The sequence below is a fragment of the Macrosteles quadrilineatus genome, unplaced genomic scaffold (assembly GCF_028750875.1).
Source record: "Macrosteles quadrilineatus isolate MER2022 unplaced genomic scaffold, UCM_ALF_1.0 Scaffold_8__2_contigs__length_117827958, whole genome shotgun sequence".
Lineage (NCBI taxonomy): Eukaryota > Metazoa > Arthropoda > Insecta > Hemiptera > Cicadellidae > Macrosteles > Macrosteles quadrilineatus.
The window spans coordinates 44860195-45148552 of record NW_026542601.1 but is presented as its reverse complement, the minus strand read 5'-3'; the positions used below and the strand labels follow the sequence as shown (position 1 = coordinate 45148552).

Below are 288358 nucleotides of genomic sequence, written 5' to 3'. Positions count from 1 at the left end.
ACAAAATTTAAACTTTTTAACGACACCTCTCTCCTACAAAACCGTCCAGTCACGACCCCCTGAGTACTATTTTGGCATCTTGAAAAATAAATCAGTGTACGGTATGTTCTTTTGCGAACGTGTTCGGTGTTCCGGAACACCCCAGTCGCCAGGTGAAGGTCGTGCAGTGCGACACAGAAGGGTTGTCTAAGGTCCGTGATACCTGTAAGAGCCGAGGGTGTTCAGCATCCGCTTCCAGGGCTCCGCCCCATCGGCTACACCTTCATGTCACCTGCTTCCTCCCAGTGGGAATGTTACCTGCAAGTTGAAGGTGTGGCAAAAAATGAGGCTGCGCGGATTGAACATTGAATAGCATAAACAAAATGCTGAGTCGTATTTTTACTACTAGACCCGTAAATGGCCAATTTACGGGAAGACAGTGGTTTACAACTACTGATATAGTAGAGTGTAGAGTCGTATAGTGTGAAAAAGTGACTTGCTGTGTACATTCTGCATCTTGTAGTCCTAAACGAATAAGTTTGGAGAGGATATGCTACGACATTCTTAATAGATAATAAAATACAGTGTTCAGATTTTAAAGTTAACCACAATATTGGAAAATGGCGGTCATTTTTGAAAAAGTGAAATTAATATTGTTCAATTTCATAAGAAAGTAGTGGAAGTTCTCTATTTAACGTTTTGTCTCATTGTAATAGGTTATGAGATAACATTGGTGCCTGGTGGAACCGTAGAGCACATAATCTTGTGTGCTCTATGGGTGGCACAGTTAAGTTGTTTACACTGTATAAAAATATTTATTTTATTCATAATTTATTTGTCGACTTGACTGACTACAGTATTTCCAAACCCATCCCGCCACTTTACTTCTATTGTTAACACGTTTACCTCACTAACACTTTTACTCTACACAAGTAACTCAGTGTTACAGTGTAAGTGTAAACACAGTCCTGCCTTTTCCTTCCATTAGCAGCTCATTACCTGAACTGAAGCTCTCCTGTATCACAGCGAGTAATCAACAAGTAGGGTTGATGTTGATTTTGATTAGCAGCGTGTGTGTTGCGGTAGGTAATTGGCTACCCGCAGAGAGACTACTACCCCTCCCCCCACCTACACAAACACCCCCCCCCTTGTTATCAGGGGGCTGTAGTTCACTCTGGCTCATTACTGTATTGGTTGTTTTTATGCCACAGAAAACTCTTGCCGAAGATGAAATAAACTCTCACGATGTAACGACAGTTCTCCTTCCTTGAGAATAAATAACGTAATTTACACGAAGAAATTGGTTAAAATTGTTACCTAGATCGGATGTGTAAAATAAGGGTATATCATAGTTATATCATGGAAACATTGTGTTATTTGGGGAGGGTTATGCACTTGTTCACATTAGTGGTCCTTGAAGTTGCGGCATTATATTTTATATCAAACCCATCGGTGATTAAGTCTGATTTGAACCCGGGACCAAAGACCCGCCAGCTCGCTCCCCATGGAAGTCATTTGATAGTGATACAGTATCAAACATTACTTCAGTAATTAAAAATAGTAACCAAAATCCTTAACCAGTAAACCAAAAATCTATTTGATTAAAATAAGTCGTACTTACGTTTAACCTTTTAACATGGAAATTCTTTGTGTTTTTATCAATGTCTGCTTTTGCGTAAAGTCAATTTCATGTCTACAAGTACTTTGGTTATGTCTATTTTTAACTAAATAAAAGCTAAAATAACTTAAAATATGTGTCCTCCTTCACTAGAAGGAAACAAAACGTGTCTTGTTTCAACCCCTATAGCTATAAAACCAAGTGTAAACATCCACTCAACTTTTAACACTGTTTGATTTTCGATAAGTCTAGGTGTGTCCAAGTTTCCTCTAGGAGCCCCATACATTTTCCTCGTAAAATTATTTGTGTTTCAAGCAAAAAGATAATTCATACATATTTGTGTTTTCCAGAAGCTTCAAAGGATTGTGGTGCAGAAGAACCAGAGAGGCGCTCTACATGATCTACCTCTCGACCAAAGATATTTTTATATACTATTGTTTATAAGTTTATTATACAATAAACGACCCTGATTTTGTAATCTGTTGTATAAATATTTTCTTTACCCATAGAACACGGCCAAACAATAAAATATCAGGGTCAAAAGAGTGGTATACTTAAAATTATAAACCCTGATATACTAGTAGGTTATATGAAGGTGTAAGTTTTTTTATTTATTTTATTTTATAGAAAAACGATAGACAATTTTTCCGAACGAAAAAGAAAAAAAAATATAATCCATTAAAAACTAGCATTGTTTTACTAAAATTAATGTTTGTTACATATTTAGTACTGTACTTGCAGAGTACCCGTCCTTCGTACGGGGTTGACGTATAAGTATAAAATGCTTATTGCAGTCATACTCGTGCTTTGCGTTTGCAATGGGAAAGGACAAGTACGTTATAAGAAAATTTTGTTCACTATAAATTACTGTATACTATAGTATAGCACATGTACCATAGCTATAATTTTCTACCACTGCACCTAAACAATAGAAAAAAGTAAAGTTCTCAGTTTTTTGTTTCTGATTGCTTCAAATTAGCTGTTGTCATAAATAATGCAAAAAGAATTAATAGTGCTGCACCCTGTAGTTAAACCTTATAACCTTGTGTAGTTGAAACAGCTAAAAAATTCTTCAATTCCTTTTAAATATGAAGGTTAACATGGGAAATTCTAGAGCCACTGGGGCGGAGCCCGAAAGGATTTTTTAGATGAGAATATGTCTATATATTAATCGGGAATGTGAGCTATCATCATACTAAATTTAAACCCAATCCGACCAGTAGTTATTGCGTGATTGAACTTCAAACAAACATACAAACAAACAAACAAGCATACAAACTTTCACATTTATAATACTAGCATGATAATGTTTTATACAGGACAACGTCATCCAGTGTAAAATTATTTAACTACCCAACTGTGGACATACTAATCAACATTAGGCCCGTTTAAATTTTACGAAATTCCATATACTTAGTACAATAAGGGTTTTCTCAGTAACATCCCTTTTTCAGCTGTCCTTCCAACCGATTTTCACTTTTATAAAGGTTTAAATATGAATTGTAAATCTAACAGCTGATCCTTGGTAAATCACTTTTCAGTTTGTATGGTGTGTATACGGGAAAATGAAAGGGTATTGCATTATTTTTACCTATAAATTAAGTTGTGATCCCTATTAAAATACTCAATTTGCTCATAGTTCCCCTCGTTATAGTATGCAACTAAAAATATTTTCAAAATCACTTGTTGACAAAGGACATGTCACTTTAGACTACGGCGCTCATGTGTTTGACGGCTTATGATTTGTTGATATAACGCCAACAAAGTATCAGCTGTTTGATGAAGACGAGTTGTCAAGACTTATTGACAAATTGGCAGCGGAGACGACAGTTCAGGTGTCTTGACAGATATCTTCCTCTCTGTCTTGTCAAGTGCGTGTTCAGCGAGTGATGACTCGTAAGTAATCTGTTGTTCTGGAATTGTCAAGTTTTCTCATATAGGTACTGTACTTAAATGAGTTGACATATAGATACATATAGTTACATATAGATGAACAACCTGTAATATTCTGTTTTCAATGTACAGCTGATCCTGGCTACTGAAACAGCTGATCTTAGTCAGTAACACAGTCATCATACCATAGATGAAGTAATATAATATTACTTCAACTTGGTCACACCGATCTCACACCATTCTACACTCATGCTTCACTCAGATTTGGGTGGTAATACGCACCTAGGTGGCGTCAATCATCATCTCAATTAATTGATAACTGATGTCAAAGACCAACCAAAAGTAGACTCATCATCCCATTGTAAATGTTAAAGGTCGTTTTTGGTGTCTAGTTCATGTTAGTAATCGCTAGTGTCGACGAAATTTTGTTTGTATTATTTTAGAATATCATGATTTGTGCTAAAGCATACTGTTTGGTTATATAACTAGGGAACAAGTTATTGTTTAGGATTACATCGTTTTATTTTATTAAACTAGGTTTTAAATTACTTAAATAAAAAGAAACATATTGTAAACAAAACACGACCTCTACAATAATGCACCTGACAGAACTAACAATAAAACTGGCTTCAGCTGATCCATAAGGATAAAAGTTTTCTAAGAGGGAAGGGGTTTTATCTATGTTGATACGTCCAATTACCTTGGAGACACAAATGTAGAAAGAGTTCCTTAATTGTGTCAAGCCTTCAACCAAAGTGTCCCAAAAAATGTTCCTTAGTTGCGCCAAGTCCAAGGCGTGTGTTGCCGGCAGAATGAATGTCCTTGTTTACGTGTCATCCTAACTGAATCCAACCCAACCTAACCAAACCTAATCTAATATCACCTAACCTACTCAATTATACAGTCAAAGAGGGCCGCCACTTGGCGTAGTTAAGGAACTTAACGGGTGGCTCCCTGGAATAGTTGGCGCAATTCAGGAATACCTGACTACCTGACTAGCGTTAGTTGGCGCAATTAATGCCCGCCACAAATCCTAAATTTACGAGGAGACACAGTTGGATAACACACTCAAAAACCTAATAGCAAAGCTGACGAAGTGTTTACCATTACCAAACGGTCTGTCTAATGCCCGCGCTTTGAAAGTCCCATCCGTCTCTTAGTGCGACTGAAACGGATCCTTGGAATTAATTAATTTCAATCAATCGCATTGATCTGCGTGACCAAAGGACGATATTCACTGATCGGACGTGACATGAACAGCTTGACCCAAAAGAGCAAAGGGAGTTAATAAACGTCCCAGTGTAACCTCACCCCCGTCAGGTAATTAAGTAAGGGGAACACAATAGTGCAATCACACGCTATTATTGTGATACCTGCTGCCGTTTGCTAATACCTCTAATTAAATTAATGGCTGAGGGTGGGACCATTTGGGGGTTACTTTGTCCGGCCTTAGTTCTAGTTAAAATGTTTTAAAACAAAAAAATCTTTTAAACTTTTAAACCGTAATTTGTAGGCCTACAGCATCGGGGGTTTTTAAATTTTGTTTGGAGTTGAAAAGACAGTAACACTAAATTTATCAAGATTGTTTGAGCTTTTTTTGTGAAATTCAGATTTTTCTGTTTGATGGGGTTTTTTTAAATAATAAATCGCCATAATGAATTGAAATTTTAAAAATTAAAAAATACCTGGAGATAACATGAATTAGTAGGACTCACATACCAAATTTCATCAAAATCTCTGTACAAAGAACACAAAAGCCATTTGTATTCAACAGACAATTTAGAATTTCGATCGATAATCTAATCTAGTTGGATTGTTTTCAATTTTAAACTAAGCCTTTCTTCCTAATGTGTGAATGCCTAAGTAATCTGTCCAGATGCACAAGGTTCGACACAGCGTGTAAACTAGCCTCTACAACAAATATGTCGTCATTCAATACTCAAGTTTATACTACCAACGTAATATTAGTAAATATAGCCACATACGTTTAATTCGGTTATGGTGTAAGTAACTATTGTATAACATAACTAGCTGACCCGGCGAACTTCGTATCGCCTAAGTTATAGGTTTCCCCTAAGACAGACCGACCCGGCAGACGTTGTCTTGCCTTTGACTATTTATAATTTAAGTACCGTTACGTTTAATTTTCAAGATGACCTCGTTCGCATCGCTCAATCACGTCCTGGTTGAAGTTCGTTCGCTACGCTCATTCACCTTTGGGTTGGAGCTCGTTCGCTACGCTCACTCACCTTTAGGTTGGAGCTCGTTCGCTGCGCTCACTTGCCTTCAGGTTAGCTCGTTCGCTACGCTACCTCGCCTCCAGGTTGGAGCTCGTTCGCTACGCTCACTCACCTTTAGGTTGGAGCTCGTTCGCTGCGCTCACTTGCCTTCAGGTTAGCTCGTTCGCTACGCTAACTCGCCTCCAGGTTGAAGTTCGTTCGCTACGCTCACTCACCATGATCTCGTTCGCATCGCTCAATCACGTCCTAGTTGAAGTTCGTTCGCTACGCTCACTCACCTTTGGGTTAGAGCTCGTTCGCTACGCTCACTCACCTTTAGGTTGGAGCTCGTTCGCTGCGCTCACTTGCCTTCAGGTTAGCTCGTTCGCTACGCTAACTCGCCTCCAGGTTGAAGTTCGTTCGCTACGCTCACTCACCATGATCTCGTTCGCATCGCTCAATCACGTCCTGGTTGAAGTTCGTTCGCTACGCTCACTCACCTTTGGGTTGGAGCTCGTTCGCTACGCTCACTCACCTTTAGGTTGGAGCTCGTTCGCTGCGCTCACTTGCCTTCAGGTTAGCTCGTTCGCTACGCTAACTCGCCTCCAGGTTAGCTTGTTTGCTACGCTAACTCGCCTCCAGGTTGGAGCTCGTTCGCTGCGCTCACTTGCCTTCAGGTTAGCTCGTTCGCTACGCTAACTCGCCTCCAGGTTGAAGTTCGTTCGCTACGCTCACTCACCATGATCTCGTTCGCATCGCTCAATCACGTCCTGGTTGAAGTTCATTCGCTACGCTCACTCACCTTTGGGTTGGAGCTCGTTCGCTACGCTCACTCACCTTTAGGTTGGAGCTCGTTCGCTGCGCTCACTTGCCTTCAGGTTAGCTCGTTCGCTACGCTAACTCGCCTCCAGGTTAGCTCGTTTGCTACGCTAACTCGCCTTTTGGTTGCAAATTAGCTGTTGTGATAAATGTAAAAGAAATAATAGTGCTGCACCCTGTTGGTGATAATTGTAACTTTAATGCTATTGAACATCATAGAACAGAACCAACTTGTTTAATTGAAACAGCTGTTAAGATTCATTAATTCCATTTCTCATAAGGTTAACATGGGAAACTCCAGAGCCACTGGGGCGGAGCCCTTTTAAGAATTTCGAAACGGGAAATAGTTTACTTTCTATTCGCATACCTACAGAATTTACACACCAAATTTCATAACGATCGGTGAAGTCGTTCCGGAGGAGTTTGCAGACAAACACTGTGACACGAGAATTTTATATATTAGATTACTATACTAGGCAGATTACCGGTGGGGAAGATTCAAACGGAGATTTCCGAGAAGGATATTTAGAGATGGTATCTAGAGGTAGTTAAGGGGTGTGAAAGATTCAACCCCTGACACACATGTTACCCAGCACCATTCACAACTCTATTCCTTTACCTGAAAGGGGCGTAAAACAAGGGACATTTTTGTTTTAATTAAATACTACCATTGACTATTGAATAGTCAAAGATACTACACAGCAAAGCAATGATTATAACAATATAGAATAATTAATTACTAGTGAACCTGTGCGGCTCAATGCCCCGCAAAAAACATATTAATTTAGAAAACAAATTCATCGTGTATAAATTGACTCGACGTCGAAAATTAAATATAGTAATAATAAAGCCTTAGAAGGGAAGCAGTCCAGCCATTTTCTAGCTGTATGTGTATTATATTTAGTAAATTAATAGGCTAAGTGTTCAAGGTTAAGTATGTTAGGCCTATAGGGTAGTTATTTTTTTACACATTTACAACACATTTAACAAAACATTTTATCATATCAAACCAATAGGCCTATGTAGCATATTCTGAGGGTCATAAAATGCTGCTTGAAGAAAACACTTTTAAAAATAAACACTAAAAACAATATTTTTATCACAAAAGCACTTCCATGAATACTACGATGTTAGTCTTAAAGTTACCTTCAGGAATATTATCCTGGTCAGAATTTTCTGTAATGAATATGCATATTAATACCCCCGCCGCAGCAAACCTGCAGACTAAGCGAATTTCCATTGACCTGATTGGATTTACACTAAAATGCCTCCATAAAAATAGCACATTTATATCCTATTTAAATAGAATTAGTTTAACAAGTACCTTAGGTTTGCTGCAACAGGGAGGGTAAAAAAGACTTTTTTATAAAATGATAATAGTTTAGTAAGAAATAAAAGTATTTTCCAAAATCGATCAACATATGTTCATAAACAAGCAAACTACAACAGTTGACTTATTCTCCATAAGAATAACATGGGAATTTTAAAATTACAATTTTTTTGAATTTTCTCCGTAACAATTAGGCGTATAACAACGCTTCAATATACTAAATTATTTGTTTTTTTAAGCTCTACAAAATGGTTTAAAAAGAAATTGTGAAATTTTGTGTTTTTAGGGGCAAAAATGGGAAAAACCTATTTTTACCCCATAAAACCCCCCATAAATCCCCGTTCCCATAATCCGATCATGCTGGTTCGCGAACTCATTCAATTTTATCCCGCCTTACACCTTCAAACCAAATTTTATCAAAATCGGACAAAAATTACTCAAGTTATCGTGCGGATGGACACATATATATATATATATATCTAATATATAAAATTCTCGTGTCACAGTGTTTGTCTGCAAACTCCTCCGGAACAACTTCACCGATCGTTATGAAATTTGGTGTGTAAATTCTGTAGGTATGCGAATCGGACGTAAACTATTTCCCGTTTCGAAATTCTTAAAAGGGCTCCGCCCCAGTGGCTCTGGAGTTTCCCATGTTAACCTTATGAGAAATGGAATTAATGAATCTTAACAGCTGTTTCAATTAAACAAGTTGGTTCTGTTCTATGATGTTCAATAGCATTAAAGTTACAAGGATTACCAACAGGGTGCAGCACTATTATTTCTTTTACATTTATGACAACAGCTAATTTGCAACCAAAAGGTGAGTGAGCGTAGCGAACGAACTTCAACCTGGAGGCGAGTTAGCGTAGCGAACGAGCTAACCTGAAGGCAAGTGAGCGCAGCGAACGTGCTCCAACCTAAAGGTGAGTGAGCGTAGCGAACGAGCTCCAACCCAAAGGTGAGTGAGCGTAGCGAACGAACTTCAACCAGGACGTGATTGAGCGATGCGAACGAGATCATCTTGAAAATTAAACGTAACGGTACTTTCTTTCCATCGGTCTGTCTTAGGGGAAACCTATAACTTAGGCGATACGAAGTTCGCCGGGTCAGCTAGTATATATATATATATATCTCTATATATAGATATATAAAAATTTGAACGAATGGTGTTTTTGGCCTCTGGGGACATCAAAATGAAAAAGTAAATCGGTCCCGGGCTTAGGTCTTACCATGAGACCTACGGTAATAGCTACTTCCCTATAGGGAAATTCGCTAAAAGGAGCCTTATTTAAAACAACATAAATATATATATAGTTGTTCATGACCGAAATTGGTCTGGCTAAGAACAGTGCTGCTCTTTAGTTAAAGTGTTTTTTCTGCAAATGCCAAAGATAACAGATATTAGCATCTTTCCAAAAATTAGCCTTTTTAAAATTAAAAGCTAAGTTTGTTTCAGACGGGCAAATTTTTATCCTCAAAATCAAAATATGTCCCTACTCACTTGTTCCAGTTAGGACTTAGCCTACATTCCACTTTACATTTTTGTTAACCGTTCTGATCACATGAAGCCTTGTGCCATTAATGAGGCCCTTTTTGATGCATTAATATCAATAAAACCACTGCCCCCTTTTATTAGTATAATCTGTGTCTTGGCAATCCACTGACCTCTATATTTAAAAACTCAGTTGGATTTTCTAGATGGGTGTCTCCGCCTTCGTCTGTTTTCGAGGACTCACTCTTCTTCCCCTTGGCATACTGACAATTAATTACCATGTTCATGTAGTAATTCATTAAATACTGTTAGTTTTTGCAAAGAAAATTTTTGGCTTGGTGCTTTCAAAACTGTTAACTCAAAATACACCCACAAGTAAAAAAGCATCAAGTTACTGGTTAAAAGAAACTATGTTTGTGTAAAAACATTATTCACATGAAGTAGATTTTTTGTTTGATTTGTCGATCAGTTGTTAAGTTTCAAATGAATTATTAAAGTCAAAGACTTGTGATTTTAAATACATAAATTATTATAGTAAAGTTTTCTAAATCATGGTAACTTATTCTCAACTAAATTTTACTATATTTAGCATTAAAATAAAGTAGTGAGATCCATTATGAGTAAACTTTAAGGTACACAATCCTTGATTGAAATGTAGTATACATTAACAGTCATAATACACAGCAATTATTATGTAGTAGACTTTGACTATTTTCAAGTAACAAACATATGTTTCTGTAAATAAAAAGTATCTCCCATGTTATCCTTATGGAAAAATACGAAACTTTGAAGGGCCCCAGGGCCTCACTCTCTAATTATTTCCTTAAAAAGAAGGTTTCCTGCACAACTTCACGTTACGCTCTTTCCAGTGACACCAAAAACATGTCAATCGGTTCAGTAGTTTTGGAGGAGTAATTGTCACAAAAAACCTGCTTGCGTATTAAATAAGTACGAGTAATGTCCAGTGGTCGAAACTCGACCAAAAATATGTAATGTACTCACTTATCTATTTTCACCCCACACTGTAAATAAAACATGCGATTGGAGTTTCCTCCATTTGTTTTGATTTTCTGTTTATATTTCGTTGTTATTTCGTAACCAGCATAGCAACGCATAAGATCCATGTTAATTTTTTCAAATTTTTAAACTCATTTTTTGTGCTTATCTTTGAGCCTATTTAAATTTATAAAGGGATTCTGCACACCTACAGGAAAATAGCTTTCCAACGGTATGCGTAGATTTTCCCTACGATTCACACGAGCTGAGAAAAAAGGTTTTAAAGAAACATGCTTGCCTATTAATATATAGACGAGAGGTCGTCCAGTGGTCGAAACTCGACCAAAAATATGTAATGTACTCACTTCTCTATTTTCACCCCACACTGTAAATAAAACATGTGATTGGAGTTTCTTCCATTTGTTTTGATTTCCTGTTTATATTTCGTTGTTATTTCGTCACCAGCATGGCAACGCATAAGATCCATGTTAATTTTTTCAAATCTTTAAACTCATTTTTTGTGCTTATCTTTGAGCCTATTTAAATTTATAAAGGGATTCTGCACACCTACAGGAAAATAGCTTTCCAACGGTATGCGTAGATTTTCCCTACGATGCACACGAGCTGAGAAAAAAAGGTTTTAAAGAAACATGCTTGCCTATTAATATATAGATAGACTAGCTGTGTACCCGTTCTACGCACGGGGATCTTATAATATTCAGTTGAAACCTTCTTATATAAAGAACAGCAGTTGGTTTGCATATTTTAAGATATGCTGGCCAAACTATTATACATAGCTTCATTTTATGTTGTTTTTTGTTGTTCCGGATCGGTATGACAATCAATAAAAGGTTAAATTACCTCTGTGTCTGCCGGTCGATCCTATAACGGTAGGCTTACTTTTATTTTTACTATCTGATCTCGTTTGCATGGCTCAATCACGTCCTGGTTGAAGTTCGTTCGCTACGCTCACTCACCTGTATGTTGGAGCTCGTTCGCTGCGCTCACTTTCCTTCAGGTTAGCTCGTTCGCTACGCTCACTTGCCTTCAGGTTAGCTCGTTCGCTACGCTCACTCGCCTCCAGGTTGCAAATTAGCTGTTGTCATAAATGTAAAAGAAATAATAGTGCTAGTGCTGCACCCTGTTGGTAATCCTTGTAACTTTAATGCTATTGAACATCACAGAACAGAACCAACTTGTTTAATTGAAACAGCTGTTAAGATTCAATAATTTCATTTCTCATAAGGTTAACATGGGCTTCCAGAAATTCCACGTCAAAAATCGACAAAAACTTGATTTTCAAGGGTTTACTGTTAAATATCTAACTGTCTCATATTCGATGAAATACGTCTAAAACCATCTCATATATGTATAGTATTTGGAAAATAAGTTTCAGGCGGGACAGTGCTATAGTTATTGAGGAGTAGTTGTAATAAAGTGCGTATTTTAGCGTTACCAAGAGAATGACAGATAGACAGACAGACAGACAGACAGACAGACAGACAGAAATTGAGATAAGGTTTGATTCGGTTTCTCTGACCTATGAAATGTAAAAATAACCAAAAAGTTCATTATTCTAAGCAATGTACAGACAAAACTCTAATTTTATTTATATAGATAGATGTTTTGAAGAATTTTCCTAACCTAGCTTTTGTTTGTAAATGAACGTTACTGTTCACACATGACTATGACCAAAATGTAAACAAATCTGTGGAGGGATCTTTAAAGGCTTCTGGGGCAGAGCCCTAAGGGAATTTACTTAGTTTTTCTTTTGATAACTCATCTACAGACCAATACCTTTATTTGGACACCTCTACCAAGTTTCTACGCCCAGCCGTTCTCTCGAATTAGTGGACACAAAGTTTCCAATTAAATATTTAGATTCCTCCATGTTAATCTTATGGTATGTTAATCCTAACTTTGATGGATAATCCTGCCCAAACTAATGAAGATTTCAAAAATTTTAAAACACTTTGCAAAACTACAGATCAGGACAATTTTTTTTCACACTTTAATCATCAAAATCGGTCCAAAAATGAGGGAGGAGTTCTGTTTACAAAAATCGGCTTAGCGTATTATATATAAAAATAGACTACTGTAGTGATCGTCCTGTGGTCGAAACTCGACCAAAAATAATTAATGTACAGACTTCTCTATTTTCTCCCCACACTGTAAATAAAACATGTGATTGGAATTTCTTCCATTTGTTTTGATTTTCTGTTTACATTTTGTTGTTATTTCGTCACCATCATGGCAACCCATATGGCCCATGTTAATTTTTTGAAGTTTTCAAATTAATTTTTTGTGCTTATTTGTTAACCTATTTTAACTTTTAAAGGCATTCTGCACATCTACAGGAAAATATCTTTCCAACAGTATGCGTGGATTTTCCCTGCGATGCACACGAGTTGAGAAAAAAGGTTTTAAAGAAACATGCTTGCCTATTAATATATAGATAGATAGATAGATTAAAACTCATTTTAAGTAAACTCAACCAAAAACTATTTATTTACAAAAACTAAACAAATAATGTAAACAAACCAAATAGCAGATGATTCATACTTCATAACTCAGCTGGTAACAATAATCCTACATTTCTCCCCACCCAATTTAGGCTGAGTTTCCGAAACTATGTACATCATCATTTTCAGTTTCCATTTGCATTTTCCATTGAGGTGGATCAGTTGCACCTTCTCTTGCTCTCAGCTGGTCAGCGTGTTTTCTCTTTACATCTCCCCCAACTACAACTGTGTACGACAGCTCTCCCGTCCTTTCTTGTACTGTTCCTGGTCTCCAGCCCTTCTTCGTTTCATTTTGAACCCACACTTCTTGTTTGGCAGAAAACTCCTTTGGTTTGGATTTTAAGTCGTGGTAGTACTTTTGTCGCCACACTTGATTTTCTATTCTCTCTCTGCTATTACACCTCCACCTATCCAAAGCTGTTGGTAATCTTCTACCATAGAAAAGGACTGATGGTGGTTGTCCTGTGGTCTTTTGTGGGGTGTTTCGATACGCAAGCAACACTTGTAAAAGTGCAAGTGATGAACTGAGACCTTCTTGTTTGCAAGCACTATATCGACTCTTGAAGGTTCTGATAATCCTCTCCACTAAACCATTGGTTTTTGGATGATACGGCGCCGATGTGACATGACATATGTTATTGTTCTTACAAAAAGTCTTAAACTCATGGGACGTGAATGGGGTGCCATTATCGGATACAATTTTTTTAGGAATACCATACCTCGAAAACCAAGTCCTTAATCTATTTACAAGAGCAGCAGTTGTCGTACGGTCCATAACTTCGATCTCAACCCATTTTGAGTAAGCATCGATTCCTACTAACCAGAATCGGTTGTCAAATGGACCTGCGAAGTCGAGATGAATTCTCTCCCAAGGATCACTTGGCACATTCCAAGGATATAGAGGCACTTCTGTGTCAAATGATCGGTTACTCTGGCAAGGGTGGCATCTACGGACATAAACCTCAACATCCTTATTCAGATTAGGCCACCAAACATAATACCTTGATAGGGATCTCATGGCCTCTATTCCAGGATGTCCTTTGTGGAGTTCTTTCAATACATTTTCTCTCAAAATCTGTGGCACCACAATTCTTCCTAATCGCATGATTATGCCGTTTTCTAATGTCAGCTCTTCTCTCTTATTCCAATATGGTTTCATAGATGATGGCAAGCTTTCTGTATCTTTTGGCCAACCATGCTCCAGGTAGTCTGTAAGTTTCTTCATATTTGGGTCTTTCTTATACTCTCTTACAAGTTCATGATTTTGATAAACTACGTCAATTTTCTCCTGAACCAATGCTCGAATCTCTCTCTCATCTGGATCTAATACTTCTTGTGTCTTGAGTGAAAACCGAGACAAAAAATCAGCCACACAATTATCCTGTCCCTTGATGTACTGGATCTCAAAATCATACTCCATTAAATACAAAGCCCAACGAACCAAGCGGTTGTTTACTACTTTGGTAAGATCTCGATGCATTCCAAATATTCTTTCAAGTGGCTTGTGGTCCGTCCTCACCTTGAAATGTCTTCCACTGAGGTATTGTCTAAACTTCTTCACGGCAAAAACTAACGCCAGTGCTTCCTTGTCAACTGTAGCATACCTTTTTTCTGCTTCCGTTAGTGTCCTCGAGGCGTACATGACTGGCCTTTCCGTTCCATCCGGCATCAAATGTAACAGCACTGAACCCACTCCTTGTTCACTAGCATCACATTCAACAATGATCGGCTTTGATATGTCGTATGGGACTAATGTCTTCTCTAATGACAGGATATTCTTCAACTTTTCGAACGTAGTTTGTTCGGTGTCAGTCCATTTCCATTTAGTCTTCGTACCAGTCAGCTTATGCAAGCTCGAAGCGATCGCATGAAGATTAGGTATGTACCTTTCATAAAAATTTAGTGCCCATAGAAAAGCTCGTAATTCTTTCACGTTTCTTGGCCTTGGTGCGTGTCTTATGGTTTCAACTTTGTCTTCGGAGGGATGAATACCATTCCCATCTATTGTATGACCTAAATACTTTACATACTTCTGAAAGAACTTACATTTTGACAGTTTTGCTCTTATTCCACTTGATTCTAGCCGCCTCAAAACTTCTCTAAGAGTGGTTATATGGGTGGTCGTATCCTTACTAGAAATGATTATATCATCAAGTAGAACTCCAACATTAAGTCCTTTTAGTAAACTTTCCATGTACCTTTGAAATTTTGCTGGACTTAAAGAAAGACCAAAAGGCAACCTTTTGTAGCGAAAGTAGCCTACATGAGTTGCTATTGTAAGATACTTTTGTGACTCAGGGTGTACTTTCATTTGCAAGTACGCGTCTCGAAGATCTATCACTGAAAATATCTTTCCATCAGTTAATTTGGAAGTCAAGTCATCAAAGGTCGGCAAGAGGTGTCTCTCCGGAACTATGTTTGGATTCAAGGTTGTACGAAAATCGCCACAGATTCTGACTCTACCTCCACCCTTGTCTACGTTGACAGTTGGGGTACTCCATTCTATCGGTGTTTCGGAAGGATCCACTGCTTCCAAAACTCCTTCCTGTACTAATCGCCGTAATTCTCTCTCCACTGCCTCCCTTAAGGGGAATGGAACTCGTCGTGCCCCGTAAGATACAGGTTTTGTTCCACTTTTTAGATGGATAACTTCATTAGAGTCAGATATCGTTCCTAGCTCATCACGAAAGAGTTCAGAAAACTCCTGAGTTAATGTCACAACTTCTTTTTGTAACTCTTTTCTACAACTTTCTTCATTCTTGCCTGTCTCTTTACTATTTGTCTTTCCATTATCAATACGCCTAACCCTTACTTCCCTAGGCAAACTAAGATTGAAAGCTACACTCCACGGCAACCCAAACAATGGAACATCATCTTCTAGTAATACAATAACTGGCAATCGCTTAGTACGATTACGTAAAGTAACGTCCACAAAAGCCTTACCCATGACTTCTAGCTTATTTTTCCCATAGCCAGTGATTACATCAGACATCTTTTTTAGAGATTCGCCACTTGAATTGATCTTATCCCAAAGAGACAAACTTATAGCACTTACCCGAGCTCCTGAATCAAACTCCATTCTAACATTATACCCGTTCAATTCTACATCTATCGTAGCTCTGGGAACCTTACTCTTGACAGACCTAATTTGTGTTCCGCTAACATCAATATCAGAACTACACTCATCATCGTAAGTTTGATCACAAGAATCATCTACTTTTCTCAAATTACCATCTGTTCTCTTGAAAAAATTATGTTTACTTTTGCACATTCTTGCGAAGTGGCCTCTCCTTGAACATTTCTTGCACACAGCAGAAATAGCAGGACACCTATCTTCACTACTAGGGTCATGTGTAAACCCACATCTATAACACCTATTGAAGCCAGTAGATTTCTGTACCTCTGGTTTCCTCTTTTCCTTACTGTCACTTACTTTAAGAATCTCATTTTTACACGAATGTTTGGAAACTTCTTCTCTCGCTCGTTCCATAGATTGAGCTAACTCTAGTACTACTGTTGACTTAACACGCTCACCTCGGTTATTAACTCCCTCGGGCCATCTTTGTCTGACTTCGACTTCAAATTCTGGACAGTTGCTTCCTACTGCAAACCTATCTCGTACTCGTTCATCTAAGCTATCTCCATATTTACAACTTCTAGCTAAAGACTTCAATCTGTTATAAAACAAAATAAATGTCTCACCATCTTTTCTTATTGCTCTTTCGAACTCAAACCTTGTTGCAAAAAGGGTCCTTGTAGGCTTGAACAACCGGTTGGCTTCCTCTTTGACTTCGTCGTAGGTGCACTCCTCCCAGGCCCTTGGATACATCTGGTCCGACAGTGCCCTGAGGTGCTCCTCTCCGATATTTGCCAATAGAAGATCTCGCCGAGCCGCTTGTTCTTCTGTGTTAGCACCAAACGAGCTATGTAGTCTTCCCACAATTGTTCACTATTATACTCTTTAAATGAAAATCTGCTCATTCTATCTTGTATGCAAGACATGTTACTACAGTCAATTACACTCCTATACTGAGACTGGTCTGTTTTCCTCGGCATTTTCTCGTCGCCAATATAGAATAATTAATTATTAAAACTCATTTTAAGTAAACTCAACCAAAAACTATTTATTTACAAAAACTAAACAAATAATGTAAACAAACCAAATAGCAGATGATTCATACTTCATAACTCAGCTGGTAACAATAATCCTACAAACATGTAATTTGAAGAAAGTGGTACGACAAAAAAATTTTTAACTAATAATTATCGCAGCTTCAATTGACACGGGGTAGGCTATACAGTTTTGAGTTTTATCATAGATTAAAGATATGTTTGTCCTAAGACGCTAGGCACGACCCCTGAATTGTTTTGCACATTACTTCATGCTAGACCTAGTGGCTGCGGCTTAGACAAAATCAATTTGTGATTTGGCGGGATCTGAACCCGGGACCATAGGGGCCGAAGTCCCACGCTCTACCACTAGACCAGCTCGCTACCCAGACATGTGTCTTCAATCTGTGGTTCTATATACAAATCGATGATCAAAATAAGGGGGGGGGGGGGGTTAACACGTAAGTTACGTGTCTGGTATGAAGGATCGAAGGAAATAAACGGCATCAGCAAACTACATACTTTCTCCCATTAGCTTACCAACAGCTCTTTTAATAATGGGTAAGCTGCGGGCGTAATTACGATATTTTATGGAGGAAATCACAAAAAAGTCAATAACTTCTGAACCATACATTTTTATAGTAATGGGAGTTGTACTATTTTGTTTAAAAAAGGACCATAACATACTAAATTTTAATCAAAATGTATTGGGTCGTTAATGTGAAAGTCTGAGGTTTCAATTTTTGATAGGTTTTATGAAAATCACCATACAAATAAACATTTTCAAAAATGAAAAAAAAACACCAATGCCAAACAACAATGCTAAAATTTTTATCAGCAAATCTGAAGTAGAGGAAGCTGAAATGTATTCTGTGTCTTCTTTATCTGTAAACAGGGGCTCTCTATTCAATATACTGTATAATCGAGCATTACATCACTTCCAGTTATACATTAAACTTCGTAAAAAGAACACATTTGCTGAGTAGGGTTTAGGGTCATACAACACAATTCAGGAAGAATAATTGCGAGTAATTTGGGATCCAAACGAATTGATACTAAAAGCTATATGACTCTTATTATAGTAACGAGTCCTGGTTCATAATTATCAACTGAAATATAAACTTTGATATTGATCCTCATAATACTTAAATATAATTATCAATTAACTGTAATTAAACACCTGTGCTTAGATTATAAATTGACACAGCAGTAGGTAAATCGATCCAAGCATTTTATTTGTCTACAGCTAACAAATACGCTACAATCACATTTTGAATCCAACATATTATACAGGGTGTAGATAAAGTCCCGCACGAGCTTAATATTTTCTAAAAGACAACAGATAAATTAATACGATTTGGTATATAAACACAACACCTAATCTGTTACAACGAATTAAAGGCCTAGCAGAGTATAATGCCGCAAATTTGAACTAAAACTGAAAACCGAGTCAAAAATGACAGCAGTTCAAAGATTCATTGTATGTATTTGCAATGATATCTCCTCAGGGGGACAGTCGCTAGGAATCTGAAGAAAATCGTAAACGTAAGCATAGGTCGATATGCACATCAAATTAAAGGTTTTTTTTAGTAGATTACAATGCCGCAAAGTGAAGCTCAGTAGAACAACTGAGTAAAAATTGGCAGCCGTTCAAAGATTCAAAATGGCAGGTTCAAGATATCTTCGAACGGCTACCATTTTTGACTCGGTTGTCAGTTTGAGTTCAAATTTGCAGCATTGTATTCTGCTAATAAATCCCTTTAATTCGATGTACATATCAACCTATGCTCTAATTTAAGATTTCCTTCTGACTCCTTGCGGGACGACTCCCGATGATACGACAGAAAACTTACAGTTGCTTCAAAAAGTGAATTTTCAGGTACCGTTTTGATTTACCAAATCTCATTGATTTATCTGTTATCGTTTGGAAAATATTAAGCCCGTGCGGGACTTTATATGCACCCTTTGACTTTATATACACACTTTATATAAACTCTGTATATACTATGTGTGTTTCCTAACGGGAAGAGTTCGCAAAAGAAAATAATGCGGTTCTTTCGGTTTTAGATCTGCTGTTCAAAATTGTTACCTTTCAAACAATTTATTTTCGAAACCAAACTACTTAGTTTAATACAATTTGAATCTTTAAATTAAGGCAAGGATTTACAATTTCCTACACAACCTAGTATAGTGCATAAATGCTGCTGATTTGTGTTTAATAGTGAATTACTATATGATTTCGTTTCAAAGATTAATTTGTATAAAAGTGTAGCCCTACTTACTAACATTTTTACTATCTTTCTTAAATTTATAATAATTATTTGTAACCCTCTCACTAAATATTTCACAAATTTACACAGTGGTAATAAAACACCATCGAAGAAAATTTCTTCTATCAGCTGGTTTAAATAGGTACTAACAAGTTGTTATAATTTAAACAGTTGTCATGCCAACTTTGAGAGCATATGTAACGAGCTCTTAGGATATCGGTCTGTGGGTCAGAGCCCTTAGAGAATTCGAATATACCAATTCGGCAATTCTAAGCTTCATTTTCCTGTAAAATATGACTAGGCCTATAATTTTATTTAGTCCATGGCCTTAAACGTTGACAGAAAATTAGATCTTATCACTTTAATAAAGCAATAGGTTATTAGAAGTATAAAAAATAGGCTAATCTTCTTTATGAATTTATTTTGATCTAATTTGTCAAATGAATTTATTTTATGCAAAGCTATTAACATAAAAACTCATTTCCTTCTCTATAGTAGCAAACCTAGGTACTCATGAATTATAATGCATGAATTATAGGGACTAAATCTGTCAAGTTTAAGAAAATTTAGAAAAAACCCAATCAGACAAATGGATTTTAGCTTAGTATACATGTTTTCTGTGTCGGTATGTTTAAACATTGATACAATCGTTCAACGCCATTTAATAATTAGTAAATATCGTACAAATCTATACTATTATAAAGAAGAGGTGGTGTCTGTGTGTTTGTATGAGCTAATCTCAAAAACTACTGAACCTACTGGGCTCAAATTGCACACAAATGAAGCTACAGTTCCGAGGATACATATAGAACTATTCCCGCTTCGATATTGTCCTGGGGCTCTGCCCCGTGGGCATTCAAAAATTTGAGGTGAGAGATTTAAAAGTAAATAAATATTGATTGATGGTATCCATGGTAACAAAGAACAAACCTACTTAAAAATGTAAACAAGCAGAACTAACTGTCAAATGAATTTTGATTTCACAATTCCACACAGCTGGTTCAAACATATTAAATACTGCACGAATATTAGAACAGAGAGGGTAAGGATTATAAATTTAAAATAATGAAGTCACTAGCCCAAATGTAAACATTATTTAACCTCACTTAAATGGAGCTGTCAAACCATATGTTAATGTAATTTCATTAGTGTATGATTCTTTCAGTTACTTCATTTGTTTATGTTTATGATCTATTATACTGAGTTTGTACTAATATTTGTGAAATGCTGTAATAATATTTTACAGGGAATAATTCGTTGTAAAATAATTCATTCATGGATATAAGAAATAATTAAGTTTCTATAATCATTGCCCGGCCATTATCCTGAGTTTTATGAGGTTTATTTTTTTTATTTATTCCTGTGTAAACAGCAATATAATCCCCCTGCCGCAGCAAGTCTATAGACTGAGTGAATTTCCATTTTCTTGATTATAATTTCACTAAAATATTGTTGTAGAAAATTACCCTATTTTCCATATTTATTTATATTTTCCTATTTTTTTCTATTTTTCGGTTTGTAACTGTTGTGATACCGTAGTTTTTTTGTTTACAGTGCAAACCATTAAACACGTTCTTTTATTGTACCTTAAAATCTATCATTGGTTTTGTATCGTAGGTAGCCTAAATAAGTATGAACGGTATTAGTTAACCAAAACGTACTATTATCGAGTTAAGTTATACAGTTATATTTTGTTTCTGAATTAAATGGTAGGAGTGATACCATTTGGCATTTTCAAAGAACTAACATTGTCCCTTTTGAATACTGACCCCGTTGCAAGGCACGGGTATAGCTGCTAGCAAATACGAATAGTAGCGCTGGTTTGCAGTAGCTGTTCAAATAACAAGCGACCGGCGCTACTAATTGTGACCAACGGGATTATTTAGTATGTTATATAAATTAGAGTTAATCTCTACGACCACAAATGTCTTCTTTCTAAATAAATATAAATTCCATAATACCCCCACCGCAGCGAACCTGCAGCCTAAGCAAAATTCCATTTGTGTGACTTTATTTTCAATTAAATCTAATTCAATAACATTAGGTTTAACGATTACCTAGGTTTGCTGCCTGCAGGGAGGGTAACAAAGTGTGATTTATAGGCAAATATTAAGTATTAGCTTAGTATAAAAGAAAGAAATTTGCCAAGTTTGATAAAAATATATGCATAAACAAGCAATATTACAACAGTTTACTTATCCTAACTTACTAATATTACAAGTAAAAAAGTTTGGATGTACGGATGTATGGATGGATCGATGGATGGAGGGATGGATGGATGTTTGTGACAAATACATACTTAAGTAAATACTAAACCGATAAGGTTGAAATTTGGTGTGATGATAGCTGACATTCCCGATTAATATATAGACATATTCTTACCTCAAAAACACTTTCAGTATCCGCCCCAGTGGCTCTGGCTCTGGATTTTCTCATGTTAGCCTTATGAGTATTCATATTAAGGGAATAAAAGACTTTTGTCAGCCGTTTCAACTGTACAAGTTGGTTCTATGATATTAAATAGCATTAAAAGTAAGGCTTACCAACAGGGTGCAGCACTATTATGTTTTTTGCATTTATTACAACAGCTAATTTGAACCAACTAGCAACAAAAAGTTGTGGTACACAATGAGAACTTTACTTTTTCCATGGTTTAGGTGCAGTTGTAGAAAATTAGGGCTATGGTAGATGTGTGCTACACTATAGGATACCGTATAAATTTAAAGACCAAAATTTCTTAAACCGTGTCCTCTCCCGTAACTGCAATAAGCATTTTATACTTCTATGCCAACCCCGTACGAAGGACGGGTACTCTGCTAGTATCCTATATATTAGGCAAGCATGCTTCTTGAAAAACCTTTTCTCAGCTCGTGTACATCGCAGGGGAAATCTACACATACTGTTTAGAATGATATTTTCCTGTATATGTGCAGAACCCCTCTATAAATTAAAATAGGCTACAAATTAAGAACAAAAATGAATTTTAAATTTAAAAAATATGGGTATGCTGATTCAAAACTAATGGAAGCAATTCCAATCACATGTTTTATTTACAGCTTGGGGTGAAAAAAGAGAAGTCTGTACATATTACATATTTTTGGACGCGTTTTCGACCACTGGACGACATGTAGTACATATAAATACAAAGGTTTTATTAACGCATACAAACAAAAAAAACTGGTGCAAACTAATGTACTCTCATGCTCGATCTGTTCCAAATGCCACTCGTACAGTGTAGTGGGTAAGTTAATTTTCCCGCGACTGAACATATGTTATTTTTGTGCACCGGGCCACGATGAAGGGCGGGCGGGGGGTGTAATCCCCCCCTCGGTGTCAAGTTACCTTTGTCACGTAAGAGACTCAGGGTTGACACGTTGCACAATGGGGTGATAACATCAACAACGCGTCAACAGCTAACGTGCGAGTGTGCGAATGTTGTTACAGTCGCTAGGGGTTGTGTTAGCTTTGTATTTGATACACGAACTAATAAATGTATAGTAGCGTCGGTTTTGGATACTACAACCACAAACAATAGAGTAATTATAGGTAGTAGGTTTTTTATGTCTTACTTTCACTCCTAGGACACTAGGTCTTAGCTCGGAACTGTTAGTTTCGTGATGTTTCAGTCCAGGGGGCCGAAACCCCTCCAGACTGAAGCTGTTCTAGGACCATGTCCTCTTCAGTCTGCATTACTTCAGGGTAGTCCACTGTAGAGTGTTGCAGCATCACATAGATAAAATCCATTGGTGATTGGCGGGATTTGTACCTGGGACCTTATTACAGAAGCCCCGAGCTCTGCCACTAGACCACCTCGCTCTCCCAATAGACAAGACCGCACTTGGGTCGTAGGTTACTATATTGTCTGTGTTACAGGTATAATTAATTGCCATTCTGTAAAGTTATTGTAGCAAATATGTAGCAAAACGATTATTACAATAAAAGCGAGTCAGTACTGGCGATCCGCCTACATTGTATGGTCGCCATTTCAATGAAAATTATTAAAGCCTAGAGTCCTAGGTGGCCAAAAATATTATCTTCATTTAACGGATAAGTAGTCTTAGATTATGAAATTGGAACTTAAATCAGTCCAATACAGAGTGTCCTCGAACTCTCTACCGGACCGGGCTTTAAGGTGAACGATACTTTTTATCACGATGAAAAAAAAACTACTTCATCAAACTTTAAAAAATCTGATATTTCGTCATCTATTTATTTTTCTTCAGTTGCAACTTTGTTGATGTCAAGCAAAGTATTGTTTGTGTAGCAACAGTAATGTTTATGTAGCGAAAGTAATGTTTATGTAGCGAAAGTAATGTTTATGCCAGGAAAAGTCAGCTGATTACTATTTGTTTTGGTGTATGGAAATTGACGATTTTCTAAGATCTCAGCTTTATGGAAATGGGCTATTTTCGAATACAGAATTATGAATAGCGATATATTCTATGCGAAGATTTTCCTTACGATGCACACGGGCTGAGAAAAAAGGTTTTCAAGAAACATGCTTGACTATTAATAGATAACTTGTATTCATAAATTTAATCGGCAACGTTGTCAGCAGTGGGACGCGCTCCAGGATTGCCACTCCAGCAAACACAGATATTCAACAATCAACACGACAGTGGAGGTTGGGTTAGGGTCTTGATTCAATAATGTGGAGGGTGCTAATCCCGGGCGCTTACACGGGCTTGCGCCATTTCATAAGCGATTGAGTTGTAACTTGAAACTCCCTCTTGACAACCCCCCCTCCCCCCCTTCCCCATCACAGGACAACTACCTGTCCAAACCCTCTGTCTCATCACTCAACGTGTCTTCTGTTTTTTAAATAAATTCTTTATTTATAAATTAAATGGTAAAAGGTATAAAATGGTTTCATAAATTAAATGGTTTTTGGCACTGTTTAGTGTTTACTGTTACTTTTCCTTGGAACCGGTATGGTAGCGAGAACCATTCGTGGTAGCAACCACGAATACTAGCAACACATTACTATTTACAACTTATATCGTTGTTGTTGCATCTTTTTTCTTAGTCATATTAAAATCAATTGATGTCTTACTGTATAAGTTTTGCGTTTTCTATCTGGATTCCAAAATGTTATTTCATATCCTATAACAATTTTTAACACATTTGAGCAAACCATCACGACTTATTTACGCTTTACGTTGTTTACGTAGCCTATCAATAGTTCGTGGCTGGTTTATTGTAAATTACCAATTTAAATTGTTTTTAGTACTTCATTTCTTATAGTATGCTGCCATTTTGACATTATTTCGATTTCGAGTCATCTTGGGACTATGGAAATATAAATTGTTATTTCAGACGGCATTATCACTGCACAGTGCACGATAAGTAAATACGACATGATAACATGTAATGACATTAACTAAGATTGAAAATACTTAATTTATCTGTAGGACTATATAACTTTGGTTAAAGCATAGTAAATGTCCTAGTTGAATTCTGTCTCTTCTGTGTGTGTAGATATAAAGTCAATGCTAGTATTGATGTTACCCAACAGCAGACATTGATACGCAGTACAGTAAAAATTAATTTTCACCCTTATTTATGAACCGGTTTTCTTAAAATCATTATCATTGGAATTGTAACTTAAAATTTCGCTAGAGTTCGGGGATTTAACTTCGGGAAGGGGTTGGAAACAGTAGGCAAAGTTTAGTGGTTTGGTTACATCAAATTCTTTGCCGAGGTCAACCAAAACTCAATTCCAGCATGACTTAAATTGGGAGACATAAAATTAACATTTTATACATTCACTTGCTAAGTAAATGTTCTGTGTTACCGTGTTACCTAGTACCAGCTATTCAAAATGCCAACATTTTTACAATACTTTAATACCTGCTTTGGTTTTCCAACAAGAGAATTTGACATTTCATTGCAGTTCATTTAGTGATACTGAGAAACTAAAGTTTGGAAATTCGTAGCTTCAATTTGACATCATACTATAGATTTATCCTGTGTTATTTGGTAGCACTCAAGCTTATTTGACACATCACACCCCTTTTTTTGGATTTTAAGTATAGAATTTGTTCCGATTGAACGAATACTGGACAGAGGGTAATAGTTTAGATAAAACATTTTAAAAACATGAAGTGGAAAATACAGAAGAGCAATAAGAAAATTACCTGTTTAAGCGTTAATACCAAAATAAAATAGGTAGTTTGATTTAGAAATTAAGGCTCTTTAATTCTTATTTTGCCTCAATCGACACTTGGAGTCACTATTAATTATTCAGTATTTGAACAAACTAAATGAATATAAGTAAGTAGGGAAATAATAACAATCGTTGAAGGAAAATAAATAAACATTTCAATAACACTAATCAATTATTTAATATATCAGCACTTTTATAATCTTTTTAAACTCAGTTGACATAAACGAATAAATAACATGGAAGACGATTGAATAATACAAATTACTTAACGATCTTTATAGCACACCCAATAATGCTAAGAATTGACTAGGTACGAAGCTACGATGTCACTGTCACGCTTACATCAATATCCTAGTCTCTAAGATTCATATTTACACATTCTTTCAAAACTAGTTTCTATAAACAAAAGACAGCATAATGCAACATTTTAGGTACAGTAGAACCTCAATAGGCTGAATGGTAACATTACATAGTTTAGTCAGGGTATACTTTATGCGTAAGTATTTATGCGTTCTATAAAAAAACATTGTTGAATGACCAGTTTTACAGAGATTTATTATGCAAATGAGAACTAAGGGAGCAAGCTGATCTAGTGGTTGAGCATGCGACTTCTATTCCAAAGATTCTGGGTTCAAACCCTGCCAAACACCAATGGATTCTATCTAAGTGATAATGCCCCAAACCTCTAAATATAGCCTGAAGTAAATGTTTAAATCAGTTCCAAGCTAAAAAAATAAAAAAGACAGTTTTGTTTAAAACTTGCAATATATCAAGGAATAGTGCATTTTGAACAAGGAAATATGAAATATTTCAGCCATATCTATGGATTTTATAAATATTGAGGTTTTACTGTATAAACTTTACAGAAAAATAAAGTGAACGGGAAAAACTTAGGTAATTTATATACATTTTCTTGGGAGTATCATAAACATCAGAACCAATTATAAGTTACATTGTATCAAAAAAATACTTAAACTAATGAACTTGATCTGATATTTGTTTATATCTTTGTTAAAACTTAAAACATTCGTATTACAAAATTCAAATTGAGTTGATTATAACTTTCATGCACTTGATTAAGAATTTCCCAAAGACTCAATTAATTGTATTTATTTATCCTAAAACTAATTGTATAAGTATTTAAAAATAATATCTATAATTGCTTGGGAACTACAGAAACAAAATTATCAGTGTATAGCACTAGTAAATAAATTTGTTCAATTTATTTTAAATAAAATACTTTACCCGGCAGTAAAGATTTGTACGATGCATAAATTTAATTTTTGAGCTCTATAAATGCTCTAATTTTTGAGCTCTATAAATGCTCGACTAGCTACCAAAGCATTAGCCCCTTACAGACCCTTACAGACTGATACTAACACTAACAATAAAATAATCATATCATATTCTAAATATTATTTAAATTCTCTTTTATACAGAACAAACAACAATAAACAGGTCATACAATTATCTCCTTTGTTTTTACTTTCAGATTTATATATCAGGGAATGTTTTAAAGTAAACTTCAACCAATGAAAATTGGAGTAATAGTCTATCTTACCTTGCCTGCGTAAAACAATAATATTAAGTTGGAGTAGTTTATTTTTTAGATTTACAATTTAAATAGAGTAAAAAGTGAGAGGGGTCAAAATAAATACTGAAAATGTATGAAATCAGTAACATAAATCTGAATACATTATTAATCGGGGTAAGACTTTTTTTTATTAAGTACACCTATTGACATTATAATAATGGAGAAAGTGGTACTGTAAATAGTAAAACAGCAATTAATGCAATAGTGCTTAGACAACAATAACAATTAATTATACTTAAATTATATGTACATTTCATTTGTAGGACTTAAGCAAAGTTGCAATTTTGAAGCATTAGCAGAATAAAATGATTTATGGAATTATTCTTTATTAGGATAATTAAATTGGATGTTACTTCAAAAGATAAAAAGTAAGGCTGATCCTTAAGGTTTAGTTTGCAAGATATTCTTGTTATGAATTTAGTGAGGATTATATAGTGTCAAAATAGAAGCTATAGTGCCTCCTTAGTAGTACTTGGGCCGATTGCTAAATTTGTTTAAGTCCTAGCTTTTTCTTAAAACTAATTATACAACATGATGTGTCACTTCAAAACAACAATTCTTGTTTAAAAACTTTCACATGCTGTGAAAGTTTTGTCGAACATTAAAAATATAAAAATTATTCATAAATATACTCAGCTAACATTAACAACTCAAATACTGTAAATTTGTCTGCCATAATCAGAGATTTTATATTGTAATACTATATTATTTCATAGCCACAAAAATTATTATTAATAGGCTAACTAAAAAACTGATTAGACAATAAACTTATGAGTTTTTGTTTGCTAAATTATGATATTTAAAATAATTCTGTGAGTTTAAATTCTATTTAGATATTATCACTAGAAATATACTTTTGAAAGGAAATAACAGCACACACTTTGTTATTTTTCAAGTACAGTAAATCATTAAATTGAGAAACAAAACTTAGTTTCATTCAATAACAAAATGTGGACTACATCAGGATCCTTCTAGTAAATGGGAGTACTGTAGTAGTGTCCTTCAGTGATACCTAAATATTGGCTACAGCTGGTCCATATACAGGGTGTCCATAAAAAAAGTTTCAAGACTTTGGGAAATAAATCCTCAAACCAAAAGGAAGAAAAAACTGTATGTGTTTGTCCGAAAATGCATATTTACCAAGTTATCCACCATTTTGTTTTGTATGCAAAACTATTTTTATCTGTGAAGTTTTTCATTCGATGATTATGAAATTTGTTGACCATGTTAACATACACAAGACCTATTATGGAAAAAATAATAAAGTTGTTCCAATTGTAAATTTCAAAATGGCGGATGTTTGAATTTTTATAACTTAAATAAATAAAAAACTGCTAATAATACTATGAAAAAACTTCAGGAATACTTTTTTTAGCATTTGTTATTCCCTATCAGACGAAACCAAGATCAAAAATATCAAACGACAAATAACTAAAATAGAACGTTTTTTTAGCTGTAAGACCAGGTAACGGTTCCCCGACTAACTTTGCCTTATTTTTACACAAAAAAGTTATATTTCAGCATTGACAGTTATCTTTTGTCCGATCTTTTTGATCTTGCTGTCGTATGATAGGGAATAACAAGTTTTAAAAAAAAGTATTCTTGGAATTTTTTCATAGAATTTGCCATTTTTGGGTTATTTAAGCTATAAAAGTTCAAACGGCCGCCATTTTGAAATTTACAATAGGAACAATTTTATATATTTTTTTTATAATAGGTCTTTTGTAAGTTAACATGGTTACCATCGAATGAAAAACTTAACAGATAAAAATATTTTTGTATAAAAAACTAAGTGGCAGATAACTGGGTATGCTTTTTCGGACATACCTTCACATAAACTCTTTTCTTCCTTTTAGGCTGAGGATTCATTTCCCAAAGTCCTGAAACATTTTTTATGGACACCCTGTATATGGGATGTCTACTTCAGTATCCAATAGTCAATGGTAATACAGTGGAACCTCAATAACAAGTCAAGTGTCATTTTCAAATCCTCTAGAATCACATGTTATTTCAAACCTTGATAACAAGTCTTATTTAATAATCCCCATGAAAGTCTTTTTATAGAGGTTCCCCTGTACTATTTTTTTAAATGAGGATTGAGGTAGTATAAAAATATTACACTGCCCTTTAGAAAAACATAAAACACCTCAACACAGACTGGTAGCCTACTACAATAATTTGTTGAAAAAATAATTATAGGATAAGAGTTAATCATAGGATAGTAAGTTATAGATTGAAAATCTGACTAGAGAGGGTTGTAATATATAATTTAAAAGAAAAACACTCTATAGTAATTTTTTTTTGTAAACCATGTGAATAAAGGCACAATTTCACAAAAACTGTTATTTTATTTATCAGTGGGTGCAAACAAATAATTTGTTTAGTTAGTAACAATAATCACTATCCACCCAAGGTAGTCTAGAGGTGATTCAACAATAGCTTTATTCTTATATATAAGAAATAACACTTTTAAAATCACGGGAAGAAATGAATCCAAGGGTTAGTAAACAGTAAGTGACTATATTGGCTTATTAAGAATACAGTACCTCGATAGTACAAATCTTTCCCCTACCTCTTGAAATTCATCTTATAGAGGTTTGACTGTATTTATAAATTAAATAAATATTTTGCTTGTGCTTGAAAATAATGTTGCGAATTTGGTTGAAACAATCATTAATAAAAACAATAAATAAATAAGTAAAACATTAACTACCAGTGCAGTATAATAGGTTAAATAAGATGTTATACCAATGAATGAAAATTTACAAAATTGAAGCACAATCTTTTGTTAACTCCACCTAGCAATAGAAAAGTAATAGACTTAAAATCGCAACCATGAAACATCCATGTTTTCCATCCATTAAAAATACTGTACACAATTTTAGTTCAAAATCTTATTTTGATAAAACTTGTAAATATTGAAAACAAATATCTAGTGGTGTTTGACTATCGCTAAAACAATGAATTAGTTACCAATAGGAGAAAGTGAGATGGCTTAGAGTAATGATGAAAGCAGCACCGAGTTGATTACTCCATGGTGTCATATTGGACCTTCTTGATCTTGAAGTAGCGGAAGACGCTGTAGCCGGTAATGGTAGCGAGGCAGGCGGCGGCTAAGATGCTGCCAACGATAAGAGGTGCCGTCTCACTGCGGTACGTGCTTTGTCCTGGTGCCGGGCAATGGTATTCTGGAAAAGCGGCACGTGCTAATTTATCTCTGGATTAGGTTGAAAACAATGTTCTGAATATGAAAATAAATTGAAAACTAAACTGATAAGCAGGTGATTAAATCTGTAAATTATGAAAAACTGATGACTTAACTCCAGTCAATACCTTAAAATTTATTTTAAAAGGTCGTTGTTGCTTTTCACATTGCATTTTGTCCACATAGGACGGTTCCCCTCGCATGCATTTAAAATGGCAATTAAGAAACTACTTTTCCAGTTACCACAGAAATTGAGACACTAATAATGGGTGAGCTTTGAAATTCCTTTGTCTTAGAATACCGCCCCGCCTGCTAGCTCAGCCACTCGGTGACACGCTATTGTAGTTCTTAGTCATGACCAAAGTGCTGTGCTGACACCGACCAAGTCTTGATTTGGAATGAAGTAAAAGTCACTCAGAGCAAGGTCTAGAATGTAGAGGGTGGTTAACGAAGAATCTCTCATTTGAATGAATAAAGGAGATCTTTTTTGTTTAAGGTCGGGCATTGTAATACAAAAACAAAATTTTGGGACATCTACTTTATAGTTTGGCCATTTTGAAACTGAATGCACAATTTTGGAACACTTCACACTCTTGGTGATAAAATTCTATCAGTTTTGAACAAAATGTCCAACAAAAACCATTATATAGATATCACTCGAAACAAACAGGTTTTTAATTGCAGCACATTTTAAAACTTTAATATTGTAACAATGGGCAGCCCAATGATACATGTGCTGTGACGGCTAGTCTGTCATTGAGTAGACAAAGGCGTCTATACTAGAAAGTGTGCAATTAGTGTAAGGCGGAAACGTTTCTGAACAGTTTTCGTACGTACTATAATAGTACTTTTTTATTCAGTCACAGTATATATTTTGTAAAACCCACTTTATTGCAGGTTTAACCCTCAGATTAACTAGGTTTTACCATGATTTTGTGCACAAACCTGGACCGAAGTTGCTGTTTTTAAATATGAAGGGTTGTACTTCCAGCTCTCGCAGCAGCACTGTGGCCTTGATGTCGCTACGGGGATTGGTCAGCTTGACCTCTAGTTCTCTCAGACAGGTGTAGGCTTGACCCACTGGAGTCACATACAACAACGCGCTGTGACTCTTGGGGGTGGACAGTGTCAGCTTCTGGTCTGCAAAGGTGAAACAAACAACATTAGCTTTTCATTAAATTAAAGTGATTTATTTTTAGAATATAATGAGGGAAATAAAGCATATTCATTAAACAATATTGCTTGTAGATGATAGACTTCCACTGTTACAGTAGATCATCAAATCTAGGTCTTCGGGTGGTGAATACGTCGGTAAAAGAGTGAAACTAGAGGCTGACATTTTGGATGTGTAACTGCTATATCCATCTTCTGGGCGAACTTATTCAACTTATCTTTTAATGATGTGGTCATCACCCGAAGACCTAGATGTGATGTGATTGCTTGTATTATAATACTTAATGGATTAGGACAAAAATTATTGGTGATCAAAGTCAAAAGACATGGTTGGAACATGAAATCAAAAGTTTTACCTGGATTTTTAATGTGTTCCAGTCGAGAGCTTCCAGCGTCAAACCACAATTCTATTTTGTCGACAAACCATCTCTCTCCTCCAGGGGTCTGAAACATATCCAAATCTGTTATTAATATTTAAATTAGAAAACAACAACTAATTAATACGGTAGTAAAAAACAATTCAATCTTTTCAGGTCTACAGTCTCAGAAAAAAAGAGGCAACAAATCGAGCACAGCATGACTCTGTAAAAGAAGCGTAGTCTTGTATTTACATTCTTGGGTAAAGAATAATCACACCTAAGCACTGCCTGGACCAATTACTCTTGGTGTCTTTGCTCTTTGTAGAGGTTTTATATCTGTGATGATCATTTTTTCTAAGAGCTCTAAGTTTTTTAGGTATTTTAATTGTTTGGGTATAAGGGATGTCTAAAACATGGACTCTATAGACAACAGTACAATGAAATACCCTCGCCGCAGACCACCTGCAGACTAAGTGAATTTCCATTTACCTGGCTGGATTTCTACTAAAATACCCCTAAAAAAATCAGATTTATTTGAGTACTTAGGTTTGCTGCTACAGGGAAGGTATTAAGATGTGTTTTTTTATTGCAATAATGATAGCTTAGTACCAAATAAACAAAATTTCCAAATTTGGTTTAAATATATCCATAAACAAGCAAACTACAACAGTTTATTTATTCTCCATAAGAATAACACATGGGAATTTTTAATTTACAATTTTTTTAATTATATCCGTAACCGTTGGGCATACAACAACGCTTATACAAAGTTATTTCTTTTTTTAAGCTATAAAAAATGGTTTGGAGAGAAATTATGAAATTTTGCGTTTTTAGGGTAAAAAATGAGACAAATAAATTTGTACACCATAAAACCCCCCATAAACCTCTGTCCCCATAGACCGATTATGCTGGTTCACGAACTCGTTCGTATAAATGTAGGTTCACACGTTTGTAACAAATTTAATCATAATCGGATCATTTTTGCTTGAATTAACGGACATATATATACAGTATATCTTATCTAACTAATATTATAAATGTGAAAGTTTGTGTGTTTGTTTGAAGTTCAATCACGCATTAATTACTGGAGGGATTGGGCTGAAATTTGGCATGATGATAGCTCACATTCCCGATTAACATATAGGCATATTCTTATCTCAAAAATACTTTCGGGCTCCGCCCCAGTGGCTCTGGAGTTTCCCATGTTAACCTTATGAGTACTCATATTTAAATGGAATTATAGAATTTAGTCAGCTGTTGCAACTAAAAATGTTGGTTCTATGGTATGCAAAAGCGTTAAAAGTTATAAGATTTACCAACAGGGTGCAGCACTATTATTTTTTTTTCATTGATGAAAACAACTATAATTTGAACCAAGCAACGACAAAAACTATGATACGCAATGAGAACTGTCTGTTTGCAGTCATGTTTATGCTTTAATTTCACAAATAATTTTTGATATTATGCCAATCTTTAATTATTTTTTTATATTATTACTAGCTGACCCGGCGAACTTCGTATCGCCTAAGTTATAGGTTTCCCCTAAGACAGACCGATGGAAAGAAAGTACTGTTACTTTTAATTTTCAAGATGATCTCGTTCGCATCGCTCAATCACGTCCTGGTTGAAGTTCGTTCGCTACGCTCACTCACCTTTGGGTTGGAGCTTGTTCGCTACGCTCACTCACCTTTAGGTTGGAGCTCGTTCGCTGCGCTCACTTGCCTTCAGGTTAGCTTGTTCGCTACGCTCACTCGCCTCCAGGTTGAAGTTCGTTCGCTACGCTCACTCACCTTTTGGTTGCAAATTAGCTGTTGTTATAAATGTAAAAGAAATAATAGTGCTGCACCCTGTTGGTAATCCTTGTAACTTTAATGCTATTGAACATCATAGAACAGAACCAACTTGTTTAATTGAAACAGCTGTTAAGATTCATTAATTCCATTTCTCATAAGGTTAACATGGGAAACTCCAGAGCCACTGGGGCGGAGCCCTTTTAAGAATTTCGAAACGGGAAATAGTTTACGTCCCATTCGCATACCTACAGAATTTACACACCAAATTTCATTACGATCGGTGAAGTCGTTCCGGAGGAGTTTGCAGACAAACACTGTGACACGAGAATTTTATATATTAGATAATAGGTCAAGTGGTAGAACATTATGTCGATTTCCATTTGCCTCATTGGATTTACACTAAAATGTCTCCTTAAAAATATATTTATATTCCCTATTTTAATAGAATCAGTTCAACGAGTACTTAGGTTTGTTGCAAAAGGGAGGGTAAAAGTGAAATGGGAAGGAGGGGAAACAAGTCCACGTCATAGGAAGTGGTGAAGGAAGTAGTAAAGGCGAGCAGTGAGGAGTGTGGGAACCCTTTATAGTGACAGTTAAATAAATGTATCTGTATACTAAAATAAAATACTATGGGAAGGGAGGAATATTGAAGACAAGTACACTGATATACCGTATTTAAACCAGTAATAGGACGCATTCCCAATATCACTTGTTCCCTAAAACCAAGAGACAATTCAAATTCAAAACATATTGAAAGGACGTCCTATTACATTTGCATTAGGTTTTAAAGTTGAGAAAGAACTCAGTGATCTAGAGAAATTACAAGAATACAAGAACATTACAAGAACAAATACCACTACAAGCCAAAACGGAACCTCAAGAGGATACAAATCAAATTTGAGAGTAAGCTAGAAGTTTATGGGTGGGCCCACCACCTACCAATGCCATTACACAAGCATCATCAACTGTACCTAGAGGTGAAATAGTTATGACTGAAAATCCTAACTATTCAAGTCCACATAATGTATCTGACTCAATCTCTCATCGAAACACTATGATAGTCGACCACCATCGATCCCCGTTATCTACAAGACACTCGACCTCTACAATTCCTGATTCATCAAGGCAGACCAGTTCCCAGGTCTGCCTTTTAATCGGGTGACATTTAATTGTGAAGCATTCATTTTGGCTTTGAAACTGTCAGATATTGTATTTGCGAAGGTTTATATGTATTCCTATACAGTAAATAGTTTTGCCAGGAGATCTGGAAAAATGCACACTAAATATGCAAACCGTGAATAAAAGACAACTACATGAAAAATATTCTTTTATTTAACACTCTCACAACAGTAGATAAATAGGTTTAAATCACGTTAAATAGGTTAGAGTTCCGGCACCCCATTTTTTTTTAAATCAAGTAAATGCCTGTACCTGTAATACTGAAATGCTATGGGAAGGAAGGGGAACAGGTCCACGTCATAGGTAGTGGTGAAGGAAGTGGTAAAGGCGAGCAGTGAAGTTTGTAGGAATCCTTTATGGCAGTTAGATACAAATTAGTCAGATATACATATATTGGATTGCTAATCATTTTTAGGTGATATAATACTATATATATATATATATATATATATATATATAATAGGTCAATCGTTTGTATTATATATAATCATTTTAAGCCATATATACCATCCTGCAAATAGCAGTGATTCTGAAGAGTAAGTTTATTATAAAAAAAAAACTAAACTACTTTCTATAATAAAACACATGAGGTATTGATTTTCCCTAAAACAATCCCCTATGCTACTTACCTTTTCAAAATACCATTTTAGATTAAAATCAGGCCACTTAAGTTCCAGTCGTGCTTCGTCTTCTAAACATGTGCCGTCTGTTTCCGCTGTTTCAGGCACGTAAATGTCTTTAACCTGAGGAAATTAAATAAGTTAAGTCATCTCATAATCAATACATAAATAACTCGTTCCAAACTAAATTAATAAGTCGCAATGCATTAGGTCATCCTATTCAAAGAGTTATGATAATTAGAAAATGTTTGTTTTCACAATATGATTTTTGGTTGTTGTAGATATTTGTTTAAATCTTTACTTGCAGCAAAACCCCTGCGTTGCTCAGGTCAAAATAAAATTCACAATAATGGTGATAAAATATATTTTTGATTGAGTAACATGGTATCTTGAAATGAACTGATTCAAATGATCAGTATCTCAAATTAAAGCATTTATTTTTAGGGGCATTTTAAGACCAAGACATATAAAATAACTTAAATAAAAATAGAATTACGTACCATTGATTGCAGTTAAGTCCTAAAATAATTTTAATTATTGTCAGCAGCATGCTTTAGGTAGGTTCGATCTTAATAATCAATAGCTCAAATGAAAGCTGGTATTACACTGAAGGTTCTTGGACCAAAACATATAGGATAATGTAATTAGAACAGGTAAAATACATCTTTAACTCAAGTAAGAATTTGAAAAAATAAATTTTTGTTTTTTGGTTGGGTATTTCAGTAGGTAGATAAATGAATGATGATGCTTGGTGGCAAAATTAAGACTAAAATTATGAAAATTGTTCGGGTAGAAGAGCCAAACGAACTCGGAAAAGAAAAACCAATAATTTTTAATATATAGATTTCCAGATCTAATTGTGTATTCATTGCTTTTTCTTTCATGTATTTCTATGTGCAACTCTGTCAAATAAGAAACCTAGAACCTGTAGAAAACCTGGCTTAAACAACAGCCCCCTTATATTCATTGCTTTTAGCAACAACCAAAAGATAATTAGAGTTTGGCAAGTCCTGATAACTTACGATTTCCTCTTTTAGCCTTGTGGTGTACGTGAACTCTATGAGAGCGTCGGTCCTTAGCAGGATGCATGCTGTGCCTCCCTCTGCGTTGAGACGATACAAAGTCTTTGTGGTTACTTCCGGTGCTCGTGTTGCTAGGGAAGAAAAGTTAATTTAAGTTATATTTTCTAACAAACTATTCTTTCTATCATAAACTAAATAAATTTTGTGAACAGACTCTAGTTTGGGAAGTATTGTGGAATAAAAATATTACCAGGAGATTAAGAAATTATATGGGTACAAGGGCGCAGTACTGTTACAGGACACATATGAGTGGTTGGATTGGATATCAATAGGCTAAAACAGGTAAAATTGTATCTGACACTGAATCAAGATATCCAATTTGATCTATTATGTTTTTTAACGCACATTGACTTGATTATAGTAAATACCACTACTTGACTAAGTGACTTACTTGTTGTTTTGCTTATTGCTTCTTTCTTTTCAAGGGGTTTCTTGGTTGAAACTTCTGTGAGTTCTCCAGCCTCTAAGGTTACCTATACAAGATATCATATGTTTAATTAGTTAGGCTAAACAACAAATATTTGTATCATACATGCCAGTTTGTCCGAAAAAGTTGCTTTTGTGGATTCAGAGTATTACACGATCTATAAAAATACTTTTTTGTGCTATGTCACTTTATTGCTCTTAACCCTTTACAATAAGACATATTCTCACAGTTGATTTGCTATAAATAAAAATAAAACTGTGATCTAAACTGGTTTTTTACTAACCACAGCCTAGCCTGCGTAGCATCCTGAACCTTTGAGTGTTGAAGATATTTTTTATTTTGTAGGCCTACCTATGCACATGTTATTTATGGATATTTTAGTGCTGCAGAGGCAATCACAATAATAACAGCCACAGATGTTTAAAAACATCTACCAACCTTCTTTCATCCTGAATGTGTAAAGGTGAAAATTCCCTTGATTACTGATGATACAAAACTGTAGAAAATTGCAAAATCCAAAGCTAAAAGTCATTACAGAATCAACTTTTGATCCAAGTCTTTATTGTTGCTTTAAGATTTCCTTATTGGAGGCTCTTATCTTGATAACCTAAGACCACTACATGGAGTGGATCAAATCACAGATAAGTACACTCCAATTCCAATACACTCCAACACTCCATCTCCATGGTCTGGCCATTAATTAATAAGTGGTGTCTAGCACTAGTGCTGGTGTCCAAAAAAAGTCCAACATCCCCCCCCCTCTCACTCATGTACTACAATGCTCGCTGTGGAGGATAAGCAATATGAATTTTCGTACATTGCTCGCCACTTGGACTCTTTTTCGTTTTTAAGTAATTCTTGCACAACATACAAGAGCTGAAAGCGCACGGTTGTACAGAGCATAAACGTTTTTCCTCTGTACCTTACTTCCCTGTGATCAAACAGTTTTCGATTCATAGTCTCAACACTATAGATAGAAAGAGACATGATTTCTCCTAATTCTAAAACAAGGACTAGGCTAGTCAAAGCTAGGTACTTCTATAACTAATTCTATTTTTGTTAAATGTCATTTTTCCTTACTTTGGCAGATTTACTTGGAGGTGGTACTGTAACAACAGTTGCCTCTGTGGCAGAAGGTTTAGAGTCTACTGCCCTGATGGACTCGGTGGCGGCTGACCATGAGGTTGCTAAAAGACCTGCAATGAATAGATAACTTCAGGAGTTTAAATCTAAATGAACTTTACTTTGAAAAGTGGAGTCTAATCCATAGCTTCTAATTATTATTTTTAATTTCCCATCATCCTGAATATATAATTTCCTATACATTAAATCCTCCAAAACGTCTCCACACTTGGAATTTTTTGACTTAGAGACTGATTGTAAGTAGATAATAGATAATATCATTTACAATAACTTACCACAAGTTAAACTAAAAAAAAAATCAAAAAGATTCAATACAAAAAAAATGTAAACTGTTGTACAAACTCAATTATTATACAGAATACACTAGTCAAAATTTAATACGATGATGATGGGTTGCTGATTACGCAATTAATAATTGCTAAAAATCATTTACATTTGTCTCAGATTCAAGAATTAAATACATTTAAAATGATAAAATCTCAAGTTACTAAAATATTAATTACAAATAACATATTATCACATAGACCAGACCAAAGGAAAGGACGCAAAGTATTTTGTACAGTAGAACCAAATTCAATTCAAATCCTCTTTGTTAAGCAATAAAGATGTATATACATAATTTACATAATTAAATCTCTGACCACCTAATAAAGTACTAAACCAATACCACATTGATTATTTATTTAGTAATTTATTGAGGATTCAAGATGAAAAAGTTGAAATTAATGTCTGTGCAAACTCTCAATTTTTGCTTCAAAAATGACCAAATGTTAGGGTTAGAATCGACATAATAATTGGGTTTAGCGTTGTAAAATGTTTAGAAAATCATACCGTAGTATTTTATGAACTATAAGATAATGAACAGTTTATAACTACTTACTTGACAAAAATACTAAAAAATGAAATATAGTATTTAGTTTCAGATTCATAGTGAACAAAAAGACGACAGCGGAAGGTATGAGGCAACGTTCCCTGCCTAATTCAACAATCAATACTCTACCGTAGGCGACCTAAACCCCGCGTGCGCGAATTACGAAGATTGTTTTTGTAATGCATCTATCCTTGTTAAAAGATAAAACTAAAATATTAATATTGAGTAGGTGCTTAAAAATATTGAAACTTATGAAAAGTTGCAAATTCAGATAATTCGTCCGTTTGAGAAAACTTGAATCAATATTATATAGGTATAAATATATGTTTTACTCAACAATGATACATATGTTATATATTAAACAGAAACGTTACCTTTAAACTTATTCGCCACATTTTTATGTTAAGTAAAGAAAGTTATAATAAGGGTATCTTATATATAACATGGACTTTATTAATGAAAATTGAAGAACTTTTTATAAGAGCTTTAGTTTCTCCCTTTCACATATAATGGGACTTTCTTATTTTGTAGAAAAAAAAAACTGAGTAAAACAGTGACATTAATTTATTTTATTTGATAAAACATGAAAAAGTCGGCATTCAAACACGGCAATGTACGAGTAATATTTAGGGATTATATTAATAAAAAATTATCAAGGGATTAAAACAGTTTTTTGAATAAGTGTTCGTTACAATTTTATGAAACACTCTGTAGGGTGTTTATGATAAATGAATGATTGTTGTGTCACGTTTTTTATATAATCATAATCGTATCGATATAACCAATGATATAGTGTTCTCAGAAATAGTTTATCGATACGATAGTGGATACGATAGCACGGTTGTTTGTTTCTCTTTGTTTTTTGGACCTATCCTGCTCCTGCGGAGTGGCGTGAGGTGGGGGTAGTCAGTATCAGTACCAAATACCAGGAGAGCACAAGTTCACATGTACAGAAACCTTATACTGACGTCATAAATATCGAATGTATATATCGACTGTACCGGGTGGTTACGGGTTTTTCTTCGGAATGTAAGTATCGGTTGCACCGAATAAGTAAAGGGTTTTTTTTTGTAACACTTTATTTGACGAATTGAATACTCTCGGTAGTTTATCCATTATAAATCAAATAGTATAATACAATAATATTCGTTGCAGGCTGGGAATAAAATAATTACTGATACTTTGGATTGAACATCCAAGATGTTTGCAATTGTTTTCGTATTTACCTGACTTATAAAATAAAAACTTGAGTTCACAGGACGTTGAATACTAAGAATTTATTTCATAGCATCCACAATAATACAATAACTGTAATTAAAGTAGACGAATTACAGGAATTATTATCGATTCTAGAAGAGAGTGAAATAGTAATTGTAACTTTGACATGTTAACGTTATGTTAATGTTTGGGAATGATTTACTAACAGATATTGCCCATCAGTGTAAGGTAACAAATTAAGAACCATAAAATAATATATCTAAAACAGTCCTCTTGGGCTTCTCAAGAATGTTCAATCCAAAGTATCAGTAATTATTTTATTCCCAGCCTGTAACGAATATTATTGTATTTCTACTATTTGATTTATAATGGATAAACTACCGAGAGTATTCAATTCGTCTAATAAAGTGTTACAAAAAAAACCCTTTACTTATTCGGTGCAACCGATACATACATTCCGAAGAAAACCCCATAACCACCCGGTACAATCGATATATACATTCGATATTTATGACGTCAGTATAAGGTTTCTGTACATGTGAACTTGTGCTCTCCCAAATACCAGTCCAATACCAATACCAAACCAATGTTTTTGGAGTAATTTCTTCATCGACTGTGAGTTTTTAGGTTATGATTATGATACTAGGCTACTTTCCGGCCGGATTGTGTATTTTTTATTTTACTCAACATTTTTTACTTTATTAACGTTTTCCAGAATCGCTCCAGGTTTTTTATAAAACCTCTCCATTTATTTATTATTGCTTAAGTTAAGAATTCAAGAAGAAATAAAGCGGGAGTTAAGCTAGGCTACAGGCTATTGCGGTCTTCTAGTAGGCCTAATCATTCGTTATTTAAAACAAATAAACTGATTTAGGATTAAAAATATAGGCGAATTTTGTTAGTTTGAAGAACGTGCCGGCACTGCTTTTGTTAAAAACTCATATTTAAATTGTAATTGTATAAATTTGATAGGTTAACCACTATCATGTGCAAGGTTAGGTCTAGTTTTATTATTTTTTTGTGGATTTGTAAAACTAAACAGAGTATGCCTATGTTTATAAATGTTTGCTGAATTGAATTAACACAAGTACCCTAGCTAATTTAATTACTAGGCACACTTCCATATCTGTTGTCTAAAACAATCGAATGAAAAATTATTTGATATAAGTTTATCAATCATTTGATTCAATATATCGTTTGGTTTGTAGGTTATCCCACAGATAATAGAACACTATTATTGGTTACCGTAACCTTAACTTAATTGGTTCCTTAGTCTCTGGTTAACCTAACTAACCAACGATATATCAAATGGAATGGTAATTATTAATAATCAATATTTTCATTCGGTTGTTTTTGACAACAGATACGTAAGTCTACCCGTCTAGGCCTATTTCCCATTATGGTAATCACTTAAGGGTGCGCTCTACCCCTGCGGTTTTGTTTAAACGAGTGGGTCTGGGGCTTCAACAGTGTTTCCGAAGGGTACACTTAACGTAGAATCTAAGTTATGGTGGCATTTTGAAGAGGTTGAAGTGGTTTCAATATGTTTAATATCATACCATAAAGCTTGAAAATCTTCTTTAGATGTATATGAAAAACGGAAATTTTAAACTTCTTTAACTAGGTACCGGTAATTATAGAATTGTTACTTTAAAATTCTAAAACTAGGGTCGCATAGATTGTTCTTTGTTCTGTAAAACCCCACTCATTATTTTTTACTAGCATGTATGGGTTGTTAACAAAGGCAGTTGCCGTGAACGTCTTCAAGTGTTTCTCGCGGCGCTGTTCAATGGCGCAACATAGCTACTCAATCCCGAGCTGAGGTAGAGCGCACCCTTAAATCTAAGTAAGGAATCTGGTTAGTATTTTCACATAAAAGTCCAGTTAGCTTAATCCAGAGCCTATTTAACCTAACAGCACTCAACACATAAGTAACTTTTGTAGCCTGTACAAAATTTAATCCAAATTCAGTAGTGAGAAGTTGGAAAAATCAAGATAGTTTGCTGCACATGAATGCATCTTTGCCTTCCAATGCTTGATTTAAAAAACAACTAGGTATTTGGACTGTTGTTTTGGGTGTTTTGTAGGCTACATTCCTCTCCTCCCCATTTTTATTTTGTGATTTATTGACTCACTAAACACAATGACAACTAACTTAGGCTTTAGTTTTTATTTTTAGCTTAACACGTTCAATGCTGAGTAATAAGGGAACGATCTCCTGTGGCAAAGCCACTATGGTGTTTAAAAAATTTCCAAACTCCTATTCTAAACTCATAAGCCGGTAGCCTACATACGAGAAAAATGTATAGGCGTAAACAGGTGGCGCCAGAGGCGTAACTAGTCTGACTGCACCCCAATGCAAGTATTCCCTGTGCGCCCCTATTCGTCTAGACTCATTCTCCTCCCCAATAGTCTCCAACGAAACCAAAAACGACATTTCTCCGTACTATTCTCCGTATTTCACTACACTACATTGTACAAACTATTTAATTAGAGAAAGATTCAATCTTTGGTAGTTTTTTCACTTTTTCATCTTATTGTTTTTTCCTTTTACGGAACTCGGCACCACTAGGTCTTTTATTTCCATCCATTTTGTTCAGTATAGCGAAATCCACTAAAACACACAAATAAACGATCTACTGATTTCAATTGCAGAACAAATGTACACTGACAAAAATTTGTTTTGTATTATTATAAAACAAATAACACTACTGATCGTACAACAAAGACTGACAGGGACACATGGTTGTGGCTACTTAAATAATACTGTAAGATTTTATCTGTCTATCTTTGTAGCTAACAAAAATAAACAATGACTGCTCTTGTTAGCTACAATCAAGAGCAGTCAATTCTTGTGATAAGAACGTAACAAGCGCAGATGTGCAACGTCACACCGAGGAGATCACGATAATAATAAACAAAAGAGTCACCAACATTCTGTTGTGACTGTAACAAAATAATGCACCATGAATATTTTTTACATTATTTTTTTGTAAGCTACAGGGAGCTTTGCTTCAACATATTTTTTTGCTAAACATTTTCCAGAATATCAGTTTTTGCACCCCCCTGAAGGCCTGCGCCCCAATGCTCCGCATTGGTTGCATTAAAAATTACTGTAATGTTTAATGGCTGAATAAACAATTTGAATTTTGACCCAATGTATTTCAGATCTTGACTTTTGTCGGTAGGTTACTTAGGTCGGTGTGAGCAGTCAACGCCTTAAACATAGCCTACTATTGCCAGTTTCACGTTGATGTTTAATCTGTATATGTATTAATAGTCAGTGGTTTTTAAGTTTTTAGAAAGAAAGTTCTTGAAACCCGAGCCTAATGTGGATTTCCTTTCAAAATTAAGCCCTAAGAATACACATTTTGAGATATTAACTTAAATGGTCGATTGCATTTCCAAAACTTTGGTAGCTGAGAATACCACTCAGCTATGTGGGTAACAATGTGTACCTAGCTTACTTTATACTTAATTGACAGGAAACATTCACATTTCGAGAAATCGTGCACAGAACATTTTTTAGCTTATCAGATTGGTATGGTATAAAAAGTGTTTTAAGTTAAAGAGACATAAGTATTCCAGCATATTGAATATTGATGCTTTACAGTTGCCTTGACATTTGTAATGAATTGGGCTACTCAGTCCTTTTAAACCTAAACTTAATGCAGGTTAGTGTTTTTCTAAAAAGTTATAGACTAAAAATTATTTCTAAAAAATAAAATCATGGTCTAGAGCCTTTCCTAATGTGAATGTGCAACATTATTACAGTTAATGGCCATTTATCACTTTAAGTATCTTTAATTCAGTAGTTATTCAATGAAATTATTTTTTATAAAATTACCGGTACTGATTACACGGTCCTGTTTCTTTTTTCAGGTACTAAATCTTCGTAATATTACTACGTTATCTATTTTATCTTTATCTTCCACATCTTCTTTGTTCAAAATGGCTGACACTGTTCTAGAAAATCGCAGTAAGTACACTTATTTTGTATTAGGCTAAGTTTATTAATGTCGGATAGAGATATAATGCTATTTCGCATTTGTTTATTCAATATTAAAACATCTTTATTCCTTTATATGTGCATACAATGAGTAGTGGACCAATACACTTCTGATATGAATATTAAAATAATAAGTACTACATAATGACATGGAGGGATAAAAAGTCAGTGTATAGTTTATAAAAATTAACTAATATCATTAACATTACTTATCTTTAGCCCTTGCACTTGTGATATTTGTTGGAGTGCAAAAAATATTAATTGTTTGATAACTTTCAGATTTGCTAGCCAGCTATTGTAAACTACCGGTATTATAAGTGCTTTTTTATATAGGTACAGGGTGATCAACCTTAGACCACCATTGGGATAGGTATCAGAAACAGTAAGAGTTAGAGAAAAATTTAAATGGGGAACATTCCTTTATTTGTTGTGGCAGTTAAAAATATGAATTTAGTTTTTAAAAATTCAGCTGCTATTTCCCAACATGGTGGCCAACCTTGAAATTTCTTATGGAACACCCTATATTTTATCATGTTTTCGGATAGAACATGCAATTTAAAAACGTTTTTATTCTTGACATTCTTTCTATAAACACACTCGTTTAGCGGTTACAGCCTATGAAAAAATGTCTATAATCTTACTAATATTATAAATGTGAAAGTTTGGGTGTTTGTTTGTTTGTGTGTTTGAAGTTCAATCACGCATAAACCACTGTACGGATTGGGCCGAAATTTCAATGATGATAGCTTACATTCCCAATTAACATATAGGCATATTCTTATCTTAAAAATCCTTTCGGGCTCCACCCCAGTGGCTCTGTAAATCCCCATGTTAACCTTATGAGTATTCATATTTAAAGGGAAATTAAAGAATTTAGTCAGCTGTTTCAACTAAAAAAGTTGGTTCTATGATATGGAAAAGCATTAAAAAGTTATAAGATTTACCAACAGGGTGCAGCACTATATTTTTTTGCATTTATGATAACAGCTAATTTGAACTAAGCAGCAACAACAAACTGATTCGCAATCAGAATCAGAATCATCATTTATTGTCTTTCAGCATTACATACATGCAATAGACAGTGTCATTTTACATGCAAAATAAATAGCCTAAAAAAATACATAACATACAATTTGTAACAGATAGGCTTATAACTATAATACTGATTTAAAAATTAACAGAATGCTCTTTATAAAATTCGTCTAGGCTGTAAAAAGGATTTTGGATCAGCCAGTCATACAACCTTTTTTTAAACACTTTAAGCTCCAGAAATTTACAGCTATCACTTAACTTATTAAATAATTTCAAACTAACTATATTAAAACTATCTTGACATTTACTTAACCTAGTATATGGCAGGTCTAGCATAGATTGGTTTCTTGTATTATGGCTATGGATATCTGATCTTAAAACTAATAAACCTAAATTAAAATCTTTTTTCACCTTCACCAAGCAAACAAATATATACAAATTTATCACAGTTTGAATTTTACATTTTTTAAACAAAGGTTTATGCCTAAGCTTTCCATTTTTTTTCAAGAGAAACCTTATTCAAAATACGAAGTGCTTTTTTTGGATTAACAAAACTTGATCTATTTGGGCACTATTTCCCCAAAGAATTAGGCCATAATTTATGACTGACTGGAAAAATGCGAAATAAGCTGTTCTAACATATGACTCAGGTACAATATCCATCAGTGATTTGAGCAAGAAGGTGACTCTAGATAGTTTACAACATACTAACTTAACATGTTTTTCCCAAGATAAAGTACTATCAATTACAACTCCTAGAATTTTAATATTTGTTTTCTGATCCTGGTTGTTGGCCCTTAGAGTACAAAGAAGATTTTGAGTTTTTTCTAGGTTTAAAAGGAGGTTATTTGAGCAGAACCACATCTTAGCTTTATCTAGAGTTTGTTCAATTGTTGATTTGAGATGGTCATAATCTGAATGGACACTTAAAAAACTAGTATCATCAGCAAATATAATAGTTGATGAGTTGGTTATATTGCTAGCTATATCATTAATTACCAGAATAAAAAGTAGTGGTCCAATCACTGAACCCTGTGGCACTCCGGTGTTCACTTCAAAACAATTTGTCACATTACCACCTGCATCAACATATTGACTTCTCCCACTCAGATATGATTCAAAGAACTTGAGTTGAACACCACCGATGCCATAGTGATTAAGCTTATTTAAAAGAATTTGGTGATCAACACAATCAAAAGCCTTGCTCAGATCACAGGCAGTGATCTGGGCAAGACTTCCGCCTTCAAAAGCCAAAAGGATCTCTGAGATAATTTCTTCTAGGGCATCAGTAGTAGACAACCCTTTACGGAAACCAAATTGGGAATCAGGCAATAAATTATGGATATCTAAAAATTTACATATCTGAGTTTTCACTACCGCCTCCATAATTTTTACTATGACAGGGACTATACTCCCCGCAAACTTTCGTGGCGGCTGAGGGATTAGGACGGCCGGGTGGTGGCCCGGCCCCTAATTAGCCCTCGCTCGGCTGCACTGGGTTTTGACCATGAGTTAGGCACTAGGCGTAATGCATAGTTGATAGAGTTTTTGTATAACGCCATAAAGTGTATTAAATAACGTCATTTTTGTAACCTGCATCAAATAACAAGAACATTGAGCCCAAACACGAAATAATTACGATGATTTTAAGTATATACATGGTTTTAAAATAAGAGACAGTTTTGTGAACAGTATATATATTTAAGGTTACTGTATTTACAAACCATTTACACTACTGTTCACTAACTATCTACTATTGACAATTATGTTCAGAGAATGTCGTCCAAAGTCACGCAGGAGCTGAATGTAATACCAAATAATTGTGATATTATTAAGTACAGGCCTACTCTTTGTTTGAGAATAATATATCGTTTTTAGATGAAGATATATATTTACGATTACTTACAGTGGTTTCGGTTCTTCATAAGACGAAGTTGGCTTAACAAAAACATATTTATTTAAATCAATGCTAAGAGAATGTTTCGCTACGTATAGTCGTTACGGCAGTGTTCAGAAATTCAGATGACTCATCCAACTGTTGTTGTGTATCTTGCATTCCCCGGTGCAAAGGTCTTATGACACATTCTCCTGCTCGACTAGTTATTTGTCAGTTCAGTTGGTAAATTGTTTCGGTCGTGTCGGGGTCAGTTCGTAGTCGGAGTGAGTGTTTTAAGCAGTTCATTTATATAAATCAGTTTATGGTGTTACGTGTAACATGACGTCAGAGGTACTTCATACACAGGCTAGATCAATTGTTGCGGCGGTTATTGAATACTTTTACGAAGAGAAAGCGAATATGGGACCTCTAAAAGATGTGAGGAAAGTCTTAGAACGCGTTGCTGATTGCACAAAAATTTCAAAGAGGACAATTGAACGAATCAATGCGCAACTACGTGAAATGAAGAAGACACGTGAAGCAGAAGTCATTCCGATGGAAAATGTAGATTTAACAAGTGATATTGAAGAACCCGAATCTCAAGATACATCTACACGAAAGAGGCGCATTATCATCAAAACACCAAGAAAAAATGCCAAGGGTACACCAAAGAGTCGACCAGTAACAGGATTAGACAGTTTCCAAATGAGTGCGATTAAGCGGCATGTTATAGAATACTATGAAAGAAAAGAAGTTCCTACACTGAAGAAATTCCTGGGTTCACTTGAAGAAAGGGGGTTGTATGGTAAAAGCGAGTCATCGTTGAGGGCCGTTTTGAGAAAATTAGGATTTGTATACAAAAAGTTTAATGGAAGAAAGGTACTAATGGAAAAGCCTACTGTTGCACTATTAAGATGTCAATTTCTACGGAAAGCTCGAAACGTCGACATGGATCAAGCTATTTTTCTCGACGAAACATGGCTCAACGAGAACATAGTGAAGGAAAGGGGGTGGACTGACGGTTCGGTCAAAGGAACACTAAATTCACCTTTGGGAAAAGGCAAGAGATTGATTGTGTGTCATGCTGGCAGTGCTAATGGTTGGATAAACGCACCTCCTCTGATTTTTCAATCTAAAAAAACTAACGATTACCACGAGGAGATGAATGCCGAAATATTTGAAGGTTGGTTTTTTAATGTCTTAATCCCTGCCATCCCTCCTGGAAGCACGGTTATCATGGACAACGCACCTTATCATTCACGAGTGAAAGACAAGGCGCCAACTTCGTGTTCAAGAAAAAGTGATATGATCGACTGGCTCACCAAGAAAAACATACCATTTCCTATCGATGCAAGAAAACCGGAACTATATAACCTCATCAAGATCCACAAACCAAATATGAAAACGTATGAGATTGACAGCAAGGCATCTTCACAAGGTTTCAAAATCATACGCCTTCCGCCATACCACTGTCAGTATAATCCTATAGAAATGGTATGGTCCGAACTAAAAAACTATGTGAAAGAAAGGAACACCACGTTTAAATTGAAAGACGTTGAGAAATTGTTGATGGAGGCTGTTTCTGCTGTAACACCGAACAAATGGGCAAGTTACGTGAAACATGTAAAAACAATTTTGGATAACGATTGGACAAGTGAGGGCCTGAGTGATCGTAGCGTCCAGGAAATGATCATCAGCCTATGCCCTGGTGACAGCGACGACACCGAAGAAGACTCAGAGTCAGAAGAAGAAGACATTGGCTGTAATCTGTTGAACTAAAAAAAGGTAACAAAACTTGATTAAAATATTTATCGTTATTTTAGGCCCATGTAAATTTTTCAATTAAATTTGTTGTGTTAATTTTTAAACTTATTTTACTTTATAAAGGGATTCTGCACATCTACAGGTAAACATTCTCACAGTATGAGTAGATTATAATGCTTTAAAAATGCTGTTAGCCCGTTCTACAAACGGTTATCTTGTGGTCAGTTAAATCTCATATAATTAAAGAAAATATCACCAATCTAGTCAATGTTTAAACCAAACTTTAGTTGTATTCATATATAGATTCGAATAACAACGGCATGGTGCTAACAGATATTTCTTTTCAGGGAAATGGTTCCACCTCCAGCAGCTCTTGCGAGAACCAACAATTCTATGTATATAATTGTAAATAGTTAGTCAACAGTAATGTAAATAATTTGTAGATACTCTTAGATGTACATCTTGATCTGAAAACTGTGTATTATTCTTTAAAAACGTGTAGGTCTGTACTTGTTAATATAGAAAATATTTTGTAACACATTCAGCTCTGGATCTGGATAACATAGTAAATGGATTTTGAAAAGTATTGTGAATAGTTTTTAAATTGTCTAAAATGTATATAATTTATTCTATGATTTTATACTTAAACAAAGTGTAGGCCTGTATTTAATAATATCGCAATTATCCTTTTGTTTCACATTCAACTCCGGCGTGATTTGGACAATATTCTCTGTACCGTACATAATTGTAAATTGCATATAGTTAGTGAACAGTAGTGTAAATAGTTTGTAAATACAGTAACCTTAAATATATACCTTGTTCAAAAAACTGTCTCTTATTTTAAAACCAAGCATATACTTAAAATCATCGTAATTATTTCGTGTTTGGGCTCAATGTTCTTGTTATTTGATGCAGGTTACAAAAATGACGTTATTTAATACACTTTATGGCGATATACAAAAACTCTATCAACTATGCATTACGCCTAGTGCCTGACTCATGGTCAAAACCCAGTGCAGCCGAGCGAGGGCTAATTAGGGGCCGGGCCACCACCCGGCCGTCCTAATCCCTCAGCCGCCACGAAAGTTTGCGGGGAGTATAAAGATATTGGGCGGTAATTTTTCATTTGAGACTTATCACCTAAATGAAAATTGGGACAACTCTAGAAATTTTTTGGGAATTTGGAAAGCTACCCTCAGCAAGACAACAATTGATGCAAATAGCAAGTGGCGTCAAGATTGCTTGTATTACATGCTTTATAACACTTGTTGAAAGCCCGTACACATCTTTACTTTTCGAAACTTTCATTTACGAAACAACTCTGAGCACACTTTCACTGGTCACCATTTCCCACTTGAAGTCGGAGCTGGGCCTTCTCGCATGTTGAAGAAAAACTGCTGGTGCCACAGGCGATGGCTGGATGTTGTTCCTCGCCTCCTTGACAGATTGAATGAAGAAGTTGTTGAAATCTTCGGCAGTGATTGAAGCATCACACTCCGGTTTCTTCTGTGCTGATACCCTCCGAATTAATGTCCAGGCGGCTTGGCATTTGTTGCTTGAGTTTTCAATATATGCAGCATTAGCGTTCCGCTTAGCTTGATTTACATGCATTTTGTATTGGCTCCTAATGCGTTTGTAAGCCTCAAAAGAAGCTTGAGTTTTAATGTTCATGTAAATTGTACGGTAAGCCATGACTTCCTCCTTCAACCGAGTTAACTCTGGAGAATACCATTCCTTGGTTTTTGTGGAGCTCGATGGTTTCTTTTTTTTTTTGAGGTTTTAAGTGGGCAAGCTTGATTAAAAATCCCAATTATTTTAGAAAAGAATAGGTCGAACCGGTCTTCAGCAGATAAATTGTTTTGACACAACAGGTTAACCCAGTCAATATTGTACAAAAGTTCAAAGAAGTTGTCCAAACATCGTAGAGACAGATTTCGGAAAATAAAGCTTTTAGGATGATCACAGTTGAAGAATGATTGAAGCTGTATGATGGACTCCAACCCGCTGTGGTCAGCAATATCGAGGGGAACAACTTGAGTCTTGCAAAGTTCTTCTGGGATGTTTGTAAATATATTATCCAAACAAGAATTTAAACGTGTGGGCATATTGTTGAGAAATATACAGTTAAACTGTCTCAGAGTATTTAACAGCCTTTTAACAGTGGATTTGTCTTTTGTTACATCAAACATGGAGTTAACATCACCCCCAATAACAATGTTGGTCTTGAAGCGACTAAGATGGATTAGCAATAGTTCTAAGTCCTTTAAGAACAAGTTTTCATCACCTGCTGGAGAATGGTAGATGCGTACAACTATTATTTTAGGGGTTTCTATCATGACGGCAGAACATTCAAAGCTAATTTCAGTGCACAGCCAGTCTATATCCAGTACTTTGTGTATAATATTCTTGTTGTTTGAAACTAATATTCCAACACCACCTCGCCCTCGTATATGATGTTTACGGCAGTACATTGATAGAGGTGTGTAACCTTCAACTTGTAAGTATCTGACCTCTTCTTCATGTAGCCAATGTTCACTAACACATAATATATCATATTTGTGCTCTTGGGCTTGAAAGCTCAATATATTTTCTTTGCCCCTCAGTCCCTGAAGATTAATGTACAATAATTTGAGGACATTTACTTCAACTGGGTTCAACCCACTATTGCACTGAGTCAGAAAACTGTTGTTAGCACTACATGTTGATGTACTCAGGCATTTATTAGCTACTTTTTTTGTTTGAGCTACTGGCTTCTTCCGTAAAAAATATCTAGATTTTTCAGAGGGCTCATAACGACTATTACAAGATTTGATAGTCCCTGAAGATCCATTATTCATGTTTGATTCTTCTGCTACTTTAATCTCGCTTTCATTTTTATTTTCGAGATGGGATATGACTTTCTGCAAAGAATTTATTTTACTTATTTTAGGGGTGCTAAATCCTGAAAAGGGTGTAGTGTCATTTACTGATGGAGAGTCAATTTCATATGGGGTGTCACAGAGCATCGTTTGGCTTGATAAAGTTGAAGGAATGTCCAACTCTTGGAGAGGTTGAGTTGTTTACTGAGTTTATCACTGCCAAACATATATATATATATACAGGGTGTTTTTTAAAAAACTTGCATCTTTATTTATGTAAAAACCGCAATAGATAGAAATATGCAGTTTGCGGGAATCATCTATTGACGTAGGGGGACCAATTGTTTTGAATTCAACGTTACATTCACATTCCCCCCCTTTCCCCCCCTGCCCCCAACTTATTTTTTTTAAATAGCAAGGTACCCCTTGTGACATATCAAATAAAAGAGCATAAAAAAAGAAAATGTTTGATGAAAAAATACCCCCGCCGCAGCAAACCTGCAGACTAAGCGAATTTCCATTTGATGGACCAGTAAAAATGTTGGTTAACCTAGAATTAATTGTAATATAATTTCTGTCAATGGATTCTTATGTAAAAATGGCTGAAAAAAACGATGGTGAGAAGTCTACCACTCTACGGAGGTGCGTTGGCCTTGTATGAAAGGTTTTTCATAATGGCTACCGGAAATATTTATGTTTTTAGCCAATAAGTCCTAAATTATTACAGGTAGCTTAAATAAGTAACTGAGTAAATTTTAAAGAATTAAATTGCGCAAATTTTGGTATATAATAAGTTAAGTTAAGGTAAGTAGTTTCATCTTTACAAGAAAATAATGTTGTCAAACAATTTTAATAATTTATTCAGGCAACAATGTTACAATATGTTACAATGGCAACAATAATTTATTTATTTTAATAAATTATTTTATTTATTTTCAGGGAAATTTTGAGTTATGGATTTCAAATTGGCAACAATGTTTGTTTTGTTCCAGCTGAGAGTTCTAATTGTTGTTGTTAATATTTCAACATGTTTCTAGTTTACTTTCATGAGTTTCTTGTTAATCCCCCTTAGTATGACGATTGTAAAATAGAAAAATTAATATCGAAACCTGTTTTATTTGTGAAAAAAATATACACGACGGTTGTGAGGTGTCATATCTCACTGAAAAAGGAATTGAAGCAGTACACCGACCTGTAAAGCAAGGAAAATAAATTAATTCCATGTAATTTAATAATAATAATAATAAAAATATAAAAAATAATAATAATAATAAAACGTCTTCTGTTTCAAGCAGTTTTCAGTAACAATACTGTTTTTCAAAACTACTCAAGTCAATACAAAAGAAATAATATAATAACAATAATTGACTTATTAACTAACAATACCTTAACTTATATTTACAAAAGACATTTTTTTGGAGTTCAGTCGGAAAGCCTAAGTTTTTTTTTTACATTTTCTGGCAGTTGGTTGTATTTCTGAGGAGCAATAAAAGAAAGCCACTTTTACCATGTTCTAACTGGACGCGAGCACAGAAAACATACTACTATAACCCAGAATGCCAACCGCGTGGTAAAAAGCATTAAGCGTTTTGAGAGAGCTTTGCCTGTCAATCGTAGGCAGCGCCACCAGCGTTGCTATGCTGAGTGCATGGCAACGCTGGTGGTGCTGCCTACGATTGACAGGCAAAGCTCTCTCAAAACACTTAATGCTTTTTACCACGCGGTTGGCATTCTGGGTTATAGAAGTAAGTTTTCTGTGACGCGAGGCAAGTGCAGCAGGCCATCCTGTCTTGTACTCCTCTCTCTCACATCTCTCCTAGTAATTGTTGGTCAAAAAGTTTATAAAAAATGTAGGGTGCAGTTTATTAATTTAATGTTTCCAATCAGAAAGCAGGAGGATGAAACCAGTTGTTCCCGTTCGACACGTTTTAGTGAAACCTATTTTGATTTCAAAAGTAATTGTTTTTTGTGCACAGCTGAAGTAAGCCTAACATATAAATAGAGGAAAAAACGAATGATTTGAAGCTCAGACGCTAAACTTAAGAACATCAGTGCTATAAAAGTGCAACGAACTTAATGATGAATGGGCTGACAAAGTCAAAATACGGTTTCTAAATGTGTTCGATTTGCCTGCTATGAAAGCATGTTATCATAAACAATAATAGTAAACTTTCGAAATGGAAAATCTATACCACAACAACTTAGTGACGTTCCTAAAGCTCTGCCCGGTCGCCCAGGAGATGAACTACGCCACGAATCATTTTAAAAGTCTCAATGTACATGAGAGAAAACGATGAAGAACAATTAACCATCAGTGACATAAATTGAAAGAATTTCTACCTGCAACCTGTGAGTATGAACCTTACAGATAAGTTTATGAAACAGAACTCATATAACATTTTGAGAATTAAATCTTTATTGACACAGTTGGAACTAAGGACATTGTTATTTTTAAAAGTACAGCTTCTTGTGTGTTGCAGGAGTATCATAAATTAAAAACTAAAGATGAGACTGAAAAAGAACAAATAAATATGATTTCAGCAGCAGCCACATTAATCCGCAACGAGATTAAAGATATTCCTATTGTTGTGGTATAGATTTTCCATTTCGAAAGTATACTACTGTAAACATTGTTTGTGATAACATGCTTTCATAGTAGGCAAATCGAACACATTTAGAAACCGTATTTTGACTTTGTCAGCCCATTCATCATTACGTTCGTTGCACTTTTATAGCACTGATGTTCTTAAGTTTAGCGTCTGAGCTTCAAATCATTCGTTTTTTCCTCTATTTATATGGTAGGCTTACTTCAGCTGTGCACAAAAAACAATTACTTTTGAAATCAAAATAGGTTTCACTAAAACGTGTCAAACGGGAACAACTGGTTTAATCATCCTGCTTTCTGAATGGAGATATTAAATTAATAAACTGTGCCCTACATTTTTTATGAACTTTTTGACCAACAATTACATGGAGTTCAGTTTTTTTTCCTTGCCTTACAGGTCGGTGTATTGCTTCAATTCCTTTTTCAGTGAGATATGATACCTCACAACCGTCGTGTATAATTTGTTCACAAATAAAACAGGTTTTCGATATTCATTTCTCTATTTTAAAATGGTCATACTTACGGGGACTAACAAGAAACTCATGAAAGTAAACTAGAAACATGTTGAAATAATAACAACAACAATTAGAACTCTCAGCTGGAACAAAGCAAACATTGTTGCCAACTTGAAGTCCATAACTCAAATTTCCCTGAATTACAATAAATTATTAAAATTGTTTGACAACATTATTTTCTTGTAAAAATGTAACTACTTACCTTAATTTAACTTATTATATACTAAAAGTTGCGCAATTTAATTCTTTAAAATTGACTCATTTACTTATTTAAGCTACCTGTAATAATTTAGGACTTATTGGCTAAAAACATAAATATTTCCGGTAGCCATTTTGAAAAACCTTTCATACAAGTACAAGGCCAACGCACCTCCGTAGAGTGGTAGACTTTTCACCATCGTTTTTTTCAGCCATTTTTACATAAGAATCCATTGACAGAAATTATATTACAATTACTTCTAGGTACAAGTAAATTTTAAGCTATTTTTACTAGTCTATGATTGGATTTACACTGAAATGTCTACTTAAAAATATAACATTTATTCCCGATTTAAATAGAATTAGTTTAACAAGTACTTAGGTTTGCTGCATCAGGGAGGGTAAAACTGTTTTTTTTTTTGTAAAATGGTAATAGTTAGTAAGAAATAAAAACATTTTCCAAATTTGATCAAAATATGTTCATAAACAAGCAAACTACAACAGTTTACTCATTCTCCATAAGAATAACATGGGAATTTTAAATTTACAATTTTTTGGAATTTTCTCCGTAACCATTAGGCGCATAATAACGCTTCAATATACTAAATTATTTGTTTTTTGAAGCTCTACAAAATGGTTTGGAAATTAATTGCTAAATTTTATGTTTTTTGGGTCAAAATTGGGAAAAACCTATTTTTACCCCATAAAACCCCCCGTAAACACCCGTTCCCATGGTCCGATCATGCTGGATCGCGAACTCGTTCGAATAGACGTAGGTTTACACGTTTGTACCAAATTTCATCAAAATCGGATCATTTTTGCTCGAGTTATCGTGCTGACGGACACATATATATATATATAAATATATATATATATGAATTTGAAGGGATGGTGTTTTTGGCCTCTAGGGACCTCAAAACGAAAAAAAAAATCGGTCCCGCGTCCAGGTCTTACCATGAGTACTACGGTAATAGCTTATTCCCTATATGGGAAATTCGCTAAAATTGAAAATCGGTTCATAAATTTGTGAGATATTCCCCCCCTCACCCCCCCCGGAACTTAATTGTTTTTAATAGCAAAGTACCCCTTGTGACATATCAAATGAAAGAGCATGAAAAAAGAAAAATTTTGGTGAAATTTATTTTTCATTTGATATGTCACAAGGGCGGGTACCTTGCTATTAAAAAACAAGTTATGGGTAGGGGAAAAGGGGGGTGATTATCTCACAAATTCATGAGCCGATTTTAAATTTTTTTTCACCAAAAATTTTCTTTTTTCATGCTCTTTCATTTGATATGTCACAAGGGGTACTTTGCTATTAAAAAAAATTAAGTTCCGGGGGGGTGAGGGGGGGAATATCTCACAAATTTATGAACCGATTTTCAATTTTTTTTCATCAAACATTTTCTTTTTTTATGCTCTTTTATTTGATATGTCACAAGGGGTACCTTGCTATTTAAAAAAATAAGTTGGGGGCAGGGGGGGAAAGGGGGGGAATGTGAATGTAACGTTGAATTCAAAACAATTGGTCCCCCTACGTCAATAGATTATTCCCGCAAACTGCATATTTCTATCTATTGCGGTTTTTACATAAATAAAGATGCAAGTTTTTAAAAAAACACCCTGTATATATATATATATACAAACATCCACTTTTATACTTATAGATTAAAGTCATCAATTCAGCTCAGGGGCTAAACCATGTCTATTGATATGAAAAAATTACTTTTTGGTGTTCATTTTGCATCATCTCCTAAACAAGTAGGTTCATAGCGAAAATGTGACAAGTAAATAAGACTTAAAATTGCATCCACATTCCAAAAAGACCATAAAATACGTAAAAAATATTAATTCTATTAAATTTAAAAAATGGCAGCAATCTTGAAAATTGGAAAACTGGTCTTTTTGGAATGTAGATGCAATTTTAAGACCTATTCATTCTTAACATTTTTGCTCTAAACTTACTCGTATGGATGCAAAACTTACATGACGCAAAATGTACACCGGAAGTCATTTTTTCATAGGCTGTAACTCCTAAACGAGTGAGTTTATAGAAAAAATGCCAAGAATAAAAAAGTTTTTAAATTGATAAAATATAGGTTGTTCAGTTCCACAAGAAATTTCAAAGTTAGCCACCATATTGAAAATGCCGGCTGAATTTTGAAAAACTAAATTCATATTTTTTACTGCCACAAAAAAATAGAGGAATGTCCCCCATTTAAAGTTTTCTCTAACTCTTACCGTTTCCAATATCCCAATGGTGGCCTCCTTGGGTTGATCACCCTGTAAGTTATATACAAAAATTTTAGTTGACCCAAAAGTTTGACAATTTTTATAGACTTGTGCTAAATAAGGTCACAGAAGAAATAAAGAATACGCTCAGTTAATGTAAAAGATCAAAAATATTTAACATTATCTGTAGGCATTCTCTTATGTAAAATTTCAAATGTTTTATTTTATGTGTCACGTGTCTTATATTATTTATAACTAATACTTTACCATAATATGTGTATAAAACTTACAGATATGTGGATTCAAATGCCTTTAAATGAAAAACGGACACATTACAAATGTGGCGATAACTTTGTTACTCTGGACAAAGTACCAACTTGGACTTTACAATCGACGAAATTAGGTCCATCAAATGATGTTCAAAGGAGTGGAGGAAAGGATTACAACGACAGTGGTAAGTTTCTTTGCTGGTGTTTGTTAGTGTCTCTCGTCAACATTTTGGCTTGTTAAAAACTACTATGTAGGGGATACATTATAACCCCGCCGCAGCAAACCTGCAGACTAAGCGAATTTCCATTTGACTCATTGGATTTACACTGAAATGTCTACTTAAAAATATAACATTTATTCCCGATTTAAATAGAATTAGATTAACAAGTACTTAGGTTTGCTGCATCAGGGAGGGTAAAACTGTTTTTTTTTGTAAAATGTTAGTAGTTAGTAAGAAATAAAAGCATTTTCCAAATTTGATCAAAATATCCTATACTCTAATATGAGAAATGTTTTTGCTTGTATGTATGTATGTATGTATGCTTGCTTGCACAAAGATCTCGAAAACGGCTCCGACGATTTTCTTCAAATGTTGTAAATAGTTTATTTCTGGCCTAAAAACGAGTTTACTGCAGTTAGAACTGCCAACAAAAATCTAATTACGTAGAAAAATGAAACTGAAAATCACATTTTTTTTAACATTAGTCTTATGGGTTGCTAGGTAACCATGTTGGCTGAATTAAATAACAAGGAAAAAGTAAACAAAAGACTTGAAGTTGTAGCATGTGTTCATAATAAGCCAACTACCCACAGTACATTAGCAAATTACAAATACAGTACAAAAGGAAAAATATCCCTTGTTAATATTTAGCAAAGATTATACTGAAGATTACTCGATACATTGTAGTCAAGGGTAGCAGCGCGAAGTATGGGATCTGTTGATGACGATTAGATTAAGGTATCTGCAATCCTAAAATGCTATGGGAAGGGAAGGAAACAGGTCCGCGACGTAGGAAGTGGTGAAGGAAGTAGTAAAGGCAATCATAAAATGCTATGGGAATAGAGAGAAACAGGTCCGTGACGTAGAAAGTGGTGAAGGAAGTAGTAAAGGCAATCATAAAATGCTATGGGAATAGAGAGAAACAGGTCCGTGACGTAGAAAGTGATGAAGGAAGTAGTAAAGGCGAGCAGTCCGGAGTGTGGGGATTGTTTATGACGATAAGATTAGGGTATCTGCAATCCTAAAATGCTATGGGAAGGGAGGGAAACAGGTCCGCGACGTAGGAAGTGGTGAAGGAAGTAGTCAAGGCGAGTAGTCCGGAGTGTGGGAACTGTTTATGACGATTAGATTAAGGTATCTGCAATCCTAAAATGCTATGGGAAGGAAGGAAAACAGGTCCGCGACGTAGGAAGTGGTGAAGGAAGCAGTCAAGGCGAGCTTTCCGGAGTGTAAGAACTGTTTATGACGATTAGATTAAGGGTATGGGCAATCCTAAAATACTATGGAAAGGGAGGGAAACAGGTCCGTGACGTAGGAAGTGGTGAAGGAAGTAGTCAAGGCGAGCTGTCCGGAGTGTGGGAACTGTTTATGACGATTAGATAAGGGTATGGGCAATCCTAAAATGCCCTGGGAAGGGAGGGAAACAGGTCCGTGACGTAGGAAGTGGTAAAGGAAGTAGTCAAGACGAGCTGTCCTGAGTGTTGGAACTGTTTATGACGATTAGATTAAGGTATTTGCAATCCAAAAATAACTAATATAATGGTTTTAAATACCTTCAGTCACCAGTTCAAAATAGTCGGCTATTGCGACCTAGGTTTCGGCACGAAGTTGTACCATCATCAGGCGGGCCAGTTTTGAGTGAAGGTGACTGAAGGTATTTAAAACCATTATATTAGTTATTATAACCAGTTCAGGGGCAATCCCACATCTTATGATGTCGAAATTAGAAAATAAAAAAAAATTAATCCAAAAATGCTATGGGAAGGGAGGGAAACAGGTCCGCGACGTAGGAAGTGGTGAAGGAAGTAGTCAAGGCGAGTAGTCCGGAGTGTAGGAACTGTTTATGACGATTAGATTAAGGTATCTGCAATCTTTAAATGCAATGGGAAGGGAGGGAAACAGGTTTGCAACACAGGAAGTGGTGAAGGAAGTAGTAAAGGCGAGTAGTATGGAGCGTGGGAACTGTTTATGACGATTAGATTAAGGTGTCTGCAATTCTGAAATGCTATGGGAATGGAGGGAAACAGGTCAATGACGTAGGAAATGGTGTAGGACGTAGTAAAGGCGAGCCGTGTGGAGTTTGGGAATGGATTTATGTATCTCCAATACTAAGACTGCTTTTAGAGTGAACTAATGATTTTCTCCGAGCAAAGCTCGGTCCCCAGGTACTGTTCATAAACAAGCAAACTACAACAGTTTACTAATTCTCCATAAAAATAACATAGGAATTTTAAATTTACAATTTTTTTTTAATTTTCTCCGTAACCATTAGGCTCATAATAACGCTTCAATATACTAAATTATTTGTTTTTTTTTAGCTCTACAAAATGGTTTGGAAAGAAATTGCTAAATTTTTTGTTTTTGGGGTAAAAAATGGCAAAAACCTATTTTTACCCCATAAAGACCCCCGTAAACCCCCGTTTCCATGGTCCGATCATGCTGGATCGCGAACTCGTTCGAATAAACGTAGGTTTACACGTTTGTAGCAAATTTCATCAAAATCGGATCATTTTTGCTCGAGTTATCGTGCTAACGGACACATATATATATAGGGTGTCCCACGAAGGGGTTTAAACGTTTCATTTTAAATTACACGCCCATTAATGCACTGAACTTTTTGCAACTTAACACAGTTTACAAAGTAGGTTCTATAAATATTCTGGAAAAATTTCAACTCCCTAACCTTAGTAGAAACAAAATGGCGACATATTGAAAAACGTTACTTTAAAAACATTAAAAAAGGTATTTTTGGTTTTATAAAATATTTTTATTGTTCCTTTCCAGGGCAATATGACTTTTAAATAAAAAAAAACTAGAACATAGCCTAATGGAAAACTAAAACTAAATCAAATAACTAATAAATAATAATAATAAATAAATAACTAATAATAAATCATGAAAGTAGTTTTTATAGAAAGCACATTGGTAAATTTGTCAATATGCCACCATTTTTTTTCTACTAAGGTTAGGGAGTTGAAAATTTTCCAGAATATTTTTAGAACCTACTTTGTAAACTGTGTAAAGTTTCAAAAAGTTTGGTGCATGAATGGGCACGTAATATAAAATCAAACGTTTAAACCCCTTCGTGGGACACCCGCGATATATAAATATATATATATATGAATTTGAACGGATGGTGTTTTTGGCCTCTAGGGACCTCAAAACGAAAAAAAAAAAATCGGTCCCGCGTCCAGGTCTTACCATGAGTACTACGGTAATAGCTTATTCCCTATATGGGAAATTCGCTAAAAACATTGATTTAAAAGTTGCCAAACATAGAAAAAAAGTGTGGCAACTTTTAAAAAACCCAACTTTTTTTAAAAGCTCCCACCCCCTTGGAAAAAGGCTAGGCTGGTGCTAATCAGCAAGGGGAAAGGCGACCCGAATATGCCGCCGTCCTACAGACCCCTTTGTATGTTGGACACGGCCGGAAAACTTTTAGAGAAACTGATCCGCTCCGACTGACGTCTGCCGTGGAAGCTGCCGGAGATTTGTCTCCCCGTCAGCATGGCTTCAGAAAGGGACGGTCAACAATCGACGCGATATCCGAAGTACACAGAGCAGTCGAGCATGCCGAGGGCTTCAATAATTTCTCTCGCCGGATCGTGCTTTTTATGCTAGGAATGCTTTTAACTCGGCGGGATGGGTCGATATGATGAACGCGTTAGGGAACAGCTTCCACATACCATCATATCTGTTGAGGCTGATTGAGGACTACCTGCTCTGTAGAACCCTTCATTACAAAACAAAAGATGGTTCGCGGATGATGGATGTAACTTCCGGTGCCGCGCAAGGTTCAATACTCGGCCCAGATTTGTGGAACGCTGCCTACGACAGCCTTCTGAGATCTGAGATGCAGAGGAGACCGTTTTAGTTGGGTACGCCGATGACGTTGTAGCCCTCATTGCTGCACGCAACGTTGAGCTAGCCCAATTGAAACTGAACCAAGTCATGCGCGTTGTAAACGTCTGGATGGCTGATCATGGTCTAAAACTCGCTCAGAGCAAGACAGAGATCGTCATCCTTACAAAGTAACAGATTGAAACCATTGTTCCGCTACAAGTGGGGAACGTAGTTGTCCAAACCACGCAAACCGCCTAGTACCTCGGACAACAAGTTGAGCTGGAGGGACCAACCGATCTTCCGTACGGCGGACAAGGCTGCTAGGAGTGTCGCTGCTCTTAGTAAGCTTACAGGCAAGGCAAGGCAAGGCAAGGCTACATCGGAAAAGACGCTGCAAGAATGGAAGAGCGCTCCCGCACTTTTCAGATGTGGCATGAAAGCTAGGAAAGGGAGACTCGAGGACGTTAGACTGCCAGACTCATTAGACAGGTCCAACCGTGGGTGGAACGGCGGCACGGTGAGGTTGACTTTTATCTCACGCAGTTCTTGTCAGGTCACGGCTGTTTTCAGTCGTACCTGCACTTGATGACCAAAACGAACTCACCTAGCTGTATTTATTGCCCATGCATTCCCAACGACGCAGAAAAAGCGGAACACTTTTTTACGCTGTCCACGATGGGATATGCTCCGCCAGGAGGCCACTCAACATCTTGGGGTGCTGTTGATTGAATCGATTTGTGAGACCTTGCTGGAGGGTGAGGACAACTGGGACTGCTGGTCGCACTTTGTACGGAATGTCATTAAGTAAAAAGAACGATCTAGATCGGATCACAGTCTAGATTTTGTAAGAAATTAAGGGGCTAGATAGACACGGTGTAAGCCCTTCGGGCGTAGGCAAACTCATCCTAAATCTGATGAAGTGCGACAAGTGTTTCCGAAGAGTAGAGGAGGTTTTTAGTGGGTAGTCTCTGGTCCTTAAACCCGTTGGAGTCCCACAATACAAGCTACAAGCAAAAAAAAATATATATTATGAACAAAAACGCCTAATTTTTAGAAAACAAGTGTTTAATTGAAACACATACACATAAGCCTCCACGGTAACAAGTAGCAAAGTGCCTGAACAGTTTTTTATTTTTTTTTATTCCTCCAGCCCGGAATTGTTTCTACATTACTCCAGTCTAGATCTAGAGGGGGTCGTGGCATTATCTTATATATAAAAGAGGAAGTTTGTATATATATTTGAACGTTATGGACTCCGAAACCGCTCGACAGATTGTAATGAAACTTTCAGGCATTATTAAGCATTATTCAAGGATGGTTTGTGTGAAGTTTGGTGCAGATCTATCAAAATCGTTCCGCCCCAGTGGCTCTGGAGTTTCCCATGTTAACCTTATGAGTACTCATATTTAAATGGAATTAAAGAACCTTAACAGCTGTTTCAACTAAACAATTTGATTCTGTGATGATCAATAGCATTAAAAGGTTACAAAATGTATCAACAGGGTGCAGCAATATTAGTTTTCAAAATTTAAACTCGAGAACGAGTGCACTGAATTGAATGATTCATTTTTTGTTGTGTTCCTTAGTGAGAGGGGAAGTTTCTTTTGTAAGGAAATTTATAATCTATCCAACCGTTATTGAGTAATTCAATTTTTAAAATAATAAAAAATGGCCTACTTACATTAGCATTAGACAAAAATATTTTCATAAACCGTGGGATACAATAACATGTGTCAATTTCCAACTAAAACCTGAAGGCGAGTGAGCGCAGCGAACGAGCTCCAACCAAAAGGTGAGTGAGCGTAGCGAACGAACTTCAACCAGGACAAGATTAAGCGATGCAAACGAGCTCATCTTGAAAATGAACGAGCATTTAACATAAAACCACATTAAAACAGAACGACATCTGTTGGGCCAGCTAGTCACTTATAAAATCCATTGGTGATTGGCGGCATTTGAACCCGGGACTAGAACTAACTCTCCCCAAACAGCCAGAACAGTAATTTAATTAGAAGATTAGTAATTTAGATTCCTTTTTTCTCAGTCCTTAAGTTCATCGCCAGTTTAGGAACATAAATGGAGTAAAGTGTTTGGACATAGGAAATGTGCAAAAGTGGTGTAGGGAGTTTTAAACATCTGCACGACTCTTTTCACCGGTGTAGTCTGACTACTGTCACTCATCAGTTTGGGGATTGCGGTGTGGCTGAGCGAGAGGGATTATAAAAATAATAGGGGATGTCCCTACAAGACTATCAAGAACTGTGGTCAGCCCTATAAGTCTGAAACATGCGGGTCAGCAAGCACAGTCTTCTCAAATTCAATCACTAACTCAGGATATTGATGAACATCCGCTGCTGAGCCCTTTGTGCAAATGTTAATAGTCTTCTGCAAACTCCCTAAGCTACTTATTCCTATTCTCTACGTTAAAACACTTTTCTGCATACACATCCTGTCAACTGGCAACAGTATTCTTGGCCCAGTTCTTGCATTTGGTCTAACTTGTTTAGCTGTGACAGGAGAGATGACCTTAATTTACATACAATCTTTGTAGAATGTCAAAATTAGAATCTGTAGGGTAATTACAAAATCTTGTTTGAAAAATACTGTTGTTTAACGTGAGAACTGTTTGTAGGTTTTGGACCTTTCTCAGCCAACCCTTCACTACCAGACAAAGTGTCAATGTGGGAGGGAGACATCACAAAGCTGGAGATAGACGCAATTGTCAATGCAGCAAATGAAAGCCTGCTCGGAGGAGGGGGAGGTGAGTCAAATAATTTGTTTTTTCGAATAACTTTTGATAAGGTATTTTTTGCAGTGCAATTAACCCTCCCAGTGTTACTTGACGAAAATTCGGCAAGCACCACACTTTGTATAGTGTTACTTGCCGATTTTTCGACAAGCAGACATCGTTTACGGCGAAGGCTCTATAACTGACTGAATCGGATTGAACTGGATCGAGTTAGGTATCGTTCTTTCCGTTACATTCTAAGCTGTCTCCAGATGTCTGTCTCTAAGCGCTATTCATTTTAGTTCTGAAAATATTGTAGCAGACAGCTGACGTGCGTGTATTTGTAAACAGCTAGGTTCCCCCGGACCGATGACTGATGTGTTTTATTACGTTTATCATTGTTTTAGTGTTAAAAATCAAAAGTAGTGATATACGTGGTGCATTATAAGAAGATTTAAGTGGTTTTGAAGTGCTGGTTGATGATCCTGAAGAAGTAGGTAGTGATATTGATGTAAATTATCAGCCAGATTCCTAGCTATGGTTAGGCTATGCATTCTTAGCTAAACGCTATGTACTGAAATCAGTTTTTTGCCCATAACTTATTTATTTGCAAATATACTTCCTTATATTATTATATATTTGTAATCCTCATAAAATTTAGAACAAAGTGGCTATTTTCAAATATTTATAGGCCTATAATTTATACAATTTCATTAGGCGCGAACTTATTTTTTTTTTGAAAATTTTTGAAATTATATTTTTTTTACCTAAAAAATTTTTTTTTTGAAAAAATGTTCCTTATGTTTTATATATAATATTGAAGCCCATGATTTTCCAAACAAAATGGTATATAGAACATTAGAATTAACATTGTTTTAAGCTTCTCAGATCCGTTTTAATAAAACCTTGCAAATGCGCCAAAAATAGGTGGACATTAAGGCCTAAACTATGGACACTTGGAGGGTTAACTGTCGTTTTAATGTAGGTATATTTTGAAAAGTGACTATCATATTATGCGACAAAACTAGATTACAATATTAGGCTAGTAATTAGCCTTTCATGACTGAGTTAAGCGATTAATCCTTAAAATTATGGGTGGGCCAATTGTCGATACTATGTGATATAGGATCCAATCCAATACCGATTTTAGAACCTGTGATTGTGGAAAAATCTTAATGTGTTGTGATGGCGGCCAAATTGGAAATTTTCAATTCAGGATATTGTTCAGACAACTCCTGCACTTATTTTAGCATAAATCAGGTCAGGGCAGTCCTAGGGTTAGTTGCTAAAAAAAAGTAAACAAAGAAAAATAAACACAATGACAGATAGTTTGTTTTGAAGCAGCTGTTTAGTTAAAATAATATTCATTTGTACAAAAAACTTGTCACCTGTAGAAGGAATTTAAAAAAGTAAACACTCAAGAAAGCTAGTGACGTAATTTTGCAATGTTTATTATCCATACCGTTATCCGATCTAATATCTGTGATAATTACCCACCATCATTGAATCTATGTACATTCTAATTTCCCATGTTCATTTATTCAAACTATAAGATATTTAGTTGAAATAAAAGTGATTTTGCCTACATCAGCACACCCAAACGTAACCACACATGAACACACGCCAAACAACGTTTTAGATGTTACAAAATGATAGGCCTAGTAATCTACTTGCAGTATCTTAGGTCAATGATAACATTGTGTTTAATCTATGTCATCCATCTGTTTATCTCTGGATAAAAACCCTCAGAGGTTGTGGTAGTAATTAAAAATCGTTATTCCTGGTCATCCTTGATCTTCTTGTTTGATAACATCAATATTTTCAGGCCTAATCTAAACAAAGTTTAAGCAGTCAAGCATGTATTACAAACAAAAAGCTGCCAAGATGAATTAAGACATGTTATGTTATTTTCCTACTCTACAAAAAAAATCTAGAAGAAAAATAATTTGCATGGGCTTTTCTTTGAAGACTTGTAGGTAGAGCCTCGATTAATATACAATATACATAAATGGTCTTACTTATCTCTACTAATCTTACTTATTTCCTTTAATCAATGACAAAATCATAGACTAAATAAAATGACCTCATAGTTATATCGAATATTTTTACATTTATCCAGCTGTTAGTTCAAACAAATCATATTGCACTAAAACAAACCCAAGATTTTAAAGACTGCTCTAAAAATATATCAGAACATCTAGTATTTTATTATGTATATTTATTTAAATAATCTATCCTCCTCTTGCCGAATAAATGAACATATCAATGATTATAGATTATACTGATTATAGCATTACATGTAGTATAAATAAGTCAAGCCTACGATGTCATTTCATTTTATACAAATGCTGAATTTGTGTCACAAACGCTGAATGTTTACAGCTGTTACGTTAAGAAAATGTATTATACCAAAAGCTAGTCTAAAATGTTAGCGTTGGCTGCTAGACAAAAAAAAAATTAAAACTTAATTACTAAAAAACTGAAATCCTAAACTAAAATTATGGCTTCGACATTCCCTAGTTCTCAAAATTATCTTTCTTTCAACACAAAAATAATGAAAATCTGTCAAGTGGTTGTTTCAGAATTGTGAAATAAAAAAACCCTGTTACGTTTTAATAAATTATATGATAACTAGTGGCCTGTAGGGGCCATAGCTCCTAATTTGGACTACAATAAAAAACAAATATATATAAAAAGACAAATATTCGACATATGTTTTTAAAATTATCAATTTTATGTTACTTAAAATTAACAGTGTTTCTTGTTTTATATCTTGGTTTTCCTTTCGTTGGAGTCGTATATTAGTTGCTTCTGATGTGTCAATGAAATACAATTGTAAAATAATGATTAAATCAATAACACAACATATTATTTTTTAACAAATGGAAACGTGCACACGGTTTGGCCTGAGCCCGGAGAACGACGAATCAGAGCTGAAATCATACAGCCAAACATTGCACATCTTTTTTAGTTTAAAAGTGAAGATTTGTTTTGTAATCTTACGAATTCTGTTATAGTTTCCATTTTGAGAACCAAATGTAAAGGTTAAAATTATTATTAATTATTATGAAGGCAGCTCCCCATTTCGCTGTAGTAAGTCAGAAATATATCTATGAATTTGTCCCTGCATTTTAAGACAGTAAGGCCCATTTCCCGGAATCTCTTTTTGTGTAGCGCAAAGCGACGCAAAAGCCATTGTACTGATGTATCGCCTTATTATGTTTTTTATGAAGTTCGAATCATGTAAAAACAGTTCTTTTAGTTTGTCACTTACTTGTGATTGTGGCATGTCCATTGTGGCAACATGCGTTGAAATGTCCATTTGTGGCCTCCTCTGCGAAGTGAAATGCGCCACAGTGCATGCAAGTGCTTTAAGAGGACCTAGATTGTGAGAAACAACACTCAACTCATTTTCCAGCGTTCTTCTAAAGACAGGTTGTAAAACAGCTTCTGGATTTCTTTCACAGTTAGGCCCTACATGATGTTCTCTTTTGCATTTTGAAGTCTGTTGAATTCCTGGACACTCTTCCACGTCTTGCAGGTCTTCCCCTACCCTGTCTAGTTACTTCACTCATTATAAAAACGGAAAATAAAAAAATTAAACACAATTCATTTTGAAACATTATTTACCAACATTGACTTTCGGAATAAATGTAAACATTGCAAATAAATAAGTAACAGCTGATAGAATGCAGACGTTTTTCAGTTCCCATGCATTTCTTATGGTGGATATTTTACGTTTTATCTCGTTTTATGGGAATTCTGCTATTTTTCCCGAGTCCCTGGGGTCAAGGCCTTTAATTTAAGACCCCTCCCACTTTTCTGCGACTTACGAGACGTCCACAATTTTCTGGTAAAAATTTGGTCTTACAGAATTATAGATAATAAAAAATTGTACTGTTAACAATTCAACAAACCCTCCTATTTTATCATAAACCGCTATATTTCATTCATTGTGCAACTTAGCTCTTAAGTTTCCTGATCCTTATCAACCAAATATGACTGTTAATTTTATTTTCAATGTTGCTGCTGTACTCTGTATTGGAGTGTGTTTACAATGTTGTTGTGTTGTAGTGGACGGTGCCATTCACCGAGCTGCTGGGCCGGAACTGAAGGCCGAGTGTAAGACTCTACACGGGTGTCCCACGGGCCAGGCCAAGATCACGGGTGGCTACAGGCTGCCTGCCAGATGTGAGTGGACACTGTCAAACAATCGAAATCACTTGCTTACGGCCAACTGGTCTGAATTGTACCAAAGAGGTGTATATGCTGTTTCTCCATTGTAGGCACTGAGTAAGACAAATTCTGGATCCAGTTGTCAGTTTTTGTTATTACCAATGAAGATAGAGACACGTCTAGGAGACAAATTTTAACCTAAACATGAATGAACGATAAGTGTAGAAAGGAGTAAGATGTCTTTTGAAGCTTTTTTATACTTACTGACTAAACTTCCTTAAGCCACAACCTCTTTATCTGCTCTGTGGGTGGCAGTGGATGATTATGGAGTTTTCTGTAATTGTTTTTCAGCTGATCATACAATATACCTCCATCTTTTACATATACTGTGTTATCATAGACTAACCAACCACAAGTAGACTTCTCATCTCATTGTAAATTGTGAAGCTCTTTTTTTTATCTATTTCCTGTACTGGCAGGACATTTTTTACTGTATGTACGTAGGTCACTTTAGAGCTGCATAACTTGTGTTCTACCATACAAAAGTTTATAGTATTATATATTTTCTTTTCTAGGATATTACAAAGAACAAATTTAACACTGACAGTTCCCAAAAAAGTTTGTTGAACTGTTTACTTCTAAGAACAAAAACAAAGAAAATGGGCATGTAACATTTTAACAAAGTAGAGGCTTGTGAAAACTACAAAAAATTGTTTAAATCAGAAATCCAAGATAGGCCTATACTCCTACCAAACCTTTAGAAAATGTTTCTTCAGGGCCGGATTTCCCAATAGGCCCGGTGGCCCGGGCCTATGGGCGCAAGCTCCCAGAGGGCGCACGGTTGAGAGGACAAATATTTTTTAATATCTAAAAATAAAATAAATAGCCATAGCTTAACATATTTTGCGAGTTGATAAAAAAGAACTCTTGCCAATAAAGCATTATAATTTAGAAATTCATTTGAAGAAATAACTGTTAGAAAATTTAAACTATTTTTCCACATTACGCATCAAATTCGTTACAACATTGGTAACGAACATTGGTTATACGGGAGTAGGCTGTAGGGATGTTGTCGAGCGCCCGAGCGGTACGCATCGTATTGCCACTGTAATCTTTGCATTGCCACTATGCCGGCTCCGCGCTACTGATCGGAGTAATTAGGGGCGCATGCGTGTTGGACACCGTTACCACCCTCACCTCACAAAAAGAAAATTTATATTAACTAATAATTTAATCAGTTTACCTGCAGGGTCAAGCTAAAATATACAATAAGTTTTGTTAAATATTAAAAATACAATAAGTTTATCTTTAAAATTCAATAACAAAAAAATATTTATCTGAGTTTGCAACAGGTTTTAGAAAAATCAAATCCCCTCAAAAGTAACATTAATGGTGTCATTTTCTCCTCAGCTCAGACCTGAGTCTAATTATGGTCGGAGGGACTATTGCTTTGTTTTGCTTTGCAAATATAATCTGGATGCAGTATATAATATATATAATAAACCATAGATTAAAACCATAGATTAACCATAAACTCAAGTCGACTTTTTATCACATTGTTAATTCTAAATATTGTTTTTTATGTCTAGTTCATATATTTTGGTGACACTGGAAGTTATTTTTGACATAATTTTGTTTCTAGGTATTATTTAGGGATAGTTCTATGTTGTGTGTTTTAATTTCTTGTAGGTAATATAACCAGGGGACGACCTATTGTTTATAATTACATCGTTTTATTTTGGACAAACTAGGTTTAAATCATTTAAAGAATTGTTTTCAGCTAATACCTAAGGATGGCAAATCTACTCAAGAAGTAGGCCTATATTTAATCTATGGTATCACGTACTGTTATGGAGTTCATGTTTTGGGGCCTGAAATCGCAAAATCGGAATCAATGGATATGTGTTTTTGCAGGAATGCTCTGTGGGTTGGATTGTTTTGTTTTAGTCCCACAAGCGTGAGCATTTGCCAAAAGCATAAAATTGACAAAAGTGTTTAAGACGGCATTTTGTTACGGCTAACCAAGATAATTCTTCAAAAAATTTGCAATGATAAAATTCCGACGAGGAGTGGTGTTCAAGCAATTAACATATGCCTATAGGCATCATATAGTTTTTAATAAAGGTTTGTAGGAAAGAAACTGTGACCAGACTAGGGGGCGGAAAAATTATTTGGGCCTAGGGGCGCCAAAATGCTAAATCCGGCCCTGTGTTTCTTTACATGATAATGTCATATTATTGTATGTAAAAAATGTAAGAAATAATTTGATGTCACACCGCGCTAAATTGATGCCCAAACGACTAGTGACTAGTCAGTTGCCAGTGGAGGAACTTAGTTTTAGCGACTAGTCAAAAGTCGTTTGCCAAATGTAGGGTTATTAACAGTTTGATATAATAAATACCTGTTGAATATATTTATAATTTTTCAGAAGCTGGCCTTATTTTTTAGTGCTTTAAAATATTATTCGTCTCTCCAAGTGAGTGTGTATCTGGATTCCTCACTGTTAAACCAGGCGTCTCTTCTTCTACTCTCCTCCTGTTTTCAATATTTCTTCTTTGAACTCGAGAGATTTTCTGTTCTTCTAACAAAACTGATTAATTAACTGTTTAAATTGGTCTATAACCTACTGAGTCCTGAATATTACAAACATCAATATACTACAAAAAAGCCGCTGAGTTTATTTTTAAAAACAGCTGTTTTTTGTTTTAAAATTTGTTCTCTAAACATTTACCTTTGAGAACGCCTTGCACCTTAAGGGTAGGGACGTTTGAATTCTAAAGCCTTATTGCAAAATAAAATTTGAGACGGATTTATTGACACCTCAAACGTTGAAATTGATCCATAAATAAGGGAGGAGTAGCGTTCACAAAAAACGGCTTCGCATTTTGTAGATAGATATAGATTCTTTATTTTTTTGTAGATGTGATTCATACTGTTGGACCAAGAGGAGAGAAACCAGATCTGTTGGAGCAATGTTATCAAAACTCTCTAGATATCGTCCGCAAAGAGGGCCTCAGATCCGTGGTAAGTTGTAAGGAGGGTTTGAACTAAATAAACAGTACCAGCAAAGTGACACAGATTTTATCCCATTGGTTTGTCAAAAACTCTTATAATGGGTAAACAGTGATATTATACGGGGAAAGTAACAAAAATTGCAATAACTTTTAAACCGTAATTTTATAAGCTTATGGTGGGGGGGGGGGGGGGGGTGTACCGTTTTGTTTAGAGTAAAAAAGACCATAACATAGGAAGTTTTAATTTAAATTGTTCCAGCTGCTTTTGTAAAAATGTTACTTTTTATGGATTTGTATAGAAAAATTCCTGTTAAAAATAAAGTTTTAAAATAACATTTTAAAATTTTCTAGAGGTAACATAGATTATCCACATACCAAATTTCATCAAAACCGGACCGCAGGTTTAGTCTGTAGCCTCTGTACACATCCACACACACAAATCATAAAAATAAACAAACACACTTAAAAAACAACTTTTTTGGGTACAGGGGGAAATATATTCTAGTTTGTACTTAAATCACGAATACTTGAACAGAACTGGTATGGATCATAAACATTATGTGAGTCGGTGGCTCAGTTGGTAGTGTCGCGGACTTCGGGCCCAAGGCAGCGATGTCGTGGGTTTAGATCCTGGTCACTGCCACTAAAATTTATCAGTGCAGTTCACCTTTGTTTTGTACCGGCTCACTCCTTGCTTTGCTGTAAACGATCCACGCACGGGCGCTTAGAAAAAAAAAAAAAAAAAATGTTACTGGCCCTAAAGTAAACATTATTTAACATTGCTTAAATGGAGTTTATGATCCACACTGGTTCTGTTCAAGTATTCGTGGCTTAAATGGTTTCCTGTTTTTCATAGTAGGTTCAAGAAGTAGGAAGACATTTTAATAAAATACAAGTTTTCTTAAGTAGCAAAAAAATGTAATGTATATAATTCAATGTACTCAATGTATTAATGTGCTCTTGCCAATTCAAAATTCATAACAAAAGATTAATTTCTTTATGTTATACAGGTTGTCACAACAATCTGGAACTGGCTATACATAACCATATTTTACATACAAAAATAAATCGAAAATGTTCAGTAAATTTGTTTGATTTTTAGTTGTAAAACGGGGCAAAACTGACTAGCTTAAGGGTGTTTGGTGGAAAATTTGATCACAGATTTTTTGTTATTTTTCAATTATACTAAAAATTAGAGATACATATATATAAGAAATATTTTTTTGAATATTAAGGGAGATATGGAGTCTTATTCTACCCCATTTTACAACTAAAAATCGTAATATTTCAGCTATTTCTTTTCGATCTTTTTGAACTTGGCACCATTGGATAGGAAATTAAAATTGAAAAATAAAAGTGTTCTTGACATTTTTTCATAAATTCAGCCATTTTTTAGTAATTAAAGTTTAAAAATTTAAAGTGGCCGCCATGTGAAAATAAACGTTGGAAACAATAATTTTTTTTTTTGTGGATTTAGAAATTTATCCTATAGAGCTCCATACCAAATTTTAAAGCTTGATACATTAATCCATTACGGAAATAGAAATGTTTAAGTGAACAAACAAAATGGTGGATAGCGGCTAAACGAAGTTGAAATCCAAAAAATGTTACTAAGCATTTTTGATTTATTTTTGTATGTTAAATATGGTTATGTATAGCAGAGGATTTTTGTGACGCCCTGTGTTTAAACTTGACAAGCACCAATGAAACCTAAAAACCATTGGTACACATTTTGGAACTGTTTCCACTTTCAAATTACAAATTACTGCTTACTGCTTACTGCCATGGCCACTTGTACCCAAGCAGGTACATAGCCTTCCCAACACGATGTCGCCAGTTCTCTCGGTCCTCCGAATCTTCCTCTACTAGTCTCATCTTTTCCATATCCTTCCGGACTTGATCCCACCACCTAGCTTTTGGTCTTCCTACAGGTCTCCTTCCCTTCGGATCTCCTTCTTCAACAAGCTCTCCTCAATTCTCCTCAAGATATTCCATCATTTTGAACTTGACACCATTGGATACGGATTTACAAATTACAGTACATCAAATTAATATCTGAATCACTTATTTGAGGACTAATTTATCTTTAGTTTTGTAACTTAAGATTATTTGTTAACTCTAAACATTACATTTATGTTATTCTGTTCAAGTCCATTCTATTTCTAACTGTTTATGATTTACATTTGCAGGCATTTCCCTGTATCTCAACAGGAATCTATGGTGAGTAACTAAATTAATACATAATTTTAATAATTATTTCAGTTGAATGGCTGGATGTATGCTAAGTTGGCAATGGGGCATTTCTATAGACAATGTTTATATTGTGAGGATTTTCTAAAAGCTGTTTGGATTCTTATCAATATTCAATCAACAAAATTGGCAAATTACTAGTAGCCAACTGATTTTACTTCATTAACTGGTCATCGGAATTCAGTTGTTTAAAGTAAAATGATCAATAATCATACAAAAAAGAATAATTTATCTATTATGCTGCACGTAGATAATCACTTGCATTTCCTGCATTATTTTTAGCGAATTTCCCATATAGGGAATAAGCTAAACCCTAGGTCTCATGGTAAGACCTGTACCCAGGACTGATTTACTTTTTCATTTTGATGTCCCCAGAGGCCAAAAACACCATCCGTTTAAGTTCAAAACTCATATGGTTACAGAGAAAATTCAAAAAATTGTAAATTAAAAACTCCTATGTTATTCTTATGGAGAATAAGTAAACTGTTGTAGTTTGCTTGTTTATGGATATAGTTTAGTCAGACTTGGCAAATTTATTTATTTTATACTAAATCAAATCAGGCAAATGAAAATTCCGTTAGTCTGCAGGTTTGCTGCGGCGGGAGTAGCCTATTATTAATTTGCAAATCCAACTCATTGCAGGAAGAGTAGCACTGTCTGGCTGACGGAACGTACGTTAAAAATGCTACTGTGTTTCCCAATCAGCTGGCCTGTCATTTTGTTACTGTGTTGTTGGTTTTGTCCGTCTCCATTGCTTCAATGTGTTAATGTCTATATTGGAGCACTAAGAATAGTCTTTTGATTTCAATTATGATTGTAATTATACTCCATTCACATGAATTTAGGCGGTTTGATTTTGTTTAGGGGAAGCGATGTCATTCCCTCCATCTAATTTTATAACTTTGAAACAACAGCGGACAGCTGATCAGCTGATATTATATACATTAAGCTAAAAAAGTGGTGGGAAACCTTCCTCTTAAACCTCCTAAATTTGTGAACGGACTTTAAGTTTTATTGCTTGTTTTATCCCAAAAATGTTTTCCTGATTTACAGTATGTGGTGTTTTTTTTTTTTAATAATTATGTTAAAGTTTAAAAAGAATTTACTTACTTGCATACCTTCTTAAGTACTTCAAATGGCTAACCATTTCTTTTTTCTTTGGAAATAATATCCAAATATTTACAATCTACAATTACAAAATAGAGAAAGAACTTAGCTTCAATATAGATATGGATTTATGTAAAAAAATTGGCCAAAACTTGTGTTTTTAACATTGGAATATCACGGGAAATAGTTTTCCCGGACCCCTCTTTCACAAGGGCAGTATTCCATATCCCCTGAACACGGGAAAAGTCCACAAAAGAAAATTCAAGAATCCATACTTCAAACAAATAACCTCCAACTCCATGGTTAGTGGAAAAAATTGAATGCCTTAGATATGGTCAGGAATTTTTTCTTAATATAAAATTTTTCTACAGGATATCCCCAAGAAAATGCAGCAAAAATTGCGCTCACCACTGTCAGGAATTTCTTGGATAAAAATGCTGACTCTGTGAGTAGATAATTTTTGTTTTGCTATTGTAAACGAACAGTTGTTTCATATTTTTGGTCTATTACAATTTTGTTGGCGTAAAGTAATCTCACTATGACCATCGACTTTTGGATACTGAAGTAGATGTCCCATCTATATGGATCAGAGCTGTCACAAATTTTTTATTGAAAAAGAACAAAGATCTTTGAAACAGCAATAGATTGCTCTAGTTTATAGTTCTATTGGTAGTCTATGACTATCAATATTGCTGGTTCTTGTGATTTTCAAAGTGAACAAATTACAATTTAGGTGAAAACAATGCAATTAGGTACTTCAACAATGATAATAGCTATCAATTATTACTTTTGATACATTGTATTACTTTTTACAATTTAAATTTACAAGCAGGAGTATTTTATGGCATGTCCTCGACTCCTGCTGTTCAAAACAATGTTAGTAAGGAAATTGGCAACAATCATTTTCCTTCATTATGACAAAACGGGTTTCTCAGCATCTAGCCAAAACTTTTAACTAAGATTTCAAAATAAATAGGTAGTTTTAAATTCAACTTACACAGCATGTCATTTTTTCAGATCGATCGGGTCATATTTTGTCTGTTCCTAGAGGAAGACATTGACATCTACAAAGGGTGCATGCCAATTGCATTCCCTTTGGCTAAAGTCTAAATTTGTTGTTAATTCATTTCCATTAGGTTAAGTATGAGGTTGTGATTTTTGTCATGTATTGATAATTAAACTTTTCTTTTTACTCAACTTCGTTTTATTCATAACGTCCCCCAGTTAATGTCAGAAAATTAAAAAAATTCATACTTTTTTAACAATTAACCTCTAACTTGGCCCATGTTAGGGATACACATCTACTTCTTCTATGGTATTCTAATACCAAACATTTTAATGATGTTGAATGGTAATTTCTAATTTATCCAATAACCCTCTCACCTGACAGGTTAAATCACACTGTGTTCATAATCTTGTATTGCTGGCTATTGGAAAATCCAGGAAAGAAGTTGCTCCTTGAACCGTAGGTAATATAACTGCAAGAGCCAACAATTGTTTATCAGACTATTCTAATTTAAAATTTTTTTGCAATGAACAACCTAACATAATTCCATTTTTATTCACCCTTATTCTTGGGCTTTTGCAAGAATTTCCTTAAAAGCTTGTCCTCCATTTCTTTAATCAAGTATTAATTTTCACACAATAGATTTTCTGTAAAATTCAATCTTTTTTTTAAGTTTGCATACAACTACAATAATATAAAAGAAATTTGGCAAGAAGTTGGTCAGTATTAAGAATTGATGAAGGATCCTTACTTGTGGGGTGACAAATAAAGTAAATGAAGCAGGTGTTGTAATTTTAAATTTTATTTATGGCCCTGTGAAGGATTGACGATGGAGCACTTTATTTCCAAACCTGTAGGCCTACAGATGATTTCCAACCAGCAGACAAGTCTCAATCTATATTATTAATAACTTACATAAAACTTTGTAAACAATAAGGCTTTTTTGTTCTAAGATTTAATTCCACATATTATAATACGGTATACCAAAATGTTCGTCTAGGTGTGTAGATTTGCAAACTGACCATACATTTGTGAAAAAGTCCCTTGGGTTCTGCCCCAGTGGCTTTTAAAGATCCCAGGTTATCCATATGAGGAACATATTTGTTTACACTATGATCAGCTGGATAATTTAATTGCTGTTAATATTTTAGTTAGAAACATGTGCTACAAACATTTACTGACTTGGTTGAAATTAAATATTTTTACTATTTGAATTTGGGTTGGCGTAAATATTACAATGGAAAAAGCAAGAAAACCTAGACATTTTAAAAAAGAAACCTGAATAATTGACTGCAATACACTACAATGATACACTGTGCTGCATTTCTTAAACAATCATTGAAAGAGCCGATTTGCAAACTATAGAAATATAAGAAAGTCATAGAACACCACCAAGTAGAAGAAATAGAAATAATGTTTTTTTTTTAGAATTGATAATCATGACCAAATAAAATGTGGCTATGAGTGGGAAACATTTGTAGAAAACACTAAAAAAACAGCTTTTAAAAAATTATAAGATATTTGCAAGAAATGTTGTTTATATCAAACATCAAACTATTATGTACATCGTGAGTATTTACATAATCTTGAGTCAATTCCTTTAAATTTTTCGGAAATTATGACTGTTATTCGTTTAAAAATAACACCTGTAATGCTGTAATACTTCGCAATTGCTTGAATTTGAGCAACAGGTACTCTAGTCTGAATAAATTGTTTTATTCTAGTTTGTATCTCTCAATGTGTGCCAAAATTTTAAACAAGCAGATTCCAGTTGCATTACAATTCAGTTCTATTTCACTTTTGATTAATTGAGAACCAATAAAACATGATTTCACCCTGGGAGGGTTTGTACCTTACAATGTAAGTGTTGTTAACTCCCATATAACACTAGTGACCAGAATAACCTAGATTAATATTTCAACAAACTAAATTAAAATATTTAATACGTTTGGATACAAAAGACAGGCATATAATTGTAGGATCAGACTTCAACATAGATTTATTTAAGAAAGACAATAGTTATCATACATTCATTAATGAAATATAAAGTTTTGACCTGAGACCAAATAACAGAGCCTACCAGGATTACAGAGACCTCGAGTACTTGTATAGACAATTTCCTCACAAATTTTAGACCATTAAATGCTTCAACAGTTGAACCACATACAGTATTTCCAATCACCGTGCCATTTCCATTAAAATAAATGTAAATTCAGATCATTCTAATAGACATCATTCAAATCAAAAAACAATAGAAAAGAGAAGCATAACCACATAAAATCAAAGAGAATTAAAATTTAGACTAAAGTATGAAAACTGGAATTCTGTGTACTTCTGTGTAAAAAGTCTACCTTTTTGCCGATGATACAACATTGGTCATGAGGGGGAGGATGACGAAACTCTGGAAGGCGAGGCAAATTAAAAAATCTCAGATCTTTTCAAAGTCTTTGAAGCAAACAAATTCAGTCTAAATCCTCAGAAAACGAACTATTTGTGTTTTTAAACAGCACAAAAGCAAAATTCCAATTTAATAGGACTCCGAACCTATTTATGGGAGAGAACCAAATTGAGCAATCTCAACAATTTGATATCAACAGCCTGTAATTTGGTCCAGTAGAATGGTCAGGCTAGATGTCATAAGTTTTGAAAAAGTTTTTTAGTGTATAAGATTGTTATTGTTACCCTATTGACCTGTCCAATTCCTGCCTCTGGACTACAGGTAAGTAAGTAGTTGGTGGACTTTCTCTCTGGATTGCCCATTCTGTAGCAAATGCAGCTGCGTAGAAAGCAAACCTCTAGTGATTACAGTGGAGCGTAACATTGTGAACTAAGGACATTACTAAACCTCTTCTATTGTCAACACCTCTACACCTACAATACGGCACATTTAGTCACAACCTTGTTCAAATTGTGTATGGTTGACTCACACCTCAATCTGAAATTTGCCAATAAGGCTTCTTTAAATGTCTGTCTGTGTATTGTTGATATACATACTGAAGTGACATTTAAAGGTTGATAATACTCTTTAGGTTGCATTGTTATAAAATTAAATAAGGTCCCAAGTGAACTGTAAAAAATGTACTTAACAAAATTATTTTATGATTTATTTTCAGACATGAGCAGTTTATTGTTTGATTTCTTGTTGAATTTTTTTTTAATTTGAAGTATACTTACTCCCATCAACACACTGCCTCCACGTCGTCCTGATCTCTTTTTTTAATTATGGATTTATTATTTGAACTATGGAAATGGTTATTAATACTGTGTTTTATTCCTGCATACAAAGTCCTACAGATAGAATTGGAACACAATAGTTACATTTTATAGAAAATTAAAAGCTATACTGTATATGTCCGTTAGCTCGATAACTTGAGCAAAAATTATCCGATTTTGATGAAATTTGGTATAAACGAGTAAACCTACATTGCGAACCAGCATGATCGGACAATGGGAACGGGTTTAATGGGGTAAAAATAGGTTTTCCCATTTTTTACCCTAGAAACACATTATTTCACAATTTCTTTCCAAACCATTTTGTAGAGATTAAAAAAAAAACAAATAATTTAGTATATTGAAGCATTATTGTGCGCCAAGTGGTTACGGGGAAAATCCCAAAAAATTTTAAATTTAAAATTCCCATGTTATTCTTAATTTAGAATAAGTCAACTGTTGTAGTTTGCTAGTTTATGAACATATTTTGATCAAATTTGGAAAATACATTAATTTTTTACTTAACTATTAACTTTTTACAACAAAAAAACACTTTTTTACCCTCCCTGTTGCAGCAAACCTAAGTAGTCGTTAAACTAATTCTATTTAAATAGGGAATAAATGTGATATTTTTATGGAGGCATTTTAGTGTAAATCCAATCAGGCAAATGGAAATTCACTTAGTCTGCAGGTTTGCTGCGGTGGGGGTATTTAAAGTTTTTTTGTGTATAGGGGGGGGGGGGTTGTGTACCTTTTGAACACAAAAAATCTCATTATTGCTTGTATTAATTTTTTTTCTTTGACTCCTTGTCTTCAGAACGGGGTTTTTTATATAGAGCCTTGTGTTGTAAATTTATGTGGTGCCCTACCTGCCAAGGATACAGAATGTCCCCCCCCCCTGCAAAAATGGAGTATGGACCCTCTCCCAGTAAGTGATGTTTAAAACTAAAGTAGCTTTGAAGGTACTTCAAGGGTTATTTGGAAGTCAAAACAAAGATTTTTGGGAATTTGGGCTCTGGTAGCCAAGTCAGCCTATTTATATATCAATTATTTAAGACTATCTATTTATTATTATTATAGATATAGAGAAAACTGAACACTGCTTGAACTTTCATTATGCTTGAGTTTGACAGCTAGCTTAAAGGTAGACCATGTATACAGGCTATGTATTTTACCTGGAGTGCCCAGGTATGTCCAGGTCCAGGGGCACTCCCATGTTGCTAAGGGCTTAGAAGATTATTGCAAGTAATAGGTTTTACTGGGGCTGCTAGATTAAATATATATTAAAGAATATAAATAAAATTAATATAATTATCTGGGCGATTAGAGTGCTTCTGTTATAATTTTAGGTCAGTAGTGCTTCTCTAACAATCAGAAGGTCGCTATATTCCTGAGAACTGTTTAGCTTTTTGATGGTTTGTAACTGGACTCAGCTGCCCGTGATCATTGGGCTTCAATGAATAAGCTAAGCAAAGCAAATAGCCGATGAACAAAACTGCAAAGTTCTTGAAAGCAAAACTTGACACACAAAATATTCGCTGTTCCTCTCATGAACATAGCACATCATTAAAAAAAGCAGTATTGTTATCCGAGCCTAAATACAATCTGTTTTTATTTATTTGTTACTTCTATCCATACAGAAATAATATTTATTCTGTTTTTGAGTTGATATATGAAAATATATAGTTAGTGGTTATAATAAAGTAATCAAGCTATTTTTATGAACATTGGGTGACATTGGGTATACTACTAACCACACACATTGATTATGTTTAATCACAGATGAAACATACCCCCTTGTGTTGGTTAGTCTATGGTTAAATCAAAGCCTCAACACTAGCACTTAGCTTTAAACAATTTCTACAGTTCCTACAAAACTTAATGTACTTTCTTCAAGAAGAATTAATGTACTTTACCTAACCTTTCTTTTAACATGAATCGATTAAAATATCTGAATATTTTCTTATAGTACTTCGCAAATTCGTATAATTTTCTAACTATTTTCTTTATCACAACGCTTTGTGAGGAATACTGTTCAAAAGTGACGTTGAAGAAATCGCACCAATCGCAGCCAACTGTCCGCTAGAAGTTGCGCAGTGACAACAATTTGCGTCAAGCAAGGTAGGAAAAATCGGCCATCTTGGATTGATGTGAGTAATGTTCTGAGTGTTGTTTTAACAGAGATTTATGTGCAAATTGAGAAAGGTTATGATAAACATAGGTCAGTATAAGTGTTAATATCGTTTTATAAATATTTTGTGTGTTTAACTATGTGGTAAGTAAGTGATTTACTCAACCCACTTCTTGAAAACCCGATGCAAGGGGGATGTGGCTACGCTTGGAGTAGATGAACAGCGTTATGTTAAAACCGATTTTACCGATTTATATAATGATGTACGTCTAAGGTCACGTTATATATGTTCTTTTAACATACCGCTTGATAAATTTACATTTTCATAATTCAACAAATTATTATGGTTTAATGTAATTTTTCACGCAAAATTTAGCTACCTTGAAGTGATACGACCCAGGTCCATGGCTATCTTCCCGAATTTATGTTTGTTTGGGGAATTAAAATTGTCATTGTTATATTTTAGAGTGTAGGCCTATTCTAGGGAAGCATGGCTTATAATATCACACGGGTAATTAGACCATTTGAAATAGCAAAATTGGTTTTGGTTTTGCCAGCCAGCATTAAACTTGCCCTCCATTAAATGTTATTCTTCTTAGGCAATGAAACAATAATAGGTGCCCATAAGAAATGGGGCTATTAAAACATTAACATATTGTTACATGGAACATTTTGTTAAACTTATTTATTTTATTTTATTATGGAATTTTTGTAGGCATTAGGGCCTAGTAAACTTAACTTACAACTTCTCAACATTGTGGATTCCAAATGCAAACTAAGTTATTCTTTATGACATTGGAGAATACATGAGCCAATATAATGATAATAACTTGGTACGGTAGGCCTTTTTTATGAAAACATTTTAACAAGCTTTTTTAGACCAAATCATCTAAGTTACTGTAACTTTAGGTTTAGAAACTAAATTAATGTTTTAAGTTAAACTTCAGGCAGAGGATAAGTTACACGTCCAGTAACCGGAGGTGGATTAGGCGTCAGGCAGTTATTGTAAAACCTAACCTAACTACGGTAACCAAACTTGCTGATAATGAAAAAATTGAATGAAGGTTAAATTCTGTTCTTAAAATAAAATTATAAGTTAAATAGGCCCTACCTCAAATTCTAACAAAAAAAGTTACAGTTAAGAAGAAACAGCATTCTAAGCAAAATCTTTGACAAAAAGTTAGGGGGGGGATTCGATCTAGATACTTATTATTATTCAATATGTCTGCACTGGATAAGTTATATGATGTAATTTTTAGATGTCTCTAGGCTATGTAAAGTTTTTTTCACACTACATTAAATCCAAAAATGCAATCAGTTTTTGTCGGAGAGATTCCCAAGTGACCGTACAATTAAATAATAAAGTTAATATCAAGCTTCAGTTTCATTGATTTAGTCAGATATTTGTGGTTTGGACGAGTCCAAGTTCTAGCAGCCAACTAACATGAAAGGAGAGGAAGGTTTGTTGGTGTGGAAACAGTGGATTTAAATTCTCGTGCTTTTACGTTTTCCCCAAATGCCACTAGGTAAATAAGCCAAGATGTAGCCTAACCCCTTAGTTTAAGTTAGGCCCTACCTATCTCCATAACTTAATTTCCTTTAAGTTGTTCAGCTGTCTTTTGCATTTTGTTCTGTTAACCTTAGTTTTTGCTTACCGGTACCTAACATTAGGAGACTGATTTTCATACCAGGCCTAACATAACATAACTTACCTTACTTGAGGTTGGGTCGGATAAAAAATGTTGACTTCAGGTCTTGGGCCAAAATCGTGATGGTGCATTGACTAAAATAAACTTGCTTGTTGGAGATTAAGTTATTGGTTAAAAAATAAGACAAATTGTTATTGGCAATATTTTACATTAAGTTATCTCCCTTGATCATAGTTAAATGTCATCTGTGGTTTCGGAGAAATCGCAAACGTCTGCTGTGGCTGCAATGAAATCGTAAATGTTTTCTGCGGCCACAGCTCTGAAATTCATCATCTCCAACTGTGATGTCGTGAGAACCTCTTACTCGGAGATTCTATCATTTGTCTTCAAAACAGTGATTGCGGCAAAATTGTGATTTTTCTATCCCACAATCTTTGTAGACGCTTTATGCAATAAGTTATCAATTCTTAGCGTGTGTGTGTATGCTACCTACAGTTTATTTTACACTGCTCCTTAATATAATGCCTACTAGGCTTTTTTCTTCTTCTGCAACACTATCAAACTGTTGTATGTTTTTTCTGCTTTGGGGCCTCTTAAGGCTAGTTTAGCTTAATTGACATTTTGTCACATGATTTGTCAAATAACTTATTGTCTACTTTCCTCTTTGGTCAGTAGGTTATGAAGAATTTCTCTATTATTTTGTAAACATTCCAGAGTTTTTTTTTCTCATTTGAAAATCTAAAATTGTTCATTGTGTTTACATGTGGCTTAGATTGCTATCCACAATCGTTAATTTTGGTTATTAGAATTATGTCGATACTTCTATGGGTGATAAAATATGGCACCTAGGTAAATTAAGTTAGGCCTAGTTGGCTTTCTGCCACTGTCACCAGAAAATCTTTCCCCGTTTTATCCAATCATGCGTTAATGTGTAGCCTACACATAACTAACTCCAATCATATATGACGTGTAGGCTATATTGTTGTAAAAAAAAAAACAAAAAAACTACATGTTCTTTCTAAACTGATGTTTTTGTATTTAGTGTAAATAAAATTCCCTGTATAACATTTCCTTTGTTATTAACATTAAGGGAGAAAGAAGCTGGAATTGCTTACCAGCATGTTATTATATAGTTTGCTATGCAGAGCTTTATAGGTTTAAAAATTGTAAACCAATAGTGAAACAATTTAAAATATTAGCTTGAAGAGGTGAAATTGATTTTGTACTCCTGCTGCTGACATAATGTTACTTTAGCTGACATTACTAGCATTGATAGCACAGCAGGGCTGACATTTTGTAAAACTCCCCTTCTTATTTATAAAATACTCATGATTATTTTGCTTAGTGTTATCGATAAACAATGTTTTTAAGATTAGATCCATTCTTGTAGGAATTCTAATTTTTCACTGAGCCTACTTGTAAAATTGATGAAAACCTTATTTTAAATTTGCATCTAGTTTACTAGACAATTTTACGCTTTAGTTTAACATCCTTTACCGCAAAGTTTTAATGTTCCGTAATGGAGCAATGTGTTAATCGTCGGTCAAGTGTGTGAACCAGCAGAAATGACCGTCCCTTATCTAATCAATCACATGAAAGCAATCTCAACGACCATTTAGTTTACCGTTGTGACTTGTTGGTTGATAGCAATAAAAATAAACTATTAGGTTGCCAAATTGTATTGGTTATTTGCTCAGTTTTGTTATAAAAGCAGACGGTGCTTAGCCAAGCTAATGCATCAATTCAAATCAAGCTAATGTAGTATTGTCTACTTCAAAGTTTAATTGTCCAAAAATATTTTCTATTAGCGCAAACTTAGGCTTCCTGGTATCCTTTAAATTGGCTTTTATTTAATAAACTACAGCTTTCACTCTGTAAAAGAGGACAAAGTTCGAACTAGGCTATAGGGTGTATAACCAAATGATAAAGTAACTAAAGAAGAATTTCTAGGACTATTCCTCCTTTTGTTTTAAAAAATCATATCAGACCACTTAAGCCTACCTACTAGTTAAGTACGCCTTTAGGTTTATGGCGAGTGGTCAGTCTTAACTCCTTAAAGCTGGTTAGCCCCCTATTTTACCATCATCAATGGATCTTGGGAAAACTACTGGTACAGGGATAAAATTACTAAAATCGTCTAGTTTTACTATTACGTAATAATAATTAATTCATTGGCTAACATAGTATGTATCAGACGTTCCTAATTTACCAAGTTTTAGGGGACGTCGGTGTAACGTGAAAACCCATTATCCAGACTGGCCTCTGTCTTGAGGAGTCTACCATTCAAATGTATCTGGGTACTTTGTCCTGTTTTATTTATTATCATCAATAATTTTTTTCGATATGTTTGTATTTTTATTTTCCATTACGATCCATAATCCTTCTTTTTTATATCTTCACATTGAGAACTGATCTTATTCAGGCAATAATCATATAAATTAACCTATATTGATTAAGAAATGAAACTGTTCTAAACTAACTTTACATAAGTTAACAAACAAACCAAACTTGCTGTATCATTTCAAAATTTCGTTTGATAGGCTATAACAGAAAACGCATAGGCCTACATGTAGGGAGTAACAACCAAAATTTCAAAAGGTTACAGTAAGTTTGGTTGGTTAGGTTCAATTAGTTTAGAACAGTTTCATTTATATTAATATATATATATATATATATATAGGTATATATATATTTTTTTTTTATTTGTATTGATACTGAACAACGTCTATTTATCGTAGTTGCCAGCTGAATTTGTTTTTATTTGTCAACATCGATATATTAAAAAAATCGATAATAATAAATGTTCCCTTTAACAGGAAATTACCTGTATATGTCATATAAATTTTTGCCTAAACTTTGATGTTGTTTGCAGGAATAAACCAATGTTAAGGGGGTGCGAGGTAGGGCCGCAAGATGTCTGCTAGCATGAGGACTACACTTCAGACGGTTCCAGAGTCCCTTCCTGCAGATCACGTCAGTAACGCCAACGTGAGAAATGTACGTAGCAATGACACTTTACGCTTGACACCTTGCATGGGGTATGGTTTGATGTGTATTACATGCTTCATCACCATTGATAGAATATTTATTTATTTCGTTCATCCATTCATCATACACATTACTGTGGGGAGAATATTTTACAGCTTAATATTATAACCACTGCTTTTTCACTGGTTGACTGATAAAGGTTTTCAATAATGGCAAGCAGCGAGGATAGTGCGAGAGAGAAAAGAAATTCCTCCCACCACTCTTTCGTACTCTGAATACGTAGATTCTATTTGATAGCAATTTTGAGATGACTACATAAGAATAAAAGCTATTGTGGTGGAAGGTTTCTAGTGCAAACTTGCATACCATTGGCCAATTCTAAATTATTCAATCTATGCTTGAATGACAAAATACCTTGGTATCACCCTAAAAAATTAAGTACACAAACAATTTATATACAAATTGTCATTAATCTTAAAAAATACTAAAAAATAGCTACTTCATAGTTTCTGCCTGCTGCTATGGTTAGGTTACGTTTCTTTAGTAAGCGACAAGCGACTCTTCACTATAGTATTTCTTTTGAGTATGCAACAATGCCTTAGACTCATTGAGTCAGTTGAGTCCAATTTAGCTTGTAGCTTTAGGTGAGTCCTGGATCAGTTGGTAGCGTCACCGACTTCGGGCCCTAGGCAGCGATGTTGTGGGTTTGGATCCTGGCTACTTTTTATCAGTACAGTTCACCCTTGTACTGCACTGGTTAACAGAGGGCACCCTCGTTCACAGGTCCTCATTCTCCGTCAAATCCCAGGTCCTTGGTGAACCGTGAGAGCCTTGTTTGACTATGGTAACCTGTTCTTCCCTTTGATCTCCCATCAATAGGCCAAGGGATCTCAGACGCAGACCTTGTAGGGCTGGGCACATAAATATACCTTCACAGCTTTCACAAGGTCTCTGGCTGGGGCAAGCCGTAGCGAGATTTCCCTGTGGAATCCTTTGTGGCTGCGTCAGCACAACCTCCACCTTTCTTCCTGGAGGCTTCATTAGAGTCAGCTTGGGGGTACCACCCTTGCCCTGCTTTTTCCCAGCATCCGGAGGAACTGGCTTTGCAGGGAGCAGAGTTAAGGTGCTTGGCAGCCCACACCAGCCTCCTCTCACTTCTGGATAACACCTTTTCGCCTTTGGCTAAAGCATCCGCTATCCTCCATGGACAACTCGCCCCTGGAAAGTCGTTTTTCGTTCCTTTCCGGTTTCTGCGAGCTTGTTGTCATCGTCAGATTTCAGTAGACCTTCCTCCTCCATTTGGGTCAGATTGTCTACATTGTTCTCACGAATACCGGGTATCTAAGTCCACCTCCCCAGTGACCGGATTAGAGAGGTAAGGGGTGTGTACGACTGGGTTACCCCTGGTTCCCAGAAGGCTCCGTTAAGACACTGAATATTAGGCCCCCACTGCCACAAGACTCCTGGCACGGATCGCATTACACCTTAGTCTAGGGCCCCCCTCACTTGGTTCTGTAGGTGGACCAACACCCAGTGGCAGAAGGTAGCTCTCCGCAGCTAACAAGTGAGAGTTGGGGTTTAGGGTGTGAACCAACCCCGCATGCGAGGTTTGGCCGGAACGGCGCAAAATTTTCTCCCACTCACTAAACCCCCATACCTTCCGGCTAACCCCTTTCTTTGCTGCTTGTTTAACACACAGGTACTTAGCCTATGTGGACGGGCAAATGCAAAGCAAGGTTTTAAGAGGCTGCCTTATCGATCGCTTATTTATTTAGCTGATCCACTAGCTGCCATTTTTTTTACATTGAATCATTCTTTGTTTATGTCTTCATATGCAAATTACACGTTACTCCAAGACTGAATGAAATTAGCTACGTTCGGAATCTTGCTATGGTTTTTGTTTTAGAAAATGAGAAAAATAGGACTCTTTTTCAGGCTTTGCAGTTATTGGTTGAATCCACCTCCATTACGAGCTGTGCCTAGTAAGGGTTGTCATTTTTTTTGTTTATTAGATACTCATTAGAATGCTACTAATCCACACTTTTACACAGTTTTACATTGTTGACGACGACTCACGTGTGTGGCCCGTCACTGCATTTAGCGGCGATGTAGCAGTACTGACAACCCACTTGCAGCTTAATTAGTTCGTTGAATCTAACCTCCAAGTACAGTGTCGTTGTGTGTTTATAGTGGCAATCGACCCGTTCATCCGATAGTGTCATGGCAGCTCAGTTGGCTAAGGTGTTGCGGGTTCAAATCCTGTACTTTGTGCAATCCACATTAATCTTACTAATGTAGCATGGAGGGAGTGGAGCCCACCTGAAATAAACAGTGTCCGGCTTGGGTGGAAGTTGACGGCATTAGTGACTTTTTATAAAGATTACACATAATACCTTGGAGGACACTGCCCAATACCTTGGACTTTTCTTTATTTGCTTTTAATTCGGTTGAAAATGTACATATCCTGTTGAAATACATATACCGTATAACTAAAGACATAAAAGGACATAGGCCTAACCTAAAAAAGGAGTCAATAAAAAATAAAAACAAATATTCTGGCATTGATGGTTGAAGCTGCCAAATTATGACTTCAAATTATTCTTTGAGTTAATTGACTTGATTTGTGTTTTTCCACGGAGAATTCAACATGAGTTGGCGCTAGTTTAATTACCTGTTGTTAAATCTCTTTAATTTTAGAATTTAGAACGAGAATGGAAAAGACCAAATTACAGTAGGCCTAATTGTTTTAAAGAGGTCAATCTTGTTTACAAATTACTGTTAAATACATAGATAGGCCTAACTTAAATCTCATTACTTTGCATCTCTGAAACAAATAGTCCTGCATCGCATTGTCCATTTATATTAAAATTATCTCTATTTTAATACAAAATATGTCTTAATGCTGTTTCAATTATTTATCCTGTAAAGTATTTTTTTGGACATCTTATCTTAATCATATGTTTTACAATATCAAAATGAGTTGACCCTTTACTAAAATTGTTTTGTGTTTTCCTTATTTGAATTAACTGACCATTTTATTACCTTCTGTAAAGTTACTGAAGATTAGAGGTATAGTATGACAAACACTTGGGCAGGTTTCAGTTTTGTATCTTATCTCTTTGATAATTAAGGTGAGTCATTCTAGGTAACCGTCCCGCACATTTGATTCAGTGAGAATAACTTGCCAATCCGTCAATCAAGTTACAAAAGTTGTTGGTGTTCAAAAGTTGGCAAAGAACCTCATACTTATACTTATTATTTACTTATTTACTTATTAGGTATTTACTGTAATGTTACTGTTATTCTTATAACTGTCAGTTAGGGTCGTATCTGTAAGAAGATGACCCAAGATAAATTATTGGACATCATTTTAGCGAATTTCCCAAATACTTTTGTTTTATCTTAGGTAGAAATTGTAGTCATATAGGCAGATTTATGAAAACATAAATGAAATGAATAAAATCTGACTTATAACTGTTTGATAGTTTTTATAATTTCGAGTTGGAAATAGTCGGGTAAATATAGGATATGACCTTAAAAAAATTGCAAGAAAACGTTTTATGGTTTTATTTTGTAGAGTTGGGTTTGCAGAATGACATACTAAAAGTTGCCAAAAATCGGTGCACGAGAAAACCACTAAAATCACAATTTAAAATGGCGGCTTTTTTCAACATCGGACAAATTAAAAAAACATATTTCACATGTATTTGTTATGCACATTTTTCAAGATATTGACTTGGGACTACCGCCTGTATTTATTGAGTGGTTAGTACTTAATTTTGATAGGGAACATGTTTTTGGCCGCCATCTTGGATCCGCCATATTGGACATAGATAATTTTTTTTCAATGTAATGATAGTGTTGTGACACATCATTACCAACTACATTTTTACACTGATTTCAATGCCGAAATCCGTTTTTAAATATCTTTATTCATTTAGAAGATATATACAAAAGAAAACTCTGCACCATACATTTCTTATGGACGTTTCGTAGTTTGATAATTTTTTTTTAAGTTATTTTTCTTATATCTCCAGTTCTTATTAACACTTGTAGTTCGTTCTAGGCTTAAAATATTCAGTAATGTAAGGGCTTTCATTTGAGCTCTTGATCATTAAAATCAGACGAGTTAAAGACCTGCTACGAACCTCAGAACAATATTAAATTTAACTTTTAAGAAATATATTGTTATTAAAAGATTTATAACTCGGGTTGTTAATACGTCACCGAGTTCTTTCTAGTCTCAAATTACTCAGTAAATTTTTGGCTTTAATTTTATTGATCATTAAACAAAATCTGACAATTTTAAAATGAACCATGGACCATAATTTAACATTAGAATGTATTTATATTAAAATTTGTCTTTAGTTAAAGACGTATATTCCTAATTCTAAATAACTCCCAAAACTCTTTATAGTCTTAAATAATTCGCCAAAATATTGACTTTTATTTTAGCTATGGATTACTTTCCAGGAGTTATTAGGGTTTGGGATATATGTCCTTAACTAAAGACAAATTTCAAAATAAATACATTTTAATGTTAAATTATGGTCCATGGCTCATTTTAAAATTGTCAGATTTTGTTTAGTGATTAATAAAATCAAAGCTAAACATTCACTGAGTAATTTGAGACAAGAAAGAACTTGGTGACGTATTAACAACCCGAGTTATAAATATTTTAATAAAAATATATTTCTAAAAAGTTAAATTTAATATTGTTCTGAGGTTCGTAGCAGGTCTTTAACTCGTCTGATTTTAATGATCAAGAGCTCAAATGAAAGCCCTTACATTACTAAATATTTTAAGCCTAGAACGAACTACAAGCGTTAATAAGAACTGGAGATATAAGAAAAATAATTAAAAAAAATATATCAAACTACGAAACGTCCATAAGAAATGTATGGTGCAGAGTTTTCTTTTGTATATATCTTCTAAATGAATAAAGATATTTAAAAACGGATTTCGGCATTGAAATCAGTGTAAAAATGTTGTTGGTAATGATGTGTCACAACACTATCATTACATTGAAAAAAAATTATCTATGTCCAATATGGCGGATCCAAGATGGCGGCCAAAAACATGTTCCCTATCAAAATTAAGTACTAACCACTCAATAAATACAGGCGGTGGTCCCAAGTCAATATCTTGAAAAATGTGCATAACAAATACATGTGAAATATGTTTTTTTAATTTGTCCAATGTTGAAAAAAGCCGCCATTTTAAATTGTGATTTTAGTGGTTTTCTCGTGCACCGATTTTTGGCAACTTTTAGTATGTCATTCTGCAAACCCAACTCTACAAAATAAAACCATAAAACGTTGTCTTGCAATTTTTTTAACGGTCCCTATGTAAGTTTGTTTAGTTTGCCTGGACTAAAAGCTTTTTACAATCCATCAATTGACAATACATTACAACTAACATTATGTATATAAAAGATGAACGTTTTTTTATTAAGATGTACATTCACGTTCAGTTGAGTAGCAATACCTACTGGTTTCGTTGTTATGTTTTACATGTGTTTTGTAAGATAAATTTATGTTTAATTGCACAAAGGTTAAAATAAAAGTCAAGTATTTACACACTTTTTTTACAAAAAAAGTTCAATATCCTATATTTCCGCATAAGCCTTCTCCAGGAACAAAGCAAAACAAATAATGAGTTTACCACTCGGTATCAGATGGTTTAGCAGAAATACACATAATTTATAGAGAAGTAGAAAATTAAATTATGATAAGAAATAAAAGATTTTATATACTATCTCAGATGTAGACTAGATGATGTTTTAGATCTAAATATTAATTGATGAGCTTGCTCTTCAAGCTGTCTTAATTTTATGTCTAATGCGTAATGAATAACAGATTGAAAATTTTGAGACCAGTGTTATTCATCTAAAATAAAAGTAAGTGCTTCTCCAGGATAATCCGTAATTTTACAGCAATGGAGGTTGTACCGTTTTATTAACAGTTGAAAGGACTATAACATACTAAAATCTAATCAAGTTAGTTTCAGCTGTTTTTTGTACAAATTCCATTTTTAAAACAAATGAAATGTGAGGTCCTAGTGGAAAGACATGACAGCTCTGTTAGAAACAGCTGTTTGATGACAAGTGCTCACAGCTGTTCTAGAGGTCTCTGTGTCAATTAATGACCTTATCAGTGTTTGTTGTTGCCCCACCCAGAGCTATGTGTGTTAAAAATCACAAGATGATGTTTTACTAATTGATTAGGTTTTGCAGATGGTTAAGAATAATAACTGAAGTGTTTTAAATCCTACTAAAAGTATTTTTTTTTCTAATTAGAAGTAATCGAAGGAGAGATTTTTCTAACTGATAATCCTTCCTTTCGATCAAGCTTGCTTTCAAAAGCTGGTTTAGTTTAGTAAGCTACCTGTATAAAAATGTACCTACTGCAATGTTAAATTACCTTAACTATAAACACTCGTTATCTCTTCTTAAGTTGTCGTAATTGTAGAAAAAAATCTTGTAAGCGTAACTTTCATTGGTATGCTGACGACGAAGCTACTACATCCCTGCTCAGTGTGAATGACTTGTAAACCCCAACAATGCTAATATTGTATTAGTGTCAATAACTTTGACAAGCGCCAACTTGTGGAGTGGTGTGATTTACTTATTTAAACCTATACAGTAATATAAGATGGATTACGATAGATAATATTGTGAAATTCCACATGAAATAATAGTTAAGTCGAGAGTAAATAGCTCAAGCTCAAATTTACTGCCTGATGAGTCTAAATATAGGTAGGAGTTAGATAATTCTATGTTTACAAGTGGCTAAATGACAGTGGTAAGGTATAGTAAGGCTATGTTAGTCCAAATTAACAGAAAGTTGCTGATAGTAAGACAAGTATCGTACACAACTCACCCGGGAAGGTGTTTGTAACTTCTTTTTAAACTTACTTCACCGTGCTTTGGCCAGCGTAATGTACTATTATGTTGTAGCATGGACTTTTAGATATTGAAGTATGCACGTCACCACGTCCCATCTATACCCAGCTGTAAACCAGTTTTCTTTGTCTGTGTAATTCTATTTGGCAAGTGTAGCTAGTCGTGGCATTTTGCAGTGTGGTGATTTATACTGCTAAATCACTACTGGTGCTTGGAAATTTATTGAATCTTACTTGCCAGTGCTAGGGACACATTTAGGCTTTAGTAGCACTCATCCTGGCTGACTGACAGTGACATGTTTAACTTAATTTGACTAAAACAATGAGTGTAGAAGTTAGGTCTATTTATGTGTGGTTCACGGTTTAGCAGATGGAAATAGTTACCTCAAATAAACATTGATGGACTTATATATTTAAAAAATACCCCGCTGCAGCAAACCTGCAGACTAAGCAAATTTCCAATTACCAGGCTGGATTTCTACTCAAATATACCCCGGAAATTGTCAGATTTATTTCCTATTTAAATAACATTAGTTTTAATGTACCTAGGTTTGCTGATACAAGGAAGGTATTGAGGTGTGTTTTTATTGAAATGTTGATAAGTTAGTATGAAATAAACAAAATTGCCAAATTTGATCAAAATATATCCTAACGGTCACGGAGATAATTCAAAAATAGTTTAATTTAAAATTCCCATGATATTCTTATGGAGAAAATGAAAACTGTTGTAGTTTACTTGTTTATGGATATATATTGATAAAATTTGGCATATTTATTTATTTCATCCTATTGACGTATGATCAAAAAAACACTTTTTACCTTCCCCGTGGCAGCAAACCTAAGCACTCGTTAAATCTAATGTTATTTAATTAGGGAATAAAAAAATATTTCTTATTTATGGAAATATTTTAGTAAAAATGTTATCAGACAAGTTGAAATTCGCTTAGTCTGCAGGTTTGCTGCGGCGGGGGTATCTATCAATAAATACCTTGATAAATTCTTAATCAGCATATTACTTCATTATTAATTTCATGGAAGGTAAATACAAATAGTACTATTAACGCTTGAAACACATATTTACTCTAAATAGGTACTGTTTTGACAAGACAATAAATATTAAAGTAGTGTCTTGTCATCCATCTATTGAGTGATGATGATTGGTCCAATTAAAATCGATCACCATTATCATCTTATCATATACAGGGTGTTGAAAATGTCTGGAACCAACATTATATCTCGTGAGTGGTTAAAGAAAAACAACTGATATTTTGTGTACGGATATACTATGGTTTTACCTATCTTTTAGTGCCTTATGAAAATTTTTACCACTTATAGGGAACGTCCTGTGGAGGATGTAGTAAAAAGTTTTAATGGAAGCCTATGGTAAATGATACATTATTTTAAAGGCCATTTTTTTCTGAGTAAGGAGCCACAAGTTTCATCTCAAAAGGACCATCCTAGCGAAAATGGCGACTGTTTGAAATTTAAAAAACCACTTATAGGGAACGGAATTTTTAAATTTCAAACAGTCGCCATTTTCGCTAGGGTGGTCCTTTTGAGATGAAACTTGTGGCTCCTTACTCAGAAAAAAATGGCCTTTAAAATGATGTATCATTTACCATAGGCTTCAATGAAAACTTTTTACTGCATCCTCCACAGAACGTTCCCTATAAGTGGTTATTTAAATTTCAAACAGTCGCCATTTTCGCTAGGGTGGTCCTTTTGAGGTGAAACTTGTGGCTCCTTACTCAGAAAAAAATGGCCTTTAAAATGATGTATCATTTACCATAGGCTTCCATTTAAACTTATTACTGCATCCTCCACAGAACGTTCCCTATAAGTGGTAAAAATTTTCATAAGGCACCAAAAGATAGGTAAAACCATAGTATATCCGTACACAAAATATCATTTGTTTTTCTTTAACCACTCACCAGATATAATGTTGGTTCCAGACATTTTCAACACCCTGTATTTACTGTCTTGTTAAAATAGTACCAAAGTGTAAATATAGTTTCAAGTGTTATTAGAAATTAGAGTACTGTATTAGGCATATTTATACATATTTACTTTTTATAAAAACTTTGGTAGAATGAACCTTGACAATAATCGTTTGACAGCAATGTGCAAAAATCTCAAGAATTTTTTATCAACCAAAGTACAAACTGTTCTAAGATTTTTTTAATTTAAAGCAAATCAGGCTTATTGCATTTTTTTTGTATTTTTTATTTCATAGCTTTCTATTAGTTCTAAATTGGACAAAGGAAAGGTAAATAATCCTAAAGCTGTAAATTTATTCAATGTTTTTACACTGAAGCAATCCCTTTTCATAACATTGGTTTCAAATTCTTTGGAAATGGTAGGCATAATAACACCTTTGACAATAGATACAGAACCAGATAGCCTATTCCGTTCCCTTGTTAAAGTTTTTGCAGGTTTTACAATAAAAATAAACATTAAATTGAGCCACCCAAAGAGAGTGATGATTTGTAACTACTAATTTATTATGAGCATCTTTTATGCCACATCAACCTAACTAACATCAACAAAAACTAAGGGACACTCAGTGAGCGTCCTCATACAACTATTCTTATGTAATAAAAATTGTCTAAAGTTGGTAGATGTCAACTTCAGCCCCGTAGTGTAGTTAGCAGACAACTGCTAACAGGTGGTCTCGTGGTCGTGGTCGGACAGCAGACGACGACAACTAGGCTAGGACAAGCTGCCATATCTGGAGGCAACTGACCTTGCTGCCCTTCCTTCGACTCTCCTCTCTACTCTATCCTCACAAATCTGCAATAAAGCTGTAAACGGCTTGACAATGTAGCTGGGTTAAAGCTAAGCAAAGATTGTTTTTTTAAATTACGTCATTTATACGTCTAATAACACTTAAAACATATATTTACACTTATCCATACTAAACTAGTGCTCGAATTATTAAAACAGAGGTTTCAGAACTGTAATCTGTTTAATGTGATTAGTACCTATTTATGCCAATATTTTTGTCTTTCCGAAAGAGAGGTACTCCGTTCGGCCGTGTTACCCCTCAAATCGAGCACTGCTGTTTACTCCTATATAAGACAGTAAATATACATAAGGATGGTAAGTGGTGATCAGTTTTGATTTGACACTACGATCATTATCAGACTCAATACAGTAGTTGAATGACGTCACTGATCTCTACTCTCTTTAATCTGTAGTATAAAAGAATGTACTAAATTATTAAAAGTAAACTACACAGTGTTATTTTAAACTTAATATAAACTATAAAAAAAATACTCTGCTAATTTTTTTACAAAGAGATATAAGTAATATTATCAGAATAAATTCAATTGTCTAAGTAGCCAAGTGGTTATAGTTGTCGCCCTCAAATCTAAAGGTTGCTGGTTCGATTCCAAGCAGGATTTATTCTTGGTTCTGGATCTAGGTGCTGGGCCATTAGTCTTCGGGATATATTAAACAAAAACTTGATATTAAGATAACAAGTCTGGACCCCCTTACAAAAAATTTAAAAAAGCTATTGGCATTGATAATTAAACAAGATAAAAAAGAATGTCTTTAAGGAGAGTGGAGAGAGTTTTCCTTGTGGTTCTCTCTGTTTAAACGTCAATGTTTACTCCTTTCTGCTCTACACTACTCTAGTCTCTTACAAGATAGCATGGACTTTTCCATAACATTGTTGAGACAATCATTCACTTTTTATCAGAGCAACTCAGGACTCCTTGAAAGAGTGAAAGTAGTTAATTAGCATTTCTACTAATAAGTCACAAGGTGATTGTTACCGAGCCAATTAGTTTGCTGCTCGTTAGTACTATTGTGACTGTTGGTACTCTTTATTTTATTACGATTTTCTAAATTTGCTAAATGATAATTACTTTTTAGTTTAAATGTTTGCCTGTCTATCTATCATGCAAAAACAACTGAATGTAATTGTCAAGATTATTACAGATAAAATCAAAGTACCCAAGCCTATTCCTATGAATGTTTTAATTTTCTAATGCACTTGGATTTTACAAACAGATTTATCTCAGGTTAAGTTAGTTTGCATGAATGAGCTAGCATAATTGCTGAGATTTGTCAAAATTGAGTTTTTATGGCTGAAAGGGACTTCAGGGAAATAATTATTGATGGATATCTGTGTTGGCATTGGCATTGGAATTGGAACAGGACTTATAGCAGCTATATTGTTTATAACTTGCCTGTTGTCACCCTGTTTCACTTCCTAATTAAAATTTATTTATTGTAGGGCTATAAAAAACCACATACTAAACAGAAATGCACAAAAACAGAAACAAAGCTCATACTTTGTTGACAGCTCAGGCTAATGTATTTTTATAAATTTAATTTACTAAAGTTGCCGACTGAATCTATAATCTGCACCTTTACTTTTGATAGCATACAACATTACTTAAATATTACGGTACTTTTAATACTTCAATACTTTAAAATGTTTAAAATATATATTTTGTATAGAACAATAATTATTGTTGGTAGTTTTTCTATAATTGTGTTTCCTCGTATTTATATACCTTTATAAATAATATCTATGTTTATTGATCAAATTTCTTTGTTTTAAAAATGGAGAGGAGAAGTACGCTCCAGTAATCCGGCTAAATGTAATAATTAATCGTAAAAAAATTAAGGGTGTCAAACTAAATGATTATTTTAATATTTGCTTTTAATTTAATTTTGCAAGTTATATTGCGTGACTGGTTCTAAAACATAACCTTTCAAAAGGTTGTCGATAATTTAAAGGAAAAGCATTTTGTTGTATTGAGCGTGCGTTATTTGTTAAATGTATAAGTGTACCATAATAATCTATGTTTAACTATGTAGATTATGAGCGACGATTTTGCTGGAAAAGACCAAATACAAAAACTCTTTTAAATCCACAAATTTTATACAGTGAAACCTCGATAAGAAAACCCTCGATAAAAAGTATTCTTTATAACAAGTGTCATTTTCAAATTCTTTTTTACCCCTAATTGCGTGTTGCAAGCCTCGATAAGAAGTCAACCTTAATAACAAATCTTATTTGATTTCATGGGAGTCTTCTTACTAAGTTCCTACTATAAAATGATAGAAACATTTGAGGCACTTGCTCGACCTGTCGCCAGCGTGCGGGGGTGAGCTCACAGCTGCTGTAGTTTGCCAATATTGTACTGCAAGTTGCGTCGCTTGCCGCCACCTCACAGAACGCGCCACCGTCGCTACCCTCAGTCGTGCTCTACCTACGTTCTTATCACGTCCTTGTACACCGTCGTGGTGCGTGTGCGTGTGTGTGTGAGAGTTAACACGAGGTAACTACCACGACGTGGTCCATGCGGTAGTAACATCTCTAACAGCTAACTAGTAGTGCGAGCAAAGTGCGCGAGTTGTGCGCAGGACCAGTTCAGAGGATAACAATCGATCAGGGTTAGGTTAGATGGTAACCTTCCTACAAGGTTTTAGTAGATTGTAGACGTATTTGTGTTATGAACAATGTATTTGTGTAAGTTTTGTCTAGGTGAAGTAGAGAATCAATAAAGGAGCGTGTTGGAGTGATTCCAACTCCAAGTTTGTTTTCACGGAGTTTCCAAGGGAGACAGCACCCTCCCCTCTTTCCCCAGACCAATCGTTCCCCGCGAGTTTTATTAATGAGTCGAGGCCAATGCTCGACACAATGTCACCTGACCTACTGTATTTTTATACTGAAGATATTCGGGATGTTTGAAGCGCCTCCCCTACTTACAACCCCTGAAAGCCAATAATGTTTGGATAAGTGCCAAAAATGATGCAACATCAACCCCGCTGCTTGTGTAATTTTATTGGTTGATCCCGCATGTTTTTGGGTTGTGTTTTACTTTGTATATCAGTGTTGGGTTTTTGTTAGTCTATTACTCTTCACTCGAGAAACGTGAATATCAATAGCTCTTAAGATTTTGTAGGGTTTGAAACATTTTTTTATATCACTATTAATCATCCATCCATCAGAGTTTTTTTGTTGATTTTACGTATTCCCCAAGAATCAATAGCTCTTAAGGTAAAATGAAAGTCGGTAATTTATTCCCAAGAAACTTGCATGTGGTATTTTTTAACAACCTAGTTTTCTTGACCTGAGAAACTGTGTTTACTCACATTTAAAAACCCACAGCTTTTAACGAGTTGTTGAGAATTTTTCATGAGATTTTTAGAATTATATTGTATGTTATGTTTCTTTGATCTGTAGGTAAGGGATGTAGGATATATAATAAATTGTTTAATATACCGTACTAGTTTTAGTTTTAATCTTCTCTAATATTTTCATTTTGTATTCTAATGTATTGTAATGAAACAGAGAGCGTCTATCAAAGGTGTGTCTGTAAAAAATATACCTTTTTAATTATGAAACTTTTTAAATCGTACAGTCGGGTAAAAAGTCTTATTTATATTTATATGAATTTTGTGTTAATTTAGCCACTATTTAGTATCGCGTGATCACGCAAATTTACCTCATAAATACGCCGACGGTAATAATTTAGACATCATTATTACATAACACAGTTGTATGTACAGTATCTTTATCATTACAGTAACCACGGTAAAAGTTTAACCACTCTTTGATAACGTCAATAATATAATTTAATATACAGTTCTTATTGACAACGTCGATAATGTAATGTAAATTTAGCCACATATCGTCAATAAAATACATTTTTACATACTTTTTTGGAAATTGCTGCAAGTTTATCTCTACAATATGATAGTCATTGTGGATGATCCGAACCACGTTTCACTACTACGTCTTCTTGATAACGCCAATAATGTAATTTCAAGCACTTATTGACAAAGTATATAATGCAAATTTAGCCAATTTAGTAACGTCGATAAAATTAAATTTACTCGCATTGAAATTACAGCAAATTTATCTATACAATAGATTTTGATTCTAACCACGTGTTTGGGCCTCATCTTCGTCGTGTTCTGTGGTTGTTAAGTTATTCAATTGTGAATTACAATAGGAATAGTTTAACACATGTTGTACTCGAGTTTCTCAAATGATCGTAGCGCAAGGCAGTTCACGTACCTCGGGCTTGCAACTTTCCTATGATTTATGAGACACAATAGAAAACTTTCATATTGCTAGACGCCTTTCCTCTGGAACTTACATATCGACGAATGTGGTCCCATTGGAAATATTGTGATGATGCTGACACAGCTTCAATATCTGTATCTAGATATTTCCAAGTCATACGAATAGGTAACACATTTTTCAAAGACACGTCTTTTCAAAATTTTTAAGTGGAACCCAAATAACGGGTTTTTACGAAGATTATATTTTACGAATGCAATTTATATAGGCCTATATATTATATATTACGAAGACAATTTGATAAGTTGTGGTCCTAAGATTACCTAGTGTGTTCTACGAGGAATATTTTACTCACAATGTAAAAGTGAGTTTCAATTGTAAGTTTTTTATGAACGGGTTAATATTGGCCAATGCGTGCGTGTCGCGACAAATGCGGAACTGTTCCGTGACACAACTGTGACAGCACAGTAACAGGTATCAGGTAACAGGTACGTCTTGTTAGCTGGGAAAGCGCGACCAATCTGCTTTTCCCATTTCCCAATTTCGACCGGTGCCGGAACAACCCGCATTTAGCGAGAGAAAAACATTACGAAAATCAGAGGGAAAGTTCATTTAGCTACGTGCGTGGGTCGCTTTGTCAACAGTGAAAATAGTCCCTCCAATAGTCAATGATGTACGTAATTGGTTTTGGTATTTTTTGGCTGTATACTTGTAACGTAAAAAAATAATCTGTGGTGTCAGAGCCTTGCAACTTGTTGCTGCTAAATCGCATCTCCAGCGCTGTTAGATTGCAGCACACACATTGAAGGCGCTTGAAAATCGCTGTAGGTAGTCTATATAATTGTAATTCATGTACAAAACAATGCATTTTCATTATCCAATTGATTGTAAGTTAATGCATGGATTACTTAGTTATGTGTCAGCCCTAACATGAGTCAAGTTTGTTAAAAATTTTAAATTGAAGTACCGGTACGCGATATAGTAGAAACACGCGAACAAATCATCAAACTATGGTACTACAGTACGTACTTTCACAAAGGTGCATACACAACTAAGAGTGATATGACAGTAATATAAAGGTCGAAATGACATGCAAATGACCGTGTAACCCGCCAAACACAACCTTTGTTTTGATATGTCATCTACACCACTATCATGTTGATCTCGTTACCTACTATGGGACTGGGCGAGTGTTTCCTTTGATTTACTTTTAAGTTGTAACATTACTTGAACATCGATTGAGTTTCGCTGTTATTTGCCATGTAAACGAGTGGGACTTGTCTTTTGTTTGTTTAGACCAAACCAATATAGCGTATTCTAGATAGAGGGGAATTGCCTGTTTCGGTAAAAAAAATGTCAAGAACTACTCTAAAAGAATGTGCAGGGTTGCTTGAATTAAATTCATTATTTAATTTTGTTATTACTGTACGTTTGTTTTGTTTTCTCATTTTGTTCATTGAATGTTTGAGTTGTTTACGAACGTTTATGTGTGATTTTAACGTATTATCTTCGTATAGTGCAATAATAGACTATTGGATACGGCAATTTACATCTCACTTTTATGGACCAGCTGTCGCCAAATGCCGTTATTATAAAACAACATAAGTGAGCCATCACAGAATGTGGTAGTGTCTAAAATTATAATTTCTACTTATTTTTGTTGCTGACAAAGTTTGATGGCAAATTTCTTTCTTACATAGTTGATGGTCCAAAACAGTTAGTTGTTATAGCTCACAATTACTGTAGTTGTTTAATCAGTTTTTTTTTTAAAAAAAAAAGTGTATTCGACGGAAAATGGTCATTATCAGCACAATTTGTCGGTGGCTAATATTAACTACCTGAAAGTACAAAAAATACATAAAATAACACTTGTATTCTCTAGTACGTATATAACAGGTGGTAAGTGGTGATCGATTTCGATTGGACCGATTGGACATAGACACTCCAATCTAATCAACAGACCTAAACTAGTCACAATAACTACGACGAGTTTGATTTAAAACCGGTGACAACTTATTAGACGATGGAATTAATTATGGAATCACGCCAAAGATATATCATAACAATACTTATTTTCCATCCACTGACTTGATAAAGTCGGGAATGTGTTGAATTTTAAGTTTTCTTATACCGATATAGGGGTTTACTTGATTGCGGAAATTTCTAAGTTAGGAATGTGCTAAATTTTTGGATCTATTGTCGAGTTTCTTGATTTCGACGAATTCGTACAGTAGGCCTACATTTCAGAAACTACAGTAATGTAACACTAATAAAAATGAATACGTAGTTTATATCACACTTTTGCGCAAATCATTTTTTTCTGGACTTGACAACGTATCTTCGTCGTCCCGAGGGTGTCAATAAGCTACTGTAACAGCTGTACCGGAACTGGGTCACTCCCGCCCTTTGTTGCCACTACTTCCGTTCTTGCCCAACACGCAGCTGATAACACAAGCCCTATGGTGACGTTATGGTTAGTATCAACAAACCCTCTCCACTATTCGAGATTTACAGCGATACCTTGGGAAATTTGGATTGTTTTTTCCTATTAAAAAAGGTGGTTGTCTCTTAACAATTATCACTGTAATATTAATCGACTTTCGTTGAACGGAAGTTTGGTAGTTTAGTTAGAGTGAGGCAACTCGGTCCTTGAGACTCGGGTTCAAATACAGAAAATGTCTAATGAATTTTATCCATGTTAAATGGTATGACCCGTTAAGTTGAAACTCGCTGTGAGACTCTCTAAGCCGAAGGCCTGTCTATTTGGAAGAGATACATATACATTATAGAGAAGAGATCGAATCTTTTACTGTAAATTTAGTTATTTAGTAGTTTATAAATTTAGTATATGAAAAAATCATAGTTTTCTCTTAGTAGAAAAGAGTCCATGCCTCGCGGCCTGAAGCCAACGAATATCCTGCAACTTACCAAACTGAAATGTTTTTACAAACTAATAAACTATTTTGATCGTTATCTAATTTGTTTGATCATCAAAGATGTCGATATTAAGTCAACATAGCTATAAACACAACTAATAAAATTGTGCAACACTCAATCACTTTTCAGCCTTTCGAAGTGTTAAAGGGGTTCGCAATTTCCAGGCTTATAGCTTTAAATGGTTCGCAACTTGAATGCATTTGTAGACATATTGGATGCAACAATGGGTGTTGGTTGGCTGGCCCAGATTAGCACAGTAACGCCAGTACAGAGCTCAGCACTGCCACTTCCCACACAGCAATATACAAGCGCTGTAGCACTGTAGGCGTCGCGATACATGTTTTATTTATTCCAATAGAAAGTCACAGGTCGACAATGTATGGTCGCTTTTGTCTTGAGTCGAGGAATTGTGATCTACCCTTTTTGACGACTTAAAGCGTGAATATAAACATTATTTCAAACATTGGGTTTTCAATCAATTAACACTATTTGGTCAAGTTTATAAAGTAAAATTTGGGGCTTGTAAGTAACATGGCTTTGTAACAGTTGCACCTTAAACTAGCATATAAATTAGTTAAATATATTCCTCCTAGGATTTACAGAAATGAGAAAGTAAATTTGAAACTAAGTATTTGAGTTTAAAATCTTTTTTGTCTCAGTGAATTATTCTAAACCGATTTTATTATATAATACCCACCCACCAGTGAGGTAAAACATTGAACTATTGACTTAAGATACTTAAATTAGAATGCAACGCATATGGGGCATAGCCAAATCACTTCATTAATTGAACGAGCTGCGCTAGAGAGTGAGTGTACTACAAATCATACTTAGCATGATTGAATGTATAACTAGTTTTATTATTTAATTACAACAGCATAAGACTAACAATAGATTACAGATATAATAATTTATTTATTACGTGCAGTTAGTTTAAAGTAGGTGAAATAATAATGACTTAACACATTTATTATATAGCGAAATATGTAAAAATATTGAATGGCGCTTATCTACCGGACGAAAAGAAACATTAAAATATCTTCGGATCTATAACGATGACCAATCTTTGTGAGAGTGTTTAAAATAGTCTGTTCATTAGATTCAAATAATCAAGTTATCGACTCTGGGCGCACACGATGTTGCAATGTCCTCGGTGTTCACATATGTATTTACTTGTTTTTCCCTTTACTTGTCCCACGATCCACGACCTCGCTAAGCCAACTCGGGCTATCTCCCAGCACTCAAGGCCACTGCACCTACTAGTAGTCGGGGGACGATGTCGAAGTTGGACAACGTTAAACGTGGACTACGTTAAAATCAGACACCGCCTCCATCAGACAACGATAAAAGCAGACAACGACGAACATGGACACATTCAAATGTGTCCAAGCTTAACGTTGCACGCAAACGACGAACCTGGACACATTTATAAGTTGTCCAGGTGTGGCGTTGCACGACACGACGAATATGGACACATTCAAATGTGTCCAAGTTTAACGTTGCATGCAAACGACGAACCTGGACAAGTTTTCAAGTTGTCCAGGGTTGTCGTTTGCGTGCAACGTTACCCTTGGACACATTCAAATGTGTCCAAGTTTAACGTTACATGAAAACGACAACCCTGGACAACTTGAAAACTTGTCCAGGTTCGTCGTTTGCATGCAACGTTAAACTTGGACACATTCAAAAGTGTCGAAGGGTAACGTTGCACGCAAACGACGAACCTGGACACTTTTAGTTTTTGAATAGACTGTACACCAGGCTCATCAAATTCTCAGTCTCGCTCGGTTGGTAAACTCTGAATGAGCTTCCTAAAACAGAAATGCCGTGAATACGCCTTATTGTTACAAGGCTTCTTTCTAACACACTGTTACTAATACACTGTGTTGTAGTGACTCATAGTCCGCGAAACACATTGTACATTATAAATTCGGAAATTTAATTGCATGTTTATTTGGTCGTTGTAAATGTTTGCTGGATATTAATAAAAAATTAAAACCTATGGGACCTGGATACACCGTGTCCCAAACGGACGGTTCAAATCTACAGCTTTTGTTCAATATACGTGTTGCTAAGTGTCGTAGAAAAGTTAATTAAGTCTCATTTTAAAACTGCCATATTTAAGTGATTTTTAGTGCCCTTCAATAGTAATTAGCTGTCCATTGTTTTTGGCACATTTGAATCTTCAAAACATACATTTGCAATATGGAGCTGCGGCTGAAATCAAAATTTGTTAATGGTTTATAGAAACGAAATATGTGGAGTGTTTTTGTCTGGGGGTTTGTCCTTGGTTTTTCAATGATTGATCAGTCGTCAACCTCTAACATGGATAAACTAACAAAATGAAGCAAACAGATGCCTTAGATTTTAACGTTTTCGTGGCGAAACAACTGCAATAGAGCAGTCAAATTGTTATGGATTATTTAATTACGGTATGTGTAAATGGATCCTGCTCGACTAAACCTGTTTCACAATGTGCAGTCTATCGTATCCTACGATCACATATCGTACCTACATAGGTTGAAATAATAAAACTGATTCGTTTGAGGATTATTTGAACAAAGCAGCAAAATAGCGGTGACACACAATGACAACATATCAGGCGTGTATTTGAGATCGTTAGTGAATCCACTACGGGTAATACTTTGCAAAACCGTTACGGAACTATAACTACACCCGCCACAACGAACCTGCAGACTAAAAGCTACTTTACTTTAGTCTGACTGTGTTGTCAATAAAATATCTCCTTAAAAATGAAATATTTATTCCCTATTACTATAACATTAGTTTAACGAGTTTTTGTGTATGCTGCTACCCAGGGAAGGCTGTAAGGTGTTTTTATAGTTCAATGTTGACAGTATAGTATAAATAAATACATTTTCCAAATTTGATCATATTTTGTTTAAAAACAAGCAAACAACAACAGTTCACTTATTCTCCATAAGAGTACTCTCCTAGGGCTCTGCCCTGCCTGCCTTAAAAGTTTCTACGTTATTCTTATGAATACACTTAATATTGGAATTTTCAAATGTATAACGTAATTTATTTCATTATATCGTATAAATTTATACGAAAAGTAATTTGAAAATGATCAGGCTGCTGATCTATCGAAATTTTGTTTTATTCGTTGGTTCTTTTCATCCAGTATATCTATGGAACATATTCTCTCTCGTTGCGAATCACGGATATAGCACGGACGTAGGAGGGAAGGGAACACGGTGAGGGAAGTAATAAAAGTGAGCAGTGTTGAGTGTGGGAATTGATTAATGTATCTGCAATGCTAAAATGTTATGGGAAGAGACTGTAGACTGTAGGTTAAAATGGTTACGAAGCACGAATCGATACATATTTTCGATATATGCAATCGTTTACGATAGAAATTTACAACTGAGTTGACAACAGCTGATTTTTACTCCATAGAGGCCTAAAAATGATTCTTACTCCCTAAAGAGTAAAAATGATACTTAAGACCCGCAACGCATGCATTAAAAACGACTGTTTTATGTAGTATGACAAAAACAATATATTATGAACCCTTGATGATTCCGCTCAATTTTGTGGATGCTTCTGCAAACACCACCTAGTAGTTTAAACCTGAAATGGCTAACAAAATACTAAAAGCTTTTTGGTTATTAGAATTTGTAAGAAAATTGTAGTGGAAAATATAAACTTAGTTCCAGATCATAACATATGTTGCATTTGAGACTAAATCTTTAAGATGCTGTCTGACTTCTGGCCAATTAATCATACATTTAAATAGCTCATAATGTATTTGGAAGAATTAATAATTATTTACCACTAGGCCTTCTATTGTAGCGAGAGAAGTGTCTTGCTTGCATTTAAACACAAAAATGAACAACTTAAATAAGTAAAATTAATTATGAGATATCAGAGATTCCAAATATAAACTTTCAATCCTAGCCAAAAAACAGTAACTAACTGAGAGAAACTTATCTTACATATTGGACAAAAACAGCGTGGAAGTTCAAGAATAGACTTTTAAATATCAAAGAATTAATTTCCCTCTCCCAAAACGTAAACAAATCTTAATACAAAAACAAATATACAAATCAATACACATCTAAAAATTATTACAATCCAAATCACTGGTTTGTATGATATTGGACACGTTTAAAATTTTACTGCAAACGTCACTTAACAAATACCATGGTGTAACGAGATAATACGTCATCTGAAAACAAATGGTGACCTGTTTAGAGTAATGTTCTTCATATCAACTTTCAATTTTATCTTTACGTTATAATTTATTTACAATCAGTGACGTGTTATGAAATTACTTTTAGAACAATTCATTTAGTTACCAATTTTACATATTAGTTAGTACAGATTTCTGAAACATACTAGTACTTCATCTATGCTAGTAGTCTCATCTAAAGGTACCAGTACAATCGCTTAATATCTAACTCATGTCATAGACTCGCGGGTATAACTCGTTAAGGGTCAAAAAATCCGAATCAGAGTACATTATTAGTCAGTCAGTCTTAACAATGTAATATATTTGGACGATTCTGGTCAATAAACAATAACAATAACAATAACCTGATAATCTAAATAAAGTGAACCGATAATATTAGGATGAAATTATTATTTTGTATACAGGATTCATGTAAACCAGAGGTTTACTAGTTTGATTCTAATAACTGAGCTGAGCGAAGCAAAGCGCTTTGGGATCGGCTTCAATGTAAAACTTTGTATCACTATCACACTCAATAACGGCTAAACATATTTTTGCCAAGCTTTTCCGACAAATGTTTGGAAAGTTTTCAACGAAACAATCTCAATTTCTAATAATGCCTATATTATGTAAAAGTAACTCAAATTTTTTAAATTGTAACATTGACCTTGTGGGTAGCCATGATGGTTACAAAATGACGTAAAAGTAAATAAAACTATTAATCATACCATACCTTTACAATCGAGCCAATATACTAAATAAACATAGTAGAGAGGACAGACATTCGTCTGATGATCACAGATCAAATAATACTGACAAATCTATATAAATAAAATTATAGTTTTCTCTGAATTATATATTTTTTTGGTTACTTTTACGTGTTATACATTAAACTAGCCGAAACAAGTCTTATCTCAATTTCTATCTGTCTGTCACGGCCCAGAAGGCATTTTACGCGGCCATCTCCGGAAAAACGAGAGTACATAAAATCAAGATTCAAATCATTTTAATGTATTCACGGGGTTAGCATGAGTGTCTTTAGCCAATAAAATATAGCCTCACTACTTTAAATCATTTTTATATATTCACGGGGTTGGCGGGAGTGTCTTTAGCCATTACAATATGGCCTCACTACTTTGTAAATATAGCTGTCACTGATATGTTTACATTATGTTGTTTACAAATACCGCAACAATTTCAATCACGTTTTGAAATAAAAGCCAAACAAAGTGACATTAAAAAAAAAATTGTCCTTACATAACGGATTTAATTAATCGCAAGTGCAATAACGTGTAACCGCAAATTAAATTAAATAACTTGGCATCATCCAGGTCAGGAACCGGAGATTCTTTGTGTATCAAATTGTTCCTGATTTTTGATAACCGGGGAAAACCTTGAATCAGTGCTGTTTAGGGCTGGGAAACTTAATTTTTTTTTTAAATCATCGTCGTCACTAGCTTACACAAATTAGGTTTCCACTCATTGACGGCGCTTACTGATTTTATATGTACTTTGCTATGGTTAAATTGTAGCAAATTCCTTAACTAACTAAATTCTGAATTTTCGTGTGTATGTCTGCATTAATGTCTTTATTACTCAGTGTTTCACGAAAAAGTCAAGAGCACTTTTGTTAATGGAAATGTCAAATTGGATAAAGTGTTCAATGGTGAGGACTACACTATCGCCGTGCGTAGAACGGGTACTTAGCTAGTTTTAAATAAACATGATTTACACGTAAAGCAAGGTATATGTTTTATAAGTTAACTAGAGTTCCAGATTAATAGTTTAGTTTACCTTAAACATGATTGATTTATTTTCGTCAGACATATTTTTAATGAGATTCAGTAAGAAAACTAACCTCTTAACAATTGTATAAATATGCTCCAGACTCAAGAGCATAAAGTAAAGACCATGACATTTTTTTGCAAGTCCTTAAAATCAGCATTAGAAAATACATTATACAGCTGAAAATCACATCTTAGAGTCTTCGGAGTGTTTATTTGCAGTTTATGTATACAAAAATACTTATTTCTGACAGTAGATTTATTATCAGTGGAATTCATTAGTTTTGAATGAACGTAACCTTTTTTGGCCTAACACAAAACTGTATGATCCGATGGAAGAGGAAATCCGATGTTAAATATAGGCCAATAAACTAAAAAATATGTGATTAACCGTTACAACATCAACTCTTAGGCCTATAATATGGTGCAGCTTTAAAAATGATAATACTGTAATGATACAATTTTTAAATGCAGAATTTTTATGTTGGTAATTTTTACTGTGTCAATAATGCGAGTTTATTTAGGCCTACAATGGTTTTCAATTACTTGAGATGAACGAAATACGAATGACTCGTTTTTGTGCAGTCACACAAAATGTGTGAAAATGTGCAAATAGCACCGATACTTTTTAAATAAACCTGAACTACTATTTATTTTTTATTAAGTCACGTTTGAAGATAGAAATCTACGTTTCATATTAGTTATGTATGGACAACATATACAATATTTACATGCTAATAATAAGAAAGTCTGGTCTTTATACACACATTCCAATCAAAAATAATTTTATGTGAAATGAAGAGGCTTGAAAACCAAACAGATATTTTTAAATAGTCGCCCGAAACTATATTACGATTGGCAACGTTAGACGTATATGTAATCTTACTAATACTGTCATGATTATTTCATTCATTTAATCCATAATTTCCGGAAAACTAAAAATAATACTAAGCTATGAAAACAGAAAAAGTATAGTTCAACTAATCTGAAAGATTGGCGACAAACATGGACAACGCAAAACAAAAGCCTGAGGGATGCATTTTCTTTATCCTAAAGGCGGTTCCAGACATGCGCCAGTCACCAAGCACGAAATATTAACCTTCAGTGATTTAGTTGTCTTGCTATTCACCGATTAAAAAGTAGACTTATACTACACACATGTGTTGTTTTCCGAGCAAGTGTTAGTTTTTCCGTCCGTAGGGAACAGAAAATATTCGTTTACTTTTATGTATGCAAAAATACCGATTATGTGCAACACTACGTCACAGTGGTGGATAGTTGTACGAAAATGTAACCGTAAAATCTGAAAACAGCCAGCTTTATTACCTAAAACATATGGGATATTGCAGTGAATCTATCCACTAGTGTGACGTCATGAACCTTCAGCATGGCGTGTTTTTCTAGTGGGGCCTTGGTCGAAATCCCAAACAATGGACTTTGACAGGTAGAATGTACAGTCAGGTCCCAAAACAAGAGACTTAAGACAAATGTCCAGATTCGTCGTTGCACGACACGACGAAACTGGACACATTCAAATGTGTCCAAGCTTAACGTTGCACGCAAACGACGAACCTGGACACATTTATAAGTTGTCCAGGGTTGTCGTTTGCGTGCAACGTTACCCTTGGACACATTCAAATGTGTCCAAGTTTAACGTTGCATGCAAACGACAAACCTGGACAAGTTTTTAAGTTGTCCAGGGTTGTCGTTTGCGTGCAACGTTACCCTTGGACACATTCAAATGTGTCCAAGTTTAACGTTGCATGCAAACGACGAACCTGGACAAGTTTTTAAGTTGTCCAGGGGTGGCGTTGCACGACACGACGAATCTGGACACATTCAAAAGTGTCCAAGGGTAACGTTGCACGCAAACGACAACCCTGGAAACTTAATCTGTCCAACTTTAACGTTGTCCGCGTGTGTCGTTGTCCAAGTTCGGCGCGGTCCCGTAGTCGGATGTCCTTACAAACATCAATTACTTCTGTGGTCAAACCCCTCAAAATTTGAATAATGTAAGGTTTTAACTTTTCGAATGTTTACTTCGGTCAAGGTTTTGATAATTGAACTCGGGAATGGTTCTTCCTGAGTATGGCCTTTTAAGTTTTTATATGGTAAACAAATTTATATTTTCAATTAGGTACGTCAAAGTCTAGTACAAGGCCGCTGCGAAATAAAAGTGGCAACGCCGCAGCCCCGGCCTGCCGAGATAGCTGTGGCTTTAATGATCATTGGAGTTTCAGCAGAGCACCTACAAAAATATACTACCCCCGGGAATTTGCACCCATGAAAACACGCCTACGTCATTTTGACGTCACGAGGGGCCTATACACGGTCGAGAAACAGCCCGCTACTTTAAATTTACCACCAATATGTTACCATAATAATCAACATGTAATTGTTTGCTTATAAAGTAATTTGCCATACCACGGAATTATACCCCCGGAAATTTACTCCCGGAATTCTAACCCCTAAAAGCTACTCTCCGTGGTCGGATACGCTACGTATCTGCCAAGATTCATTGTTATACAGTAGTTGATTATATTAATTGGTTTACGTAAACGAGAGGCTCTTCGATTAATCATTACCTTCTAATATCCAATTAGGAATTAATGTTCACTATTCCCTTTTATTTAAATTGCTCGTAGATTTTGTTTCGTCAAACTTGAGGTTATTCAATAATAGTCAAAAATAGTTATATTCACTATACAACAATGACGGTACCGATTTGGAATATTATCGATAGACTACATTGAATGCAACGCAACAGTCAATAGCCCTCAAAGCGGTGGTGAGAATAATCAAATTTGCAACCAACCACAACCCGGGCGTAGCTTCCGTTATCGATTTACAAATTTTTGTTTCAATTGTTTTAGCCCCGAGGCTTAATCGAATCGCGTCAATTTTCTCTTACGGTAGCTTTTTTGCGATCTCACAATATTGATGTTTGACTTTCACTAGAACGTTTTTATCAGAAGATATTTCAATACGTATTGTTTGGTGTACAATCTATGTGGAGTATAAATGGTTGTATGTTTTAAACTCGATTCTGGAAGTGAAGCACTATAAAGCAGTGATGTGGTATTAACGTTTGAAGAGAGCATTGGTTGTATCAAAGTGACCAGACCAACCGCATTCTTGCCCCTCCACTGTCCTGTGTAGTCTTGCAGTGCATTGCTACACTCAGGTCCTATGCTTTACAATAGGGATGAGCATCGATAGACCTATCTGACTAACCATTGATGGTAACATCACCATCGATATTAAATTAGGTGTAATAAATTAGGTCATTGGTGTAACGATGACATCGTCGCGAAAACATCGACACCCGATATTATTTTAATCTCATGTTTTCGTCTGCTTTCTGTCTCAGCGAATTATACCTAGCTAATAAAATTCTAGATGACAGTTTCTCTTTCAATTTGCAAGACAAAATATCCGCCTTACTAGATATGCTGCGACAGGAGTGCTGCCATTGAAATTAATAACTGAATGCTATTTTTGCAACATTTAGAACTAGTACCTCAACAATGTTGATTATTACTCGTGTCTATGTCTAGTCCAATTCAAGAAATTTGTATATTCAATATTTCATCTGTTGTTCAATGGAATAAAAATACGAAAATTCAATGTCTTGTTAAGACCAACATTCACATTTCCATTGAGAAGACTTCAGTTAAAACAACATCGAACGTCGATAGAAAATAATCGGCAATTGTATTTGTTCACGTTTTAACGCTGCCTCCCCGCAAAAAATACAAAATGAAACTAAATACAGTGAATTAAAAACAATACAAACATCGATCGTGTAGTATCCTAAATTTCATTCCAGTCACCTGTGCGTCTCTGTAGCTTTGTAAAGTATTTTGTCTGGATAAAAAAATGCATACCTGTCTTCAGACCTTCGTGGGTTTTTATGGTTAGTTGGAAATAACCTAAAACATTTGGTGAGGACGTAGACATACTTATTTTAATTAATCAATTAAGCAAGACATAATATAACGAAAACTTAAAACCATAAGGTATTATAATTTTTCTAATTAAACCTCATTAGACCTAATTAGTGAGTAACTAGTGAAAGGGAGGATTGCGGTTAACCACTAATGTGGCTTCCCTTGTCTTGTGTTGCGGTTATATACAGGCTACAGACATCACTGTGTAGGGAAATTACATACATATGTGTATCTACAAGTTAAGCGTTTGTGTATTAGTGTTGTAATAATTTGGCTGTGAATGGTTCCATTTTATAAATAAGCAACATTATAATTTATATAAATAAATTGGTACAGCGTATATTTATTTATACGAATACTTGTGTTTCTTCCCGTGGACTGAATCGGGGGACTCAGTTTTTGAGATTGAAAATATAGACGGTTTGTCATCACTTTTAGCAGGACTCTTGGTGGGCCAAACCGTAGCTCTTAGGGCGTGCTCTACCTCAGCTCGGATTTCTCGATACAACGTTGCTGAACGCCGTACCATTGCATTGCATTGAAGTACCTTGGACCCGAAGTCCGTGGCGCTACCGACTCACTTCAAATACTGAAGTTAGCTGATCCCCAAGATCGGAACTACCGATTTTTGAGCTCAATAATATTACACTAGAGAGTTTTGCTTTTCCTATAATTACTTAATTTTGAAAATATCTATAAATAAATTCCATGACGCCAGGAGATGGGAAAGAAACACAAGGTTGCAGGATCACCTCAGTAGGTGTGAGGTGCGATGACATAAGTAGGAAGCCCTGATAAGGCCCCCCACTACAACTGTAGTGTGGAGGGGAGGGACTGTACACGGTACAGTCAGTAGTATCACAGTAGTGGTACTGTGGCGAAGTGTGGTGGACAGTGGTGATGTAGTCAGTGATTGTGGTGAATGATTGTGATTGGTCTAGGAGGCAAACAGTGCGCCTCCGTCCCAACCCCCGCGCCTCACCCCCCGCCGTCCTCCCCAGGTAAAATACGTGCGACGTCACACAGCTTTAAACCATTTAATAAGTCCAAGAATTACTTGTTTCTAAATTGAATTAACTTTCGTTTTTACTTCGAGTTTTAAATGCACTGTAGTTTACCGCTATCTTCAGGGAAAAATCTCAGCTTGGAAACCGGCAATTTTTAACTAATCCAAGGCGCGAGGGGTTTCGTTTTTGAAAATCTTGTCGTGTAAAAGTAAATTAGTGTTTTAAAATTTCCTTGCTAATGAGTCAAAAAGTGATAGTAAAACTAGATCTGAATATTTTTGAGACATTTTTCTTACTCGTTGCTGTGGAAGAAATACCTTTTATCTCAAATTTAGTTAGCCTAATGCGAACTAAATATGTGAGACATTTTTATTACTCACTATGGAAGAAGTAACTTACCCTTTATTTAGTTAGCCTCAAGCAAAGTAAAAATTCAAGGACAATTTTACCTTTGAACTATGTTCTGGTAACGATTCCTTTAAATATTTTCCTCTGTAAAATATTTTCGATATCATTATAATCATATGTAAATTAAAACGTGTGGAAAGTTCCCTGTTTAATGTTTAGAAGCGATTCTTTACCCCAGAAATCGGTTCGATATTAATTTAATCGGATGTAAACTAAAACGTGATGCAAATCCCCTTCAATGTTCAGAAGTGATTTTTACGATAAATAGGATCAATATGTGGCAAATTTCCCCTTCAAAATTCAAAAGTGATTATTTAAATGATTATTTTTCGCGTAAAATGAATTCCTCCATCTAATCGCTTCTGAACATTTTCCCTTGGACGCAGGCATGCCCCTTGCCACCTCCCTCAAGTCCCAGATGCTCCGGTTGCTACGACGGTCCAAGAGTACGCGGTCCAACCAAGCGATGGTGATTCCCAACAAGCGATACTCCGCCGTCATACCGGACACTCCTACTGTGGTGGTGACGGGGCCTAGAGAGTCCACGCGCCGTCGTAGTAGCAGTCACTCGCAGACCAGACGGTCTAGCAAGGTATGGTGATCATAGTGTGTAAGGTGATGACTGACGGTTCAATCCTAGCTACAACTCAACTTCATCAGGTGTCTTGACAGCAAGTTTTCATTTCATTAGTCAACATGTTTTTTGGGCTAGATTAAAGAACCTGCATTGACCAAAATAAAAATAAAATTGAGACTCTATCATCAAAAAAGCTTATAGGCCTACCATTCTCACGTCCAGGGCTCTCGAAGATTCGACGTCACTTGATTTTGGTTAATTTTCCAGTCTGTTTTAAATTGTTAAATGTAAATAACTCGACGCTCTCAATCCCTTGTGAATAAAAGATGTAAATAAAAGAATAAATAAAACGGTCTTCCTGAAAAGTGTCTTTCAGCGAATTTCTTCATATTTTATTGGATATTTTTGTGGTCATGTTATGTTGTGGGCAAGAATTGGATGGCAAGATGGGTGGGCAAGATTTTTGAAGCAGGTTTAAATTACTATAGACGACGTCTTCGTTTAGGGTTTGGGTTCTGAAAGGATAGTCCCAGTTACCTATCCAAAGTTAGGTTTATAATAAGTTGGTGGATACTGTAACTGGACCAAGGACCAATACACATTTAGTTCAAGACGTCTAGAATCCCAAACATTTAAGTGAACATTTTGCGAGAGAATCAAAACCATAGACATAGTAGTGTTTACAGACGAACGGGGTTCCATTAGAATATACTGTTCGATAAGTTATTTATTTATTACAAACAGAGCAAGAAGTACACAAATTCACCTCTTTTACGACGTCTTTAAAGATACCTTCAAAGGACATCTTTGCACGTGCGTTTAATTTACTTTCATGTTCATCCTTTGACATCTCTTGTATCTCTTGTAACATTTAATAAATATTATTACAGCTTTTTCTTTTTAGTCTGTTTACTTTTCCGTTAGAAAAAGAAAATTTCCACCCTGTGGGGTAGTTATTTGTATCGAATCGTTTATGTTCTTTGATAGAAAATACGTGTTTTATTCTGTCTGAATCGTTTTTTACTTTTTCATTTGATGTTTTTCATTTGAATAAGTGAAGGCTGACATCCAAACGGCCTACAGTATTTATAAAAAATAATGATCGGTGTCAAATTTACATTACGTTTGGAAACGAATAGGGTACGTTTTCAGTATGAAAAATATTACTTCGATGACAGTTTCGAATGAAATTCCTGTATTAATTATTAATAGCTATTAAATAATTTAACCTAAGAAATGATGATGTATAGATACAATATTAGTATGTCTACTAATCAAATGTACTATGACTACTGTGCTAAATTCATTTTAATATATTCATTTAGTAATACTTTACAAAGTCTTTTAGGACGTAATACTATTTACGCCAGCAAGAAAACATTTCGATTTATTCTTTCTTGTAGAGTCAATTAACCCTATCTTATAGCTGAATCCGAGTTCAACTAGCCCCAAAGTAACCCTAAACCCTGGGTAGTGATGATGCAAGCGAACATCTCGCCCCGCCCTGTTTAGAACAGGTTTCGCCAGGTGCGGGGTATTAAATCGGACATTAATATAGTTCAGATTTTTCTCTACATTCCATTCCCTTGTATCAGTCTACGTAAATGAACTGCGAATAAACTACCTATTAGGTTTTACGGTCAGGCTGACGATTCCATTTGTGTTCATTTCGGTTTGTTGATGTCGTTGTTTAAACTCAGTATTTTCTCGTAACTATGTATCGAGTGTTTCTAAGTCTATACCCAACTAAATATGAGGTACTTGTTCAGGTACTCATAACATTTCGAGCAATGTATACAAACAGCCTGATTAAATTAAAATCATACAACCTCAATTGAAGGTTTGAACTAATTGCAGCGAGCTTGAAAATAATTAAATTTTGTTCTCGTTTTCGTTTTTCAGTTAAGGACAATTTTAGGGCAAATAGTGATGCAGAATAAGCTTCGGCGATTAGCATATACACGTCCTTGCAACCTAAAATAATTAACTCAGTTTGTGCCACTAATTTTAAGATTAAATTGGAATGCATTTCTTGATTCAGTCGATGTGACATTAAAAAGAGCTTTATTTTCTTCTACATCTTTTTTTGCACTCTATATTTAGTCAGTTCGCGCGCGAGTAGGCTGGTTGAGAACGACGCTGGAATATCCCGTGTATGATTCATGTTGTGACGTTGAACTGATCAATATTCTTGTCCGGGAAACTTGTTCATTCATTGACTCACTTGGTCTCCAAGCTTGCCTGTCGAACGTTCATTGATGAATACTTTTGCAGAAAGCAATGACTTTACATTTTGCACAATTTTACCACTCGGAACTTTGGAAGTGCGGTCTATATTTTTGTTGTAATGAAGTTCCGTTTTCCCGGCCAAGCCGACTAAAGATCGTAATGAATGACACATTTCACTATAAACCATACTGTCCATACTATGATACTATATTTTAGTTGTCATTTGTCAAAGGGTTATCAAAAGTATTATTAATGTTATCTAATCCATTCCACCAACCTTAGACAAAAGGTCGACGTTAAAAGAAACAAACACCTGTGCTTAGCCGTTTCTTCTTTAAAAATAATACCTTAAAAACTACAAATGGTGTAGATAAAAACAAACAAATAAAAATACAAACAATTGATTGTTAAATTTTATAATTTTAATTTTTTTACCTCTAATAAACAACTGTCATGTAACTTAGTTTTTTAAGCTTATAACCGAGACCATACAAACTACAACGGGACGTTTGAGCTGTCTTAAAATTATTTGTGCCAAATAAGTGTTCATTTTGTCATATCTAGACGTCCAAATGGATTCCATAATATTACAAAATAGCATTGAGATTTCAAACTGTGGTAAAGAATAAGATTTCATTGAAGCAGAATGGTTGTAAGCCACGAAATGTCATGCTATTTTCAGCTCACTCCACGCCTGTGAATGGGTTGCCATACTCTTGTTATTGATTATAGAAACCCTTAATCAGTAATCCTTTTATACCAGCCCTCCTTGTTTTAGTCCTCTGAATGGGCAATGCTGTACGAAATTTCTATTTTGGATATGACTTCTCATACGAAGTATTTCTTTTATCGTTAGAAAAATGCTTATTATAAACGTAGTATTTTTACAATGTATTTGTCAGATATAAAGGATTCTCATTTTGTATTGCTTGTCATAGACATCCGTGGCAATGATTGATTTATTATTATTTGTATTGTTTTACGGAATATAGCTTTAGTTATTTATCTTGCAAATCAAATGACTACCTGTACATTTAAATTTTTTTAATTATAATCCAAACATTTTTTTATTTTTCAGTATATCTTAAATATACTTCACAAACTGTAAATATTTATGTGTATATTTTACGTAATACGTCAGATGAAAATGAAACAGTGATAGCCGGGATAAGCTATGTCCAAGCCGGGCTCAGTAGGGATAATCCTGGCACCTTGTTTATTTTACTCATGTTTACGCACGTGCGTTCTTTGATAAAGCTTTAGAAAAGGAAAAGTTAAATTTTATCCTCGTTTGTTGAAAACACTACTTATTGGAGTTTAGCAAAAACGTAGTGAAAGTTAACTAGCTAGGTCTACTGCGTAACGAGCAATTCCCCCAAACCGCGATATTTCCGCTGGGATATTGGGCCGTGAATTGAGTGAAATATTAGAGAAAGTTCACCGAGCTGGGCAAAGATTAATCCGTGGTGTTTGTTATAGACTTTTTGTTATATCGTCTCGAAGTTTGGATCTGATCCGAGACTAAACTTGAGACTCTTCGTACTTTTTTAATACTTTTGCTGTTACTTTTTGGTGTTTTATGTACAGTTTATTTATTATAATAAGAATGCAAACTTAAGTTTATAAATCTTTTTGTTTGGAACATTTTTTTTATATTATACATGTGTAGGCCCTACATGCACACATGTTCATAAATAGGTATGTATACGTCTTAAAAATGGAATTGTTGCCCTAATACGTAACCTACTTGTGAAATTTTTGCTTTGAATCTTGACTAAACTTGAATAAGTCCGCGAACCGGCAAGACCGTTGTAGTAGAGTCTTAAAATTAAAAATAAATTGGGTTCTCTCATTAAAAATCTCATAGATAATCAATCCGAAAATTTTAAGGGAATATTATAGTGTAACTAGCTGACCCGGCGAACTTCGTATCGCCTAAGTTATAGGTTTCCCCTAAGACAGACCGATGGAAAGAAAGTACCGTTACGTTTAATTTTCAAGATGATCTCGTTCGCATCGCTCAATCACGTCCTGGTTGAAGTTCGTTCGCTACGCTCACTCACCTTTGGGTTGGAGCTCGTTCGCTACGCTCACTCACCTTTAGGTTGGAGCTCGTTCGCTGCGCTCACTTGCCTTCAGGTTAGCTCGTTCGCTACGCTCACTCGCCTCCAGGTTGAAGTTCGTTCGCTACGCTCACTCACCTTTTGGTTGCAAATTAGCTGTTGTCATAAATGTAAAAGAAATAATAGTGCTGCACCCTGTTGGTAATCCTTGTAACTTTAATGCTATTGAACATCATAGAACAGAACCAACTTGTTTAATTGAAACAGCTGTTAAGATTCATTAATTCCATTTCTCATAAGGTTAACATGGGAAACTCCAGAGCCACTGGGGCGGAGCCCTTTTAAGAATTTCTAAACGGGAAATAGTTTACGTCCGATTCGCATACCTACAGAATTTACACACCAAATTTCATAACGATCGGTGAAGTCGTTCCGGAGGAGTTTGCAGACAAACACTGTGACACGAGAATTTTATATATTAGATAATCCAACCCAGCAAGTGGAAATTCACTTCTACGGGTTTGCTGCGTTGTGGGTATTTTTGTTAATCTTGTCACTTGAGGAAGGGATCTGACTGAAAGCGTGTTAGGACAGAGGTAATTGACGTGACGAGGTTTTCGCCACGGAGTATAACAGAGAAAGTATACAGCGGAAGAAGTAAACCCACTGAGTGACAAGGGCGACAACACACAGCACGCCACGCCAAATATGGCGCGAGATAATCAATCTATGGCATTGGCGAGGGTTTATGGACTTACGGGAGCTGTTAAACAGCGATAGGCCTGCTTCTGCTCGTTACCATGATTAAAGATTAATCAATGATTAAAGTAAATGTATTTTAATTGCAAACCTCGTAAATCACTTAAGACGTTGGTCGGTAAGGGTTGTTGTCGGGGAAAATAATAGGAACTCTAGTACCTACGTTATAATAATCATGCAGTATACCAGAAATTGCTTGTCAACGACTTTTTTGGCTGGACTCTTGGTTATTTGTGAATGGAGTGCAAACGAGCTACTTAGCATTTATATTAGATGCGAGGGGTCCAGGGTTCAAATCCCGCCAATCACCAATGGATTTTATCCATGTGACAATGCCGTGACCCTTGTAGAACTAGCCTGAAGTAATGTAGAACGCTAGAACTCCTAGGATGTAATGGTCAACATTCAGAAAAAAACCCAAAAAATAGTAAGAACGGTTGATACCACTAACAATAGGAATTTAAGGGTATGGCCAATTTTTAACTATTGATTAAACATACTCAACAAATTTGGGATTTTTGTGGATAAATTGACATAAATTATGTGTTTCTGTTTGGTATTTATTTCTTTGTTAGTTTACCTCATTATTATATTTTTACTTATTTGTAAACAATTCTCTATACAATATATTATTACCGGTACTATTATATTTCGCGATTTTTGTATTCAGCCCCAGTGCTGGACAAGTATTAAAGTTTAGACAGTGACGATAAGTTTGTTTTCAGAACGGGAATCCTATTTCTCGCCGGACGAAAATACAGTTACGTAGTACAGTACGCTAATCCAATAGCTATCCGTCACTGGCATGTTCTATCACAAGGAATTTACATAAAAAGTTCTAGAATATTCTGGTGGTCATTATTAAAACACAACATTAAGAAGTAAATATTTTTTTCATTACAAAACATAGGGTGACGATAATAATGCGTTTAATTATGTTTGGCCTTTTTTGTAAAAAGTGGTAACTCGAGTCAGATTCGTGTTCAACACTGTGCCAAGGACTGTGAACTCTTCTTCGGCATCTTCTTTGATTCCTCATTCAGGCAGATTCTGCCCGATTAAGTTATTAATCCTGTTGCGTAATTTGAAAGAATGACACCATAACGATTACTTGAACCTCAGCGCAGCTCCCAAACCGTCATTGTTTTGCGAAATATTGCCTGTTCCTCTGAAAAATATTTCCTCCATCGACACATTGTGTTTGCTAGCACAACAGTTTTCTTCTACGAACAAATCCATGGCATCCCTAGGAGGGTTTTTAATTTTTTTTTTTGAAATTTTTATTTATAATGGTGGCTCTTCCATACAAATCATGAAATTTAATGCATGCGTTGCGATCTTAAGTTGAATTTTTACTCTCTATGGAGTAAAAATCATTTTTAGTCTCTAGGGAGTAAAAATCAGCTGTTGTAAACAGTTGTAAATTTTGATTGTGGCAATCGTGTATCGATCGAAATTATTTATCGATTGATTTATTAGTTAAGGTTTTAGCCTATTGTTGTCGATTGCTCGATATTTCGATGGTATAATAACACAATCGTAATACTAAACAGCTGATTATTTGCATTATCAGAATTGAAAACAAGCTGGAATTCGTTTTGAGAGGTTATCTTTACATAAACATTATTTAGTTGTCTAGCTTTGTTTTTGTTAAATTAATGATGCAATATGACGAAAAATATAGTTCACCACACGGGCAAAAAGTGACTTTTTAACCCCCTGAAGAAAGTATGCTTCAGTTAGCTGATAGCATTATTTGATTGATTTATCAAACGACAGTATAGTAGCTGCACTATTTCCATCCAGTGTACAATAGCGACGGATCACACCACGACCACATCCCCGCTGGCCTTGCCTGGATAATTAACAGTAGCCTGGGAGTCACAATACACGCCCCAAGGTCGTCAACCAACTATATAGTAGACTTGTCTTGTGCCTCCAACAGAATATCTCCTTTTTTCCTTAACGACTCATTCATGTTTTGCAGTGTTAACTTGTCTTTAACCACTCAGACAGACTATACTCTGTCAGATGAAACCTGTCTCGTGGGGACAAGCCAAACGGGTCGGTCCCAAGTAGACAACGGGTCTGGAGACACTTTCTATAGTACAGACTATATTCTCAGACGAGATTCATCGCACCTCTTATTCTGTACAATTTTCTTAGTAGCTCACTCTTTTCCAAGACGTTTAGTAAATTTTAATACGATTCACATACATAAGGTGTAGGTATTGTTCAGAAAGAGACATGGACCATTCGTTTTGGGAATCACATAAGTCACACCTGTTCATTTTGATAGTAAACCAACAATTCTAAACAACGTAAAGTGAGATTACTAATTCTAATAATAGGCCTACTGTATTATGTTGCTTTTATTATATTGGACTTTTCCAACAGGTCTTGTGTTTAAAACTACACAACGTTTCTCGAGGTAGATCGACTCCTCCCGTTATCAAGTGAAAAATAAACCTTCAATACAATTCCTATTTATTCCTCAGGAGAAATTGAACAACGCAGTCATACACATCGACCGATCCCAATAAACTTTTTTTACGTTCAGTTTAAGTACCTCATTAATTATTCTTCCGACCATTTCTCTAAAAAACATAAAATATTCATCTGGTAGAGAAACTATTAACTATGCTGGACACTTATCTTAAACCCAGATTTAAACTATCGTGTTTAAACTTAGTCTTTAGTGTCTTCTTTTTCGATGCGAGAAGACTTCGATCTTGTTGGCTTATCAAAAAAAGAATTTCAGGGTTTTCACTATAAACGTTTGTTTGTGATTATTTAATTCGATATTCCTATGACGTAGTCTTCGCCAAAAACGATAGTGTAGTATTATAATACTATCGCTTCAATGTTGGTATTTTCGCGTAAAAATCAGTAGTTTCAATCACCGTAGGTAACAAAGGTTGTGTATATCTAGTGCGGCCTTTGGTTGTACTAATTGATTTAAATCAAATCATGCAAATTTCACATCCTATGTTTGTGGCAAAATAACGAAGTAAATATCGTAATTGTTATTCGAACAACATTGTTGGCGTAGACGTTGCAAACAACCCAGCAGATGGGAGATGATGAGATTCGGCGAAAAAAGTCTTGCACCCTATAGTGAGAAAACATTTAATAGCTTTATAACGAGGTGATGAATATGGAACAGGCCAAGACGAAAAACTGGGTTGAAGTATATCAGGGTTCTTGATTACTTATGAGCTTGATTCAATGTTTGATACAAAGACGGACACAAATGAACTCGTTACGCGTGTAGGCTGTCTTTATTGAAGTGCATTGATAGGGTTTCTGTTGTATCAAGCTGCATTATCATCATCACATTATTGTGTTCGTATCTTTATTGGAAAACCTGGGCTTCAAACCATAATGTGAACATGTGTCGAGTTTCATTATACAACAATTGATGGAACTAGACTATTTCAATTCTATTTCTGATATTAGATGTCTTATGAAAACGTTATTGTTAGCGATCCTTTCGATGAGCTGTTGGGTAGAAAAGCGTTGATTTTAACCTATTTTAATCACGATCAATTCTTTTTTGGCTTTTAAAAACCTAAAACGATTGTTAAAGAATGTTACACTTAAAATTCATAACTTCCGCATCTTGCTTAGGCAATTTAGTGGTTTTTAACCAGATTTAGGCCGTAGACTCTTATATTAAATAGCAAAGACAGAATTATTTCTTACTGTTGTTAATGTAAGCACGTACGGTACTGTAAGTGCTTATATTTGCCCAAGTGTATGTTTTTCTATATTTTGTTACTTTATCAGACACGCGTGTTCGTCCACGATGATGTTTCTCTATGGCCTTTCTTCTTCTCCTCTACCGTTCCACAGAGGTAGCGGTAGTCAAGCTGTTAATTGGTAATCACTTCAGTGACGAGGTCTCGCACCGGGATAATCTAACTGTAGTTCAAGGCTACAACAGATGGGGCAGTAGTTGGTACTACTCCTTCTTGATGGTTAGGTGTCATGTAATTTCTAGAAGTGTAATTTAGATATTTCTCGTTATACGTGAGTTCAGCACTTATTTTGTATATTTATACAACGTGTTAAATGTTTGTAACATACAACAATTGATTTTCAGTTCGTAATTTAAAATGTGAGTCGGTCTTAGTGAGTCGGTGGCTCAGTCGGTAGCGTCGCGGACTTCGGGCCCAAGGCAGCGATGTCGTGGGTTCGGATCCTGGTCACTGCCGATAACATTTTATCAGTACAGTTCACCTTTGTACTGTACCGGCTCACTCCTTGCTTTGCTGTAAACGATCCACGCACGGGCGCTTAGTCTATGTGGACGGGCAAATGCAAGGTTAAAAGAGGCTGCCAACCTCTTAAAAAAAAAAAAAAAAAAAAAAAAAAAAAAAAAAAAATGTATCCTAATAATCTTTAAGTTAGAATGTAGGGATTGAACGGAAGGAGGTTCACACGATTAAATAGAACCGATACTCGAGCTTGTATGTATCGGTCCTGTAAGTACCTGGAAAAGGTCAACAAGCCTAAGGACAGTAACATCAATTAATTGCACATCAATCCATCTTTCTCTCCAAAAAATGGGTTTCGAAGCCTAAACAATATGGTAAAATCCCCATTGCAATTGCACTATTTGTGATTTTTCCTATAAAAAATCATAGTGAACTCCCACCATTCACCCACGATAAGTACGAGTTGTTGACAAGCTATTAGGAGAAAGTACAAGTCAGAATGTTGATTGAGTTGGTTTAAGTTTTATTTGTAACAAAAAGCTAAAAAATACGTAATAAGTGATTTTTGTATTGAAATCGTACATCAGTTTTCTATGTTGACAATCTTCAATGTATTTTATTTAATTTAGTTAAAAAATACCAAGTCTTACATTAGTAAGTGGGCAGGGTTGATTTATAGTGACATACCTTTTTAAATCTGATTTTTTTTATTCTAACAACTCTCTACATTGTAAATGTATCAGCATTGACTTTAAATTGTGCAACTTGATAAATCAAGCTACTACATGATAAAATATTAAGCATTTTTTATTTGGGCTTCGGATCGTTTTGTTTCTTCTCCTATCTCAGGATAGATTTTGCCGTTGTTGCTCCAGTCTATAAAGACAAGTAGATCTTTACAAAATGCCAAAAATTGTCTTACCTATAATAACGATGATCATGCAATGTGTACTTAACCTATGGTATAGTTGTTGGGAATACGGTATTGCTGATAGGTTGCAGCATAGCTCTGTGGTCAGTGTGAGTGTTGGTGTCCAATACAGTATTGAGTGTCAGGACAAGTGGAACGTATCGACTCAGTCTACCGTACTATAACAGTACCAGTGACTACAGTAGAGTAGTAAATCTAACTGTTAGGTAACATAGATGTACTGCCTCACTGCGGACTGGCGTGCCTCAATGCTATTAAGTAGTGAATGAGTTATGCGAGGATGGTGTCTAAATGTCGTCAAATATTGGAGTGTGTTGATTTTTTTGGGAAAGACTAATTTTTAAGACCCAGTACACATTTTGTAACGTATGATTATAAATTGAAATTACCTAAATTTCTACGATGTCAATTATAACCTTGTCGAATCAAGAGATTAAACATGTTTCTGTTACACGCGGCATTTCCATCATCTAGAGGTTGTTGGATCGATCCGGAATGTTTTTGATGGTTTGAAATGTTACTCAGCTGTTCTTGATCATTATATACTTACGATAAATATCCTGTCTAACAATACAAATGGTTTCAAGTCAAAAGCGACGCAAGAACACCCACACAAGATATCTCACTCAATTCAAAAATCATCCTTTCCATTTGGGTTAAAAGATGCTCAGTAATTTGTAATATATCAATTTTAATTTGCTCGTTTATATTATTTAAGCCCTAGGCCGTGGTATTTTGATTAAGAATAGCCCAAACTCAGTTCTCACAACCATCTAAACCATTAATTATTACAGTAGAAAACTCTGCTAACTGGCAAACCAGTCGTAAATGGTACTCATTTTAAAATACATTAATGTATTTACCTGAATAATCTTTTTTAGCCTAGTGGCTGTTTCTCCGATTCGTTAGAAAATATTCTAATATCTAAATCCAATAATACATTTTGCATCTCAAGACTCTTTTGCAACTTATAACAAACTACTGGGTTAAAAAGTTAGGGCACTTTGCGAAGTTGCAAAGATTCGCAAGTTATTTTATGCCTTTGCGCTGACAGTGTATGTTTGGAGCGGATAACAAAACAATTACTTACCCCGAGTAGTTGGGCAAGCTTGGCTCCCTCACCCCCTCTCAAGCCATAAGTAGAACAAGACCACCCGCATAGCACTCTCGGAGTAAAGTATACATTTTCTCAAAATTAGTACAGTTATGTAGATTTCCTTAAGTTTGCGTTTTTAAATAAGGGGTTATGTTAACAGGTTTTGTCCAGCTTTATTTTTAGCTGACGTCGGATGCATAAATAAAGTCCTTCTAAATACAGCACCCGTAATTATTAAGTTGCCATGTTTCGTAAATTTGTTAACCATTAATTGGTATGGCGGAATAAAGATAAAAGTTTCAATCGACGGTAATTCCATTGCTTTTATATAAAAAAAAACAGTATTTTTTACTTTTTATTAATTTGTTTACAAACTTGTAGCGAAATGAAAAAGGAGAAAACTGTATTATAGAACAGATTGTACAGTAGAAGGATTTAGAACAGTGGTTGTGTGGCTGAGAATGCTATGAGATTGATAAATTGAAAAGTTAATATTATTGTCAATTGGTATGGTTTTTAAACAATCTTTTTTTCGATACAACATTTTATACCGTTTAATCCAACCGTGTCGCAGACCTAAGTCATTGTGACTATTAGCTAAAAAATCAGTTTAGGATAAACAAATTTTATAGTCCTTAATAACTAAGAGAGTTCCGGAGAAAATACCTGCAGTAATTGTTAGCGCTTCTGCCTTGAGTGCATGAAGGATATAATGTTTGAATCTAGGTTTTGGGTATCTCCCCTTATAATGCGATTGTGATTTCTAAATCCAAATTCTTACTGGCGAAGACACTACGAAAATATATTTTCGGACAGTGAATAATTACCGGCGTTCCTGTACGGCATTTGTATGTTTGCCTGGCTGACGTGTGCAGGGCAGGGGCTTCTCTGTTCAGCATGGTGAGGTAACTGTATAATCACCGTCACCCACACAGGATAATCATTGGTAATCACTGACGTGGCCGACCATACGATACTTATCCTATGTTGAGGCAGCCGGGCAGCCACACGCTCACGACGGCTTAGCGGCTTTGGTATCGATATCCTCCATGGGTGTTAGTAAAACATTGTATAACTCTTTTACTAGATAAATCATAATCATTCAAAGATGTTTTTAATTTAGCACGTGTTAAAACATGAACACAATTTAACCGTTAACTTAGCGAATCATTCAAATCTAATGCTGAGGCATGATTTAGTTAAGTACTGTGTGGTGTTTGTGAAATGTATACACAAATATCACAAACATATTTGGTATATTAATCATAGTCCTGTTTGATCATGATTATGAACAAGCTGAAATTATAGGGTGCGTTTGTCTGATATATTTGTGTGCGTAGAGTGCGTTTCAATATTTACTATCTATTTCCTATCAACATAAACTTGAGTACGATACAAAACCATTTAATGTGTTTGTTAACGGTTTCTTGTCTTGAGGTTTTAATATCAAGAAATGTCGTCACACTGCTAAGTTATCCAAACTAGGAGAGACACTTTTTCTCGACTTAAGTGCCTGCAAGCGCCACCAACTACGAACTCCTATAAAATCAGGCTTTAGATTGTTTAGTGGGATGATAAAAGTACTAAGAGAGCATAATTTACGTTATTGGCCTACTCAGGGTATTTCATCCTATTGGTGGTCGCAATGAATACATAACCCTTATGTATATGAATATATAAAGGGGAAAAATGATCGGTGGTCTTCACCGCGTCAGCAACCTTCGTTTTCTACCTTATTTTTATTGACCCCAATATTTATTTTTTAAATAACTATTATTTTTTTTTAATAAATATTTTTTAAATTCCACTACTGTATTTCCTGCTATTTAAACTCCGCTACGATAACAGTGTCGGCATTGGAGAAAACGTGTGTGATCATTATGTCCACTTGACTGTTCCAATTGAGTAGCATCTCTCAAGCGAATCGTACAACTCGTCCTAATCAGACTGGTGTTGCACGCGTCAACACAATACACAATAACACAATACCATCTCATGGCTATAAGCTTACAGCTCTAGTAGCTCTAACTTATGATGTTTACAGAAGGAGGATAAATTTATTAGAGTCAAATAAATAGGCTAGATAAACAAATTTAAATGGACACTAAGTAATCTTACTTTTACGTGATGAACCAGGATACATTTATCAAAATCCCAGTAATTTACAATAGCACACACTGCTAAAGGCTGACAACAAATTTTAACTAAGTAGTATGCTGCATAGTTACTATCGTAGGAGCAGTAATTAAAAGAAGTCGACGTTCGATTCCCTCTCGTTAAAGCTTATTGCCTAACTATCTACAACTGATATGACATCTTGGTTGTGTCCACCTCGTTTTACACCGCCATCATCACCGCTTTGTCCACTGATGGTCGCGTGTTTGAGGCTGGGCAGTTTGCCAGCTGGCTGGTCGAGTGTTTTCGTGATTCAACGGACGTTTTGATCGACTAATCACAGCCTTCTGATGTCTCTCTCGAGTCCTTGGGTAGAGTCACGGTCAAGTCTGTATGTCTTGGTCTTGTAGCTTTAGATTAATCAAATAAACCTATTCAGATCTGCTGAAGGTTTAGAGGAGTACGCTTTAATGACCACTCTAATGCAGCGTCTTATAAAAAAAGTGGGATGTCACTATTAAAAATTGCCATATGTAAATGAAAGTAATGTAAACTAGATAAACTTAACCTAACTTAACCTTACTTAACATTACTTAGGCCAAAACCTAGCCTGTAAACTAACCTGGCGTAACCTTACCGTACCTAAACTGGCAAAACTCTAACCTATTTGGATCCTAATACCCTATAACCTAAACTATAAAGCTAGCCTAACCTATAAAGCTAAGCTAACCTATAAAGCTAACCTAACGTTACGTAACCTAACCAAACCTGATCTAACCTTACCTTACCTAAACTGGCCAAAACCTAACCTATTAGCTTCCCAATACTGTATTCAATAACCTAACCTATAAAGCAAACCCAACGTAACCTGACCTTACTCATCTAGTTTGGTCGTATCCGAATCTATTAGCTCAAACCTAACCTATATAGCTAACTTAATCTAACATAACCGAATATAACCTGGCCTATAACTTGTATAACTTAACTTGCTTAGGACAAATTTTAACTGTTGTACCCCTTCTTAAAAAGATCCTTATTGTTATTTTACTGATGATAATGAATTAATTCAACAATCGTGCATAGCAATTTTATATCCGTTCGAAACTCGTTTTTACATACTAATGAATCCAACATTTGAATCGTAATAGCTAAACGACATCAACAATTATGTAGTAGTTTGTTAGGTTTGCCAAATCCTGTGGTAGACGACGAGGGACGCGAGATACAAATATTTGCACCTGACAGATAAGTGTGTTTGTTGTAACACGAGCCGCGCCGTGGCTGTGCTAACGTCAAGGTGATCAACTTGCTGTGTCGTGTCCTGTAGTAGTGTTGTCCATTGATTGAAATGTTACAACGTTTACGAAAATGTTAAAATACTAAGTGATTGGCTCTTGTTGTTTGTTAACGCCGTTAATTTTTTTTTTCAAGGTAATCGGGATCAAACATCCATGGAGGCGTGCTATATAATCACTTAATAATCACTTATAATGATTAATTATATGAACTTATTATAATCACTTAGTAATCCCAATAATTTTGTGCATGCCTTTTTTGTTATTGCTTTTTTTCTGGTGGAGATGACGATACTATACCGACCACACCTAATAATAATAACCTAACCTAACCTATGGGTGACTAGGTTAGGTTGGTGAGATTTTGTTATTTAAACTATGGATTTGTATCTTATTTGGAAGTCGATTTATTATCGGTGTGGTCGGTATAATCAGTATAATAGGAAATTACCGAGATGACTACGTCTACTGTTGTCACACTGTTTTTTTACAGTACTGTACTGTAGTACAGTACCAAAAGACTACTGCAACTCTTTGCGTTCTCATCCCGTTTCGTATAATTTCCTCAATCCCGATACCACGAATACTGTATTTGAACAAAAACGGTATGGACCATACACATAAACAAATTATGTCACTGGCCCGAAAGTTAACGTAATTTAACATTACTTGAGTGGAACTGTCCAAACCACATGTTAATGTTATTAGTAGGCTACTGTATAGGAATTGGCCCAGTTGCATAATTTGTTTATGATTATGATCCATACCGCTTCTGTTCTAATATTTGTGCCCAATACTCATTGCAGTAACCATACTAACCATAGTATCGGTTCGATAGACCATAGACAGTATTGACCATGGACCAGTAACCATCATAGACACGTGATCTAATATCGATTCAAACATTAAACATACACGTTTTTAGGCAATAATGTATTGAGGAATTGTTACTGGCAAAAATTTGTGATCTATGATAACAGACATATAGTAAACCGATGTTTATCTTGAGAACAAGGTGTAAAAAATAGTGCTTTTGTTTGAGCGTACGTTGCTAAATAAATTTTTTCCCTACCTTGAAGTAATGGCCATGCTGGTGTGGAATGAGCTGTCAGATAGTGTTTAATATGCATGAGTTACACGTCTCATCTTGCCTACGTCCAGATTGTGATTGCAATGTTGACAATGTACGTACACTGTGGTAGGCAACAGACAACAGACAACAGCTATTAACAATACTGCTGTTCTGTGGTGGATGTACACCTATTGTACAGAAATACTATAATGATTTTTTTGGTTTTTTTGAACTAAGCTTGAAAATATTAAGTGACAAAATTCATTTTAAGGGTTGGTAAAGAAGTGTTTAATGTTGATTGGTCCAATGTGCTTTTTAAATGTGATGGATTGAAGTGTAATTTAATTGGAGGGACTCAAAGTAAAAAAAATTGAACCGTAAAACGATCAAGCTCTTGCTGAATCCGCGTGGTCTTTTAGTGTGATTATTCTCAATGAAATCAGGCAATTGTGAGGATAACGGCGACGCAATTGCTGAGTGTAAATGCTGAAATTCGGCAATTCGCTGAAAACTGAAAGGTATATTATAGCGTCTACAATATTTCCATGTAATATTTAAAATGTGCGTTTAACACCTAATTTTATTAAGAGAAGATTAACGATATGGAAGCCCTTTAGGCTACGAAAGTGCCAGTTGGTATAGCTCATACCCATATAAATTAGTGATTACTTCTATTAGTGGCATGATATATTTGGCTTTAGAATAACAGAACAGAAGTTTCTATAATTGATTTATTTTTTTTATAAATAATACACAGGCTTTTGGTTACAATATATACTTAATATTTTATGTTACATGTGGTTGGTAACTGGTATCAAGTGTTTTAAATAATAAAACTGAACCTTTCCTGAATAGTAATCGTATTTCTAACGCATAATATTATATTGAGCTTAGTTATTTTGAGTGTTGATGCAGTTTATGTTGTAATACGACTGAATTGACCTAAAAGCTGAAATACATACATTTCTTACACATGACAAATCTCACTAACAGTGGCCGATGGTGATAAAATTATTTTATGTGGTTGTTTTAAAAACATTTTATATTTAATAATAGTTGCAAACTTATGTTTGACCTGCATTGTGCATTTTTGACGACATGCATAACTTCATCTCGACGATCATGGGAACATCATCACATTTGCATTCAAATCTCACGTTCGCTGTGCCATCGTATGCATGTTCAGTCTAGTTTGTTTTACTTATCATATTGAAAGAATATTCGTTAAACAACTAATTTCATCTGTATTTTACAAAATATTAAATTCTACTTTGTTTTGTTTTTAGCGACAAACACCAACTGCCGAGAAAATCAACGTTCAAAAGAAGGTCAGTGACTATAGACAGCCTGTGGTGGATGTTTTGTTGTGGCTAACAGTTGCTCGTTTACTTTGGGGACTGTGGTGGAATGCTCGACAATTTACTAATAAATTATCATGGTTGCGGGTGGTTTGTTTTAACTCAATATTTTAGACTAAGTTCGATGAATAAACGCTGTCAATTGCTATGGCTTATTTATTTTTATTAGATAGTTTTTGTACTAGCGGATACAATTTCGTAGTATTTATTTTATTAGAATAATACAAATTTGCACACGGTAGCTTGCAACATTTTAAAACAATATTTTAAGTAATGGGTGTAAAATAATAATAGTTGACAAAGGAGGACTTTTATTAGAAAAGTATAAAAGCTATAGCTACAGTACTGTACTGTGTACAAATTAGGTGCCGATAAAATTAAAATATTAAAATGGTAAAATGGTAATATCTAATACAATAGCCTTATCTAATACAAGGCCGCGGCGTTGGTGTGTGGCAACGTCGCACCGGCCGGCCTATTGCCATGGTAATAAAATAACAGTAACAAACGTGTAAACATAAATATTGACGCTCCATTATGAACAGCTGTGTCACAGTAGGCCGGGAATGCGGCGTTGCCACTTATGTCTCGCTGCGATTTGTGGAGGTCACGGCTACATTATATCACAAAGTTGAGAGTAGAAAATATCCTCTTTTTTCTGTGGTAATCTAGTAACATATGAATCCAGCCCAAAAAGACCGACATACACAGTAGGATACGCACCAACAAAGTAATGAAATTATTCTTTCAACCTATACAAAACAGAATTAACTATCATTGGAGATTAATGGATTGGCAATAATTTACAACTCGGCACCGTTTGTTCCATCTAATTTTTATTCTTGTTTAATTAATACGTTGGAGTTATTATATAAACTAGCATTTGGATCTCAAGTTTACGTTTTAAATTTTGGTAAAACGTTTTGTACTCTTCACATCAATATTTTCATAGAAAAGCTCAGTTTAGGCTAAACTACAGTAGGTGCTGTTTAATACACACCTTTCAAACATTACAATGAAATATGAACATATTTGCCCAATGTTGGTCAACCATTGGTCATTTCCCAGCTGGTGCCAAGACTCCCCTCCTCCGGAGCTATTTTTGGCGCGTTCTTGCAACAGTTGCCCGCCAAACTGCAGTCTCTCGCGAGTCTACGATATACGACCATACGATAATGCGATGAATATGCGATACGCGAGTGTTGTGTGACAACCGTGTGTGTTTTGGATATACATATTATTTAAGTTTGAACATTGTGTTTAGGTATTTGGAAACCAGGTCTATACAAAGGTGTAGTTTTGATTTAAACAAAGGTTATTTGGTTTATTTGTTTATGTAGTGAACATGGCTATTTTGAATTTAAGTCAGTTAATCGTACAGTTCCATAAGTGGATTTCAATAGAAAGTAAAACAAAGTATAAACAATACAACGCTTTAAATTCAGTGAATAATATATAGAGCATTTTCTCTGTAGGTAAGGTTAGTTAAACTAACAGCAAATTTAAGGCCTGGTATAATAAACCCAGTTAAGTAAAGACATAGTGCAATGTTTTAAAATGTGTAATTAATTATAACAAACTTTGAACGAGTTAAGTTTCCTTCAATAATTTCTTGTAATAGATAGCCTTGTTCCTAAGCTAAAAACGTAATTTTTACAAATCACCCAAAAAGTGTCCAAAGTGCAAAATTAGTACAAAATAATGTAGGTATGATACTACATATACGCTTCTTTATGTCACTCCTTTGGCAATTTTTATACTATAAGCGTGTTATAATATAGTCCATTAAAATACCTAATATTCCTCAACTAAGATTAAGTTTGCAATCACGTTCAAACTAGGAAAGTACGGAATTTCAAATACATATAATACAGTAGTATATTCCTCTATTTGTTTAATATTTTCATTTCCCAAGAGTGCGCTAGACAATCAAAACTTATGTAGCGTCGACGTTTTAATTTGCACGTCATTCGAAAAATAGGACAGCGTATTGTAGTTTTGAGTATCAGTTCATTATGATGGAATGATATTCTTTTAGTTAAATAGGGGCGTTTAGTAAAGAGAATAAAATTATTAATAATTTACGAAAATATTTATTATAACGACAATGATAGAATTTTGTCCTGGACGTTTATAATAGTTGTAAATGTAGTTAGGTTTGCTTTAAGGCATGATACTTTTGAAAACATATTTATACTTATTAAATGTGTTAGTAAGTTTAGAGAAACCTTGGGCTCTTGCGCATCATATTTTAAAGCATGCAAACAAACATTTTAGTTAAATTTAAAATATGTCTATTTATCACTTTGCAATCTTAATATTGTGAAAGAAAAGTTGGATTATAAACTAATTATACAACTTCTTGAGTACTTGACGCCAAGTTAAGTTAAACTTCTGACACTTCCCCCTTTGGGTATACATTAATTGTTCACTAAATCATCTTTTCATTGGCTTTTTCACGTTTCAGTAAAATTACTTTTTTTTATTAGTCTACTTCGTGTATTTTTAATAGGCTTCGTCTATTGTTAATATTTATAGGGAAAATTGATGATTATTTTCTTTAAAGGATAAATCAAAGATTTAAGAAATTGTTGCCGTGATTATTTTTATAAATTCTTTGTCGAAACATAAAATTGTTCGTATTTTATATACCACCGTATTGCCAGTCTAAAAACTTTGTTATGTTACACCTAACCGCTATAAATTGTTATCTTGTATTAAGACTGTTTGCTAAAATATTAGTTGGCTTGTTGTTTATTTTATTTAACGTAATCCAGTTTTATTTGAACTTTTTTCTGTTCACCCCAAAACACCCTAAAAGTATATACAGGGTGTTTTTTTAAAAACTTGCATCTTTATTTATGTAAAAACCGCAATAGATAGAAATATGCAGTTTGCGGGAATCATCTATTGACGTAGGGGGACCAATTGTTTTGAATTCAACGTTACATTCACATTCCCCCCCTTTTCCCCCCCTGCCACCAACTTATTTTTTTTAAATAGCAAGGTACCCCTTGTGACATATCAAATAAAAGAGGATAAAAAAAGAAAATGTTTGATGAAAAAAAATTGAAAATCGGTTCATAAATTTGTGAGATATTCCCCCCCTCACCCCCCCCGGAACTGAATTTTTTTTTAATAGCAAAGTACCCCTTGTGACATATCAAATGAAAGAGCATGAAAAAAGAAAATTTTTGGTGAAAAAAAATTTAAAATCGGCTAATGAATTTGTGAGATAATCACCCCCCTTTTCCCCTACCCATAACTTTTTTTTTAATAGCAAGGTACCCGCCCTTGTGACATATCAAATGAAAAATAAATTTTGCCAAAATTTTTCTTTTTTCATGCTCTTTTATTTGATATGTCACAAGGGGTACTTTGCTATTTAAAAAAAATTAAGTTCCGGGGGGGTGAGGGGGGAAATATCTCACAAATTTATGAACCGATTTTCAATTTTTTTTCATCAAAAATTTTCTTTTTTTATGCTCTTTTATTTGATATGTCACAAGGGGTACCTTGCTATTTAAAAAAATTAAGTTGGGGCAGGGGGGAAAGGGGGGGGATGTGAATGTAACGTTGAATTCAAAACAATTGGTCCCCCTACGTCAATAGATGATTCCCGCAAACTGCATATTTCTATCTATTGCGGTTTTTACATAAATAAAGATGCAAGTTTTTAAAAAAACACCCTGTATTTAGCTATGCTATTTCGACGCACTCCTCTTTGAGTTTATGTAACAAGTACAATGTTCAATGCCTTCTTCTACCTATTTGAAGTATGTTTAAGTTTTATTTGATTCTGCTAATTAATCTTCCTAAATTGAATATTTACATTGACATCCTGCAATGGATAATTTTTTGCAGTTAATTTTATGGTAATTCTTTTCTTCAAACATAATTTTTCTCTTCATACGTCATCAGGTGATCACTATACAGCTCTCTGTTTATTCTTGTCTGAAATGTTACGAGGTTGCCTTTAAATGCACTTTTTTTCAAAAATATTCCAATGTGTCGTGTAGCTCTTTCTTATCTTTTTTGAGTTCAGTTATCCATTTGATTTTACAATTACAACTAATCTGTTAATTTCCTGCTGGTTTAAGTTTCATGTGTCCTAAGATGTCCCAAGAATCATAATGTACGTTTCTTTTCCATTGTGGGGTTTTCATTACAACGCTGTATCCCAGGACTTATATTTTACTCAATTTAGAATTTTTTAGTACTTGATCCAAATGACGGCATTGACCGTGTACTTGGTTGTTGATAGTGGGAAGTGGATGTGAGAGATTTGTAGACCTGTCTGTCAATCACCTTAGCACACTAATCGAGGCAAACTTCTGCAACGTTGGCTCCAAGTAGTCCCTTAACGCCAAATCTTGTCAATCATGTCAGTGGGTCGTATTTAAAGCCCTCGCGAAGGTTAGCGCTATTAAAGTTTTTATTCTAAAATTGCTATATGTTTTTATTCAGTTTTCGTTAACGATTTCAGTTCTCCAGGCAAAATTATTTACCTTTTTGTGATAGGCTTTCAAGGTAGATTCCTAAAGGTAGTAATTCTTGGTGTCGGGTGACGTAGATGAATACGTCGAAGATGTAGTAACCGACGTTTCGAGAAGTATTTTCATGGACTGACTGCAATGCGTTCGAAACGTCGGACACTTAAGTCTGTTTGATGGAACCTGTATCCTGCCCGGGTGTACCTGGAACCACAGACAACCGACCCTGGAACTTAGGCCTACCCATTGGCCGGGGAGCCTAAAACCATTGGCCAATACACAAAATGTAGATGGAAGGTCATGAGACAGGTCCCATCATACAGACTATACATCTTCGTCATTTTCATGTACAGCACTAACTAAGCAGCGGCCCTTATCGAACGACCAAGAATTACCTTTTAAAAAGTAATTTGCCATAGAAAAGAATATTATTATTGGACATACGTGAAACTTCGTCTGAAATACTGTAGGATTTGAAAAACTAAGTAACCTTTTTGTTTGTTATATGTGCATTTTCAGTTTTCAACTCACTATTAAACTGTATTTATTAGGGCAGGTTTCTGCTTAATCATACATTATTTAACTATAGGGCATGTTATGTTTATGCCCTATAGTTCTTGTGTTTACAAGAACAATAAAATTGCATTGATATTTCATTAGTACTAACTAACCTCGCAATCTATTAGTTTTCGTGATTTTTCTAACCGTTACGGAATGAAAATGGACAATCGTCGTGTAAAATGTAAATATTTAGTTTAGTGTACCACTATGCCCCATACGATGGTGTGGTCTTGAAACGCCCGTAGAGCAATAACGTATCTGGATTGCGAAGACAGTAAGCAACTAATGTATCTTTATGTATTTACACGCAATCTGACACGCTAAAAAGATTCAAATTTTATTGGAGCCACGATAAAAAATTGAAGAGTTGCAACTTCCAAATGATCTGTAATTAGGATCTCGAATTGCAGGCGTAAACGTTGAAATGCAATGAAGTCAAGATCGTCTAGATATTCGGTTGCTGCATTTAATTCGATTTGGAACCTCAAATCAGCTTAAACGAGCAGGATCGTCCTTGATGAATAATTTTACTCACGACTTGAAAAATAGCCTATTAGTGGGATGACAAGGTCAGTTGCGAAGGAAATCTGGACTATCGACTGTAGGTCGGCGATCGATAAAGATGAGGTGATACGCGATCATGTTTTGTAACTGGGTTAACTAGGGTGGTAAAATGTAGGGATAAATAAAAGTTATTGGATTAAGTTCAAATGTAAATGACGTCTAGTTTACTGTTGGTATTCCGAGGACGATTGATTTTGCAGCCTAAAATCAACCGGGATCGTATTTGATTGATTTTGTAATTTTCACCTTGGCAAATATAGCCTACAATTAATAAGGTCCAAGTAATTGATTTGAATCAATATTAATCTAAATGCCCAATAAAGTTGGTTCGAAATTGGACCCCGTTTTTCATTTATTATTATACTTTCCTGGCATTATTATGATCCTGACTGCAGTTCATCTTAAAGTAATAAAGCTGTCATTTATCCTTTGAACTTTCATAGTTTCCTGATTACTTCAGGTTTGCACACACTGATCTGCCGGTATAGTAAAAATATCACTCTTATCTCTCCATATCTTTTTATCTCCAACGGGGTTTGACTAGATCATTCCTAACCCTTTTCCAATCCAAAAATGTTAAGATTGTGAAGTAGTTTCGCTTAAATGTATAGAAATTGGTCGCTTGCTATCAACATTGTAGGCCATGTACTGTTAAGACTGGAATGAGTCGTCGTTGTTCTATCTAATTCAATCAAACACGTTTTTAATGGAATCAACATTGTCTCTACGAATATCCGACTTGACTATATCGGAAAAACAAACATAACACGAAAACAAACCAAGCCTGCATGTTATCGGCTTCGTATTTCGGTACCCAACTGATTGTCATTAAATATTTGTCTTTATAATTATATTTAATCTTTTTCTGTTTAAAGACCCCGTCAAAGTACATTTGTCAATACGAAATCACGCAAAAGTCCTACGGCAAAAAATATAGGTTTATGTACGAATTGAGCAACAAGGGTTTCGACAAAGGGAAAGAAACGCTTAGAAAACTACCAGCTATTGTAAACACAAGGTATAGCAATAAGTACAGTACTAGTAATGCTATATTACCGGGTCAAGGGCGAAGCGCTTCGCTACCCTGGTGGTTGGTGGTGACTCACAGTGATGCTTCGATGAACCACAGACAATTGGAATAAAAGTACTTTTATTTCCTTAGTCAATGGATCACGCATCACTGTACTGGCGGTGATTCGTAAAACCGAGAAATGTGTGGTGATTAGTGATTATACTAGTTGTTACCCACGGGCTTCACCCTGTTTGACTTCATAATTATTAATAGAACTATTGATAGGTTAAGTTAAGCTGAAAAAAAAAAACAATCAGAATACAGTTATACAAACAAATAATCACACCTGATTTTAATAAGGTATCAAATTGAAAGAATAACATACAATTATTATGAACAGCTGAAGTATTTTTAGGAACTTTACTTTAACATATGGAAAGTTCCCTTTGGAAAGCAATTACAATTTATGAAATAATGGATAGTTTTGCACAAGGTTTCTCGTTATGACGAACATTTTAAGTATGTGGTTTATGGGGGTGTGACTTGCAGTTTTCTCAAAAGTTCATGAATATCTTTAGCGAATTTCACATTGGGAATAAACTATTACCGTAGGTATCATCATAGATAAAAGGAGTATACTCCTTTTATCTATGGTATCATGGTAAGATTTGAACCTACCCATATTTACGTTTGGATGTCCCAGAGGGTAAAAATACTCTCAAATTCATAATCATTTAGTACATTAACTCGAGTAAAAGTCAACCGATCTTCATAAAATTTGGTACAAACGTAAAAACTGTTATTTTAAAAGTTCGTTAATCTGGAAAAAAGTATATTGAAGCGTTTTTACAGGCTAATGGTTGTGGAGAAATTCCCAGAATTTCACTACAGAACTACACTCTTATAATATTCTTCATAGCAGCAAAGCTAGGCATCTGACTTAATGCTATTTAAATAGGAAATGCATTTGACATAAGGAAATTTATAAGTGAAAATCTTTTAAGGTAAATGGAAATTAGCTTAGTCTGCAGGTTTGTTGCGGCTGGGGTATGTATGTATATAACACCTGGTTTCAATTAGTGAAGGTCGACAAGCTAAAAGTTCTTGCCCGTGCTGCATTTCCATGCGCTGAACTTGAAACTTACTAACCGCAACCGTCTACCGTGCTAATACATGGGATTAGAATGTATTTGCCATTTGCAGATGTAAATATTGTTTATCAGTTTCGTGTTGTAAGGTGAGGATGATTTGCGCCACATTGGTTGTGGATTAGCGTGGAATACCTAGTATTTAGTAATGGCAAACTTGCAAGAAATCATATTAAACTCATTAGTCTTAAAGATCCGTGGTTTGTTCGGAAAGAAGTCTGAGGCCAAATTTGACCAACAATCCTTTAAGATGTATGCTGAAAATCATTGCGCCCATTATTATTTTTTATAACAAAAGATGTAAAATCAATGGTTAATGATGTGACATATTTTAGTAAAAAAATTAAATGTAAATATTTTTTTGTAATATTGTAAATCAACATTCTTATAAAGTTCTATTTCAAAAGATATGTACATATTTCTTTTACTTATGTAATAAATGGTTTACGTACTTTTGCACCCCTTGGAATGTATGAATTTTAATTTTCTTACCGTTTCCATCAAACATTGGAATAACTTTGAAAATCCAGAGGCAATACCGCAACAGATTTAACGTTAGGAAACATATTGTGTCATATCAAACCATTGCTAAAAATGTTATGGTGATTCAATGGATCGTTTTAGTTATGTTAATTAGTTACCACAGTGTTGTGTGTTAATGTTATAATGTACCTCGTCATACTGTACGTGTGTGAGTTGCCCTTCGTTTCCGACAGTGATAGTTCCACCCCTGGTGACATTTCCGTAACCTCGCCGTGTCCTTGCCTCCACTGCCTTCTGCACACTACACATTAAAACACACAGATCAAGTTAGCATCGTCAGTGGGGCCAGAACTCGCGTTTTGCTTAGAAATTATACGAATCTGTCGGCAAGAATTGAGAATTGTGGACGTTATTGTCGTTATTTAAACGTACTTGACAAGTTGTGTTTGATTGATTGATAACACGAGGAAATACATATTTTGTCTGTCAATTAATCATTGTAAACCTTGTCAAAAGCAGTATCAAGGCTATACTGCGATAGATTGGCCATTAAAATTATTTCTTCCCAATGCAGGATTGAGATTTACTGTATTATTGTGGTAGGGAAGTTAAATCATTAATTTCTTCAATCAAAATTAAGATACTAGTCATGTAGAAATGTGTGCGCGTTAATTGTCTTAAAAAATGAATTCCAATTAAATTTTAGAAACCATTATTTGTTTACATAAATCAACATTTTGATTAACCATATTTTAAGCAATTCTCTTACATAGTACTTCAAAAATAAATCCGTAGTGGCTGCAAAACCGAGCTGTCTTGAAAAAAGAAAAGAATACAATTTTACTCTTTTCCATTGTTTTCCTTACACAATATACAGTAATTGCATGTCATACATACAACATCTCTATTGAAAGTAACAGGTAAAGGTGGTGCAATTAAAGAACCTGGCTAAGACCCAACAACAACAATAGCCGCCTCGCCTCCCAGAGCGTGTTCTGACAAAAGTTTATTTTTGAAAGTAATTAAACTTTCTTCTCCCTTCGAAACTGATTATTATTCGTGTTTAATTTTCTTCTTATTGTCGTTAAAAGTTTGCTATCGGAAGTTTCATCGGGGAATTAAATTTCCAATCGAACTATTGAATGCCTACGTTTTAAAATTGAGTTTTGGATACTGAAGTAGACATAACATAAGGACCAGCTGTCGTATTTGTTTTATTAAAAAAGAAAACATTTTTGGGAGCCTGTCACTGAATGCGCTTGTTGCTACAATTCTACAGAATATCTATATATCTTTTCACTCTATTTACAATTCTATAAAATTCTGGATGCTTAGTCATAATGGTTGCTTAGCTTACAATTCCATCAGTTTGACTTGGTAAAAGACGTCGTGTATTTGACAGAAACCAGTAATTTACATCAGCACAATCTGTCGGTGGCTCACATCAACTACGTCATTTTGATTTAAATTCTTGGGCCAACTTTAACACAGGGATCAAATGTGTGCTATCAATAATAGTCAAAAGATTTATTTCGCTAGTATAGTCATCCGTATTAGTTTCACCATAGTCGTATTCACAAAACCCATATAGCTAACTATAATTGTTCCCACTATAATCACTCAACATATGCGAAAACCTTTAAAGTTCTGTTACAGATAGTGATGTAAAATACCTGGGTATTTAAAACTCGGGGTAAATACCCTGGGTATTTACCCGGGTAAATACCCATAATCCAGAAATACCCGGGTATTTTGGGTATTTATGAAATCGATTGAAATTAATTCATATTACCCCTAAATATGTTATTGTTATCATTACATGATAAATTAGGATAGTCTATAACACCTTTTACAGTAACTTGAAGCTTTGCTAGTACCTTTTATTGAATGATTTAGCACTTTTTTGTTTTGAAATCAAGACAACACCTATCAGAGAAATAGTGAACCTAAACCTACTTCTACTGCTATTAAATTATGATAGTTAAAATTTGTATTGTGTAAATGGCTTGGAAGGCTAGACAAACCCAGAGTCTGATTGACATAGGCAGGATGGCAGAATACTGAAAGTACAATAGACTCCCTCTCATCTGGACTCCTCGGGACCGAGGCTAGTCCGGATAACGGGTTTTCCGGTTAAACTGATGTCCCCAAAAATTTGTATCACAAGTTTATGAAATTAGTTTTTTTTTATAGCCTACCATTGATACCAACAAAAGATCTAGAACGAAAATATTATTAAATCCTGCCATCCTACAGATTGAATTTTAATTATTTTCTTAAGTTGTTTACACATAGGCCACTACTATGTTAAATTTTCCTATTTTTCTAAATAATAACGATTACTTTACAAATTATTTTTCTTCACTTTCAATAAAATAAATTCATCTATCTATCATTGAAATAAAAAAAAAAAAATTATAAGTAGTCAGGACCAGTGCAACCATGAGACCAGGGTATTTATGCTTTATGCTCAGACCTGGGTATTTATGGTGATTATACCGAGAAGTAAAATGCTAGTAGTGTCCATATGAAATTTTGTTTAACACATTTTATTATCATTTTAATATCCTTACAGGGTAATAATTGCAAAAAAACATCTCAATCTTCTCTAACTTTAATACAAATTATAAATGCCCAGTTTTTGGGTATTTACCCGGGCCTGGGGTAAATACCCAGGTAAATACCCAATTTACATTTACCTACCCACTGGGTATTTACCCGGCCCACATCACTAGTTACAGAGTATACTTTAATTGGAGAGTTCGGAGGACCTTGTGGTTAAGTAACATTAACACGAATTCGGTCTCTTCCGCCTGTGGTTGGACCTGGAACGGTTTGTAATTCAATTACGCAGATCTGCATCTCATTGCCTGTTACAAAATAACGGTTACGTGGATAATGCTAGAGTAGTGGTGACTATCGTGAAATCTTTCATTAAAACTGTGGAGGACAGAATGCTTGATCTACTAAAACTTGTAGACATACACAGTTCTTTAGAACTTATCGATTTAAATTCTCACGGATGAGCTGAAGGTATAAGGTATGGTTCTGCATTGTATAATATGAAGAAAGAGTTTTGGTGTATGTGTCGTTATTTCACAAACTTCTTTTGACTTAATCAAGTATATCAACATAACCCACGAAACGAATATAAAACGCGCTTTCTTTAGATTCAACAATAGGACGAGAAGTAAACTTTCAATATTTATCTGTCAACTATTTACATGTTGGGATAAATTAACAGCTGTTTGGGGTTAAATAGTCTAAGCTGCATTGCGGACTGCAATCAGCTGTTTAAGTAACAAAGTATCTTGACTTCCGTCCTTGCATCACTTTTGTTCTTTTATCACTAAGACAACGCAGAGTAAACATTCAGATGTTTGGTTAGTTATACAATGTTTAATCACATGTTACCAACCATCAACCATGTGTGAGTGTATAACCAAACTTGTAGTTTGAATGTATGCTAAGTCTTATTTTAAGAGATGAAAAGTTGGTAGTTATCTAATATCCTAGTCAAGACTAAATAAATTGTCAAATAAAACTGTACAAGGGGACGTGTGTGCCAATTTCGTGTTTTGAATAGGATTCATAACTTGTGATGAGAAATACAATACCGTTTTACCTGCCAGAGATTATGTTCGTTTCAGACCAAGGCCCCACTAGAAAAAACAGGCCATGCTGCAGGATCCATGACGTCACACTAGTGGATTGATTTCATTGATAAATTCATTGCCATCACCATTCCCATATGTTTTAGGTAAATAAACAAGCTGGCTGTTATTAAGATTTTAATGGTAAGAGTTTTAGTACAACTATCCACCACTGTGACGTAGTGTTGCGCTACCCGCGCTGCAGCATGGCCTGTTTTTTCTAGTGGGGCCTTGTTCAGACAGTTCGTTATTAGGTGAATAAAACTAATAATTTACAATGAATTAAATTTATTGATTGTTCACACCATAAAGTTATTTATAGACCTACAATTTAGGTTACAATCTGATTGGTTAAAAGTTAAAATCAATTGATCAAAATTACAATTCACATTTGAACCGTTACAAAGAAATTTGGTAAGCCTCAATGTATCTTATAGAAATTAATCAAACGCTAGGGGTCGACGACCTAAAAAGAAATGGCCTTTTTATCATTCGTCCCTCCGCTAGATCATAAGTTTATAATGACACCTCAATCGTAAAAATTGGTCAAGTAGAACGGGTGAAAAGGGATGTTACAGAGTAAATACTTATATAGAAGATATAGATAATGTCCTTCTTGTATACTTTTGTAGGCCTAATGTAGGCAGACGGCGCGAGGGGTGACGCTTACTCAATGTAGATGATACTTTCCTTGTATACTCTGCGTAATGTAAGGCGGATGACGCGAGGGGTGACGCTTACTCTATGTAGATGATACTTTCCTTGTATACTCTGCGTAATGTAAGGCGGACGACGCGAGGGGTGACGCTTACTCTATGTAGATGGTACTTTCCTTGTATACTCTGTGTAATGTATGCAGACGACGCGAGAGGTGACGCTTACTCTATGTAGATGGTACTTTCCTCGTATACTCTGTGTAATGTAGGCAGACGACGCGAGGGGTGACGCTTACTCTATGTAGATGGTACTTTCCTTGTATACTCTGTGTAATGTATGCAGACGACGCGAGAGGTGACGCTTACTCTATGTAGATGGTACTTTCCTCGTATACTCTGTGTAATGTAGGCAGACGACGCGAGGGGTGACGCTTACTCTATGTAGATGGTACTTTCCTTGTATACTCTGAGTAATGTAAGGCGGACGACACGAGGGGTGACGCTTACTCTATGTAGATGGTACTTTCCTTGTATACTCTGTGTAATGTAGGCAGACGACGCGAGAGGTGACGCTTACTCTATGTAGATGGTACTTTCCTTGTATACTCTGTGTAATGTATGCAGACGACGCGAGAGGTGACGCTTACTCTATGTAGATGGTACTTTCCTCGTATACTCTGTGTAATGTAGGCAGACGACGCGAGAGGTGACGCTTACTCTATGTAGATGGTACTTTCCTTGTATACTCTGAGTAATGTAAGGCGGACGACACGAGGGGTGACGCTTACTCTATGTAGATGGTACTTTCCTTGTATACTCTGTGTAATGTAGGCAGACGACGCTAGAGGTGACGCTTACTCTATGTAGATGGTACTTTCCTCGTATACTCTGTGTAATGTAGGCAGACGACGCGAGGGGTGACGCTTACTCTATGTAGATGGTACTTTCCTTGTATACTCTGTGTAATGTATGCAGACGACGCGAGAGGTGACGCTTACTCGATGTGAGCGGAATGAGCAATAGACCCGCCCTTCCTGTTGGGACTCTTGCGTGTCCTCGATGTTGGATGTTGGTGTCTATTCTATCGACCAGCTTGAAGTGAGGAAATACACTCGAATAACTTATTAGCACGACATTTTGTGCGTGAACTCACGACCAATAAACTGCCTGTTATCTCGTTTAAACCTTTCGATGTTGCGAAGTTTAAAACGCTATTAAAATTTTCGATCGTTGATTCTACGAATTATTGCGTCTTAATAACATGTAATTGGCATTGCTAATTTTGAACTACACTCTTAAAAAAATTGCAATTCTATCAGCAGTCTACATATATCTTGGAAAAGGGAAAACTGATGGCGACAAAACCGGTTTGGCCTTGGAACTTTGGCATCGTTTTGTAAACAAATCCTATTGTGGGATGTGATCAACTGTGTTTAATTTATAAGGCTAAACTATCACACAGTAGATTAGTAGATGAGCATGGCTTGTTTGGAAATTATATCACTTTTGATCCAATTCAAAATAAAATCAAGTATATAGCATAAAGTCATAAAGTATCTTACATTAGATGATTCTTATGCTTTTTCTTCCAACTCCGATTCTTATTTGATGCTGATTAAGTAGTCACAGTTGGTCTTTATAAATCCTACTGAATTCGCTTCTTCCAATACCATTTAATACACCCCCTGTTCTACCTTTGAGCGTTTCTACACTACTTATATCTCGTATGGTTAACACGAAGTGTACCATGACCTTTCCACGGGGCTTCGTTTAACCAATGTAAAAGAACAGGCGACATTGGTGTAATGAACAAACTGTCGTGGGTTGTATGTCCCTGGCTCCATCAACTACATTCCTTGAATGTGACATCAGTATCAGTGTGTGCGTGATCGGGTCGTTGGTACTTGTAATGTGTTAGAAAACAAGTTTGAAAAACAGTGGCGTTGCAATTTTAGTTTAACTATACCCTCATTGCAGTAAACCTGTTGACAAGCGAAAAATCATTTTCATCGTACTGTCAGGAAAAACTAGCAGTTTTTAGTTATTTGAATCGTCCGCAAAATCATCTTTTTCGGGCGAATTCAAGAGGAACAGAAAAATCATGTAGTAAATGTTTCGGCTCGCTAACCTCAAAATGTGTTTAAGGGATATTAGTTGTTCTGCCCGAACCTACTAGTAGCCACGGGGAGAGAACGCACAGAAGATTAAGTAAATCTTCCCTGCCTCGTCTAATGCAAATTACTGGATGATTAAGCACTTTTCTGGTGTAAATCAGTTTTATCAATGTCCAAGTCACAAGGAAAAATACTCGAACCTTGATTCAATTTAGGAATCTATGGTACCTAAAATCAGAAGGTTAACTCAAGGAAAAGTAAACAAACAAACTGGATCAAAAATAAATCTAACAGCATATTCAATGTTTTAAATGTAATTAAATTCAGTCTTTTAATTGATGTTCCTGCCCTTAGGAGGGCTTATCGAAAAACTGATATTTTTCGGGGAAGTTTCACAGCTAGACCAAAGTTCAAATCGATCCTAGCCTGTATATATAGACTTGTCTGATTGGATTTTAACTTAAACATTTCCTTTAATATGTCACATTTATTCCGTAAACATTAGAATTAACGAGTACCTAGGTTAGCTGCAGCTATAGAGAAGTATCAAAGGTTTTTCAACGTTGGTAGTCTATAAAAAATAAATAAATAAACATGTCAAATTTGATCAAAATATATCAAAATAAAATTTATCGATTTTAGAAGTTTTAATGCCCAACAATTAATTATTGCACCAACTAAATTGACACACAGTCAACAAAAACTAAGTTTTAGTTTTAGAGTAAGTTTATTGATAGAAATTTTAGAATTGCGCCAGTTGTAATTACATTATTTTACAACAGTTAAACGTTCACGTTTCTACTTGATAGTTGAAAGTGTGGATCACCAAGTTGGCAAGGGTGTTTGCCTTGCCTCAGGCTCTGCTGGATTAATTACTCGGTTCTTCATCAAGATCAGTCTCAATACTCTCAATTAGCCCGTCCACGATCTTCAAACATCTCATCATATTTGCACAGATTTGTCCCATCTCAACCCTTCCAAATGAGCAAATATCTCACCTGAGAGAGCATACTAATATTATACAAGGCATTCAACCAATACGAACAATTTCTGTGATTAACAGTGAAACCTCTACAAGAAGACCCTTGTAAACAATTGCTCCTCGATATTAAAATTAGGTTAAATGAAAAATACCATTGATGTCATTGCAAACCTCGATATGAAGTCAACATTGCTAACAAGTGTTACCCCACGAGAAGACTTGTTATCGAGGTTCTACTGTTACTGTACCTTTATTTTAAACGTTTAACTACGCAGAGCGCTAACTACACAGTTTAAAAAATATCAATAAAGAAGTGATGTTTTTCTGCAATTAGACTTTTCGGTTAAATGTTTCTCTTATCTATGATACTGTATACGAATCTATGTTTAGCAGTTCTTTTTTTTCCACTTTAAATGCCGAAATTCAATTCAAACCTTAGCGTAGGGAAAATAGCGTTCGTCTTAAATATGAAGGTTTCTGCTTCTATTCTAATCTATGGCAATTTTTACGCTTTTACCCTTTTACTTATCCCTTATTCCCCTAGTTTAGGTAATTTAGCGAGAAAATGTTGGTTAAAGATTTTAAAAGAGACAAACCATAGACCAAACACCGGAACATCCTGGGACACGCTGAATCCAAGGTCGCATACCTAGACCCAACATTCCGTCACACCCTCTATTATTATCTCCTTATGACTCACGCATGCACCTCTGCAACCATTTTATAACGAGGGTTCAGGTAACCTTACTATTTTCGACTTCATTGTCTTTCAGAAATAAGAGACGTTTACGTTACTCGTTTGTTTACGTTAGGAAAATGAAGTAAAACAATATAATAGTAGGCACACACAATCAATACCCATTTTGGATATAGTTGGTGCGCGATAGTATTCATACAAATTTGTAAAATTGGGCAAAACAGGTGCACCTCGACTAGCATTATTATATTTTACCTTATTTTTTAAATAAAAACTTTTCTCAAAGTTTTACAATTTTTGTCATGCATTATATTTTGGATTCCATGTTTGATCAAGATTTATGATTAGGCTTTGCGACTATTAAAAACGAAATAACTAGACACCATTTTAACTTTAAACGTAACACTACATAATTTATAAAAGATTCAACTATGTTGATGGTGGTCAATTCATAAATGTTTACAACTACTGTATAAGAATGCTAACATACAGGTAATTAATAGTAACCCGCATAATTTCAAGGTACATTGTACCAGTAAACGAAATAACTAGACACCATTATAACTTTAAACGTAACACTACATAATTTATAAAAGATTCAACTATGTTGATGGTGGTCAATTCATAAATGTTTACAACTACTGTATAAGAATGCTAACATACAGGTAATTAATAGTAACCCGCATAATTTCAAGGTACATTGTACCAGTAGGGCTCTAAATTTATACAATAGGGCTTGTTGAAACAAAGACCCACATGGTCTATCAGCCAATTTGTATTCATTGGAAGGTTATGTCCTTCCTTTGTTGGTATCAGTAGACGGTAGGTGCGACCAAAGACTTGTCGATAGAATACAGCCCTCGACATGATAGGACAATACCGTGACATGCAAATAAGCTGCATGCTATTGGCAGAACACTGTCAGGGCTAAACCAGATTGTTGGATTACATTTGCAAATATGAATGGAGAATTTATCGTAATGTTTTGCAGAATGTTGTTGAAATGCTGTACGTCGGAGTAGGCCTAATTTTGAATTTGAAAAGTGGAAGTACACGTTTTATTATGTTGTAAAGTATTAAAATGTTCAATTATTTTTTATGTGTAAATCAAACAAAAAAACGCTCATATTTATAATATTAGGATGATTATCATCCATTATTCGTGTTTTCGTATTCTGTGAATAGTGAATGGTTTTATCTTTATCGATGGTTACATTGCGCCTTCAGTCGCCGCGCCGCGCCGCTGCCCGCAGTACAGAACTGACAGCTTATTGTCTACCGCCAGCTGCAGGCGCCGGTATATTGATCAACCCCACGGCTGCGTCCTGCGTGATCATGGCAGTTATTGGGTTTGGCGCCACAACGCGGTTCCGGTTGAATACACTTGTCATAACTGGTTATATGGGTTGAAATATTTAAAAAACTTATCAAGAAAAGAGTGGGTATTATGAAAGATTTATGAGTTTGGTCTGAAGCTAACTCACTTTAGCTTGGTTCGTATAAATAGGTTAGCTGATTTATTCATTTGAAGTTCGAGGCAATATTCTAACGTTTCATCTAGAGCTAATTACTGTACCCATGTACTAAAACATACATTCTATAAAAGGCGGTTTTCAATTTTCGAATAACTCGACGAGCGTGTATGCACTTTTACTACTCTGGGGATATCAAAACGACAAAGTAAATCGGTCCCAGGTCCTACCATGAGTCCTACAGTAAGCGTATTCCCTTTTTGGAAAATTCGCCGAAATCAACTTGCGAAAAGATAGCAGCAACACTGGTTATAGCATAGATTAGAGACAGTAGACCTACTCTCTATCCGTCTATTCCGACGGAAATACACCGGGGTAGACCGGACTACCTGTGAACCTTATCACTTCCGCAGTGTTATCACCTTGACCTTTGACCCGCAGCAGCTCAGGTGAGAGATGACGGCGGAAGTGCAAGTCAAGGTCGCGACCCTCAGTCTACACTGGGATTGCTTCAACTTAGTGGCTTGCTGCCCATTACTCGATAAAGTGAAAAGTACCAGAAAAACCAAAGTGAAAAGGACTGGGAAGAGGCATTACAGAATAATTAATTTATTGCCCTCTTTTTAAACGTGTGTCTAATTTGATTTCCTTATGTTGATTGATGATGGACATATAATGTGACGTAACATTTAATTGGTTTATATTACTTGTAATGGGCTCTAATGAATCCGACATTTCAAACATCTTTTAAGTAAGTTTAATGGGATGCTTAACTTTATAGGTGCTAAGCTAATATATGTTTATAATCACAGTTTGACGGTCACATATTGGAGATGTGAACAATGGCCGGGGTGGACAAAAGCCTTTGATAGTGCTTGCCGATACTGTGTCAGAAACTGAAACAATAACTTGACTAGTTGTTTAATAGCAATGTGTAGTGATTCCTTGAGTAAAAAATTGTCTATATATCTTACATTATATCTTATCTTGTTCCGTTTTGCATCTGTCTGTATGTGTGTTTTACAAGAACATGCATAACCACTTAACGGTTTAAGCTACATCGTTGAGAGTCTGAAAAAATTGTCATTTCCATTTAAACAATATCAAAACTATGGAGAAAACTGTAGGTAAAGGTGGAAAATAATTTGTCAGCTATTCTTTGTCAACTTTAAACATAATAAGATATTGTTTTTTTTTTCTTCTATATTTTGTGTATTTTGCAACTGATTGGTAGTCGCGGGGTTTCGTGAAACTTGGAATTTGACTATTTCAAACAGCTGCCATTTTTGAAGGTTTAAGAGTTTTATGCTCATTTTGCACAACGGTGCTAACTACTGTAATAAGATTGGACATTTTTGCAGAATCCCAACGCTGTAGCTCAAACCGTTAAGGAGCTGTGGATGTTTTTAGTACAAAATACACACTAACGCATAACGAAACGAGATAGGACAAAGTTGTCATAATCTGTTTTGTTTATGACCCAATAAAACACTACGTAAATTATGTCCCACCTTGTTGAACACCCTTTATCAAAGTGTATCTGAGGACTTCGTGATGACGTTCAAATTAACCAGCTGTCGAAGGAATAACTAAACTAAGCGTTGAAAAGCAATTAATTCTCTGAGGAAACTGGATCAAACGGAATCTGGTGGTTATTGGCTGAACTTAAAGGGAATTTACAGATCGAAGTTGAAGTTTCTGATCCATCTTATTACTTTCAACACTCTTAATGGGGACATACGTTTTTCCTATTGGAAAACCTTCATCGCAAAACTTGTTATGGAGGACTAAAGGAATTTTCTGAGGTGCTACTGTGCTCTGTTTGAGTTACAAAAGAAAATTTAAATTTTGTAATTGGTAGACAAAATTTGTAAAACGTCCAAGGGAAAACTTTTAAAGATTATACTCACGTCTTCTACTATATTCGAAGCTGGGTTACAATATCTGTCAACTGCATAAGAAAAGAACACTTTGGCCTACAGCATTAAAGTTTGTGTAATCTCAATCGTTTTTCAGTATTTTAATTCCATCTACGCACTAAATAAACTAACTTTGCTGTGACTAAAAAAGTTGGTATTATTTTGTTTTACGTTAAAGACAGTAATTATAACTTTCTTAGCGTTTCTCTTTGTGACACGTCGACAGATACAAATTTGAGCTTTGTAGGTAGCGGTAATTTATCAAACAAGTTTTTGTATAGTGCCAATTGTAGCTAACGTAGTTTCTATATTCAATAGTTTATATAGATGATCAAGCATACTAAGTGCGGAACTTATTATAATAAACGATATATAAGTCTTCGTGCCCCATCGCAACACGTCGTCATTGAAATGGAACAAACCTATAACAGGTACAAAGATAAGACTAACTTTATTCGACATTTCAGCTACTTCATTCCCATGCTGAAACATATTTTCATAATAGTTTAAATTATAAAACGATAATGTACTAAACAGCAACGTAAGTCAACGGTAAGTGTAACTTCAGTATAGTGTTGTGTTTTGATAGCGTGAGGCACGTTGTATTGATTGCCCCTGCTACTAGTAACAGTCACATGTATCATATACTTAGGAGGGGTGGGGATGTAATATGGTATTACTCATTCATTACATGCTACTCCTGTTATAAATACAGGCTGTCCCGTAAGTAAACAGCCAAACTTCGGGAGATTGTTCGTTTGAGACAAAATACATAGAAATTTCAGGAATGATTTTTTACGCTTCGTCGAACAGTTTTTTACAAACATTTTTGGATTTTCCCACGTATGTGTTTGGTAGAAGAAACTAGTGTTAATAAATGAAGGTGGTTCAATTTGATGAGTAGACTTGTAGAACACAGGTGGAAGGTACCACGCCCCATGCGGTGTTCATGAGTTCATGTCTATTAATACCTGCCTTGCCACGTGCCCAGCATCATAACTGGCATTACATACGTAGATCTACATCTCCGTGATTGTACTTTATATCACATGTACCGTCCAAGAAACAACTGGCGATTATCATGGTGGATGGAAAAAAACAGGTGTGCTATTCCCATATGTATTCTGACGTCACTCGGATTGCAAACAAAAAAACAATAACAATCAAATCAAAACAAATACATACTAATTTGACAGTTACAATCAGGTGATCTTTTGTTTGCAATCCGAATGACGTCAGAATATGTGGGAATAGCACACCTATGTTTTTTCCTTCCACCATGGGCGATTATATTCCGCAGTTCTTGCAGTTGATAAAATAGTCCAGTACGGTAGTCATAATGAGGAATAGCAATTTTAAAATAATGAATTAGTCTTGATTGAATATTATAAAACAGGATAATATAAGTGTGAAGATTTACCATGTCGCCATTACCTTTGCCATTTCGGTCGAAAAAATGTAGTTCTCTAAAGTAATCTGAACAAGATCAGGTTTGTAAAAATTGTAAGACATTCTTATGTTGCTGAAAGAAAACCAATTTTCAGATATTATTTTGTAAAAAACTCGTTTAAATCTGTATTATTACGTCGAACAACTTTATCATCAAGTTGGCTTTTACTATGTATTGTGTTATTTGAAGGTGTTTTAAAGCATGAAGAAAAAACGTTTTTTGAACACCCTGTTTATTTTATAAATTATTTGAAACATGTTTTTTTTTATATTTCTATGATAAAAGAACTACACAGTGAGTTTGTGTGAAAATATTTTTCAAATGTTGTTCATAGAGAGTTAAAAAAACATGCAAGATTCTTGTTAGTCTAATTAAACCGTAGAAGTTTTCCCAGATTGATTTATTGATTTGAGCAAGTAGATCAGGCCGAAGTACAAGAGGTGTCAAATTATCCGCCTGTAACGCGACCTGTGTGGCAAACTGCGAGGCTCGAAATGGTTAAAGTTTGTCTAAACACTTGGAAACAGCTTTGCTTTCGATCCGCCAAGTTCCCGAAGCTATTTAGTATTTACCACTACAACATAGTATCGAGTTTGCTCGTGAGACGATTCAGTACCTGGTAGCAGACTAGCCATATTACAAAATGTAAATTATTAAGGTTGAATGTGGTAATTCTTGTCTAGTAACGTAACGTTATAACGTAAGTAATGACGGATATAGTACAATACCGGTATTAAAAAAAAATATTTACTTAAAATGCATTTGCAAACAATATCATCTCTGGGATATTTAAAGCACTCTGGGGATTAAATACAATAAAGTTGTCAGTTGTTCTAGCGAGACCCGTTGAAAGTTGTGGTCGTTATTATTTAACGGGGTGAATGAGAATGTTTTGTGACGAGTTAGCAACTCATTTCATTCGTGAACAACTTTTTATTTGCAAGGGAGTGGAGAAATATATTTTTCCTACAGTCACCCGACAAAGTTGGCTTCCTCGTACTGTTTATAGTACAGAAAGCTGCTAATTGCTGCATATTTATACTTTGCCGTACGGTTTATACTTTGCCGTACGGTTTATACTTTGCCGCACATCAGGATTCCAACGAAACAACACAAAACAGCGTGGTTTTATTATGCACGTAATCCGTGTACGCTTGGAAATAGGTTGGCAACACTTAAAGATAAAAATACTATGAGCAGCTGATTGACTATTATAACTACGATTTAACCTGTCATTTCGTGTTTATAGTTTCGGTATTTCTGAACTTTCTGGATTTTTCTTTTAAACGTTTAACGTTTTTAAAACATTCCTACGATCTTAATAAACAAGAAAATACCTTTAAAGCATTTTTTTAGGCGCGGAAACCACTTCAAATTAGAAAAACATACGGAACTATATTCTCAAAACGCGGAGCACATTTATTTCTTGCCGAGGAAAAATAGCGGAGTGATACGGACCGGGTACTACTTTCTCTAGGGCACCATTTGTGTCGCCAGCTGAACCTAAAAACGTGTTGTATAGTGTTTGAAAGACTAATTATTTATATGCTTTATAGTGACTGTAGGAAAAATATAATGTGTAACACGAGTGAAAAAGGCCTTTGCTGCACTCGAGATCATTCCGCACTCGCCTGCGGCTCGTGCGTAAACATTGCTCTCGTGTGCAGCAAAGTGCCACTTTCACCACTAGTTACACAAATAACTACTTTTTCTGTAGCACAGTCATTGCATTTAAATATATTGAATATGCGGCATCAGGAACATATTACGTTTAAAATCAGTTTTGTCTTTGGACGTAGGGTATAAAGTTGGATCAAATGCCACACTTTTGAATACAGTCATAAAAACGATCTTGTATAATGCTAACGTTATTAAAAACTACATCTCTATATTGAAGGGTCAATATTAAGGGTAAATTTGTATTATACAGTTGTTTAAAGCTAAAATTGTAAGATTCAGTACTGCGCTTCGCTTGTGTTTTGTTGTACAAAAATTTTAAAATACACAATACGATATGTATATTTTGCATAATCCTTTTATGTGGTAGTTGGGTGTGATCATAGGTTCATGCTGGACATCAATCTATATTTCAATTTGAATTCCTACACCATGTTCAATATTGTCGATACGAGAACACTGTTGTCTGCGCCTTCGCGACTGAAACAACAAAAAGCTTGGATTGCCTGTAATGCGAATTGACAGCCCGTGTATTGAAGGCGCCCAGAATGTTCTCTTGCTAAAAACAAAATACAGTAGATGCAAATGTTTATTGTATTGCATTGGCAGAATGTGCTATTACTAATAAATTGTACAAAATATAGATCCTAACTGTTGTTTCAACCTTAATGTTGCCGTTTAATCAGGAATTGGAGTCGACTGTCCATTCATTAGTTATATTACCTATTAAACACATCAGTCAAACTGTCATGCGATGAAGTGCTTGATCGATTAGTTCAGCTTCAGTTTTTGTGTTATGAATAACGCGATACGATAGTGATGTTTAAAAGAAGATTAATATGTTTAAAATTCTTAAATTTCGTGTAAGCCTAATTGCAATACTGTATATCTGCCACAATAGTTTCTTGTGTCAAATTGCAAAGAAATCAATGTGTAATAAATGTAAACACGTAAAACTGTTTTTATTCATATGTTTATGTTTATATCTAATTCTTTAAGCTTTATGGCGGAATAAAGCACTGGTGGCATATACCGTTGAATTTATGTCACATAATAAAGACCGCCCATGAACAATGGTCAATCTGTACTGTAGTCGAAGAGTTTGTATTGGCTTTCTTGGGTCAATATACAAGACTATAAGGTTTCCATAACTGTTATAGCTTTTACGAGTGGAGCATTTTATTTAAAGTAATAACACTTGCAAAAAAATTAAAATTGGCAATAAAAGCTACCTAAATACTTTTGTAACTTCCATTATTTGGAAGTAAGTTTAAGGATTACGACACTGTATCCACACCCCCTCCCTCTAATATTGTGACTGTTTGGTTTTCAATTCATGTTTTGTAGCTGTGAAGGTGCATCAGTAGTCCTGACAAGACATCCTTAGTGTTGTAACTTTGTCCTTGAGTACTTCTACCTTCCTGGCTTCCTCCTGCCTCACCTTACAATCAAACTAGCTTATCATCTTATGATTGTTTATTTTTGTTTTGTGTATGCTCGTGTCTGCAATATTTTTAGGGTTTTTGTAAGGAAACGGCCTAAACCCGGGTCCTGATATTTGACGTCGACCTTTCGTTTAACTGTGTTATTAATACAACTAATAGCTCAATGTCAAATGTAATATGAAGTTAAGAATCTAACCAGATAGGGATTGGACTAGCGACCCCAGACTTGAAGGCGAGTGCCGTAACTTGGCCACTCAGACTACTTTCACATGATGACTTCGCTATCGGAAGTTTTACTATCAGAAAGAAAACATATAATTGAATCCCTTGTGCTATTTTATAATGCCAGGAAACGACAACTAAGAACTAAGTAATTCTAAAATTTGGGTTTTGAGTCGGTTTACAATCTTCATTCAGTCTGTACAGTGGTAAACTCTAGCGGAAAACGCACCAACTAACTTCACTTCTCGTACAGTATTGACAGTGAGAATATTGATACAAACGTTGTGAATTGTCACAGCTTAATAGTTTAGCTTTCACTTGACCATTATTGGTACTGCAATCGATGCATAATAATGTGCGTTACTATCAGTAAATAAATCATGTTGTTATGTGAAGTATTTTGATAACTAAATAGAAAATCAGATTTATTTTTATTTTTTAAGTGTTATTTTTAACAACTAACTCTTGAAGAGGAGTTACTTGATTAGATTTTTACGAATAAGTAATGTGGAAAAACATTTTCATCAAGTCCAAAGTGTGATGTTAACTTTAATAGCAGTATGAAATCGTCAATATACGCGATTAAATTAATTTGATATCACGGACGATTACTTAATATTAAACATTAGAAATGACATAATAAATGTTAACAAAACCAATCTTCTTTATTTCTATCATTAAACAACAACACATAAACTATTAAAGGTTTTGTAAACAAAACGATTGAAAAAACATGACTGTTTATAACTTAAAAACCTAAATCTTCAAAATATATTTTCCTGCTTGAAACAAAACCGAAAATGGAATAGCTTCCTGTAATTTCAGTCTTGACAAACAGCTAGTTAAACGTTTGCGCTTTCTTGATTAAAAGCTCGTTTCATATTGTAACTAGTATTGTTCCAGACTCAATTTTACATTGAGTTTGTTAAACAACCATTTGTTTGTTGGCACAAATACAGTTTGTTTCAAAACAAATGTAGATTTTACACAACAACCATTTTAATGTCAACGTCTAAACATTGACCATTCCATCTAAACAGATAGAAATGGTAGTGGCTTACAAAGAAATAGAATTTCTCGTCCAATTGTGATGTCATTTAGTTGGTACGCTCCACGCTCTCACAAGAACGATTGACGAATCAGATGAAAGCGAGAAGAGTTTGTGGTTATGTTGCGCAAGTGAAGACTTTCGCCGAGTGACCGGAGGCTGACGATTATTGCGGTCAGCTGATCAACAATTAGCGTCAGTCAAACAGCTGATCGTTGAGTTTCAAGTAGCTTGCAGACGCAGTTTTTATTTTCCCTATAGGTGGTGTTGGGCGTAATTTTTGTTAGTTCCTGTTTGTTTGTTACAAGTGTTTGCGATTTTACTCACTTTTCAATATAAATTGAATCCTTTAATCACCGTTGAAGATTGTGTATCATCACTCAAGAAAGTTATTAGGGAATTGTGGGAGATAAAAAGGTTCTAATGATTGAACTGTTAATTCAAGGCATTGACAAGGACAACGTCTCTTTCCTTAATGCATTACTTATGTACCTTTGATTTTGGTTTACTAATAATTATATCCTAATTGTGTTACAACAAGTGTTCATCAAATGTCTCCGTCACTGTGCTGTTGTAAATACAACATGTTTAACAAAACAAAAATTTAAATATTAACTTGTTGTAAGTTGGAGCGTTTTTAATATGATTTGATAACTGAAAACCAGCAGCTGGGACAGCCTTCGGCTATTTGAATAATAAATTATTCGTTACGTCTAGTCCATGTTGATAGGATGTCTTTCTTGGTATCTAAACGTCAACGTTACAATAAATACTGGTAAGCTACTAAGTATTAATTATTATTAGTTTTTTTGTTTTTTTTTAATGAACGATAGAATCTGGAACACAAACAATTATGTCATAGTATCAAGCTCCATCTAGACGAGTTTATACATAGCCACCTATATTACATTGTATTAGAGGTGGGTATGGTTTATACGTCCGGTTGTATCAATTCACGTTTTTAACTTTTACTTACGAATTGGATGTTCATGTAACATTGCAATCAAATTTTAATTTCATTCCCCCCTTGTAGAAGCCAAACAACAGTGTTTTGATGCACTAAATTCATAAAATTCGTATCCTGTCATTCAATCAAACCCCAACCGTAAATTAACTCGCACATTAGCCTTATTTGGCATCCCCTGTACCAACAGTCATCTGCACGCAAACACACAGTAGTTGCAAACAAATTAGTTTCGCCGATGAAACTAGTTGCCAACTGCCCGAGTTTGCCATGTGTTGTATTTACTTTTGACAAGTTAGTAAACGTGCATCGGCTACTACAGCTGACTGCCAGTTGTGCCAACTTACAACAGCTGTTCTCGGTTCACGAATGTCAGATACACACATTGACCTCAATCTAACTCTGAAGTCACTCCCGCATAGTTGTTTACTCACACGATGATCATAAATGATGAGTGTGTTGCAAAATGTAAAATATGAAACTGTGTGAATGTGATATCGAAAGTATGAAAACTGCGTTCGAAAATGTGTTATGTTAATTTGTGTTTTCGACTTCTCTTTGAGTCGAATCATTGACTTATTTAAGATGGGGATAGAATGTTATTTCTATCTATAAGACAAAGCTTGACTATTTTCTACCTGAATTAATAACAATATAAATCATAACTATATATAATCATAATAATATTGGTTCTTCTTAATAAGACCTCCACCACTTTTAATATTTTCCTTATTTTAATGAAAGTGGTAAACTAACCTAACACAACCCAACCTAACCTAACCAAACCAATCTAACCCACCCTTACCCAAACTTACCTAACTCAACCCAACCTAACCTAACCAAACCTATTCAACCCGACCTACCCAAACTAACCTAATCTTACCTAACCTATCATAACATTACCCAACCTAACTTAACTTGCGTTACAGTTGAGAAACATTTTAATAGGAAAGGAAATATTTTAATTATGTAAGTTTATAGTTTATCCAGTATTAACATGAGAGACAAAAGTACCATCTTCTGATGTTAAAACACTCACTCCTAACTCTAAGTCTAACATCGTCAAGCAATTGTTAACCTTGTGGTGCTCTCAGAATGTTCGCAAAGGAAGTTGTTTGATCTATTTAAAACTCAAAGGGTAGCTTAAACTGTTTAGCGTCTTGCAACTTGCTAAACGTACAACAACGGAAGTATTGTACACTACAAAGCATGGTTCGTGACTCAGTTAGGTAAATCTTCCTAACGTTAATTGGATGGATATGCATCATGTGCTTCTATGTTTTACCGGTCCGTCGGGGCAGTATTGTATTGCTAACATACCGTGATATGTTAACATAAATTTTGAATACTGTATTTGGTTATCAAAACTGTGTGAGTAGAATTGTAAATTAGACTTATCTGACTGAGAAATTGTCGAAATTGTATAGGACCGACCTTAAAGATTAGTTCAGGTTAAAGGAATCACCAATTTTTGTTATATATTGAATCCAAATTTGACGAATCTTAAGACTGAATACGTTGAGGGAATGATTTTTAGCTGAAGTAAGTAGAGAAGACTAATAGTGTATAGCCGATACTGTACAATATTAATCGATCTAGTATTATTATTACTAGCAGCACAGACTATAGTCCATTAGTCCATTGATTAACCATTAACAGTCTATTGTCTGTGCTAGTAATTAAACGATTGGGGAGCGAGCTGGTCTAGTGGCAGAAGACAGGGCTTCAGAGCCTGAGGCCCCGGGTTCAAAACCTGCCAATGGATTTTATCCATGTGATAATGCCGCAACCCGCTTGGACTAGCCTGATGTAATGTGTAAAACAGTTCCGGGGTAGAAGCCACCGCCCTACCTAGGATGTTGAATTGGGACATTAAAAAGTAGCTAAACGATTCAGGCATGTTTACGTTATAAAATTCTATTTTTAGGCATTTCTTTGGAATTTTCAAGTGTGTGTGCATATTTTGGTGTACGTCGCAATTAGCTTCCAAAGAGTTAGATCTTGTCAGCACAGAGAAATTATTATAGATAAATGTTCGCGAAGTGAACAAACTGTCTGAAAATCCTGCCACAAATTGACAAGTTTGTATTTTGTAGCTTAAAACTCCTTTGGGAACTGTCCTAAGTGAGGGCTATCCTAGGGAGTGCTATTATTCCCTTTTCAGACATTTTTTTGTGATCTAAAACCTTTCCTCAATTTTTGAACCTTCAATCATGTTCTCTTCCCCTTCTTCTTTTGTTATGTTACATCACCATGTCCAATAGATGAATACCTAATTAATGCTGACTCCACCCTCTATTGATATAAAGGATACGTATAGGCGTGTCTAGTAGATAACAATACATTGCCATTATAACAAACAGGTAATCAATTTATGACCACAAGTTCATCCCTGTAGAGTCATCCATGGTATTATGTGCTGACATAGTTGACGGGTAAATGCATTTTCTTTGTTATTTGCATATAGCTGGATCGTTATTTCAATATGCATTCTGCGTTATTAAAATAGCATGGTAACTGTTTCTAAGGAACTCTTGTGTAAAATAAGTTTATTTACTGATGATTCTTAAATTAAAATACTTTAGTGGGTCTATTCTAAAAGTGGACGACCACTACCAGCTTTATCCCTAGGCAAGTCTGGTAGGGTAGGTTAATGAAGTTAGTAGGAAGCTAGATTATGTTCTATTAGTTTACATAATCTTAATTTGCATTAGACAAATTTTAATGAAGGAAACCCGCTTCTTGAAAAGATCAAATCTTTTTACAATAGACCCAATTTATAATGGCAAAAAATGTCGGACACAAAAAGAAGAGAACAGTATGTTATCGAGTGTATGTTAACCTTCTTTATCACGACCTCAAAATGGCGCGAGTTGCTTATCAGCGTTATCAAAGCTTTCCTCCACGTGAATTCAAATCTCACAGCTTTGTCTTTGCCCTCTTGTGATTGTGGTATAAAAACTTGACAGCTTGAAACGGATTCTGTCAAGAGCTTTCAGATTGTTGAGAGGTAGCAAAGTCCACGAGTTTAAACTATAGATCATTCATGCCTTTATGCTTCGAAGATTTGTTGTAAAAAATACTATTAAGTTTTACAGTATAATTTGTAATGAATTCTGTATGTTAACATGTGTATGGAGTTACTTTTAAGTAACCACACGAACAAATTATTATTTTTATAAATTAATTTACAAACATCCATGAACAAAACAGATTTTCGTGTCGTGTAAAGTCAAGGTTAAATTACGTAACTTATCATTTAATTGCCATTAGTTCAACATGTGTAACGCCGCTTCACCTGAAAATCCCCTTTTGCTTCGATTGTTGACGAAACACCTAAATATCCAATAGACGAATCGCTAATTTAAACCGAGTTATTGGAAACATATTATGTTATAAATATAGTTTTTTTTATAGTAAGCTAGACATGTTTCATTGAAATTTATCTAGCAGTAGTCTATTTGTAGCCTACCAGATGTTCATTCATTATTTATAATCACATATGATCTATTTTAACATTTTTTCGTTTAAAGGTTTAGTTTTTATTTTCAAAATTCGTGATTTTATGTCGATTTAGATTTAAACTATAGAAATAGTCTGTAAAATCATGATCTGCGGGAATAATCAATTTCGTTGTCAAATGTTGTGTTACTCGTGAATTAATTACTGTAAGTAATACGTCTGAATTATTGAAGACATACCTTTGATAGACGTGTTAGAGGTGCCTACCACATAATAATTGTCTCGTCTTTTATTTCGTGGTTGGCAATACTTACCTCCCCCTACTTTACAGAGGTGTGTGCAGTGTGTGATGAAGGCGCACGTTATCAGGCAGGGATTGTTGCGCGGCTGAAGGTCACTGTAGAGAGCGCGAGACGCTCAGTGTAGAGGCAGCGCGCGAGCCGTGTGGTGTGTGATGGTGCGCGTGTGCGAGTGACGATGGAAGCAACGGCGACGATGCCACCTGTAGAACTGGCTCCACAGCCACCCGAGGTGAAAACAGTGGATACCAACGAGAAGACAGTGGACAACACCGTGGCGTTCCTTCAACAAGAGATGACAGCTAGCAGCGTTGACGTCAATGGTGAAGTGGAAGAGGAAGATGGACAAGTGACAGAAGTGACGAAGATAGAGTGTGAAACCTCTGAGAATGGGCTAAATGAATCTGGTGACGCGAATGACGTGGACGATACGATTGAAAACGATGAACTAGCTCCTATGAAATACAACGAGAACGAACAAGTGTGGGTGAAACTCGACGAACAAGTTAATACCGAAGTACTCGAAAACGCACAAGAAAGTGAACTAAAGGTCATTGTTGAAGAAATGGACAGTTTAGTTATTGTCGAGGGCGAGAATCAGACCGAGCAATCCACTGAAGCGGAAATAGACCAGCCTCTGAAATTGGAACTGCACATAAGCGAATCCGACCTGGTGGATAAACCTGATGAGCCGAACGACGGTTTACACATTGAAACAGAAGCGAATGCGAAGGAGACGTACTCGTGTCAGAGTTCCCCTGGGTACATCAAACCCCCGGTCAGATCGACAATTATAAAACAGAGATCACTCGACACTCAAGGTGCATCTGACGATGAGGGAGAGATGGGACGTTCGAAAAGAGGTAGTTTGCACTCACCGTCGTCGAAAATCTTGACAAAAATGACCCCGATGACGTGGGACCAGTGGATGAAAAGACCTGCTTCTTACGTTCCGCCCAAATCCCCCGAGAAAGACGCTAAACCTACCTCTCCTACTACGGAAGTCGATGGGAAAGAAGAAATCAAAGAGACAAAGGAGGAAACAAAGAAGGGTGAAAGTCCTAAAGTGAAGAAGACGAGGTTTCAAATCACCCCTTCGAGCGCTGACGTCCTCGAAATCAACCGCGACGAACCAAAGGTCTTGGAAACCTTTGACGAGACCGAAGAAGACAAATTTCTGTTGGAAAACCCCAACGTGCTGGTGGAGAGCCACCTGAACGAACTGACGATGGTGGAGTCGCAGCTCAAGAAACTCGGGGCTGCCGCGAAAGTGGGGGTGTGTACGAAGAGGTTGGGTCAGCCGGAGCCCGACCAGAAGTCCATGGGTAGGGCGAGTTCCGGGGATCAGAAGAGTAAAGGGTGGTTGGCGTGGTTGTCAGTGTTCACAAAGAAGCCTCCTCCGCCATCGCCTCCGGTCAAGAAGCAGCCTGCCAGGAGACCTTGTCCGCAACACTCCAAAACTGCGGCTCGTCCTAGACCCGCAGGACCCATCCTGGCCAACTACGACCCCAAGATGGTGACCGTTATTGAGGTACAGTAAAAATATGTAGCATGATGTGTGTGTGTCGTAATTGGCATTGCTTGTGTATGCAGTTAGAAAATAAATTGTTATTTATATGTCTTAAATAAGCCAACCTTTTTGCTGGAGGTGAGAAGATATACGACGATACGACTAAGCGATGAACTAGCGTAAAATCAAGGTCGATTGCTGTTAGTTGCTTCATCGTCGAATGTTATCATCTCTTCCCACTTTTTAATTATAGTGGCAGAATTTCATCAGTCGGAATTTAATTTAGTGCACTTTCATGCTCATTTTTGAAACCGTCACTAAATGCTAATCCTAATTTACTACTACGATGGAGAATATTAGGTCGCTTGCTGTTTCTAGTTGCTTAGTAGGGCCAAATCAAGTTAAGCGAATAACGTTTATCATCCATCAGTTTCAACACCCGTTTTCTGAACTCGTAGTGGAACGTTGCAATTTAACAACAAAAGCCTATGCGTAACACTTTTTGCCGAACTAGCGTGTTTTATGGTCCATTTGTTGTGGCTTGCGGTAAGTGGCTTTTTGTAGATTTCCTTCAATGTAACCTGTTCAGTCCACTTGGCACAATGAAGAGAAAGCTACCCGAAGCCTTGGGTCGTACAATGACATAATCGCCGAATACGGTATTGGGTCGCCAAGTCACTGACACAGTAAACGTGCCTTTGCTACGACCTTGGGAGGTCGTTATGCTGTATTGGTAAACAAATAGAACACAGGTGAATGGATTCCGAGTAGTAAACACATTTTAAATTCGTTTCAAAAAGAAGATTTTCAATGTTGTAACAGCTTGATTCTATTCATATTAATTTGAGATGGGGAGGCCATCCATGTGCGTCTTTGAGCCCAAATAGGAGTGAAGGATAAGTGTATTTAGAATGGAGTGTGATGCCTTGTGTAGCTTTATTACTGACTAAGACCAGCTGTTTCATTAGTAGGGACCATTAATTCAGCCTAGTGAAAACCATCATTGATTTGATTAGTGAAACAAATCATTGATTGTAATATTTCAAACCCTTTTGTCACGGACGCTATATTGGTTTATCGGTACGTATGAATTTGTCTAAAGATTCAACGCGTTTTGGGCTGTTTACGAATGGATATCAAAGCGAGCAAGGATATTCCATAGGGGTTTATCGGTAGGTACGAATTCCTCCAAAGATTCAACGCGATTTGGACTTTTAATATCAATAAATAAAAATATCAAAGCGAGCATGGTCGGTTTTCCGTATCTACACAATCCTGCTGTGGCTTTTTGCAAGAGGCACGCGACTGACCAAACCAGTCAGATCAACCTTGGAGGAGTTGGAGTTGAAGTTGGCATTTCTCCCTCCCCCCCCCCACTCCACCCACTCAACTCTCGCAGTAAACCCTGTGATAAATGTGTTGTATCGTACAGTAGACTGGCGTTTCTGGCTGTTTGTTAGGCTGACCAAACAGTTACTCAGTTTCCCCCAACCGCTTGTCGGTTTCCATAATTTACGAATCTCAATCGTAGGACTTTGGAAAGGAGTGAGTTTTAAACTTCTAAAGTGGCATGTGATCACTAGGCGGATCATTTGGTTGTTTGCTTTCCGATCTTGGCTAATTGGTCCTAATGAATTTTGAACCAAGCGTAGCTTCTGATTGAAACCAGTATTATTCGGATTTGATGTCGATCCAGATACCACAAGAGTGGTTTAAACCATCACACAATTCCTTTGGTCCTCACATTGACCTAATATGTCACAGATGTGTTAACTGCTCAATATTGTATACTATTCTATGAGGCAACTCGTTAGTACAGTACTGTTCTGTACCCCCATGTACAACGCTCAAGTTGGCTTGTGATATAACGGGTGATATGAGGAAGTAACTGGCCATAACGGTCTGCATGCAGTAAATTTGTAGACCATAACCAACATTATTGAGGTGCGTTAATGGGTTTCATCAAATGCGGAATAGCTGAAATTCGCTTAGCAAGAATAAAGTGAGATCCCCTGTAGTTTTTTTTGTGTCACATTAGATACGGTCGTATTTTTCTTAAATATACCCCCAACGGCTATTTTTTAAACCAAACGTACTACTGTAGGTTTCTAAGAACAGCAATTGGCAATAGTTTTCAAATTCCCTGGTCAGAAACCCTTACCGGTACCATGAAGTGGTGAAAGTAACTATTTAATTGAATCCAAAAAAATTGCAACAACTTTTTAACCATGTAGTGTTTACGGCATTTGGGGTGGTACAATTTTGTTTGGACTTAGAAGGACCATACAATAATTAATTTAAAAATCGTACAAGCCGTTTCGTGAAAATACCAGTTTTCATGTTTGTGGGAGTTTAAAATTTGCCATTAAAATTAAATGTATAAAAACCGAAAAAGATGTCTGGAGTCCCTATATTTTCTAGTACCCACATACATGATTTAATAAAACTCAAACCACAGGTTTAAGTTTTACAGGACTATTTTTTTCCACATGACTACTTTTTCCTGTTCAGGGGGCCCAAAACGGCTTTTTCTTTACAAAGCGGAAAGTCTAAAATATTAATGAAAAACCATGTGTTAAAATATCCATCAGGTTACACAATAAAGAATTCCTATACTGTTTTCTGGCAGAATATTTCATTTATGGTAACCTTTCACACAAAAAATATAGTTTTAGACAGTAGTATAGGTAACCTATACAATGCGGTTACATTGGTTAATTGGTCATCTATCTATATATTAATAGGCAAGCATGTTTCTTTAAAACCTTTTTTCTCAGCTCGTGTGCATCGCAGAGAAAATCTGCGCATACTGTTAGAAAGATATTTGCCTGTAGGTGTGCAGAATCCCTTTGTAAATTAAAATAGGCTAAAAATAAGCACTAAAAATGAATTTGAAAACTTCAAAAAATTAACATGGACTATATGGGTTGCCATGATGATGACGAAATAACAACAAAATGTAAACAGAAAATCAAAACAAATGGAAGAAATTCACATCACATGTTTTATTTACAGTGTGGGGAGAAAATAGAGAAGTCTGTACATTAATTATTTTTGGTCGAGTTTCGACCACAGGACGACCACTAGTATGTTTTTATTACACCCAACCGTAAACTACACCATAGTCACAGACTACGAAAACATATGTATTATATTGTTGTGGCATAGTGCTGAGCTGGTACTTTGCATCTTCCAGCTAGTTAGATTATTAATAGACGCAACCAGTTATAAGTTAGACGTGTCGTAACGTTGTAAGCTTGTTTTGACATTGCGATATTATGCAAATATTCAAATGATATTCATGCCAATAATGCTGTTCTCGATCTATTTTTTTGTGATTCCAAGGAAAGAGGCAAGTTTAACTTAAACTCTTATAAGTATTATCTTCGATTCAAGCTCTCAAAAGATTTGAAATGTTTAATCACAGCTAACATTGTCAAAACGGGTCTTTACGTACTTGGAAACGGTTAAGTTGGTCGAATTGACAACATAAAAAGCAGTTACCGTTACTGTATTATCAGCTCTACTTATAACTGCTTTGTAAACTCTTATCTAACTATTAATTACAACCATGTTAATGGGAGCGAGTAGAACGATGTACAGATAAAGTTGGAAAACTGCATACAGTACCTGTCTTTAGTCTTTCCTACAAGGAGAATCCCTATACTATTGTAAATCGTAATTGTGTAAACGGCAATATCTCATAAGAGAAAATGTACAAAACTAAATTAAAGTCGTTGACCCGAATTTGGTTTAATCTTAGTAAATAATAGGCAACAAGGGAAATGCTATTTTTCACTACTAATTACAATAGCTTTTTCCCTGAAGGGAAATTTGCTGATAAATTATCTTTAATTTTCAATGCTTTTCTTTCAATAATTATGTATTAGATAAGTATTTTTTATAATGAATACAATGAATTTTGTATGTCATACATTGCTAGTAATATAATTAAGTGAATGGATTTGTTTTCTCTGTGGATAATTGAAATCAAAGTTTTGTTTGTGATAACATTTTTGTGACTAAGCGTACAGCGTACAAAGTTCGTATAAACTATTGATCTATAACGTCATTTAAAATATGTCGAGGCCTCTAGCCCTAGAACAGTCCCCTTTAAATCGTAACATACAATTAAAAAAGGACGTTCCTTTTCTAAATGTAAATATACCCCAGTTTTAAAGTTTGTTTTACTTTGTGAGAAATTCAAATCTAAGATAACAGCAAGTCAACCTTAATGTGGGTTTTGATGGATTTTCAATATATCATTAGTACTTTAGTGAAATATTTCATCTTACAAGGTAGGTTAAACTTGTCACTTAGTCAACTTGAACCTTGCACGTATGACACAGCTACAACACTATGGTGTAGAACAGTTGTTAGTCGGCCTTGAAGTTTTAATTGATGTTCTCATTCATACTCATTATTGCCACAAGGTCGGTTAATATCATTAATTACTTACACTACACTAGTGTTGTATTTTGCTAGCCTACATGTTCCCGATACAGAATAGTATTTGTAAAAGCTTGGGTCCAAGTGTCTTCTACTCGATAATTGCTAGAACAACAGTTTAATGAACCATGTAATTGGGCCTCTTAACAACAATTGGCTTCTTGGAACAGCGATCAATTGGATTTTCCTGCATGCTTGGTGTCTAGGTGTAGGTTTTGAACTCTTAAAGCTTAGTTTTAAATCCAAATTGCGTTTTAGCTCAAGATTGCCCGAAGAGTTGAAGAATTCTATTGCAAAACATTTATCTCCTTTGTCCACTATCACGTATTAGTTTTCCTTTTTAAATATTTATAATCGAAGACAAACTAGTGTTTTAGCTCGTGTATAATTTGATATGAATTTGCAGCTTTACAGTAAAAATATATAGAATAAAATATTTTTTTGTATTATTTCACATCTATAATACAATTATAAGAATATATAAAATTATATTGCGTTGTTCCTAGTTTTTCCTGCTACTGTATATGGTATTCAAGACAGGTGCAATTAGCCAAATAATTGTGGAATGATTTGCTAAGTTAATACTTAGATTATATTTTGTAAAAAATAGCAAGACTTCGTTCGATGTACAGTAAAGTATGTCATCGAAATTGAACGGTATTATTTCCATATTCCAACCAAAATCTACGACTACTAAGTTAAAATGTAGAGGCAGTATGAAGACCCAATCACATTAAGATTTTCAATATTTTTTATACTTTTGGTCCGACTCTAGTAAGACCAAAAAATGTACTCGGCCACCAAGCATTTTTGAAACGTTTAGTATGAAACACTATAGTCTGATGCTAGGAGGTACGTTCCTTAGCAAAGCTTGGTCCCCGAATATTTTTGAAACTTGTCAACTCTTCGTCCATCGCTCAGCTCATCCCTCCTAGACGGCTCAAGGCATGTCTCTAAGTTAAGCTCGGTCCCCAAATATTTTTTAAACTTGGTAAAACCTTTAGTCCGTTGCTGGGAAAGCTCAAGTTTTGTTACCAGGCAAAGCTCGGCCCCCAACCGTAGATAATGTACGATCAGGCGTGGCCGGTGTGTGTTCAGTGGTGCACTTTAGCCAGACAATCTGTGAAGTGTACTTGATAAGTCGCCATCCATCTTCATTATCTGGTGCCAGTGTTAACCCGCCTGACTACTTGTACAGACGCTGACTGGGGATTTAATTTTCAAAAGTCGCGGTTTTTAATTTTTCAAATGGCCGAGGGGTTCAAACTGGACGTGGTGTTCGCGGCGATGCGAAGAGAACTGGAACTGATTGGCTCGGTCAGTTTCCGTTATCGTTATTGGAGTTAATTTGTGAGCTTTGCTACCATATTTGTTATCTGCATGATAAATGTTGTTTACTCGCTGTACAGTGATTAATTCTATACTCTGTGGATTGTAATACAAGGCTGTTACGAAACCGTTTATCTAATCTGTTGTTTCTCCTTGCAGGTGAGTACTGGGTGTTCTCGAGTGGCTTACAGTAAGTACTTTCCTCAATTTCTGCTTCTGTCACTTTTGAAATGTGTATTAATTTACCGATCAATATTACGTGATTTGGTTAAATTATCTAGATTTTAATTATTCGGTGACTTTACCATCATCAAGACGTTTTTTACTGTGTTCAACCTTATCTTAGACCCGTGTTTACGAGACCTAATCTTGTCTTAAAAATAATCTTGAACATATTGCATTTAAAACTCAACACTCTATCTATCAACCTTTTTATTCTACAATGCCAACCTTACATTTACCATTGTCCTAGATGTTTGCATCCTAATGGATCGGCTAACGATTAAGTGATCTATTTGTCCGGAATAATAATTATTTAATATTAATGTCTTGTGTATTATGTCATTTAATACCTTGTAAATTCTCAAATTTTAAAACTATTATGGTCAAATAAAACTATCTTCACACTACTCCTTCTGCTGTGACCTAATGGTAAAGTGTACTCTGAACTGAAAATTAGATGAAAATGACATGATCGCACTCTACCGTTGCCGGACATAACGCACGCGATTACAAGCTTAATTGCACATTGAAATGACATAATTGGATTTGACAACAGATACAAGTGTCCTAAGTTATACTACTAGTTATCTGTAACAATTCAACCTGTGTCTCGTTGTTTGTTGCGCATACCTCAACGCAAATTCACAGACAAGGGAAAAGCAGTTATGTTAAACTTCCGGCCAATGAGATAAGTTCGCTGCAGTTTCCCCGATCTAAGTTTTCACAGACCAAAATAGCCTGTTGCCTTGTAACTTACGTAGCGTGTTTTCGTGTTGTTTAAACCACCGCGTGCCGTGCCCGTGTCGTGTCTGGTTTATTATAGAAGTCCCGTTGGTCTGTTGTCCGTTCGTGTCACTTTTTGTCTCTCTCTTTATTTTGTTTCCGTGACTTGTGGTTGAACTAACGGAAGCACAAAATTATTACACGCAAGAGAAGTTACTCTTTGGATTATAATGTAGTCTAATGAGTCGGTTTAGAATGATCACAGGGAAAAAGTTATAAAGTTAAAGGTATACTTGTTCAAAACATGTCAATTATATTGCGATTTAATTGTTTGGTTTGTTTTTTTGTGAATATTTAAGGAGTTTGTGGAACTATTTGACCAACTGTGTGCAAGATGAACAAACGCCAATACCCGCGAAAGATTCAACTCAACGGTTCTAAATAAAGATCGCGTGCTCTCTTTGTGTTCTTGGTGTATACATGTGATTTCAGTTTTAAAACACTGTTGTTATAGTTAGACTAGTGTTTCAACGATAACCATGTTTGCAAGTTTTGCGGGTTTTATTTATAACCATTATTGCGTAGGAATGGCGTTTTCGCCGGAAATATTCAGTACTTAAACAACGTGATGTTTTTACCAACCCATCTATACTTTTTCCACGAACATCTTGGTACTAATAAATGCTAAACTTCAAACTACGCTTCAATACTGGCTAATAAACTAACATAATTAATTATAAGAGCGCTCTGTTGAATCTAGGGCAAGTCTTAGTTTGTCTAAAATTAAATTAAAACAATCTTGGCGCTAATCTGAGAGAATCCTTTAATATTTATTCAAGTTGGCTAATGTAAGCGGCGCCGAGTTTGCCGGGGTAGCTTCAACTTGCTTAAACTTTCTGCTTTCCAGCGCATGTTGTTGTTGAGTTATTTTTGTTCTGGACAAAAAGTGATTTAATTATATTAAAATAATCCCTTTTAGTCACTCACTTAACATTGGTGCTCTCTCTAATTTTAATTACGTCTTCTTATCTACCTAAATTACTTAGCTGGTGGCGTCAAGGTTTGCGAGGGTAGTTTCAAGTTGTTTATGAACCGACTTTTGTTGTCAAGCACATGTTTTATTGTGTAGTCTCGTATATAAATAAAAGCTTATTAACCTTGATTAGTGTAATTCCTATTCCTCCTCTAAAGGTTGATGACGATCGTTTTGGTGACTTGCCTTCTTCAGATCCTTGTCACGAATATGCTCTCATATTGATGTCGTCAGTATTAAACAAGCACTCACAAACATTTATAATAGATTATTTAGTTGTATATGTTTTGTCTTAATGTTCTTAGCTGTCTACTCTTTTAATCTGTAATAAAACGAGTGAAATACCTTTGCTTCACGTCTCTGCCAACGTGCCCCATCTTAGGGCTGGTGTGGTTGTCGGTTCTGTCTTGGGCTTGCATTTTAGTATACTAACATTGTGTATACCTGCCACATCCATCATACCACACTTAGGATGGTGTTAAGGTGGGTCGCCTTACTATAATATAGTGGTTATTCCGCAACGCAAACCGAGCTGTCACGTTTGAATTTACGACGAAGATGGCAAGGTCTTGTTTTATAGTCGTGTGTCCGTGCCAACCCGGTACCCGGTTTTATTGGCCCCGAGTGTACCGTGCCAACTCCGACTATCTGCTAGGTTGGCAGCCATGTGTCAGCCAAGGTCACGTGATGTGTTTCCGGTCGCGATGTTTACTACTGCTCATGGTAATCTGGTATTCTTCCGTCCAAGTGCGTCGCCAAACGCTCAACGCTTGCTCAGCGGAGTCATCGCTTCTTGCGATTCTACGCTCGGAACTGTACTCGACCAGTCAGCACATTTGCGGTGTTTATTTACGTTACAAATCCTGTAATCGGACAGGATGAGATTTTTTATTAGATGTGTTGTAGCTCAAATGAGTCGTTCTACTTACAAGGGGACGAACCTAACGTTTCCTAACGTGTTCATTTCTATCGATCATGCACAACATACTGAGGTTGACCCTAGAGTCCATTCACAACCTTTAGGACCTAACCTAACTTAACGAAACTAAGCCTACAAAACCGAACCTAACTTGTACCACTTCCCATCGATCAAGCACAATATACTGAGGTTATCATCGAGTCTGGACCCAGATTATTCCCCTTCATAATCTAACGTAACATAACCTAACCTAACTTGTACCCCTTCCCATCGATAATGCACAGTATACTGAAGATATCGAGTCTGGACCTAGATTAGGTTCCTTCATAATCCAACCTAACTTAACAGAATCCGAGCCTACAAAACCTAACCTAATCTCTAACCTGTGCCCCTTTCCATCGATCATGTACAATTTACTGAGGTTGATGTGTCTATCATAGCATAACCTTACATAATCTAACCTAACTCAATAAAGTCCAACCCAACAAAACCTTACCCAACGTAACGCTTTAGCATCTTCATTTGCATAGGGCAAGTGTTATAACAGTGGCGACCCACTGTATAAGCTACCTTTTCCGAAAAGACCTACTGATAATCGGAACTGATTAGACCAGCTCATTAGTAGTTACTCTCATTTCAAATTCTGTAGTCTGCCAGAACACCATAAGTGAATTTATTTCGTCTTGTGTTGGAGGGGTACAACAATTTATCACATGGTATAAACACCACACATTGAGTTTTAGTACGTAAAACTCGCGGATCCATTAATAACTGACGCCGGGTGCCGCGTGGGCGTAGTTTGCTCTCTCGCTCGAGTGATCTCTCGTCTCCCCACGCTGCTATTGTTTTCAGCCTCTTCACCACACCGCTTACACGGCTGGTTATAATACTGTACTAGAAGAATCTATATATTAATTTGAAACTGTTTTTCTTTGTCACAGCTATTTTGAGAGAACGGCTGGGCGTAGAAACTCGGTAGAGGTGTCTAAAGAAAGGTCTTAGTCTGTAGATGAGCCATCAAAAGAGAAACATGGTGAATTCCCTTGGGGCCCTGCCCCCGTGGCCTTTAAATTCCCATCCTATGTTATTCTTATGGAGGAAAACGGGGTTTTTGTCACAGCTAATTTGAGAGAACGGCTGGGAGTAGAAACTTGGTAGGGGTCTCTAAAGAAAGGTCTTGGTCTGTAGATGAGCCATCAAAAGAGGAAAGAGCTAAATTCCCTTGGGGCTCTGCCCCAGAAGCCTTTAAAGTTGCCACTTCAGATTTGTTTACATTACGACCATATGCATAATTCTACACTACTTTTTAATGCAACAGCTGTTAATATTTAAATTGCCATAATGAAGTACAGTAAGTTATTTGCAATGTAATGGGTTTTTCTGATTTTAAAATCGATTTTATTCTGCATCGTGTCATGTTTTGCAATATAATGTTCTATTACCAAATCAGTGGAAAATCCTAATATCACAGTAACTCTTAAAATTATTTCTTATGGAGTTAACTTATATCTATTGTATGGGTTGGTTTCTGCCTTTTTTTTACCACTTCTTGGAGATTGTAAGTAGGTGATATTCTTTGGCGTATTGCATCTGTATACGAAACTTGGGTTGGTGAAATTATTACAATGGAAAAAGCGAGAAATCCTGGTCAATTTGATATAGGATAAAAATAAAACTGAATTAACAATATGCTACATTTCTTGAGCAATCATTGAACTAACCGATTTGCAAACAATGAAAACATAGAAAAAGTCATAGAACACAACCAAGTAGAAGAAAAGAAATAATGTTTTTTTTTTCATTTATAATCGTTATTATAGACTACCTAATGCGGCTATGAGAGGGAAAAATTTGCATAAACACTAAAAAACAAGATCAGCTTTTTGAGAAAAGACAAGATATTTACAAAAGATTTTGATTATATCTAACTGTTGTGTAGATCGTGAGTATTTCCATAATCTTCGTGAGTCGCCTGTAATGCTTCGCAATTGCTCGAATTCGAGCAACAGGTACACTAGTTGTCATTGAACGGAAAGAATGTTCAAGATGAATAAAATTCAACCTAATTTGAAAAGACTTCGACGAGACGACGTTGAAATTGATTTATGTTTATCTTCAATGTACTAATGAAAGGTCCATATTATGCATACAAATAATCAAGGGTCTACAATGTTACTTCTTTGATTTTGTATTCAATGTTACACAGCGATACCTCGATGAGAAGACCTTGATAATAAAACACCCTTGATAACAAGTGTACATTTTCAACTCCACTTAAATTTATTTGACCCCTAATCACAGGTTTTTATCGCAAACCTTGATAAAAAGTCTGTTTTAAGAGAAGAGTATTGTTATTGAGGTTCTACTGTACATTTGTTATCCTTCAAACATGTTAACGAAGTAGGATAAAAAAATTACAGCTACTGATTCTTAACCTCAGCAATGTAAATTAGTTGTAGTTATTGACATCTTACAAAAAATCGTGTTTAGACAATTACCTATGGATTGTAGATCCATATATTTAGCGAGAGAGATAGAGAGAGCGTACTATATACGTGACAACAGTCAAGTCCCCTCTCTACTGTGCGTTTAGTATGTAAACACTGGGTATTTTCCATGATGTTACACCTACGAGTAGGTCAAATAACTATTCCGTCGATGTGTTGTTATCGTACAGCATTCGTTTGATCGTCGTCATTTGCTATGAAGAGTTGGGCCACAACCGACAGGGTGTATAACACCCGGAAAAAAATATACTTTAAAAAAATATTTAAGTACGTTTGTTCCGTAATGTGAACAATTTTCAACACTTGTCTTAACTTCATTGGTAAAGTTTCGTCTAGAACAATTTGTAGGGCTTAAAAACCAATAGAGTATAGTGTATCGTTGTTGTACAATTAAAATGGCTACAAAGAAAATAAAGTTTAAAACTTTCACGTGTATATTTTATGGAGAATAAGTAACCCGTTGTAGTTAGCTTGTTTTATGAATACATTTTTATCAAGTTTGGCAAATTTGTTTATTTCATACAATCCTATTAACGTTTTACTATGTAAAAAATCATTTTATTACCTTCCTTGTTGTCTGTAGTAGCACACCTAAGTTATTGAACCTAATGCTATTTTCACAGGCACAGGAAAATAATCGAAATTTTTTAAAGAGATATCTTACTGAAAAACAAATCAGGCAAATGGAAATTCGCTCAGTCTGCAGGTGTGTTGCTGCGGGGGCATTTCATACTAAGATAGTCAAAGGGTCAAAACATAATAAAAGATAATACGATACATTTAGTAGTATTATCATTGACCATATATACCTACAGTTGATGGGTACTTACAGTATCTACAGTTCATCTACCTCGCATTAGTGTGGCTGTATTAAATTCATCTCACATTTGGCATCATTGCATACCCTCACAACATTTTCATACGGTCTTAGTGAAAGTAAAAGATCGGATACATGGTGAGAAGCCTGTCGTTTATCAGGTAACGATGTGTTATCGCCAAACCCTCGATGACAGTGTCGTTATCAGTGTGTCAACGCTCGATCAGCTGATCACGACAGTGTGACAGTATTGTTGTGTTTTGACAGCTGTTGTGAACAACAAGGTCACTCACTCTACATGCACGTGGTACATCTCTGCTCGCAAGGTCGACAATTTACAAGAATGATTCTATTGTATTGTTATTTTTCTTATGTTTTATTTGTTGTTACACAATGTGTTTAGGATTAAATTAATTTTACGTTTGTTCTTCGCTTTACCTTAAGCGTACAGAGGTTGATTGTAGAGGAAATAATTTACTTACTTTTTGTCGGATGAAAGTTGCTAAACAATTTCGCAGTAGTGTTTTAGGATTTTTTGTTTTAAATCTCCTTGTTATACCAATACTGTACAATTATTGCCTATGCAGTATTTCCCAATTATATTTATTCTGTACTATATGTTTCTGTAAGAATTTTAATCATTACACCTCGAAACCTGTTATGTGGCAAATATTGTTTCTTGGCTAGGGTTTTTTAGCTTGGTATAAAAATTACTTGCTTCTCCTACATAAAGCCCCGAATAATTAGAAAGGCTCAATTAAAATGAGTTTAAATCCAGGTCTTCTTTATAATTTTCTCTCTTATTATTTTCTTCCCTATATAGACACAGAAAATATTTATGAAAAGTTATTATTGGTTGACCTCACATGAAATTGTACACATCTTGTTAACCATTTTTGTTCTTCAAACAGTTAAAATGCCTTTCAATAATGGCTATCCCTCAAATTTGTTATGGGGTTTATGCAACGGAATGACATTTTATGCTTTATAAATCCAAATTAATTGGCAAGTATGCGCCGAACTGCCTAAACCAATGGTAAGAATGCGACCCAAATGACTGTATAGGGTCGAGGTCGACTGGTTCAAACCTGTGAACCTTGCTTAACTTTTGTGGTAGGTGAATAATAAACACACATCTCACGGTCGTTTTGGCTTGTACCAAACTCCTAACTTGCGAAATTCTCTTGGACAACAAAAATTATCTCTGCAACAACCGTTAGATATAGTAAACAAAAGTTGAATCTTGTACTGTGACCGATGGACCAGCAAATGTTGAGGTTATATCAGGTCAAACAATGTTTGAGTTGTAAAATGTTATCAATACTTTGTCCACAATTCGATGGTTGTGGGCGTTCATTACAAATATATATCCATAAACAATTTAGGTTCTGTTTACAATCCGACTATGGTTAAACGATATAGCATATTTCATTGGGTTTCATTGAAGGAATCGCTGTTATAAAGTATTACAATTCATAATCAAACCTTTGTAAAGAAATGATCAGTTTAACTGGGTCTTTGAAAATGGACTGGAAAATAAACGTGAGGGGGCGACGCCCTAAAGCACTGTCTTTTTAATTAACATTCGCAGGTGCGCTAGATCCAAGGCTTTCAAAATACATCTCGTAAAAATCGTTTTAGTAGGACGGTTCGAAAAGGAATGTATCAGAGAAAACCCTTTACTATATTAATTATATAGATTGTAATTCTCTTTCTATTTCTTTTTTACTGTGAAAACTAAACCAACGAAACGCACAACAACCAAAAACTTAATTTAATTTTGAAGTATAATAGTAATCATTTTGAGTGCCAAAACGAAAACCACTGGCTGCGTGTTGTTGTCTGTGTGTGCTAGCATACTCAATGGTGCTAGCTATCCCGGTCACAAAGTTCTACTGTCTTGCACAGAGTTTTGCAGTTACTTGTTTACGATGCGATAGTGTTAGTTGACCTTGAAACATCCACAGCGTGATAATGCGCTTATCACTTCTATGATGATAACCCGTCAGCTGGCGCGCACACACACACACTAATGCGTGTTCAGCGGTATGTTTTACCAAAGATCAAAGAGACGAACATCTACTCTTAAATTGTGCTTTTAAAGGGGGGTGCCAGTCAACGTGCTAGTAAACCAAAATCTCGATTTTCAGCCGTTTTTTTGTTGTTGTTTCAGATTTCCGTAATTTTATTAGTTTTTATAGGAAAATCACAATTATAAATAAAAATACCACCGCCACAGCAAACCTGTAGACTGAGCAAATTTCCATTTGCCTGACTTGATTTTAAATTAAATCTATTTAAATAACATTAGGTTTAACGAGTAGCCTACCTAGGTTTGCTGCTACAAGAAACTAATAAAGCGAGTTTTTAGTAAAATATTAATAGCTTAGCATAAAATAAATAAATCTGCCAAGAAATTTGATCAAAATATATCCATAAACAAGCATACTACAACATTTTACATTATTCTCCTTAAGTGGGCATTTTTAATTTACGTTTTTTAATTTTCTCAGTTACCAATAACCGTACAAAAACCCTTTGATATACTAAATTATTTGTTATTTAAGCTCTTTAAGAATGTCTGGAGAGAAATTGGGAAATTTTGTGTTTTGAGGGTAAAATATAAGAAACCCCATTTTTACCCCATAAAACTCCCCGTTCCCATGCCTGATCATGCTGGTTCGTGAATTCAAGTTAATCCCGCCTTACATCTTCAAACTAAATTTCATCAAAATCGGACAAAAAATAAAAAAATAAAACTCGTGCTAAAAGATTTTGACGAAAACTGTACTTTCTCTATGTACTATGTATTGGGGGAGAAAGTAAACTTGTCATTTAGAAATAGTTTTACCTCTTGACTATTTGAAACAAACATTTAGGTAAATAGCTTGTTAATTTTTAAATTATATTATTTGATTATAGTTAACTAACGCTTTGCTGAGGAAATCATTATTTCTCCAATCATTAAGCGCCATTCAACAAGTTTGGGCTGAGCAATCAGAAGTAGGTTCGGTCAACACTTAACTTTAGAACATAAAGTCCGCTAATTGAGCCATTAGCTTGTCAATGTTTAAAATGTAATAAATTTGGACAAATACTTAAAGAGATGTTGCATATATGTTTCGTACATGTATAAATAGTAAAAAAGGTCATTTTGTTTATTCATTTAATCTGTAAACATAGACTGCCTTCATATCGTTGTATATAAATCTACATGGATTCTTTTTTTACCTTACAGTATTTTTTTGATAACCATTGAATACACGTAGAGGAACAAATATATAACAAATGGGTAATCTGTCCTAGTCAATAAAAGTTACTATATGTAGTTGAATAATGCACCTAGACAAAATTAAAAAATATATCATATAGGCTATCCAAAAATTTTAAAGACGGAATTATCCAAACACAAACAGTGTTAGTAACCAAGAAAACGTAATTTCAGGTAAATATTGGCAACACATGAAAAATTCCCTTGTAGAGATAGTACTTAATGTAGATACATACCAGTAACCGTGAACATTATACATACACCCAATATGATGAGATATGATTAGTTTAATGAAATCCATTGGACTTTATAATTCCCAGTACGTTTATATGTTTGAGCAGTTGCAAATATACGAGCTGTCATCTGTTATAAGCTGGGCGTGGATTAATCTGGCTTCATAAGAAATTCAGACTAATTAAGTGTATCCGGCGATGAGCTGGACTATCACTAACAACCTCTAGACGTACTTGCTCATGCGACTAGTCATGTAATCTTATTCTTAACTAGGCTAAGTAGATATTAAGTTTCCATCTAACAATAGAAGAGTTTTTTTAGAGTTATTCTTTATTACCAATCAGCTGACATGCATTGTTGCATTGTTATTTATGGGGTTTAGTGCCTATTCTTTTAATCTGTGGTTTTAGTCATTTTACCGTAAACAAAATGTTTTATGGTGCGTGTAATGGTTATGAGCCGTTTATTTAATTAGATTGATATCACTCCATACGATAGTTTAGACTGTTAGCTTTGCTCATTGTTTCGGTTGTTGTACAGAGTGTTTCGTAAACAATACACAAATATAAGTAGTGAGACATTGTATAACCACAAAACAAATTCATATATTGGTACCCATGTTCTTTATTGCCGATCAGCTGATATGCATTGTTGCATTGCTGTTTATGATGTTAAGTGACTATACTTTAATCTGTGGTTTTAGTCATTTTACCAAACAAAATGGTACCCATAGAATATCAAACTCACTCCCACCACTTACCAATGATAGGTTGCGGGAGTTTGGCGGACTACCGTGTGAGTGTGCGGTTGATAACCAGCAATCTAAACACGACCGCGCAACCACGACGACGTCATTGGTTCAAAATAAACCGCCCTGCTTGTTGCGCTGGTTGTGGTTGTATATTTTTCTGCCGCTGTTGTAAGCTTCATATCCGAACAACACGATCACAATGAAGAAATGTAGAACACGTTTTAGAATGAGTACACCGTAAATTTACGATCCAAATAGTTTTTTTTTATTGGGTTAGCATGACGAATAAATAAATCACCGGAAAATAAAAAAAATATTTAAAAAATTCTTATTCACTGCTTTGTGATAGTGTAAATATTTTGTGTAACAGTAGCTACGTCTTTTTTAAAATATACTTGGTCTACCATAGAATCTAGAACTCGCTGTGACACATTCTGGTAAATTATGCTTGCATATTGATAACATTTTCAAAGTTTCACATAACTACTGACAGTATTTGTACTTTCGCATGCCACAGTTTGAGTTACAATGGGTTGAGTAGAGCAACACGTGGTACTGTATCGAGTTTCGACCACTGCAATGCAAGGTTCGTTACATTCTGAAATATCATCTTCCTCTATTATTGGTTATTTATTACAATCCCTTAACATGCTAACTTGTATTCAGCCGCTCTTTCTTCTTGTTCGACAACCCACCTTTCACATTACTGTTTCGGAGTAGTTTCAAGTTAAGAGTTTAAAAATTATTTCATCGTCAAACAGTTTTGGCACACTTTCCCGAGTTTTAGCTCGATATGAATGCTTGTGGAAAACTGTATTCACCGTAAACAGTTAATATTGAGATAATATTGCTTAGCTAGTTTTATATATTACTAGCTGTGTACCCGTTCTACGCACGGGGATCTTATAATATTCAGTTGAAACCTTCTTATATAAAGAACAGCAGTTGGTTTGCATATTTTAAGATATGCTGGCCAAACTATTATACATAGCTTCATTTTATGTTGTATTTTGTTGTTCCGGATCGGTATGACAATCAATAAAAGGTTAAATTACCTCTGTGTCTGCCGGTCGATCCTATAACGGTAGGCTTACTTTTATTTTTACTATCTGATCTCGTTTGCATGGCTCAATCACGTCCTGGTTGAAGTTCGTTCGCTACGCTCACTCACCTGTATGTTGGAGCTCGTTCGCTGCGCTCACTTTCCTTCAGGTTAGCTCGTTCGCTACGCTCACTTGCCTTCAGGTTAGCTCGTTCGCTACGCTCACTCGCCTCCAGGTTGCAAATTAGCTGTTGTCATAAATGTAAAAGAAATAATAGTGCTAGTGCTGCACCCTGTTGGTAATTCTTGTAACTTTAATGCTATTGAACATCACAGAACAGAACCAACTTGTTTAATTGAAACAGCTGTTAAGATTCAATAATTTCATCCTACTAATATTATAAATGAGAAAGTTTGGATGGATGGATGTATGGATGTATGGATGTATGTTTGTGACAAGTGAACGCGAAAAATACTGGTCGGATTGGGCTGAAATTTGGCATGATGATAGCTCACATTCCCGATTAACATATAGGCATATTCTTATTTCAAAAATCCTTTCGGGCTCCGCCCCAGTGGCTCTGGAGTTTCCCATGTTAACCTTATGAGAAATGAAATTATTGAATCTTAACAGCTGTTTCAATTAAACAAGTTGGTTCTGTTCTGTGATGTTCAATAGCATTAAAGTTACAAAAATTACCAACAGGGTGCAGCACTATTATTTCTTTTACATTTATGACAACAGCTAATTTGCAACCAAAAGTTGAGTGAGCGTAGCGAACGAACTTCAACCTGGAGGCGAGTTAGCGTAGCGAACGAGCTAACCTGAAGGCAAGTGAGCGCAGCGAACGAGCTCCAACCTAAAGGTGAGTGAGCGTAGCGAACGAGCTCCAACCTAAAGGTGAGTGAGCGTAGCGAACAAACTTCAACCAGGACGTGATTGAGCCATGCGAACGAGATAATCTTGAAAATTAAGAAGTTAAACGGGGCAAAGCCCGCGGGTTACAGCTAGTTTCTCATAAGGTTAACATGGGCTTCCAGAAATTCCACGTCAAAAATCGACAAAAACTTGATTTTCAAGGGTTTACTGTTAAATATCTAACTGTCTCATATTCGATGAAATACGTCTAAAACCATCTCATATATGTATAGTATTTGGAAAATAAGTTTCAGGCGGGACAGTGCTATAGTTATTGAGGAGTAGTTGTAATAAAGTGCGTATTTTAGCGTTACCAAGAGAATGACAGATAGACAGACAGACAGACAGACAGACAGACAGACAGAAATTGAGATAAGGTTTGATTCGGTTTCTCTGACCTATGAAATGTAAAAATAACCAAAAAGTTCATTATTCTAAGCAATGTACAGACAAAACTCTAATTTTATTTATATAGATTATGAAGCTCCATTTGGTAATAATGTTTGTCACCATAAGACTTTGTTATAGATGACTTGTTTTGTGTAGAATATTTTCAATTATCCAACTGACTGTTATGTATATCCAAAGTCAGTTTCCATTGTTAAATACTCTCACTTCCATCCAAACATCATAGATCTTTATTGATTTCCTCCCAAAGGGCACATCAAGTAATTACAATTTCCAAATACCATGCCAATGCCATACACACATGTAAAGTATGGAAGTACATGAAGTAGTGGCGTTCAAATGTTGTTACCATTTTTTTTCTCAACGGATTGCTCTTTTTGATTATACATAAACTATAAATTAAGTATGGAAATTTAAAAGAAAAATCAGACCTAGAGAACATCTTTTTAGCTACATTTAAACTATGTTTTATTTGAACAAAAATTTTCTGATCGCCAAAAGTAACGGGGTGTGTACTTCGAGTAACCAAAGTCAATCCATTAACTTCACCAAATGACTGGCCAGCGTCTCAATTCACCAACTCCACCAAATGACTGGCCAGCGCCTCAATCCACCAACTTCACCAAATGACTGGCCAGCGCCTCAATCCACCAACTTCACGAAATGACTGGCCAGCGCCACTCTCCAGTGACAGGAGAAAGCGCCTCTTTGTCCTGGGATGAGTCAGGGAGAGAGCGTGATAACCCAATCTGATCTCTCTGTATCTCTGTAACCTTACATTATCTCATAGCCTCGCTCTCGTTCCTCTAGTGGAATTGAATCTCACTAAAGTTGTGCTACAGGTGAAGTTTTCTTCATAATCGTTAAATTTGACGAAGTAACTTGTAGGGTTTTTCACCAAGAAGCGGTTAAACAAACTTTGTGTACGTATGATGGGATTTAAAATTTATAACAGAGACAAGGTTAATGCAAACTTTTATAGATCTCGTGCATAAAGGTTTTCCGTACAGTTTAAATTTCCCCTACACGATCAGAATTTTCCGGCTAAGAACATAAAACGACCCCGATCAATAATTTCAAGGATATTTGAATTATTGAAACCGGTTCACGTATGACGATTGATATTAATATCATATACGTAAACGAAATAGAATTATTATTATTCAAATTTAAAAAAGTTTTTCTGTACAATATAGGTATACGTTTATGTTATAAATTTAAGTGTATCGATTTCACATCTCAGTAACTCCAAGTAGATAGGCTAAACGTCGTTAAGCTTGTCATTGTAGGTTATGATGTTGGGATGCACAGCAATAAGTCAACCTATAGTGTAAGATTGGTAACACCTTTTTACTGACCGCTAGGATCTTTGTAAACGGACGAAACATTGCAATCAATCTCACAAAGTTTCGTTGGCGAGTAACTTTTTACATATAATGTAGGCCTACAATTAATTGATCACGAAGTGGGGGCAACCCTAAGATTAACGTGTAGGCCTATATTTCCGAGGGAGTACTAAAAATTACAAAATTGTATAATATAAATCTTAGAGAATAAATTTTCCACACAATACCTCATACCCAACATTCTCTGCGGTTGAAGTTGAAGGTTAGGCCTAAGTCAATGTTGGTTCACTAAGGACACATGGCTCCCACTCTACGACGGTCACATGGTGGCCAGATGTCTCTAGTCTTTTTACTATCATTCAACGGATTATCTATTTAAACGTCAACACAGTTAACAGCCTTTCCCAAGCACTCGAGATGGCGGTTTCGCACTGGAGACACGTATGTTTGCTGTCGTTGCGACAATGGATCATCTGAACCCTCATACGTGCCTAACCGTAGATAAACTTGACCTTGTATGTGTAGCATTACCCTGGTACAATTACGAACGATAAGTTCGTTGACATATTTTTGCACTGATACAGTATAAAAAACAGTACAGTAGTTGTTTTTAGTTTTTTCTTACCTTTAAGGTGGGTGGTTTTCCAATGTTTCCAATGTCCATTATCTCCGTATATAAGTGTAAATAATAATTCAGACGTATTTTGCAAGTTTTAACACCAGTGTCAAATATGTATGTATGACACTGCATATCTATATTGTAAGCTTTGTAAGTTGCTTTCTCTGTGTAAGTCTATTTACTGTATGTACTAAAAAATACTATAAAGGTCGTCCAGTGGTGGAAAAGTCGACTAAAAATATGTAATGTACAGACTTCTCTATTTTCACCCCACGCTGTAAATGGAATTTCTTCCATTTGTATTGATCTTCTGTTTATATTGCATTGTTATTTCGTCTCCAGCATGGCAACCCATAAGACCCATCTTAGTTCTTTTGTTTTAATTTTTTTTTTTATGGATTCTGCTCATCTATGGGAAAATATCTTTCTAACAGCAAGCGTAGATTTATGCTGGGTGGATTTAGGACACGAGCTGAGAAGAAAAGGTTTACAAGAACCATGCTTGCCTATAATATATAGGATGGTATGATTGGATTTAGTTTTCTGTAAATTATCATCCCGATGTATTAAAATGTTAAAATCGTCAAATGAATAGTAAAACCGCCGATCTCAGTGTGGCAGCAGTAGTTGTAATGAACAGCTGTGCTTTGCATAAAGGTCAAACGGCGTCGAATCAATTCAATTCCTCCATCGCGAACTCTTTTGTCGTCTTCCTTTTTATTCATCACGGTCGAATGTGCTCGTTAATGGCTGACTCGTAAAATTTAAAATGTTTTAGTCGCCTCGTCAGCTCTCAGTTTGGTTGACATTGGAATCGCGTTGGAATACGGGATAGGGAAAGACTATACCTTATGGATTTTATTCAGACATATAATACTTATTTTTCTGATATTTGTATATCGTTTCTTATGTCATGTCCAGTACCACTCTTCAAATTACAAGATGAGCAAATAAAGTTTTAGCAGTTTTGTTGTAACCAGTGTATTGTTATGCGAAAATGTTGATACTGTACCTGTTTACTAAACTAACCTTACTGTTCCAGTTCAATTTCCTATATTTAATTTATCTTTTGTAACATTTTTATAAACCATTTGATCTTGCTGACGAACAGAATTATCAGTCGATACCTAAAATTGACTTTTGATGCGTGCATAACCATAGATTCTAATTTTTACGCCAAACTTTCATTTTCTTGCTAATGTAACAATGTAAACTTCCACAATAACTTTAGACACTCCTTGACAATGTGGACACGTGACTATCAAAGTAATTTCGGAATTGAGGATTGAGGACAAGGTCGAGAGAAGGTCGCGTTATAATCAGCTGTTCGCCTCTGACTCATCTCAAAGACGCCGCTTTCACAACTCAAGTTCATCTCAAAAATGTTTTTATGTTGTGAATCGCGGTTAAATTCGTAAACTTTTACCTACTCTTGATACTGTGGAACCTTGATAACAAAGCACTCTATAACAATTAACCGTTGATAACAAGTGTTCTTTTCAAATCTTGAATTTATTTCCTCTATAACCACATGCTATTTCAAATCTCGATAAGAAGTCGACCTTGATAACAAGTCTTATTTAATAATCCCCATGAGAGTCTTGTTAATGAAGTTCAACTGTAATTTAATAGCATTTACTGGTAAACTGTTGACGGATCTTTAGAAAGGGAACTGATACTATTTATTAAAATTTGTCCTGTGTAGATGAAAGTGATGCTAACCTATCTTCCTGGCTCAACCTATTGTAACCTACTCGACTAAGGACAAATTTTAATAGTGGCGTCAATCTTCTTACACAAGATTTTTTTTACGACTCGTTTAAAAATCTTTGTCTTATTGAGATCTATAAATAGATTATTTAGGAGGAACTCGATTGGTCTTTCCGTACTGTTTTACTGAAGTAATACAGCTTATTATTCAAGATTTACTTGGATTTAAATAAGAAACCATGCTTAAACATTACTGTCGTCATTACATCATCGTGAGTATTCCCACATTTCATGAGTCCTACATTTATCATTTTAGCGAAATTCCCTATTGGGAAGTGGCGATTACCGTAGGTGGTGCGGTAACCGGGACTGATTAACTACCCTGGTGGGGGTATTTTTGTAATCATGTAAAATTCAAGATGGTAACCCATTATACGTGCTTGAATTACTAGACCCTTTTTCGGCGCATCATTGAAATGAGGTATGTTGTCCGAATCGTGCCGTGTTTGGGGTGGAGGAAACTCCAACCAAATGACTTGATTGGCAGCTATTCGATGAAATCCAATCCAAGCTAATGGCGTGTTGTCGCTCCGGTCAAGTTACATCAGGCTTGAGTCGCGTGCCGGTATTGACAATCAATCACAGATGCATTGTTAATACCAGCGATGGCCAGGAAAAGTGCACCGAGAATCACTATACACTAAACGCTCTACACTCTTAACAATATACACTATACACAATACCCTGTATTCTGTACAATATACAATATACACTATGTACGTGCACTAGTCGCGAAGTTGGTGGATTTTTAATAGTAATGTTAATTACTCAATAACAAATCGACTATTACAATAACAAGCTTAGTGACAGAAATATAGTTATTACTACACATTTTGCACCAGTACTTTTTAAAAAAAGATTGATGGATGATACATAATATATTCAGTGTAAAAAGGTTTAGACATTGTTGCCACTAATGCACTTTAATCAACACTTATACACTTTGGACTGATAATAATTTGATTTGTGTTTAGTTTTAGTTTTATTGGTTCCCTTGTAGCAACAAACCTAGGTAGTCGTTCAACCTAATATTATTTAAAATTAAATAGATTTAATTGAAAATAAATTCAGACAAAACGGAAATTTGGCAGGTTTGCTGCGGGGAAACACAGGCGAATGTTGCTACGTTTACGTAACATTCACATCAGCTGTTGCCATGTTGGACTTGGCGCGCACCTCGGTTCGGTTGAATCGCACAACCAGTTGGACCGGAGAATGGCGGGAAACCGGTTCCTATATTGCAACCGTCAATCAATCGAGCCGAACGCCGCATTGGAGGCAATAATGATAATGTTTGAAAACATTACAGTCGTATGTGGGGCTTGGAGCCGCCTTGGTAAAGTACTGGTGTTGCGATTGCGTTCTCCAGCGGTGCTTGTATTGCACCGAGCATTTAGACAAATATTTGTGGCTTTTTGAGGCGAAAAACTAAAATTGTAGTTTCAGAGTCATTATTTTGTAGATGGGTTCTGCTGGTGCGTTTTAATAATTTGAAAGTAACTTAGTTATTGTGTCTTTCGAAACCAGTTCATTAACACTCTTCGCCTTTTCCGAGTGGTTTGAGAAATATACACATCATCGCCAAGTCACTTCCACACACAAGGCACACTTAGCTGACACGAAAATCATGAATATTAGAACAGAAACGGTAAAAACGATATACTAATAACCCTAACCGTTGGTTTTGGGTTAAAAAATAATTATAACATGTTTACCTTCGGGTCAGTGACGTAATTTATTATGTTTATGATCTATACAGTTGCTGTTCTAATATTAGACCACTTTGGTCTAGTTTAGCGCATCATATGACGAGTAATAAGTGTGTTATTGCTATTGCAGTGGACCGAGCCTCGAGCAAGCGGATTGACTCATTTATGTGCTTTGACGTTTAGTAAACAGATAGGCTCTAAGCGCAGTAGCATTTAATCATTGATACAGTGCGACGATGACGCAAAACCTCGATGCGTCTATTGCCACTTATGACGTCAATATAGTCAAACTTCCTGCCATTGATTTTACTAGATTCCGTGATGATGGGTGACAAATATCTTATTTTTATGTTGAAGATTTGATTCTCGTCCTGTTTGTTGCAGTAAAAAAATATTCATTCCAAATTTCCTTAAGTTGATAAAAAACTTAAGTTACTCTTTGTGAATCAAACACAAATTACGTATTTACAATCTGACGATCACAAATCATAAGTTTCTTTTTATTTAAAAATATTTTAGTTCAAAAACGTTTATATTAACTAGAGAGCCGATTGAGTGGCAGCCTGCCTGTCTTCACTTTGACTGTAAATGTCAGCTATAAATAGCGGACTCAAACACAGGGTAGGTGTGTGTGTACGCGCTTCTGGCCAATACTGTACGAGCTTTGTAAAACCTGTAGGTTTTATTTTGAAATAAAAGACGATAAGATTGTAACATTTATTTGATGTTATTTGTAACGTTTTAATCATCGTCGTGCAAATATCCTCGTGTGTTAAGTGTTTTTCGACGACGCTGCTTCTGCAGAGATCTACAATACATGTCTGAAGGCATTGTAATGTCATAGCTCCCGTTAAAACTTGTGAGATGATGACGTAGGGAAACCCTACTATTTACATTACAGCTCAGGGACAAAAACTTGGATTTTAATTAATTTATGAAGTTTTCTACCGATGAAATGATATCATCTAATATTAATCTAAGAACACAATACAATCTAGCTAAGAGATCAGTCTTTGAGATGGTTGGATAGGTTAAGGCCGAGCACGCTGGATAGTCAACATCCCTGCTACCTGGGACGCCGCTGTGTTTATAGGTCAAGAAAATCGTGTCAGATAGTACAATTAGATAATGTAATTACCTCTACGCTTTCCGCTAACTGTACTTGTATGGCCCTATTGTTGATTAGGTTTGCTTTCACATTGTTGTATTTTTTTATCTGATTACAGAACGATTTGAGAATTTTTTGCAACTATTTAGTGTGTTCTGGAAACATTTACCGCTTCAACCCATGAATAATATCATTGATAATACTTATCGAATATCGACGAAAACCTTTAAAATATTTGTTTTACAATTGTGTTGAATACAGTATAACGATTGGTTTCGTTGTCAGGAATAATACAGTCGACGAGCTTGTCATAACCGAGAATTGACGACTGCGTTTTCTTTGGAGTCAAGTGGTGCGAAACAGTTGATAAGGGACGTGGCCTAAATTTCTCATCTTAGACAAAGAGTTCATTCTTGCTCGGTGGAACCTGTATCTTTTATTTCCTGCTTCCTATTTTTTACGATTCAAACTGAGTGCGTAGTAGATTTTTATAGTAGTCAAATTTTTACTCTTGTGTAGTATGTGTAGAAATTTGTGTTATTACGTGCAAATTTGAAAGTACTCGAGTCTAGATTATGATAATCCGAATAAATTACGGAAGCCTTCGCTGAAGAGACTCATTAAGATAAAGGGATCACAGTTGAGCTATTAAGCAACAAAGATAACGATGGAAGATTGAAGGTCGTTGGGACAAAGATATCAGTAATATATTTACTGAGTCATTTGGTATTAGTTTTGCCACAAATTAGCTCTGGTCATATGCTATCCGGTTGCATTACTTTGAATATTTAATCAGTAATCGACTTGGTGATCATTATCCAAACAAAATTATTTTATGAAATTAAACCTTTAATTATGTACTATTTGTTTCCGGAGCAATCAAATAATATGTAGTTGGTCTTTTTACGTATCTATTCAATTTAGCCGTCGCACACATGCTTTATACTAGTTTTATAAGATTTACCTAGTTAAAAAAAGTTAACGTTAAAAAGGAAAAAATAATTTAGACAAAATAATAGTTGAAACCAGTAAATGGTTTAAAGAATATAGCAAACGTTATATTTCAATTTATAACTTTAAAATTTCATATCCTGTGTATTTCTGTAAGTATACAGTACTCTGTTTTTCATACTGATTGTGTAATTGATAATTTACACTACTTACTAGCACTAAGGTATTAAAAGACGTCTTCAAATACATACTCTATTTTTTGCAGTCAGACGTCTCTGTATTCTGTTATAAACGCTTCGAAATGTTTTTAAAGTAATAAATAAGTTATTATATGTATGTAGTTTAAGTGGGAAATAACTCTCAATATGAATAACGCACGTGTTGACAAATTTGATTGTCTACATTGTTTTTTTATAGAACAAATAGTGGTAATAATAGTACAGTAATAACAAAAGTGTAAGCATAATGCACAGAAGCTTAGGCCGGATCTACGGCGTTGCCATTTTTGTCTCGAAGGGGACGTTTTTAGAGGAGGCTGTGATGAGTGTTGTCAAACATTATTATACAGATATTTTCAAGAGGGCCGCCAAAATTTGAAGTTTTTGTCCCATTCAAATGTACCTAGGTCTTTTAAATAATGTTAGGTTGTGTTTTATGGTTAGGTTCGGTTTGGTAAGGTCCACACGTCGACCACAGTTTTAGTGCATGATTGATAAAAATGGACAAGGGTTAGATTCTTTCTCTATACGAAATGGGAGGAGAACGACAACTATTCGTTTTAGTTTATTTATTGAATAAGTTACTTCACCTAACTTCGCACGGGAAAATCTTTAATAGTGGAAGTTGTACTCCATGAAAAGACTTACTATATTCAATACGTTCCACGGCCGTATTGAAAATAGTGGACTATGGCTAGACATCTCAGTCCTCAAGTGGTTTTGTCATATTCACCAGTCGCCATATCTGATGATAGGTTGGCTGAGGTCAGGACAGTCACGTCATTCCGAGTGTCTATGTATTGACCGTTCTATTTCCGTTAGCACTTTACTGATTGGGTAGTCTTCGACTACTTTTGTAGCTTCTGCGTTATTTGCTTTAATTGCTAATTACTTAAAATTTCCTTTATAGAAAGGACCACACGGATAAATCAACTAAAAATTACATTTTAATTAGTTTAAATAACAAAATATTCCTAACCTAACCTAACCTTACCTAAGGGTGTTATTTTACCGATTTAGGTGTGGTCGGTATAACACGTAAGTACCAACTTTAGCTATGTTGCGGATGAAAATATGCATTACCATCTGCACTGAATACTGCAGTGCATACTGTTGTATGAAATCTACCGACATAGTTTTTTAGCATTACTGAAATATGTAAATGCTATTGGAAGCGGCTGGTCTACAAGTTGTTCTATGTATATTCAGTGCGGAAGGGAATATCAAATGTTGAGAAAGCTTACTGTCGTTCAGTGTTCAGCGTTCAACGAATGATGAAGCAATTTGTATGCCACGACGCCGCGGCCGGGTCGGCGCAGGATCCGTTTTAAATTTAAATGCACTTTTGGTTGAATTGTTTCTTTCGTCCCGATTACTGTTGAAACTTTTTCGAATGAGTTAACGGACTTGTGGTTGTGTTACATTGGAGCGATTTGTTGAGAATGACTAGTGATCGTATGATGAAAAAGAATAATTCGTTTACGCTGTTGACATGCTACTGAACAACTCAAGAGCTGTTTAAGTGATTTATGTCTGTATTGTAGACCTATCCGAATTTCAGTTACCATACTGTACGGATTACCTCCCAAGTAAAAAAAGAACTTCTGGTAAAACTTAGAAATGGAAATTGTGTAAGAGACTCGATGAAAAAATAAAATAAGGAATAGTTACTATCCCACTTACCCCATTTTACATAGATTTCATTGGTAATGCAAACACTAATCATATTTATAAACTTGCATTCGCTTGAGTTTCTTAATTTAAGTATATATATAGGCATCCGTTTGTATATTTCCTTTGATTACTTACTCCGTATCCTGTCAAATTAGCATAGTGGAAATCAAATAAATGTATCTGGTCGCTTTATTTTCATCTATATATTTTAAGTTGATAAACTTATAGGACGTAAAGTAAATAATTATTATTATACTCCATACCCACAAGCTGAAAGAATTCAAGTTTATCATTATGGGAGGAAGAGGCCCTGTCCTCCTCGTGCATGCTGATTATATAGGACGCCCATTGCCCCACCCTATCCTACGAAATTAATATTCATCATGTCCCATAATGCTCGGATTATTTTAGGATCGACCACAGTGTTAGCATATTGATGAGTCGTCACTCTATTTATAAAACAATATTAAAATTGATTTCATGGATCGTATTCTTGTGCAACTCCTCCTTCACGAAGTTGTTTTGTTGCCTCGTTGAATGTTAAAGTACTAAATTAAACGTACCCAAGTAGGTTATCGGAAGTTGTAATGAATTTCATGTCTCAGGAGTTATGCTGCCGACCGAAATATACGGCTAGTATAGAAAACGTTACAGGTTTCCATTTGATATGTTTTTTAAGTTTAAATGGATTTTAGTTTTATTTTACAGCTTATAATATATTAAAAAGGAACGTACACAATGCTATATTAATACACAATCCTACAAATCTAACTAGACTAACATTTGTCGTGTTCATTTGTGGTAAGGGGACGCAAAAACAAAATGGTTTTCATAGTCGAAGGATTTTATTTCACAATCATTGTGATACAAATAGCAGTTTTTATCAAGCAGAAACATCTGGATGAATAAATAATTAAAAACGTCTTTTTACCGTCTAGGATTGTTTTACTGGCGAGGTAGTTAAATTTGACCCAGTCGAGGAAAACAGCTGCGCTATTCATAGGGGTCTCTTGTTATGAGTATTGTTTTGTATGGCAACAAATATTAAGCTAAAATGTTTTTTTACATTTCAGACCTAGATTTGGGACTGATTTATTATTTCTAATTTACGTCCGTTAGCACGATAACTGTATAAAGCTCGACCAATCTTAATAATGATATGATTTTGATGAAATTTGTAAACGTTGATTTATTTGAACAAGTTCGCAAACAAGCATGATCGGACTATGGTATGGAATAAAAATTACGTTTCCCATTTTCAAATTGAAGAAATAAAATGTTGCCATTTCTTTATTATGTTTGTAGAGCTTAAAAATAACTTATTTCCCATATTAAAGGTTTGTTGTATTATTGTTATTGGTTGCGGAGAAAACCAAAGATATCTGATTTTAACGTTCTCATGTTATTCTTACGGAGAAAAGGTAAACTTTTCCAATGTGCTTGTTCATGAATATAGTATAATTTCAAGAAATTTTATACTTCCCTGTAATAAAAATCTACCTACTCGTTTAACCTAATGATACTTAAATTGGGAATAAATCTGACATGTTTAAGGAAATATCTTAGTGAAAATCTAATCAGGCAAACGAAAATTCACTGAGTCTGCAGGTTTGCTGTGTTGGTGGTCAATTGTTTAAACTGTTTGCAACACTAGAAAGAATAATACCAATGTACAAATTTTCCAACCCAATGTACCCCCAATGTACCAATGTATCTCTGCAGTGATACCAACCCAACACGAGGTATAGGCTAGGGTAGTGTAAAGGTATTCCGCTCTCGTCCTACTATTAGGGGTGATATTTTATTGAAGCGCTCACATTTTGCCCTCCACGCCAATATTTCTATTTCTTCACTCCCCTGTGTGCTCATTACTTAAATTCGCGTCGTCTCAGTTACAGTTTCCTTTTTTTCAAACCATTTTTACTATTTTATTTGTAATTTGAGGTATGTGACAAGGTGTATCTTACTATTATAGAATGCTACATAAGAATACAATTTTCTTACTTAAAGGAATAAAATTTTTCGAGTATTGTTATTTAATAATTAGACTAACTTTAACCTATTTAACTGTTAAAACATGATTTTGTATATTATAATGCCTGACAATGGATTTGTTGAGCATCAAACAATAAACGCTTTTTAAAATAGCATTATCGATCATGAGTTTTCACTGATTACAAAATGTGAACCAAACTTACTATTAGATTAGGTATGGGGAGCGAGCTGGACTAGTTGTAAAGCGCGGGGCTTCGGTGCCCGAGTTCCCGGGTTCAAATCCCGCCAATCCCCAATGGATTTTACCCATAAGTTGTATAGTTTACCTAGCGTCTTAGGATATTAAAGTGGGGTGTAAAACAATTGATTGTCGTATGGTTTTGATTTTCATATTAACAACTTACAATTAAATGCTGGGTAAATAGAGGTGGTATTTAAACACTGGTCTACTTTGCCGGTTGAATATTTTCCAACATAGGTAGCTGTGTATAGGACGGGGAATGTGGTATTATTGATTATACTCGTCGGCTAGTAAAGGTCACGTCGATTATTAATTTAATATATTTTGCGCTGGAGATGGCGGTTGTTATTTATATTAGATTGGATTCCGTGGATATTTTGAAACTGTTCATCCATTTTCACGCTTTGCAATATTTAGCTGTATTGGGTAAGCACTTGGTACACAAGAGTAATCTTTTACTTTACTTCGCTAAATCATAGAGTAGCTATATTTCAGAACTATAAAGTGCAGAAATAAAAAAAATCGGAAGTTCGATGTAGAGTTAGTAAATTCTGGTCGTTCCAATGTCAGAAAACCTTGCAAGTGACGAATTGTACCGTTCGTTTTGATTTTAAAAATGAACAATAATTTTAAAATAATGGAAATGTTATATAATTCCCAACGCTGTAGTTTATGTTATTTGACATACGTTTTTTTTTTTATCTGTTTACAATTTAAATCGGTCGTTTTATTTAACAATCAGTTTACAATTTTATTCGTATTCATTGTGTTTTATGTGTTACTTATGGTTTGTATGTTTTCAGGTAAGAACACTGATTTAAAACAACCACGTACATGTAAGTATATTATAGCTAACCTGATATCTGATACCAGATACCTTAGTACCTATGAGAGTACAAAATGATATATTCAGAGGCTGGATTCCTATTGGACACTGTGTCCCACAATTAGATTTTATCCGGATCCAATTGGCTTTGAAATGGTGGCACTGTAGTTGGCTGTGTTGGATTTAATTAAATTATGTAATCTCGCGATCGCAGTTTTTCATCCGTTTTTCTTATTACTTCTAACTATTGTTTATTATCATTGTTATCATACCCAAAGCCCAACAAAAATATTGAACATATTGTCTTAAATTTGTAATTTTCAAAATTCGCTATCAAACTTTAACCACGAATTCGTAGATTTTTAACGTCAATGTCTCAATGTCAAAAAATTCTATTCCAGCATGACTATCCCTCCATTTTAATTCGTTATTCGGTATCTGTATGTTTTTCTTTAGTTTAATGTTGTTGCATACAATAATATGAAAATATTGGAGCCGATACACCTTATATAATAATATCGGGATTTTTATCTCGCAGAGTGTTAAGTACGAAGTTCTTTCCAACTATAGTATAGTATAGGCAATTGTTATTCGCCAACAATGCTGCGGTTCGAAGTGGCAACGTTGCTTTTTATGCAGCAGACCCATTGTTATTGTTGATGCCACCTCTAGCATCTACATACAGTGTTCCGTTGCTGTTGTGCTGGCTCGCAGTTCAAAAAACCTTCTATACCGTAGTTGGCATAGTGTTATTTCTAATTAAAAATAATAAATTTTGTTGATAATACTGATAAGGAAAGGGAACTAAAGTTGAAATAATTCATCACTAGGGCCTAAAGTGACTATTTTCGACACGAGCTTCAGTTTGACGGCCAAATCGAAAAAGTAGTAGGAAAATTAGCGAAACTTAAAAAGAAACTTCTGGCCTGTGTATAAATAAAAATTTCCGTAATACTCTGTCATTGCTAACTTAATAACAAAACGATTATTTCGTATATTGTTTGCCCTTAAGCTCCCAAATATAATTCGATCTTGTTTTGCTTAGAAGCAGCACTTACTCCACCAACACTACAATAAATCTGACTAAAAATCTGTTAAGGAGTCGATGCTATTGAAGGGAAACATATGATGTGACTCGACAATATAATACATAACACATATTGATAATGATTTAATAATATTTTTTTCAATCGGGAATATTTTCTTACCGCAAAGTTAGCAAACGAATTTAAAAGTCAGAAAATGTTCAGCTGATGTCTTTGACTCCAGATGATTTTTTTAGTCCTATGGAGTAAAATGACTTCTTTAGCCCCGCAATTCATGTATTGAATCCAGCTGTTTCGCTGAGGTACGACAAAATCCTCTAAGTTAAATAATTTTGTTTGGAAACTTCATCATACAACTATTTAATTGAAGTATTTTTCCAAAATGTAAGTGTTCGCTCATTTCCATCTGCTGTAAATAAGATTCTTGATGGGAAATCCCAAATACGTAACGTCTTATTAATCACGTACGAGATGAGTATTTGGGAGTTGGCGCGATGGCGGCCGAATGGAACGAAGATGTTAACTAATTTCCTCATGAGAGAAGGGGGAGTGATTACATGGGGGGAAATCGTTTTCATCACCCCCGGAGCTGTAAAAAAATGACGGCGAGGAACATTTTCCCGCTCCCGTTATTTACTTTCGTTGCATTTTTTTCAAGTGGAATAGTTTCATTTTGCAATTCTCGTCGCACTTAAAAATAGCCTACTGACGTACTATACAGTTGCCTAGCGTTTACTCATTTACTTACTCGTACTTATGCGTCGAAATTGTACGGGTAGCTGAGTGTTAGTGTTCGCATTTCAATTTTGGAGGCTGCGTATTCGATTCTTGGCCGGAGAAATTCGGGACCAATATGCTATTATCACTGAGCCATCATTTAATTATATCTTCTAACAAAATTTCGATTACAAAAACCTCATACTTACCTAAGAAGGTTTGGACCGTTCCTTTGGAGAAAACGCCAATGGCTTAAAAAAAACTTTAATTTGAAATTTCGATTCCTAATTATTGTTAATTAATAAGTAATTTGGACTAATGTATTTTAACTATTCAAAACACAAAATCAATTTACATCGAAAGCTTCATTCATTATTCATGTAGTCTTGGTCGATCCCTCTACACTTGAACTTGGTTTACTTTAGCTTGGTCAGACCTGATGCAACAAACTCTTAAGTGAAAATAATCTTTGTTGGACTTTGCTAGTTTTTTAAACATTTAAAATCCCTCCAGTTTAGCAAGCAGTAATACCGAAAACATTTGCATTAGTTTTTTTTTTCATAATTGTAGGATTACTTCCTGTAATGTCAACTTGCGGTAAAAAAAAATCAGCATTCAAGTGACTCCTTGAATTGTGAAATTTTACAGTTAGTTCATGTGTACCAATCTCACATGTATGACATTGATTTCCTTGCTCTTTCCGGTTACTCTATGTACTGGATGAAGCATGTGTAATATTAAATAATTAGTTATATGGGGGATCGTTGTTACATCAAAGGTATATAAAGTTTGATTTAACTAGATACGTCCCTCTCCAAAGCCCGCTAAAATAACACTTCAAAACCTAACAACCATTCAACTGCTGCATATACTGTACTGTAGCTAAGTTTGAAGAACCATTGTTGATTATTTAAATATGCGATCTGATGCGGTGTGCCATTTATTTGGTAGAATATACCGTATGACTTACACTTGAATTGAACTAAGACTTTATTAATGCGATAGGTAAATGCTATAAAAGGTATCTGCGTTTCACGTCCTATATGAAGCTATGCGAAAGCCTCACTCCGGTCCAGTGGAGTTTCGGCTCCCTGGACTAAAAATATCACGGAACAACAACAACCAAACAATGTGATGCTCGTCGAAACACTTATAAAACACCTCCCTCGCCCCAAATTGGGGTTACAAAAATTCCAAGAACAGGTGAGGTAGGGCCGTCCTTTCGCAGAAGAACGATGTTTTGACTGATTCGGCGTTAAAAGCCGACAGTGGCCCTAGCAGAATGCACGTAGACTCTAAACTGCGAAATACCTAACGAAATTAAATCTGACTGTCCTAAACAATCAACTTACATTGTTTATACTAAAATAAATGAAACGATAAATAATTATGATACTAAACACGACCATTGAACACGTATTTCTTAGCCATTTATTGTATGACTTTTATAGACCTTTGATATTCATATTCTTACGTAGATATTGTTACGTATCTGCCCATTACCCAATGTTATTCATTGCCTGTGGTATCTGTACCCTAGCCCATTATCCAATGTTATCCATTGCCTGTGGTATCTGTACCCTAGCCCATTATCCAATGTTATCCATTTTCTGTGGTATCTGTACCCTAGCCCATTATCCAATGTTATCCATTGCCTGTGGTATCTGTACCCTAGCCCATTATCCAATGTTATCCATTGCCTGTGATATCTGTACCCTAACCCATTATCCAATGTTATCCATTGCCTGTGGTATCTGTACCCTAGCCCATTATCCAATGTTATCCATTGTCTGTGGTATCTGTACCCTAGCCCATTATCCAATGTTATCCATTGCCTGTGGTATCTGTACCCTAGCCCATTATCCAATGTTATCCATTGCCTGTGGTATCTGTACCCTAGCCCATTATCCAATGTTATCCATTGCCTGTGGTATCTGTACCCTAGCCCATTATCCAATGTTATCCATTGCCTGTGGTATCTGTACCCTAGCCCATTATCCAATGTTATCCATTGCCTGTGGTATCTGTACCCTAGCCCATTATCCAATGTTATCCATTGCCTGTGGTATCTGTACCCTAGCCCATTATCCAATGTTATCCATTGCCTGTGGTATCTGTAACCTAAAAGTAACTTAACGTTTTTCGAGTATGGAAAATACTTTGTTAGTGCGTTACATGGAGAATGATATTCAGATAGTAACTTTCTTTCAAATCAGTGCGCGACTAAACCGAAAGGAATTCAAAACTAAATTTTGTTACCATGGAATTTTGTTTCATGGAGTATTTGCTGTAAAAGGCTTTGTCAAGGGTAGCTCGTGTGTGAATTGAGTTTGAGTTTAAATACTTTGTTAGTGCGTTACATGGAGAATGATATTCAGATAGTAACTTTCTTTCAAAGCAGTGCGCGACTAAACCGAAAGGAATTTCAAAACTAAATTTTGTTACCATGGAATTTTGTTTCATGGAGTATTTGCTGTAAAAGGCTTTGTCAAGGGTAGCTCGTGTGTGAATTGAGTTTGAGTTTAGAGTTAAAGGCTTAAAGTACAAGCCGGGTAATTGGCTTGGCAGTTCCTCCCCCCTCACATCCCTGTACTCAGGGTTCCTGGAACTGGCCTTGTTATCAGCAGAGCCTGTTAACTCTATCGTCGGTCCTGTTCATTCGATATCGATATTGTCCAATACGTCCACATTTTGTCGAACGGTAATTATTGTTGGTTATGTTGGTTATAGGAAAACTCTTTTGGATTTAGGCTGCAACGTGGTAAAAATAGTAGGAGATTAGTTAAAGCTTATGAAATAATTTTTAAAATTGAAAATAATAACGTTTTGAATAGTGGTTATTTTTTATCAAGTTATGGGAAGTAGATGTTTCAAAAAGCAAGTAGTGTCAAGGGTTCAAAACTCTCAAACCGAAATTTAGGTTTTAGACGAACTTTCTTAAAAAATATCATCGGTGACGCAAAAGAATAAATAACAGGTTTTAAATCTAAAATGAGCTGTTATAAGTTTGAATGTAACTTTCTGTACCTTACGTCTTACGAAAATGAACTCGTAATTCGGATGGTTTCTTTGTCTCCTGATACATCCAACCTCCAACCTCCTGGTAATTTAAAACTCTTTATATCAAATTTATTTGCTCGGCCGCCAATTTCGGTTAATCAGAGTCTACTGTACATTACAATAGTTTTAATTGATACATTTTATGGAGTTTTTTAAATTGAGATTATTTCTCACAAAAATTATTGGACACTATGAAATTACATTACTTGCAGTTTTAAGTTAATATATGTTTGTTCGTTGATTCAGAAAGTTTTCGTCAGCTCCATTCCATTTTGGGTTAATTTGCCTGTTACATACCTTGTTTTGAATTTAATTTCAATATTAGTTTTGAGATAAGTTTCCAACAAATGGCGTATTTAAGTTTTATTCACCGCTTAACAAAATATACATAGCAATATCTGTTTCTTGCACGATTTGCATGCCACAGATGTACTCGAATGCTCCATTAAAGTTTTATGACTTATTTCACCTACTGCGCCAAACACAAATTTAGAACGAACATAACTACGATGCATCCTGGCAGGTGTGTTACTGCAGATCGTGTGACGCATATGATGAATCGTCTGCAAACAGCTGACAAGAGGCTGGTGTCATTAGAACAGCTGACTGACTTTTGCCGCTCTGAGAACAAACTTCATTGTTGCTATAGTTACATTGTGTAATGACTTGGACGTTGGTCACTTACGAGAAAAATTGAATAGTCAAATTATTAACGAAATTTGTACTGATTGTGGTAGAGCGCAAGACTTTGGTCCGTGAGGTCCCAGGTTCAAATTCCGCGAATTACTAGAGTGGATTATAGGTGATAATTTCGCAACCATACGTTTAAGCTTGAAGAAATGTGAAAACAACCTTGGGCTAGAGTCTAGTAAAAAACAGGAAACCTAAGTACTCGTTAAACCAAATTTTATTTAAATACTGAATAAATTCAACGCAAATAAAATTGCCTTGTAAAAGTTGTGTAAAATCAGTGAAAAATCCATTTTGACACACTGTGTCATAGTATTGTCACTAGTACTTTGTCACTACTGTAGTACTGTATATCGTGTTTGTTTTATTTATATTTTTTTTATGTGATATCCATTGAATTTCATTTTTCTTAAAACAGAATACGTACTGTTTATTTATTTGATGCTTGACTTAGCTAATGCAATCAATGTATTGTCAACTTAGCTCAATAAAACGATTTGATTCCATTTTATGTGATTCAATTTGTGTGTGTGTGTGTTAATACATTGTCATAAAAATTATGATTGATGATTTGATTTGTGATCGTGACATTGATGACGCAAAACGTTTTCCCGGTTTAATGATGTTTTTTGTTGTCGTGTCATAAGAACCGTAATGTTGAAATCGGTATTCCCATTGGGATTAAGCATTTGGAAAACATTATTGGCCTTGTACTTTCTTTAGTCAAATATTTAGAACCACACAAAAATATTTCTTTTAACTGAACTTTTCGTCAACGCTTAAAACGTATCGAAAGTTATTTTAAAATGTCAATAAGTACAATTTAATTACTTTACAAATTGTATTTAATACTTCCTTAGTATAATTAAGGATATTTAATCGGTACGAGTCCTTTCCAAACAATAAACAAAATGGTGCAATTTTACCCATTGCTTTTTTGCCAACGTTTTGTACAAAAGGGCACAAAAGCCGTCGTTCTTTTCCCACTGAAATGTGAAAATACTCTCTCGATTGGCATCATAAGTTGGACGCTTGGTCAAGCAGAAAACTCAACTGTTGTCGGTTGATAACAACGTGGAAAAATCACTCCTAGTTTCTGTTATTTCCAATTTCGTATAACGTTCTAATTCGCATAGCAATGTTAAGTGTTTTATCATCACCTAGTATGATTCGAATTGATTTTGTATTATTATAAATTTGGAACTGAATTTATTCTAAGTAGAGCAGGGGTTTTCAAACTTCATATACTCAAAGACCCCCCTATTTAATTATGTATAACATGCGGACCCCTACAATTACCCCCCCCTTCCATCTACCCTCTTAAATTTTATTTTAAATTTATTATTTCAAAAGATGAATAAGTTTAAAAAATAATAAAAACAAACCAAAACTGTTATTTTCATAAATGGAAATTTGGTGTGAGTGATTGAATATTTAAATTTTATAAGGTTCAATTATCTTTATTTCTTTTAAAACTTATTATATTAAACAGGGTCAATTAAGTGTAATATGGTTTCCAAAATTTCCCTTTATACAAACATAAAATATAGACAAAAATGGGATCTGACTTCCGTAATCTTAATATAGATTATTTATATAATTATTTCAAAGGGTACAACGAGCTCGTCGCACCTCAATATTGCTCTAGAAAGATAATTAATTAGAGATAAGTAATTCAGCTTAATTTAATTATTATTATTTATTTGGGTCCATCCTGATTAAGTGTAATTTGCTTAACTCAATTACAGCTTTAATGAGTTGAGTTAGTAGAGTTTACCTTTGTTAAACTCAGTTTTAGCAACTGACCTGGTTTTTACCACAAATTCTCTTTATATCTCGCTACGTGTAATTAATTAGTGTGAAGAGCTTTTAATATTGAATTACTTGATTCCTGTGAAAACCGTCCTCAAAAGAATGAATTTGTCGAAATCTTCACAAAAACATTTTTAGAACCTCAACTCTGATTAAATTAAGTGTTGCGATTAAATTAACGCCAACAACTTTGATAATCGTTTTCTTAAGTATGTACCTTTGCGAGCTCATTGTTCGAATAGCTATTGGGTGTGTAGTAATTAAGTGAAACAAGAATTTTCTTTTTAAACTAATGTTACAATAATTATACTCCTTTATCCACTCTACTTAAATTATTCTCACATCGACACAAAGAAAATTATACTGTATATTCAACAAAGAGGTGTGTTAAACACAAAATATTTACAAATTTTGGAAATTTTCACCGCTATGAAAGTTAGTATCTAAAAAACCATGAAGTGAAATTTCCCTTTGATCAGAAAGTGGTTCACATTTCGACAGGCATAGGCTTTTGAATGTGTGATAGCCCCGTGACTTCGTGCCTCAAAGCTCACTTCAATGCTCTATGTGGTAAAAAAAATCAAATGTATGTCAGGCGCGATTTGCATAGTGTGGTGAGTCTAGGACTAGATCAACTCTGATTAGAAGCTCTTCTCTACTCGAATGACACGTTCACAAAGAAAGGTCCGAATAGTGAAGGACGTTATTTGTCAGGTGACACAACGCTACAGTGCTTGTACTACACCCTGGTGGGTGGACGGCGGTGGGTAGCGCTGTATCGACCAGGCAAGGGCGGCGCGTCGTCGCACCACAGCCACAGCCTTCACTGTGGTACAGGTCCTCAGTGACGGTACAGTGGTACAGAGCGGATACAGTGGTACAGTGGTGCTACAGGTACAGTGTACAGTGTGTAGGCGAGGGAGGACCATGGGCAGCCGGGCAGAAGCCGCGGAGGAAGTGGGGCGAGTCACGTAGGATGGGCCGTGACGTAAACAAAGTAGGCTCCGGGGAGGAGGGTCTATAAATAGCGCCCATTACGGTCTTCGGATACATTTCGATAATATATTCTTATTTTAATTATACTTTTTTCTTAGGAGTGGGTGCGTTTTCCTCTTTGTATTGGATTTTGAATTGCTTTTCCGATAATTATTTTAAGCCATTGTGGGGTCCAACCTTTCCGGTATCTATGTGAAAGTTTTTGTTATAGGAGTGACCATTACAACAGGAATTTGGAGGACATAGATTACTTAGATTTTTGTCAAGGTTGTTCAGTTGATTTCATAAATAGTTTCAATATTTGTATTGTTTTATATCATTAGAAGATGTTCTCCTAATACAAGAGGCAAAACCCATTATTAATTTATGTGTTTGGATTAATCTAAGCTTAAATATAGGGAATTTATTTCTTTAATAACCAAATATATTTGTTTTTTTATACTTGAAAAACATTACGTTGGATTGCAATATTAATGAGCCTTTGTTGCTGCTGGACTATGCGAGAGGAATACTTATGTTTCCTCTTTATTATGATAATCAATTTTTAAATTTAATATAGCTATCAATTTAATATATTGGAACAAGATTAATCTATGCTTCTTTGTGCAATTGCACCTAACTAAATTTGTTGATTATTTATCTAAATGCTACAATTTTTAATTGCTTATTTACAATTCCAGACTAGGGGGCGAAACACCTTTTGAGAAATGAGAAAGCAAATCTTAGTTGCGACCGACTGAGGAGAAACTATTACAGTCCTAAGGTAATCGAATGTGAACAAGTTGGATCAAAAAGAGGTCTTCTAGTGGGGTACAGACTATGAGGGAATAATTGGCCGTGTGAGGGTAGCTACCCCGGCTGTATGGGCGGCTTGTGGGTGTCCCGGAGATACACCGGGATGTCGTGAACCCCGAGGAGACAACAGCCCGTTGCCACGCGGGGCCTCAGCCGGTCGCTCAAGATGGTCGTTCGCGGCCGTCTGGTGAGTACTCAGCCCTAGTTACTGTATCTTGGTACTGTTGCCAGCCCGTTGCCACGCGGGGCCTCAGCCGATCGCTCAAGATGGTCGTTCGCGGCCGTCTGGTGAGTACTCAGCCCTAGTTACTGTATCTTGGTACTGTTGTCAGACCGTTGCCACGCGGGGCCTCAGCCGATCGCTCAAGATGGTCGTTCGCGGCCGTCTGGTGAGTACTCAGTCCTAGTTACTATATCTTGGTACTGTTGTCAGACCGTTGCTACGCGGGGCCTCAGCCGGTCGCTCAAGATGGTCGTTCGCGGCCGTCTGGTGAGTACTCAGCCCTAGTTACTATATCTTGGTAGTGTTGTCAGACCGTTGCCACGTGGGGCCTCAGCCGATCGCTCAAGATGGTCGTTCGCGGCCTTCTGGTGAGTACTCAGCCCTAGTTACTATATCTTGGTACTGTTGTCAGACCGTTGCTACGCGGGGCCTCAGCCGGTCGCTCAAGATGGTCGTTCGCGGCCGTCTGGTGAGTACTCAGCCCTAGTTACTATATCTTGGTAGTGTTGTCAGACCGTTGCCACGTGGGGCCTCAGCCGATCGCTCAAGATGGTCGTTCGCGGCCTTCTGGTGAGTACTCAGCCCTAGTTACTATATCTTGGTAGTGTTGTCAGACCGTTGCCACGTGGGGCCTCAGCCGATCGCTCAAGATGGTCGTTCGCGGCCGTCTGGTGAGTACTCAGCCCTAGTTACTATATCTTGGTAGTGTTGTCAGACCGTTGCCACGTGGGGCCTCAGCCGATCGCTCAAGATGGTCGTTCGCGGCCGTCTGGTGAGTACTCAGCCCTAGTTACTATATCTTGGTAGTGTTGTCAGACCGTTGCCACGTGGGGCCTCAGCCGATCGCTCAAGATGGTCGTTCGCGGCCTTCTGGTGAGTACTCAGCCCTAGTTACTTTATCTTGGTACTGTTGTCAGACCGTTGCTACGCGGGGCCTCAGCCGGTCGCTCAAGATGGTCGTTCGCGGCCGTCTGGTGAGTACTCAGCCCTAGTTACTATATCTTGGTAGTGTTGTCAGACCGTTGCCACGTGGGGCCTCAGCCGATCGCTCAAGATGGTCGTTCGCGGCCTTCTGGTGAGTACTCAGCCCTAGTTACTATATCTTGGTAGTGTTGTCAGACCGTTGCCACGTGGGGCCTCAGCCGATCGCTCAAGATGGTCGTTCGCGGCCGTCTGGTGAGTACTCAGCCCTAGTTACTATATCTTGGTAGTGTTGTCAGACCGTTGCCACGTGGGGCCTCAGCCGATCGCTCAAGATGGTCGTTCGCGGCCGTCTGGTGAGTACTCAGCCCTAGTTACTATATCTTGGTAGTGTTGTCAGACCGTTGCCACGTGGGGCCTCAGCCGATCGCTCAAGATGGTCGTTCGCGGCCGTCTGGTGAGTACTCAGCCCTAGTTACTGTATCTTGGTACTGTTGTCAGACCGTTGCCACGTGGGGCCTCAGCCGATCGCTCAAGATGGTCGTTCGCGGCCGTCTGGTGAGTACTCAGCCCTAGTTACTGTATCTTGGTACTGTTGTCAGACCGTTGCCACGCGGGGCCTCAGCTGGTCGCTCAAGATGGTCGTTCGCGGCCGTCTGGTGAGTACTCAGCCCTAGTTACTATATCTTGGTAGTGTTGTCAGACCGTTGCCACGTGGGGCCTCAGCCGATCGCTCAAGATGGTCGTTCGCGGCCGTCTGGTGAGTACTCAGCCCTAGTTACTATATCTTGGTAGTGTTGTCAGACCGTTGCCACGTGGGGCCTCAGCCGGTCGCTCAAGATGGTCGTTCGCGGCCGTCTGGTGAGTACTCAGCCCTAGTTACTATATCTTGGTAGTGTTGTCAGACCGTTGCCACGTGGGGCCTCAGCCGATCGCTCAAGATGGTCGTTCGCGGCCGTCTGGTGAGTACTCAGCCCTAGTTACTATATCTTGGTAGTGTTGTCAGACCGTTGCCACGTGGGGCCTCAGCCGATCGCTCAAGATGGTCGTTCGCGGCCGTCTGGTGAGTACTCAGCCCTAGTTACTATATCTTGGTAGTGTTGTCAGACCGTTGCTACGCGGGGCCTCAGCCGGTCGCTCAAGATGGTCGTTCGCGGCCGTCTGGTGAGTACTCAGCCCTAGTTACTATATCTTGGTAGTGTTGTCAGACCGTTGCCACGTGGGGCCTCAGCCGGTCGCTCAAGATGGTCGTTCGCGGCCGTCTGGTGAGTACTCAGCCCTAGTTACTATATCTTGGTAGTGTTGTCAGACCGTTGCTACGTGGGGCCTCAGCCGGTCGCTCAAGATGGTCGTTCGCGGCCGTCTGGTGAGTACTCAGCCCTAGTTACTATATCTTGGTAGTGTTGTCAGACCGTTGCCACGTGGGGCCTCAGCCGGTCGCTCAAGATGGTCGTTCGCGGCCGTCTGGTGAGTACTCAGCCCTAGTTACTATATCTTGGTAGTGTTGTCAGACCGTTGCTACGTGGGGCCTCAGCCGGTCGCTCAAGATGGTCGTTCGCGGCCTTCTGGTGAGTACTCAGCCCTAGTTACTATATCTTGGTAGTGTTGTCAGACCGTTGCCACGTGGGGCCTCAGCCGGTCGCTCAAGATGGTCGTTCGCGGCCGTCTGGTGAGTACTCAGCCCTAGTTACTATATCTTGGTAGTGTTGTCAGACCGTTGCCACGTGGGGCCTCAGCCGGTCGCTCAAGATGGTCGTTCGCGGCCGTCTGGTGAGTACTCAGCCCTAGTTACTATATCTTGGTAGTGTTGTCAGACCGTTGCTACGTGGGGCCTCAGCCGGTCGCTCAAGATGGTCGTTCGCGGCCTTCTGGTGAGTACTCAGCCCTAGTTACTATATCTTGGTAGTGTTGTCAGACCGTTGCCACGTGGGGCCTCAGCCGGTCGCTCAAGATGGTCGTTCGCGGCCGTCTGGTGAGTACTCAGCCCTAGTTACTATATCTTGGTAGTGTTGTCAGACCGTTGCTACGCGGGGCCTCAGCCGATCGCTCAAGATGGTCGTTCGCGGCCGTCTGGTGAGTACTCAGCCCTAGTTACTATATCTTGGTAGTGTTGTCAGACCGTTGCCACGTGGGGCCTCAGCCGGTCGCTCAAGATGGTCGTTCGCGGCCGTCTGGTGAGTACTCAGCCCTAGTTACTATATCTTGGTAGTGTTGTCAGACCGTTGCCACGTGGGGCCTCAGCCGGTCGCTCAAGATGGTTGTTCGCGGCCGTCTGGTGAGTTATTAGCCCCGGTTAATGTATTTTCCGTGTTGCTCCAAAAAGACACAATGCAAAACTTATGTGTGAGTGAATATATGAAAATAAATATGACGTAATGTCTCCGATCCACAGTATAACGACATTTTCCTAAGAGCACATAATATACCAGAGTTAACTTTAGTTAACACCCATCTACATGAGCATTCCAATTTAAATATGCATCCACTGTTAAACTAAGGAAGCATGCACTTATCTTCTCCTCAATCATCTGTGAATCTAACCTAATATTTAAATTATAATTTTTTATTTTATTTTGGGCAGTTTTAAAAAATTACTTCGCTAAACTCTTCGTGGGCATCTCCAAACACTGTCATTTCATTGGATATATTTTGTAGACTATAGCATGAATAGAATTAACTCTGTAAAGATCTATTTCTTTTCTATAAATTGTATTAATTATATTATATTACAAAAGAGTGCCAATATCGGACCTAAACGGTATTTACCGGCAGCTGCCTTCCCCTTCATTAGTGCAGATGCTACATACCTACGTGCCTGTATTGCGGTGCACACCACACGCCTACGCCCACTTGCTTCCTCTACCGTAGGGAATCATAATAGGCTATCTGTCAAAGATAGTTCAAGCCCAAAACAATTAGCATAACTACTATTGCACAAAGAATGTCTTGTAGTTTTTCTTGTGTGCAATTTAAAAAGTCCTATTTCCGTGGCCACTTTGCACTTGGATTCTCTTACTCTCATCATTCCGAGTAAACATGTTTGCTGTCATATCTACTATGTACCTTTAAAAGTAATCACGATATTCAGATTCAAACTCCCTACAGACTGAAGCTTTAGTAGACAGATTGGAACGAAATAAAAGACGGAGCGGAGTAAACGAATGAGATGGAAGAGAGAATATCCTTGAGCCAAGTGTAGCACTCGAGTTGGCGCTCATGTAAAATGAAAACCTCCCTTACTTCGGAGCAAGGCTTCATTTATATTATTTACTGCGCGTCTACCTTTTCTTCTACAGCTTCCTTAGCGATGAGTTTCTGTGTCTAAACATTTATTACTTCGAAACACATTTTGTATTTCCTTCAGACTTGCGTCCAGTATGGATCTGTAGTGTTCATTTTTACCAACGTAGTGCTACGAACGAGTTACTTTGGCTTTAGGTCAGCTGGATTATGGAATATTTCTAATTAACACATTTTAAATTCATGATTTTATTTGCTTAGAATCTGAAAACTATTATTTTCAAAAGTATAGGTTACAAAAAAGAATGGAGAAAATTATCGAAATGCACAGTTAAAAATACAAAATGTTGTTCAGTACAATGGAATTACTATTGGCAATACATTTTCAATACCTCTTACATTTTCACCATCTTAATGGACGGTATTATTAGTATTATTATTATTTATTTTATTGGTTTATTAGTTTTTAACGTTTTGTTTGTTTGATCTTTCATCTCCAGTAAAAATGCATTTCGGAAATATCCATGTCTCACATGCTCTTTAAGTGGTTAATCCATTTTACAAATCGTTTGAAACCAATTTATTTTAAATTTTATAAATTCTTTAACACCACTTTACATGTGAAATTTTGAATCTAAATCTTCTGTAATCGAATATTCTTTCGACAAACTATTTTTCAAGTCAAGTTACCTATTGGATTTTCATTTCGAACCGATAATTTATTCCGGCGATATGTAATTTAAAAATCAGACATTTAGGTGTGATTTAAAATACAGTAAGTCAATTCGGAAAATATTCTTAGACGTCTTTCAAAACTGTTACGCCAACGAGTCCCAAAGGATATAGGATCGTCTATTATATCGCGTGGAAAATGGGTTCTCCCTCTTTTCCTCTCTTATCATTTTCTCTCCCTGATCTCAACAAACCCCCCCCCCCCTCCCACTACATCTCATGCTCCCTTTACTATGACGTAATCGTGATGACTTCTTGAGTTCTTTTCATCCGCCGTATTCTAAACACACAACTCAAGAAGCGTACCATAAGACTGATTGGTCAAACAAATTATTTGCTAGTCAGTTCACCTACTCATATTCACACTGTGACAATAGCGATCTTGGTATGGTAATAATTAGCCCAACTATGAGCTAGAGCTCTCAGCGCTGCGGTGGCGGCCATTGAGATAACGAGGCGATAAGACAAAGAGAACAATGGCGACTGTGCGAGATAAGGCTCCATTGTGCCGTGACCTTGACAAGGATATTGGGAATACATTGTGATTGCAATGATGGAAAACGTTGAGAAAATATTAATATATTACGAGCCAGCTTTGTATCTAATTAGATACTTTGTTATTTCTCATTAGATATTTTCATGGAATTTTCGCATTTAGCTTTTACTTATATTTTACAAGAAAATACGCTAATGAAAATGTTCGGTCCAATGACCTGCTTTGAAAAACTATTAGAATTAAAACTAAATCTTAAGTTATTTCTTACCGGATCCTTAAAAAAATACATCAATCCGAATTAAGGCTTCACATAAGGTAAGAACTAGAAACGACGACAACAAGCAATAAATTACAAACAAATGCGTTAGTAAAGGAAAACAATAACAAATTGAAGTGTTTTCAAACTGTTTATTCAATGCCCTCGGTGAAGAAATAAAATGAATGTTCAGTTTAGCGAGTACAACCATATTTTTATGCGTTATAGGCTTCCAAATGTATAATGTTGGTTCAATCTCGACTTATCTTTATGTAAATACCTAATGTTAATAAAATTAAAATACGCGATGATCCAAATAAGTAAAAGATTATGCCACTATCATAGAGTACAGATAAGTTTACTACCAGGTAACTGTAGAGGCAGGGTGGGTAAACGGGTTGTTAGATTGGAAGATATCTTCTTTTGTTTTTCTGTCTTTCGGCAGCTGCGATAAGATGTGTTTGAGCTTTTTATGTCGCTAGGAAGAAGCAATTACAAGGGTTTTCACTGGTTTGGTCCCGAGTGGAACATCTACGTAGTGTTGCGTTGAACTTGAGTTTCGTAACGTGATTGAAAAGGATTCGTAATATTCTATACCTACAAAATTTGCGATAACCATTGAAATATCAAACGTTGAAGTAAAAATTATGATTCTGATCAATTCTTTAACTCGTTTTTAATTTATATTTTGTTAAAAAAAAAAATTCGTCCAGTTTTGTCCTCACATTATTTGGTACTACGTTGCACAATACTCGTGTTACTTTGTAATAATTACTTTGTGTTCAATGATTTGTGCATCTGATGCTGTGCTGTTGTACTTGACCTACGGTCTTGATTATTATCTACGTACTGTAACTTAGTTTTAATAGAAAAAACTTCCCAAACAATCATTAACGGATACTAGACTACTATAGCTTTTGGTTCCTCTTTACGATTGCCACACAACTTAAAAATGCGACTAAATTATTCCTTTTTAAAATATTAGGTGCACCCCCCTTCAAAATAATAGCATTAAAATTCCCAAGCAATCATTAACGGATACAAGACTACTATAGCTTTTGGTTCCTCTTTACGATTGCCACACAACTTAAAAATGCGACTAAATTATTCATTAATTTTTTTAAATATTAGGTGCACCCCCCCCCCCTCAAACCCTAGAAAAGGTAGGCTACGTTAAATTACCTAGCACAACCGCCGCAATACTGTGTAATACATTTGTTTAACAACAAATCATTTACTGTAGAATATACATTTAAAAAACATTTAAAAAAATAATTAACATATCGAAAATATTTTTTTAATTGTTTTATTGAACAAGTTTTATTGACCTGTGCATTCAATGTGCATTGGTGACGAGAGCTGGTTGTAGGATCTTCCCCACAACGCGGAAGCTGATTTATGCTGTGTAACGTAGGGCTTGGCCAGATGTAGTGTTTGTAATATCCAACCCCTGCCAACCTTCCGGCAACGTCAGCCGCTGGTGTTCATTTATCTGCTTTATGTATTTTCATAACTCCACATGGATAACCTCAGTCTGAATTATGTTCTGTGCGGTTGAATCCAATCAAGTGATCTGGAATGAACACAATGTTTCAGTGGTCAGACATTTAAATTTGTTGGGTGGACGGTGCTTTAATTTATACAGCTTTAATATAGAACTGTATAAATAGTAATTTAATCCAGCCATGTTTTTTTACCCTCATGTGTATGGAGAGATAATTGTTTCCGTTAACATTTTTGAGTTTGGGGTTTTTGTGAAAATATCCGTTTTCAATTTTTTGAACCCAAAAGTGGTTTTCCAACTTACGGGAAGTGAGCCACATACTACACATATTATGCTCCAATTTAGATGGAAAATCTTATGTGTTATTGCATTATACAGCAGTTAGGTATTGCTTTTACTAAGTAACCAAATTGATTCAGGCGACAGATTCTTCTGTAAACTTGATATCACTTGTATTTCTGTTGTTAGAGAGAAACGGAAATTGACACATTTCATGTTGAAAAAGCAACACATTTCTCTGGAATGTGAAGACACCATTTTTAAATCGTGTTAATGTATCTTATTTTTGTAGATTCTGACTATACAATATCGCCAGTTTTATACGTTGGATTAACTCTACTACTAAAAAAATATTTACTGGAATCGTGTTCAATATGCCCTTACTTATAAAAGAATGGACGAAAACCCAGCGGTGAAAATAGTGAGACGCTACGTTGAAAAATGTTGCGTTCGCAATGTTGAAAAATGTTTCGGCCGCGATGTTGACAGTGCGTGGAAATCGACAATGAACATCTGACAATAGCGCAGATACAGCGGTGATAGGTATAGGTATATTTTTTAACGCCACAATTGACCTAGTTTCTGTCAACGATAAAGTGTGATACCGTGGAAAACTGTTGGTAGTTGGGTTGTGTTATAAACTGGTACTGCTGTTACTGCTGGCAAACCATTACTTGACAAGTATCTCATGAAACTGTTCAATATACTTTTATTAAGTCTACAGGACATAAAATTACTATTATTCGTTTAACATTAAACTGTACGTTATAATCAAGTTCGTTTAAAGCGGCCCTTGATCATTTCCATGAGACAGAGTTTTCATTGTTTAACTTGATGCAGTGATAGAAATCATATAGTGTGTAAAAAAATAATCATCGAATACGTATAAATGGTACGAATGAAAATATACTATAAAACCACAATTCTATAATAGTTTTGCTTCCTTATAAACCCCTGTTTTCGTTTGCTGCTCTAATTCTTGAACTTTTATTTAGGCCTACCATGAACGATGGCGTTTTATTATGTATCGGATCCCACTTAATCCTTTAATCCTGAAATCCCAAAACACTTGAGTTGCAAATAAATCCGTGTAAGTAAAAAAAAATGATTTGGAAGGCTTACACAAGGAGCCTCCATGCTATTTACGCTAGCATGGATATTTATGCTCTATCCGTCTAATCATTCGTTATGATTCCAACATCACAAGAAAACACATCGACAAGAAGCATCTCGCGAAAAACGCTACAAAGATTTTTGTCTGATTGAATATAGCCTGAGAGGTTTGTCATCGAACCCATCGCCATTTCCTCATTGAGCCTTTGTGGTTTTAGTAGGTAGGCCTACGCAAATAGAGGCGTTATCAGCGAAGGTTTCCGTTACTTATTGACCAGAATTTCCGAGTAGCTTCCTTTGACTCTGAAGGTGTCTTAGAAAGAAGCTGCGATTGTGTCGTTTCGGAAAACTCTAGTGTTTGGTGCACACAAGCGAGGATGATGAAATCTGGTAGAAAATTACGATACTGTTCAAAACAAAAATAAAACTTCTCTACTTATAATTAAACTTGTATTTAAGAAATATTGTGTTGATAACTTTTGAACATTGTTGAATATGCGTTAATGGGCAGAAGTGTGTTAGTGATTCTCTTGGTAGTAACGGTTTTCTTTGAAACTGCTTTAAGTGTGTAAGCTGTAAATTATGAAACTCCTTTTATTTACATCGCCGTGAAGTAGACATTTGGTCGTGTGTTAACGTTGTAGCCATTTTTCGAATTAATAAAACGTGCGGACAGACGAGACATACATTTATTTTTGTATAAAGTGATCATAGTATGAATACCTTATAGATAAAATAGAACTTTGCTTACACACTTAACACGCAGTGTGAGAAGCCAATTCCACTCTTCTGGTTTTTGTAAGAAAATAAAAAAAAATATTAACAAGAATCATATTTATTGATGGAAGGGTTATTTCTTCCGTATTTAAAATCAACTCTTAAATCAAACTGGTGTAATCGTACTGAGAAGAAAAAAACTGCTATAAAGTTGTTTATATCAGCAATTATAGTAGCGTCTCTGGACTATATTTTGATATTGTATTTTGATATTTATAAAAAACTTCCCCTGTTTCTGAAACATGCAAACTCTTTTTTCCTCCCATGATAGTCGTTACAGCTCCATTTAGCACTTAAAACATGTCACTTCGGTCGGTTTCACAGAAGTGTAAACTGTGTCGATAACTGTTTGTTCGTTCCAGCACCGTTGGCGCGCACTGGAGCGACCAGTCAGAGCGAAAGTGCGTTTACGGCCAAGCGATCGATCCACAGGCCGAATTGTCGTCTGTTCGCTACGCCGGCGATTTATTACACACTTTATGGCAAAAGTTTGATTAGCTTTTTCTGTGAATGACTCGTGTGGTTCGATATAGCGTGATTTAGCTGATGTAATGTAGGCCTACACTGTATATGTTTATAACTAGAGTACAATAGAACCTCGATAATCAAACTTTCATGGGGATTGTCAAAATTTAGGGGGATTTAAAAACATCACTTATTATCGAGGATCACGTGTTATCGAGGGCCTTGTAATCGAGGTTCCACTTTATAAAAATGTGTCGTGATTCCATCGTAGGAAACAGTGTTCTTTTATTGTTAGGTTTTGACATGTTAGTTACTCGTTATTATGTCGGTTTGTGTTTAATGTGAAATTGTATAGCACACTTTAATGTCTTGAGGTAAAAAATACTACTGTAATTGATTTTTAATTCCATAAATTAGGAGAAAATCGTTTTTATAATAGTTTATAATAAGCAAAATAATTGTATATACTATTTCTTTGGATATTTCTCTAAGTTAGTTATTTACAGATACAGTTGCAGTATAGATTACGATTTGAATATGAATCTGTTAACCTTTGTTTACTAGTATTCTAATCCTATTTTGTCTGTTTTCAGGTAAGCATGGCTCGATTGGTGCATTAATTGGGTAATTTCTACTTCTATTGTAAGTATAGCTCGATTTACTTATTAGACTAGAGGCAAGGAAAATTTATCTTTTTAGTATAATCCTTCAAATCCGAAGCCTGCCAGCGTTGAAGCGTCGATAGCTGGTGTATACTGCTAAAATTAAAATTAATACAAAGTTTAGTACCACCCATTTCTTATATTTATAGTGAAATTTAGTTTAGAAGGTGGTTTACATTGGGGCTATCGGTGGATCACAGTGCTAGTTGTGTGAAGGGTGTGATCCGAGACACAGTAAAATCTCGTCTCCAAGCTCTGATTTACGACCAGTTTTACGACCCACCCTGTAGACAATTCAAACCACAGTGTTTATTGCGATCGTTGTTGGTTAGTGAAAATCAGTATAGTGTATCATGTGTGTAGAAACTGGAATATATTCATCGTCGGCGTTGAGGGAGTATAATATAAAATATATTTACGAGATTAAGTAGTTTGATTTGGATAAACTGAACACTGTAATCACTCATAGAATGATGTGTTCAATTACGATTTTTATATCTGGATTAGGGTTCGTATATTTTGGCTGAGCCAATTCAGAACATACATCCGTCGTCTTGTGGCGAGAGTTATACATAATATAGGATACATGGAAAGCAAATACTGTACATAAAATATCCTAATTGTATTTCCAAACCTACATTGTTATTTCTTCTCGCTGAAGCACTTTGATATCTGCATGATTTTTTTGCAAACTATTTAACTTTTTCAAAAATAATTTTCATTATTTTGAGAGACTAAAAAGTAATTCTAGCATTTGTATCCTGAATTTGATTCCCATGTTTGAAGTGCATTGATAGCAACCCTTAAGTCGTTATCAGCAACTGACCAAGCACATACGTTAAATTGACCGTGGTTTTCAACGTGTCATCTTATTTCTCGTTATCTGTCAATGTCTACATCCTTGTTCTCACTCAGTAATGAGAGTGTGACGATGACGAGATGAAGCACCTTGGATAGGTGAAGCAGTGAACGTGACCTTGGTCTCACCTTGACATTTAGATTTGTCCTAGACTCCTAGACCCATCTAGTAGTAGTCAAACAACTATAAGTTGACGACACAGAAAGAAACTTGGAATTCCGGAAGTGCTTAAGATCAGTTGAAGACATCCGTGTAAAAGTAGTTGTAATATGTTTTATTTTATATTACTTGTTTGTCCAAGCAGGACTATATCGTCTTGGCTTATCCGGATTTCCTGTTTTCATCCGAATTAGTTATAAATATTATAAAATGTGGCATTTGTGTAATCTTTTCGAGAAAAGGACCACTACTATCAATGTGGTACAACGATTAATTAGTTTGATTTGATTTAGTTTAGTTTATGACAATACCAATTAATGTAACATTGTACAGAGTGTTAAAGAGACAAATTTACAAACACGTCAATTTTAATTAATGCCCTTTTCTCTTGTGGAGAAAGAGGTAAGGTTGTTTAAGTGTTACCTCGTTTAACATTATCACGCAATTTAACAACCTAACCTAACCTTATCGCACTGTACAAAACTGTGTACAAGACGTGTACTCAATATACAAGATTGGCGACTCTTTTCTTTAAAAACCTCAAATATTTTCATTAGATACATTTCCCGATTGAAATCTTATAAAAGATTACACCGTCTTTGTTCACTTGGATTGTTCAGGTTTATTGATATTGATATGCCATACAATTAGTCTAACGAATTAACTACAAGTTAAATTAGTACAATGTAAATTAGTTTTTCATCTAAACCTTCTAAAGGAAAGTCACTTTACAACATAAACAAAATATAGAATGTAGAAAAGTGTTTGTTTTATATAAACTCCTTACTACTAAGCTATCTCTGGGCTTTAACACCGAAAAACAATATTATTTACAAAATCTAACTCTCTACTTGTACATTCTTTTATTATGTTAGAAAATTTTAATAAATGGCAATAATGAACCCAAACGTTACCAGATATTATCATATTTTCAAATCGTTTCAAGTTTATCCTTCAAAACTATACATCTACTATTAAGTTGGATTGTAATCCATTGTATTAACGAGAATCATCAAGATATCCCTGTATCGTGCGACTTGTTTTTCATAGTCTGAATCACTAAAAGCATTGTTTTTGTTTGGACGATGAATCTGAATCATCGGAATACAAAACAAGGACAAAACTCCACCTCATTGTTTGTGATGGCGACAGGTGTACAACGTAGTCTCGAGTCGTGTTTTGTCTCTTGCATAGTGTGTTCATTTCTATTAAAATACCATGTTTTCAATGTACACTGGTTGATTTATTATTTGATTTAGATATATTCCTTGTTTAAGTTTAATAATTAATCTAAAGTACAAGGTACAGTTGGATTTAACTTCTAAACATTTTGGTTTTTGTAATTAACAAGTTTAAATTAATTAAACATTTGATGGATAATTTTAACACTTTGAATTGCTATTAAATCAAGATTTTTTCATATAAACCTATTAAAATTATACTTCGATATTTTTTTCACTTATCTTCACTGTCAACGACGAGCTGCTTGAACCGCTAAGGAATATACAGCGCCTTCATTTTACTACTGCGTCACCTCGTACACGCACGTAGCTAGATTGCCTATCAACGCAATGCAGGCGGACCAACATTTTGGCGGAAGGAAATGAATCCTCGTCGGCTCTCTTTATTTATACGATTGCCATTTTTACAGTGAGAGTGAGACTCTTTATTTAGGTTTCCAATCGTTAAGCGTTGTACACATTAAAAGACACGAATAAGTGAGAAATGGGTTAGAGACTGACTGTAAAAATAATGTATCAGAATCATAAATCCTTTACTGTATTCAAGGTTTATGCATTGTTATATACAGAATTTCATCAGTAACGTAAAATTAATTAATCTACACAAATTTAGGAATAATAAATGGTGGTTTTCTTATATTAATTTAATAATTTAAATTATTTTATATACAAATCTACTGCGTTTTGTAAAATACAGCGTACATCCGATATGATATAAACATATTTAAATTTCCAACAAAGCTTGACAGTGGCGCAGTCCTGACCGGGGCTACAGCACAATAATAGTCCTATGGTTAAATTGAATATTGCTGGTGATCCCCCAAGTAAGCCGTGTTGCAGTGTAGTCGTTAATTGATTGCCTTGTTTGGCTGCGATTGACCTTGTTATCCTACATGCTACATTGCAACTCAATTAACACCCTGATTAGGGGAACAGCGTTGCACTTTAGCTATTTTTGACATTGCTACTAATTGATCGGTTCTTTATCGAACGTGAATTGATTTTTTTTACATGCAAAAGTTTACTTAGCCAAAGTGTATTTGGGTTTATTCTACAGTATGTAGTAACATAGTTAACACAGTTAACACAGTTAGTAACATACCGTAGTAGAACTGAACTGAAACGGCTACTTTAAAAAACTGTCGTAGGTAAACATTATTACAATACGCATTTTGATTAATTAGTTACACACCCTGTGATGATGTAAAGTCTTTAATTGCCGTCTGATTTTGCACCTTTCAGTGTTACAGTAGAAACTTGTTAACAAGTCTCGTTGGGATGGTTAATTATGAGTTAATTATGATCAAGGTTGACTCCTTATCGAGGTTTGCACTGTGTATGAAGGTTGGTGGACTTAGTGAACATTTTGATAACATTATGGATAATATCTAGCATAACTGACTCCTTTTTTTGGACTAAAGTCACACTACAGTGGTAGCAAAACGGGAGTGCCGATGGAGACCTGTGGGGGTGCGTGCATTTAAAGGGACTTGACCTGGTCTCCATCGGCACTCCCGTTTTGCTACCACTGTAGTGTCCCCAACTGTTTGCATCTCCTGTAAATGTTTATCTCTGGATTTGTTGACGGTAAAACATTGCAGTACAACAACGGTAGTTTTCATTTCAATACGACAATAATTGACAACCTTCTCCATTGCAGTTGTGGCAAGTACAAGTAAACAAGTAAAGTAAACATGGTGTACGTAAATGGTGTCTAGCACAATTTGCTGTTGTCTAGGGAAAAGCCCAGCACCGCTTGACGGTGGAGGAAGGCCTTTTGCCCTGTGTGATAGCAATACTCTTTCTTTAATTTGTCTAATATTTAATCTGTGAATATAGTAATTTCCGCACAGTATTCGGGCTCTTCTCTGCTTGACTCAGTATATTCGTTCCCGCCCCATCATACTAGAGCTAAAATCACGGTTTGTACCTTGCTTCTCTGTAGGCCGAATTAAGTCTGGGTGTGGCAAAGCTAGTTAACCCGACAGCATTCCGCCATTCAGCACACCAACAAAGCACTTAGCTCAGCTTCACTACTGGTAGTCTAATTTCTCCACCTGAGGTCGCAAAGATCAGGTGATCATAATCAGTTACCCTTCGGCGAATTAGGAGCAACCAGAGGAAGTGGAGGCAGAACCGTGAACCGGTTGCAGGCGTTGATCACGGGAAGTAGTGGGGGCTCCGGTGACGTCACCTCGTCGCCGCGCTCAGTCGTTCGTTGTCCACCGTGTCGGGTACATACCGTGCGGCTGTTGTAGTGTTGTGTTGTGTCAATGTGGTGAATTGTGTCTGCTCACTGTTACTTGTTACCAGTGTTTCCTAATTTTATTTCTTGAATAAGTAATTGGCTCGTTTGACACTTGTGCGTTGTGTCGGTGGGAACGGTGACCGGAAGTGGTTGTTGTCACGCCGGAAGTACCAGTTGGTCGGACCTTGGTTCCGCCCGCTCGCAGCCCTTATACAGCGGTGTTTAGAGGTTATTTGCTCACCAACGTCTATAACTTGCTTATTGTTTTCTCGTCCTTCGCCGCTTGCAATGGCTGTTGGTTTAGCAACTATTGTTTAGTAACTGTGACAATAGCTATAGTTGTTTAAATAATTAAGTTTTATGTAGGCCTATTCGTTGCGAACTTCTTGTTAAATTGACACAAAAAGATATTTAACAAGTTAAAAAGTTAATTTTTGTAAACTATTTTCGCGACGAACAGAAAACTTAAGACCTTGCCACTAGAGAATTATCCAAGCCACCTCCATTGACGTATTAGTTCTCGGAAAACTACGGTATTACTACAGCGTTCATAACTTCACTATTACTCAGACTCAATGTGTAACAGAAAATAGTCTCAACCTTGGCATATTCATAGTGGACAATTTTGATATTGGTTTCGGTTTGTAACAAGAGGAAAACATGGCGCAAATATTTGACAACAATATGAGCGTGTGTTTTTCATTATCAGTTGCGTTTTAAATTTGTACTTTGCAACTTTTTGGGCGGGATGATGATTTACGAATCTCTTTGGTTTGAACTTCTACAGTTTTGAAACTATGTCTTGTTTCTTATCAGATCCCCAGTATATAAAGTGTGGAGTTCATTGTCAGAGCGAGGGCTAATTGTGGCCAATAAGTCGTAGTAATAGACTTGGTTTAGCTGTATTCAAGTATGACGAAGAATGTATTGACCCCACTTTCATTCGTGTTTCAACATTACTTTTCGCTACACTACAAAAAGACTATAATTATTTTCCTAATTAAAAGAAACCTGGAATATTTCTTTGTTACAATTAGGAACATTACAAAACTTACAGCATTTTTAGGCTAAGCCTTCTATTTAATGTTAAAATCAACAGTTTTGGTTGTTGTCAATTGAAACAGTTGATAAAACAATAACAAATGTTTGTTTGTTTACATCGGCAACATCCAAAAAAAGATAGTTGTAATCATTACTTATCCATAGTAAACCATTTTTCCAGTAAAAAAAAACTATGTAATAATACATTTTCGCAGGTGATAATTATAAAATTACGAAAAGGCCATTTCACAGTAGTGTAGCGAAAAAGTCATGTTTTTGTTCAGGCCTACATGGGTAATTTACAGCAACACACTTTAAGAAACAAAGTCGGTCCAAGCTTCAAGTCACTTCTGTCGAAGAAGCGTGGTCTTCTTTCTTCTACGTTTTTTCATTTTTCAAAGTACCGTGATTGATAAGTACGTATCTAATTGCGATTCCTCAATGGCACTGAGAAATGCAAAGATATTTGGATGCTGTGAAGAGCATAATTTGTTAAATTTATTATGGACTAGTGCTGGCGCAGTACGGGCTTTGCTAGAGAGGGATTATTTAGACCTTGGGGTTAGGACTGGATTTTTGGCGCAGTGCAGGTCTACCCGACCGTAACACTTGACTAGTGTCTCCTGTACTATTGTCATGGAAAACTGTCTATGGGACGCTGACAGCTGGTGATTTGTATTGAAATCATTATACAGTAGACGTGGTTCAAATGTTAAGTCTGGTCCACTAACATAGAAAACTGTTTATAGACTGGCAGTAGACAATCTGAATTGGAAGAAAAACTGTCTAATGCTCAAAAGATTAAGATTCGGCTTAATTTAATGATTGCCACTGGAGTTGTCAACACATGCGTTTCAATATACATTCAAGTATATTCTCGTTTTAGATCATTCCAAAGTGGTGATTTCTCTTCCCTCAATTAAAAACTGGACCAAAACATAAATTTTTTAAGTACGGTACTGTGTTGGCTTAGCCAAAAAGAATTTTGATTAAGTTTCCCATGGCTAGAAATTAACTCGGAACATCAATGTTTCCCCATATTTTACTCTCGGTAATCCCATGTGATACGTAGCTAGGTCTTGGCTACCACAATGTAAGGTTGACACCACTATAGAAGCGGAGCCAAGGTCGAACGGTACCGCGGTCGCTCCGAGTGACTCATTCTGATTCTACCTCCAGTCAACAGCTGTTCTTCGCTTCTGTACACCGTCACTACCCGCCAAGTGTTGGCCATTTGTGTCAGCTGTTGAAGCGAAATTGTAGATTTTAAAACCTCGACTTTTATTACTGCTGTTACGGTATGTCAATTATTTTTGAGTATTCTCATTGCAGTGTATCAATGAACTGTTTGTCGATTACCATTTGATACATTTACAGCCCTTGTAAAAGACCGCTCCTTAACATAAATTGTGAGTTGTGCAGATTCACAAATCACAACCACACGGAGCCAATGTTATCTTTTCTCGTGTATTTCCTTTCTCTCTGGTCGAGTATTTCCTTTTAACGATACAGTAACATCTCGATGTTGATTTTGCTCTTCAATTCCATCTCTTTATTTTAACTTGGTTTCGCACAAACGCGTGGCTATGTATTGTTTTAGTACGCTCATATTCATGTACCGAACGGACATAGGCCTATTATGTATAAGTAAACTTGCGTAAAGTAAGGTACGGTACCTAAGTAGAGTAATTTAGGAAAGATGAACCGTTATTATTTATTTGCCTACATTTATCTCTTCAAGTACTTGGTACTGGTACTTGCTAGTGTCGGCGACCCACTGACCACCTTGTCACAATTATTGTGTAAACTCCGTGTAATTTAATTGTTACTCCTGTATACGGTTCCCTCGCTTTCGCCATCGGCTCCCGCGCAGCCGCGAACTCCTCGGCTGGTGAAAGCTGTGAAAGCTCGAGGCCGAGTTCATTATACACATCCTCTGTTTGATTATTCCCCCTCTCCTAGTCGAAAGCACTTGTCTTATCGGACCGGCTCTGTATTTGCTTTCCCCCGGAGGAAATTGGGGAACACCGTCAGATGGGTAATTCGGTTTCCCTTTCGTGGTTTTTTCTTCGATTTCGTTCGGGACAGTTTCCGTTCGAATGTAGTGATTTCACGTTAGAGATGTAAAGAAAGTGGTAGACAACCTGGTTTCTTCTTGGTTACCCATATCGGTAAATGTATGGTTTCAAAGACTTTTTATTGCTCAGATTCTTCAGTTTCACCTTTTTTATCGAATCTCTTCGTTTGAACTTTCGTTTCTAGGCGCTTTGGTATTATACCGACCACTACGATAAATTATCTTCCAAATAAGGGTTTAATTAGGTTTAATAACAAAACCTAACCTAACCTAAAACAATAGTCCACCCAGGTTATAATACTAGTTGTGGTCAGTATAATACCAAAGTACTTGTTTCCAATAATTGCTTTATCCTCTATTCCAATTGCATGCTGGTTTCCTTCCACACTCTTGCTACAGGATAGCTTTGTAATTTACAATTCCCTCAATAATTCATCGGCAAGCAGAATACGACCATTCATACTCCTGAGCAGCACCATTCATTGACCTCGGCAGCAGATGATCTCTCGGCGACGTTTGTTGTTTACAAGTTGAAGTGATAACGCTTATCAAAGTGATCACAGTTTGTCGCCACGCGGCGCACGATGTGGCAACAACGCGCATTCTTAGTCATCAGCGCATCAGCTCATCAGCTGTTGCTCCGAGCTCTAACCTTGCTTCCGCCCGCTCTCTGCAACTTCCGGTTTTTGAAATTGATAGGTGAACCGTGTTAATTTTGTAGCGCTCGAGAAGCGGCTTTTGTTGCCCATCACAAGCGTGTCAAATTGTGAAGCGATATCCTTTGGGAAATGCTGTAAGCTTTTTTGTTCTAACGAGATACCAAACACTCATTACTGTAGGTCCACCATCATCGGTAATTTCAAACATTTGTGTAAACTTTTATTGTTTTTACTTGGCAACACAACACAGTACCAACTATTGGCTAATATATTTGGTTTCCCTACATGGTAGCCCAAGTGTTTTGAATTTTCTCAATATCGTTGGGTCGCAACTCCCAATTCAAACAACCCCTAATTGAATTCATACACAATATTGTATAGGCCTACACATCGCTATTTCAGTTTGGGAAACTCGGTTGGCGATGTGGTGTTTATGGGGACCGACCCAGACTTAATTATGTTGTGCAAGATACCGCTTAGTAAATATACTCACATTATGTTTATTTTATTTTTTCATTGTTAGATCATTATTCTTATCTGTTGAACGCTCCTGGTGTGGAATTATCCCAATAGATATTTTCGTTTGAATCGTTCGTACGAATTTATGATTTCATTACAAAACACAGCCTTAGTGTAGCACGACCGCCAGGTGCCGGGGATGGCACGATGTGGCAACACTGTCGGTGTCGGTGCGCATTCAATGAATACCTCGCTACGGGCCAACAATCGTGACTGTATGGATGTTGTAGTGCGGTGTTTCCACTAGTATTCCCCTAAGATCATGTTGTGTTGTGAGCAGACACAATGTCCGCCCCAGCAATGATGTGATGTGAAGTGTGAGACGATATGGTGAAGTGTGAAGTGTTATGATGAGTGTACGAGGAGCTACGGTACCGTACATGACGTGGCTCCACCATGAGCCGCCCTGTCCCCCGCCCAGGACAGCGCCGCCCATACCTCCCATGTGGATCAGGGTGAGTCAACATTCTGCCTGTCTATATGCAAAACATACGGTAAGCGTGGATCACGTGGTGTGGACGAAGCGCTGTGAAAATGTGTAGGCCCTAACCTAACCAAGTGATATGTATTATGACGTTACATAGCATCTATATACTGTATAATGGAACCTGTCTCCTGAGTCAGGAGTCCTCACCATTCGTCTACCTGGAGCTGGTTCGGGACAGCCTGGGCCAGTCCAGGTAGACGAATGGTTAGGAGACAGGTTCCATCGTACTGAGTATAGATCTCTAATACAAATTATCGGTGCTCAGTGCTCACTGGAATTGTGGAGTCGATAAATTCAACCTGGTTGTACACGGGCAGTTGTTTCCTATGTATTGCTGTGTACGTTTCAATCCCAATTCACACAATTAAATTGGACCTATCAACACGGATAGGCCTAACTACTTCCTTTTTGTTTAAAATCACTGTTCTAACTTAGTTGTTCCTTATGAATCGTGTTGAAACCTGTCAAGAATAGTTTTTGTTCGTTACAGGTTTTTGTTAGCGGTCGCAACCCGAAACCTGAACCGGCCACAGGTCTAATAAAGCTGTGTAGCAACTTGTAGACCAAAATATAGTGTAGTATAGACTGAGATTGAGGTGAGGTGGGTGATAAGAAACTACCTTTGTAGAATGACAGAAATCCCAGAACACTATCATTGGTATAGCATAGCCTACTATTGGTATAGCCTATCATTGGTATAGCCTACTACCAATGAATGATTATACACGCTGGAGTACGCTGGAATTTGTTTATGATAATACTGTAATCCCAATCCCTAGTTTTGACAGGCCTATGTCCCACCTTCACCTCACAGGACGACTCTAGTCCCTATTAGGCTACTTCAGGCTAGGCATGGAGGGTTGTGGCACTATCATAATAATATAGATAAACTCCTTTGGTGATTGGTGGGTTTTAAACCCGGGACTTCGAGGACTGGAGCTCCTCTGGAGTGCTCTAACTAGTCCCAACATCATCTTTCATCGCTAATCAAACACTGACAACTACAAAACATCAATCGACAAATCGGAATTACTGAAAAGACATGTAAACAACGAATCCCCATATAGTTTATTTCGTGATGCACGTAAAATATCCGTAAAATCATCCCCCAGATCTTCATGAATTCAGTAAAGATTTCTAGACAATGAGGTAAAATTTTGAACGCCACTGCTTCGAAACACTTCGGAGCAGCGCCTGTCACAGAAGCCCTTTCGGTGCAGTGCCTGACCATATAAATTATTTTGGACAAATACCTAAGCAACGTGTTCTTTTCGGAATGGTACCTGGCTGTGGACATTCTTTCTTATCAATGTCTTAAGCCAAGCTTTCTTTTCGGAAAAATACCTTAAAATGCTCATTCCTTCGGTAGCGACGGGTTCTTTTCGGAACTCTGCCTTTCAGAACAATGTGTTTTCGGAGTAGTGTGGTGGTATGTGTCAGACCATTGACTTTATATATACACTTGTAGATATCTACATTGTATCTACACATCTTATCTATACATTATATCTACATTGTGTAGATATTAAGTCAGTGGTCGCAGTCCCACGCACGGCCTAGGCCCACTTTCGTCGCTGTTCATTTCATTGTGGACCGTGGAACGACGGAAACGAACCTTTTACCGCTGAAAAGTGGGAGTGATTCGCTCTGTTTGCCATTTCAACTGGGCCACTTTTTGTCCGCCCTAGAATAGTTCGGTTCCCAAGCGATAGTGGGAATTGAACCAGTGTAGTTTTGAACATGGAAATCGTATTGATACAGTGCCGTTTGTTTTATGTACATACTTCTATAACAGGGTATTTATATGGGTTGGCAGGGATCTGGTATAGAATGATTTGGGTCAAGAAGTAAATAAGAAATAACTAGCACAACTCATGAAAATTGCTTGTTACCAATTGTGTCAGGAAATAATCACTTTTCAACTCCAATTAAATTTTGCACGCATAAAGCTTGTTATGTAATTTAGTAATGTTCACCATGTTCGGCAAGCACAGAATAGTAATTTATATTATGTGCTAAACGTATGCTATACATGTCAAGTACAGGAAAATATTGAATACAATAATCAGGTCCATTGCAACATGTTTTGCAGAATTTTGTTGTATAGTATTTTTTAAATTTTACAGATAGTTATGGCCTAATTTTTGTTTGTTATACACGTCATATAAAGAGAACGCAATTTCACAAAGATTAATATTGTAAGGTTTCTTTTCCTAGCCTTAAATAAACATGACTTAGTCCAACCTTAGGTTTTCGGCCATTTTATCCTATGGATTGCACGTTTTATATATTTATTAATATGTTATGTGTTCAATAATTTTACCCCTTATACGATAATTTTGGACCGCTTATACGATAATTTTGGACCCCTATACGATAATTTACTCTGGTCAATCTGGCAAGACGGAAGAGTGCGCTACAGTCTCTGGTATCGATTCCTGGTAAGGAAGTGAATCGTTACCAGTGTTTATCTATCCAAGTTCAACAACAGTGGCGGTGATTTACAACTGTTCTGAACATTCCTTCCACTTGTTTCGCCGTTATCCTTGACATTTCAATGGCATTCACCTCCGTTCTCCGCGATTGTATGTCGAAACTGTTTGTTGGTTTCTCGGGCACGCGACAATGAGCCAAGTACAATAGTTGTTGAACACTTCTGAGATATACCGGGTGTGGTTAATTAGTGGTCGCAGTTCCCAGTACATGATCGTTTACAGTAGATTCTTGACCACGAAGCGCTAAGAACTAGACTTTGCTTACAAGGTGTTTTTGATTTTCGTTTATTTTGACCCATTAAACAGGTAGGTACTGTATTCCTGGATTTGTTATACAGTACCTACTTAATAATGCGTTTATGATTAAAATGAGTAGGAGGTGGCAAGACTATGGGAATGCTGAATTAGGAGTACCTCATACACAGTTGATTCCATGTTCAAGCCAGATCTTGAAGAAGTGATGTCATGTGTGACCAGCTGGCTCCTCATGACTCTTAATCTGAGACGATGGGGTATTTTGATGGCGTTTGGATAGGATTGAAAAGTAAATGGGTCGAAGGTATTGTGGGAATAAATAAAAGGTTATGAGTTTAAAACAAATCTGGCCTTAACTTATGAGACATTCTGTATATTTAGGACCGAGTAATAATATTACGTCATCATATGGGTTGCACACTTGTAATAGGAGGGTTACGCACTTACTCATGCAGTGTGGTTTATGGTAGTATATTACTCATAGCCGGTCACCACACCTACACCTACATACACCAGTACTACAGTGATGGTAAGGTAATGCAGAGGTGTGCTGTGGCCTTTGTATAGATGACACTGACACGTGCTGTAGCTGGCCTCTTGTGTTGCGACACCCGTGTAAATATGGCCACTGGTTTCTTCCACCTGTTTGCATTAATTAAAATAGCTTCATTAATACATAAAAGAACAACCAGCTCTCCCTCCGAACTTTGACGATAGTTTTTCAAAATACACATACTTACCATCAAGTAGACGATCCATTCCTAAAAATCAAATACTGTAAATACAAAGCTCCAATGATCAGCGATAAAGAGTGTAACAGTACTACGAAATACCATTTTATTTCTAATCCACTCTTTTTTCATGACAAACTGCAACTTGATGTTAACTGTAGTATCTTTAATGTCATCACATCGAAAAAGAGAAAAAAATAACACATCAGACAAGGATGAACTTTCCACCTTAAATGTCCTCATCAACTCGTATATACCGCTAATTAAGTACGTAGAAGAAAAAATATATAACTTCATTGAGAGATAATCTATTTACTATCTGAAATAAACTTTGTATCAAAACGTACAAGCTATTACCGTAGCTAACCGTTTTCTCAAGAGAACCTGTTGATCGATCATCCGAGCCTAGAGAAAGCGCTACAAAAACCATAACCCTTAAATATTCTCTTATGATATTACACGTTTCATGTTCAATTAATTTACTGTATTGAAAATCAATAGTAAATTAATTTATTTTCGGTCAAATTAAATCAAGTTTACATAAATAAAAATTTATTAACTCTCGTTGCAAGGCATGCTCGCTCTGATTAACAATTAGTTATGGCTGGACCATACGTGAACCTCGTGTCTGCTCTGTTCATCACGACGGCTGACGAAGCCCTTCAAATCTGTCATTGACACAATCGTACAAGTGCAACAGCATCATCGGCTGTAATGTCAGCTGTGTACGAGGTCGACAATGTGTCAGAGAATCCTGTAGTCGCCGATATAAAATTTAATACTGTATGTATGTACATCAGTTAATTTTTTCAAGTAGCCGAAGCAAAACAGTACGATTATTATTAAAGTATTTGCTGGAGAATCATATAGTTGTACATATAGCATTCTTAACACAGTTATTTAAAGCCCAAGCACAATTTTAAAATGAAGTAACCTTGTAGTCGACTTTGATTTTGCCGTTCTAATCAAAATTGAAAACGTGTCCTAAGGAAATAGTTGAATTGATATGGCACATTTTCAGTATTTAAATTTTGTTTCCGAGAGATCTCACACTCATTTTCTCTCCAGCTAGTCGCGTTTGTTGCTTTTGTCAACTCGGAGAATTGTTTTTCTTTGCGCGCCGAGGGTTGATTTCCGTCTCTGCAGTAGTCGTTCAGAATATAAACTTTTCCGTCGCCTACTGATATTTTACTTCAACAGTTTAAATATATATTTGGAAAGTTAACTTGTTTACCTACAATTGTTTAAACCCCACCAATGTTAAATTAATAGTTGTATGAATAATCTGATAATAAATGAGTGCATGATTGTATAATCAATTTAGACTATGAGTAAATGAAAGTATTAAGTTGTAGTAAACATCTTGAGGAAATAATAACACTTCCTTGAGAGGTAATTACAGGGTTGGTTCATTCATTTCTCATCTTTACCCTCTATTATATTGATTTTTAATACCCCCGCATCAGCAAACCTGCAGACTGAATGCATTTCCATTCCCCAGTTGGATTTTCACAAAAATATTACTGTACATCAACACTGCCAGATTTATTTTCTAGTATCTTAAATAACATAATAATTATGAGTAGGCCTACGTGTTTTTTTTTTCTTTTTAAAATGTTTTTAGCTTGGTATGAAATAAACAAATTATTCAAATATGATCAAAATATACAGCCCTAAATTTTGAAACTGACCTATTTTTTAATTTAACTGTTACGCATATAACAACGCTTTAATACTGTAAATTATTTGTTCTTTAGCTCTACAAAATGGTTTTGAAAGAATTAGGCCTACTTATTTTATGTTTTAGACTGTCAAAAATAAGAAAACCCTGTTTTCACTCTGTATTCCTTATACGGGAAATTCGCTAAACATGGGCTAAAAGTACGTTACTACGTTGATTTCTCTTTTTTTCTATTCGTATAAAGTAGTAATATTTTTCCTTTCATGTTGCTCTTCTAACGATCTTGGTCCGTCTGAAATGCTAATTTACAATACTGTATTTGATCTCAACTTTCCAGACGTTAAGCTGTCAAAGATACACAAGTTTTTTTCCTTGTTGGTTTAGCAGCGTAACCTCAAATATTATTCGAACGCGGCCAAAGTTCATACGATAACGTCGTGTCAGGGGCTACTGATAAGTCAGTCCTAGTCCTAGTCTTCATGCACTACATGGGATATGTCGTCGGCGTCAACCGGAGTGTTCTTCAAGTGAGTCTTGGCAGGGAATAGGTGTCTTATCACTGATCAGTGTGAAACTTGCATGTTGATGGCGGGAAGCCCCTTCGTCGTTGCAGTCAAATATCTAGTGCAGTGTTCCCTGGTTTCGGCCCTGTTCTACATATATCGCGCTTGCCGCCAGGAAATAACCGACTTTTGCGAGGAAGAGGTGATGCTTCAATTTTATTGTGGTTAAATAAATACTCCACCATTTTTAACGTGTTTATAGTATAGCGACAACCTTTTGACAGGTTTATGATGTGATTGTTATAGGAAATACGCTATCTTATTGAATTGACTTAAAATTTATTCCCCCATTAATGTTTTACCTTAGATAAGTTTGAAAACAACTTTAAAGTAGTTTTCTGACTGATATTTGTATAGTCTCGGCGTTGATGTTTACTGCTTATTTAATACTCAAGTTATTTTAGTTACCACAGTGTTTGTATTAAATACAACTGTTCGCATAACAATGTGTTGAGCTGACGTTATTTACACAGTATTTTACACGAAAAGTGCAGCGCACGTTGAAAAACTACCACTTAAGAAAAGTCAATGAGTTATTTCTTTGGCCAGATTGAACCATCATGTATTCGACATGAACGCGAACCAAACTTATCAAAACTTGTTTGGACTTTAAAAGCGGATATTCATTTTAGTAGTATTAATGTTAACGCTAGAGTTTTAACATGCAGTTATGTTCAATTTGTGAACATTAAATTTACGAATTTAATCAATGGGAGATAAAAATAACGTTTCAACGTTTAACGTCATTGACATCACTGCACAGGTTCGGGTAGTTCCGTACCTGCTCGGATTTCTTCGGTTGTTCACGTGACCTCTGACCTCCTCCCCCGCCCCCCGTTGTTTGTTTTTCTCGCATCTCCAATTTCAATTTTCAATATGTCGGCCGTCTGCCTGTCAACACTGTCAATGCAGTAAATTAAAATAATCAGTGTTCTTTGATAACCTGTGTTTATCTTTCAGCTTGGTAATACATTTTCGTGATGTGGCGTATGTAGGTTAGAAAGCTGTGATTGTTACTCTTTGTTGAAACTTAATGCCAAAAGTATTTGTGTAAATTGGACTAAACTTGGTGAAATAAAATTAGGTAGGCCTAGCCCAATCTGTAGCCTATCAAAAATGCCGTCCGAAGTTATTGAGTGCGCTACACTTATAACCAAATATTTAGTACTCAAAGATGTAAGTTGGTAGATATAAAGTAACTAACTTAGACATAATTCATCCGCATAATTTTCTTTAGGGCCTAACTTAAGTTTAATTTTGCTTTTTACAGTAGCCTAAGTTGAAAAGTTCCTTACGAAACTAATAAGATAACTTAACTAGGCAACTCAGACGGCCGACGGCCTTTAACCTTAATTAACTTTTTTCTTTAAGTTTACCTAAAAACTTAAGGTTATAGCTTAATAGGCCTAATACCAAACACATTTAGACCTAAGGCCTTTACCCAGAAAGATTTTCTTAGGCTAAAATCATAAAGTGGGCAAAACAATTGATTGTTAAGTTAGGCTATCTAAGTACAATGGTGACTTGCTGTAGTTTGAGATAAAGGTTCACAAGTTCATAAAGTGACATTTAAAGCTCAGTTTACTTTTTAAGTACACTTCCATATCTGTTGGCACAAACAACGGAATGAATAATATTGATTATTCGGTTGTTTAATTCGATATAATCGATATATCGATCGATATTTCCATTCGGTTGTTTGTGCCAACAGATATGGAAGTGTAACTTACCCCTTTTAGCGAATTTCCCATATAGGGAATATTAGCGAATTTCCCATATAGGGAATAAGCTATTACCGTAGGTCTCATGGTAAGACCTAGACCCGGGACCGATTTACTTTTTCGTTTTGAGGTCCCCAGAGGCCAAAAACACCATCCGTTCAAATTCATATATATATATATATTTATATATATATATATATATTTATATATGTGTCCGTTAGCGCGATAACTCGAGCAAAATTGATCCGATTTTGATGAAATTTGGTACAAACGTGTAAACCTACATTTTTTCAAACGAGTTCGCGAACCAGCATAATCGGACCATGGGATCAGGGGTTTATGGGGGGTTTTATGGGGTAAAAATGGGTTTTTCTAATTTTTGACCCCAAAAACTTTAAATTTCTAAATTTCTCTCTAGACCATTTTGAAGAGCATAAAAAAACAAATAATTTAGTATATTGAAGTGTTTTTGAATGTTCATTGACTACGGAGAAAATTTAAAAAATTGTAAATTTAAAATTCCCATGTTATTCTTATGGAGAATAAATAAACTGTTCTAGTTTGCTTGTTTATTGATATATTTTAATCAAATTTGGCAATTTGGTTTATTTCATACTAAGCTATCAATGTTTCAATTGAAAAAACACATCTCAACATCTTCCCCGTAGCAGCAAACCTAACTACTCACTAAAATTAATGTTATTTAAATAGGAAATAAATCTGAAAATTTATAGGGAATATTTTAGTAGAAATCAAGCCGGGTAAATGGAAATTCGCTTAGGATGCAGGTTTGCTGCGACGGGGGTATTTAATTCTTGTATTTTACTTGAGTAAAGTGTAAGTGACCTCCGCACGTAAGCTTAGGCCTAGTCAAACCCCCTAACTTACATTTATAAATCCTACAATGTGATGTGTGTAACATAGTAGGCTATTGCTTTACACAAATAAAGACCCATGTTAAACTTGTAATTAACATATTGTGTCTATTGTTGCAGGGCAGTGAAAATGCGACGGCCGGCCGGGTGTCCTCATCGAGGAGTCGCACCTCCGATGAACCTCACATCGGAAAATACAAACTCCTCAAGACCATTGGCAAAGGAAACTTTGCCAAGGTCAAACTGGCCAAACATGTTCCCACGGGTAAAGAGGTGAGTTGATATTTTGATTATTTATAAATTTTAGTTGTGCTTTCCTAGCTACCTGACATATTTGCAGGATTGTGAATAATGCTTTCAGTGTTGTCGAGGCTCTGGGGTTTCCTTGTCAAATTTGGCCGCTAGGAAAACTGCTGTACTTAGACCCACTTGTGGGTTCAGTTGATGGGAAAAATTGCATTTATGCAATCGTATTCAGTAGCCAAATTTTGGCAGCAATGAATTCCCACCTTTACACCCTTTGCCAAACGTATTTCCGCATTTAGAAGGCTACCAGTTGGCATTTAAGATTGCAATTTTGTAATCTAAGTTAGCCTATTTTATTTTTGCTCACACAAATTAAGAAACGGTCATTAATATTGTCTTAAAAGTGTGCCCTCGTATCAGGTCTAAGTGTTTTGTCATGTCCCAATAGGCTAAGCCTACTAATGATTCATGAAAACTGTTCAGCCAAGCTTTATAATCGAACTAGCTGTAACCCGCGGGCTTCACCCCGTTTGACTTCATAAGTAGGTACCTATTGATAAAATTATTGATTGCCGTAACGGTTTGGGTGGCAATTTGAAAGGCTTTTCATGGTTACTTTGAAAAACAACATACTTAATCAGCTGTCAGGGCAGAGCCCTGGTAGGGTATTAAAATAAAGGTTAAGTCCTTTAAATCTGTAAATCTTCAGTGCTATGCAACGATACATCGTTGTGCGTCTTTTTCCTGAAAAGTGCTATGGAACGATATATCGTTGTTTCCGTTTCATCCGAAAAGCGCTAAGCGACGATATATCAGGCCGGCCCGACTTTCGATCATGTTAGTTTAAATGAGCATATCGGTTGACTCGGTTGTAGTTTCGAAACAGCGATGGTTTCTTTTGAATCCTCATACGATCGAGGCCCAATATATCGTTCCATAGCACTTTTGAGGTAAACAATTTTATTTTTACAAATTTGCCGTGCTGTGCTGTTTGGGCCTGCCGCCTAAAATTTATAGCGGTAATATTTGTTCACAATATGTAAGAACTAGGTACCTGATTTCCTGCATAGCCTGTCTGTCAAAATTTTTTTTTCTTTAATTGGCATTCTTTTGGTTAAAAGTTGGCCTAATAACGTCAATTATATTTACATGAGAAAATGCAGAGTTTCTAATAACGTTCAAATAGTGGTGTTGTTCAGATGGTTTTTTGTTTCACTTATCTGTGAATAAAAGCCTAATTTAATACTAAAAATTTTAGTAAAGGTTTCTTGGATGTAGTCATATTCTTTTTAGAGCTAGGATACCGGTACTAATAAAAATAAAACAAATTATTAGTATCCGGAAGCTCTGTTATACAAATAAATGGCAACGGAAAAAAGGGTTAAAAAAAGATCTTCAGTGCTATGCAACGATACATCGTTGTGCGTCTTTTTCCCGAAAAGTGCTATGGAACGATATATCGTTGTTTCCGTTTCATCCGAAAAGCGCTAAGCGACGATATATCAGGCCGGCCCGACTTTCGATCATGTTAGTTTAAATGAGCATATCGGTTGACTCGGTTGTAGTTTCGAAACAGCGATGGTTTCTTTTGAATCCTCATACGATCGAGGCCCAATATATCGTTCCATAGCACTTTTGAGGTAAACAATTTTATTTTTACAAATTCGCCGTGCTGTGCTGTTTGGGCCTGCCGCCTAAAATTTATAGCGGTAATATTTGTTCACAATATGTAAGAACTAGGTACCTGATTTCCTGCATAGCCTGTCTGTCAAAATTTTTTTTTCTTTAATTGGCATTCTTTTGGTTAAAAGTTGGCCTAATAACGTCAATTATATTTACATGAGAAAATGCAGAGTTTCTAATAACGTTCAAATAGTGGTGTTGTTCAGATGGTTTTTTGTTTCACTTATCTGTGAATAAAAGCCTAATTTAATACGGTACTAAAAATTTTAGTAAAGGTTTCTTGGATGTAGTCATATTCTTTTTAGAGCTAGGATACCGGTACTAATAAAAATAAAACAAATTATTAGTATCCGGAAGCTCTGTTATACAAATAAATGGCAACGGAAAAAAGGGTTAAAAAAAGTTTTTAATTAAAAATTGCCATGTTATTCTTACTAGAGGCCTACTATTAATATTTTACCAAAAACATCCCTTATATCCCTTTGTAGCTGCAAACCTAGTTACCTATTCATTAAATCTGATTCAGTTGAATAAGGAATACATCTGAAATTTTTAAGGAAATATTTTAGTGCAAATCCCATGAGGCTAATTGGAATTCATATACTCTGCAGGTTTGCTGCATCGCGGGTATTTACATCGTGTTGAAAGTTTGTTCAAGATCTGGATCCGTTTGGTTACCGGTAACTTGATTCTGAGCAAGTTAACTTTGTAGCGTTAGATGGAGTTGCTTTAACTTGAGTTATGAATGAGTGTCCCGTCACAACTTGTCTTGTCCCATCAATAACTGATTCTACCTTGTTGAGTTTGTGGGAGAGATCATGCTTAACAATCAGACGACTGTCACAACGGGAGACAATGTATGTTCTGGATGTCGATGAAGCTGAGATCTGGGTTTTGTCTGAGCAATCAAGTATCAAATATCATCCATCTTGCGTAACCTCCCAACCGACTGCTTGTTCCAATAAAACACTCCAGAACAAGATTAATCTACTTGTTGACAACCTCTCCAATTCCCGTCGTCAATCCGCATTGACCCGGTTTATTTTGCAAACAGCTGGTCATTTAATATAAAAGAACATTTTTTCCTTGTAGCCTATATGTAGTAATTTTCTGAAGGTAGTTGTAAAATTGTGTGAATTTGCCCACAATCGGAAACCAATGACTTGTGTTAATTTAGTGAACTTGGTATTGGGTTAAGCTTAGTCAAGGTTTGTATGTATCAGCGAAACGTAAATAATCCTGATTAATTGGGACCGGACCCTATTCGGATTATCAAATTATAAAATTACCGTGAAAAAGTGCTATCACACACAATTTGAGCATCAAACGTCTTTAAAGTTGTATATTTTCTAGTATAGGTACAGTAAAGGGTCTAAAATAGAGATGAATTCAAAACATTTTCTATGTTCAATGACTGATAGTATTTAATTTATAGCAAAGTGTGTTCAGTGCCCAATAAAAAATCAGACACTACATATTTAAGCTTTAAAAAAATTTTGATTAGCTTTTTAACAGTGGTAGTGGTTACTTTTGCAGCTGACTGAACAAAACTCTTGCTATGCTAAACAATTTACTTAAAAATTATTGACGTTCTCGTTTTACGTTCTACTGTATTGTGGAGTGTTTCTTTTTATCCTAATTAAAAAGGACCATTAAACGCTCTTTATTTAGGATTGTTTTTCATTTTGAAGGGTGAAGAGTACCGGTAATTAAGACTTTCAGAACACAATCTTTTGTCCCAATACGTTTAGGAAATTGTCTTGATAAATTTAGTTTTCTACTCAAATATAATAGGCCTAGGGAATTTATTGATAGTGTTTATTAGCCTACTTAATATTATGACTGATTTTTATACAGAGTGGTAATAAAGTCCGAAGACAGTTAAATATTAAAAAAAAATAATGTAGATAGAGCTACAATACTTGGTACAAAGTTACAGAGCAATAAACTTTATTTTAACACATATTCAGTGATCCAATAACTCTTCAGGGGGACGGCCCACAAGGAGTCGGTCGAAAATCTTAAATGGAAGCATAGGTCAATATGCACATCAAATGAAAGGTATTTTTTAGTAGAATACAATGCCGCAAACCGCACTTCAAAAGGTTGATCCTGCGCAAAATGGCAGCCGTTCAAAAACTTTTTGAATCTGCCATTTTGTAGCTTTGAACGACTGCCATTTTTTACTCAGGTGTTCTTTTGAGCTTGAATTTACGGCATTTTAATCTACTATTGAAGACCTTCAACTTGATGTGCATATCGACCTATGCTTACGTTAACAATTTCTTCCGATTCCTGAGGAGTAGGCCTAAGCATATGATAGCAATGCAAAGTAAATGAATCTTTGAACAACTGTCATTCTTGGCTCGCTTAAGTCCGTTTGAGTTCAAATTTGCGTCAGTATATTCTGCTAGTAAAGACTTTTAATTTGATGTACATGTCAACCTCAGCTTCTATTTAAGATTTCCTCCTGACTCCTTGCAGGAGTCATTAGTGTGTTCTTAAGTCCCCATGATATGACAGAAAATTTTTATTTCCTAAAAAAAGTAGATTTTTAGGTGTTGTGTTGACATACCAAATCTTATTGATTTATCTGTTGTCGTTTCGAAAATATTTAACTGTCTTCAGACTTTATGACCACCCTGTATAACTGGACTTCTATTTTGTAGGTACTGTATATTGCTCTTTCCTGAAACAATTATAATTTAAATCCTAATTCTAATTTTCTGTTATGCATTTCAGGTAGCAATCAAAATAATAGACAAGACACAATTAAATCCTGGAAGTTTACAAAAGGTAAGTTTCATATACCATTTCATATTTTACTTATTTTATTAAATTTCTTTGCAACATAGTAATTATTTTGTTAAATAAAGTTTGTAAACAATTTGAACGGAGAAAAAAATTGCAGAAACAAGATAAATAGTTTGAGTTGATAGAAAATTAACAGAACATGGACAATTATAAGGAAGTAGACATTCCATGTTTCCACTTAACTACAATATATGAACCGATCATGACAGAATTGCAAAATTATTATTCATTTTTTCGGTCAAAAATATGTGTAGGCTTACAATGAAATTTTACTTCTTGCTGTCCTGAATAAAAATATACTTGATGTTGTGGAAATTTTTACATTAGGCTACTTTATTAGTTAATTGGTATCAAATTGGGTTGCCTAAAACCAGTTAGTTTGTTTTAGAACGTATAAGGCCTATGTTAAAAATGTGAAAGTTTTAAAATTGAACTTTGTTTATAAATTGTAATTTTTTTGTACTAAAACTAACACTCATCTGAAAAATTTGAAAAAGATCCTAGTTGCATCAAAAACAGGAAGTTGTGAGTGGTGACAGTCATTTTGAGAAAATGTTTTCTCAAGTAAGCAGTTCCCACTTCTTAGATGCATTAAAAGGAAGTATGCAAATTTATCCTACTTTCTGGATAGGGCCTAGTCATCATACTTTGACCTCATAAATCAAGTCATAGAAGTTAGCAAAAAAGGTTGCTCTATCTATTTACATAGTTAATCCATTTCGGAAAGCATACAACAATGATTTGCTTTTATACTAACCACAATAGGCTAGAATTTATTCTTATGTCTGTTTTTAATGTTTCAGTTATTTAGAGAAGTTAGGATAATGAAGATGCTAGATCATCCAAACATAGGTAAGTTGATGACAAATAGAATAATTATTGTTAAGGACAGTAGGCCTAATACCTAAGGGATGTAAACATTTCAAGGATTAAAAAAAAAATATTTGACTTTGGGGACAACACAGACACAGACAATCGTGATATAGTGTTTTACTAAAGAAAACGTCTTTATGTCAGTCAACACTAATTGAACAGTTGAGATTTATTTAATTGTTAGCTGTTGGTTCTATACTCTTGGTAACGGGTTAGCCAAACTCTAGTATTTGAACTAGTTGCAATCGTTACCAGAGTTCTGTTGTGGGGAGGTGTAAAAAGTATGAAATGAAAAATAACTTTATTACTAACTTTAATAGCTTAGTTTAGGCCTATGTTTGTTGAATCCCATATACATCAAAAACAAAAATCATGAGTTTAATAGTTTTTATGTTATTGCATGGTGTCTACTCTCCGGGAAATTCGGGAAAACCGGGAAACCTCCGGGAATTTTATCTTACCTTGAAATGTCCTGGAAAACTCCAGGAATCCACCCAAACCTCCGGGAATCCACAGCCCGGTCATCGGAATCGTCGCCTAACCGAAACACTACCGCTTTTGTTGCCACGATCGCGGGAAACGATTATCGGTGTTGCCGAAACCGCAAGATATGCTCACGGGTATTGCCGCGATCGCGAGAGACGATTATCGGTGTCGCCGAAACCACGTGAGATGCACACGGGCGACGATCGCGGGAAACGATTATCGGTGTTGCTAAAACCGCAAGATATGCTCACGAGTATTGCCGCGATCGCGAGAGACGATTATCGGTGTCGCCGAAACCACGTGAGATGCCTACGGGTGTTGCCGCGATCGCGGGAAACGATTATCGGTGTTGCTAAAACCGCAAGATAGGCTCACGGGTATTGCCGCGATCGCGAGAGACGATTATTAGTGTCGCCGAAACCACGTGAGATGCCTACGGGCGTTGCCGCGATGGCGGGAAACGATTATCGGTGTTGCTAAAACCGCAAGATATGCTCACGAGTATTGCCGCAATCGCGAGAGACGATTATCGGTGTCGCCGAAACCACGTGAGATGCCTACGGGTGTTGCCGCGATCGCGGGAAACGATTATCGGTGTTGCTAAAACCGCAAGATATGCTCACGGGTATTGCCGCGATCGCGGGAGACGATTATCGGTGTCGCCGTAACCACGTGAGATGCCTACGGGCGTTGCCGCGATCGCGGGAAACGATTATCGGTGTTGCTAAAATGCAAGATATGCTCACGAGTATTGCCGCGATCGCGAGAGACGATTATCGGTGTCGCCCAAACCGCAAGATATGCTTACGGGTATTGCCGCGATCGCGAGAGACGATTATCGGTGTCGCCGAAACCACGTGAGATGCCTACGGGTGTTGCCGCGATCGCGGGAAACGATTATCGGTGTTGCTAAAATGCAAGATATGCTCACGAGTATTGCCGCGATCGCGAGAGACGATTATCGGTGTCGCCCAAACCGCAAGATATGCTTACGGGTATTGCCGCGATCGCGAGAGACGATTATCGGTGTCGCCGAAACCACGTGAGATGCCTACGGGTGTTGCCGCGATCGCGGGAAACGATTATCGGTGTTGCTAAAACCGCAAGATATGCTCACGGGTATTGCCGCGATCGCGGGAGACGATTATTGGTGTCGCCGTAACCACGTGAGATGCTTACGGGCGTTGCCGCGATCGCGGGAAACGATTATCGGTGTTGCTAAAATGCAAGACATGCTCACGAGTATTGCCGCGATCGCGAGAGACGATTATCGGTGTCGCCCAAACCACGTGAGATACCTACGGGTGTTGCCGCGATCGCGGGAAACGATTATCGGTGTTGCTAAAACCGCAAGATATGCTCACGGGTATTGCCGCGATCGCGGGAGACGATTATCGGTGTCGCCGAAAGTGCGAGATATGCCTACGGGCGTTGCCGCGATGGCGGGATGCTAGTATCGGTGTTGCTAAAACTGCAAGATATGCTCACGAGTATTGCCGCGATCGCGAGAGACGATTATTGGTGTCACCGAAAGTGCGAGATATGCCTACGGGAGTTGCCGCGATCGCGGAAGACGATTATCGGTGTCTCCGAAACCGCAAGATATGCTCACGGGTATTGCCGCGATCGCGAGAGACGATTATCGCTGTTGCCGAAACCACGTGAGATGCCTACGGGTGTTGCCGCGATCGCGGGAAACGATTATCGGTGTTGCCGAAACCGCAAGATATGCTCACGGGTGTTGCTGCGATCACGGGAGACGATTATCGGTGTCGCCGAACCCGCGAGATTTCCCCACGGCTATTGCCGCGATCGAGGTAGACGATTATCGGTGTTGCCGAAACCGCAAAATATGCATACGGGTGTTGCCGTGACCGTTGACGGTGTGACGTTTTGTCGCTGGTGTTGAAGAAACTGCAAGATATGCTCACTGATATTCCCACAATCGCGGGAGATGATAACTGGTGTCGCCTTACCTACCAGTTATACTGTTTTATTATGTTAAAAATATTATTCTTTGGAAATGTTTTGTTTCAAATAATAATAATCATTATTAATAATAATAATAGCCTAATAATAATCATTTTCATTTATTAGCGGGTTGCGATTAGTTAAACGGGTTCCGATAGTAGCTCCTTAAAATTCAGGAATTTGTCTTGAATTCTCCTGGAAAACTCCTTGAATTTTTCAAACCAGGTTTAGTAGACACCATGTATTGTTATTCAGTTTTTATGTGGGATGTCAAAAATGATTAAATTATTAAGTGTTGTAACTTATGTAAAGAAAATCTTATGTAGCAAGAACCCAATTTGTACTTGGCAGGAGAAATTTGTCTTGAAATCACTTTTGGCTTATTTGACGAGGCTAATTCTTGCATAATGGTAGGAAACTGCTAGGAGTGGCTGAAGTGGTCCTTGTGTTGGTCTAAAATTTGAACTAGCTCTTTTTGCAGACTTTGAGAGATTGATGGAGACTTTTGACAGCCCTTGAAATTAAACAGTGAAGTCGAAAAATTTATATCACACATTACAATTTCCATTTACATTTCTTACTTTAAAAAATGCAATGCAAATGATGTTTTGAATAGACAGATTTCCAGGATTACCAGTATTGTGTTGTGTTACAGTCAAGTTATTCCAAGTGATAGAGACAGATAAGACATTGTACCTGGTGATGGAGTATGCTAGTGGAGGAGAGGTGTTTGACTACCTCGTACTACACGGCAGGATGAAGGAGAAAGAGGCTCGGGCCAAGTTTAGACAGGTCAGTGCCGTAAAACACTTCTCAGCCTAAAAGTGTCAGGTTGCTTGGATTTTCCTTCTGAATTCAGCAAATATTGTATCCTGTGTCTAGCTGTGAGTCAATTGACTTTAAAGGGCAGTCAGTATCTCACCTCACATGTAATGACCATTGATCTCTATACTATAAATGCATCACGCACTGTAATGCTCAGAAGTAGGCTCATATCGGTCGGTCCCCACCTAGTGGTGAACCGTCCTGCTACAGCCATACACATAACATAGGGCTACTATGGTTTCATTGATAACAGTTTTCATATGTTTTCACATAACATATTAATACTTCTGCGGTTTCATGCAGATTACAACTGTGTAAATTATATGAAAATCAAGCTACTGTGCTCAAAGATGCAGCGTCTTTTGTGAGTGTGAGCTTGGAAATGCCATAAGATGTAATGTGTAGAGAGCAACAGTTCATAGGTTAAGAGAGCCGAGTGGCCGGACCGAGAAGGCAACCCAGAGCGTGCAATCCAGTTGAAATAGAGATCAATGGTAATATTGTGTTAGAGCGTAAAATTCAAATTTAAACTTTTATAATAATTTATATTCATTTTCAGATAAGCTATTGCCTGGTTGTGGGACATGAGTTTATCTGGAATACGTAGGGTCTTACACCAGATTTCAAGAATGCTTTAAATAGAGAACCGTGAATACTATATTGTGAAAAACTGACGTTTTTTTCTAACCAAATAGATATCGCCTCTAGGAAAACGCCCATGCCAAGAAACACATTTTTTTTTTACTATGCCAGTGGTATTTTTAAGGAGCTATGAAGGAAATGAACAAACCCTTTTTGAGAAAGCGGTCCAAACCCATATGATTTTTTGATGTGCCGGGAATCAAATCCATCCCCCTCGCACTTAATTCTGAGTCACTTACCATAAGGCTAGCAACACAAATTTCCCAATCATGACACACTATCTCAGAACAAGGACTGGAATTATTCCTTTGGTAGACCTTGCATGGAAATAATTTAACTTTAGGGTTTAGGTTATTAATAATAACGAGCTGTTGGCCCGTCCTATGTACGGGAATCGAGTCCATTAAAACTGTATATAGTGTGTCTATTACTAATTCAGGCATAGTTTAATCAGTTCAAAATTGATAGTAAAGAAAAAGCTTCCAAGATGAGTTAAAACACGTAATCATTGTTATTTCCCCAGCCTTTCCTCAAAAAGTCGAATAGTAAACTAATTTTCATAGGCTTTCTTTTGAAGATTAGTGAGCTTCGATTCGTATACAGCAATGGTTATAGAATCTTACTTATTTCCTAAAATCAATGACAAAATCTCAGAGTAAATAAACTAACCTCATAAATCTATAGAATATTTTTTATTCAACCAGCTGTTAGTTATAATAAATTATATTTCACTAAAACATACTAAAAATTTGAAAGACTGCTCAAAAAAATAAATTAGAACATCTATCATTTTACTATGTATATTTAAATAAACTCTCATCCTCTTACCGATTAGTATGTTGTAGCCCTTTAAATTCTGAAAAAAATGGTACAAATCCCATTTCCATAAAAATTACGGTTCAAAAGTTATGGTAAATTATGTTATTTTCTCCATAAAAAACCCCATAAAATAACAAAAAATAGGATTTGAGAAAAAAATCCGGTTTTTATTCAACATAGTATGTTATGGTCCTTACAATTTTGATAGTTTTTTCAATTTTATAGAAATTTTGATTTTTAATGGGGATTTTCCCATAAAACCCCATAAAATAACGGAAAAATTGGATTTTCCCAAAAACGGCCATCACGATTTTGATAAAAATTTAGTATTTTATAGTCCTTTATATTCTGAACAAAATGGTACAAATCCCATTTCTGTAAAAATTACGGTTCAAAAGTTATTGTAAATGATGTTATTTTCCCATAAAAAGCCCATGAAATAACGGAAAAATAGGGTTTTCCCAAAAACGGTCCGAACTATTTTGATAAAAATTTAGTATGTTATAGTCCTTTAAATTCTGATCAAAATTGTACTAATCCCATTTCTGTATATTTACTCTCACCGCTTACACATGATAAAGGTTGTTGACAAACTTATGGGAGAAAGTATGTGTCAGAATGCTGATACCGTTTATTTTACAGATTGTATCTGCTGTTCAGTATTGTCATCAAAAGAAAATCATTCACAGAGACCTTAAGGTGGGTGCTTATTTTTAAACCTTTGAAACATTTAGTTATATTAATTAATTGAAGTGTAGAAATTTTATCCCACCAGAGAAAAGGTTTTAATGTGTTGCTAGTAAATATCATGTAACAAGTTGTGCTTAATGCCAACTTTTTTGTATAGTCACCAATAATTGTGTGTTCAAATTGTAATTAAAACATAAGTAATGGTAAACACATTGACTGGCTTTCAGTCATGTCATTGAGACTGAACTAATCACCCAGATTGATCCCAGTTTTTTAAGTGTTAAATTATCTTAGCAAATTAATGATTCATGCACAAAAAAGCAAGTTACACTTAAATTTTCTATTACTTCCATTACTACTTAAACTTGTTTTGACTAAGTTGGGATGCGATCTCGCATTTCCGACTCCTAATGTATCTGTAAAAACATAAACAGAAACATGATGTATTGATCTATTTTCTTTCTATGTTTATTGGCTATATTCTATGTAAAAACTGACACTTTGCTCAATAAAACAAAAAATGTAATTAATTTGTATGATATTTATTTTTAGGCTGAGAATCTATTACTAGACAGTGAAATGAACATCAAAATTGCTGACTTTGGCTTCAGCAATGAGTTCACTCCTGGAAATAAGTTAGATACCTTCTGTGGGAGTCCGCCTTACGCCGCCCCTGAACTCTTCCAAGGTGCGTTGCCAAACTTGGGCTGGAATCTGTTCTTTCTCAGAGTGTAAACATGTTCAACTGCAAAAAAAAACACAAGTACAATGGTGATAATATTTATAATTTTATGTTAACAAATAAAAGAGCTCTGTTTTGATCATCTCTAAAACATATAAGCTTTTTTTCCGACACTTGATAAAAAAAGGTTTGAACCAACACATGAAAATTAACCACTTTGGGGTAGTTTGGAATTTCATAAATAATATTGTTTTCACATCTCTTTTGATTATAATTTATCTATGCTATAGTATGGTTTGTTTTTTAATTAGTTAGTTTAAGACCCCTTTACCCTTTTAAAAATGTATTAAATCTTTTCTCAAATAAAAACATAAACAAGATTCCCTTGTGAATACTCTGTTGTTCATTTTACTACGTTTTGTACATTGCAGGTAAAAAGTACGATGGGCCTGAAGTGGACGTTTGGTCGCTCGGAGTCATTTTATATACCTTGGTGAGTGGATCGTTACCATTCGATGGCTCGACGTTACGAGAACTAAGGGAACGGGTTCTCAGAGGGAAGTATAGAATCCCCTTCTACATGTCAACCGATTGTGAAAACCTGCTCAAGAAATTCCTCGTGTTAAACCCAGCGAAAAGAGCGTCACTAGAGGTGAGGTCGCATCTCAGATATTTGCTTTTATACTCTAGCGATATTCGTATCACATGGGTCTGCTAACCCATGATTTAATCAGGACGTTACTTCTTACTAAAGCTTTCTAACATTGGTAAGTGGGATTTGACTCACTTCTGAAATCTTTGTATTTTAGTCTTTTTAATTTATTTGTTTTAGTTTCATATCTATCTTGGTTGTTGTTTGAGCCATTATGTAGATTTGCATAGCACTTCATCTTCTGTATGCTTTTGATGTAATCGAGCATTAATCATGTTTATCTGGTTTGAAACGGTGGTCAAATGTCAATTGGATAGTTCTAGATAGTACATCTATGCTTTTAACAATATAAATTATTTAGTTAAATAATGTACCTACTAACAGTAGCTTCTCGGCTGAAGTTGAAGCATTAGTAAGCTATATAACTTGTAAAGCCTATTGTAACCTTAACAGATGCCAGTTAAATACACAAATTCCAATAACCCTGAATAAAAGAGTTTCATTGCTTTTATTTCCTTTGGTCCTAATCATCTACACTAACTTAAGTAACCAAACAGTATTTAGATTTCTTTTTAAACAACAGTTTGATTTGCAAATAATAAAAGAAAGAGGGATAAAAGACATACAAACTATTTAAGTAAATGTTCTAGTAATGAATTAGTCGCAAAGAAAAGTATTAAACATAATAGGCTACACAGTAAATTTATTGAAATTGTTAAGTTTTCCCCTAATGTTAACTTTATATGCCTCAAACATTGCCAAACATGACTAAACTCGAGATAGTAAATCAATTTATTAAAGTTAGGTAACACACAAAAAAACACTTTTTATTGGGGATGTTTTGTAATGATAAACAACAGTTAAAATTAATACTATTCAACCTATTTACATTTCAATTTTCTTGCATGTTGCACTAAGAATATGTCATTCTCTTCCAAATGCACTCATTATGAAATTTTTAGATTCATGTTTTAACTGTACATGATGTCATGAGTGGTAGCACATTATATTATGCTAATGTTTCACTATAGTTGCTTCTTAGTTTGAATGCTTTGACGGGACTCAGGTGTTTGGCGATATTTGTATGAAAGCACAGCTAAAACAATGGCATTGCTCAAAACCTTGATAATGTTTCTTGGTTAAATATGTGGTGAAAAAAAGGCCTGGAGAAGACTGTTAAAATATGGACAGGGGTTTGTAGCCAGAACCTTTTTTGTAACCTTTTTTACTTTTGATTGGGGCTTGCTAAGTAAAAAATATTGATTTCAGTTCTCGGTCCAATATGAGGGCCTGCCAAAATCATTACTTTGGAGAATTTTGATTGAAATTATCACACTCCAATAATCGGTTCCTCAAAAATTGTACATAACATTCTACCGTTGTCGCATTGAAACCAAAACCACCGTAACTTGCAGTTGCAGTGAAATGATGCTATATTAAGTGGAATATATTCCACTGTTGTTCCCCATGGTTGCAGAGACATTATCATTTTCTCTACGATCCAAGTCGGTCGGCTACGATAATGTGAACATCTGTGGTCGCCGTGAAATCATGGATGCCTCCTGCAGTTGTGATGAAATCGTGAGCGTCTCCTGCGATTGCGGAAAAACTGAGAACTAATTACGTCTTCTGCAGTCAAGGCAATACTGTGAAATTCTTCCACAGTTGCAGAGCCACTGTAGTCTCCCGCAATCACCGCTAAATCACGATCCCTAGTGATCATAGCTGTTTGCGATGGTTTTAAGCAATGCCGTTGTCACAAATGAACCAAACGCTTGAGCCGCGGTGGCAGGTGTTTGGTGTATGACATGGCAGACTAAGGCAGGACAAGGAGTAAGAAAAGTCTGTACATTGCAGGGCTCGGCTTACAGCGCCCCACAGAAACCTGGCGAAACTACGCAGGAACCATATGTAAAGTATCAGACCTAAAGTTTTTCTTAAGGTTAAGAACCCGTCACACTTGCTTGCAAAAGGGTTGAAAAGTGTGGGGTTGGAACAACAGTTTGTGTAGACTTAAAAATTGTAAAAAATAAAAAAAACATTCACATTCATAACTCACATTGTCGGATTTCTTATATCAGTTATTTTTCTCTTGCGTGTTATAAAATAAGCTTTTTGCTGTACTATTTGCTGAATGTTTTACCATGGTCGTACTTTCTGACACAATCCCCATAAATTGTGAAGTTTTGGACATTGTGAAGTTTTAATGTTCATAGGATCTCTAAAGGGATTTTAATAAACTCATTATAGTCTCTAAACTTATTACTAAATGGTGTGGTGTAATCTGTATAACAAAAAATAGCTGAAAAATAATAGACATCCCATCGATTAGAACCTGTTGTAACCAGTTTTTTCTCAACAAGAAACATACAGTAAACTCACTTTTTATGCAAAGCCATAATAATAATCTCAAATCAATTGGAAAAATAGTTTGCCATCGGGTAATGTGTCAAGGCGATGACAGTAATGAAAATAGTGTTAAAACAACTGTCCTAGATTTATTTGAACCTAAATAGCTTTTAAATTCCAATCATGGATTACCGAAAAAATAGCTATCCAAAACAGCCTCGCGCCATTTATTGGGTTAATCAGGGATTTACTGTGAATGAACAGTGTTTTACTATTTGAACAGTATCACTTTCTGTAGTGTTCTAATTTTTACTCTAATATTGGTTACAACTTAACTCGAGAATGGAATGTCTACTTGTCGTGATTGGTTATGTGCATGTTAGTTTCTAACTGTTTGCTGTTGAAAAAGTAAACCTTGCCAGACTAGTAGTTTAGTTTAAATTTGTTTTCCGAATTGAATTGTGTAAATACATGATTGAACTCTTGTTTGTGTACAAATTAATCAATATTATACTTTGTAGTTGGTATGAATAAGGTGCTTCTCTTGCTTTATTAGCTTTATCACTCGTTATCAATCTAGTTTATCATGTAACCGTAAAACTTTTTCAGGTCTCAGGAAGTCATAATGGTTAAAATTTGTAATACAAGTTATGGCCTACTATGTCTAATGTTTACATGTTTTTTGAATGATGTTTTATACCGTTTGTGTATAGGCCTATGAAGATAGCCAATGGTAGTTAAGTCCCTGCTTAGTATCCAGTGACATGTTTAAATTTTCCTGGGTCTTTGTATTCAATTGTATGGTGGGATAACAGACTCAACTAAGTTAATTAAGTCCATCCTGTTAAGTCTCACAATATCACAACCAACTTTAAATAGCCTCCCCATTTTGCTGTCATTTATAATTTGTAATAGATTATCGCTTATTCATGTCTCTTCACTATATTTATTTCATCTATGAATTAAATTACAACTAGTTACTATGTCAAGATCTAAATTTCACTGTTCTTCTGCTTACATGTTAACAAAAATCAAGTGTTACAAGTCTTGTAAGTTTGTCATAGTTAAGGTATGCATAAGGCTGGTCTTCATCACTGGTTTGGTTTCAGAACATAATGAAAGACAAGTGGATGAATATGGGTTATGAGGAAGACGAATTAAAACCTTACGTTGAACCTGATTCTGACTTCAAGGATCTTAAAAGGATAGGTGAGTTTGTCTTGTCTTATTATTGTTAGAAACTTGTCACTGATAACATTAGAGCAAAAGTAAATGGAATTTAATTCACATTCACAAACGCAAAAGACAATGATAATTTTATGCATAAGCAACGATAAGTAGATATATTTTCAAACTGAGTTCAGGTCTTTTAACTATACAGTAGAATTTCAATAGTTCCACACTCTAGATCGACACTCAATATTTCGACACTGTGTTAATCGTCACTCCTATATTTCGACACAGTCTGTGGTGACGGCCAAAGAAGGGTTCGTTGAGGTGCGTGACCATCCATCACATAGGTGGGTCGAGTCAGTTCGCTTGAGACTTTAAGGGGGAATTACAATTCACTTTGGTTTTCATTCAAAATCTTAGTGTTTATCGTTAGTGTTACCCATTGGGGAAGGAATTAATGCGCTACCTGCAGGACCCTCGGGCAGCAATTAATTTTACCGAATTTGTAAACTTTTACTCTATGAGTTATAGAAATAAACCTTAGAGGATAAATTAATAATTCTTTTACCAATTTTTTTTTACAATAAAATTGTCTACAAAAAAGTGGTCATTTCATAATCAAAGTGTAAAATAAAAAAATAAAATTATAAAAATCATAAACAATAAAAATTGTTAAACAATTTTAAAATAAACTTGATTTACAAATCCCAAGATCAATCCAGACACCAAATGACACTATTATTGTAAAGTTCAAAAGTTACTTTTTAAGTAATTACGTAGAAAAAAATTTTTGTTTTACCTTAAACGCAGCTGATTATGGGTGAAATCAGATTTCCTTGGCAACACAAACTTGTTTGTTATTCAGAAAAATAAATGAGTAAATAATATGTAAAACAAGAAAGAAGATATTTATAAACATTAAAAGGCCTAAAATGTTAATTGAGTTTTTTTCATAAGAATTCGTACATCTAGGCCTACAATGAATGTTTGATATTGCTTGAGTTATAGACTCAAAGTCGTCTTCAATATTGTCATCATCAATATAATTTTAATTACTTAAAGAATTACATAAAAGTCATGGAGTTCGTCACATCACTGGAACGGAGATCATAACTTATTTTGAACATCTCACTACGCACGCACAGCAAACAAACAACAAAACCATAACATAGGTTAAAAAATTTTGCCATTTGCAAACTCACGATAGCTGTTTCAGTTCAGTCGGAGAGAAACAACATAATTATAACGATAAAAATACATCGCTAAACGGCCGTCTCATATAGTCACCACGAAGCCCTGAATTAGCGAACAGTTAGTATAAGTAAGCAAAGTATTGAGAATCGGAATCGGCCCATCCCTTTTAAAAATGGCAGAAACAAGCAAAAAGTGTTTAGTTACAATGTAAATTAAATTAGACGATCTTGTGTTTTAAATACTCCAGGTGTTTGACTTGACTTGACTTAAAAAAAAATCTATGAGGATAAATGTAGCGAACAGCTTCAGAATGTCAGATGAAGAAATCGAAGAGGTGGACAGATTTACATATCTGGGAAGTGTCTAACTATCAAAGTTCTACTATATTTTTGTTTGTAGTTCTAAAACTATCATTTGGTAAATTAGTTACAATAAAAAGAGTATGGACCTGACTTTGTTAATACTTCAAAGTCACTGTAAGATGAGCCAAGCTCTGTTGTTATTTGTTGATCTCTTTCTGGTCATTTGTTCGCTAAACTGAAAGAACGAGTATTCTTGAGTGTGGTAGATTGCGTGAAAATATAATAATAATATCTATGGTTCTTACCGTCAACGCAATCAGGGGTAATATTCCACTACGGGCGTTTCAGAGATGACTCCATCGTCAGGTGCGTAGTGGTACACTAAACTATAGTCTTGTCACATTTAACACAAACTTTCTTCATTTGCATTGCGTCAGGGGTTGAATAAATAATACTAGTGATGGGTGGATCCAAGAAAATGTCGGTACCGGATCCGGATCTTCGGATCTTCGGATCCGGATCCAGATACACACTGTCATAAGGGCGGGTAAAAAAAAAACGTAATTAACAGAATGCCAATTTAAATCATACTTTTATTATTTTTTATCACGTAGCTTCGGGTAAGATTAAAATACTAACGGGATATTTTTGAGACAAAATTATTGGCCGTTAGCTTATCATCCAGGTACAAAGCTAAAAACTAGAGGTGTGAAGATATCCGAAAAATCGGGTCGGATTCAGTTCGGAAAGATACATGCCATTGCCATATATGTTATTTATTTGTATCAAGAGACAAACACTGAAACATGGCCTTGCCATATAAGTTATTTGCATCAAAAGACAAACACTGAGTCATAACCTTGCCATACAAGTTATTTGCATCAAGAGACAAATACTGAGTCATGGCCTTGCCATATAAGTTATTTGCTTCAAAAGACAAACACTGAGTCATGGCCTTGCCATATAAGTTATTTGCATCAAAAGACAAACACTGAGACATGGCCTTGCCATATAAGTTATTTGCATCCAGAGACAAACGCTGAGACATGGCCTTGCCATATAAGTTATTTGCATCAAGAGGCAAACACTGAGACATGGCCTTGCCATACAAGTTGTTTGCATCAAGAGGCAAACACTGAGACATGGCCTTGCCATACAAGTTGTTTGCATCAAGAGACAAACACTCGGGGAAAAAACGGTCTTGTACATGGATACAGACAGCTTTGTGTTAGTAAAAAAATCTGGAAAAAATCGGGGTTGTACAGTGATACAGACAGATTTGTGTTAGTAATCAAATCGGTGTTGTACAGTGATACAGACAGCTTTGTGTTGGTAAAAACCCGGGGTTGCACAGTGATACAGACAGCTTTTTGTCTTAGTAAAAAATCGGGGTTGTACAGTGATACAGACAGCTTTGTGCTTGTAAAAACATTCGGGGTTGTACAGTGATACAGACAGCTTTTTGTGTTAGTAAAAAATCGGGGTTGTAGAGTGATACAGACAGCTTTGTGCTAGTAAAAACATTCGGGGTTGTACAGTGATACAGACAGCTTTTTGTGTTAGTAAAAAATCGGTGTTGTACACTGACACAGACAGCTTTTGTGTTGGTAAAAAATCGGGGTTGTACAGTGATACAGACAGCTTTTTGTGTTAGTAAAAAATCGGGGTTGTACAGTGATACAGACAGCTTTGTGTTAGTAAAAAAATCGGTGTTGTACAGTGATACAGACAGCTTTGTGCTAGGAAAAAATCGAGAAAAAATTTGAAAAAATCGGATCCATCAAAACCGGATCCAGCCCAAGATCCGGAATTTGTTGGATCCGATCCGGTGCCGGTTCTAGCTCGGATTCGGCGGATCCGGTAGTCCGATATCCGGATCCGACCATCACTAAATAATACACATATAAGCACAGGACGGACACACGAAAACACGAATACACGAAAACATGAATACACAAAAACATTTAGAGCGTGTGCACGGCTTGAAAACTGACGACCGACCAAATATAGTTTAGTGTACCACTACGCACCTGACGACGGTGTCATCTCCGAAACGGCCGTAGTTTAATATTACCCCTGATTGCATTGACGGTATGAACCATAGATATTATTGTTATGAAAGAACGAGTTTTTGGAGATTTATTAGACCAGTAAAATTCATCAGAATTCAGCCACTTGTCTGTGAAGGTAAACGTTTGCATTGGAGGAAAAATACATAAGATATTATTATCCAGCTTTGTTACTCTATATATTTCTGAACCTTTTCTGTTCTTGCAAATTCACGATGTACTTTGTTCATTAGCAAATTTTTTTCTTACATTAAAACTTTTTATTTAATCTGAGTGCCCAGAGTTATTTGTAGTAATTACAGGTTGTCCTGTTGTAGAAGCCCTAGTTGGAATGGGTTACAGTAGAACAGAAATTGAGGACAGCTTAGCGCAAGCTAAGTATGATGATGTCTTTGCAACGTACCTGCTACTCGGACGAAAGTCTACCGATGTAAGTAAACGTGTTAATGTTTTTATTGTTATTTTATTAATTTATTTAAAAAAATAATCTTTGCTCACATGAAATCTTGGTCTGGATCAGATAAGAGTGGTTCAAAGAGTTGGAAAGAACATGGATCCTTTAGATCCTATAGAATGAACCCCATAGAACATGGATCCTTTAGATCCTATAGAATGAATCCCATAGAACATGGATCATTATCCTGGACTATTAACATAGCTCCTATAATACAAAGCCGCGGCGAGACTCAATTGGCAATGTCGCAGCTATACCGAAACAGCTTTTGTACCAATTCATGTTGGAGCTTCTGGGCAATGTTTTATGTTTACACCTTTCATCATTAATACTGTTGGTACCATGGCAATAGGCTGGCTGGAGCAATGTTGCTACACACCAAAGCCGTGGCCTTGTGCTAAGTTATTACTCAACAATAAAACAATTCCAATCACCTAATCAGGGACAAATTTAAGTACTGAGGTACCAACAAATCATAGATCAGATATGATGCAAATATGCTAGGGGAAAGCAATGTTATGGGCAAAGATCGGTTTATTGTTTGACCAGGATCATTGGTCAAAAGAATAGTTCTTTATTTTGAATAGCAACAGGTAAATATGAGAACCCGAAGCCACTTTATAAACAAGTTATTCGCTCATCAGCTCCATCATATATATTATACAGGATGTCCCGGAACTCTCTGCTAAGATTTTAGAGCATTGTTCCTGAGTAAGAAAAACATATCTAAATAATTACCATAAAGGCAATTTATTTACAAATCGATTGACCCCTTATTTTTTAGATTGGACGAATATTAACTGAGATATGGCTTCTTTAGTGATACGTGACCGCTGGAGGTTAGTTGCAGTGCATGTAAAATGTTTGTAAAATCAACGGTTTTTGAGTTATTTAAGAAACAAAATTGTATTTTGTTTTATGAATTTGAAAATTTTGTTGGTAGCGTTGTCTAGTTGTCATAAATGTTTGTGCGAATTTTCAATCTTGTATGTTAAACTATTCTTTAGAAAAAAATTAATTTGTGAAAAAAACAAAATGGCGGCTGTATAAGTAATTAAGGACAATTTAAATATGATATATGATATGTTTCTTACTCAGCAACAATGCCCTAAAATTTTGGTAGAAAGTTCCGGGACACTCTGTATTTCCAATATTTTGGGTAGTTGAAATATGGAATCTTTATGCCTAATGTTTTATGGGTGACGTTACAGCCGGAGAGTGATGGGTCAAGGTCAGGAAGTTCACTGTCACTGAGGGGTATGACACCAGGCACAGGCACGCCAGCCACCACGACCAATGCTCAGTCTCCCAGCCATCGGGGTGTACACCGATCCATCAGTGCTACCAACGCCAAGCCTAGCCGTCGCGCCAGTAGCGGTGGAGAGACCCTGCGTGAGTCGACTACGCCGGCCAACGGGGGTGCGCACTTACCCTTCCCCCTCCCACCTCACACTGGCTGATGCAGAGATGGAATTGTGACGATGGGATCAATTTTTACTTAAGCCAAAAAAATTTACAGTACAATCTTGTTAAGTCAAATCAGACGGGACCACAGGCAATCTAATATAACAATATTTTTAAAGAGTAGAAATCAGTCAAAACTGAAACGTATACTTAAATTCCCTGTTTGGGCACGAGTGAACTCTGGAGATGAAGTCAGCATTTCCCCAAGTCGCTACTGTTTCTTTTAGCACACCGGGGCGTATTACAGCAAGCCTATACGGCTGAGAAATTCCAGATATATACGTAGATTTCCAAAAATAAAGCTACAAACTTACCGGTCAAAGAAAAACAAAATATTAACTTTAAAAAATTTCAGGAAATAAAATTAAATCTTACTCAGAAAATAAGTTTATTACAGTTTTCATTGCAATATGGAAAAGAAATTACAATAATATTCTTAATCAAAATTTTCAAAATATGATTGCAAATTATCACGTTGTTGAGCCTGTGGTCCAATCACTAGGTTTGTACCAATATTTGACAAAATTACCAATTTCAAGCCCCGTGGTCCCGCATTTTTTGTAATGAACCATTTAACACTATTCATTATAGTTTCAAATTCAATAATCCCATGAAAATAAAATTATTTTGAAAATACATTTTTTGACCAAACCGGGCCTACATAACGAGGTTTTACTGTACCAATTTTGGTCAATGTTCAAATTATGAAAGTAATTTTCTTTGTTTTAAACTGAATACACCACCTCAAGATTCCGCTCTGCATACGGCCGCCAACCACAGAATACCACAGTATTTTAAGTTAGCAATGTTCTTTTTTGGAGAGATAACAAAAACTCTATAAAGTTTTAAACAAAACTAGCTTACCCTTTTCTGAAACGGCAATGGTAAACTTCTAAATCTATTCTTCCTTCTGCTGGGCTTTTTACATCTTAAGCACATCTTGTGTTTACTCATTCTTGCTATTTTTAATTTAATTTAAACATAAAATAAATTTGGCTTATTATACTTTCACTTTACTTGAATACAAATTTGTTGCCAAAACATAAATTTAGTAAAAAAAATAAGTACACAACATAAGTAAAAAAAATGAAAACTTCAAATTTTAAAAACATGTTTTTTTTTACTAAAAATGTCTATATAGAAAGGTGTACTAGCTCAGTTTGACTAAAGACACAAACTCTTTCTCGGTGGTTCAAACCGGGCTGTGGTGAAAGGTTCCTGTTCCCTTCCTTTTATGAGCTTAGAATGAATGCTTCAGTAGATTTTGGCTTGATTAACACATACAATTGTCTTAACATTATTAGACTGACACCTTGGTTTTCTTTTCATTAACACTTTTCTTTTAATATTTAAATCTTTGTGAAGTTAAATTATCGTAGTAGTCAATAAATTTTAAAGAGGTAAGATATGAAATTTGTTTTAATACTTAAAGGCTTTTGTCAAAAGTTTTAAATTCTTAATTTTTTTGTGTCAGTCAGCCATTAATGGTATATTAATAATAAATTAAATATACTATACTTATAAAGTATGTGTAATCGGGCTTAAATCTTAATCAGCATTCAATTCTTACTTTTGTTCTATTTACGTCCCCATTTTATTTTGTCTTGTATTGCACCATACCGTTGAACGATCATTTACTCATAATGTTGAATGTCGTTTATTTTAATGTTTACCTAGATATTGTACCTCACTTGTGTTAATGATTTTTTTCTCAGTTGCCTCTTGTCTTGTTGATGTGTAGTCCTCCATTTTGTTACGGTAAAAAGTGTATAATGTTACACCATGTTGTAAAAAATTGCCATTTTCATAGTTGAATTTATTACAAATTTAAATTTACTGAACAAGACATGAACGAGGCATGTAAAACCCTAGCATGTCCATTGATCCTTTAGAGGAAAACTTAAAACTGACCGTAGCGTAGCATGACATTCTATATCCCTTGTAACGCAAATTATCTTGCACAAAAGTTGTATAAAGTTGTATAGGACTAGCGTTAATTTTATAAATATTATTTTTACTTTGCAACAAATTTCATTGGTTACAATCAAACATTTGGTGTTAAATGTTTGTCTGTGTACTCTATGTTATGTGTTTAAAACCGAAATTACTGAAATGGGGAAAGATTGGAATGTTGGAAAATTTGGGATTTGTTATATACTGATTCAAAAAATGTGTGTAAAGTAATAAACTTACAGAACCCGAAGCACTTGAAATTTGTTGGCTATAGTCATGCTTCCCCTAGATGCTTGTTGATATCTGATGTATATTTTTGTCTTGTGCATGTATTTGTTGACCTACTCCCGTCGTCCGTTGGTGTTTATTTTGCACAAGCAGAGCAGATTTTCCCTGCCTCCCCCATATGTTTTTGCACCAATTGTTTACCTTTTTTTGTGTAGTATAATCCTGAAATAATATTGTTTAAACATTTTTTCTTAGTTTATACAAACAGTTCTTCCCTCAAAAGGACGTCATCTTTATGTGATTATATTATTTATTTATTTTACTTATTGTTAAGTGATTCAAGTTAATTTGGAGTTGAAATTTGAGACGAACATTTTTTTCCGATGCAGTGATTTTTACAGAGAAAACAAGCAGTTAAGCTTGCAAAGGAAATTCAAAAGCATGGAATAGTGATGTGTTTTGTGATGATTCAGTGAAAACGGATGCTTGAGTGGTCTCAAGAATCCAAGAAATCTGTGCTATGAAGAAACTACATTCTCTTGACCCCAGTGTATGCTACTGTGCAGTGTGGTGATTTTTTAAATTTTGTGATAGTTACATGCTTATTATTGATTGAAATTACAAGTGAGACTGGTATGAAGTGATAACCAACATGGAATTCTATGATTAGTGTATTGTACTTTCATTCTAGCCTGAATGCCAGGACTTGATTATTTTTTGGTTTCAACAACATGGAAAACTTTCAGTATAACTAATGTATTATTGTCCTCATTTAAAAATAATCATGAAAAACTACAAAATCTAAGGAAAACTAACAGAAATCAATATTGTTTCAATTAATGAATAGTTTGTATTTATTAGCAAGATAGATAGTGAACTATTTTATTGGCCACTTTGGTTTATTTTGTATTTGTGTTAGGTGTTTGAAAGAATATGTTTATTTTATGTGCTGATGTCAGTTAAACCATGTCAGTCTATAATCATGTAAGTACTGTAGAAATACCTACACATATGTTGTTAAGATGCCTTTGTCCATACGGTTGTTTTGTGAATGTTTCCACATCTGAAGTAGGCAATATAAAAAATTAAGTTTTAATTTATTTTAAACTATGACAATCGATTGTAAGGGGGGCACGGCAAATTACTCTTCTTAGCTTATTATTTTTGAATTGTGCGAAACCAATGGAACGGGAGTAGGTTTTGTCAAACCCTTACTTATTTGTTTTATTTTGTTCAGTGCAAAATAGACGGCTGCTTAGCCTACTAGGTGAGTTATATTTATTTTGTTGATTTTTATTGATAATTCATTAATTTTAAACAAAAGTCAACTGAATTGAAAAAATATTAAGCATGACTTATTTTGCATTTACAGATTTTACATTAACTACAATAAAATAGTTTATAGATGTACTAACATTAACATGTGTTAAATCTAATTCTATGAATCAATTTAACCAATTTACTTATGCCAACCTTGGTACTGAAAAAAAATTCAATGTGAAAGTATTTTTTTATTTAAGATTTTCAACAGTCACGAATTCTCTGTTTCATAAAATTTTAAGTACGGTAGTAATTTATAAAATTAAAATTGCAGCAAACTCTTTATCAAGTAGAAGCTGCTTAATCATTTAGGGTGAGGCTTGTTTTAACTCTATTGCAATATTTTCTCACCACATCAATCGATCATTTTGGAATTTGATCTTTTCTAGGTTGAAATTTGCTTGTTTAAACACTCGTTTGGCTTGTTCGGCAGTTATCATCATATATTTTTCCTACAGTTACCTAACAAAGTACATGTTCTCTCACTGATTTGAGAAAGCAAAGTGGCCAATTCGCTCATCAGTGAGACAATGTTAACATTGTCCCACTCTAATTACTTTGTCTCACTCCAGATTTGCAACGTGAAGGCACAAAATAGTGAGCGCGTAACATGCAGACAATGTTGTATGCGGGCGAAATACGTTGGCAGCACTGGTTGTAAATCAGTTAGTCAGCTGATTTATTAATGCTACTTTCACATTAAATGCCATAAGTTCACTTCTGTATGTTATGTTTCTTTACCAATTTATTTGTTTTATGGTAACTGTAGGAAAAATATAATGTGCAACTCGAGTGCAAAGTGCAATTGCCTCACTCTAGAAACCATTCCTTGAGTAAGGATTTCTCTCGAGTAAGGCAATTGCTCACTTTGTTCACTAGTTACACAAATAACTATTGTATTTTGAGGAATTCTTGCATAGTCAGTCATGAATAGCACATTTCATACAGTTATGAATGCAACTAATTCCATATTGTGGTTTAGAATAGAAAGAACTAACACAATTCACAATGTTCACAGTAACTCAACCTATATCGACCTTAGATTTTGCTCAAATGTATACATCGTAGAACTGAATTGAACAGTTAATTTTACTTTCTAAATCTCACCTTATTGCTTAAAATCCTAGATTCATTGTATACATAAAAGTAGGTTAAGTCTTTTTATTTGAGGAATTCAGTCTTTTTCCCCGTTAGGTGATGTGATAACACAGATTTAAGAGTCGAAAGTTGTCCTCGTCTATTTTTTATATTTGTATTGTTTCAAACTCCCAAGAAGTTTTACTCCCAAGATGTCTTCTGTTTGGTGACCTGGTCAAATCACACTTGTCTTGTCTGCTTCACGCTTACCCCCACTCCTCCACTCACTAACCCTGGTGCATGATGGTAAAATTTCACCAATCCGACACTCGCTTCTTTCTAAATTGCTGCGGTTGTACTCAAAAAAATGTATCCAAATCAGTCATATTAGCATGCTTTGTTCATCTTTGGTATTTTAAGATTTCTTTCTCGCACAAACTAATGCGTCTGAAGAGTTTGCTGTGGAATTATTTAATTAGAATTTGATCAATATTTTGGTTGGTTAATTCTTGGTTATATTTTGCAGTGGCACAATTTTTGGTTGTGTCAATAAAAAATGAGAATTGTTATTTTTATTTTTTATCGTGCTACTTATCTATCTAGTCTGATGCCGCTAGGCTTATTAACAGTTGGTACTTTTTTTTATTAAAATTGCTTAATTTTAATTCTTAATATTCTTATCATTAACTTATCCCACTTAAAAATAATTTTCCTTTTTTAGATATACATGATTCAACTTAGGTTGTACTCACTTGTAAATCTGAACCATTTTTTTCTCGTAGCAATTAGCTTTTAAATGGTTCAATCCTTCTGTAGTATAAAACTATTCTAAAAACGTTGAGGATTCAAAAATAAATATATTTTTTTAACCCTTACTGGACAGGTTATATGAACCAGGATGGTCAAAATTTATGAAATGGAAGAAATCTATTTTAATTTCTTTGATGCATTTTTGATATCCTAAATAAACAATCACAAATTACTTTTTCAAACTTGAATATTTGTTTGCAATTGAGGCTGTTACCTGTCTGTGAATACAAACAAAAATTACAAATGTATCCACAACCCATCTTTCACAAATATAACACATGCCAATCACAAATTAAGACTGGTTACACGTTTATTTGACGAGATTTTATTGAAAAAAGGCCTACCTTGTATGGTAAATTTGAATAAGATTTTTGTCCTAGAAGAATATTTTCATAAACAAAATTACGTATTAAGTATTTTAAGAGTGGTATGCCACATAAGAGATCACAATACTTATGCAGAGTACAGGAAAATAGTGCCATAGCAGCGCGAACCGGCTGGTTCCTGTATAATCACCTGCCTGTCTACGGAATTGGTGGAAATATCTGCTTCTTGTCTTCAACATAACAAAATATTTTGTGGATATATCCGTCATGTCCAAGAAGGGTTAAAAACAATGATTTGTAATAGACAATAAACTGAGTATTCTCAATTATTTATATCACAAAACCTTTAATTCATTTCACTCTACAACCCTATGAGGTAAAGAATTTTTTTTTTGTGGATATAAATCTAATCAAGTTCCACCTCTAAAATGGTTTCAAATTTTTATCACCAAAAATAATTTTTGTACAACTACCATAATTCAACAATTTCCTTACCATGACATAGGTTATTGTACTAAGTTTGCTGACTATTATGTGTGTAAAGGCGGAGTACCAGCGGGCGGCACTGCCAACACGACCAACCACAATCACAGTAGCGGCGGCGGCAACAGCACCACCGCGACTGCCAGCAACTTCAAGCGGCAAAACACCGTGGACTCGGCTACCATCAAGGAGAATACTGCAAGAATCAACTCTCGGGCTCCGGCCAAGACTGCCAACCTACCTGTGCTTGACACAAGTAAGCCACTGTAGTTATAGAACACATTATTGAAGGTGTCCTTTGGATCAGTTACTGAAAGTCTAAATCCCGGAAGGTCTAATTAGACCTTCGGCACACATTTTGCAGTTAGTACTTGTTGCTGAGGGTCTAAACGGGCAGTATGCCGATGTTCTTAATCCTGGAAGGCCTAAAAGTACAGCCAATGCAGAAAACTCACCCACTGATACTGTTTTAGACCTTGCGAGATTTAGACCTTGGGCTAGCAACCTATATTTTGTAAATAAATCTTTATAAAATTAGAGTTGCTGAAGGTCTAAGTCCCGGAAGGTCTATAAATAAAATGAGAGTTGTTGAAGGTGTAAAAATGTGAGTCCCGGAAAGTCTAAAAATGTGGGCATTGCGTCGCAATGCTTAACTACGACCGTTTTTTTCAACTATCAGTTTCAGTCCAGTTGAAATTGAAAACCCGTGGAATGGAAAAGATTCACTTAACAGCTTTTTTTACTTACTTAATATCTAGCATTATTATTTTAATCAACAACACGAGTAACAGACCAATGTGGTTCAAGGAATGAGAGAAAACACGTACAATTAATTATAATGCTTTAAACATCACCTAAGCTGTTCAGACCAATTTATTTCTTGATCAGTATACTTGGAGTCCTCCAGCATTTGATCCATCGATGAGATAATTTTTTGTATGCTGGGATCTCCCTGTAAATCTAAAAAATCTACAGTTATGGTTTTTCATATTGGGGGCAACTCGGGTCTTTCAATCGTTGATGGTACAGGGGCAGCATATTAAGGTCAAAATCTCGCAAGGTCTAAATCAGTATCAGTGGATGAGTTATCTGCATTAACTGTACTTTCAGACCTTTCGGGATTTAGACCTTCGGCATACTGCCCGTTTAGACCCTCAGCAACAAGTACTAAACGCAAAATGTGTGCCAAAGGTCTAATTAGACCTTCCGGGATTTAGACCTTCAGCAACACTCCCTGTCCTTTAACTTAAAGTACTGCTTAAAGTACTGATCAGTTTAAAGTTTTATTGAGAGTTTAATCATGATGAAGTAATTTTTAGGGGTATTAGTGCCAATAATTGTAGAATAGTGTGTGGGAAAGATAAGGAAAGGGCTCCCAACAACACTTGAGTCACACTACTAGACGCCTCCAACAAAATTAATTGTGTAGATGACTGTACAAAATATGGAAAGTGACAGTGAAGGAAAGTAGGTTTCTTATGCACATGTGCTCACCACTCTAGACTCAATCTATAACTAGGAGTTGTGCTGTTATCTGATATATTTTCACTGTAAAGTGTTGTCCAAAGTGAACCTAGCAACGTTTTGACTCTAGTGTCTTTTCAATATTTCATTGCACTATACTCTGGTAAACGTCACAAGTAGCTTTGGTTACTACACGACTTAATTATCCTTTACACATGAGGCATCTCTTGAAAATTGCTCGGTAAGGTCCACCAGAATACCAAAGATTCCCTGATTTTGTACGTGGATTAAACACCCTGATGAGGCCTACAATGAGAAACAATTTATAGTATAAAAGTAAACCCAAGATATGAACCACAAAATTTGTATGTGTAGCGGGAACAGCAGATGGAGCTAGTCCTGGCAAGCCCAGAGTGACCAAATCCAACACTATGCAAGGCAACCGTATGTTTGCTCCATCCGCCTCCATGGGACGACGGTCAACCATCAGTTACGAGGCGAAGGCCAGCAGCAACGAGAAGACCAACACTACAGGGGAGACACCGAGGTGGGTGACCTTTCAAAACTTTCTGTTCTATCAATGAATCATCAGTTCTTGATACCGAGTGACTCAGATTCTATTTAGATTCAAGAATATTGCACCAAAATCTTAAATTTCTGACTTTACAAAACTTACAGACATCTTCTGAAATCGGCTCAACCATCCAAGATTCCTCTATAAAAAAGTGCGGAAATTATAAAAACCATCCTAAAAAATGGTGGGTTTTACCATAGACAAAAAGTATTAAATATAGACTGTCAGCCATGCTGCGGTTACCATAGGTCCTGGCGCACACCGCTGGAAGCGCCGAGTAGTTACGTAGCGCGTATACCGTAACTACATGGTGATCCCAGCAGTGTGCGCCAGAACCTATGGTAACCGTAGCACGGCTGACAGTCTATATTTCATCCATTTTGTTTATGGTTTTACTCAATATTTTACTCTGTCAACAAACCTTGAGGGACGAGATGGTCAAGTGGTCCTGGGTTCAATCCCTTCAATCACCAATTGATTTTATCTAGTCCTAGCCTGATGCAATTTAAATGTTAAACTATTCTGGGCTGGAGCCTATCCATCGTTCTAGGGTGTGTTGATGGGAGATGAGAGGAACTAACCCTGAACAGCGATTGTTTCAAGCAATTTCCACTAAATATTTGATTGAATGTATTCAATATTAATAGATAGTTCCTATGAAATACATTCATTACAGTTTATGAATATTGGTTTTAAATTGTTAAAATAATTGTTTCCATTTTTAATAATTAAAAAAATCACCAGAAATTTCACTGTTTCTGGATGTAATTAATCTTTAAAATAATAACTCCTGAGTAATGCTGACTTACTTATTACAGGTAAGGCTTTCGTTACTTAGTCCTTTTCAACCCTGTTCTTAATCAAACCTATTAATAGTTGATTTATTATTCGACACATGTCACTGGTTAAATAGTGTGTCACTAATTACCCGTAAATAATATTCTTTACTTACTACTTTTTAAAGTATTGTATCATTGTGACAATGTATTAGGTCTCTAGACAGTAGGTTGTTTCATTTTGGGTTTGATTTTAATTGTTTTATTTTATTTTACAAGGAGGCCTTAGACAGCCACTCCAAATCCCAAAATGTGGTTTTATGTGTTAGAAACCTTGCGTGGTTTTATTGAAGTTGTTTCATCATAGGACATATTTAGTGGAGTAGTGTTTACTTTACACATGCAAATAACCTATGACATCTATATTTATGATGGAATGCCAGTATAAAATCTATTGTCAACATCAAAAATCATCTCCAACACTTCTAATGTGACAATGGATGTTGCTAGATGACTGACATGCCTTCTTTACACATAACGCTGTAAACTCTTTCAGTAACAGGAACGTTTATTTAGTTATAGTAAATTGGATACTAAAAACCTATTTACTAACAATCAAATCCAAACAAAAATGTAAGTCTCCAAAATAAAAAAATTAAACTTTTTATGTTACAAAAAATCAAGTTATCCTATCATCAGTGGTTCAGGAAACAACAAATAACAACAATAAACATAAATATCAAGTTATCAGTAAAAAAATTAAAATGAAGCCTGAGTTTTTAAATACAAGGGCTATTCAGAAAGTAAGGAACATTTATGATTAAAAGACAAAGTGTGTATAAAATTGTATTACTGTGTGTATTTTATTATTTTATTTTATATTTTTGTATTTTATTATTCACCAAGTTTACAATTTGGGAAACTAAACTAGTGAATGTAACTCAGGGCAAGGTCTGAATTAAGAGTGGTTGAGGTAAAATCTCCCATTTGAACGAGTGACAATAACAAAATTTGGACGTCCACTTAAGTTCGGCCATTTTTAAACTGAATGCACCATTTCTGGACTAAAATAAATTTTTGTGTTGTTTCTGTGCACTTCATAAATACCCGACGATAATTTATTTAGGTTTTGCCAACATAAACCAATTACAGATCAAACCTCACAACTAACAAGATTTTCTACAGCAAACTTTTTCAACTTGAATATTGCAATAATATTACGACACTTCTGTTGTGACGGCTGGACAATTACTAAAGAAGAGAACATGTCTGTACGTGCCTAGCCACGTGTCTTAACGGAAACGTTCCTTACTAATTGAATAGCCCTCGTATATCCACCCAAGCCGTCGTTACCGAAGGACTATAAGTTAGGTTGTTGGGTTGCTGCAGTGTGGTGACCGTGGACAGTCGCGCAGGCAAGGGTCACATCAAGTCTGCGTCTATATCCACCTCGTCTGGACGGCCCACTCATGAACTAGAACCCTCTCTAGATCCTCTCCGACAAAGGTACCCTGTCCTAACGTCTCAGACACCTACACTTTACTTCGCTGCCTACTATCTGTAGAAGTAGTGTTTTGCTGAGAGTAAATGTTTAGTTACAATAAGTGCAGCCTCCTTTTTTTTAAATCGTTCCTATCGCGTAAAATTGTATTTGATCTATTTTACATTTTTGTGGATTTATTACTTATCCTATAGATTGAGAAACTGTGAAATAACTTTCAATTATTAAAATAGAAGGCCAGCCAAAACATTTTAGTGGTTCCTCAAATATCAACATTGGTTATCGATTTGCATACTCCTTATTTCTTTTCTTTCCAAAATTGTTTCATCGAGTATTGTATTAATTTTACTTTGTTGAAGAAATGTATAAATCCCTAGGTATTATCATTATCAGTGAACTGCAAATTGTATTCTCATATTGACTCACAGTTCCAGAATTGTGGATGAAATGTTTTGAAAATAATATCAATCAAGATGTAACTAATACTTCAACAGAAATATTTTTAATTGGACTAGTACACTTCATATTCAGTTTTATCAACACTGAACTAGATAAGCTACTAATATGTTCGATACCTATCTTAACATTCACAAACATATTTATCAATTAACTTTTCATTTCCTATTAGCAAGCTCTGATTCTCATCGTACTCTCATTTAGAGTGCTTTAATTTTTGTTTGTTCCGTTTATGATTTTGCTGATGACTAGTTTGGTATTTGATCGACCAGTGGCTATGTTAGAGACTCGGCAAGGAAGCAAAGTAGGTTCTGAGATCACCCGGCTCACACAGTTTGTGCTTGGTGTGCGGCACTAATGCATGAATCATCCATCACATTCACTCGTTCATTTGCTGTTGTTTGTAATGATTTTCTTTCATTTCACTTTTTGAATGTTTTATCTGACTAGAGACTGTTTTGTAGAAGTCAGATTGATTTTATCTAGTTTTTGTATTGTAACCAAGTGGCAATTAACAAATTTTTTAGGTAACTGTCCAACCGAACCCTAGCCTTGTTAAGGTGTCTACAAGTCACAGAAATCACGCAAGTCGCGGATTTTACTAGGGCTGAAATTCTAGGGGATTTAATGGAAGTCTTTTAAAAAACTGGGCCTAACTAAAATAAAATTCCCTAGACGTGTCTTCAGTTTCGCCTCTTGCTAACAGGCAATGATTAAATTCAGAATCAGTGATGGCAAACATATTTTTTGGGAGCAAGCAACTAACTCACACTTAAAAATATTGTATGCCCAACTATCTCATGTTCAAGTCACTGAAAAGTATTGTCTTGTTGGTACCAAAGATTAACGTCTATTCTAATTGTTTGATGTTGTTAGGAAGCACCATATAGTCAATGTCAAGAATGTCCATAAAACCAAAATATCAACCTACATTAGGTTAATTATCTTTTATTCTACTGATTTCACACTAACAATACACATTAGTCACTCTTCCGCTTTGTTTATTTGCATTGGGTTTGTACAAGTGTACTGTTTACTCCCATGTAATTCATCTACTCAAATGTTTCATATAGTTCAATATTTTTTTACTCTTTAAATTTTAATAGAATTAATAAAATACAAAACCAAACTATTGACAAAAGTGGATTAGAAAATAATCCGTTCTTCTACTTTGTTGTGATGCATGTTTGAATGTTTTTCAAAAGATATTTATTGTTTTAAATGTTCTTTAAATACGAGTGTTTATTGCATGTCTGTATGTCTGGTGTTGCAAGTTTTTATCTAATATTCAAACAACTCATAGTGTATTCAGAACTCAAACAGTGCATCATGTTTAAGGAAAGTTTCTCTTATATACTTTAAACTTATTAGCTCTACATGATTCTCCTTGTGCATTGAAAGTTAGGAATGAAAGCACAACCCCACTAACAGTGGCATGGCTGCCGATCCTAACATTTCATCTCATGACATCAGCTGACAGTTAGTCTGCATGCTTGAGCAGTGTGAGATTACTAAACCTTCCCTGCTCCGTTCCTCCCTTTCCTAAATCACATCAGATCAGCTGGTTAAGTGTTGTTTTTGTGTGATTTTTATGGTTTTTACTTTTTAGTACACCCGAGGAACACCCGTGAGTATTTTTTTGTGATTGCAGTTTCGCTAGCTCTAGGTGAATGTGGCATTTGTCGATTGATTTCAACCTGTCCTGATTTTCTTTTGTAAATATTAGTGGCACATGCAAATTTTTAAAGATGAGTCTTGTGTCAGTATCACCGTTTTGTAATAAAGCAGGTAAATTTGTTGTGAAAGTTTTTACCGAAAAGTAGGCACAATCTTTTTTGTAGCTAACGTCCATTTCTATTGGAAAGCCTAACTAACTACACATTAAATCCTAAGGAACTGGGTATCTTTCTTTACGATCAGAATATACATTAACTTTGTTTCTACTGTTTACTAAATTAGGGGTCTGCGGGTCCCCGATTTTTTCGGGTCGGGTCGGGCCAGCGGAAGGCCCGAGAGACCGGGTCGGGTCAGAGATTTGTTCGGGCCAAGATCGGGTCGGGCCAAAAAAAATTATTATTGTTTTCAAAGTTATAATAAGTAATTTTCAAAGAAACACTCTTATATATATTATTACAGAGGAATTAAAATGTTAAAATTAGAATTAAATATTAAGTTTGCTCACGTTTAAGAACAAAGACACAACAGAGCAATTGCCTTACTGTCACTAGCCAGAGCCAGTCGTCTACTGACAAAACAAAAGCCGTGACTCAACAGTGCAAAGAAAACGAAGTCAAAAGAAAGACTATTTTTCCAGAGGTCCCATTTTAATTATTTATTGTTTATTCCATACCTAGTTTAAAATATATTTTAGTATTTTATTTACATAATAAATTATAAACAAAAGAAATATCTGATATAGTGTACAGATCTGTATCTTGTTCTTTTATTTTCCTATTGTCCTTTTTGTCATTCAGTAACAAAACAAAACAACACTTCTGATCGTCTGGTTAGGCATTGTATGGTCACTATTTCATTTTTTTTTTTAAGTATCAAGTATCAGCAAGTCTACAAAGAGGTTAGGCCTAAATATTTTATAATTTTATTTTATGAAAGTTTTCATCAGTAAAATTATTTTTTTCTTAGGTTAGATAGAGTTTCAAAAAAGATATTTCTAAGATCCAATACAATATTTACAAGACACAAACTACCATGAATTAATTTCTTTATAAATTATCTGTAACAGTTTTATATTTTTGAATAAAGAAAATATATCTTTTTGTCTCTACTTCCTTGTTTCGTTACTTGCATTTTGTCAGCAATTGGAACAACCAGGTGGTGTAATAGGGGCGGGGGAGGGGGAGGGTCTATGACCTTGAGTTTCCCGGGCCTGGCTCGGGTTGTGTAAGAGTGAAGGGGAGGGGAGGGGGAGGGTCTGTAACCTTGAGTGTCCCCGGGCCTGGCTGTGAGAGTGATTCATGGTTTTTTGTTTACATTCTACTACCCTTCCTTCCGAGAAAAAGACCCTACGGTTTCAAAAACATTGACTTACAGTATAAAAACATTGAGTTGTGTTGCTAATTAGGGCACTATAATGTCTCTGTTGTCTGCTTATGTTGCCAAATTAGCATTTAACTTTCTTTTCTCTTGATTTAATATAATTTTCTATATATTAAGAGTTCCTTTTTGGGTACCTAATAATTGTGATATTGTTTGACTTGAGTTTATGGATTTTTAATTATTTTAATTTATTAGCTAAAATCAGTTGTTTTAGGATCTCTTGCAATACCTATAACTGTGCCTATAACTGTGTATCTATAACTGTGTACCTATGACATGATATGCAATTTTTACAGTCTTTACTATAACTATACCATAAACAATGTATGTGTGCTATTTTTACTGTTTTAGAGTTTTATAGTGCCTAAATTAGTTTACACAATATCTTTTCTTCAATGAGTTCTTCACTTGTCATGTTGCTTAGTCTATTACTATTTTAGGCCCTATAAAAAATAATTCCTATGTAAAGCTGTAGGCCTACTAATGCCAATAATAGATAATTCTTTATTTATGATGATGTAACTAATAATGCTATTGTAAGTGTGAGGTTTTTGTACTTAGGAGGTTAGGAGGAAGGGAATGAATGATTCATATTGCATGGTGGAAACATAGAATTTTTATTTTCTTCTTGCTTGCAGTCTTGAAGCCAGTCCACAGGCCCTAAACTTGTGATAAGGTTAATTGATTTGTTTATGATCCTTTTATATTAAGTTCCATTACAAACTTGTTGTAATATAGCTGTTTAGATATTTCAACAGTTATGAAAATGGGAAAGAATGGCTTGATAAAAAAAAATTATTTTCTTCTTTCTTGCAGTTGAGGCAACTTCTAAGCTGTAAATAAGTTATGAACATGAAATAATATACATAAATACATTTTTTTCCCATATGTTATTTTCAAGTAATATTAAAAACACAGATAGGAGTTAAAAAAATATAAAAAATCCGGTAATTAATAATTTTTGGCCCGACCCGATTTTGGCCCGAAACCCGAGGACCAAAATTATCGGCCCGACCCGACCCGACCCGAACCAAAAAAGTCTGACCCGCAGACCCCTATACTAAATTAATGATTTTGTGGTGTATAGGCTTAACAAGATTACCTTATTTGTTAGTAGAGTATATTATATAGATAATAATGCACTAATAAATTTTTAAGAGTCTTAGTTCTTGTTTAAAGAATAAAAAAAACTACAAGAACCAAGACTACTACTGAAGAAGTTAAACGCTCCGAACATTCAATTTGTTTAAGTGTTTATTCGTGCATGTTCATCTTTTTTTGTCAGTAAGGTAAGCTTGCTATTAAATCTATCCACCAGAAAATCTTTAAAAACCCTGGCCTAAAGCCATCATTGCATCATGTTTGCCAAAACACGTTTTCCAAATTACTGTTTTAGTGTTTTACACTATCCAAACTAAAAAGCAGTATTGAACAGATGCCAAAACCTTTATGTCGGTCGAGTTAGACAGTTCCGAGTGAAATTACCTATGAATTTCTAGTTTGCTTGTTGGAAGAAATATAACTAAAAAAATTTACAAATTTAATTTTCAAGGTGCTCTTATGGTGTATACAGTACAGATTGATAGCTGGGTTGTTATGTTTCAGTGTTGGAGTGCGTTGTGGTCCTCCCGCCTCCCCCGCCCAGACCAATCGTCAGCCGTTCCCCCGCAATGTGCCGTCCCGCAGTACCTTCCACAGTGGCCAGAACCGCCAGCGAGGCTACGGCACTCCCTCCCCCACCGGTGCGCCACACGACGCCAACGCCAGGCCCTCCTTTTTCTCCAAGCTCTCGTCTAGGTTTTCTAAACGGTAAGTCGATGTTTTATCTGTTCATTGTTTCTCGTCTTAGTGTATATCAAAAAGTGGTTTACACCGTTCTCATAATTAATATGGATTTTGTTTGGAATTTTATCTTTAATTTTTCATACCGAATATTTGTAATAAAATATACGTTTTTTATTTATTACTCGTCTGACCGGACAAGTCATGTGTTCCTGAAGAAATATACGCTTGTGAAACAGTTTGTAGGTTATCCAGCAGTATTTTAATTTGATATATCCACAGTGTTCTAGTGTAAACCACTTTTGAAGATGTTTTGCTTGCAATCCACCATTGTTGTGTCCTCCACTTTCTCGTTTGTCCAGTGATGCACTTTTGGTGTTAAGTGTTTTTATTCCTTTAGATACTTCAATTTCTTTCATTTTATTTTTATTTATTTTGTATCTATGAAATGTCTTCCACGGACAAACTTCTTTAGACTTTGACTTTTCATTTTAATTAATATTAATTTCTTGCTTCAGGGACAAATGCAATTATTTATTCAAGTCTCACCTGAAATTTGACACTAGATATTTTGTATGTGCATACAACTGCCGTAACCTAAAAGTAATATCACTTGAATCTATTCCAAACACAGTAGACTCACACAGGAAGGTCTACTCGACCACGTTAGAGGATGGTAACCGGGCAAAGTGTGTGTTGACTGGGTGCACAATAGCTAAGTCCATGTAATTTGTTGCACGAAATTAGCAGCGACCTCGACTGTGAAAGCTTAATGTATTGTTTTGTCTCCCAAATTATATTGGTACCGTTAGCATTGTGCATCCGCCGCGAGCCCGCTGTATTCCACATGCGTATCCTGACAGCATTGGCTTTCACACCGCGGTCACTGCTAGCTCGTCAACGCTAGAACGTTGCGTCACGTCTAATCGCGTTTTCCTGCCCCTAGGACTGCCAATTAGGAGGACGCTTCGCCCGAGCCAGCCGCAAGATATTACTTGACCGAAAATATTCTATCGGAAAAGTACCTTGCTGCGGGATAACCATGTGGAATAACAGTTGTACATATATTTAACGTTCGCTGACATCGTTGAAGAGAAGAGAGGATTAAATTTTCTTGTTATAAATAGTTCCAATTGTAATTATGTACAGGTCTGGTTGTATACAGGAAGTGTAGCGGGGTAGAGTTGTCCAGTGTAAGTTAGTTTTAAGGCCAACAGATAATGACAAGGGACTGAGGACATATTTTTTACTGAAATGTAATCTAGAGTGTTCACTAATATAATTTTACTTGAAATAGTTTTCCATAAATATTATTTACGATATCTAGATGTTTGTTCCTTTAATATTAGTGTTTTCCTGCTGTTCCTTAAAAAGGTGAATTGTTTAAAATAATATCATTGTGTACGCTATGAACCGAATTTGATCATTTACTTTGATTTATTTCATTCTCAATAAGTGTGGTAATTACAATAAAATAATTATATTGTTTTGTAGCTTAATAAATCACTGATTAAACTCAAACTGGATTCAATGTGTTGTTTTGTTTCAATAAAATTGTTATTAAATATCTCATAAAATCTTTTTTTTTTCTACATTCTTGATTTATTTTTGCTAATATCAATATCGTTGAAATTTGTATCACAGGGTAGTTTAAGTGGCATTTATTTGATTTGTTTCAATAAGTAATGGAGTTTTTTTAGACCAAAAAATTGTGTAAAAATTAAAAATATTGATACAAATTGCCAGCTAAATTTTATCGGACATCTGCTCCTAAATTCATGTATTATGAATCTGCAAATTTTAAATCAATTTTTATTATTCTTAAGTTTGATAAAAGTTATTAAACTCTTTATATTTTATTTTGTCTTTTTAGGTAAGGTAAATAATCCCTTATCATTTTAAAATACTTCAATAAATGAGAATGCATATGAAATGGTTTTTTGTGAGATTTAAAATTTTGAATAACGCATTAGTTATTTTCCTGATTCGCAAGTCGTTTGATATGTAATCTAGTCACATTTTTGCTCAGTTTATATGTGTTGTGTATTTTATTGTTAAGTCATCTGCTGCAACTTTGTTATTGAAGGATTGACAAAATGACCAAGTCTTATAATCAAAATGATGAAATGATAAGGGATTACTTTTAACAATAGCATTTACTCAATTGATTATCAATATACATAATTTGTAGTCATCGTAATAGTGCAATTGATCTTTTTAGTGTTAAGCTTTGTATTCGGATCATATTAATACTCTTATTATAGCTTTTCTCGTACATTTTTTTGTAAATTTTGTACTTTAACCTTAATTTGCTAGCAGTTTCTCTAGTATTCCATGGGTGTTTGGCCAGTCGTGCCTCGTCGGACATTGTGCCTTAGCAACTCCGCGCCTTCAGTTGTCGTTCTGCCATGGTCTCGTTACGATATTCCATGTTTACTATTGTTATACCAAAGTGTACATTGTCTAGTGTATCGTCGGTAAACTTTTTGTTTGTATATAATGTAACTATTTTAATAGTTGTTTTCCCTTACAAATTCTACTAGGCCATCTTGCTCATTTAAAACTCGATTTAAGCGCTTTGTGGTATCGCTGTTAAACAATAATCGACATACAACTTGAAAGACTGTCTTTGACGTTTTATTCTTCGTCTCTAAAACTATATTTTTATAGGTTCAGAATAGTTTGTGAATCACAGGTATTTTAAAACGCGTTGTATGCACAAACTCTTCTAATTAGCATTTGCCAGATACGATTTAAAATTTAACATAATTAGTCTATGAACGTATTATCTTATTAACCAAAATAATCAAAATGTTTAAGCGGCTTTTAGTTACCAAATGACTTGTAAATAAAAAGCTTTAACAGAGAAGCTGTGTCAGAATAGATTAGACAAAATTAAGGTCATGAACCCATCAATGTGTAAATGTTCATTTAATGTAAATCAAAGCATGTATGTGTTTTGTAATTAGAAGATACATATTGTTTAGTTTTTGCATTTTGATTGTGTACTAGTCACAATTCTAAATTTGAATATGAATTTTTAGTGGTTTGAAGAGTTTTATGATCATCTTTATAATGTGCGTTTGATTTCTATGGCTCTCCAGGTTTATTATCATTTTAAGTTGACAGTCTGTCGTTAGTTTACTCATTCATAAATGGATATAAAAGTATTTTCACTTTAAGTCAATGTTGTAATTGGTCTATGCCCGCCAAAGGAGTGTTAATAAAGTTTTACTGATATATATATGTAGTTTTATTCTCAAATTTTGTCAATCAATTTACTAATAATAACTGAAGAAAAAAGAATCTATAATATCTTTGAAGAAACTACCAATTATCTTAGAATAGACATGTTTTTAACAGCTTTGCACTATGTACAGAGCATCCTTGGCTGTCACTTCAGTTGTTGAATGTCAAGAAGGTTGTACTTTTTGACTCAATTACTGACAAACCTGCCTTATAATGGCTTGAAACTTGTATGTCTTAGTTAAGATGTACATTTTATTAATTAATTCTTAAATGCATGCTCTTTTTGAAGAAATATGATTCATCTTAATTCAAGCCTATGGACTGTTGTTCATACCTTTAATAAACCAACTATGTCACTAGGCTATAAAGGGAATGCCGAATCGGCTAACATGAGGACTAGCGGACACCAATTCAAAATGACGTACCCTGAGAACTTGTCTTAACAAAATAATAAGGGGTGTTTGTTTTGTTTAAATTTTAAATTAAAACTAAAACTCTTCATAATCAAAACTATAGCCTATTGATCATTGATAAAATAATGTCCATTAAGTGTATTTTATAAAAATTTAGTTATTTAGGTGTTTTACTTGTTAAAACTATTTTTAAATCATTATAAATGTGACTCCTGAAGTAGGTTATGGTGGGTTGTACTATTAAAAAAATGGAAAATACAGGTTGGTCAGTTCTAAGTTGCAACTACATTTGACAATCTAAAATTAGTGGGTTCTGGAATAGTAAATTCTTGAGTCTTTACCCCTTTTTAGTTAATTCTGCAGATAGCCAGTTCTGTTGTCCACCACTAATGTTGTATTGCAAAAGTTTCCAATTTAGCCTATTCCATTATATGAGAAACTTGACTTTTTTCAATTATGGGCATATTATATTCCAAAGACTATATTGTTTCTATGTTTAGTCTTTTGATTTTTTAACTAGATACAACAAATTTCTTATCGTTCCTGATTCACCTAAAATATTAAATTGATCCCAAACGAAATCATAGTAACTTCTACAGTCTGATATCAGAAAAGCATTAATGAGTATTTAAGTTATTTTCATAATTTACTGACATTTCAAGACCATTGATGTATAATAACTCCCTGGATTGCGCGCTCAGGTTAAAGTAATTCTCTGAAAACGGGCCGTCGCTACCTCACTGTGCCTGCCAGGAGTGGGGATAAAGGTATGACTCACCCTAGTGCCGAGTGTCGTGCCCGCTCTCGCAGTGTATTGCTATGTTAGTATTGTGGAAATATTGCAAGTAAAATTTATTTTAACAAACTTAAGGAGGTTTTATAAGCAGATATAATCTAAGTACTTGCTCACACTTTACAGACTGTGTGTCAAAAGTAAATCTCATAAGACATTTAGTGATATTATGAAAATTTTGATTTATTTATATTTGAACACTAGCTGTTTGCCCGTTCTACGTATGGGAATCTTGTAGTAAGTTGAAATCTTATATTCAGAACAGGAGTTGGTTTGCATATTTAGTGTGCATTTTTCCAGATATGCTGGCAAAACTATTACTGTATAGTAATACATATAAACCTTCACAAATACAATATCTGACAGTTTAAAAGCCAAAACGAATGCTTCGCAATTAAATGTCACCCGATCATGTTAGTCCATATTTTATATCTAATGATAAAAGGAATTGATTTATAGGTTTATGAGGCATAGCCCTAAGGTAGGCCTGTAATTGAAAGTTACTTTTCACACTGGTTAAAAAGTTAAAATACTACCTCAACCTCACTACTGCACACTTTATTCGGGTTGAAATTTTCATTAACAAAGGTGATCTTGTCTTTTCCACGAAACACTGAGAAATAAGGACATTAATGCATTACCAACAGACAAACACACACAAATACAGAATTGAATTAGGGGATTTGCTATGCTTTAACCAAAGCAAATTACAAAGAAAATAATTATTTGAAAGTTTTGATAGTGTCATCAAATTTTATGATAATCGTTTTTAGGCCTAATCAAACTGTAAAATTAGTGTAAATTTGTTGGCAAATATATAAATAAGTATATAAATACACAGTTCACAAAACATTTATACGTTAACAACGCCAAGCTTTAAAAATTCATGATGGTTTGCCAAAAAAATCTTTCACTAATGTTTTATCATTTTCATAGCCTAAACTAACATTTTGGAGTCCAGACAGAAAACGCAATAATTATACAGTAAGACATCAATTAAATTTAATAAGAAATAAGGTGCAGCACTAACGATAACTTAAGTTGTAAATAAATAGTGATGTGTTTGTACGTAAAAATGATTCTTACTGCTACCACCGGTTCTAAGGAAAAGTAGCAGTAGCAAAAACCAACGTTTACATTTAAGTAAAGAACTATAGTACTTACGACCAATTAAAACTGTCCTTCTAATCAAACTGTATTATAGGTGTTAATCCGTTGGCAAATATATAAATAAATAAATACACAGTCCACAAAACATGTAACGTTAACAACGTAAAGCTTTAAAACTCACTATGGTTTGCTCAAAAAAAACTCACTTGATGTGGTGCAGTACCAAAGTTATTAATCTCCCTTGGTTTTAATTTTTTTTTTTTTTTTTCGAAAATCAAAGTTATTTCCCATTAATAGCATTATTTGTAAGCAACTTTTAATGTTAACATATTGACAGTTTGAAGAAACCACCTTTATCCAAACAAAGGTTTCTTATTTAAAAGATTACGTAATCTCTAAACGATAATCGGTACATATATCTAGCAAAAATTCGGAGGAAATGTGACAAAAATGCGCAAATCTGGGGTTTTGGACGTTTGTAGTTTTACTTCCTAAGTAGGAAAAGTACCGATATCGTTGTCGAAATGTAAGTAAGTAAAAAACCAGAAGTGACACATTGGAAAAGCGAGTTTAGCTACAACTGTAAGTTAAACCTCTGTTACGATCACAGCAAAATCAGAAAGATCTTCCAAGATCGCAGCAACATCCACGATCACCCACTGCAGTTGTGATTTTTTTTACTTTGCACTTTCCACAACTGTCCTTGAAGCGCTGTCAATGAGTGGAATCCGTTTTTGTAAGCTATTGGTGACAGTGATTAAAAAACTGTACGTTTCCCAGCACTAATACAACACTGATTCACAGTATATACCCGGTTATCAAAACTCAAGAACAATCGTTGCACTTGTGATTAATTAAACCGGTTAAGTAAGGCACAAGGTTTTTAATCTCACTTGGTTTGGATGTGCTAACAAAACATGATGGGAAATGGTTGCGGTATTTGTAAACAACTTTTAATGTAAACATATCAGTGACAGCTAGAAGTGAGAACTAATCCAAACAGCTGATCGTTATTTCATAAAATGTAATAGTAAACATTTTTGTCTAATTTGACAAAAATCAAACAAAATTGGGTTTTTGATGGTTCGTTATTTTGTTTTCAAAGAAGCGAGGCCATGTTTTTATAGCCAAAGACACTCTCACCAATCCAGTAAATACAGAAAAATGATTAGACAGACAGAAATTGAGATAAGACTCGTTTCGGCTTTCTTAGGCTATGAAACGTAAAAATAACCAAAAACTGCATGATTCTAAGCAATGTACAGGCAAAACTGTAATTTTATTTATATAGATTGGCCAGAAAAAAATATCACAATAATTAATTGATCACGTAAGCATGTCATCATTTGCTGCTGTGAGCCCCAATTATTATTGAGAGACTTTGCAACATATACATTTGGTTTATATTACAGTATGATTCTTTGTCATACTGTGATTAACATGTTTTAAAAATATATTATGTACGTTGTTAAATATTTTATGCCAATTTTAACTATAGACTACGGTAAGCAATAAAATGCATAAGCATTCACTTGTAAATTTAGTTACCCATTCTTCGTAATGTAATGACATATTTGATGTAACATAATGATAATTTAATGCCAGAAACTCAGTATCTAAATCCTGTAAACCGATGCCAAGCCGGCTGAGCTCTTAGCGCCAAAGCCGCATCAAGCGATTGTATGCCTATTTTTATTTTTAATCGCTTAAAAATTATACAAGCAAACTTCGTATGAAAAAAGCTTCAAATAAAAATCAAATGCATACTTTAATCTAAAACTTTGCTGCAGGAATGTTTTTGTTAAAATCAACAGTTTTAATTTGCCTGGATAAATTATAAAAAATATGTTAAGGTTAAAACTAACTTCATAGTAGTAAGCACTGGCTTTTACAGAAAAATAACATATCAATTTGAAATTTTTATGTTAACAAATAAGTGTAGCAGAGCAGGTTGAGTGAATGTATGTTTGTGTAAAACTGAGAGGTTCATTCGGCGCGTCTGCCTCGGTATCCCACCAATTCGTATGGTGGGCATGGACTGTTTTTCCACTACACAGTGCACTATCCAGGAGTATTACACATCGATGGTCAAGACCTATCCAAGCACTGTAGTGAATTTTCTGTTATTTTAAGTTTATTTGCGTTTGTTTTATGTTGAATTAGACTCTATAGAGTTTATTTTGTTACTACAGAGAAGAGTAACTTCTGTTCAGTTAGAGGTAATGTAAGCGCACTTGAATGTCCCTAGTTTAGCCTTTTGCATGGGTTATAGTGTCATATGCTGCCAAAAATTAGACATTGAACCCGTATTACATCTTATCTCTGAATGAATTTTCAATCTGTAACGTTTTAAGTGTATATTATATTTGTACATTTTGGCAATACAATAGTACCCTCAGTGAAGTTCCCCTTTTATAGTGATTGTATTTTCTGCCTAACTTATTTTTGTAAATCCATCTCGGTTGATAACCTTTTTTGTACTATCATGCAACTATCCTGTATTGTGTTGTAAGTGATTTGTATGATTTATTGCAGCCTGTATGCATGTCAAATGTGCAGTAAAATCAGGCATACAAATATTTATCTATGTAAACTTGAGTTTTATTGTCCTATAGTATGAATCTTTTATGGTTAACATTGGGAACTTGTACTCTTTATTTGAATTCAAAGTCAAATTATCCTAATTTATAAGGCACATTTTTATGAACATTGAATGGCATCAACTACAAACTAAACTAGTACAGTATCTAAAACGAATGAATTGTGTTTACTAGTATCGAGATTAATAAAAATAAAATGGCAATGTGATTTCATAAAAATAAAATACAGAAATAAATTTTAAATTCTGTGGTGGGGTGAAAAAAATAACTGATAAAAATATATCGCTTTTCTACTAGATATTTTTAATTTATTTTTAAATGTTGTTAAATTTTCTTCAATTGTAATGCAATCCAGCAAATGCTTTATGTCAGAGTTTCCAAAATAATGTATTGCAATATTAGATTTAGGTGCGTTTGCAACATAACTAAGATGTAACTGTCCATTGTTGGATTTGTTAATGTATGGAGCCTTGCAGTGGTGTGGTGTACTGAATAAGTTTCTTCATAATTCTTTTTCATTTCATTGCATTGGAAAGGCCTGTTAAGGCAAGCAGCTGAATGCCTTGGTCAGTAATTTAAAAGCCAAATTAATTTCCATTATTGCAAACACTTAATTTATCTTTTGTGGCACCATTTTTGCCTCTTGCTGTTGTAACATATTCCTTTCTCCAATTTATACCTCTACCTATAACTAGTGCTCATTTTTATATTCGATCTGGTAAAGATTGTTAGAAATTTTCCCTGGAGTTCGATATTGAATGGTGTTTTGCGGTGTGATTTTGCAGGTAAATAACTTTCATCAAATCAACTCTTAAACTTTGTAAACAATTAGGTTTTATAAATAATTTTTTAGTCCCCATCTTAATTGATAATTGATAATAATCATTTTGTTTTCTAACACACTTATGTTTCAATAATATATATGCACCATAAATTAGGAAAGTCTTTACATTTGCTTTATGTGCAGATGTGTAACGGTATGTGTTTACTTTTTTCAAAATATCCAATTCAAAGAAATTCACAGAATTAAAACTTTTGCTAGTTTTTAAAAAACAAAAATTTGTTTACAATAATTTATAAAAAAAAAAACTGTACATTTTAAATTAAATAACTGTGATGCAAAAGAAAAGCGGTATCTTAAATTGTGTTCTTTTGTTTACAATTACCCTTGTTATACATCTTATATTTTTGAAAGTTTGTTTTTTGATTTGATTGGAAATGCATGATTATTTATTATTTGATTTATTGTTGTTTTTTTTTCAGACCTATGGATCCAGTCCCCAAAACTGTAGTTAGGTATGTTTTATTTTTCAAGTATAATTACATTATTTTATTTTTCACATTCGCATGACAAATTTTGAGCGGTACTGTTTTGGAAAACATAAAATTGTCGTAATCTTCTAAACTAAAGCTATTTCAAAACATATGTTTAAATATTAATACTTGCAAGGCTTAAGAATTAGATCTCTAACAACAAACATCACTTGTTTGTAATATTTATTCTAAAATTTGCTAATTATGTGACCATCAATTGTTGTTTGACTTTTTTTATTTTGCCACCTCTAAGCAAACATAAGTTATTTGTTTTGTAACTTTTTCAAAGGCCTAGCCATTTTTTATTTAGTTTTTAAATGTTATGAATTGGTTTTATTTTTGATGTTCGACTGATCTAATGTTGCAGCAGTGCTGTCAATGATGATCAGGTGAAGCCTCGATCCCTCAGATTCACGTGGAGCATGAAAACCACCTCTTCTAGAGATCCCAACGAAATAATGGCGGAAATTAGAAAGGTACACACTCTTTTATCAAACTCACTTCGTTGTAGTGTTAATAAAACTAGTTGCTCTGCCCAAGCTTCGCAACGGGGTGAGAGTACAGAATAGTGTATGTTTCTTGAAATTTACTGTAAAGTTGCGCACCCACCATTGATTATAGAGGCAAAACTTGGTACTTATTTTAAGTAAAATAATAACAAACCAAAACTATAAAAAAATAGTAGTTTACGTAACAATCATGTAAAGATAGTGTTAACGCCACGAGTAAGGCTTGTACCTTAAAAAAAACTTACGAGTGTTGTTAAGACTATTAACATGAGTTGCGTACACTACTTTACCTACGACAGTGTTCCAATTAACAAACAAACACTACTATAAATTTTTAAAGAGGTAATGTTTTTTTTTTATAACCTCTCTAAATTGGTCTGAACAGGTGATTAGTCAAGTTGAAGTTCAAAGAATTACAATTTTACTTCTTTTCTCTCAATCCTTTAACCTCATTGGTCCGTTGTTAATAAGTAAAAATACATTGCTGTTAAATGAATATTTTCAATTCTACAACCTGAACTGAAAAGGCTAGTTTATAAAACGGTCGTAGGTAAACAATTTTAACACATCAGGAGAGGTTTTATTGAGAAACTAACTATTTTAGGCTACTGGGAAATTTAACACTAGACTACAGATAAAGTAACAAGTGATGACGCTTTTTAGCTGGATGCGTACTGAGTAGAGGCACGCTCTAATGCTAAGATGGCGGCTGTAACAGCATTGTATTACTAAGTTATGCTGTGTCTAGGTTCTGGACGCCAACAACTGTGACTACGAGCAGAGAGAGAGGTTCCTGCTGCTGTGTGTCCACGGAGACCCCAACACTGACTCACTGGTACAGTGGGAGATAGAGGTGTGCAAGTTGCCGCGTCTTTCACTCAACGGAGTTCGCTTCAAGCGCATCTCTGGCACTTCCATCGGCTTCAAGAACATCGCTTCCAAGATTGCCAACGAGCTGAAGCTGTGACTACCACTGGTCGACTCGTCCCTTCCCGAGGACTCTGTCGAGTGAACAGACAACCGTCACGTGTATATACAATCGAGTGGAAGATCGTTGTTGCCCGGTTATCGATTAGCTGGGTGTTTGAGCAGGAGGACTCAATAGCACGCTGTTTTGTTCGGTATTTGTGTTTCCCTAGCTGTGTACAAGCTCCGATCGCTCTTCTAACGAGCAGTCGTTCTAATTTACTCTTCTTTCTTGCCCCCGTTTTCGTTTGTAATCGTATTACCGGTTGTCGATAACTGTTTCTTTTAGAGATTTTACAATTTAAATAGGTGTATTCGTACGAATCATAATACAAAATAGCGATTAAATAATTCGATTATAAATTTATTTATTGTATACTATCTAAATTATTATTGTAAACTTATCGATTAAATTTATTTTGTACAATTTTATTTAATCATAATGATTGTTTGAAAATATCGTTGTAAGTAATATATTTACTTATCCCTGGGATGGACGATACTTATTGTAAATAGAGGGTGAAGCTGTATATAGACTACCCAGGCCCGGGTCACACTCGACATGTACTTAGGCCCGGCCCCACCTAACAATACATACATTTATTACTTTCCTAAATAAATTTGTAATAATTGCTGTTTATGATAGTAAAATGGCAGACATTACACAAACTAACAAGAAAGCATTTTGTTTCTGAAGATTCCTTCCCAACACCAATTTCTCCAACAATAAAATTCAGATAATTGATGTGTCTGAGATTGTATTGAGCCTAGTTTAGTAAAACCGGTCAGTATTTAAACAGATTTGTATGTTAGGGTCGCTTGTTAAATCTATTTTTCCTTCAAAAATCACTGATTCTAAAATGTAAAATGTGTTCAATAGAGTATTTGGTAAACTTACATAATATTTATTTACATAATAATATCTCTTATTTAGATCAAAATCGACTGTCAATTATGCAGTTCTTGAAGTGGAAGGCTTGACATTGGACACATGCTTTCGTCGGGCTGTTGTTATATTACGTACCTCAGCTTATCTTTGCTTTAGCTTTAATTTGTAAAACTGTCTAGGAAGGATCATCTTGACAAATATCTTATCAACTCCAAGCTTTTAAAGCTCTGGTATTTTAATAAAACACATTTTGTGATTTCTTTTTTAATAAATCACAATTGATGGAAGGTGAAGGTATGACTGTAGTATTAAAATAAATTTATAATAAAATTGAAAGTAACTTATGTTTATGATTTATTTTCCTTTGCTTATAAATCTGCTTTATGACAGTTCTGAGGTGGAATCCTGTGGAACAGGTGTACAACCATATTTGGTAGGTCATAAATAAAAAAAAAATTAGAAAGCTATGTAAATGTTTATAATAGGTGTATATTTTCAAAAAGGGCAGACTGTAAATGTTTGTCTTTTTTGTTGGCTCAAATCCATGTTTCTTCAATTTAAATGTAAGTGTTGCTTAATTGGTGAAGTACCAAATATTTCCATGTTTTTAAAGAGATTTCCTTTTCCTCACTTAATAATATTTCCTCAACAGAATAATATATTTGAATTTATATTTCCATTTTTAGGCACCCCCTGAAAGCTTGTCCTCATTTAGTCTGGCCTGTGCAAATAAAAATCCATTTTAGTTTTGTTTTGAGAGTTTGACTCATATAATTCATTTCTAAATCATTCTACTTATGGGACACTCTGTATAAAGAATATGATGATGGGTGCATCATAAACATGCTGCCATACTGTGTGTGTTATGGTTTCTGCTACAGACTAGCAAGAAAGTACCTAGGTGTTCTTTTTTATAGTTTTTGTATAATTAAATGTGGTATATGGTATTGGACTTCTTAAGTAGAAATGGACAAAGAGAAATGTTATCTAAAAGGTTAAGCAAAGTTAGCATTGTACGGCAATAAAAGTTGTATTTTGGGGAAGAATCTTAATTTTATCTAACTTGTTATGTATAGTGGGACCCCGATGAAAAGAAAACGTCACCCTTGATAACAAGTGTGATTTCCAAATCCCCGTTAATTTATTTTAGGCTACCCATAGTCACATGTTATTGCAAACCTTGATAATAAGTCCTATCTTATAAACTCCATAACAGTATTGTTATCAAGGTTGTACCATAGTCCATAGATAAAACATACTCCAGATTTCTCATCCTTATGGAACAACTGAAGAAAATTTAATTGTTCTTGTGTTTTGTTTACAATTTGTTTCTTGTTACTTCAGTCATTTAAAACCTTGTTTAACCAAATAAAACAATCTAATAATAAACAATAACTGATCTCTTGGTCATATAACCAAACAGTAAAACACGAATGATGAAAATAAACCTAAATTAGAAGAAACAAAATTTCGTCTACACTAGTGATCAGTAATTAAAACACTGTGGAAGGTAATAGTAGTTTACGCAATCCGCGAGTTGCATACTCTACTTTACCTACGATAGTGTTTTGTTTTAACTACTAAAATTCACTACTCATAACTAGAGGTTATATTTTGTTTATAACCTCTCATTGCCACCAACAGTGATGCAACGAAACAACATCAATGTCAGTAACGAAAAATAAGGTACAAAATAGAGTGTTAGACACTAGTGCAATCTGTGACTGGCTCACACAACTACATTCTTTTATAGTAAAAAATTGGCGATAGCTGATCGATATAGATGGGATGTCTTCTTCTGTATCCAATAGTCAATGATTGTACTAAACACGAATTGCACCACTCAACAATTAAATTGACCTGAACAGCTGATTAGTTGAAGTTCGAATCATTAAAATTTTACTTCTTCTGTCTCAATCCTTGAAACTCATTGGTCTGTTCCCCGTGTTGTTATGAGTATAACTATGATGTTAAGTAAACAATGCTGTTGTTGTGTAAAACTTTTCAATTCTAAGGACTAGCCGTTTCAGTCCAGTTCTTAGAAGTTTCCCATATCAGCATTGTTTTACTTATAACAACACGGGTAACAGACCATTGAGGTTCAAGGATTGAGAGAGAAGAAGTAAAATTTTAATGATTCAAACTTAAACTAATCAACTGTTCAGGTCAATTTAAATGGTGACTGGTACAATTGCGTGGTTTGGTACAGTACATTGTTTCGTTGCATCACTGTCCGTGGCAATGAGAAATTATAAACAAAAAAAAACATAACCTCTCTTAGAAGTTATTAGTAGTGATTTTGTAGTAATTAAAATTCTGTCGTAGGTAAAGTAGTTTCCGAAACTCGCGTAAATAGCGTTAATGACAATCGTAGAAGTTTTTAAGGCACTCGTCTCCGTTAACACTATCCTACACAACACAAGAAGGTCCTCATGGAATGTCTTGGGGATATCCTCTGTAAATCCCTCAAAGTCTTCCGGGGAACTCCCTGGGATATCCCTATGTCCACCCAAATCCTGATCCTTGGGATATTCTATCAGGATATCACATATAAAAACACAAAATAATTAAGATTTAGTTTGAAAAGCACATTTATCAGTTGAGTACCTATTTGGATTACATCTATATACAGGGTGATTGATATAAGTGTGCCAGCCGTTTTATTCGAAAACTATAAGAGATATAAAAAAAAGTTAAATGGTAAGTCCCTTGGATTTTTTATTAAAAAAGTTATAGTCAAGTCAAAAAAATTATTTTAGCCGCCATTTTTCCAATATGGCCGCCAACTTTGATTTTTCTTATAGAACACCCTGTGTTTTATGATGTATTCCGGTAGAAAATGTAATTTTAAGACGATTTTATTCTTGTGGTTTTTTTCATGAACCTAACCGTTTCAAAGATAATAATGGTTAAAGTTTTGAAATTTCTGTATGAGAAAGAGTTTTGATAAAGGCCTAAGCAAGCATGCCAGCTGTTTTGTTCGAAAACCATTAAAAATTTCACAACTTAAACCATTATTATCTTTGAAACGGTTAGGTTTATGAAAAAAATCACAAGAATTAAATCGTCTTAAAATTACTTTTTCTACCAGAATACATCATAAAATACAGGGTGTTCCATAAGAAAAATCAAAGTTGGCGGCCATATTGGAAAAATGGCGGCTAAAATAATTTTTTTGACTTGACTATAACTTTTTTAATAAAAAATCCAAGGGACTTACCATTTAACTTTTTTTGATATCTCTTATAGTTTTCGAATAAAACGGCTGGCACACTTATATCAATCACCCTGTATATATAAAATCCAATGTATTTTTGTTTGTATGTATGTTTGTTTGTTTGTCCTATATGGACTCCGAAACCGCTCGACAGATTGTAATGAAACTTTCAGGCATTATTAAGCATTATTCAAGGGTGGTTTGTGTGAAGTTTGGTGCAGATCCGTCCAAAGGGCTCCGCCCCAGTGGCTCTGGAGTTTCCCATGTTAACCTTATGAGTACTCTATTTAAATGGAATTAAAGAATCTTAACAGCTGGTTCAACTAAAGAATTTGATCCTGTGATGTTCAATAGCATTAAAAAGTTAATAGGTTTTACCAATAGGGTGCATCACTATTGTTTTTTTTTTTTTTTTTTTTTTTTTATGACAACAGCTAATTTGCAACCAAAAGGTGAGTGAGCGTAGCGAACGAACTTCAACCTGGAGGTGAGTTAGCGTAGCGAACAAGCTAACCTGAAGGCAAGTGAGCGCAGCGAACGAGCTCCAACCTAAAGGTGAGAGAGCGTAGCGAACGAACTTCAACCAAGACGTGATTGAGCCATGCGATCGAGCTCATCTTGAAAATGAACGAGCATTTGACATAAAACCACATTAGGACAAGAAGACGTCTGTCGGGCCAATTAGTAGTTCATAAAAACCAATTTAAAAAAAAAAAAATTTTTCCCAAACGGGTCTTGAACCTACAACTTCAACTAATGAACCTCTTACCTAACCCCTGAGCTATCTGCTATTGTTGATATTAAAAGTTTTCAAGCAGTTAAAGAGGAACCGACAGCTGCAACGGTTAAACTCTTACTAATATTATAAATGTCAAAGTTTGTGTGTTTGTTTGTTTGAAGTTCAATCACGCTTTAACTACTGGTCGGATTGGGCTGAAATTTGGCATGATGATAGCTCACATTCCCGATTAACATATAGGCATATTCTTATCTCAAAAATCCTTTTGGGCTCCGCCCCATTGACTCTGTAGTTCCCCATGTTAACTTAATGAGTATTCATATTTAGAGGGATTAAAGAATTTAGTCAGCTGTTTCAACTAAAAAAGTTGGTTCTATGATATGCAAAAGCATTACAAAAGTTATAAGATTTACCAACAGGGTGCAGCACCATTATCTTTTTGTATTTATGACAACAACTAATTTGAACCATAGACAAAAAGAATTAAATATAGACCGTCAGCTGTGCTGCGGTTACCATAGGTTCTGGCGCACACCGCTTGGAGCACCACGGTAGTTACGGCGTACGCGCTACGTAAACTACAGCGGTGTGCGCCGGAACCTATGGTAACCATGGCAACCGCAGCACGGCTGACAGTCTATATTTCATTCTTTTTGTCTATGTTTGAACTAAGCAGTAACAAAAAACTGTGATTCACAATGTGAACTGTCAAAGTAGGATTGTTTACAGTTATATTTATGTTTTTAATTTCATGATTAATTTGTGATATATTGCGAATTTTTAATATTTTTCTATTGTTTAGGTGAAGTGGTAGAACATTATGGCTATGGTAGATGTGTCTATATTATACCGTAAATTTAAAGAAACAAATTTTATCAAACTGTGTTCTCTCCCTTGCAAAAGCAATTAAAGCTTGAGTATAACTGCAATACACCCCGTACGAAGGACGGGTACTCTGCTACTGCTAGTACTTAAATATTTTTGATACTATGATTCTGTTTAGGTATCAAGTTGTTAAATTGTTTTTCTGGGAGTTGGAGAGGATACTGGCATTTGAATATAGATTAATTAATTACCATTAGTGATGTTATTATAATTATAATTGTTATATGATTAATTAGTATTCCCCCTTAAATTGTACAACTAATAAAATGTTCTTAAATAAGTTAAAGAATTTCATTTTTTTTTCAAAAGATTTGCATTTTTATTATTATAAGTAGGTGTATAATTTGAGTTGGATAATTATTCTGCGGAGGTCTGTGCAATGGGGAATTACTGCAGATCTCCAAAGGATATCCTATGGATATGATTGGAAAACTTGATTAATTTTTATAAATCATATTGGTAATGTTATTGTTAATTAATAAGATTGAAATCCTTTTTAATTACATTTCTCAAACACTTGCCACTTGAAAAAATACATCCAATACTATAAAATATATGTTTTAACCCTTCCGGACGGGTGACGGATATATCCGCCTAAGTCTTTGGCGATAAAGGACGGGTTGCGGATATTATTTTATCCGGACGGGTGTGCGGATTTATCCGCTTATGGTTTTTGATGTTCCAGACGGGAAGCGGATATATCCGCCTTCTCTTCAGACAGACTGGCAGGTTCTTGAGCAGTAACCAGATGTTTCGTGGTACCAAGGCACCACTTTCCTGCTTTCTCCATGGCTGCGCTCATTCCCGCACTCCCCCCTCTCTCCCACGCCTACCCCTCTCCCACGCCTACCCCTCTCCCGCGCCATCCCCTCTCCTGCGCACCCTCCACCACTCCTACGTCCCCGCCTCGACATTTCGCGCTCAACACTACGTTGTCTTTATTTATTTGTTTACATATTGTTCTTTTTTTATTGCCTAACGTTGTCATGGTCATATCTTCAAAGACGGGTGGCGGATATATCCGCTGCTTTTCTACTCATCTGCGGACGGGTAGTGGATATATCTGCATAGTTAAAAACGAGTAAAAAATTATTTTGACGGAATGAAGTGTTCCATTGTGCTTATTTTATGTATACATGTATAACAAAACACAAATAAGGAAAATTTATTTTAATTTTTTCCTATAATTTTTCCCCGTTCTATGTCACGATTTCGCCCGTCCGGGAAGGGTTAATGTAGCCACCGAGAATATCCATAGGAAGTCCCAAGGAAACCCGAAAAATGTATTTTTTTGTGTGGGATATGTGCAATATCTTAGAGTGATCTTAGGGACATTCTCAAATCCTGGGATCTGTAAGATATGTGGTAAACCCTACTTAACCGATACTTACGATTGAGGTGTGATTTTAAAGTTAAAGCCTATGATCTAGCGCTCCTACGAATGGTAATAATATCCCAGACGCAGTAAACCTGCAGACTATACGATTTTTAACTTGTCTGATTAGATTTTTACAAAAAAGTCCATAAACATGTATTTACTAGTGGCTTGCAACATAAGTCCCAAAAAGCTCAATAGTATAAAACAAATTATTTTAATATTCAAACAAACTCAGAAATATGTTATCTATGTGACGTGTTAGAATATAAAATCCCTATATACCATTTCTTTTTTGTAAAAAAATAGTTTGTTGCTGTCTTTGTTTGCTTTTGTTGATGTTATTTTCAATATATAATTTAAATCACTCCATAGGTTTAACTCTGCTAAAAGCAGCAAACATATATAACTGTTTGTGAATAAATACTTGTTTATTAAGGTAGCTTTGGTTTTGTGCCTTTGTTTATGTGTCAAATACTGCTTCCATAAGGATTACATTGAAACTTTGAGGGCCCGTGGGGCAGATTCCTAAGAGATTTTTTTGACGCCATATAGATGTTGGCACTCACCGGTATGGTCTTTATCACCATGCAAAATTTTAAAGTGATTGCTTCAGCCGTCTAGGAGGAGTTTGCGTATTACAAAATGCATAAGAGTCAACGTATAAGGATTACTATAAGGATCGCTCCGCTCAAATTAGATTTAACGAGTGTTGGATTTGCTGCTACAGGGAAGGTAAAAAGTTTTTTTTAAGGTAAATAAATGGGTATTGCACTGGATTCATTTTGCATTGGAAACAAGTTTTGGGCCGTATCAAACTGCTCAATTTGCACACGGGTACCCTTGTATGATTTATTTATACTGCAAATTTGAAGGATGGTGTTTTTTGCCTCTGGGGACATCAGAAGGATAAAGTAAATCCGTCCTGGGTCTAGATCTTACTATGAGACTTACAGTTATTAGCTTATTCCCCATATAGGAAATTAGTTAAAAGCATAGCCAAGCAAACAACACATAAGAAGTAAATTGTTTTCTACAATTTCTCAAATACAGCAGGTTTAAACGTAAAATGTGTAAACCATAATAAA

The 288358-nt window shown here is 35.5% G+C and overlaps 4 protein-coding genes across 5 annotated transcripts; 2 read left to right on the top strand and 2 right to left on the bottom strand.

Moving 5' to 3' along the window:
* Nucleotides 1–12959: 12959 nt before the first annotated feature.
* LOC129000356 (uncharacterized protein K02A2.6-like) lies at nucleotides 12960–22995 on the bottom strand. Its single transcript, XM_054427320.1, has 2 exons — nucleotides 22904–22995; nucleotides 12960–16803 (listed from the first exon to the last, which is right to left on the bottom strand). Exons 1-2 carry the CDS (start codon nucleotides 22993–22995, stop codon nucleotides 12960–12962), a joined length of 3936 nt encoding a protein of 1311 aa, XP_054283295.1.
* Nucleotides 22996–28745: 5750 nt separating this feature from the next.
* On the bottom strand, nucleotides 28746–38959 carry LOC129001148 (lysosome-associated membrane glycoprotein 5-like). Its single transcript, XM_054428351.1, has 8 exons — nucleotides 38873–38959; nucleotides 37930–38045; nucleotides 36814–36895; nucleotides 36363–36493; nucleotides 35350–35463; nucleotides 31746–31833; nucleotides 31162–31356; nucleotides 28746–30199 (listed from the first exon to the last, which is right to left on the bottom strand). The coding sequence occupies exons 1-8, from the start codon at nucleotides 38919–38921 to the stop codon at nucleotides 30039–30041; spliced, it is 936 nt and encodes a 311-aa protein (XP_054284326.1). The 5' UTR covers nucleotides 38922–38959; the 3' UTR covers nucleotides 28746–30038.
* Nucleotides 38960–40646: 1687 nt separating this feature from the next.
* LOC128999974 (macro domain-containing protein CT2219-like) lies at nucleotides 40647–75975 on the top strand. 2 transcript variants are annotated; one of them, XM_054426796.1, is made up of 9 exons: nucleotides 40647–40696; nucleotides 43964–44060; nucleotides 57463–57624; nucleotides 64136–64264; nucleotides 68306–68422; nucleotides 71328–71431; nucleotides 73611–73641; nucleotides 75150–75223; nucleotides 75796–75975. In XM_054426796.1, the coding sequence occupies exons 2-9, from the start codon at nucleotides 44033–44035 to the stop codon at nucleotides 75886–75888; spliced, it is 738 nt and encodes a 245-aa protein (XP_054282771.1). In that variant the 5' UTR covers nucleotides 40647–40696; nucleotides 43964–44032; the 3' UTR covers nucleotides 75889–75975. The 2 variants fall into 2 exon arrangements, with proteins under 2 accessions (XP_054282771.1, XP_054282770.1); XM_054426795.1 differs by lacking the exon at nucleotides 40647–40696 and adding an exon at nucleotides 41024–41075.
* A 56887-nt stretch (nucleotides 75976–132862) lies between these two features.
* LOC129000743 (serine/threonine-protein kinase MARK2-like) lies at nucleotides 132863–281398 on the top strand. The gene is made up of 21 exons (XM_054427723.1): nucleotides 132863–133000; nucleotides 162063–163561; nucleotides 232137–232289; nucleotides 236688–236741; nucleotides 237563–237611; nucleotides 240745–240881; nucleotides 243018–243074; nucleotides 243618–243753; nucleotides 244179–244399; nucleotides 246257–246310; nucleotides 247858–247957; nucleotides 251804–251916; nucleotides 253152–253359; nucleotides 256823–256852; nucleotides 259663–259857; nucleotides 261441–261612; nucleotides 263805–263921; nucleotides 269035–269238; nucleotides 278640–278672; nucleotides 279058–279166; nucleotides 279948–281398. Exons 2-21 carry the CDS (start codon nucleotides 162209–162211, stop codon nucleotides 280164–280166), a joined length of 3714 nt encoding a protein of 1237 aa, XP_054283698.1. The 5' UTR covers nucleotides 132863–133000; nucleotides 162063–162208; the 3' UTR covers nucleotides 280167–281398.
* The last annotated feature ends 6960 nt before the right edge of the window (nucleotides 281399–288358 follow it).

What these genes read in the sequence shown, in the direction of transcription:
- LOC129000743 (XM_054427723.1), top strand. Translation starts at nt 162,209, where the DNA reads ATGGAAGCAACGGCGACGATGCCACCTGTAGAACTGGCTCCACAGCCA. An exon ending in TCATTCACAGAGACCTTAAG is followed by an intron (nt 243,075 to 243,617) that starts GTGGGTGCTTAT and finishes ATTTATTTTTAG; the next exon opens with GCTGAGAATCTATTACTAGA. An exon ending in GACTACGCCGGCCAACGGGG is followed by an intron (nt 253,360 to 256,822) that starts GTGCGCACTTAC and finishes TATTTTGTTCAG; the next exon opens with TGCAAAATAGACGGCTGCTT.
- LOC129001148 (XM_054428351.1), bottom strand. Translation starts at nt 38,921, where the DNA reads ATGAATCTGAAACTAAATACTATATTTCATTTTTTAGTATTTTTGTCA. An exon ending in CTCCAAGTAAATCTGCCAAA is followed by an intron (nt 36,896 to 37,929) that starts GTAAGGAAAAAT and finishes TATCTTGTATAG; the next exon opens with GTAACCTTAGAGGCTGGAGA. An exon ending in TAAAATGGTATTTTGAAAAG is followed by an intron (nt 31,834 to 35,349) that starts GTAAGTAGCATA and finishes GATATGTTTCAG; the next exon opens with ACCCCTGGAGGAGAGAGATG.
- LOC129000356 (XM_054427320.1), bottom strand. Translation starts at nt 22,995, where the DNA reads ATGGATTTTATCTATGTGATGCTGCAACACTCTACAGTGGACTACCCT. An exon ending in ATGGTCCTAGAACAGCTTCA is followed by an intron (nt 16,804 to 22,903) that starts GTCTGGAGGGGT and finishes AATTGTGGGAAG; the next exon opens with ACTACATAGCTCGTTTGGTG.
- LOC128999974 (XM_054426795.1), top strand. An exon ending in AAAGGATTACAACGACAGTG is followed by an intron (nt 57,625 to 64,135) that starts GTAAGTTTCTTT and finishes AACTGTTTGTAG; the next exon opens with GTTTTGGACCTTTCTCAGCC. An exon ending in CTACAGGCTGCCTGCCAGAT is followed by an intron (nt 68,423 to 71,327) that starts GTGAGTGGACAC and finishes ATTTTTTTGTAG; the next exon opens with ATGTGATTCATACTGTTGGA.